The 288358-nt window shown below is 40.0% G+C and overlaps 13 protein-coding genes and 1 long non-coding RNA gene across 22 annotated transcripts in view; 6 read left to right on the forward strand and 8 right to left on the reverse strand.

Moving 5' to 3' along the window:
* Window positions 1-276: 276 nt before the first annotated feature.
* cstf2 (cleavage stimulation factor, 3' pre-RNA, subunit 2) lies at window positions 277-11942 on the forward strand. Of its 2 annotated transcripts, XM_088430875.1 has the most exons (14): window positions 277-381; window positions 548-626; window positions 1462-1631; window positions 1728-1864; window positions 2532-2651; window positions 2728-2856; window positions 3114-3219; window positions 4724-4783; window positions 9573-9672; window positions 9748-9944; window positions 10910-11034; window positions 11212-11304; window positions 11400-11551; window positions 11774-11942. In XM_088430875.1, exons 1-13 carry the CDS (start codon window positions 294-296, stop codon window positions 11520-11522), a joined length of 1527 nt encoding a protein of 508 aa, XP_088287001.1. In that variant the 5' UTR covers window positions 277-293; the 3' UTR covers window positions 11523-11551; window positions 11774-11942. The 2 variants fall into 2 exon arrangements, with proteins under 2 accessions (XP_088287001.1, XP_088287002.1); XM_088430876.1 differs by lacking the exon at window positions 4724-4783.
* nox1 (NADPH oxidase 1) lies at window positions 11936-20703 on the reverse strand. The gene is made up of 13 exons (XM_088430874.1): window positions 20559-20703; window positions 20396-20491; window positions 20200-20310; window positions 19189-19273; window positions 18475-18620; window positions 16955-17148; window positions 16759-16882; window positions 16173-16265; window positions 15852-16093; window positions 15091-15253; window positions 14331-14477; window positions 14112-14236; window positions 11936-14025 (listed from the first exon to the last, which is right to left on the reverse strand). The coding sequence occupies exons 1-13, from the start codon at window positions 20601-20603 to the stop codon at window positions 13899-13901; spliced, it is 1698 nt and encodes a 565-aa protein (XP_088287000.1). The 5' UTR covers window positions 20604-20703; the 3' UTR covers window positions 11936-13898.
* Window positions 20704-20898: 195 nt separating this feature from the next.
* Window positions 20899-33289, reverse strand: xkrx (XK related X-linked). Of its 3 annotated transcripts, none has more exons than XM_088430879.1 (4): window positions 32490-33289; window positions 24710-24969; window positions 23553-24075; window positions 20899-23450 (listed from the first exon to the last, which is right to left on the reverse strand). In XM_088430879.1, the coding sequence occupies exons 1-4, from the start codon at window positions 32816-32818 to the stop codon at window positions 23225-23227; spliced, it is 1338 nt and encodes a 445-aa protein (XP_088287005.1). In that variant the 5' UTR covers window positions 32819-33289; the 3' UTR covers window positions 20899-23224. The 3 variants fall into 3 exon arrangements, with proteins under 3 accessions (XP_088287005.1, XP_088287004.1, XP_088287006.1); XM_088430880.1 differs by having other exon boundaries at window positions 23217-23470; XM_088430878.1 differs by having other exon boundaries at window positions 20899-24075.
* A 5083-nt stretch (window positions 33290-38372) lies between these two features.
* On the forward strand, window positions 38373-44566 carry arl13a (ARF like GTPase 13A). Its single transcript, XM_088431601.1, has 10 exons — window positions 38373-38508; window positions 40089-40205; window positions 41055-41125; window positions 41756-42008; window positions 42467-42572; window positions 42667-42866; window positions 43123-43231; window positions 43313-43574; window positions 44154-44270; window positions 44348-44566. Exons 1-10 carry the CDS (start codon window positions 38489-38491, stop codon window positions 44401-44403), a joined length of 1311 nt encoding a protein of 436 aa, XP_088287727.1. The 5' UTR covers window positions 38373-38488; the 3' UTR covers window positions 44404-44566.
* Window positions 44567-45094: 528 nt separating this feature from the next.
* Window positions 45095-48499, forward strand: tmem35a (transmembrane protein 35A). The gene is made up of 2 exons (XM_088430578.1): window positions 45095-45352; window positions 46679-48499. Exons 1-2 carry the CDS (start codon window positions 45233-45235, stop codon window positions 47060-47062), a joined length of 504 nt encoding a protein of 167 aa, XP_088286704.1. The 5' UTR covers window positions 45095-45232; the 3' UTR covers window positions 47063-48499.
* Window positions 48500-49272: 773 nt separating this feature from the next.
* slc36a1 (solute carrier family 36 member 1) lies at window positions 49273-68247 on the forward strand. Of its 2 annotated transcripts, none has more exons than XM_088431974.1 (12): window positions 49273-49427; window positions 50754-50861; window positions 52314-52428; window positions 52508-52598; window positions 53423-53511; window positions 55011-55100; window positions 55246-55330; window positions 56018-56245; window positions 57167-57265; window positions 57352-57518; window positions 58257-58426; window positions 65906-68247. In XM_088431974.1, the coding sequence occupies exons 2-12, from the start codon at window positions 50828-50830 to the stop codon at window positions 66157-66159; spliced, it is 1422 nt and encodes a 473-aa protein (XP_088288100.1). In that variant the 5' UTR covers window positions 49273-49427; window positions 50754-50827; the 3' UTR covers window positions 66160-68247. The 2 variants fall into 2 exon arrangements, with proteins under 2 accessions (XP_088288100.1, XP_088288101.1); XM_088431975.1 differs by having other exon boundaries at window positions 52374-52428.
* A 3075-nt stretch (window positions 68248-71322) lies between these two features.
* mtnr1al (melatonin receptor type 1A like) lies at window positions 71323-80618 on the reverse strand. The gene is made up of 3 exons (XM_088431844.1): window positions 80119-80618; window positions 75001-75119; window positions 71323-74677 (listed from the first exon to the last, which is right to left on the reverse strand). Exons 1-3 carry the CDS (start codon window positions 80405-80407, stop codon window positions 74027-74029), a joined length of 1059 nt encoding a protein of 352 aa, XP_088287970.1. The 5' UTR covers window positions 80408-80618; the 3' UTR covers window positions 71323-74026.
* A 2738-nt stretch (window positions 80619-83356) lies between these two features.
* fat2 (FAT atypical cadherin 2) lies at window positions 83357-155628 on the reverse strand. The gene is made up of 28 exons (XM_088431812.1): window positions 155583-155628; window positions 142982-146238; window positions 139765-140076; window positions 131834-131892; window positions 131161-131472; window positions 130535-130742; window positions 127122-127261; window positions 125390-125452; window positions 124640-124852; window positions 123947-124157; window positions 118760-122821; window positions 116231-116430; window positions 115181-115334; window positions 114829-115062; window positions 114276-114653; window positions 108474-108685; window positions 106655-106795; window positions 106110-106253; window positions 103390-103587; window positions 100885-101485; window positions 100010-100210; window positions 98133-98287; window positions 91947-92355; window positions 90113-90266; window positions 87537-87636; window positions 87326-87471; window positions 86208-86461; window positions 83357-85074 (listed from the first exon to the last, which is right to left on the reverse strand). The coding sequence occupies exons 2-28, from the start codon at window positions 146226-146228 to the stop codon at window positions 84572-84574; spliced, it is 13011 nt and encodes a 4336-aa protein (XP_088287938.1). The 5' UTR covers window positions 146229-146238; window positions 155583-155628; the 3' UTR covers window positions 83357-84571.
* A 9546-nt stretch (window positions 155629-165174) lies between these two features.
* lman2 (lectin, mannose-binding 2) lies at window positions 165175-171521 on the reverse strand. The gene is made up of 9 exons (XM_088431858.1): window positions 171296-171521; window positions 170347-170465; window positions 169407-169524; window positions 168759-168841; window positions 168006-168167; window positions 167814-167928; window positions 167321-167440; window positions 166839-167015; window positions 165175-166745 (listed from the first exon to the last, which is right to left on the reverse strand). The coding sequence occupies exons 1-8, from the start codon at window positions 171429-171431 to the stop codon at window positions 166855-166857; spliced, it is 1014 nt and encodes a 337-aa protein (XP_088287984.1). The 5' UTR covers window positions 171432-171521; the 3' UTR covers window positions 165175-166745; window positions 166839-166854.
* Window positions 171522-189644: 18123 nt separating this feature from the next.
* htr4 (5-hydroxytryptamine receptor 4) lies at window positions 189645-240068 on the forward strand. Of its 3 annotated transcripts, XM_088431919.1 has the most exons (8): window positions 189645-189822; window positions 211897-211975; window positions 221223-221336; window positions 223558-223758; window positions 226390-226543; window positions 227834-228402; window positions 231823-231929; window positions 236594-240068. In XM_088431919.1, exons 2-7 carry the CDS (start codon window positions 211920-211922, stop codon window positions 231881-231883), a joined length of 1155 nt encoding a protein of 384 aa, XP_088288045.1. In that variant the 5' UTR covers window positions 189645-189822; window positions 211897-211919; the 3' UTR covers window positions 231884-231929; window positions 236594-240068. The 3 variants fall into 3 exon arrangements, with proteins under 3 accessions (XP_088288045.1, XP_088288046.1, XP_088288047.1); XM_088431920.1 differs by lacking the exons at window positions 231823-231929; window positions 236594-240068 and having other exon boundaries at window positions 227834-228406; XM_088431921.1 differs by lacking the exons at window positions 189645-189822; window positions 231823-231929 and having other exon boundaries at window positions 211902-211975.
* On the reverse strand, window positions 224362-228916 carry LOC148413642 (uncharacterized). 3 transcript variants are annotated; one of them, XR_015867665.1, is made up of 4 exons: window positions 228666-228916; window positions 227789-227884; window positions 225378-225642; window positions 224362-224546 (listed from the first exon to the last, which is right to left on the reverse strand). It is a non-coding gene; the product is annotated as an uncharacterized LOC148413642 (long non-coding RNA). The 3 variants fall into 3 exon arrangements; XR_015867667.1 differs by lacking the exon at window positions 224362-224546 and having other exon boundaries at window positions 225431-225642; window positions 227963-228916; XR_015867666.1 differs by lacking the exons at window positions 224362-224546; window positions 225378-225642 and adding an exon at window positions 227172-227633 and having other exon boundaries at window positions 228666-228908.
* A 4480-nt stretch (window positions 240069-244548) lies between the features above and the next one.
* On the reverse strand, window positions 244549-249803 carry slc26a2 (solute carrier family 26 member 2). The gene is made up of 4 exons (XM_088431214.1): window positions 249688-249803; window positions 247422-248326; window positions 245663-246111; window positions 244549-245589 (listed from the first exon to the last, which is right to left on the reverse strand). Exons 2-4 carry the CDS (start codon window positions 248316-248318, stop codon window positions 244812-244814), a joined length of 2124 nt encoding a protein of 707 aa, XP_088287340.1. The 5' UTR covers window positions 248319-248326; window positions 249688-249803; the 3' UTR covers window positions 244549-244811.
* An 812-nt stretch (window positions 249804-250615) lies between these two features.
* On the forward strand, window positions 250616-263382 carry pde6a (phosphodiesterase 6A, cGMP-specific, rod, alpha). The gene is made up of 24 exons (XM_088431212.1): window positions 250616-250710; window positions 250947-251277; window positions 251589-251730; window positions 253535-253690; window positions 254931-255020; window positions 255583-255723; window positions 255805-255879; window positions 255957-256021; window positions 256104-256170; window positions 257042-257089; window positions 258265-258414; window positions 259012-259155; window positions 259615-259680; window positions 259829-259975; window positions 260733-260840; window positions 260981-261090; window positions 261270-261357; window positions 261470-261570; window positions 261635-261742; window positions 261817-261880; window positions 262583-262657; window positions 262762-262845; window positions 262921-263089; window positions 263165-263382. Exons 2-24 carry the CDS (start codon window positions 250949-250951, stop codon window positions 263200-263202), a joined length of 2565 nt encoding a protein of 854 aa, XP_088287338.1. The 5' UTR covers window positions 250616-250710; window positions 250947-250948; the 3' UTR covers window positions 263203-263382.
* Window positions 263383-265663: 2281 nt separating this feature from the next.
* The window catches only part of ppargc1b (peroxisome proliferator-activated receptor gamma, coactivator 1 beta), a 58328-nt gene continuing 35633 nt past the window's right edge, over window positions 265664-288358 (reverse strand). Inside the window, exons 2-12 of the mRNA XM_088431576.1 lie at window positions 282129-282314; window positions 281056-281256; window positions 277441-277554; window positions 274946-275912; window positions 274588-274636; window positions 273333-273391; window positions 272648-273224; window positions 271633-271690; window positions 271341-271459; window positions 270580-270707; window positions 265664-270251 (exon numbers count right to left, since the gene is read on the reverse strand). Coding sequence (XP_088287702.1) covers window positions 270157-270251; window positions 270580-270707; window positions 271341-271459; window positions 271633-271690; window positions 272648-273224; window positions 273333-273391; window positions 274588-274636; window positions 274946-275912; window positions 277441-277554; window positions 281056-281256; window positions 282129-282314 — 2553 coding nt within the window. The 3' untranslated portion in view covers window positions 265664-270156. The remainder of the gene's footprint in view (window positions 270252-270579; window positions 270708-271340; window positions 271460-271632; window positions 271691-272647; window positions 273225-273332; window positions 273392-274587; window positions 274637-274945; window positions 275913-277440; window positions 277555-281055; window positions 281257-282128; window positions 282315-288358) is intronic.

The following is a 288358-nucleotide window of genomic DNA, read 5'->3' on the forward strand; positions in this document are numbered from 1 at the left end:
TAAATCGGGTTATTTGTCTTATCAGTGTCAAACCACAGGGGTCTTTGGATTTATAGAATAATTTATTTGCATGGTTATATTTTTCGCATTGGCTTAGGGTCAGCGTTAGTCTTTCAAGAATGAGCTTGAAAGGGGTTAGGGTTAAAATAAATAAATAAATAAATAAATAAATAAATAAATAAATAAATAAAAGAATTGGGTCACTTATCTCCGAACTTCCGACAGACCGCAAACCGGATATTGTCCCATTCTATTTCCGGGTGTCGCATTCGTTTCTGTCCCCCATTTCCAAAATGGCGAACATTGCCACTGCTACCGCGGCCGCTGCTGCGGCGGCTAATAGAGACCCTGCTGTTGATCGATCTTTACGCTCGGTTTTTGGTAAGTTCTTTTTTTTTTCTCCTTATGGTTGTGGACTTTTAAAGTTGTGCTATACATATTATGTTTGTTATGGTTTATCTTCGCTGTGTAGCTAACACAGGCAAGTAAGCTTTTGCTATCTCTTATTCAGTCCCAGAATATAACTACATTTATGTATACCTTTTAGTTGGCAATATTCCTTATGAAGCATCCGAAGAACAGTTAAAAGACATCTTCTCTGAAGTTGGCCTTGTTGTGAGCTTCAGGTGAGTAACGCTCATTCATTCGCCTATTGGCCATTTAATCTTTTTTTCAATGTAAGTGAGCAATTGCTAAAAGCACAATTTTATTTAAAGGAGAGTTTGCGCATTTTTTCAGTTAAAAATGGCTCCCAATCATCCAAACAGAACCAAAAATATAATTTCATTCATTTTAGTTCTCACACAGCCATCCCAATCTACTGTATGTGTTTTCGAGTTACTGGTTGTTGCTTTGTTGTTGTGAGCCAAGGTTTGAGCTAACACCGAATTTCGATAAACTATTAAGATTACATGGAGCCACTAAGGCAATATATTGCCCTTGCATGTTGGCAAGACATGCCTCAGTCACCAATGCACATACAATCAATGCACATACAGTCATTAGGTGAACAGAATTAAGTTGATCTTCTTACATAATCAGACACTAATACTATAATAAACCGCCCACCTGACTCCAGCTATTGTTGATTCCTTCAAGACAACAATAGCAACACATTTTGAACAACAATATTACAGTGTAAGCATGTGACAATATCATGTTCTGATGGTCTGACATCCTTGAGTAAAAATTTCACTGTATCACAGAATTGAAATTACACTTTTGCAAAATATAATTGGGAACATCTGCCCTAAAAAACATGCCCAGCTAGCAGCATAGTATGAAGTCTGAAGGTATGTTGTTCATGTGCAAAAATGGTGGAGGACCATGAAAGAAAGGCATGTTCAAGTTGACAGTCAGATGATTAAGGATTATGCAAAAACTCATTGCTAAAGGATCTGTGGCTAATATATTTGATATAGACCTGTTCATGCTGATTTTTAGGATTGTTCTTGCTTTCAGATTAGTATATGACAGGGAGACTGGAAAACCAAAGGGTTATGGCTTCTGTGAGTATCAAGACCAGGAGACTGCACTCAGTGCCATGCGCAACCTCAACGGCAGAGAATTCAATGGTCGTGCCTTACGTGTTGACAATGCAGCCAGTGAAAAAAACAAGGAAGAACTGAAAAGTAAGAGTTTTAAAATTACCGTTTCACATGTTAGGTGGTATGTCTCTGTGCTGTGTGATGACATGAAGATAACTGTGTCAACATGTATGTGAACAGGTTTGGGAACAGGAGCACCCATCATTGAGTCTCCATTTGGGGACAGCGTGACTCCAGACGAGGCTCCTGAGTCCATCAGCCGGGCTGTGGCCAGTCTCCCACCCGAACAGATGTTTGAACTCATGAAGCAAATGAAGGTTGGCTTCTTCTGATCTATTACACATTTTTTTGCATTATAACTGCTCAATGGAGGAAAAAATTACATTTCAATTCAATCTGCACTGCCACGTGTGACCAAAAAATGAAATGTTTACATCCACAAAGTTTACAAAAATGAGCACTATTCAACATGAATATGGTTGATGACCTCCATAACGGAATGTATGAAAACATCTCAAAGACACATACCTGAAATTGAAAGCAAAATCAGCCAATTAAACATGAAGCAGTCGTTTTGAGTAAATTCCAGGGTTTGTACTTTGGCAAAATCCTACCATGGAATTTTCCCATTGACGTTTGTTCGCACCATCTAGTGATCAAAACAAAATGTTTTACTTGCAGTCAAAAAAAAAAAAATATCTCAGCCTCATAAATCAGTTCTTCCTTAAGTTACCACACTAATAGCATCGTGTTCACTTAACCAGGCACACATTTCTCACGGTGTTTGCAAATTTATTGGTTATTTAATGATCATAAATTCATTATGCAATAGATTTGATGACATTTCTGGTTGGTGATGAGTTGTGAGATACAGTATGTAAAATAATATACTTGAGCTCAATTAATATTGGGAAGCGCCGCTCTATACCACGCAGTGTATATGGACTTTTAACTGTTGCAAAAATGTGTTTCCACCCTGCGTAGCTATGTGTCCAAAACAGTCCCCAGGAGGCGAGGAATATGCTGCTGCAGAACCCGCAGCTGGCCTATGCTTTACTGCAGGCCCAGGTGGTCATGCGCATTGTGGATCCTGAAATTGCCCTAGTGAGTGACCAACCCTCCGCACATCTTTCAAAACTACTCTTCTGTGTGGTTATTAATGAATGGGCCACTTTAACAGAAAATGCTTCACCGCCAAAACACAAGTCAGCCGCTCATCACAAGTGGACAAGGGGGCGGCGCCCCGGCAGGCAATCCACCAACTGCCCTGCCAAACATGGCAGCCCCACAGCAGCAGCAGCAGCCCGTGGTAGGTCGAACTGCTAACGTTAATGTCTGTACGCTATTCTATTAAAATCAGTCTGATGTTTACAGTTATTCTTGAATATGTTCAATGGTTACTACAGACCCAAATGAATGCCCTTTTTTATTCATTAATACTCACAATCCTTTTTTTTTTTTTTTTACCAATACCTACATGCTCAGGACCATATTGTCGAATGACTGGACTGTAATCCTTTCTACATTATTACACCGGTACGCTCTAATTTTCTGTTATGTGATCAGACTGGGATGCACGTCAACGGAGCGCCTCCGATGATGCAGCCTGCAAGTATGGTTGTCGTGCCTGGACCCGGACCAGTGCCGGCCCCGGGAGCTGGCGTGCCTCCAGGTAATGATTTAAGGAATCATGTATTGTTTCCCACTTACTGGATGTGCTTGTCTTGTTCCCTTAAGTTAGGCCACTTGCTTTCTAGCTGTTGTTTATTTCAATGTCATATCGTCTTAGTTGACTTAGAACTTCAAATTCATATAGCGAAGCTCCATATAACAGACTCTTCAAATCTCCCCAGAGTGTCTGCTCGCCAGGAGTTGCTTATGGTATTTAGGTCACCGTAGTGTTTTTCACACAAAGTGTTTGTACCGGCGAACCTCCACAAGCAATAATTTGTCCGACACATTTTCTGCATGGTAAAGAAATTCTGGAAGGTACGCGTTGCAGAAAATCTGGCCAACACACGGAGGGGCGTGGTTGCCAAAATGACGTCATTTGACGTGTGGAGCTGCGCGGATCTCATATAAACCAAGCCTTGCTGCTACCCTTCTTGCAGCTGCTGCAGGATTTGCTCGCTTGCTGTTTTTTAGGATTTGATTGCTTGCTGTTTCTGAAGTTTAATGAAGTCTTAACCTTACGTTTGCCCCCTGGTGGTAGGATGACAAACTGCTTGATTTGACATGTCTAGATTGCTGGCTTTGTAAATGTTTATATCGCCGAGAATCATCCTAAATAATCGTGGCAGCCAATATCGTGATCGTGGTTAAAATTAATTGTGCAGCCCTACATGCGACATAAAAAAGGGACCTTAACCCCAAATACATATTTATACTTTTTTTTTTTTTTTTTTTAATTAAGAGTCCAGGCATTTATTCTTAGGTCCATCCACTATCGTCACTGCTTGTCTTCACAAGGGTCACAAGACGTACTGGAGCCTGTCCTAGCAGTCTTCAGACATTGCACATGGGGTACTCATTTATACTACTCATGTTTGATGTTATGATAAAAGAGGGTCTGAGAATGGGTGGTATTTAAATGCACTGACTAGAATAATAAGGCAAATTTGTCTGTGCATTCAAGCCATGCTGTTATGCCCGCGTGCTCAACAAAAACAGCATCCCAACCTCCCGATGTTTTGGGTGTTCTCCTCACCAGCCTTTCTCTTCACAGCAGGTTTTGAATAAGACATGACTGGGGCTAGGCTATCGAATATTTGTTCTTTGCACTTGATGTCATTTTTAGAAATATGCTTGTCAGAGAGCTGTCAGGACCCTGAGCTGTAAGTGTTTAAAATGCCCAGGGTAATGACACAGCAAATACAACGCGGGAAGCACCACTTAAACCCATTAAGATATAGGGAGCCACAAAATATCTTGCAGACCGTAGCTTATTCATGCATCTTTGCATACGGCATTCTGCATTCACATCCCTAGGGGGCGCCACAGCCATTAATACTAACGGCACCACTGTTGGTGTCACAAAACAACAATATCCCCAGTCACCTGTGGAATTCATACCATCAGTCATACACGCTTTCCCAATGCTTTTGAAGTGCCGCTTTGCTCTCTTGAGTCTTGTCTCCTCTTTTTTTTTTTTTTTTCCACCTTTAATGCTGGCTCAGGAACCCTCCAGCTTTCCCCCACAGGATCCTCTACACAAGCTGCTATCGAGCGGCCCCAAGGTATCATCCCCCACTCCCTCAGTCAGTACTAGAGCTGGGCAATAAATCCAATTAATTCAATTAAGTCCTCATTTAAAAAATCGTTGAAATTGAGGTTTTGCATAAGTGGATGAATGACATGTTACAAGACTTATTTGCGGTAATTACTAATGTCCTAATTGTGTTACTTCATGAAAGTATGCACACGTACAGTATGAATAGCTATTTATTTATTTTTTGCATATGATAAATCTTTGTTGAAATGTATTTTAAATCAGTATACATTATCGTTGCCTATATTTTTGACAGGATTACTTAATTTATTAAACCTTAAATAAATAACTGGTTGTTTGCTTTATTCCTTTGAATTAAATCATAATTGTCCTGAATGATTTGAAGAAAATCACATTTTTATTTTTTGGCCATATCGCCCAGCCCTAGTCAGTCGCAGTCAGGTTTGGAGTGGAGAATGCTCGGCAGTTCAAACTCTTTTGTTGTGCGAGGTTGCATGTCCGCAAACATTAGCTAAAGCAGATTCGAGCAAACTTTTATGCTCAAGGACTGCATTTTGCAATTGTAAAATGGACAGAAAGGCCATGCTGCTCATCGATGATTAATTCACAGAAGTGTTGTGTATGTTGTATCTAAGCACCTCGCGGGTGCTTTACATTAGACTGTAATGTTGTGAGTCATAGCAATCTCTTTGTCAAACTAAACTCGTGAATAACCCGTGTTTTTTCAAATCTGAAACAAACAAGATGGATGATGTTTCTTTTTACTTTTAGTGACTCTAATGCACAGTGGGATTGAAAAAGTAGCAGGAGCTGTAACACAGATTTGAGTTGGGGCAAGGGACTTGGCGCGATGATGGCATTTGTCTCATCGCCAGTGCATAAACTCAAATGAACAAACCACAGAGCTGGAGAGAGATCAAGAGCGGCACAGTGAGGTTGTCTTTTCTCTACAATCCCCACCTCTGTCCACTTATGTCCCTCTCATGAATCACATGAATTTTGGTGTAAAGTTACAAATTACACACATACAAGGAAACTTGAATAGGATTAAATAAGATTTCATATTTTGCTTACACAGTCTCTGGACTTATATCATTAGAAGAAAGAAGCGTAAACCCAAAGCTCTGTTTCCTTTTAACTTATTACATTAGCAGAGTTGGGCAACTTACAGTATTTTTCTGGTACATCATTCGTCACAGCCCGTCCCCCTTTCAGTCATCGTCGGTTCATCGTTTTTTTTTGAGCCAGAAAAAAATTATATTCAATATATATTCATATATATATTTAAAAAATATGAATTTGCATTTCCTGTCCCATAGCAAGATGTAAATTAGGTGCAGGAGGCCATTGTTGCTTGAAAGAGTGACCATCTGCATTGCTAGATGTCCACCGTGAAACTCACAACGCCCACACTCGGCCATCATTAATCCCAGAATGCCCTGGTATTTTATCAACAATACATGTCTTTATGTAAAACATTTTTAAAAAGCAAAATAACACAAAAAATCTGTTAACACTGAATTCTAAACATTACTTTTAACTTTTGGTCTGGGAGATAGTGTATAGAATGAGTTTTTCTTTTTTAAACCCAGAAGTTAAAAAGGGTATAACTCCAAATAAGTCTTTGGTAAAATCGGCCCAGCATGATCAGTGATGAATTGACACAATACTGGTAAATCCCTCAATTTAGTATGGTTCTCCACCACTTGGTAGTGCTGATAACTGACCATTATTGGATTGACATTAGACTGAATGCAGTCGCACTATAAAAACGCAACAATATAGCCTGCAATCAAACATATCAGTTGAAATAAAATTAAGTGGCAAAAGGGGGCAGTGACGAGTCTGACGGACATCTGACGTCATGACAGTCCTGACGGACTACAACATCAGATGAAAATTGCACTTTGGACATTTTTAATTAGCCGTTTATTTTGGACATTTTGTCATTGGCCCATTGGCAAAAAGGGCGTCCGTCGGTGACAAACTGACGGGACAGTCCGTCAGTGCTAACGAAGGTCCCACCTCTGTACATTAGTCGTAAAGTTTGGAATCGACCATTGTTTGACAGGACTGTTTGTTTGGCCTTCACACAGACTTTAGTCCACTGTCAAGCAGCTCTAGAATTACGTTTTGATTCATAGCAAACAAAGAATGGATATCCCCAAAGCCCCCTGCCTCCTCCAAAAATCCAAATTGGACCAACAATACCCACTTCCTGCATATTTATGAATTGCATCAATATGGCAACTCTATTTTACATTGAGAAATGAACATAATTTCCATATCTACACACTTGTCAAAGTATTCTTTTCTTCTTTTGCTGGATTAGTTTAATCCAGGTGTGCGTTTTGAATGTAGTGGGCAGGATTGCGTGAGGGGTTATAAGGGCTGCAAATGTACCCTTGACACATGTAACAAACAGGTGAGCTTTTTTTTTTTTTTTTTGTTAAAAGCTCTTTCAAAGAGTGACAACACGAGTGCCTCTTCTTGACAGCCTGCTGCTGTTTGTAGCATTCATGTCAGTAAAGGTATAATTAATCTTAAAACGCAACCGAGCACTGACACACCCGTAGCTTCACATTTGCATGCATTCTTCTGCCAGCTATGCTCCCTCACCCATTAATGAAGTTGTTGTCTTAGCATTAAGTGTTTCAACCATAATTGATCTATTTATTCATTTGTGTGTGTTGTGTTGTAACATTAGGCTTCTTGCTGTGCTTCTTTTTTTTTGCCCTCGATTGTTCCTGTTCTCTCTTTAGTTTGATTCCTAGGGTGAATGATGCCTGTTTAATGTATTAGTTGTGAAATGTACTGCCCTGGCCAAAAAAAAAATCCCCACTCTTTGTTTTTGTTACGCCCTATTTCACTTTATGAAACCCAAAGATGGCAAATGGCCACAAACGTCTCTATGTGTCAAAATCTACCTCATGAATGAATGCTTGTACTGTTCTCCCGCAATAGGGAAACCTATTGCTGGTAAATTATTCTTCTGGACGGGATTTCATGGGGGTTTCCCACATAACGCTGTGTATGTTTAAACTAGACTTGACCAACTGAGACATGCCCTTATCACACTTCCGCCACACCTTATATCATCTGTGGAATGATCAGACCCAAGTGACCTGTTTCTAGTGTCCCAGATTCTGATCTTGATGAATACTTTTCCCGCTCAATTAGTCATTGTGGATTTTTTAAATCTCTTTAGCCCTAAACTTTTTTCCCCCCAACACATACAGTAGCAAAGTGCTTTTGTGTTTAATGAGGCTTTTCACTCTCAACTTATGCTGCAGCACTGAGTGCTACCGATACCCCTCCTCCTAACCCTGCCCATTCGCACATTGCATTTCAACTGTTCTTAAAGGGTCAGCCTCAGTCTGTGTTATCGCTCTGTTCAATCGGCCCATCCGCTCCCCCACATGTAAATCTGTGTACAGCTCAAGTGCCAGAGAGCATAAGCGCACAGCCTTAGTCATGTAAAGTTCTTGGCAAAACACCCTTATATTGTGTCAGATGTAGAAGAGCAGTGGTTTAGTTCGAAACGAAAGTGCCTTCATTTGAACAAGCTTGTGTATTAGGGCTGTGCATTGTGAATTGCTTCAGACTCCAAGTTAGGACTGAGAGTATTAGGGTTGCAGCGCATCATTTGCTGGGGGGGGGGCAAAATACCAAAGGTGCGAAAAGTGAAGCTCCAAGTAGCAACAAACACTAACAACAATTATATTTGTGAATTCTTAATTAAGCAGCAAAATATAGTAATCCCTCATTTTTCACAGTTAATCAAACCCCAGATTTTTTTAAACGTGAAAAGTATTTATCCTTTCAGTATAAAGTTAGTGTTTCTTTGTGAAATTTACATGACCAAACGCAGAAAACAGGTCTGTTCTGATTGGTGGTTACCTAATCCAGGGGCAACTCTTAAGTCATTTTCAGTTCACATGAAGTGGCACAATAGCTGCCCCCAAGATGGATAAGAACAGGGCAATTTCGCCGTCTAATTCATATTCCGCAAATGCAATATAACGTGTACAATGTTATGTAATATCTCTAACTAACTAATATTTTAAATATTCAACAATTCCACTAGGAAATGAGCATTCAACTTGCATGGCTCAGCTGGTTCATATAATGTATTTGTTGTTGAACAGCAGAACCACACCCCCAGTTGCTCTTTTTTCTCGTCTAGAGTTAAACAGGTGAGGCAAGGCGATTTGGACAAAATATTTGTGGCTTGGAAGATTATACCTCGAGTCAAACTTTTCAAGTGTCACCGTGGTTGAAAATGTTCAGCGCGATTGGCTTCGTGATTGCCCAAGAGTTCTTCTGTCTCTAGTCGAATAAAAAAATGACCAGTTGAAAGTCTGGAAAGTGTATTTCCACATACATTGGTCTTTGGAGGGGCGAGTTACTAGATTTTAGAATGTTTTTTTTATTTTTATTTTTATTTTTTTTCAGATATGAGCTAGTATTTGACTAAACAAATTGGTGGTGATAGTGAACTTAAGTTCTCTCAATTCACAGTGAGCAACTTTGACAAATATTATACCAATCACCAGTTATTGCATATTGAGAAGCAACTGATTTTTGAAAATACAAAATATAACAATACTTACAGTCATATGTTGTTTATCATGTATGACAAGTGAATTAGTATTACAGCATCTTTTTATGGTACATCAATACTGAGCAATCCACAAATTCATTTCACGGGGCGGTGGCTTGTTTTGGCCCACCAGTGCTTAGTATTATGTCGTCATGTCTTTTATGAATGTTTTCATGGTTTTGTTCTCCCTCAGGAGGAGGCGGCATCCCCCCCAGAGGGCTGCTTGGCGACGGGCCCAACGATCCCCGAGGGGGCAGCCTGCTGACGGTCACGGGAGAAACCATTGACCCCAAGTGAGTGCACGGACGTGTTAACTTTGCAGCGCGCCGAGAGACGCCACTGAAAACTTCACGAAGCTCTCCGTTTAGTCGAGGGTACATAGGTGCACCTCCGCCTCACGCCCCGCCAGTACACATGGGCCCGATGGTCGGTGGGCCGCTGCCGGATATGCGAGGACCCCCGATGGAAATGAGAGGGCCGCCGATGGGAGAACCGCGAAACATGATGGGTGACCCCAGGGGGCCTCCTATGATGGAGCAGCGGGGACCCCCGATAGATACCAGAGGTAAGCCAAATGGTTTGGGTTGCACTGGAGTCCAGAAAGTATTTGCGTTTTCCCCACATGTTACGTCCTCACTGGAAAAAAAAAAGGATATTGACTCAAATATTTCCAGCCGACATACTTAAAAAAAAATTGGAAAATAAGTGCATCAGCACTTCCAAGTATGGGCATGCTGGCCACTGTCATCTTTTCAGTTTGCCACACCATCCAAGCTGTGTAAAAGGGCAGTCTATTGTTACAAAAGCATGCCAGTAACTAGGGCTGAATGATTAATTGCATTTGCAATCACAATAAGATAACACCTGATTTGACGTCCTAACCGCAAACGCTGCAGTTTAAATTGTCAATGAGATGTTTACGGAGGAGAGGAAGGAGGGCTCGCAGCAGGCAGCAACGTCATGTCATTTTTGGTGAGATGAAATGCAGCTGCCGCTTGTAACGCATGCTCTACTGCTTTCTTGATATCGAAAAATGTTACGTGACATCATATAAGCAATTATAAGCTTACTTACCCTACACCAGGTGTAACTAAGTCCGGTCCTCGAGAGGCTCTATCCTGCCCGTTAGCTTTCAATAACGCACACAATCCAAATTATCAGCTCATCAAGTTTTGCAAGATGTCTGATAACCATCCTGACGATTTGAATCAGTTGCACTGGGGGAGTGTTGCATCGAAAACAGACTGCTCGGTTGCTCCCGAGAGCTGCGCTGGGTTTCAGACCCCTGCCCCACACTCGGCGCGTTTTGTTATATTGGCTATATTCATTGTTTTGATATATCGATCTAGATAAGTCCAGAGTTCAAGAAGTGCAGTGCAGTTGTTTACATATATCAATGATAAAATGTTTCATGCAACTTGAAGATGTTGAAATGGTAAAGCAACAGTTATTCAGTTTAGTTTGACGGTTTATTGGTTCACACAATATCAGCGAGTCATGTGTGTATGGGATTTCCGCGTCTTTTCACAGGCCGCGATCCCAGAGCAATGGACGCTCGCGGCCCCGTGGCTGGCCAGAGGGTTCCCATGGCGGGAGGAATGCAGGGCCCCATCCCGCACAACATGGGCCCCAACGCACCTCTTGCTGCTCGGCCGGTAAGTGTTTTTTTCCTTGGGTTATTTTCTGTGTGTTTAGTGTGCCCAATGCAATAAAAAATGCTTCATAAAACTAAATCTTCGAGTACCAAACCGCTTTTGGTGCACATTGTTAAAATGTCGATTGTTAGATTTCTGGTCAACACTGCAAATGGCGACCGTATTTTCCCTCGACAGGGTCCCCCTATTTCCGGAGTTCCTCCTTCAGGAGGAGGGGGCGGCGGCTTCAGCCCGGGTCAGAACCAAGTATCCACACAAGACCAGGAGAAGGTGGGTAGCACTTAGGGATTGTCTACATTCTTTTGTGAATTCTGACAGCAGGAATGGCCACATGGTTTTGATCTCCTTTGTATCTTTATTTGCAGGCTGCCCTGATCATGCAAGTTCTCCAGCTGACTCCGGATCAGATCGCCATGCTGCCGCCCGAGCAGCGCCAGAGCATCCTCATCCTCAAAGAGCAGATTCAAAAAACCACGGGCGCACCTTGATCGGCAACCGGGCAACATAAAGGGGGCAGGTAGGTGCTTAGTTGGCCCAGCAATCGCAGACATAACGTGGATTAAAGTGACAGAAATGTATTTTTGAGATGATGATTATAGCCTCCAGCTAATAAAAAAATAATTCACCATTTTGAGAAACGTGAATGTTAAAAGTGTTACTATCATTTATGTAATACAAATTAGATAAGAATTGGCCCTCTGAATGGTATTTTGCTGTCATTGTTTTTTTTGTCTTTTAGGATTTGCGAGGTCACCTCAGCCTAAAGTTGCGTCATCATTAATTTAGAAGGTTGTAATTTTTTTTTTCATTTTTTGTTTTTTATATGGAGTCCCAACAGATGTGTGAACCCAAATCATCCTTTGTTTTCCCCCCATGTTTGTCAATAAAACAAAACTGATAATACATGAGTACTTATTCTTTATTTAACTAAAGCATATAGACAATGATAGAAATATATCAACACTTGACTTCTTCATTTAAAAGGAGTATAAACATAACTGCCATTGGCTCCTACATCTTTTTCTCGGAACACTTCTTTCGTTTCTTAACACTTAAGAGCAAAATAACAGGACAGTATAAAGATAGTGTGATAACGCGTGAAAACAAATCAGCGCTGTTGTTAAGCGGAAAACTACAGGTGAAATCATCAATTCACAATTCATTACAAATCAGTGCTCTTCATATATACAGAAAGTGCCAAAGTTTACATGTAGACACGGTGTGAACATGTCAAAATGCTAAAGAAGGAAAATTGGTGAAAAGGTTACTTCTTTGGAGCAAAACACAATACAAAATTTAAACGTAAATGTCCTCCAACGATACAGCTCACATTGCAAAAAGAATGATAATGCTCAGGGCTCAAACTAAAATTTTTTTTTTTTTTTTTTTTACACTTAAGTATGGTGAAAGTACAAAATTAAATAGGGTGTGTGCATTACATTTTAATATTGCAACTTTTTTCCATATCCTGCAGAATTTTCTTGACATTTTTTCATGTTATTGTGACGAATTATAACTGCTTTTCTGATTCGTTAAAATTGACATTTTTAAATTGCGCAACTATTCTTTTGTTTATTGCCCCTAATATTTTACTTTTTTAAACTGTCATTCCAACTTTTATTCTCGCAATGTTTTATACTTTAATTGTAGACATTTCTTTATTGTAATACTGGGGATATACTTTTTAAAATAACCAGGTTTTAAATATCTTGACCAGTTCTTTTAAGTCATAATAGTGTAACATTATTGCATCTTTAAAAGTGACTTATAGTTATATATACACACACACACACACACACACTCATGCAAAGTGGACCCCAGGTTAATGACATCCCTGCCTTACAACTCTAACCCTTTTTAACCTTATGATGTGGACCGCGACATTTCTTTGCGCTTTTTTCTGCCTCATGACACGACAAAAAAAAAAGTCTCTTCTCAAACATGGCGGTCAGTGTGCTCACTCATACTGACAATCACCCGCATTACAGTTTAGAGCACTGCAATGCCGGTCTGCTATTGGTCAGCGTCACAACTCCCTAAGATACTGGTCTACTATTGGTCCGAGTCATAGGTCAGTAAGATGCTGGTCTGCTATTGGTTGGCACACAGGGTTACAGATGGCTGCCTAAAGACTTTATCTTGCTTTCAATATTGTATTTATTGTGTATTTTAGTCCTTAATTCAACCTTGAATTGGTTAAATATGGTTCCCAAGATTTCTAGTGATGTTAAAGAGAGAAGTAAGAAGATGATTGGTGTGGAAACGAAACTGGAGATAATCAAGAAATACGAAGAAGGATAAGCTAGCCGAGGCTAGGCTCTCGTCACAAGGAAATATGGGCATAACAAGCTCGCCACGTCAAAGGTAAACAAATCCTTTATATATTATTTATGATGTTATTTAATTGTATGCATGTATATTATATATAAGTAGCACTTATACTATTTTGAAACGAATTTTTAATTTGTACAGTATATACAATTTTGATGTTTTTACCTGGGGTTTTACACGCATTTGCTAATTAACATAAATTTGGATTGCCTGCCGCACAGCGAATTACAGATCCTAACCGTGGAATAAACCGGGGGCCCACTGTACAGGTGTATAAAAAAAATATATATATATATCTATATATTGCATTGTTTACCAAATCGTCAAGACCAGTGGTAGAGAGAGTAGGGAGACTTCAGGCCAGTGGAGCAACAGCGTTGTCGTGAAAAGTTGTGTGTGTGTTTGCGCTATGAACACACACAAGCCTGTGTGCTTTCAACACACTCAAGCATGTGTGCCCTAATTAACAATGAGCAACATTCCCCAACAGGTCTTGCTGACAGGGAAACCGCTTCTGTTCTCTTTCCCCCAGCTCAAAAGTTCTCCTTGTTGAAGTAGAACTTTGTCTTGCGTGGGTCCACGTCCGAGTATTTTGCACATTTTTTTTCCAAGACCTTGGCCAAAGCCACCGGGCCACACAAGAACGTTCCCACCACGGCCCTGAAGATGAAATTCAAAAGACAACGGAGAATTTTAGGGAATGCGCCATTTTGTTTGCTAATTCAGAGCGACAATGATTTTCTTACGAAGGGTTCTCCTTGCGGACTTGTTCAAACTCCTTATCCCAGTTGGGTCTTCCATAGTGCGTTTTTTGTTTGAGTCCGGTGACCACGTCGGTCTCCTCGTCAAAGTGCACCATGGCGTGATTGGCCTTAAGGAAACAGGGAGAACTTAACATGAGCACACCAAGCGAAGTGATGCAATGTTGCAGACAGAAAAATTCATTTTATTGTTGCCAAACTTACATGACTCTGATCCCAGCCTGTCAGGAAGAGCTTGTAGGTGAGGAAGCCCCCAATGCCCCGTTCCTCCATCTCCCTCTCCTGGACCTGCAGGAGGTCGGCGAACCACTCGAAGGCATTTGTCTCTCGACACAGCCAGTAGAAGTAGATCTGGAACCAGGAAGTCGGGCAGAAAAACAACAACAATGATGACCTTGCTCAAAAGGCTTCAAGAGGATTAGGGTGTGTTCACATGTGCAGGTTACATCATTCACACATCGGGCAAACGAGAACGATACAAACGAACTGACCCAAGAACAAAAGCGACCGTGACGCAACGAGAGGATTTCACACATGGCTTAAGTGTGACGTATGCTCATCTAGACGTGTTTTCAAACAATGGCTAGGAACCAATTCCGAATACTGTCTTTGCAGTGTTGCCTTCAGGATCCTAAATCATCCATTCCCCATTGATATGAATGGAAATGCCGTTAATCAGTTCCATCAGTTAATCAGCCCCCCCCCAGATATTATATTGTCATTCAAGTGTTGCTGCACCATTTGTGTTCAATCTTTTGAGCTTAAGTGCCCTGCCCTAAAAGATTGCCTGCAAAATTCAAATGCCACTTAAAGCAGTTCTCACATCATCCCGAAGTAAACCAGTTCTACATAACCCCAGGCGTGCAGATGAAGGGCGTCATTCGCCAGTGTGCATTTAGTCAGTGACAACAAAAGCAAAAAAAAAAAAAAAAAAGCGCAACGTTGTTGTGAGGTTGCGCGTTACCTTTCGCGTGCGCAGTGATGGGTTGGAGTCCTTGAATTTGTACCAGATGGACTTGAGGATTGAGGCGAAGGGCGTCACGCCGATACCCGCCCCCACCAGCATGGCCACCTCATAGTCGAACACGTCCTCGCTGGCCGTACCAAAGGGCCCGTCCACTCCCATTCTGATGCCAGCCAAAAAAAAAAGTGTCAACGTTAAGCAATTGAGTCGATTGCAAAAATGCAAACAGTATACTAATTTGTCGGTTAGCTTATTTTTTGAATACTTGTCTCAGTATTCACGCACTGAAGATTTTACACACAATACTTGAATACTAAATTCTTTTTTCGCATTTGCACAATCATTTTGATTCGCATTCGTATGAAGGCTTGTCACTCAGCATTCACTCGGTATTTGACATTCCGTGGAAATGTTTGTGCACCAGCAAGTGTTTTGACACACATTCATAGCATTAAAACTGTATATTTTGGAAAGAATAACATTGAGGGCTTGAACATGAATATGATAGATGCAATCCTGTGTTTAAAGCAGCGGAAAATATTTAGTGACTCTGCATTTGTAAAATATTTTGATCCACAGTACAATTAGTCTGAATGTTGAGCTCTCAGCATTCACACAAACATTTTTTACTTACATTTTGAACAACTAACTCTAAAACAATTATGGTTGCTTCAATGGTGGATTAAATGCTCCTTAATTGAGTTCCCCACGTTTGTATCTCAGAGTTTACATACTGGCAAAACATTTGAGGAAAAACTGACTTAGGCCCTTGCGCGCCCTCAGGCAGCTGCTGCATGATGCTGATGAGTTTTTCGGTCCAGTCTCCGGCCGAGCGGATGTGCACGCTGAAGAAGTCCTCCTCGGGGGCCGAGGTCATGGTGAACGGGTGCCACTCCAGCTGAGAGATGGCCGGGCAGTTGAGAAACACGTACTGGCCAACCTCCATTTTGAAGCCGTTCTTGACCAGCTGTAACTCCAGCACTTTGGATGGATGCATCACGATCTAAGAAGAAAAGGTTTACACTTTTTCAAAAATCAAAAACGCGAGCGCAAACGACGTCACCGGGAACTTCGAGTGTTACCTTTCGGTATCGGACCGTCTGCAAGTATCGGACTAAACGTAGCAGCCGCTCACACAGGTACAGAATCATCGGAGCGATCACCCACATCCAAGTCTGGGAGGGGGGGGGGGGGGGGTAGAAGAGACCTTTGTTAGCATCTTAAATACTGAGACCAGTTGAGAAGGTAAACATTTATTAAGGCGCATATTATCCATTGGAAAAATCTCATGGTACACCAGTTCAAAAAGTACAAAAATCTTCCAAAATGTGTAACCCCAGACAAATGGATGTCAAGCATTTTAGCTCAGGAGCCACCCGGAGGAAAATCGATTCTAAGGTGGACCAGATTGCCATAATCATGGAATATAAACTTAAAAACAACTACCGTCCGAACTAATGAGAAGTAAATAAATAAAGAACATTTAAAAGAAAATAAGACAGTTTGTTTATACTACGATCCTATTCTTTTTTTTATGCCTCACAAAATCAACTTGCCGGCTGGACTAAAACTCCTGGCGGAGTTTTGATAGCCCTGTTTTAAAGTGTCCTAAAATTTGTCAGCCCTAATATTTATAAAAAGCGCGCACACGCCCACAAAGACACCAACCTGCGGAAAGCCCCCGGCAAACTGCGGGAGAGGGCACTCGGGAATTCGCCCCCATTCATTGATGCGGTCCTTGCAGATGGTGAAGTTGTGCTTGGAAAGGTTGCTCTGGCTCCTCACGATGCGTCTGAAGGTTGTTTGCGAACGTTGAAGAAGACAGCGAGGCAGGGAAGGGACGGCACGGCGGGCGTTGGCTTACCCGGCGCCGTGAATGACCAGGCCGGCGAAGAAGATGATGAAGAGGTGGTGCGTGTACCAGAAGACCTCAAAGTAGCTACGGCGGATGACCTCCATGGAAGACGTGATGATGAGGATGAGGGCCAGCGTGATGATGACACCCGTGATGCCGGCGATGGTGGTGAACACCAAGTAAGTGGGAATCTGCTGCGGATCCTGACACGCAAACAAAACTTCTTGTCACGTGATCATTTCATTAAGGATGCTCGACATGAGCCGACAGCACAAATCTGCCTTTGCAAACATAATGCTCGCTGTTCATTGTCACTGATCAAAATCATCTCGCGGACTAGATTAAACACATTTGTGGGCCAGAATTGGCCTGCGGGCCCTATATTACAAACATTTAACTTGAATAAATGCTGTAAAAAAGTATTAAACATTTGTTAAGATTTTTTTTATATCGCTTTAAAAATATACACTTTTTACCTATACAATTTTTATAGATAACTTATAGATAACTAAGTTGTCAAGTGAATTCTAAATTCTGCCAGCAATGGAAAATAAGCACTCAGCCAGTATTAGTATAACATTTGGTTGTTCACTGACCACTTATAAATGAGTAAGAAATTATCCCTAAAGTCATTGTCGTATTTTGTTCAAATAGTAACACATTCATGTCATTTTCTTGATTAAAGAAATAGCCAGAAGATTCTCAACATTGTTGGGCTTCTGGACCACTTGATGGCCCCATAGTGCAAATGAAGCACTGTAGGAATCATTTTTAGTAGTTATTATACATTTGCCATGATAGTACATATTTGCAGCATAAGAGAGTGTTTTCAGCTTGGATGCAGCTACAAGAGGACAACTTGGCGGCGGAGTGCGAACAGCTGATAAGGAGACCTCAACGGCAGAGCCCCTGGGAGATGACGTCAAGACCTCTGGGCTCACACGCACTACCAGAGAATGTGAAGATGGATAAGCAATTCTTGCGAATAGTACCATATAAACAAGTATGCTGTGTGCCAACTTTACATGTAATCAGATGCCTCTGTATCATATAAAATGGGGAGTGTTAGAAGTATCGTTGGAGAACGAATGTGCCGTGACCAAATAAAGGCTACACTCCTTCTCTCTCTCGAGAAAAATATTAATTGAGTGCCTTTTCTCTCTTTATTGCCTAATTATTATAAATGTCTATTTGGTGAACCTGACAAGCACCTTGAAGCTTCTTGAAAACGTGTGCAAACCAGATGGCTGCAAAACTTCAATGTTTAAAGAAGCCACATTTGGCTTCGCCTCCCAATTGCAGTGTTGTTAGTTCAATCCCTGACCTCGGCAACCATGCCGAATGGTTGAGCAAGACACTCATTTCCTCCCGGTGGACATGGCGGCGCCCGTGGCGTGCTTCAGTTCCACAAGAGTGCCCATTAGTTCATGTAGCTATTGTATATGAGGTGCCCTAAACCAAACAGCCAAAATGTAATCTATTCATTATTCTAAAAGAAAGGTTAAAAGGCAAAGAGGAAGGCGACTCACTAGGCTGGTAATGCGAATGGGGTTGAGGTAGGTGGTATTTCTCGTATCCGCCAGGTCGGACAGCGCCGTGCTGAGTTCGTCGTAAACGCCTTGTCTGCTGTTGTTGTACCACTCCACATTCAGGAGATGGGCGATGACGTGAACGGCTGTCGGGACACAACGTAGAAGGTCAAATATGACAGCTTTAGGTTGGGATGCCAAGCATCCATCCATCTCCATCTATCTATCTATCTATCACGTTTTTTTGTTTTTTTTTGTACAAGTATCGCGGCCTATGGGATATACAGTCCCAGTGGTATTTCTTGGTGGAAATGGAAATGAGAATCTTTGAACTAATTTTCCATGTATCCTAGACATATAAAGAAGTAATATGTGCCATATATTTTTTTAAAAATGATAAATCCTCATTTATCACCCATTTGCTTACTGATCATTGTCTGATTGCACTGTTGTATCATCAGAATGAATCATTTTCAAAAAGATAGCAAATCTGCTGCTCTCGTTTGCGTTTTTTTTTAAGCTCTCACTCCGACGTCAGGATCCTTCACGGGTGCACTTACCCAATTTTGCTCAACAAATGACACACCTTGTCACAGTGAGGTATTCATTACACAAACACACACATTTACAAGCACTGTTTCCCATCAGCATTTCCCATAACCCTAATCTGTTATCAGTACATCTTGTTTTATTTTTCCTGTCTGACAATCTCACCTGTCATCAGGGCTATCGTGTAAGCCACCAACTTGTGGAAGTCGATATTTTTATCAAGCTGCTTCCTCAAACTACGACTGCAACACTGAATGAGGAAAAAAAAAAATACTAGATTTAAAATCAAGAATGTACAACGGCCACGTCATCATACAACTTGACTCACGTAATTCGATGTCGCAGAGAGAAATGCCAAACAATCGGACATGGCTGAGACAGTTTTTTTTTTAACTCAACTTTAAAAACTACCCATATTTCTTTTTTTCCATAACAAATAACAATACATTTGATTTGTTTTCTAAGTATCTTTAATGTAGCCTAAAACACACAGTTTTTTTTTAGTAAACAGTTCCTTTGTCACATATTTGATTAACTTGTATATTGTATATTGTAAAATGTCCCCCTAAAACTACACTGAAAAATAAGAATAATATACTAAAGTTGTGGGCCCACTACATACTAGATGATCCATTATTTTGTAACGCTAAAGTTGAAACCCCACCCAGCTAATGTAATAAATTCCGAACATTTACATGACTGGGGAACCTGTTTCTTCTAATTGGTTATACAGTTACATTTTCTAAGAGGGTTGTAACTAAATCCAGAAAAAGAAAAAAAAACATTTAACACATTTACAGTGGTGCCTTGAGATAAATGACTCAACTCATGAGATTTCAGAGATACGAGCCATGGATTGGGGGGGCAGCTTTTACTTCTGCTGTGTGAAGTGTAATTGCACACCCCTGCCACTAGGTGGTGCAGTGTTGCTCTCATTGGCAAAGTCTGTTCCATTAATGAGATTTAGAAAAAAATCAGGATGTTTTGCTTCAGGTTAAAGATGTAATTTTTTTTCAGTTCCAGGCTAAAATGTAACCCGCACACTGTAAAAAGTAGTGACCATTTGTTGAAAGTTAATGCAATTTTTACAGATAACCATCTTATTTGTTGTCAGCGTGTCAATTGGGGTGCATGAAATGTTGGGATGGTATGTATTTACATATTTGCACATCTTACCACGAGGGAGCCGCGTATGAGCGACAACAGGTTGCGACACACGGGGAGGAGGATCAGCAGGCAGTTGAAGTTGAGCACGGCGGCTGGGGCCCTAGCCCATGCCAGAGCAGACTGGGGTAATCAAAAGCAAAATCATGAGTCTCCCTGCCACTTGAATGGGGTGGGGGGGTGGGGGGGGGGGTTCCGAAGGACTCACCCCTAAGAGATGCCGCGTGTAAAAGAACTGATCCCCCAAGTCGTAGAAGAGATAAAACCAGACAAATAGGAAGATGTTGATGCCCATCCACACCACCTGTAAACATAAAACTGGTCAAAGATGCTCATTGGTGCATTTGCAGTGCAAATGTGAAAGAGCTCACCAGTGTGACACAGGTAACGCCATTGTTAATAATCCAGTTGGCCATGATGAACACCTGCACTGGGATCACATCAGGTGCGGCACCGCTGCACTTTTAAACGCTGCGGGCTCCTCCCTCAAACGTCACACAAGGAAGTGACGCCCACTCACACACACGCGGAAATGACAGGGTGGAATTTATCGAAGCGGCCGAATAGGTGCAGTATTCCTTTCAGGAGCTGAAAGACTGCATTCCGATCAGCCAGGAAGTCAACCGGCAGAGTAATGAGGAAGTGTGAGAACATTTGATGGATGGAAGAATAAAAATAGCTGTCGAAACGTCACAGACAGGATTTTAGACATTGGTTTTTAAATATAAGCAGTTTATTTTACTAAAGTTTCAAGTCATCAATAAAGTAGTCAAGGCACTGGACGAAAAAAAAACAAAACAAAGAAAAATGTGAACATTTATCAGTAGAATGGTGAGAAATCAAAATAGCTCATTCAGTGGCCAAAAATTGAATGTAAAGTTTCTTCTCCATTGTGACAAGTGGACATCTAATTACAAAACTATTATATTTCCTTTATTATTTTTAATTCTAATCTTTTCAACTTAATTGACATTCAGCCAAAACTATTCACAAAATGTTAATGATGTCTGGGGTTACATTTTACTATGGACTTTTTTTGCACAACTTTACACAAAAGAATTTCAAAAAAAAAATGGCAACAATGAAATTCACTTTAATGTTAGGCCTTTCTGTGGTTCATCCATATTTTGTAACCCACTGAGGGCACTTAAGACAATCGTTTGAGAACATGTGCTTGAACCCTTTGTTTACCATCAATTGTTGCCACAATATCCAAGTGTACAAATAGATTTTAACCCGAAAGCCGAGTACCCTAAACATTTTGCAACGTCGTGCATTTTTTCCAAAATTTCTGTGTTAATTCATCATGTTGAAGTCCAACTCAACCCCGTTTGTTTCCCACAGATCTCCTTGCTGTTTTGACATTTGCCCAAACCATAAACCAGTTCTAGCAAGGTGAGGCTTCCTTCGCAGCCGGTCCAAGCAGTTCTCCTTTAATTCCTCGGAGTTCCAATTCTGATTGAGTAGACACAAAGGTGTGCAAAGCCATCCATTCTCAAGGTAGTCTCTATCATTCTTAAGGGGGTGCAAAATCCACATCGGGGGGAAAAGGCAAGCAAAATAGTTCTCTGTCAAACACCACTGTGTTTTTTGTGTAGGTACACCTGCGCAATCGTAATGCGCCGAAAAATTTCCAAAGACAAAAATGCTCAGATTTAAAGGGACATTATTGAGGTTGAAGTGGCATGCACTCACTGACACGCAACCGCTTCGAGTATTTTGGTGGCACGAAGAGAGTCGAAATCTTCGAATTGGGAGGAGCATTGAAATGCACCCTAACTAAATTTAGGTAAAAGGCAGACTTGAAGTCGGAATAATTGCCAGTCAGTCGCATCACACATGGAGACAATCACTCACACCTTCACAGAGAAGGAAGTGAACTCATGCTGCTACCGCTTGAACTACACCATTTTATAATTTATTATTATTGCCTTTTAATGCATTCAATAAATTCAAATAAAAGACTGATTTTTACCCGAATCTACTGCAATATTTTTCTACATTCATATTGTTTCTGCAGCATGCAAATTTATTGAGATTTATTTGAAGCGCTTATCCAGTATGGCATTAATATTAGTCCATTAAAACCAACGCATCTGAATTGCGCCTACAACACAAAATTTTAGGACAAAAGATGAGTTTAAGTGCAGTCATGAATCCATTAAAATCCATACAGATGTAGCTTTGATTTGACTTCATGAATGAACGAAACAGCAGTCAGTAGGTGATATCATTTTGGGTCACGATATTAGAAACAGCTCTCAGTATGCTGCAACCACAATAATCGCACAACTGTTACATGATTAGCACTAACGACTGAGCATTTTTCTCTGTTCTTATGATTCAGTGATTCCCAACATTAATGCGTTGTCAGAAATGATCCAATTTCACTTGATTGGTCTAAAAATTGTGAGTCATTTATCACAAATGATATAGTGTATCATATGCCACAAAAATCGAATACTCTTCTGCTAGATGGTCAACGCTCTAGTGAAGCTGTGTATCCACCGGTTGACATTCACACAAGAGAACAATATCTTGGTGTTGAACTGAACAGGACCAGATTTCAAACTGGCTAAATCAACTCAGATGAGATCATAATTTCAACAGAGTAATTCGCATCGATGGCCCAGTACGATCATCCGCCTGTCCTTTACTACTCCCGAGTCGCCGAGTCGGGCAGAAGCACAACGGTCTTTCAAATGATACAAAGTGTGACTGTTTAATTCTAACAAATTATGCCTTTACTGTATGTGTTTCCCTTTTAAGCAATATAATAATAATAATAATAATAATAATAATAATAATAATAATAGTTCTACTCATTAAAAGCAGAATCCGAAACTTAAGATTTGCTCAGTGAATTGTTTCAACCGGATCTATACGTCACTGCCATAGACAGAAGAGCAAAGATCTTAATTGCGGCGAATAATTTATTCTCGGAGCAATTGGATCATTTCTTGCGGCGCCGTTGTAATGGATCACAGATTGGAAATCACTGCCACTAGATGGCGCAGGTGTTCCTACTACTGGGATCTCAGGCATATTCCGTGATGTCGTCCAGGATGGCCGTCTCCTGTTGATCCGCGTCGCTGTTGAAGTTCCGCGGGTCCAGCGGCTCCTGGGGCTCATCGGGCATCAACACCATTGTGGCGGCGGTGGAGTAGGACGGGGCCATCTTCCTCACTCGCCCCTCCTCCTCAAGCCTTCCTCGGCAGCAGCAGACGCAACGGAGGCAGTCGTGGACGTTGTGCCGAAAGAGGCTACGGCACGGGTGAAAGAACTGATAGAAGAGCAGCATGAAGAGCACGGCCAGGCTGTAGCAGATCAGCAGCTGGACGGCGAGCAGCGGCGCGCACACGTACTCGTAGAAGTCCGACTTGAAAAAGTACCATAGCGTGATGAGGAGCAAGTTCTCGACAAAGCGGGCGCTATAGTACATGGCCAGCCGGTCCCAGCGCTGTTTGCGGTCGATGAGCTCGGCGTGGCTTAGGTCCAGCTGCACGGCCGACCAACAGAAGACGTTGATGCACGCGTAGAGCAGCGTGAACAAGCACAGTACCACCACCGTGCCTAGCTTGGAGAAGTTCTTCTCCACGTCCTTGGCCAGTGAGCCCTTCTTGGCCCAGAACTCGCCCCAGGGCAGGAAGAAGAAGAAGATCAGGTTGGCCAGGCCCACGAGGATCACCCAGTGGGTGAGGGCCGTGCTCATGAGGACCAGGGCGGTGATGCGCGTGGTGATCTCCAGGCCTCGCCACAGGATCATGCAGAGGTAGGCCGACGGGCGGAAGCGCACCTTGTAGTCGTCGTAGCGGATTTGGATGGCTAGGACGCTGCACACCAGGGCCCCGTATATGATGGAGATCTTGGTGATGATCATCAGAGTCACTGGAAAAAAAAAAAAAAAAAAACATGGTCAGTGGAAAGGAAATGTAATATGACGAGATCATTGTTGTTTTTTTTTTTATTTTTTTGTTGATCTCTGTAATACAGTGATTGTTAACCAGTGTGCTGAGGGAGCATCAGGTGTAATTCGGGAGATTATCCAATGTAAATTTTGACAAAACTAAAGTCACATATTTTTGGAAAAACTCTGTTGTTCCTGTATCTATGCCAACCACAAATTGTAACAGGCAAAACAATTGAATGCTCTTCCACGAAATGACAAGATGTTGCATGATCAACATGTATATCCGCTTTTTGTGAATCGTTTTACTAAGTGGTGTGGCTCGGAGATTTTTTCCGATGACAAACATGTATGTTGGCCCGATAAGGATTGAGAAACGCTTGTGGTGTAATATGCATTTTGAAGTAGGATTTTTGCAAGGTTCCTGCCCTACAGCGCCATCTGGTGAGTCATTGCCATCTCCACTCTGCATGCAAGCGGCAAATTGCATCAAAAATAATGGTAAGTACTTGAACAAAACTATTTCCAACGTCAGTGCATTTGAGGTCTATCCTGATTTTTTATCTAAAAGCCCAGCATTACAAACTTGCTTGTACACGAGTGGTGTCGTCTTACATCTGATGGGCAGGATGTACTTCTCCTGGATTGTGGCATATAGCTGGAGCGTGAGCTGCGGTGTGGAGCCCAGAAAGGCCTGGATGACAGTGGTGCGCTTGAAGGCGTTCCTGTGCGTGGCCAGGATGCGCTCCGAGCGACTGACTTCGCACTCTGTGCGCGTGCCCTCGCCCCTCTTCAAGTAAATCTTCCTGGTGATGGTCACGTAAGGCTCTTCCTTCCTGCCGGCTTGGAAGTACACCATCAGGGCATCAAAACACCTGCAAGACAAACAAGGGTAAGTATGGAGCACTTCTTTACAACAGCGAACAGTGTAGCGTTGCATTCCTTTTTAAAAGTTATGAGCAGCGTTTGAAAAGTTTTAAGCATCGTGTTTAGTAAGCAGGGATGCATATCCCAGATAAAAGAATTATTTTACGCTGGGATAATTGCACTTCAGCGCCTTTAGAGCAAGTGTTTAGCCCTTGATGGGCACTACATGTAAAAAAATGAAATAATAATAAAAAGTTCAAAAAATCGTTGATACCGTTTAGTGTTTCTGGTGCTTAACCGTTTTAATAGATCCCTCGAATGAAAACCATGGGAACTTTAATGATTTTGAAGTAATATGATTAAGTATATTTATTGTTAGCAAATCTATGTTTTTTTTTTTTTTATTACAATGAAAATATTTGCTAGAGCTTTCACAGATTAATACGAAACTTGCCCCGTTAAGTCCAACTAACAATACAAATGAAATGGCTAATTTGACTTTGCTTAAAGCAGTGTGGATTCATGTGGGTTTTTCTGTTTTATCAAGTGTCAGTGACGAAGAAAAACCTTAAAAGGCTGCATGTATCAACTCTTCAATAAAATACACCAACAGAATACATATGAATAACTTCAATTTGTTATTATCGAAGTTAACATTGTCTTTGATTGTGAAACAATTCGTCACTTTTACCTCTGACTGGCACAAAAAATACATGATTTTTTTTTATAACCCCTTATCGATTCATTAAACCATAAATTGTTCTTTAACCCATATAAAACGTAAGGTTGATAAACCTGTGCATGCTATTTAGAGGTAATCATTCCACCACAGGGTGAACTATTTGCTATTCGCAGTATTGGTTCTTCTAATGTCTTTCATATGAAAGAAAAAAAATTACATATTGCATCATTACTATACTTTTTTTTTTTAATCAAATACGAATTATGGCTAAGGGATCCTAAAATTGTTTACCCATGATAAATAAAGATGGGTAACTGCCGGGTGAATTTCTGAATGTTGATCAAACAGAAATAGACTCCTGAGGCTCCACCAGAGGGCAGCCTGAGGAAAGAAAACACTTTGCCAAGGGCTGGAAAAAAGGCTGAACAGAAACTGTAGTGTAAAAGGGTGTGGTCCTGTGAACGTTTTCAAGGTGAATGCGCTCTGTGTTAAGTTGCAGGACAAACAGCAGCCTGTTCATATGCTGTGAGGCAAGTTTTCAGCCTCAGAGAGGCTTCTGGGTATTCATAAAAACGCCAACAAGCACACAGCTCTAAAGAGAAAATTCTCAGCGCATCACGTCTTCTCACATCACTGTGCTGGAATGTTTTGCAACATTGCTGACCGACCGCTCATTTTGTGCCGTAAACGTGACACATTGGTCCTTGACCCAAATTTTGTCAGCTGGCAGTAAGCAAACGCTTATCACCACTCTCCCCTCACAGGGCGTTTGTGTGCTCTGGCCAAGAGTGCACTCAGGCTCTTGGGAGCCAGCTGGGCAATATTGATAAATAAATTAGACAAGGAAATCAATATATCGACTTCCTTTTACGAATGCGTCTGCTGGGGTTCATGAAAGAACACAAAGCAATGAGCAACATTGTGGCGCCATTCTCAGGAAATTCTTTCGACAGCTCTTCAGTGTTATCATCCTGTTTGAGACTACCCGCGATCAAGCCGGCAGGCCATCAGCAAGACCACATTTACATTTAGGGAGTAACCACGAGACGTTGCGCGTGCTGGGACAGGCTGAATGTGACAAAGTAATTATGTTGTTTCACTAGATGAGTATGCACTTGAGGAAACAAGTTGAGGCAAGAAAGGTGACTTTACTCACTGAGATAAACATTCATAGTAGGTCCATCATACAGTTCTATGATTACACTGCTGGTCACCATGCAGACAGTGCAGGGTATGCTGTTACCAAGGGTCACTGAACTCAAGAAGGCAAAACGTGAAGCTGGCCCTGGAATTCACACTTATCTGCTGACAAATAGTGCCATATGTTGCCTTGAAGTGACAAATTAGACAGTCCATGATATGCTGCTTCCTGCTTTGTTTTGCTGAACTCAGGAAGAAGGACAAAGAAGATATCAGTCCCAAGTGAAAACTGGTGTCACACGCCTACAAATAGTGCATATTATTCCAGAATTCAGGAATAAGGAAGAAGACAGTTGAACAGAAATAAGCACGCAATTGCAGAAAAACGGGAGCAAAATATTGGTTTTAAGTGACCATACAGGAAGATCATGATGTGTTGCTTAATGCTATCATCACTGAATTCAGGAAGAAGGAAAAAAATGTTGCCTGCATTATGTAACCCAGCAGAAAGTGCGTGATGTGCTGCTTTGTTATGCTTTGCCAAACTGAATGAATACTTTTTTTTTTTTTTTTTTTTTGGTGGCAGAATGTTCCAAAAAATGAGATATCAGGCAAAAGTAATACCCATTCTGAGAACGAAGAGTTTAATAAAGCTGCTGGGATGGCATATGCACGGCTGGCAAAAAATGTTGAATTTCAAAATTGGTCGACAAAAAATATCAGATTCAAATCTGTTAGCACAACAAACATTTCTTGCAGAGATATGTGGCGCATGTGTGAGCTAAATGTTAGTTAATGTTTGATGACTTTAAAAAGTAATCGCTAGCATGCTAATGTTAATCACAACTGCCAACCAGTTTGCAAATTTTAGCTGGTGTCTAAAAAAATCATAGGCAAAGATAGAAAAAAGCAACTACTGTATGTTCACTCCAACTCACGTTCAATCTTTGTAGATTATCAGAAAAAACGGGGGGAGGGAGATATTCAATGGAATAATCCATAGGATAAGTGATTTGAAAAATATTCAATAGTGACAGCCCTAGCTGGCGGTATATATGTTGAACAGAGAGCAAAGATAGGGCAGTACTGCTATGCTGGAGTCCACTGAAACTGAAAATGAACTGAAAATGTGCTTCATCAACTGAACTCAAGAAGTGGAAAAAAAAAAAAAGCATCCTCAATTTCTTTTAATTTTTAGCTTATTTGTTTTCATTTTTAGCTTGCATTTGGAGTTTCATTTGCAATTTCTCATGTGCGTGTTGAGCTGAAAACTGTTGAGTATGTTTTACTGCGTGGCTATGAGCTCAGCTATTAAATCATCCCTGAATGTAGCACAGGAAGCCAACAGGCAGCAAAGCCATTGTGTTTACATCGGCCTGAGATAAAGCAGAGGAGGCGGAAAGCCTGACCAATGCTACTGGGCTTCGGTGTGCTCTCGCCTTTGTTTCATCAACATTCCGCTCACTGTGATATTCAAAAGTGGTCACATGCACGGTGTCCATTCAAGTCATTGACAAGAGGAAAGCACTCCTCGGTGGGAGCAGTGCAAAAGATAACAGCTGCTTCTGGTTTTCTGTCCTGCAACTGAAGTCTGCGGACGTTCCGAAAACTTGTTTTTTTTGTGTTTGCTTAAAGCATTGACAAAACCCCCCCAACCTTTTCTGTTTCTGTTATGCTTGGTTTTAAAGTACTCGAAAACGGATTACCACCTTTTACTCAAATTCCCAAAGGATTGCAATATTTGACAGTTACGTAAACCCGTGGGAAGTTACAAGCGCAACCTTCAGATTCCAAAACTCCCTGAAACGAGTCGCTAGTCAATCAATCACAGGTCACAAACAGACGAACCACAGACTGTAGTGCGCCATTCCCGCTTTCATCTGACATCAAGCTTAATAAAAGGAATGACATAGCTTCTCATTCAAAAAGTGTTTACTCAGAGAGGGAGGTAACGTCATTTCCCGACTTTTGAAATGTGAAGGGAGAAACGTCTAGCATATCAAATTGTTGCAGCACTGAGATCTTCCCATCAGATTATCTGCACAAACGGGGAGCATAATAACAACGCTGCCATGCACTTTAGTGAAAAGAACACAACCACTTCCTAATATGTAAACGCGGCGATTGGGGAATCAAAACTCACAATGTCGAGTTTCAAACTAAGGGGCGTGTGAATTTCAGATTGCCGCAGTCTCGCCCTTGTCCCTCGCCTGTCAAACAGGTTAGCTTTCTTTCTATAACTGTTGATTACCTCCAGAATAAAAGCATGCAGGGCTATTTCTAGACACTTTTCCGATCACTCCTTTTAAATTTAAGATCATCAGCTGCATCCAGGGGACACTTCCGAGGGGGTCGGCCAAGATCAAGCCGCAATAAAAATGATGAACGCTTTGCTTGCAGGGCATTAAAAGCTGCTTCTGGGGGAGAGGATTTGAACAAACAAACAAACAGAAAGAAAAAAAATCAATAGAATGCACAACCCACTGGTGGGCTGTGAGTTCAGTTGGGATTTACTACTTAATTCACTTTTTATTCATATCACTATCGCATCAGAACAACACAAACCATCACTAAATATTTATTGATATGTTTAGTTGTAGTTTACTTCCTTTCATGTTGTAAAAAAAGCAACTTTTAGCGCACTAATTAGAAGGCAGTTTTATGTACGTACATGACAATGCACAATTTGATGGTGACAGCCTCACGATTCCCGTTTCAACTGATCACTTTTGAACAAACGAGGCTGACTCAAATGCGTGTTGTCTCAGACCAAAATTTATGGGGAGAGAGTTGTCGAAATCCCAAATTAGACGTCAAAATTGAATTTAATTAAAATTAATATAAAAATATTGGTCATTCATGATTAAGTGGAAATGTGTTATTTGGTCTTGTGTGTTTACAATAAATATTTGGATTCAGCTTGTCAATTTAAACATCCGCAGCAGTGAATGAGTTAGTATGCAATTGGTTAAGTTATCTTAATACTTGTATCAGATGTCAAAATATTACATGAGACATTTTGCACGTTATGACAGGGAAGTGTTTGATTCAATATCACTTATTTGTAAATGTTCACTTGGTTGTTGAGCAACCAGTATCACGCAACAGATTGTGTTCAACTTCAATGGTTCCAAGATATCGTGTGGGAGGACGTTTTATTCACTGTGTGGCCTTCTGCTATTTCCATCTGGATTGTGAGTCTACGCACAATGGGGGGAAATGCAAGGGTGCAAACATATACTCTACTTACATTATAATAATATTATTTTGGTAAACGCGGACTTTTTGAGAAAAGTCTCATTCTGGAGTCATAATTAGATTGTGCGGCTGTAAAGATTTAAAGAACCTGCAATGTGAATTCAGAGATCTTTAAATATAGTAATGTCAAATTTAGAAGACCTATTTTCACGGTACGGGGAATTTAAGAGAATTCGTGTTCTGCCAAATACAGCTCAACCCCTGCAAATGGTTTGACAGCTATTAAACTATTTACGTATATGCACACTAAAAATGATTATTCGTGTTTTGTCTCTTCACATCTTGACTACTGTAAATTTCTTTTCATCTCCCTCAAGAAAACTTCATTAGTGTCTAATTAGGTGAGAATACAACCGCTAGGCTTTTGTCTCGATCTCACTAGGTTGAGCCACATCACTGGCATTCTGTCATCCGTGCACTGAGAGTCTCTTTATTTTTGGATTCAAAACAAACGTGAGCATTTACAAAGCCCTCAAAGACCATCTCAGGGGCGGCAATTTTGCCACCGGTAATCTGTACTTTCTACTCAACGTGTTTGTTGTCAAATTGCTTCTTTACTTATTTCAACCTCTGCAAATGATGACTCCTTGCACAAAAGATCTAAATCGAAGTAAAGTCAACCGTGATAGGGATCTTGATTGATCTATTGACTGAGATCTTGCCAACAGGAAAAAAAACAGGGACAGCGCAAGATGAACCATGGAGCATTGATGACAATGACGCAGCAAATTCAGAGTGAGGTATTTCTCATTCGTGGTTTCACTCAAGATAATTTTTAATGTCGTCTAGATCAAAAAATGATTCGTTGCAAATACGTGCTAGCCTAAAACCCATCTGGCTTCCAAAAAAATTCCATCTAATCTGAGAAAACTAGCAAGTATGGTGTATTTTTTTTTCACTTATTCGTAGCCAACTTGATTTTTTTTTTTTAAATAACGCAGTTGCACAAACTGAGAGTTTATCTCAGTTATTTCACTTATTTTTACTTCCGCTCTTTTAAATGTTTTATCTTTTTTCAATTGACTTGTAGAGGTTATCAGTTACTTAAACAATTAAAGATTTCTGTATTTTGCTCCAACTCTTTTTTTTTAATACCTCCTATCTATCAAGTACTGTGTTGTGAACTTAAATCAAAAGTGATGCTTTAAGATACAAGTTTAATTCGCTCCACGACCAAGTTCAAAATTGAAAACAATCTTATTTCTCGGTTGTCAAATCTTTCAGGATTTGAATGAATGGAAATATTATTAATCCAACCTCGCCTGCAGAAAACAACTTTTTATTTATTATGCTTTAAAAAAGAAAAGTCAAAATATTAATATTGCACTACATAAACAATATACAGAACTGTGATAATAATTGTACATGTATTCTTAAGAAATAAGCAATTTTTCTTGTATTTTTAATGCTCCTTCTGTTCTGCAAGCTCTGACCACCCGACAGAGTACAGGCCAAAAGTATGGACACACCCTTTCATGCAAAGCGTTTTATTTTCATGATTACAGTATTTACATTGTACTGTGGATGTCCAATGAAGACACCAATGCTGTAAATGAACACGTGGAGTTATGTACCTAACGAAATAAGGTAAAATAATTAAAAAACATGTTTTATATTCTTCGTAATAGCCACAATTTGCCCTGTTTACTACTTTGTACACTCCATGAGGTTCGAGGGGTACTCACCTAAAATGGTTTTCCCTACACCAGTGCGCTTTATCATGGTTAATTAATCGCCATTTTTGTCTAAGAGGTTGCGACCATCAGTTATGCTGTGCAGAGGTCAGGTTAATATATAGCCAACAGCCCTAATTGGATAATCTATTAAAATTCATATTAAGGCAAGAACCGATCAGCTAGACAAACAAATGCCCTACAATAAGCCAAGAAATTAAATCAAAATGTATGATCAAACCTTTGGCCTGCACTGTTTGAAGTATAATAACTGTTAAATTAACTTCACCAAAACCTTGTTTACTTGTGGTGTATGTGACAGATGACATGTGGTCAAATGTGAATTGGGTTTTATGTAAGTCTCTGAAAATGATTGTTCAACGAATGATACCAGAGGTTAAAAAATGATGCTCAACAAATTAATGTACAGCTCACATGTTTTTGAATGCATTTTGGTGTAGGGTTAGTGTGTTTTGTCATCAGTTTACCTATCCTATTAGGGTGATTGAAAAGAAGACTGTCAGGTTAAACTGTGGCCTTTGTTTTAATATGACAGGAGGTTTGATTGTTATTTTCTTGAGCAAGTTTTTTGTTTGTTTTTTGGTGGGGGGTGGACTTTGGTGAAGGAAGTTATAACTGAAGTGCCGTTAATTTTCGGGCAACAGACCTCCGATTACAGTTTGTGTAAACTTACAAAAAAGACGGAGCTATGACTTTATCATACTAAGCTTTTTTTTTTTTTTTTTTACTTTTTTTAGGGGGCGTCAGAAAGTACCTGATGATGGGCCCCAGGAGCAGCAGGTGCAGCAGGAGGACCAGCGGCCGGTCTCGGCCCACGTCCCTATGGATGAAGATGAGGGTCATCTGGATGAGCACGGCCGGCAAGAGCATAAAAGTGATGGTGAAGCCCAGCCAGTGTTCGTCGTCGTCGCGGTGGTAGCTGCCGCACAGCACGGCGGCGTTGAGCAGCTCCGCGCAATACAGCACGGTGGCGAGCACCACGCCCAGCGGAGGGCGCAATCGACTCGGATTCACCACCACCAAAACCTCGCTGTCCGACGCCGGGGTTTCCTCGTAAGAAATTTCCCTCTCGTGCTCCTCCATGGCGACAACAAAAATCCAACTTCCCCCCCTCTTCACGATTTAACCACCTAGGGAATAGGCGTATTTCAATGAAAGAATCTTAGCGTTTAATAGTTTAACGCTAAATTCGTCTCCATCTCGCCAATCTGTCCCCATTGTTCTTTCCTGCGTTCAAAATAGTAATAACGTCAGGTTTTGAGAAAATGTAAACCGGATTAAAGTCCTTTTTGAAGCCCGATTTGCAGTTGTTGGTTGATTGGTCCCCCAACCGGAGTCGGTGCCGCTCGCTCCGTCCGTCGGCGTGGAAGTTCCGCCTCGATGGTCAAGTCGTCAGATTAACCATCGCTAGCGCCTCCAAATGTCTTTTTTTTCCTGCTTCGTCCAACATTTGAGCGTCATGACAGTGACTTCGTGGCGGCGGCGGTTGTGGTCGCATATATTTTCAGCTGTTTCATTGCATGCACCCTCCGTGCTGGTTCAGTATAAAAAGAAGCTTGCAAGCTGGCGCACAAAACAGATGTCACACCGGATGTGGAATGCACTGCCTCTTAAAATAAGAGTAAATAGCCAAGGGTGATTATTCGGTTTACGCCCTTTCAAGATAAATTGACATTTTAGTTCTTTACAGTGTTACTGTATTAGTTACGTTCCTTTTTTTATTGATGGAACCCTGTGAACCCCTGGGGGTACTTGAAGGAACTTCAGGTGGGGATTTTAAATAAAACAAACAAACATGCATAAGTCCTTTAAAAATAATTATTGAATTAATTCATTGTTTCCGGAAAATATAAGTTCATAAAACAAAGTTTATGTTCAGTTGGTTATTCATCTTCATTAATGTAAAATCTCAGATTCTCCCCCATATTAGAATGGTTGGACCCAACTTGTTATTTGCCACCTCTCGTTACCTGTCGAGTTAATGATTCAATTTTGTTAATATATCTCTTCTATAAGCCCAAAAGACAAAACTTTAAGTTAATTATTTTTTTGTGGACGAATATGTATTTATAACTATTACTTTTTGAGAACAGTTCTAATGCTTTATACTGATGTTTTTCTGTGGAAAATATGTATTAATATTTAAGTTGTTTATTTTTGATAACATATTTCTTCTGTGATCCAAAAGAGGACACTTTAGGTTGATTATTTTATATGGACCGATTCAAATGAAGTTTAAAAGGGTCTAAAGTTGAATAAACCAGACACTGATGGCATGTTTAAAACGACACTGTTTAAGATTTTGACTGTTTTTCATTAAACATGAATACATTAAATGATTATAAATTTCAAAAACTTGCAAATAAATGTGTTCTTAACAACTAACAGTATGTTTTAAATATAATCGTAGGTCTAGTAATCATTGAATTATATTACATGGGGGTGGCACTCCTCCGGAGGTCACCATGTCCGTTAAAGCTACGGACAGCAGGAGGAGGAGTGTTTTACTACTGCATTTACCATAAAGCTCCCACAGGTGCATGCAAAAATGTACGCATACTCCCCAAAATGACTTTAGTGTAAAATGACATATTGTGCGGTGAGAATTGTGGATGAATGTTTCCAACATACATTTCAGGGTTTTTTTTTTCTTCTTCACATCAGATTACTGATAAATAGTCAATATTTATACCAACCAACAATGTGTCATTTGACACTTGCTTTTTACATGTTTTTGGATCCAGGCTATAGCTGGAAAAGGTAAATACTGCTCAGTAGTTACATGAGGGTCGAATTACAAAGCCCTTGAGGCACATTCCTGTAGAGCAGCCCTTCCCAAGTCAGTAATTTTTATGAGAAAAAAATTACAAACAAAAAAAAATCTAAATATGCTTATTCACAAAAACGAAACGTTATAGTTGCTTCTTTATTACAGAATAGAGGGGTATATCAGCTAACAAAGCTCCCAAAATAAAAGTTAAAGAGGTTTATATTCCTTGTAACTTTACAAACATAATGATCAGATTGCGATATTCCTCACTTTACCTATTGTAGTTGATGTACTGGTCATAAATGGTGCCATTCCAGCGAGGAATCAAATTTGTAATGTAGAAAACCTGTTGGATGGAAATAAACCCGCATTCCTTTCACTGTTTATGGATAGATACAATATGATGATTTATTTAAGTCAGAGAAGAAATAGCAGCTGGATTTTGTCAGTTCCATGCAGAAGGTTCTTTGAATAGTTGTTTTCACAATGTTTTCATTTCAGTATTTGACTGATTAATGTCTCCATGAAACGTATTTATTTTTTCAGCACGTGCGGAAACCTCTTTCCAATAGCACATGGTTACATGATAATGTCATCTCTCTTCGATGATTCCACTGCATCCACCCTAAAAATGGTTGACTGTTTTGCAGTATATCATGTCCTTGTCTAAAAGCACAGCGAGGAACAAACTAGCAGCGGGATACATTTAGCACTAAGAGTTCAGTTGCTTTGCACTTCCATTTTTAGAGTTCACCCACTGGTTGTCCCACGACTTGTTGCGCTGGGAACTTGTACAGTAGAGAGAGAAACAACAACAAAGGGTGACTCACTCTGGAACTCATTGGCTTTTTAAACAGACGTGTCCTCATTTGTCACGTTGCTCACTCAGGTCACAGTGGCTCTCTGGAACACATGTTAAAAATGAGGTTAAGCGAAGCATTCTGTCATGGTGGTTTAACGGAAAGCAAATGAGCTACCTGTTCCTGGGAGGGTTATGTTGAAGCCAAATGGACATAGTCAAACACTGTATGTACAGTAAAGATCATTTCAAGCAGCAACCTGCCTCAAAAGCTTGCAGGTTGCATCAAATATTGCTGTGCTGCCTCCTAAAAAATCCCATAGGATGGTAAGGTGAACAAGTGGTTAGCAAGTCTGCCTCACAGTTCAGAGGTCGCGGGTTTGATTCCAGCTCCAGCTTTCTTATGTAGAGTTTGCATGTTCTCCCCGTGCCCACATGGGAGCTCAGTGAGCATTAGTGGCTAAGAAAGTGGCTGACGTGAATGAGAACTTTTTGTAATTTTAACTAATCCTAAAGAATTTCTCAACAGAGTCTAACCCTTCAAATTTTAAAATGTTCATCTCCTCATTTTCCATGATTCCCAAATCAATGCAGACAACCATTTCCCATTTTAAATTTCTACAAGGTCATGTGACATTTGCAAGCTTTGTGCAGAAGTGGCTGCTTTAGTCTGCCACGTAGTTGTGACATGGAAAAGTCCTGTCATGACCCAGTGGGATATATTCCAAAGACCGGAAGCTTCTAGCGCGTATGTTTCTTTCGACTCAAACATTTAGATAGTTGTAGAGATGCTGGAGGGAGTAGCATCTATTTTTCCAGATTGTCACAGAGTTATCGACAGTTGACTCGGGTTGCGTTTAGAGCTGTGTGTGTGAGTTTTTAATTCAAATTTTGCCAGATTATTAACAACACTTCTTTTGTGTAACGTCAAATACATTATCATAGGCTGTACAGTTAAGAAAAGCGTTTATAATGGCAACATGTTCTTCCATATGACTAACATATTATTCAATTTTCCAGTTTTCTCGAGAGGGAAGAAAATGAGCTCAGAGCTCACCCCGAACATGCTATCTGCTTCCTGTCTGATTTAATCTCAGTGAATGAGTTGTGTCTGGTCCTAAGGATGAGGAGGAAGAAGTGGACAGCACAAATGAAGGCTTATCATTACTAATGCATGTGTTGCTGTGGGTCACTGACTCCAGAATGCAGATGTGCTGTGCTTCTGCGGGGCCTTGGGAAAAGCGGAAGATGGAAATCTCATTACAGAGCAGCAGAGTTGGGGCTTGCATGGCGCAACAGAATCAGGAGGTGAGCACAGAGTGCAAAATCAACTGCCATGGGTCTTTGAGGCATGTTTGTTATGTGGAGCAAATGGGGGTGTGGCAGCTATGCTTGACCTCAGCTGTTCTTTGCTCTGCTTGTGTGTGTGTTGAATGTAGTGGAGCAGAGCAGGGTGGTACCATTAGTGTAATGACTTAATGATATTTACAAACAAACCCTATTTACAGATGCTCAGTATTCATGTACTTTATAATCACATTATAGCTACTCAATTAGCATACATTACCATACAACAACATGCAGCATTATAACCGTATTCATAGTTTTTAGATTAGATGTATACATTTTTCTTGCACCTGAATGATAATCTTCATATTTCTATCTATCTATCTATCTATCTATCTATCTATCTATCTATCTATCTATCTATCTATCTATCTATCTATCTATCTATCTATCTATCTATCTATCTATCTATCTATCTATCTATCTATCTATCTATCTATCTATCTATCTATCTATCTATCTATCTATTTTTACATTGTATACTTTTCTATCTATCTATTTATACACTGTATACTTTGGGAGGTTTGGTGTGGATGTTGTGGTATGAAATTGGTTTTAAGTATACCGTATCTTCCAGTAAATTTCAGTGCACAATCTGTAATTGTGGAAGAAAGATGGTGGAAAACAGATCATCTCTCTTTGGTTTAGCTCGCAGTATGAAAAAATGGTCTATGATTGACGCCATCTAGTGACAGTTTTCTTTATCCTGTAGGCTTACAGTGAAGCGTTCTGTTCACAATGTTATGTAACTGGTTGATCCTCTCTTTGAGATGAGTAATGCTGCTGGTGGTAATGTGTTAAATGAGATAAGATGATTCTTCAGTTCTCATCAAACCATGACGTAAAGGAATAAGATATAACTGCCTTTGCAATATCTTGTCAGCAAGGAGTGGAGATATTGATAAACATCCTTATAAATCTGAATAGATTACATAAACTGAACAAAAGATATTATTAATCTATGTATTCACTTGAGGTTTCAGTTATTGAATGGCCATAAATTCCTAGCACTGATTTGTGCAGCATGGTTCATTTTAAATGCTTCTCAGTGCTCATATTATTATTATAAATTACACTGGCATGTTTTTTTTTTTAAACCTTTTTAAACCTGTTCACACTGTATACCAAATAACTAAGCTTTGGCTGTTATTTTTTTTTTCATTTCTAAATAGGAAATTATCTAAGTATTCTAAGTAAAAAAGAAACCATCAATTACCACTGTCTGTTTTATATCTTTCTAGAAAGTTTTAAAGTATCAATATCTACTAGAAAATAAGCAATTAATTAGCCAGCAACCATATTGAGGATAAATGATTGCAGAAAATGGATGGCTGTATAGATATTTCTCAATTTTTATGTTTTCAATTTTTGCTGGTGCCTGTTCCAGCTGTCTTCTTGCAGTAGTCAGGGTACACCCTGACTTGGTTGCCAGCCAATTGCAGGGCACACATACAGCACATTACCAACCATTCATTCTCAAAGACACATATACGCCTAACTTGGGAGGTCCAATTTACTGTATACCTATCAGTGCCAATTTCAGACATCGCACTTCACACCATGAGTCCTATTTAGCCCACTGTGGACTAACTAAACTAACCTATTGGAGATCCCAACTAAGTTACTTTTGGTCCTGTTACAGAAGGAGCCACCATCTCATCCAATAGGCTGAGCAAATGACTAAGGTGATTGGCTGCAAGACCAAAACACAGGTTGCACCTCCCACATGGGGTGAGCAGAGGCTTAGCGTGAGCCTGATTAAATGCTAAAGCAAGTAGGTGCAAAATTATTTCTAACCTTTTAAAATGTTAGTGTATAGGTGCACGCAAACAATTACATGGATATAGACCTATTTCTGTGAGTATTATTCTAACCTTTTTTGTTTTAATATCTGCGTATGACAATCAACAACTGGTGTTAGATTGGAAACCACTATTGTGTGTTTATTTATCAATAACAGCACACGCTGTAATGTTATCACGTATTGCAATACATGTGCTTTGCCTAGTTTAATACTTAGTATGGTTTCAGAAAGATAATATTAGTTTTCCGCATACAGTAGGACCACTTGAAACTTTAGTGGGCTAACTCCATTTCTGGTGTTTTTAATTGTACAGAAAAGTAAACATATCTTTTATCAAACCATGATAAATTTTATGGATGTTTGGACTTAAACCACTATTCCATGAAACATTTTGTAGCAGCCATTGGGGAAATGCGTAGACCAGAATCACCAGTGCATAGAGACTACAGAAATAAAAGTCTACAAAAATAAAGGCAATATTCTGAAAAGACCTGAATTTAGATTTTAAAACTACCTTGTAATTGATTCATTGTATTATGTAAATATAGCTAATATTAAGTGTGACAGGAGTATCAAAATGTAGCTAAATACATTGTTATGAAGTAAAAATTAGACCACGACCTGATGTAAATATTACAACTAGAAATGAACAAAAATATACATTAGCAAAATTATCACTCTTGCTGGCTCTACATTTGCGATTATTTCTATTTCTGTGTCACCGAAGCCATTCGTATTTACTTATATGCATGATAACCAATGTGGGTCAACTTGTTAACAACACAGGAAAAGCAGGCCATTTGAACGGGCTTTAGCAGATTATACAAAGACAGAACAGATGCGCTGGAAAGAGAGACCTGCCAGTTTGTGAGTGTGTGTGTTTGGTTGTCGTCTTCATCGTCTGCTGACCTCAGACACCTGCTGTGTAGTACACACTCCGGGACCACATGGCCCTAAAATAGAGCGGTGCCTCATGCCTGTGCAGCAGGAAGTTGTTGTAGGTTCACTGTGGCAGAGGGCAAATTCAACAATCATTTTTTGTTGATTATTCCAAAAGGAAAAAAAAACAAACTCTTTTTTGGTTTCAACATGAAAAATGTCAACATGCAAACATGCTCGAGAGAGATGATACCAAAACTCAGTAAGACAAAAAAAAAAGTTTTATTTAATGCTTCATCTTCTTTATTATCCTCTGAACAAACTTAATCTTGTCAAGGATGTTCTAAATATAAATCTTTCAAGTTCATATTTTGCAGTGAAGATCTGATCCAAAAAAAGTATAAAGCCACTAAGGGTATCCAAATATATTGCTCACAATAAATCTGAGATTTTAGGTTTTATTTATGCATTTCTTTTACGGGTATTTGCCCATCTTTCATCATGTATATCCTGTTTTGGCATTTAAAAATGACATTTACAAGGGCAATATTTATCAAGGGTTTTGCACCTGAACAAACATTAGTTTTAATATTTTCTTGAGCTGTAATTGCTTCATGCATGCTTCCATCGTGCTGTTCAAATGATCACTAAGAGCATTTCATTAGTTCCATATATTTATTATTTACTACTTGTACTAGTACTTCTAGTTGTAGTAGTAGCAATAACTACCGTATATGTTCCATTGTGTTGCTAGGTATCGCTTGCAGAAAAAATGGTGGCCACTGTGCACACCTTGCTCACCTCAAGAAAACATGTTCAACCTGATGAGCAACTGCTGTACCTGGTTTTCCAAAATCCAGGAGCCAATCAGGTGATTTTGATTTTCAAGCATATCTACTGTATGCTATAAAAATTTGTTCTTTTGATTGACGCTACTTGCTGTTGATGTCAAATGCATCATTTTGACCAGTGGTTCGTTTCCAGTAGTCCTTTGAATTTTAAGCGAGTCTAAGTTGCAGTGCTGCAATATGTTAAGTAACAGACAGATCGTGGTGTAACAACCCATGTACAAAGACAATATGAAAGTACTTAGTTGTATATATTTTTAATCTCATGAGAAGAACTACTAGTGCATACTAATGAGCTGAGAGGAGCTTATATCACAACCAGATGGCCAAGACAGATACGCCAGAGAGTCTGCACAAAGGCTATTCAATTGATGCAGTGTGACAAAAAACATTTTAATTTTTCATTTATTTGATTTATGTAATTCTGACATGTTTTTGTGAAGTAGAGTGAAGAATATAAGTTAATTTCCCATTAATTATCAAAAGATTACATATATATATACTGTATATATGTATATATATATATATATATATATATATATATATATATATATATATATATATATATATATATATATATATATATATATATATATACATATATATATATATATATATATATATATATATATATATATATATATATATATATATATATATATATATATATATATATATATATATATATATATATATATATATATATATATATATATATATAAAGAAAATATTTTGAGATTCAAGTGTTTTGAATTATCATATTTTGGTCCTATTGTGCAGTTTAATAAATCATTCCATAGACTGAGTGCCACCTTTACTTTTCTAAATCATTTGATTTCAACGCTAGACACAGTATTTTCTTTCTTTCATAGGCGAGTGACTATTCTCGTGGTGGGTCTTGACAAAGCAGGAAAGACATCCTCCATCCGAGGCATGTCAAGAGGTAACCAGTAATGACTTTGTAAATTGTTGCTACTAAGTAAATATTGTTAATTGTGTGTGCCCAATCCCATTTAACAGAAGTTAGAAGGGTGTGCACACTTGTGCAACCGCAGCTTTTTATTAAACTCCTTTTTATGCATGTATTTATTTATTTATTTATTTATTTATTTATTAAAATATACTTATTTCACGGATTTGAACAGGGATGTGTGGACGTTTTACATTACAACTACTGGACCTTTTTGTCCCTTTCTTTCTTTCTCATTGCTTTCTTTCTTGCTCCCACAGCTGGAATTCTAACCCAGAATTTAGAACTCTGTGGCAAACATTCCAAACACTTGCTCATTATACTGTTACTGTTTTCTGTTTTCCATCATTGATTAGTTTCCAATGACCTTTGTGTAATGTTTGCATTCTTTCTGAGCCTGTTATCCTTTTCCATTCTTCCTGTTATCTTTTCTTGCTTCCTTTTTCGTTATATTTCGAGAATCAACCCTTTATTTAATCTGGAAACCACATTTTTCAGTGTAATGTAGAAATGCACTTTTGTTTCCGCTTTTTTTTATTTGCAGTAACATTTTCCCATTTTTGGAATGCTGAACTCACGTGTGGCTCTTCTGTGTACCTCCAGTTCCCCATCTCGTAGAAGGAGGCCCCACCCAAGGCTGCGTGAGGACTGAACTGAGGGTGGAGAATTACCTCGTCACCCTGCTGGATGTTGGGGGTTCGGGAGAGTCCCAGGCAGCTTGGAGGGAGTATTACGGGGAGGCACACGGCGTTATCTTTGTGGTGGACTCCAGCGACCGACAGAGGATCAAGGAGGTCAAGGAGGTCTTGAATGACCTGCTCAAGCAGCCCAGAGTGGCAGGAAAACCCATCCTGGTGTAAGTATAACCCTTTAGCGTTTATTAAAGAGTACAGCTTTGTAAATACTTCCCTCTAGAGGCATACTCTTTCACCTGCAAGCGTATTCTCCGTGAGGAACTCATTTTGTCAGTTTTTGAATACTTAAGCGCAGGATGAAATTGCAAAGTTTATAGTACAAAATGTGTGTGAGTGGTGTGCACCTCAGAAGAGGGTAAGTAAGAACAAGCCCAATTGTCCAATATACCCCAATTTTTGTCTTTATTGGAACTCATTCTTTCTGTGGCCATCTTTAGCGCTTCACACTCATTGACATTTATGGAAAATTTGCAGTTTTTAATCAGCTTTAACATGCGTATTTTTGCAATATTTGTTGGTGTAAAAAGTTCACATACTAAAATGAATATTTTTCTTGTGACTTATAGCCAAGTGAATGTACACTGAGGCTTAATGCGTGCATCTGTGTTTATTTATATAGCTTGGCAAACAAACAAGATAAAATGAACGCCTTGCTGGGAAGTGAGCTGATTGAGATGCTGTCCTTGGAGAAGCTCGTCAACCAGAGCCGCTCCGTGTGCCATATAGTAAGTCTCACTGTAACTTGAGCCGTGGAATACTTCACACAATTTCTAAAATCAAACTAACACTATATAAACTACGATCCCATCTTCTCACAAGGAGCCTTGTTCAGCCTTAATGGACATCCGGCGCTGGTCGGAGAGAAAGTCATTACGGGGTCTTCGCTGGCTGCTGCGAGCTGTCTGTCTGGATTACCCGAGGCTGTGCACCCGTGTGGCCCAGGACAGCAAGAGGCCTCTAGAACCCAGAGAGAGGAACAACAAAACAGAGAAGACAAGAAGAAGATACAGGAGTCAACGGTAAGTCTGAAGTGTATCACCACTTGTACTTCTGCTCCTACGTGAACCATTGGCAGAAATTGCTGTATGGAGCTACCAGTCTCTGAGGCTGTTCATTCAGTTGTTTGATTTTGTCACGTCAGCACACAGACGTAACAGTGAACTGTGTGAACCATACAAATATACTGAAAGTCAAAATTTGCATATTACTGTGAATGCGACTAACAATGTATATATGAATAACTATTATATTGTCCATCCTCAAACGTAATTCCAGAATGAGAAGCAGCAAATCAGACCTCCACCAAATTCACAGGCTAAAGGACAAGGAGAAACTGACCACTGAGGAAGGAAAGTTACAGCCCATTCAGAACATAATGCAGAAGGTGAATAGTATTTGGATCATATTAACCTCAATATTAACCAATCATACATGAATAATGAACAAGATGAAATGTGATTGGCAGGAGAACACGCTGAAAAAGAAGCTGAAGAAATCAATAAGGAGGAAGAAAAGGATGAGCAAAGCCAACAAAGACGAAGAAGCATTACATAAGCAGGAGGAAGAAGAAGCCAGTAAGGAAGAGAATGAGAACACTGGACATCGAACGAAAACCAGCAGTGTGCTCATCACCCCTGGTAAAGGAAGACATAAACAGAAAGGCAAAGTGAAAGAAGAGATCCTCGATGCGCCTGAATCACTACATGACGATAAAAAGCCCCTCAGAGGTAATGGCAGGTTAACATCTTTTAATCAACATAAAAGATAATTAAATTTGAAGATTACATTTTTAAGATGTGCATATTTTTGTGGACCAATGCAAATGAAGTTTGAAATGTTCTAAAATTTAATAAATCAGGCACTGATGGCATGTTTTAAGTCTTTTCTTTTAACCCCAAAATGCTTTGAACTGGTTAAGGGGTACTTGGCTGAAAACATATTTCACAGGGGTACATCACTGTAAAAAGTTGAGAACCACTGCGTTAGAGATGTATCATTTATTTTCCACACTTATCTCTTCCACGCCACTGTGCCTTTTCTAATCAACGGGGATTTAACGCCACCATGTGGCATTTAAGAACATTACATGAAATGCCCACAATGAAAAAGTGAGCGCAGTAAATAAATGAGGATAGGTTAATCCACAGATAAAAAAAAAAAGTTAAAACAAAATCAATCAATAAATAAACGATTTTCAGAATGGGAATTTGGTGAGTTTGGTCTCTGGTTTTTGTCTAGTGTGTGGGTGTCTGCAATGAAAGCTTTGCTGAGAGACGACTCTACAATGTAATTATTTGTCTGTACAGCCAAAAGGGAAAAGAAGAAAAAGAAGAAGGGTGTGAAAGTTAAAAGGAGGAATAAAATCAACACTGAAGGAACGTGTGGAGATTCCTCGCAACCTGTCGACTTCGCTGCCACATTTGGTGAGACTTAACCAATCCCACACTTGACTCAGACTAAACATGTTGGGTTTCGTAATTAACATCTTGTCTCCTCTTAGATCTTTACCGAAAAGCCATACTGGCTCTTAAGGAGCGTCAAGCTCAGGGACAGTGAGAAAAAAGACGTGCTTTTGTGATGTTCCTTCAGCCCTCCAATCATCATGGACAGATGCTCAATTGACTGTTTCCCACCACGTCTCTAAGTCTTTCGAATGGGACATCCCAACAAGTAGTAGGAGTGCACTGTTTAATTAAAAAATAAATCCAAATTGTACTTATGCTTGAACAAATGTGTATTTTTTTAATGTTCAATTTTCTAATAAAAGATAAAACACTTCCCCATCGGCATCAAAGTGAACATATTACAATGTATCAACTAATTTATTAACACATTATTATGTATGTATGTATGTATGTATTGCTATTAAGAGATGGATGGATGGATGGATGGATGGATGGATGGATGGATGGATGGATGGATGGATGGATGGATGGATGGATTCGTATAGGTAATCATACAGGTCCCCAAAGCCACATTGTCCCAACATACGAAATCTCAAGCCTACGAACGACTCGTGAGCGAGACGACGACGTCATCAAGCAGCACAAGGCATGCTCGGCAAACATTACTTGCTGATTTTTCACTTGAAAATCACGGCCTAAATGTGTTTTTTCACGCAGATACCGTAATTATGACATCTTTACAATTACGCCTTTAGTATTATGAGGGTTTTTAACCGCAACGCCGCAGCAAAACTGGTTTCCGGGAATGACCGTAAATGGACTACTGTCCCTTTAAGAGGCTGCTCACGCTCCCGCGGAAGATGAGCAGGTTGTCGGTGCGTGATCATTATTTGGCAAGGCACCCAGTCAGCAGCATTCGGTCCACGCTCCACTGATTCCTTTTTAACGCAAACCCCAACAGGACTTCCAGGCGTGCAAAAATGCCCTCACCGAGGACCATAACCATCGTGGCGCTCTCCTTCGCCCTCGGCTTGTTCTTCGTTTTTATGGGGACCATTAAGCTGACGCCGAGGCTCAGTAAAGACGCGTACAACGAGATGGTGAGGGACTAAGCCGGGGGAGGCCATTGTTCTGTGGATGCTGACCTAAATATTAAACTAACCGCAAAATAAATGCTTAACGTTCTTTTAAACGCCACTGTTACCTCTTTGTAGCCTCTAAATGGAACCCGCTTTCTTTAACATCTTCGCCGTAATAAGGTCCTGAATTGCTACTACCAAATAGCACACAAAGTAGGCCGTAGCCTCGCAGATTTTAACCAATTGAAATTGAGCAATTAGCCGCAGCATATTATATTCTTAATAATTCCACCGCTGGGTTGGCGTTGACACGGTCCAACTGTCCAACTTTGTGCAGGTTTTGTGTTTAGCTGTCTGTGAAAAAATGGCTGCAGAATATCAACAATTTAAACAAAATGCAATTATTTGACCTCAAAATTAACACTGATCCGTTGCCATGAAACCCGTTATGTTGTCCCAACTCACAAGTTATATGACTGACAACAGAGGTGTCATTCTCATTTTGGCTCTGGGGCCACATGGAGGAAAATATATCCTCAAGCTTGCAGTACATGCTATATATCTTAAAAACAATTAGTCTTAATTATATGTCGATTTTTGCTCTGCACACTGGCCTGGTCCCAATGTAAGATTATCATGAGAAAGGAAGAAATTAAATGATTATAAATTTCAAAAACTTGCAAATGATATGTTTTTAACGACCAATAGTAATGTTTTAAATTCGGGGCCTAGTTATCATTAAATTATATTTCATGGTGGGCACTTCTCTGGAGGGTGCCTTGTACGGACAATGGTAAATGCAACACCGTCTGCTGTCCGTAATGAAAAATAGTCAAGTCTCACACAGTGTATCTAAGTTGCATAAAATGAATGAACATTTTCTATGATCTTTTTTCATATGTTCAAAAAATATCCATTTTGTATATATCACATAATGGATAAACAATTAAAAAGACAAGTATCCATAGGAAAATTTCCCAATCAAAATGTATGGTTATATGTCTGCTTTGCATTGTGTGCAGTGAACTCCAGAGACTTGAACGAATAAAACGAACGATTTTACCTGCCCCGATCGTGATGAAGCTAGATGCTAATGCTAACGTGAATGTTCCATTTTCAGTCACTGAAGCGATCAGCAAAGTTTTTAGCACAAGCATGGCAACTGGTCACTTTGGCTTTTACGTCCCAGTGCTGATATACGCATCTTTGACTTTAAACTTAAGAAATTTTGTGTATTGTAACGTTCGCTGTAGAAAAAGTGAAGAACGGGAATCAATGCAAATTAAGTGGAAGTATCGCTATATTTGTGTATAACAATTTATATTTGTCCTATGTGGTTTCCTGTAGAAACGGGCATACAAGAGCTACGCCAAGGCTTTGCCAGGCTTAAAAAAGATCGGCGTTTCCTCCGTGCTGCTCCGGAAGATCATCGGCTCCCTGGAGGTAGCCTGCGGTGTGGTCCTGACCCTGGTGCCGGGCCGGCCTAAGGACGTCGCCAACTTCATTCTGCTGTTGGTCATGCTGGCCGTGCTGTTCTTCCATCAGCTCGTCGGGGATCCCCTCAAGCGCTACGCCCATGCCCTAGTCTTCGGCATCCTGCTCACCTGCCGGCTCCTCATTGCCCGGCAAAGCGATGAGCGACTGGAGAGGGAAGAGAGCAGGGAGGATCTGCAACCTCAACATCAGCAGCACATCAACGACCAAGAAAAGAACAAGGTCAAGCAGTCTTAAAATTTTTTTTTTTTTGCACCCCGTCCCCCGCCGCAGCTATTGCGACGGGTGTCATTTATACTTTTAATGCACATACATGGAACTGGTGGTTACTCATCTTCTCGACATGACTGTGGACAACCATCCCTTTGGACATGAGCTAATTTCATTGTCTTCTTCCAGGTTCAAAATTAACATGCAGTCTAGTGTTTGCCTGCTACATTTTGGATTTATTTATTGAGATCCAGTTTTTAGCCGATTTTACTGTAAACAGTGGTACCTTGACTAAAGAGCACCCCGACTTTCAAGTTTTTTTTCAGTTATTAGCCATCACATGGTTGATTTCTTGCATTAGATGCACTGCTATCTGAGTAAAAAGACAAACAAATTTACTGGACGTTCTCAATGGAGCTTTCACCACATATTTGACCATTTTAAAGCATTATGATGGATCTTCAGAGGTATTTGAAGTGCTTATATTATGATTTTTTTTAAACATTCCAGATACATGGGGGGCACTTGTCACATTGCTAATAAAATTACAAAATATGCAGTGGACAATGCTGACTCACAGCATGGCTTGAATCAAACATCTTGGCTATTTTACATGCCACTTTCCATTTATTCTATGAACTGTGTCATTTTTTTTTCTTACAACTTTGACAAAGACAAGCTAAGTAGGACCCTCTTCTAAGTCTAAAGTTCAAAAACCTACTAGTTTGTACTTTTAAACATATAATACCGAAATAAACATAGACAGCCATGATGAGATACGTACTGTAATGCTCTTGGCATGTGGGCAAGGCGAGCCACAGTTGCTGCTGTAATTTCATCAGTACTATAGAGAAGGACAGAACGACAAAACACAAATGTAAACATGAGAACACTCACAAGGAGTGACCCCAACTGTGATTGCAAGCATAAAAATGTCATAACAATGTTTTATCCACAATATAGCTGGACAACAATTTGTTAACCTCAATGTAGCTTGTTAATACTTATTTACTTACAAATGTGCTTTTTCAATGTGAAATCTGCACCTCTTTTTTTCAACTAAGAGCTATGATTCTGTTGTATGAATGGCAGCAGTGGTTGGAAATCACTGAATGAGTGCATGTTTTCTTTCAGTGGACATTTCAGGTCATGAAAGGATTTTCCTAAATAAACATCAAATCATCACATATCCAAGCAGTATTCAAGGAATATCTTTAAAATTAAACATACACCTCAGTCTTATAATTCATTCCCTTTTCATATTTACAGAAATGTGCATGCTCCCAAGTATAAATGTCACAGGATATCCTGTTTCTCCTGTTATAACATTATTTTTTATTTATAGTCTGTTACAAATGGAATTGTGTGCATTGTATGTTGTTTGTTCTTTGTAAGACGAGTATTGCATTGGGATTTTTTTTTAATGTATCTAAAATATTCAAATAAAGACCCTGATGGAATATATTTTGTTTTCTTCATTTTCTCTCTGTTTTAATGCCTGTTGTTTACTATCCTTGCTGAAAGGTGAAAAACAATACAGTTCATTGGAATAGATTCATGACGGAGCTTTGCTCCCTTCTGCAGTCTGGTCGTTGCAAAGGCAACTGGTATTGCGCATGATAAAAACTGGGTACAGACTTTTTTAATAAATACGTGATTGTACGTGATATGTATTTGAAACTTCCAATGGCCCCTAAAATTAATGAAACACACTTTAACATTATGAATGATACCTTCTCAAGAATTACTACATTTACATTTTAATATTGAAGACACTATGTGGTCGTTCTGGAAAAAAAGATCATTGAAACCACGTCTTATATGTTCTTTTCATGTCCAAGAATACAACTATTTTAGAATGACATTTCTCGTTTCATTTCTCCCATGTTTAAATCGCTTCCAGACCCTTAATTACATAATATTTTGTGTCATGCTTCAAAACGAAAATGGAAATTGCCATGAATATCATATGAATTGGAAACATTTTTAACCACAATATATTGTTTGTTGGTTGTTTATTTGTTTAGCTGAAATTGTACATATTATTTAACATGAAGATCCATGTATACTGTCATTTCAGCAGATATGGTTTATTGTAATACGAACTGTTGCAATTTTCTAGACTATAGTATTGTTTTGTTACTATGTCAAATAAAGTTGATTTAAAAAAAAAACATACGCATACATTGACAGTTACTTCCGGGTTCGTGTCACGTGACCCGGGCTGGCTTCTGGCCGACTTTTTCCTCAGTGGCATCCGATTGAGGACGCACTCACTCGCTGGGATTTGTCACCACCCACAGCGAAAACATGAGCACAAAACCTCTTCGGAAACGTTAGCGAGCACCCCAGAAGCACCGGGGCAACAGAGACAACGACTTCTTATAAGGAGGTAAAACAAAAACAAACAAACAAAAAAACATTTGTGTGGTGCTGCATGTTGACGGTCAGGCTAACGTCAGTTAGCCATGTTGATTTAGTTTTTTTTGTTTGCGCTTTTCTGTCGGAGATCATGGTCGTTACAGGTTTAGATTGGTGCGGTTATATTTTCTTTTACAGCTAACCCATCGTTACTATCTATTTTTAGATCACCCGCCTCCTGTTATTTTGTGTTATACGCAGCTAATGGTAGCCGTTTCACGGTTGCAGTGTACTGTACCATCGAATCTATGTAGCTACTTGGGGGGGCAAAGCGTTCTAATTGGAGGTCGCTGGACTACAGTATTCCTGGAACGGTCTCATCACAAAGATAACATTCGATGGCTCGTCAACGGTTAAAGACTGACTGTCTGTTTTCTGATTGGGATTAAATTAGGGATGAGCAATTCGTCGAATTGAAATCGACATAGTTGTGTAGTAAAGTACGAATTTCGAATCGCTTTTTGAAATAGAGAAAGGCCGTTGTTTGTGTTTCTCTGTATTTCTTAAATGTAATATTTATCGAAGGATGAAATCACAGTAGGATTAGTCTTTTTTAAGTGTTTAACCCCACTTTAATTGACGGGATAATCTCGGTTCTGTTAACATGCCAGTGCTGTATTTTCGAGTAGGGCTGGGCTGGTTTAAAAAAAAACTTAAACAGCGTTGGAGTGAAAGATGACAATTTGTTTGTCAAGAGTAAATGACTCCCGGCTGCAAATATATTGGTTTTGGTACATTAGATTTAGAACTGCAGTCAGGAATGAAAATGTTTACCCGTAAGAAAAAAAAAAAAGTTAAAATTATTGTTAAAAATCTTCATTAAGTTGTGCCTTGATTTACACGTTCACTTGCGCGATTTGGGGGTTGGCTGCAGTATTACCACTTATACAGAATATTGGTATTGAGTGCATCCTTATTTGTATTGCTTGCTCTCACAAAAAAATGCGAAAAATCAGAAAACCCAAACCTGTCAGAAGCCATTTTCATACTTTCATGTCCATCCGTCCATTTTATGTAGCCCTTGTTTTCATTAAAGTTGGAGGTAACTGGAGCCTCTCCCTGTGCCCCCCAGGACTGGTTTGCCTGTCAAATGCAGTTCTTTACATTTTTTTTTGTTTTGTTTTACATTTTCATTGACTGTGAAGAAGGTTCGTTTGAAGTTTCCACTGTTCAGCCCCAAGCCAAGTTATTAGGCGTGATTGTGTGTTTAGTCCTTGTTCAATGCAAAGGTGGTCTATAAGAGCTAGTTGAGGGATTGTTTGTTGACGTTAAAACACATTTATCTTCATCCTTGCAGTCAGGCGACATCTATGCTGCACTTGCTGACGTACAATTTTTAGCACCCAAGAAGTCGGGAAACGCATTGCCGACATGATGTCCTCCAGTGATGACGTTCGAGGCGAAGGTACGATAACTAATTTTGAGTGTCATTTATGTTTATAAAAATGATTAAAAAAACATATGAATGATGAAATTGGGTTTAATGTTTACAAACACAAAGCAGTGTTTATTAAAGTAAATGAAAACAAAGGGAAAACTTTTTAAAAGTCTAAAAATAATGTGTTACAACTCAAAAATGTCTTTGATGGTTCAAAGTTGTCGATAAAATGATGATGTGTTTGGCAGAAAATGATGATGAGATCTGACTGATTATATATGGTAACTGTAAGCATGCTAGGGTCACCTGCGTGAGTAAATAGACGTGTCTGTTTGCATGCCGGGTGTCGTTACGATGGATTTACTCCAACTTCAATATTGATAACAAATGACTTTAGCCTGTTGGCATTAGATGCTCGGGCTTGTGTCTTTTTTTTTTCTTCTTCCTAAATGACTTGACACTAGTGTGAAAGCTGCCTCCATATGTAATGTGGACCAGGGCCATGGACACGTTGGACTCATTATGTAATCTTTATAGATAGACACTCTAGGTTTGACATTTTTAGATAACGCGCTTATGGCAATGGATGACAATGTACCGTGTGTAGGTTTTGATTCGTGAACGTTCATTTACGGAACTGAGATAATTTGTGGGTCACTGAAGGCCTGACACAGCGTTGTTAAAACGAGGAAGTTTGGTCCTTAGTGAACATGCATCATGACAAAACCATGGTGGAGTGCTAAATTTCACACTTCTGACCTTGTGTGACATATCTTTAAGTGCTGGCTTTAGTTTTAGGCTCAGATGACATGACCACAACCACGAGTTATTTTGTTCTGTCTTCTATGAAAACACAAAAAAAAAGGTTATATTTTTAAAACGATGCCCATGTGCTTGCATGTGAGTAAGCGGCTCTATGGCTATGCTGTGGATTTTGACAAGTTGTACACAACATTGCATTGAACCTTACTGATTCTGGAGAGGGTGGACTTTATTATATTAATATCAGGTAAAAATACCGATTAAATGCTTCGTCACAATATTCCTTCCACCAATATAATTCGGGGGTTCTCTGAATTGAGGAGACCTCTGAATTCATCATTCATCATCTGGCCACTGGAGGGCGCAAAATCTACACAGGCAGGCACACTAAGAAAAATATGAAATTGTTGAAAAATCCTGTTTATTTAAATTTCTAGGCAAGAAGTGTTACCTAAATTTTCATGTATTCTTTCATTGTTCTTACTGAACCGTCACGCTAACCGTCTGCTAACAATCTCCAGTATGTGCGAACAGAAATAAGATTTACAAAAACACAGATTTACAAAAACACAGTCACTGACGTTATCTTAGCGATTTGGCCATGCCTTCATATGCATTCAGTCATGCTGTTTTTTCAGTTCATGCTGTTTGTATACAATAGATAGTAGAGTGAAGGCAGAATCTGCTGCTGAAGTGTGTCTTCTCACCCTTCTGCAGGGTCTCTGTTCTCTGATCAAAACCCATCCGAACTGGATGCTCTGTGTCCTTCCCCTCCAGGACCCTCACGATCGCAGCGTCACTATGAGAGGATCGGCACGCAGACCGGAACCTCGTACGTAGCCAAGTAGAATTGTGCTAAAAGTCTCACTTTGTAACACAGGACTGACTTACTTTCTTATCCCCTGGTGTAGCTTCTGTCAGACTCTTATCCACCTACTGAAGGGCAACATTGGCACCGGGCTGCTGGGTTTGCCTTTGGCTGTCAAGAATGCAGGCCTGGCGGTAAGTCCCATTTGTGTTCCTTCTTCCTTAGTACTACAAATTAGCAGCGAATATGTACTAATTAAAACAAGTACTCGCGCCATGTAAAGTTGTCCACATTTGTGGGTGTGGTGGTCACAATGTTGAGCCCTGAAAGCCATGCCCAAAAACACACAGGGCATCTACCATTCTGATTGGAGGTTTGCCATTTTAGGTTTTCAAACCTATTTTGATTAGACACACACTGGTTTGTAATTTGGTAAACATGCAAAACCCCATAAAGTTCTCGGAAAGCCATTATGTAAAAGACATTTATAAACATAGGAACGTTGGATTTCTTCATACTGTGGATTTGCATATTCATGGTTTTGTTTTTCATTTTTTTTCTTCAATAAATATTTTTAAATATTTTAAAATATGACTTTTTGGGGGGGTTCCCACATTTCACCTTGTTTTTCATGAAAATGTATACTGAGGTTTATTTATATACAGGGTCTATCCTGTGAATAACAGGGGTCCACTTAGCATTGAGTTGTGTCACACCTCGCAAATCTTGCATACTGCTGTCAGCTGTCTGTCGAGCTACGTCTATAACAGAACATTTATTATGTTTATGTTACATTACATTATAATTCAAAGAACAGGTACAGAGTACAGGGCCTCTCTCTCTCTCTCTCTCTCTCTCTCTCTCTCTCTCTCTGAGAGAGAGAGAGAGAAACTTTAGCTGATGGGCAAAGAGAAGTCTTGGTGTAAACATTTATATTTGTTATTATAATTTTGACTTTGCAGGTATGAAAATGTCATTTTAAATGTCTCTGGTCGTGCGCGTGTGTTCATGTGTCTAGCTAGGTCCGATCAGCTTGCTGTGCATGGGCCTCATCGCAGTGCACTGTATGAGGGTGCTGGTCGACTGTTCCCACCACCTCAGTGCAAAGTGAGCTCTGCTCTTACCTTATTTTCTACAGTATGTGTCATGCATGACATGCTCGTTTGTTGGTGTTTGAACAACACTTGTTAACTTGAACGTTATTTGTTTTTGCTACAGGGCAAATCTATGTTCCATTTTGAATGTGATATTTGTCCTTAGTTCAACAGTGTTGAACGATTACGTCTTTAATACTGTTGATCCTGCTGGTGCTTGTTTCCATTTTAAACACCACACCAAACTGTGCGTTTGTTTACAAAGCAGCTTCTGACTACAGTTCACTGACTTCTTGATGCAGTATTGCGATTGAATCTTGGAACCAGGGATCCCTGTGTAAGACTGCTTTGATTGAGGAAAAAAAAAAAGCCAACAACCCAACCTGGTGCTTGTTTCCATTTTAAATACCACACTAAACTGTGCGTTTGTTTACAAAGCAACTTCTCACTACAGTTCACTGACTTACTGATGCAGTATTGCAGTTGAATCTTGGGACCAGGGATGCCAGAGAGTAAGATGGCTATGATTGAGGAAAAAAAAGCCAACAACCCAACAAAGGGAAGGGCTGACAAATAGGCTTTTCATTTTCTTTGAAAGAACTACTTCATCATCCACCCACGCACGCACACTTCATCCGGATCTGGGTCACGGTGGCACAAGAGAAGCCCAGATTTCCCTGTCCCCAGCCACTTCATCCAGCTTCTCTGGGAGGATCCTCAGATGCTCCCAGGCCAGCTGAGAGACACAGTCTTTCCAGCGTGCCCTGGGGCGTCCCCGTTGCCTCCTCCTTCTGGTGGGATTTGCCTAACCAGATGCCAAAGCCGTCTCAACCTGAAGGACCAGCAGCTCGACACTGAGCCTATGCCGAATAACAAGCTTCTCACATTCGGAATAATTTTATATATAAAATATATATATATCCAGTAAAAATACATTTCAAATTAAATTGACTTTTATGATAGATAGTTTATTTATTTTAGTTTATTATAGTTATGATAACGTCAAGTTATATTAGGCCAGCAGAGAAGGCCTTGCTGGCCCTGACGGTCCACCTTTGTATTTTGGCCATAATCGTGCAGCCCTAGTACAGAGTTTGTATACTTGAACTCCTCCACTTGGGGCAGGACCTCATCCTCAACCCGGAGAGGGCACTCCACCCTTTTCCAACTGAGGACCAAAGTCTCAGATGCGGAGGTGCCGATCTTCATCTCAGCCACTTCACATTCGGCTGCGAATCACTCCAGTGAGAGTTGGAGGTCACTGCCTGAAAAAGCCAACAGCACCACGTTCACCCTTCTCGACAATGGAGGCAAAAATCCTGGTCCCCTCGGACTTAATGTCCCCCGCCTCCCCTGGGACGTGCGAGAAATTCTAACAAGAGTTTCAGGAGAACTCCTTCATGTGCAGTTAAAAACAATCTATTGTTTCATACCAGTTGTTGTTTCACCCTAACAAAAAATGTTGTGCTGTTCAGCTTGCATAATTGTAAAAAGAAGGTTTTGCCATTTCAGGATGAACAGGCAGTCTTTGACGTATGGTGAGGCGGTCCAGTACGGCATGGAGAATGTGTCCTGGCTCAGGAGACACTCTCATTGGGGAAAGTAGGTTCACTATCTTTATATGTCCTGCAGCATCCATATAATTACATGGCTGTTTTATTGTAGCCAATTCTACAAGTGTTTTTTTTGTTTTGTTTTTTAATTAAAAGCATGCTGTGATTTGTGTGCCCCCTCTCCTTTTACGTAGACGGACAGTCAACTTGTTTCTTATCATCACCCAGCTTGGCTTCTGCTGCGTTTACTTTGTCTTTTTAAGCGACAATATCAAGCAGGTAACGCACACACACAAACACAGGGTTTCCATTACATTCATCGGCTTTTGACACCCCTCTCAGTCACACACAAATAAACCGCAACAGTACAAGGATTTATACAGAAGAGGTGGTCCTGTAAGGCCGCTAGATGGCAGCACCTGTTAATCATCATCCTGGTTTAGCTATAACCAGCAACTTAACAATGTGCTCTGTAACCAAAATGTTAAATAAGTTTAGACTTTCAAGTTAGGCTAAGTGGAGTTTTTATGTCTTTAGGCATTTCATTTTCTCAAGTAAACAATTTAAATTTGAATTGAGCCAGGTTAGGAGTTTCAAATAGGGATGCACTGATACATATTGCACCGAGAAAAGACTAGAGGTGAGCACGAGTGATTTTTATCAGCCTCCCACTCCACCCACTCAGAATTTAAAGAAAGTAACCTATTCATGGCTAATTATGCCCATAACTCAGGGGGAACACTCTAACAGAGCAGGTCTTACGTTGTAAACAATGGTCAGCTAGCCTCCACAATGTCACATATACAGTACCAATGATGATGACAATACACACTCCCTATTTGGTTATTATTTTGCTGTTTTAAAGTTGGGTATATCATCTTGATGGAAGACATACATGCAGCTGTTACTTAATTTACTTACTGTTACTTAAAACAGTTGTATTGCTTTTTATTCCCTTGCTGGCAGGTGGTGGAAGCAGCTAATGCCACCACTTTCAACTGCCAGATTGACAGCGGCAACCAGACACAGGTGCTGGTGCCGAGCTTTGACTCACGCCTCTATATGCTCTGCTTCCTGCCCGCCTTCATCCTGCTGGTCTTTACGCCCAACCTTAAGTACCTGGCGCCTCTCTCGCTCATTGCCAACCTGGTCATGGCTGCCAGCTTGGTTCTCATCTACTTCTACTCTATCACGGTAATCACTCTGTGTGTGTGTGTGTATTAGGTCTGCACCATTATGTCCAAAATAATCAGGAATATTATGGTCAATATTGCAATCATGATCATTAATCACGATTATTCATCATGTTTGGTCAAACATGTCTATTTATTGCACTTTATAAACAGGCAGTACATAAACAAGGCAAGGCAATATATATATATGTATCTATGCTTCCTATGTGTTCCTGCGGCACGTGTAACCAGGCTATAAATTTCCTCAATGCCTGTGAGATATGCCGGGCATTTGCATAAAAAGCTATTTGTCCACTTTTGACACTTTAACACTTGAATTGGTTGGGCACAGGCGGTGCATCACAAGTAGTTTGATTGCACATTTAAATGGCTAAGAATTTTTTTTCTTTTCTATCAGATGACGTTCTGTCCAAAAAGAAATTTTGATTGAATAAATTGGTTTAATTTTCTGGCTTTACATTTCATTTATTCCCTTTGAAAAATAAGCTCTCTTATCATTAGACTGTTTGTGTTACGCCTGGTACACACAAAAGGATTTTTGGAATCTTAAAATATTTTTGATCATTGGCAGACTCCGCAAACGAAGATAACAAAAAATTCAAGCATCTCGTATTGGGTGTGAGATGCTAAGATAATTTTATCACAGCTCCTCACACACATAAATCTGATTCCACCAGAAAAAAAACTCCACAGTTTTTGACACCTCACATATTATTAGTATGAGACAGTCTTATAAAGCATCAGATTATAAATGTGTGATGTCTTTGGTCGGAAGGTGCAAAATGTGTGTATACACTAAACAAGCTAAACATCTGAGGTGTACCATATAGTGCATAGAATAGAACATAATGACTTAGTTTCCCCATGAGGTTGTCCCATTTGTATTCAAATAATACCCCCATGTTCCTTTCCCCCATCACAGCATATCAAATACCCCATCAACCTTCCAGTCGTGGGACGAGCCAAAGACTACCCTCTCTTTTTTGGGACGGCCATTTTTGCTTTTGAAGGGATTGGAGTGGTACGTGTAAGAACAACAAAAATACATATCCAGACACAGAAACATGTTGTTCACACAGCAAATTCTTTGACACACTTTGTCTATAGGTCCTCCCTTTGGAGAACAAGATGCACCGGCCACAGAGTTTCCCCGTGGTCCTCTACCTGGGAATGGGCATCGTCACCTTCCTCTACATCAGCCTAGGCACCATCGGCTATATGTGCTTTGGCGCCGACATTGGGGGCAGCATCACCCTAAACTTGCCCAACTGCTGGTAAGGTGACATCATAAGTGTCGACATTTAGTTCCAGTGTTGTTTACTTGTTCCCAAAAGAAGAGTTGGTGCTTTTTTTGAAAGGTCTGTTAACTTTTGTATGAAGAGCTTAACACACACTATTGGCAAAAAAGTCAAGGCTGTTTGCCTTCCCGGAGAAACTTCAGGATGAAACTAAAAATGCATGATAAACCTGCACAAGTCCAACTGTTAAATATTTCAGTCCTTTTTTCCCCTCAATGTTCTCTAATAAGAGCAAAGACATAATTTCCATCGGCTCTTGATTTAAAGGTCAGTTGTACAAAAGAAATCTGCATACATCACCAACTGAGACAGTTTCCAAAAAAAACCAGCATGTTCTGCCATGTACGACCAGCACTGAAAATCATCCTGCCTTAAAGTGAATGATTTTGGAAATAAATGATAGCTCACACACTTGTTTCCTCTGGTGTAGAACTGCAGACTTGAAAAAGTAGCTCTAACTTCCCTTACCTCATTCGTACCACTACACCAACTACTCATGGTAATAATAATGATTGTGTTAATCAAATCGTTGTTGGGGGTGCATACATGATTAGGCAAAATTGAATATTGAGCTCTATTTCAAGACCTTTCCTTTTCTTCCTTCTGTGAAGGAAGGAAAAAAAAACAACAAAGAAAAAATAAGGTCACTGATACTTTTTTGAACGGTACAACACTTTTGCTAACATTCTTTCTTCTCCATCATCTTCATCCAAGGACCTATCAGGCTGTTAAGCTGCTCTACTGCTTTGGAATCTTCATCACATTTGCCCTCCAGTTCTATGTACCTGCTGAGATCCTTATCCCGTCTGCTGTTGCCCGCGTGTCAGAGCGTTGGGAGATAGCTGTTGACCTTCTGCTCCGCACCATCCTTGTCATCTTTACATGTAAGTACTTATTTATTTATGTCACTGGTAGTTAACATTCACAAAAGAGGCTGCTAAAAAATGTATTACAAGTCATTGAGATAATTTTCATTTTGATTGTCATCATCATTTTTTATTTCTCTTTAAGCTATCAATTAAGTTATATAACAAGTAATGCCTGCTTCATGCTTGAGAATTAGTATTGACACTCCCTTGTACAGTATAGGACGAAAAATGTACTGCTCAGCCAAAAATGGTCAACTTTGTAAATTGCTACTCACCGGTAGTAATAGCGTGGACTGCTTCCGTACAAATCACACCTTGATTTCCAAGCAGCAACAATCGCTTGTTTATAAATAACCCTGCATAGTCCTCTTGTTTCGATTGATTGATGATTATGTCAGACACTAAGTGGTTGTGCCAGTAAACACCCATCTTACAAATCCCTCAGATGTGTTGATTCGGGAAAAGGGTACAAGAGCACAACTTCCATATAATCAAACAACAATTAAGATGTTTTTGCTAGCAGATCAATTTTGAATCACTGAATTGTACAACTGCATTCCGGCAAATTGTGTTTACCCACACTCAATGCAGCCATGATACAACCATTGTGTTGGTGCTCTTTAAAAAGGTGTCTATTTTTTTACGCATGTGCTAATTTGTGTGACTGATGTGATCTCAAGGATCATACTCCCTTCAATGACTCAATGAATGAAATCATAATTACAGCTACGAGTGGTGAAATGGGAAATTGCACCCAAATGCCAATAGACAAAACCCAAGTGTTCGGAGAAGGTTTAGTTCATTACCTGTTCTCACTTCTAATAAAAGGACACGGATAGGTTTTGGTCAAGCTTTAAGCTCTATCAAAGCAAAGGAAAGACTCAAATAGTTTGCAATTTGCTACATAAAGGCAGGCTAAATGGTGATTTAATTGGCCTAAAAATACAACGACAAACAAAGCAATTTCACACCGCGTGCTCTGGCTCCAATAATCTTTGTTTATTGTTGATACTGTTCCTGATGAAGTAGTAATTGAGCTTGTTGCAGACACATTGAAATCAATGAGCACTGACTCAGTAATCAGGTGAGTGGAAAATTTACCGTTTCTCACATTTAGCTGCTCATTGTTGAGTGTTTTTTTTTGGGAGGGGCATAACTTCCATCCCCCAGTTCAGTAGCAAACACAAAACGTGTAGCTGTAAGCGGCGATAAAGGGCCATTTGGAGGTTATAAACACGTTAGATATCGAAACACTTTGAGAGGAAAATATTTCAGATATGGCTTTTTTTTTTTTGTTAATGTTGATGAATTGGGAAAAAAAAAAAGAGTGAGAGATGTATGTAATAGAGACATTTTCACCCACAACAAAAGGACCGGTGCTTGAGCATCACTTAGTCTATTTGTAAGAGTGTCTATAGTTGCATACAGGAATAAATAAAAAATCTTTGGTGTTTGCCACAGGAGCCAGTAGGTGGCGTAATGACTAATTAATTGTAGATGCCTTCAGGCCTGGGCTCTCATAAAACATGTGACATTTCAAAACAATGTGTACATCTGCAGACAAGTTTTAACTGCTTTTGTTATCATGGCGAAACATCAGTTTGCCATGCTACCATGGGAACAGCATTTGAGTAAATAAAAAGCTTTTGACAACAAGGCTAACTGGCTCCAAGAGACTTTTTGTGCAGGTCTTGGACACTTGCCTTTACTCAATGGGTTTTGGGGGTTCATATGCTTGGAAAAAAAAAAAAGAGTTGTGCGACTAGGCATGTTAAGGCTCACGAAAAAGTCATTAATGATTTTATTAAAAGTAATAAACACAAGCCCAAGAGGTTCTTTGCACTTTGTGGTTTTGGCCTGGAACAATAAGATTTATTGTGTTCATAAGATGAGCATGCATGTTTTTATGTTGCTAATTTTTAGAAGGCCTTTCCAATAATGGTCTGTATGTCTTGGCCTGTTCAAGTATTAAAGCATACATTTCCTCTGCCGGCATTTTATAGTGACACACAAATTATCACTCCCATTGGAGACAATTACCACCAGGACTTGATTTAAAGGTTACTACTGGTAGTGCAAAAAAAAAAAAAAAACATCTGCATGCATATTCAGACGGGACATTCAGGCGTTGTCTACACATGGGTTCTTACAAACAGGCAGTCAATGTCTCCATTTTGCCCTATTTGCTATATGTGACAAGGCTTTTTTTTTTTTTTTTATCCAAACCTAATTGTTCAAAACCTCTGGTCAAAGTGGAGATTTACCCATGCCTCCGGTTTCGTGGTTGCGTGTAACCAGCTTAAACAGAGATTTGCGTCATCACACTACTTTTTTTCGCGCCAAAGACGCAGATACTGGTGACGTCAGACGTGGAAGTTTTTTTTTTTAACTGGACAGAATTTGGCGACATTACTGCTGCCTAGCGACTTGGCATGCTCGTAAGGTAAATGAAACCGCACTGTGCTGGATTTGGAAAGACCCGGTATCTTTAATTTAACAAATGACAGCGAGGGGGAGACTATGCAAATTTAAACAAGATGATTACATGTACACTTCATTTTAAACAATACGTAATATACTGCCTTTCAGGGGGCCAAATTGCAGAAGGGAAATTAAAATGATGCTGTAAACGAAAAAAGAGAGACTAGCTTCTGGTATTTATGTGCTCACCAACAACAGACACCTGTGTATATGACCCTACAACATTACAATGTTTAGTTGGTGTATTTGTTTGTTTGTTTTGCTTGATGTGTCATACATGCATTGCGTTGCTTGGCAACCTACTGAAAGTGTCATTTTGCACCGTTCCCTAATAAGTGTTTAATTATGAGTGCAGTATTTTGAATAAATTGCTATTATTGGATTTGTTAAAAGGCGAATGGAAAAACACCCACACCGCCAAAGTAGTCTGTCGATGAACCGCACGTCACTGGCGGAGATCAGTTACTCCCGGATCTTCTAACCAAGTTCTTTTCCGTGTAGACTGCGGACTAGAAATATTTGAATATGACATTTCAAGAGTGTGGAATAGAAATTTTTATCTCCCATTTTACATCGGAATCCTGTGGAAGTAAGTTACTTTCTTGGCAAGGAACTTTCACCCATGACAAACAATGCAAGCTCCATGTAGTAGTTTTATCTTTGCCTTTCATAAATCTCAGCATGCACGCCTCATGTCTTCCTATTCTCATGAGATTTGTTTGTTTACTGAAGCGGCTTGAACTGGCTGTCAGGGCTGCGTACCATTCTCGTAAAGAAGATTGTTTACGTTTTCACTTTACAGTTGACAGAGAATTTACTTCGGACTTCCTGGGAATAATCAAACTGGTCCCAAACAAACAGTGCAAACCATAGCTGATGGAGTTCTGAAACTTTTCGAGGACGCAGGCGGGCTGTGTGCACACACAGACGGTGCGCTGCTAGTGTGAGAACGACACTGAGAAGTACTTTGAAGAAGACTTTGTGTAATGAAAGAAAGGGCGCGTACAAATACTATGTCCTGGTCACAATTCATGTACGTCCTCTGGCCTATCAAAATGGTACTACTTAAACCAAAGTTGTCCTTTTGAATGCAGTTACTGAGACAAAGTAGGTGTGTTTGTTAACCCAAGATTTGTTGGAATGCTTGATTTGCTTCAATTATAATCAGTCTTGTGTGCTCAATTTGCATTTCTGTCTCTCTTGAGCCGTTTTTTATTTGAGTCAACCTTTTAATTATTTTAAAGGGAGGATTTCATTCAGAGCACCTAATGACACTGCAAACGTGTTTGCGTACTGGATGCGTAGGTCACCTTCTCCTCAGAAACAGCCATTATAGAAACCATTTCAAACGGGTCATAGGCAAGCCCGCGACTCAGCTAAGGATCTCAGCAAAATCCCCGTGCCCCTGTGCTTGCCTCGGGACTATCTTTCATGAAGTCATTATTGAATCCTATCGTGACTCACACGAACAGCGTTACGCACATGCATGTTTATAAGCCAATAAAAGGGAATAAATGCATACATGCACCACTTCATGTCTGCAGGTCATTCCGCAGGCAGCACATGATTTAATTAGCACTGTCGTGAGTTGAATGCGGAATTCAGAAGACAGGCTCCGGGTCTGGGTGAAGGCGGCCGGGGAATGAGAGGAGGATGTGTCAAGATACTTTTGCACAAGAGTATACCATGAGACTGATGTGGGGAATCATTTTCTTTACGCAGGCATAAGAAATGCCCCCAAGGACCTCACTCTTTGAGGTGATCAGGTAGAGCTTCCTGGTTCCTGGCCAATCTCCAGGGAGATGGCTTCGGTTGTTTTCTGTTGTAAAACAGGTGTAATACTTGTGCTGTTCTCATCTAGGATCACATGGACACCATGAATACAAAATCAGTATTCGGTTATTTTGTGCTTTGAGTCAGTTTTTACTTTTTAAATCTGAAGTTATCAGGATTTAAATTAGTCGACGGTATTTTCCCATTATCGTCTAGTCGCTTTAATTTATTTTAAAAAATGTTTTACTCATCATTTGGTCATTCCAGCCGCAACGTGCATTTACTTACATCGGTCTGGGTGTGTCTTTCGGTTTCGTTGGTATTTCTTCTCCAGAAAAAGACTCGTGTGCACTGTTGAGCCATTGATGGAAAACAGAAAGGACGGGAGAATGTTTTGCAAGCTTCCAGTGCAAAGGTGACATGCCACGGGGGATCCATGTGCCATCGCACGATGTGGCTGTCACGTTCCTAGCCTTTCGCTATTGAGACATTTGTTCACCTTTACTAGTTTGCTTTTTTATTTCCATTTTTGCGTCTGATATTATTGAGCTGGTAAAGATAAAAATATGCATGAAGATTTTTCCATTTTGGCGTGTTTGGTTTTCCACCACGAAGGGAGATAGTGATGATGACTTTTAGGGCTGTTCGACAAATGAATTTTGAGCTGTGTCAAAAAAATAAAGCATTGAAACGTCAAATCATTTTAGTTTTGCAAAATTAGTTTCGGCATTTGCGTCTTAGTTTCATTGGCTTCCCACCTCCTTTCCCCTCATAACTGTAACAGTTGTATGTTATTTGATATATGAGGAAGAAATGCATCCAAAAGTATTGTAATTTCACCATGATCTCTACACTATGTAATCAATAAAGTTTTTACATTTTAAAAGAAGTCAAAATGTTCTAAAATGTCCGCATTTATGGGAATTCTGCTTTGAAAACGGCTGGCAGTGAATGATTGATATTGGAGGAAAAGTCCTTGATGTGGTTTGTTTGATTATTAGTTTTATTCATTTTTTGTATGTCCTCATAAGAGATGTGCACTTTAAAAAGTGATGAGGCATAATTGTTTTGAAAATTATTTTGCTAACCGGTCATTTTTAGTAAATCTCATTTTCAGAGCCGCTGTGCTAGATTGAAGGTCAGCTTTCTTCAAAAGGTTTTGGTCAGCTGTAGTTTTCTTATTTTCCCGCGAATCTTGATATTGCTTTCCTTTCACATGTAATTTTTTTTTTCGAGGCTGACCTCAATTATTTTAAAATCACTGTTTCGGGACATATTTGTATGGATTTATTCATTAGATGCAGACTAAACAAGCAGCAAAACATCTTTATTTTCACACTTTTGCAGTCCTACAATTTGTGGCAATCATGGTGAACAAGTATGCTGTTTACATGGCAAGGTAAATAATCCTCTGCAACCTCAACCTGCTTTTTCCCCCCTTACACATAGTATGTTCACCGCTCATTACGCCATAAAAACAAAGGCCAAAAAAAAAAATCTGGCAGTGGTATCTGACAAGCTCTGTCATTTACAATCTGAAATAAGAGCTGCATTATATATTATTCTGTATTATTCATCCCATACACTGACCTTTTCATGACTCAATTTGGCTTTTATTATTCACATATAAAGTCATAGAATAAAATATTAGACCACATTTGTTTCTTTTAAATCTTTTTTGTTTTAGAGGTCCTTAAGTGTTTTGGGTTGGACGAGACAAGCCCAATGAGACGAGATCGAGTCCACGTGTAAGATACAAGACAAGATTTTTGCTCAATTTCTAAATTAAAAACACATAAATTTTCCAGCTTTCAAAATGTTTTCTTTGTACTGTGCAAACTGCAACAAAATTAACTATCTAACTTGTAAATGGGGTTACAGTAGAGGTTTGTTCACAAATATAAATCATTAACTTAATTATTAATATTTCTGCAGAAAAAAAACAAATCAAAGTGTCAGACATGTTCTCCAAAAGAAATAATTATAAATAAATATTTGTCCACAGAAAAATATTCAACTTAAAGTGTCCTCTTTTGGGATCATAGTAGAGTTTACAAAACTACATTAACTTGGCAGGTAACGAGCGGTGGCACGTGTCAAGCCATTCCAGTATGGGAAAGAATCTAGGTTTTTAAAATAATGAAATTGAATAACCTACTCAACATAAATTTTGAATTAATTTTGAAACATTGAATTAATTCAACAATTATTTTCAAGGATTTTAGCATGTTGCCGGTGTGAGTGGTAAGGTTTTTGCTTTGTGGACCTGAATTTCTCACCTCAAATAAGCTTTAGCCAGCTACCACAAGCACAAATGACCTGAAAGATGGCTCCTGCAGATGAGATGAAATGACTTTCCATAACGTCATCCATTCATTAGTGTTGCATCATTATCCATTAATATTAATTGGCATCCTTTCCTGAGATGCCAGCAGGATGGGATTAAATCATTGATTTTTCTTCTTTTGTTTTTGTACCTTGAAAGTCGTTTGCATGGACAAATTGTGCCATTGTTGCCTCTGGGGCAACGTCGACCGAGCATTTTAGCCACACGCGTACGCTTCAGCGCTTTGACTTGAAAGCGAGGCTTCATCTCCTAAGGTCGGCCCATACTCCAATTCCCCAGGCCCCTCCTCTCCCGTCTGGATTGATGGGCAGAAAAGTCTTAACTGTTTTTTGAAGTGCGTCCTTCCACAGACGAGTAACGTCTTTGCCTCCTCTCACATGAAAGTCGACCTTGGCTTTGGCCCTTGGGTTAATTTGGCACCGGGCGACCATTGATTGCGTTCAAAAATGTTTTTGTCAGACACCGGTAATGGCCACGCGCATGTGTGTGTGTGCATCTGGCGCCTGTATTGTAAAGGGCAAATGACTTTTTCCCTTCACACCTTTGTTGTCAAATCCAACTGCTTCTCAAAATTACAAAGTTGCTCTTCAGAAGAAGTCATTGCTGACCAAAACTGCTCAGAAAAAAAAAAAAAAATACCTTGAGTAGTCTGTTGATCGGACAAGACAAGACAAGAAAACACCACCAGTCAAATGAGCTTTTTCTTTATTTAAATTCAGCTCGCCTTGCTCGATATATACCTTCCACCAAACGCTGGCCCGAGGGGACCACATTGAAGACTTTCGGCAAATATACACATACACTTTCTGGGCAAGTTGCGAGTGTGAGGGAAGAACCTGGGTTTTCACTCACTCAAAATGTGACCTTCTTTCCTGCGTTTGTGTTGTCGCCAGGCACCCTCGCCATTTTGATCCCTGAGCTGGACCTCGTCATCTCGCTGGTGGGCTCGGTCAGCAGCAGCTTCCTGGCGCTCATTTTCCCACCCCTCCTGCAGGTGCTCACCTTCCGTGGCGAGGGTCTGTCGCCGACGTCGCTCGCGAAGAACCTGGCCATCAGCTTTGTGGGCCTGGTGGGATTCGTAGCGGGCACGTACGTGGCCATCGAGCAGATCATTGCACGCAACTCGCTCAAACGTGAGCTTCAGTAGCCGAGGTGCGGACTTTTAATTGAGGGGGAGGCGTTTTTATTGGTCGTTACCATGCAGTGTGTGTGTTCGCCATGTTGTACGCTACTCAAGTCCATCGGGTGGGTACGTGCTCGCTACTTTTTACATTTTGAGTTTGTTGACGTTTTGTCAAACTACCTCAAGTTTTATTTTGGAACATGCTGACATGCTTGTGAGAACCCTTTTATCTTTAGTTACAGTTTTTACTGGAACCCGATCAACAAATTCAAGTTGCACTTTAATTTAAAAAATGTTGTATGCCTTATGCATTAAAACAGCTTAGAAAAAGTGGGCTTATTTTAACGTTGAAAAGGTGGGTTGTGCTATGAATTTAATTAACGGACACGGTTTAAACCAGTGGCCATTTCACGGTTTACCAAAGATAGTCCCCCCCCCTTCCCTAATTGTAAATAGATGAAGCGAGCAACATGAGGAATTTCATTTGAGAACTGCACTTGGGAAAGGGAAAACATTTGCGACTTCCAGATGTTGAAAATTCTAAATTAATGTTGATCTCACTGCCTTGACCAAATTGAACTTGTTCACCGTTTCACGCTTTTAATCCCACTTTGTTAGCTTCCCCACCCCTAAATTCACTGTTGAGTTGAAGAAGTTGAGTTGAAAGATTAAATTTAGATTAAGGAGTAGGTGTTAAATGCAGAGGTTAGCATTTAGATTATGAGCCTTTTTGGCCTTGGTTAGGGTTAAGATTTGGTGTTAGGGTTACGAGTAATGTTAAAGATTTCATGTTTTGGTTTAGGATTCAGAATTTTCTTATGGGGTTTAAAGTTGAAATTGGTTTCAAAGGTTTTAGGATGAGGGTGTTAGGGATAGGTTTTAGGGTTAGGTTTTAATATTAGGTAAGGATTTGAGTTAGGAATAGCGGACCACTGGGGATTACTGGACTAAAACCTAAATTAACGCCCAGTAACTCTGCATTGACCAAATTCGACTAGCTTTTTTCATCCTCAGTTTTCTGGTTTTGATTGTTAAATGTTGTATTTTTATCTTTTAACTTAAATTTTGTTGTTTTTTTTTTTTTAATTCAAGCAGCACATCTTTTTGATGGTTTGTGGAAAGTGTAATTAATCACAAAGGATTGTCATTTACGATTCATCGTGTATGTAATACATATACAGTACTAGTCAGAACCACTTGTTGCCATGAGATTTATATATACAAAAAAAAAAAAAAGAATTTACCACATGCTGGATTATGTCAATGTATTTTAGGCTTGGTACATACATTATGATTTTTACAAAAAGAAGATAAAATGCCAGGCATTTAACAGCCTTGGTTGTATTGTGTGCGATGTGCTCTGACAAATATCAACGCACAACACCACTCAATACAATTTTATTGAGTGAATTTTAATCTGGAATCGAGTCCTCTTGGTGGGAGCTCTCACAAAACAAAGACAGTTTTGGCTATGTGCCCAAGTTTGCCCAGTTTTTCTGAAGAGCAACAAAGGAAGCAGTGTAAATTTGTGACGCTGCCAAGAAAACACATGGTTTGGAAAATATTTAATTTGTACAAAACATATTTATGGAACATATTTAGTCCTATTTACCGCCGCTTCCTTTTTGTCTATCAGGGTGTCGCTCAAATTGATTACAGTCCATCCATGTCACAATTCACTGTCAATTGATTGTGAAGATTGAAAACATTTCACATTTAAGGTTGTCACCCCGGCCCTTCTCGACCCCTGTCATCGGGGGAAATCCACTCTCAAAACATTTCCATCCAAAAGACAATTTTCTAGAAGAATCTTAGATGATACAAAATTGTTGGCTGTTTGAAGTCCTTGATTGGAAAAGGGCAAAATCAGGACAAAAAGGAGCTCGCTTTTCTTCATGTGTGTACCAGGCCTGAGCTGCACTGTGACACAGGGACTTTGAAACATTTCATTAATTCACATTGTGACCATAATTCAATAAAAGTGTCATGAATCTGTGTTTGTTGTTGAACTGCATATTGTAGTCGTTTATTTTGTCAGACAAATGCAGTGATGGTGGATTTTCATTTCTACTCCTACTTCCCTGCCAACAATAAAAAGGAGAGTGAAGACAACGCAGCCTTTTACATTTGTAAGAATGTGTTGAAGCAAACAAACGGTTCTGAATGTGAATCGGCCCCAAATGAAAAGGAAATTCCCAGCTGTCAATGCGTTCATTCCATCACTTGTGATGTCAACGATTCTCACGATTTTAGCCCGGTAATGCCTTTTCACCAAACCAGGCTTATATCGCGGAGGTTAGTTTTGAGCTATTGACGAAAATAGCAATTTTTGACAGATTCCCATTTTGAGAAACCTGCTGAAACAAGGTCAAGGTTTTTTCTGAAAATTTCAGCTTTCTTGCTGCCGTAACTTGGTTAACTTTGGAGCCACCTCCATGTGTTGTATAACATTTTTAAAGGAATTTGTCATAGAATATCTCAATTTCCTTTGCCTGTCGTGTTGTAAGCGATGATTGTATCAGAAAACAAAAGATGCCAAATGATGAAAAGTATCAGGTCACACTGGATGTTGTTATCCAAATGCGGGATGCTGATTCGCCCTGTGAAAGATGCACGGATGAAATATTATCTCGCCTCGTTTGGTTCTGTGTGAAAAGGACAGATGTTTAAATGTCAGATCTTCTCTTGTTTGATGTAAAGTGTACAGCGTGACAGTGGTTCACGTGCAATTAGCTTCGAATGCTGATTGTGTGTTGGACATCAAAGAAAGGATGTACGCTGAATATAAAGCAGCAGCGACATTGACGGCACATTATAGCTGCACGTGTAGCCGTATCGTATACACGGACACATACACACAATGCGTTATTATTAACTGTATGGAACACATAAAAGTAAAGCATGTTCACCTACCAAAGTTGTAAAAGCCACATCTGCTGGAGTGGGCAAATTGACTGGTCACATGAGAGGTTGTTAATGGTGTACTAAAATTCTAAAACGTGACGATCAACTTGGAGTCTCAAAGGTGGCTCGACTCCAAAATCGAATCCATCGGCAATGGTAAATGGCCAATTGGCCAGTGGCGTTTTGCTGGTAGGCATGACAGAAGCATAAATTTACAATTTTGCTGTGTATTAAACGAGCGATTGCACAAGATTTTAGGTCGGTATTTCGTTGATGGTGGTGTGCAATTATACAGTGACTAGCAGTGTCAGATTAAGAGATTAAGTGCATTTTTTTTAAATCACAATAATCACTATCTTTATGCTGATTAGATCCGTTTTACTGCATTGGGCTTCTTGTGCTCGAGATGGAAAACAAAGGTCAATCACTCCCTTGGCCCCTGATTGGTTGTCGTTTTGTCTGTCTTAACCTGTTTTGGTTTGAAGACATGGCGTGTGAAACTATTGAAGCGCAGTTCAGTTGGAAAGTGAGATTCTATTATTTTGTTGCCATTTTAGAAAGATTTAAATTAACTTGTCAGTATGTAAAAGGCCAAAGATATCCATCTCCCAATAAAATATGATTTGATATCTATCTCTATTTGATATCTATCTCGACATATGTCAAAGTTGACACAATTCAGTTTGATTTGATGCACTTGCTTTGAAATAAAATATGATTTTCATATCGTTTCTAATGATTTTTTTATTTTTACTGATAACTTGAGCATTGTCATTAAGGATTAAATGTCTCGCACATTTCTTTGATTCATTTGCATCTCTTTTATGGATTACCTTCCTACCGCTATCACAAATGTCATTTTTCATTTTTGGAAGTCTAATATAGAGCAGCAACCAATAAAGACAGAATTGCAGAAGCCTACATTACGTGTGACACTTACAACACCACACAATCTTTAGCAGATTCCCTCTTTTTCTTAGCTATTCTGACTGTTTAGCTCCTATTTAGTACATTTTTTACATCATCCACATGGACCTCTCGCAAAAGACATTCATCTTGATGGTATAGTTTGATAAAACAACAAATGTGATCGCTATATATATTTTTTAATAAAAATAAAATCAATTTTTGACTCATAAAATCACATCATTTATCACAAATGACGCACTGTATACGTTTTGTGGCTGTTGTCATGGTAAGGTCAGGTTGTGGAAGGTGCGGATCCAAATGCTGGGTGTCGGGGCGTTCAAAAATACTGTGATTAATATGGGGAGGGTGAAAATCGAGGACAAAACCTGCATGCAAAGTAACAAAACATAAATGAACTAACTATAAAAACACTTGAATAACGGGATCAGGGAAACAGGGATTGGCTGGACTAGAAACAATTGGAGCAGGGAGCTGATTGGCTTACAGCAGGGAACAGCTTGATGAGAACAGGTGGACACAAACTAATAAGACAGATAAAAGGACTGAGCAGTTTAGACAGTTGAGAGTGATTTCAAGGGGACGGTAAATTTACAAGCTGTACGCTTAACGACTCCAAGGTATAGTATATATATATATTTTTTATGATCTCGGGTACATCACATGTAGTAACTGAAAATATGTGAGGCAGAATAGGCTTGTCACAGTGAACTCTTTATTAGCTCAACTCCATTAGTGTCCTTCTAGCAATGTGACAAAAACATTCCGCCGGAACATTCTCCATGGTGATGTGCATAAAGGTCATGTGACGCTCGCCACATTCAGCGGGCCTGCACCACCGACAGCAATTATTCACATTTCCCGTCTTTTGAGGCTTTTTGACAACACGGCTGTCACGAGGTCATTTGAAGGCGACAAGAAGACAACACAAAATGGCTTACGACTCATTTAACATGATTGATGAAGTGTTTTGTCTTGTGAGTCCTAAGTGCATGTATTGCGTTGTGTGAATGTCTTATGTCAGTTAGTAGGTGCTGTGTATTGTGTGCTGCTAGGACTGCAGAAACAAAGTGTAAGAAATTAGCCAGTTAGCATTAGCTAGCTAGAAAGTGCAAAAGTAAAGCAGGACCAAAATAAGGTGAGGTATTGCATGAAAGTATCATTCATACATACGTATATATATATATATATATATATATATATATATATATATATATATATATATATATATATACATACGTATATATATATATATATATATATATATATATATATATATATATATATATATATATATATATATATATATATATATATATATATATATATATATATATATATATATATTGTGCGTGTTTGGCATGAAAACAAAAAAAAAAAAACATTTTGGCATGTCAACATAAGCTATGGATCAGAGGTTCAACAAAAATGTCTCAGCATGTCCACGAAATTAACAAAACTTGCCGAAAAAACATTTCACAATATGAACTTGTTATATAAAAGATATTAAAAAAAAATCATGTTTGAGCATTTCATGACAAAATTGACAAAAAAAATTTATAAATCAAAATACTATACGTGAATGGAACATCGTAAGACACATTTTCCCATGTACACAAAATGTTTTAGTCAACAAAATTGTCAAGGCATGTCAAGAAAGCATGGCTAAGACATGTTTCAGCATATCAACCAAAAAAAGATTAAAAATGTTGTGTTGTGTTTAAAAAGAAAACACTTCAGAATGCAAAAATAAATCAATCATATAAAATTTGTCAGCAAAAACAGCAAAGAAAATGTTTCAGCATGTCAAAAAAAAACCATGTCAACATTATTCTGAACATTTTTCACAGTGTGTATGGTAGAGGGAGCATCACAAACTAGTAGCATTTCAAAAATATTCATTTTAAATTTCCCACCTGCCATCTTATTTACAAACTTTTTGGCTGTTTTTTTTAAATTTATTTATAATATCCCATATCAATATTTTGGACAAAGTTGAGGCTTGTGTTTACCTGAAAGCATTTGTGGTTAAAATCATGTAAACACACAGACACTTGTTTCCATGGTGATTGCTCACAAACATAGTCCATGTTTACAAACATTCTATGCAATTTATTTTTCCTTTTTTTTCCAATGCGGAACAAATAGCCAAGCCACAAAGGTCTTGGACTTTTCGAAAGTACGACCTCAAACCTCCTTTTGGCCCAGGAACCAATTTTTTTGCAAATAGTTCCACCGAAAGTTTCGGGAATTGCTTCTTGCTACTTGTAGTTCTTTCCATCTTCAATCTCCAATCGGACACTGCCACAAATATTGATTTGAGTCTTTCCAGAAAGTACCAGCCTAAAAGGGTTTTCTTTGGCCCCCAGTAAACGTCCCCAGAATCTCATTGGGTTCCAGAAAATGTCCCGAGTTCCATGTGGTGGCAATGCTCTTTGAACGGAGCTCATCCTGATAGTTTTCAGTTTTTTAAAATACACAATTGCACATTTTTACGCACACAACAATAGAAGCAGAGGATAAAAGAGCCGCCTCCACATTTTATCCGACACAGTGATGTGGTCACCATGTTTAAATGTAAATACGTGTACAGAATGTGTGAGTGTGGGATGAGTCACAGTTATGGCTGGCCTCTTGTTATTTCACTGACAAAATGACAGTCGGAAGTAGTTAACGCTTCGGAAAGAGGTGGGGGAGGAGAAGGTGGTGCAACCTAATGATCAAAGGCAAACCAAGCAATTGAGAACATGGTTTCGAAATGTTGTTTTTAAAACCTCAAGAAAAAAAACAACAACTTGAAAGCCCTTGAAGAAAATGACTGGTTCAAATCCCTTGGTAGAAGAGAAAATTTGGATTTTTTTTTTGGGGGGGGGGGGCTTTTACTACAAATGTATCCAATAAATATTTATTTCTCGGCTGCATCCCAACACTTTTACCTTTGCAGTGTTTTGTAGTGCATCGGAAGTGAGATGGCTGGGGGAATAGTGCAAAATGTTTCGCTTACTGTCGAAGAAAGTTGGCCGACTAACATGTTAAGCTAGTTTGTTTTTGTGTTAAAATGAATAATAATGTGATTCAACATCCAATTCTTTTGTCCGTTATGTGTCTGTTGCCATGCTGCATTCAGGAACCTCGGGGAAATCTGAAAAATTCCGCTTTAACAATCAAAACCCTTAAAAAATGTTTACCTATACAAGCATGATAGTTCATGAAATGTGTAATTCTAGCTGGATGTTACCTAAAGGCAGCCTTTGATAAAACAAACTGACAAACAAATTTCTAAATGTGGATGTCTAAATATTTTGTTAAACGGGTACAGGCCAATTGGAGGGGATCACTTGGTGCAAACATTATAGTGAAGCGAGAAAAGGTCAGGGTCACGGGGAGCCACCAAGAAGCGATGTCAGACAGTGAGGTGGTGTCGGTTCATTTTTCACGCAATTTTCTCTGAAGGTCACTGTTTTGAAGAGTGAAATTCAGAATAAAGCTCAATATCACACTGTGAAAGTATGTTTTGCGTTTGTTTTGGTTTTGTGGGTTCCTGGAACTATGGACTAAAAAAAATGTGTTTTAAAAAAAAGGGGGATTTTTTAGCACATTGTTTTTCTACGTACAATCAACAACAACAAAAAAAGCACAAAAAATGGCAAATTTAGCTAAGCGATCCCATTCTCTTGGCCAGTATCCATGTCGATTTCTGGTATAGTTCAATTTGTTAAGTTCTGTTTCCGCTTCGTTCTTTAATGTAGCATCAGATAGCAGGAGACTCAGTAGCATTGTGAAACAAAGCCCATTTTTTTTTTCTCCTCGCGCCGGACGGCTTTCGAAATAAACCTCCATGCTGATGTTCTGGTCTTTAAAAGCACCACCAATGCAGCATGTCCCTGCCATTTGTAAACATTTTGATCTATCTGGCAGGAAGGATCAACCAGACACAACTGGATGGTATTTACACTGCAATAGTAAAAGCGATTCCATTTTTCTCTGGCACAACTTCCGCCTGTGACGTTTTACCGGACTGTACTTCGTTCGGCCTGCCAAACAGCGCCCCCTACTGCCCTCAACAGTGGAACTTGAAGATGACCAGCACGATGCGTTTGTACTCCTTCCTGAAGTTGTGGTTGAGCGCGCCGTAGACGACGGCGTTGAGGCAACTGTTGAAGTAGGCCATGAAGTAGCTGGCGGTGAAGAGCCACTCGGGGATGGCGAGGCCCAGCCGGGGGTCCAGCGCCACCGCCAGGCCGATGAGGTTGAGCGGCGCCCAGCACACGGCGAAAAGCACGAAGACCACGAACATGGTGAGGAAGTTGCGCAGGTCGTGCGGTTTAAGCTTGGGCCGCGAGTCGGGTTTGACGCGGCGCCTCACGCGAATGACCAGCATCCAGATGCGCAGGTAGCAGTAGCTGACGATGGCGATGGGCAGCACGAAGTGGACCACCACCACGGCGATGGTGTACGCCGAGCTCACCGACTGGGCGAAGGTGCAAGAGTAGACGCGCGGGTCGTACTGCAGCGACTCCACGAACCAGTTGGGCACGATGGCCAGCACGGTCAGCGCCCACACCAGCGCCACGTAGCACACGGTGTTGGCGCCGGAGAAGAGGCGGTCGTATCGCAGGCTGTGGCAGATGTAGCAGTAGCGGTTGATGGCGATGCCCGTGATGTTGAAGATGGAGCCGATCACGCTCAGGCCCATTAGGAAGCCGCTCACCTGCCGGGGATGGGATTAGCCTTTCAAACTGGAGTTCTTCAAGTTAGGACTTTAAAAACAATGATTGAATTAATTCATTGTTTCAGGGAAACATAAGTTCATAAAACAAACTTTATGTTCAGTGGATTATTCAATTTCATTATTTTAAAAATCTAGATCCCCCCCATACTGGAATGGTTCGACCCAACTTGTCATGTGCGATCTCTCGTTACCTGTCAAGTTAATGGTTTATTTTTGTGAGCACATCTCCACTCCTTATCCCAAAAGAGGACTATTTGACAGTCATTTAGAATTTTAAAGAATGACTTTTTCCCGCCTCTAACCTGGCAGTGCAGGTATCCCGCGATCCAGCCATCGTGGAAGATGGCCGTCAGTACCAGTGGGTACGGGTACACGGCCACCAGAAGGTCAGCTAGTGCCAGGCTCACCACAAATGCGTTTCCTGAAAGGAAAATGGGGCTCATGTTAGTCAGGCTTTCAAAGGTGTCAGGAAATTCAGTCGGAGTTGAAGTCACAGTTTCAGGTTCGTGCTTCGCCGTCGAATGAGGATCAGAAAACTTTCCAAAAGGGATTTCAAGCTAGAGTTGAGCTTTCAGCAAAACGATTAGGGTTTTAAATTAGGGATTTAAACCATGGTCCATTTCCAAATGATAGTTTCATAAAGTTTCAAGCCAGGGTAAAGGATTCAAAAGAGAATTGTTTTTTCCGATAAAGGTTTAAAGCCAGTGTTATATTTTCTAATTAGTTTTTTTTTTATGTTTGCAAATTAGGGATTTAAATTAGGGCTGGGAGGATTAGTTTGTGTTCATATTATAATATTTATAATATTCTTGCAAAGTTTGAACCTCAGACTTACTTTGTCCTTTTTACTGTGCAATTTTTGGGACTCCAAACATTTCTGTTGGGACGCATAGTTTTTCAGAAGACTCAATAGTTTGCAGAAGTAAAATGAGCATTGTTTTAAAGACACTATTACATGTTTAATGTACAGATAACATGAAGCACTTTTAAACTAAATGGTAGTTAGTGTCAAACGCCAGCACAACAATGCTAAACGCATTTGATAACCGCGTAGGTAACTTCTATTGCGTCTAATAATTCATATGTGTACAAGAGAATGGTTAATCAAATAATTATATGAGGGGTGGCTTCAATTAAACTTTGAATCCGTTTTCAGGATTTCAAACAGATTTGGGCTTGAAATGTGATTGAAATCTCGTATTTATAAGGCGGAAATTAGAGATGCGTACTTGCTAAAGTGATAAATCTGCAGCGCGGTTATCGGAAATTAGGCGGAAAAAATGTGACGCGTTAGGTGCCGGCGTATTTGTTTTCATCAGGCCTAAGCAACGTAGCGGTACGGCGCTCAATCATGTGGCGGGCGGAAGGGAAAAAACCAGACCATGACTGTGTCGAGAGTGCGCACGGAGGGGCCGTGACGACGTTTATAAACGAAGCGACACGCGACAACGCGCTTTGCCATCCATCAATACATGCAGCGTTGGTTAAGGGTTGGAAATGAATGTGTGAAGTCCCGGTTATGATTTAGAGTGGTGGTTCTTAACCTTGGAGGTAGTGAACCTCAAATGTATCGCGTGTGCTTTCATCTAACCCTTTTTTAGTGAAAAATAAAATGGGATTTTTTTTTTTCCTTTGGGTTAAATTTTCAAATTACTGTCAAATTTCTAGTCCAGCGCAAATTTCTTGGTAAGATGTTCCATAGATGCGTCATAGTTTGTGATGCAACATTCGAATTTTGCACATAAACACATTGAAGAGTAATACCGCCATCCTTTTCATCCACTTTTATTCTTGAGCAACTATCTTGATAACATACTCTAAAATAAGATTGACGCCATCGAGTCATGATTATGTATGCAATTGAACATTACGCTGAATTTTATTGTTTATTTTGTTTATTGAGAGCTCCGCAATTGGTCATTTGTTACTAAGTGAAATGTCTTACTTTCTTTTTTGTATTCGTAATATCTCTTTAATCAAGCAACAACGTAAATCATTCAAATTCTGGTTATTTTTCAACTCTACTTTTATAACACTTATAACAGCTGGAATTGAACTCGAGACTCTAAATTGTGAGACTAAGGACAAAACAATAAAAGATTCATAAATACAAATAATACAAAGTGAAAATAAGAAATAAAAAAAATACAATAGAAAGTTGCCGAATCTTATCTTGTCAAAATCCAAAGAATAGAAATGTCATTAGGCCGATTTTAGAGTTGGACTGGGCAGGAGGTCATTCCGAAGAGACAAAAAAGACTCTCGTCTGAGGCTCCGCCTACTCCTCGGGACCTCTAGTAGCATCTGGTCCGCAGACCTCTGCTCTCAAAAAGCGAGATTTGGATTCAAATTGATGCTTTAATGAAGCGATACGGTTGGAAATTTAGCTTTCAAACAAGGGTTAGGGTTTCGAATCAAAAGATCGTAAGCCTTAACGTTTTAAAACGAGATTTGACATTAGTGCATAAAATTTCAAATGCAGATCAAAGATCGGTTTTAAAAAACGGTTTTGAAATCAAAATCTTTCAAGACAGGGTTCTGATTTGAAATGAAGGTTTCAAAACCGGATTAGGGTTTCAAATTAGGGTTTCAAATTAGGGTTCAAAGACAACATTAGGGCTTCTCACAAGGGTTTGTCTTTGACAATTGGGATTATGAAAGCAGGGTTAGGGCACCCGCATGGTGAAATGGCTTTATTTAACAGTCAACTCTCGCTCAATCTCTCCCTCCCCGATCCACATCGTAATCTCCCGCTGGAAGGAGCAGATGTTTTCCCGGAACGTTCCTGACCGCTAGCCGACGTTGCCGTGCTCTGCACACCAATCCGTCGCTCCCCCTCCCGCTCGGCCGGTGCGCCAACCCTCGTTTCTCTTTCCACTTTCACGGGGTCAAAACGGCGAGAATGCCGGCCCGGCAGCTGGGACGAAACGCTCGCATGTGAACAATGGCGGCTCATTTGCATACAATAGCCCCGCAGGAGATCTGACGGACGATTCCGGGAGGCGGGATACAGAATAATGGAGACGGAGGAGAATAGTCAGGATGGAAAATTGGAAAAAGTAGAAAGCTGCCAAGGGTGACAAGAGGAGCGCGGAGGAAGGGCTGATGAATCATGGGAAGAGGACGGGAAAAAAATTGGAATGTCGGGAGATAAATTGAGATGAAAGTGGAGAAGACGGGAGAAAAGGTATTTGGCAGTGAGTGGGTTGGTGGGAAGGTCGGTAAATCAATTTCAATGACAAAATTCCGTCTAAAAGTGAAAAAAAAAAGACATTTTAGTCAAAAGACTGACACTTTAGTAGGCAGAAATAAGGAGGTAGTTGGAAATGCAGCTGGGTCCTATCAACGATCAAAAGAAGCTGTCTTGCATCGCTCTTTGAAACCTAAACTTTCCGCCTCACAATCAATCACTAAACTGAGACTCAAGCAGCGCTTGGTATTCCCAAACGGTTCTTGAACGTCTTTTCATTTGTGTCCAAGACGGGCGACGGTGGGTGTATGTTTGGTAGATGGATTCATTTTTGCTGGCGTGTCTGTGGTCTTTCAATGATTAAATGTCAGCCCCCCAAAACGGGTTTGGATGAAACTAATTTCGGACTCAATACAGTTTTGACTTGGAAAGGGCGGAGAATTGCATGAGTTGTGCAAGGAATCAGAAGCGCCACACAAATGCAGGCACTTCCTATGGAGTGGCATGTTTTTTCCAAGTACCCGCTTGGCACAGCAGTCATCTGTTATCTGCAAGTCGAGCTCTGTTTTATGCGCTTCGACCTTCTGAATAGACAAGTCACTTTCAGCTTCTGCCACGTCAACGACTGCATGTGCACCTCTTTTGCACCGATTTTAAAAGTACTGAGGGGTGCTGCTGTAGCCCCGCCATGCGCACAGTGAGACTATGCTGTGTGCCAGACCTTATCCGGGCATGAAATATGAATCATGTTGCTCACGGGACGCACGTGTCAATCAATCGATGCTTCATTCATTTTTGCTCAGTAATATCTCATTCATCTAGTTTGGTGTCGCTGGGAAGCTGGAGCTTAATGAGCGCTATCATACCATCTTCATATATCATACAAAGACTCATATGATGTCTAACGCTCATCGCTGTCAATCACGAGACGGACATCCATCCACCCACTCATCTATCATTTTAGCTGCTTGTCCATCCAGATGAAAGCGAAACTCATACGTCAAAGGAAAGCAACGTACTTGAATTACACCTGCACAAGCCCAGATTCCAACCCAGAACGTTTTTTTATGTGTACTATTTGAATTGAAATTGAAATCCAAAATTTGCTTCGATTTTGTTAAAGTATGATAGCTAACTATGGGATTCTTTGTTCCATTTTTTCCCGCTTTCCAGTTCAGAAATTGTATTTATATTTTTTGACTTGTACCAATGAGATGAGATACTTATATGTCATCATTGTGGTGTGGTTCAAATTTCGAATTTGCACATCAAAAACGGCAAAAAGAAAGCACAACAAATGTCGAGTTGGCACAAATCAGTTCAAAGTGACTGAAAGGGCGGAGAAAGAAGTCAAAAATATTTTTTTCAAAAGTACTTTCTTAATGGGCTACTTCAAAATAAGATTAGGAAAATGTCCTTAAATAAAATGAAAACAAACATCATCGTATAAACAGTTGATAAAAATACGAGTTGTAAAAACAAAAAAAGGTCAATAAAAAGTACCACTGAATTAGTATAAGTAAAAAAAGTAGTGCAAGTAGTAAGAAATACTTGAATGTTAGAAATAGTAAGGGATCAAAGTTATCAAAATTGGTATAAGTAATAAAAAGAAAAATGATTGGAATAATTAAATAAAATATTTGAAAAAAAAACATTAATCAAAGTATTAATGAAGTACAATATTGTAAACATTATACAATATTATAAAAATGAAAAATAAAGAAAAACCACTGGTATGCTAAATGAAATATTAGAAAAATACCAAGACTTGTCCAAATAATATATAAACGTAAAAAAAAAAAAAAAAGAATAATTAATCATGGAAAAAAAATTATAGCAAAATACACCCAAAAAAGAATATTTGTAAAAATAAACAGTAAATAAAAATACATTTAAATAATAATAAAACTAGCATGGTAAATATACGGGAAATTGAACGAATACAAGAACTATTGAATAAAAACTTTACTAGCTCATTTAGTAAAAGAAACACTAGTAAAAGTGGTTTTAAAAAACAACAAAAAAGCGCAACAATTGTATTATAACCATATTAAATTACACAAACTAATGTAAAAAAATGTACAAACAGTAAAAAAAATCGTATAAAATAAAACAACAGCTGCAAAATCAAACAATGTTTAAGGTGTGATAAAAAAATGAAGCTGTAGGCGTGCAAAGGATAAAAGTCACTTTGTCTCCTCAAAAGCCAAGCGTAATCTTAAAAGTGTACCAGTTTTCCTGAGTTTCCTGTTCCTGAAGACGGAGAGGATGACGAGCAGGTTACCGATGATGTCCACCACGATGGTGGTGATGAGCACGACGGCCAGGACGGTCACGGCCCAGGGGAAAGCGTGCTGATTCTGTGGGGCCCCTGCCGGCGTGGAATTGCGTGGCCCCGGCGTGGCCCCCAGAGCGTCCGGGGGCCACGCCGGGGCTTGCTGCTGCTGGGCGGCCATCAGCTGCGGGAGGTGCCGCTGGTCCACCAGTCTCGCCGCCGGGTCTCGCTGCGGGCGCAACATCTCGGAGGAAAAGCTTTTTTTTGTTGTTTTTTTTTCACTCGGCGTCACGGGTCATGACAGTGAAGGAGGAGGAGGAGGAGGAGGAAGTGGTTCGCGCTGGGCGAGTCACACGTTCGAGTCCCGGCGTGCGCGGCGCCGGCACACGTGCGTTGAGCTCTCGCTTAAGTCTCCTTGTGCCATGCTGCCGCGCCGCTTCACTTTTCCCCGCGCAGGTATTTCCCGCCAAGTGCTTCCCGCCGGTGCGTGCGCGCGGAACATGAGCATGTGAGTGAGTCGGGCGCGCGCTTTTTTAGCGCCCCCCCCCTTCCTCTCTCTCTCTCTCTCTCTCTCTCTCTCTCTCTCTCTCTCTCTCTCTCTCTCTCTCTCTCTCTCTCTCGAACAACTTCGTGGTAAAAATGAATACAAGACTTAAAATAGATGATTTCCCTGGTTTGAAATGCTAGACTTGAAACCAAGTAGAAATTATGAGCCTTTGAAAGCAAAGTGAGACTTTCAAATGATCCAATTTTCACATTTTTTATTGATATTATTTTTGGCTGTGTTTTGCAGCTTAATCAAGTAATAACTAGTACTTTGCACTGTACTTTGAGACAAGAGCTTAAGTAGAGTTTATTTGATTCTTATTGCTAGACTTTGATTAGAATTGCTATGTTGTAAATATAGGCTACACAGTTTCAAATTTTAGAATTTTTCCTAAAAGAAAGAGGTTGAAAAAGACCGAGTACAGTACCAGTTAAGTTTGAAAATATATTTAAATTCAATGTTTTTCATCAATTAATACTTGAACATTGACTATTTCTTGTTTTTTGAAAATTTTCATCAAGTTTTTGAATCCGATTCTTCAAAGTGAGCCCCTTTTGAACAGAAATGAACAGTATGATGTGGCTAATGCTTTATGACCTGGAATGACTCTCAGTTCACAGCTTTGCCTTTTCATCAGCTCTGATTTCTTGATCTCTGAATGGGTTTGAGACCAAGTCAATAGGAAGGTGTTTCAGAGCTTTTGGTTTGTACTCTACATGTCTGCTTTGTCACAGGTGCGTACAGTACAGTACATGGCACCTGAAGAACCTGCGACTTTAAAAAATAAAACACACCTGCTTTTTGAAAAATCAAAGCGGTGGCGGATAAACAAACATGGAGAGGGATGGGTCCTTGTAAGAGAGCAGGAAAGGCTTCGATGCATGCGGATTATTTCACACTGGGGGATTTTTTCGCGCATGCAGGTTTTGTTGTCAAGGGGTTTTCTGTAGCAGTATTTTTTAGCATAGCATGTAAGCCGATGAGGCACGCAGGGTTCACCGGGCCCGAGTTGACAGGCCGGATTCCATTGGAAGAGCACAAATGTGGCATGCGGCGTTTTGTGGCCCCGTTTCCGAGAAATAAAATGCGTGCGGGCTGCAGGAAAATGGCTTTTTCCTGACCTTTGACACCCACCTCTGTCCTCTCTTGGCTCATTACGATCCACAGGCGGCAACCTGTCGTGTGTGTGAATATTACACATGCAATACAAACATATATTACCAACGCACACGTAAAAATAGGCAAGAACGCAAACAGAAACGGAATTGGAATGTCGCAGCGGATCCGGCTTGCTTTACTTGAATCAGTGCGTGTGTATTTTGCGCGCGCACTCATGCTGATACAGTAAAATAGATACCACGTCCAAATTTGCATATTCATGAGGTATCATTAAGGCAGAGCACGCTGACGAGGCGTTCAAGTGAGCGCGCTCGCACACACCTGGTACAAGCAAAGCCAGCATGAATGCAATCAATTCATTAGAAGATGAATAAAATGAATCATAATTTTAATGAGGGTCAAGTGTGAGATTTTGGTTTTGAAGCACTTTCCCAGAACTGCAGAAATGAAGTTTTCCTTCCTAATTAATTTAACTATTGAATCTGTTATCTAAGCAATTACAAGTGGACATTGGTTTTTACTAATTAGTGTATTTGTCCCGTGCTTTGTCTCATTACTCAAAGTACTTGCATTTTCTTTTCTTTTCCTATTGAAATGATTTGAAATGCTAATCATTTGTTCTATGCCTTCCTCCTCCCTCCAAAAATTTTCAATTATTTACTAAATCAACGCTCATGCAATTTTGTATTTCATAAGAATGTGGTTGGGGAGGGGTCCGATAATATATATATATATATATATATATATATATATATAGCAGTATACACAGCCACTTGTCTTTTCTTGAAAATATGCTTTTTCTACTCTTAAACACCCTTTCCCCCACATGTGTTACGCATTTCCGTTTTTTTTTTTAAGTGAACGCAAAAGCCAAAATACATCAATTCAAAACATTGCAAGAGTTTCCATTAAATATGGATTGTACTAAGGAACGCCTGCAGCGTCTACATCGTTATCTCAACATACACGCAAGCACTGGCCTCTAAATGGATAATGATGACGACACCTGAGGTGCTGAAATAATGGACGCTGTTTGATGTCTCATCAAATGTTACTCACACAAACGTGCACACCTTCCTTTGACGCACGCACACACATGCACACGCACGCCCGCACACACCTCTTCAATGTGAAAAAGCAACGCAGTGTGCCAACACACTAATTGCGATTGCTATTGACAGGTACTCCATTAGCCTGTGTGTGAATGAAAAAAAAAAAACTTTTTTTTTCCCAGAGAAAATTCATGGTTTTATTTAAAGAAAACAAAACCAAAACCAAAACATGTCTATGTATACGTACTAGGGCCAGGAAATAAATTGCATTAATTGTTAAAAAAAAATCAAGTCAGTTATTGCTATACCTGTAATTAAAAAAAAAAAAAGTAGGTATTTAAAAGATACATACTCAGATGAGAATCATAGCCAGAAAATTGTCCTTTTTTTTTTTTTGAACAAATAGAAGTGCTTTCAAAAACCGTTACAAAAGATTTCCTCAATTTTTTTTCTTGAAAAGATGGCTGAGAAAATGTCAACTACGTAATATTGTCTTTATTTCAATATTCGGACGTGTCGTATACTTCAGACGGCATCGTAATAACATCACACAGTGAAGAAACATTAAAAAAATAAAGTATCTGACATTACATTTGAACACGAATGAAGATTCAAAACAACTATACACAAACACAGCAACAATGCACAATTATACATAAACACTTTCACATTGATGCAAAACACACATTTCCATCCCCCCAAAAGTGCTAAAACAATGGTGATACCAGGGTCAAACTATGTCGAAATCCATATTACATCTTTGTAATTCACATGTGAAAGAACACCCAATATTTGCGGTGAAATGACAACAATAAAAGTCAGAAAATCGTCACTGTTTGTTTTGTTGTGAAAAGTCCGCTAATGGGACAAAGGAAGTGCCTCTTAGATTTCAAATTAAAGAATGAGAATGAGTCACTCAACGTGAGTTACATTTCAATATTAACATGACTAGGGAGTTCATTTGGGAGTTCAATATAAAATACTGAGTACACGTACACGTTGAATGAATGCACACTCTTATTTTGAAATTATGACTGTGTCGTTTCACATTGGCTATCAATATTAAAAGATACCAAGAGAAAACGGAGTCTCGTGATGAAAATGGGATTACAGAGTGCATTAGGGATTTTCAAAATAAAATCTGAGATAATGTTCTACGGTATTGGTGAGAGCGTCAGATGCAACACTTCATTTGATATATTTTTTTTGTTGCGTTCGTTTTGTTCTTTGTTCAGAGAATCCAGCCTCTTACTTTGAAATGATAACCACATTATGGACGGAACATTTAGTAACAGCAAAGACAGCGTTGCAAAGGACAAAACGCCGTTGTCATCACTTCTTTCAGTGGACACTTTGTAAATTCCTACAGCGTTCAGCTTTGTCTCAATGTCCACTTTTTGTCAAAGTTCTTTCCTTGTCAATTCACACTTTCCTTTCTGTTAGTTTTCCTTTATTGTCATTTTCTATTTCCTGTCAGTTTCCGCTGCCTTCGTGCCCATTTCCTGTTCAACCTTCCGCCAACTCCAGTGTTTCTACTTCCTGTCAGTTTTTTGTTTGTGTCTACCTCCTCTCGGCTTTGACAAAGCTTTGAATGATGAGCTTGGGTTGTTTCAAAATAAAACATCAGCGTTCTCCCTTCAAGCTGCCGTTTCCTGCCGGGGAACGCTGAACATCGTCCGGTATGTCCATCCTAAAACATGACTTCCTCACAGCTTCCGAAGTCGCTCTCCAGCATGCTGGCGCTGTCGTAGCTTTGCGGGGCGTTCCCGCTGGGGCGCGTCTGCGGTTGGGCGACGTTGGGCGTTACCCCCGTCTGTTCTGAGTGGGATGAGCCGGCAACGCTGAGCCGCACACTGAGCCGCTTATAGCCCGCTGCCGCGTTGCCGTCTTGGCTAGCGCCGTGTTTCGCCGGGTAGTAGTTGGCGGCGGTGTATGCATTGGGACATTGCGAACGTGGAAGCGGGATCCCATCCGGGTCCAGAAAGTGGTCTAAGTTCTGAGTGCTGTAGCACGGCGGCAGCGGGGCGCGGCGATCCGAGCGCTCCAGCGGAAAGGGGAAGCCGCCGAAGCGAGAGTTTCTTCGCGAGTCCGACACGGTGGATGACGAGTAGACATCTTCCACGATGTCGAACTGGGGGAACTCCTGGGCGGCGGCCACGGGACGGCCGAAGTAGTCGGGATCGGCGGGATAAACTGAAGACAGACCACGCACAGACATCAAACAAGTGGAACCTCTGTTACTGCCACCAGAGCCTGCATATTAATTTGATGGCTTTAATTCTTATTGTTCCGCTACTATTCACAAAGTATATCTCTTCTGGCAAGAGATATACAGTGCTCCACAGTCGGATTTTACGTGCAACTGGACGGCGTCGAAAAAGGGCTTTGATGATACTTATGAGAACTAAATAGATTGCTTTAGTTGCTTGAATTGTTACTCTCATTATTCTAATAATGTAAAAGAGAATGGTTGGTATCATTTAATATCCTGGCAATGGAGTCCCCATTTGGATAGGGGCTTTATTATTATTCCTTGTGGAAAATTCACTTGAAATTAGTGTTCTGGCATGTTGGCAACTAAATTGCCTTTTTGAATGCTTTATTTGATGTTCTTAGCATAAGTACGCCAGAAAAATGTTCGAGGGCTTTATTTGTTACTACTCTGGCAACTGACCACTCATTCAAGGCTTTAATTGTTATTCTCCCAATTTTCACAGCGACAGTTTCTCATAAAATCAATACGATAGCTACTATAAAAAATAAGACTCAAGAAGATATGCCTGAAAACCGAAAGCAAGTGGAACATTCTGGTTCAGGTATTCGAGCCATCGATGGGTCTCTTCAGGGAAGTGCTTGTTTGTGTGTTTGTGTTGTTGCCCAAAGCGTCCAGGGTAAACTGTGTTTTCAAAAGTGTCTGAAAGGCTCATAAAAAGTGCATCAAGTGATGCGTTATGCTAATAAAGCGTGGGAATTTGCATTTCTTGTGGTAAAAAGAATACAGGGTGGCAGCTGCTGACCTTGCCTACGATTCAGCTTTCATATTGTGTGTAGTATAAGCAGAATATAATTCCTAATTAGTGTCCAAATGCTCTGCAGTTACTTTGTGTTTGATGAAGGGTGACAACATAACGCTTAGAAGTCAGTGCGTTCAAGGCTTCTAGACTCAAACTTCCCGTTTGCAACCCCCCGGCCCCTGTCTTTCATGAGTTCAATTTTCGATCTTGCTCCTTAAAAAGGCAGCCAGACCTTTTCCCTTTTTGTAGCCGAAATGCATCCCGGTGTTTAGTCATCATATCATATATACGCGCACGCATACGCACACACACCTTCATAGTCGAGGTCCCAGTGGGTCTTCTTGACCGAGTCATTGTCAGAGCTGGACGGGGGTCTGACGGGTAGGTTGGGGGCCACGCTGCAGACCACCGGTCCGTGCGACTTGTCGGTCGACGCTTGACTGTGGGGGCGCAGCGAGCGGAAGGGCGAGTGGTCAAGGTCGTTGGCGGGTGACATCATGCTGCTGAGCTCCATGTGACCGTCCTGATCGCAAGCTTTCGGGATCTTGGTGACAGGTGGTGTGTAACTGAAAAACATGTTTGCATGTCAGTCGTATGTGGATCAGGATGCATTTCAACGTGAGAGGATCTCTATATTTTTCACGATCAGTAACAGCGCAAAATATCTTTGGAAGCAACATGAAGAAAAGATTTCACATAGGATTAAACAGAAAAGAATATTTCTTCTGCAACAAAACACATGACTTATTAGCGTTTGATCTGACCAAATAAGTAACTGAGTGACGAACAACCAAGAATCCAGCTTCTGTAACTGATTTACTATTAAACTATTAACTATAGCTGACGAACTAATTAAACATCTAGCTAACCAATAGCCTGATTAGTAACTAAACAAGCAAGCAACCATGCAACTGGTAACTGGCTAATGAACTGATAAATCACTAACCAAACAGCCAAGTCGATTTTCAGATTCACCTGCACACAATCACACAAGTAATTAACTAATTAACAACAACAACAAAAAATGACCAACCCCCTCATTTATTACAAACAAAACGACTGATTGACCAATAGCATGCTAACCAACCAACCAACCAACTAAATTCAAGTACCACATTTTCCATCAAGCAACTAATCATCTAACTAACCAATTGGCTAATTGACCTCCTAAACAATTTTTCGTATTAAACAACAAACCACCTTACTGAAAAACTGTCTCACTAACTAACTAACTAACTAACTAACTAACTAACGAACTAACTAACTAACTAACTAACTATTCCCAAATGTAATAATGGAATAGCGTGCCAACACGTTTTATCTCTCATAAAATAATGAATAAAATAAAAGAAGACCAAATCAGATATCGACTGTAATCAAGAGTAACAATTGCAAAGTGGGAAATTATGTAAAGAATAGAGTTGGGTTACCCGTCGGGGTCATTCTTCGTTTTCTTGTTCTTCTTCTGTTGGATGTAGCGCTTGCGTCCGCAAACAAAGATGGCCACCAGCAGCAGGAGGCCCAACACGCTGGCGCCGATCTCCATCATTTCCATGTAGCCCACCACAGGCGACACCTGGATCGGACCCCCCATCGCGGTCAAACTCGCTCATCTACAAGAGGACCTAACTGAGGACTGACCTGTGGCAAAGGGTCACAGTGGAAGGATCCCGAGGAAACTTGGCAGAGATAACCACTGGGACACGGATTGGGAGAGCACACGTCCATGCTGTTGTGACACCTGCTCCATCAGGAAGAACAGCAAAAAACAAACAAACAAAAAAATTAGAGTTCCAAATGAAAGCTCAGTCCAAAAATGGTACGCTGGCACATTTTGTAGACGTGTAAAATATAGAATTGAAAAATGTGTTTATTGAAATCAAAATTCAAAAAGTACATTTAAGAAAGTGAGCTATGGCTCATTATTGTGCCAACATACTTGTACACCAACAACAGAGCAGAGAAAAGAGCACGAGCCTTCATAAGTCCTTGTTGCAATTGCTCTAATAGTCAGCGTGTTATTCACTTGACGTCAATGAAATCAAAGATGAACGCGTTGCCCTCGGTGAGAAACAACCGTTCCTTCGGTAAAATGACTTTGTGTGATGTGCACTATTAAATCTTGATTGGTGACAATCTTCTTTGCTATCCAATGCTGCGGCAAACTCGAGAATCTGCTGAGTTTTAAAATACACGGCAAACATTGACAAATAACAAAACTTATAATAATAAGCCCCAGGTGTGTGTTTCCTCCATTTACACTTCACTCCCTGCTGCAGCTTCCCTGCCGCTATCGTGGTATTACACTGAATAAAAGACGCAATATGCAAATAAGCCTCCCCCTCGCTACATGTGTGCGCATTGCTTCAACAACCAATCGGGCGTGTGCCAATCCGCGGCATGTGCTCCGGCATGCGGGCGCGTGACGGCGCATCGTAATGAGGCTTTGACCCTTTGAGCCATTGCGGGATTCCACCGTAATGCAGCTTTGCATGTGGACAAAATCAAAAGCTTCAAATGCAGTTATTCACCGATCGCGTAGTACAACATGTTTGGTGAAGCACCATGGGGTTTTATAGCAGAGGCTATGCGTTCGCGCTTTGTAAACGTTTTGCACATAACCAGTCTAACCAACAAACAACCGCATAACGATTACTGTAATTCCTCGAGAATAACAGTTTTTTTAGGGTCACGTAAATTTAGCCATCCATTTTCTGGAGCCGCTTATCCTCACAAGGGTCGCAGGCTTGCTGGTGCCTATCTCAGCGGGTTTTGGGCAGTAAGCGGGGGACACCCTGAACTCCTTGTCAGCCAATTGCAGGGCACACAGAGACGAACAACCATTCACACACCTAATCACGCCTCTGGACAATTTAGTATGTTCAGTACAACTAAATGGTTTTGGAGTGTGGGAGAAAGTCAGAGTACCTGGAGAGAACCCACACCAAAGGAAAGGGAAGATGATGGAAAGTTAAATTACTCAACAAAGGCATGGAAGACTTAATCCTAAAGGAGTATTGGTATATTGTGACGTGCCTGACCAACATTCAGAATGCTCTGCCACTGGGAAAAAAATGTGGCCCAATGTGAAGTTGGGCAGAAATACGCAGGCTTCACGCCCGACGGTGTCCACCGCTCTGCAGTTAAAAATGCTGTGAGTCTAGCGCGGCTGCCAGCAGCCCCTGAAGGCTTCTCCGACATGACATTGGACAACGCTGACGGGCACAATGGGGTTAACCTGGGCTCAAGAGCGTGACGATAACATGGTCGGAGCCATCGAGTTCAGCAACCGTGTCGAAGGAGTGGCATTATTTAGGGGCATTTTGGCCGAAAAGGAGAACAACAAGTAGCCATCACGATGTTCCTTGTCTGTCGGAAACCCCTGGCAGAAACCTAGTTACGAGAAGGTATCAGTGGAGCTTTCGTATATGTGCACGTATCATTTGAGAGTGAGCGTGTGCGAGTTAGAGAATGTAAAATTCAAATGTTTTATTGAACACATTTCATATGCTTTAGATCCAGTCCCCATTGACCACGACAAATAAGGGATTACTGTAATTGACATATCTGACAGACAGCAGTTATGTCCTCAATGTCCTCCTTTTCGCTGTCACTTAAAATACCGGAGCTGGTTGAGCAGCGAGGTCAGCTCGCCCCGCAATTGGACACCTGGAGACCTTTCAACCTCTCCTTCCGCTATAGCGGGACAAGTGAGCGGGCCGTGGAAAAGTCATTATGAGGCAAGAGAAGAACATTAGCGTTCAGAGAGGTTACCGAGGGGAAAAGTCGATGGCTTCCATTCGGATCACGTCGCAAGAGAGCAGTCGCCTGGTTCATTTTACGCACACGTACTCACGCACATTAATGAATTTCTGCGCACTGACAATCGTGATGCCTTGTTGTGGGCATTGATGGATGAAAATTAACTGTACATGTCTGAGATTCACATAGACACAGGCTTGCTGGTGCCTATCCCACCTGACTTTGGGCATTAGATTCAAGAATTTTATTGTCATATGCAAACCAAGACCACACAATGAAATCCTTATTTTGTTCACTCCCCCGAGCAGACCACCTTCCACAATCGAGCAAATAATAAAGTAGGCAATAAAACAAAACAAAACAAAACAAAAGAACAGTAATAGAGCAATAGTGGATACAACACCGTCCGGAATTAAAGATGGTTTTTGGATTAGGAAAAAAAAAAAGAAGCTTACCGTGCGTCAACATCTTCCATTGAGCAGTTACAAATGTAACCTTGCTCCTTGGGCACGCACACGCGACCATGTGTGCACGGCTGAGAGGCACACGGGTTGTCTACCCGCTCGCAGCGAGCGCCGTGGAACCAGCCTGTGCACCTGCAGCGCAACTCTGTATGATAGAAAAAGATATTCACACAAACAAAAAATGAGTAGATGATCACAATCTGACAAGTTTCACCAGCATGAATGTCAATAAGGAGAACTGGAGTAGAAAAAAAAATATCTTGATATTTTGCCATGGTACAAGAACCATATGAGGCTTGAACATTACTAACTAGTAAAGTAACACTTAACTAATACAACTAGTACAGTAACACTAGTAAATGGATGCTGTTTTTATTAGTAGTGCATGTAGCTTGTAGCACAAAGCATTAATCGTTTTGTTGTCTTCTCAAACTTATGAATTCATCCATACTTTGCCTAACCGCGAGTAGGAACGCTCAGTAAAGCTTGGTGACCTTGAGGTGCATATTTTGAGCACGATTTCAATACAAATACAGAAATAATAATAATAATAATAAATAATAATAAATAATAATAACAATAATAAGTACTTACTCATTATAAAAAAAGCCATAATAGACCGGGAAAAAAAAAGCTACAGCTGCAGACCCTGGAGCTCAAGCAGCACAAAGCGATTAATGGATTGTTTGTTGCGGTACTATTATGTTCGTTTTCAATCCGAGTGGTTGCACACTAGCGTGCACGTACACGCACGCGCAAAGGCACGTACAACCTCTCAGTGTCAAAGTGAAGCATTTCAGGTGTGATCTTTATCGGCTCTGCTCTGAATTGCAAAATGAGCTAAGCGTCTATCTTTGCTAAGAAGAAGCCTCACACTCGCCAATTAGTGATAAGCCAAAATGCTAATGAAGGTCAGCAAGAGACTCCAGCCTGGAGTCTATTACTTGTGCACCGTCCTCTTTTTCTTTTTGTGTGCCCGACAGCATATTTTACTGCGCTGCAGTAATGAGACAGGCACAATGCTGAATGACCGACAGTTGCTTAGCATGAGAAAAAAAAAATAAAAATAAAATGGAATGGAAGAAAATGGGTTATATATCATTCTTATTCTCTCACAAGTGACTTCTCACTGCAGGTTTACACCACAAATGTCAAAATTACACAAAAAGTCGTTTCCTATAGATTTCTTTTACTATGGGAAATTTATATTGTAAATTTTGTCTACTGTCTGACAAACTTGATTTTTTTTCTTTGCTTTGTATTTGCGAATGACAAAGGTAGCTTATTAAAAAAAAACACCCTGCAATTTAGTGTTTTATAACAAGGTAATAAATTCATATTTAACAAAACTGTGTCGCATTTCCGCATTTGAAAAATTAACTCCCCGTCTCTAACTTGCAGTATGGGATCAGCAAGCTTACTTAGCAGAGTTCTCTAAGGCAGTGTCCAATCTTTTTTCACACCTAAGACAGCTTTCCTATAACCATGCGTGTTACGACACCCTGATTTTTATTAAATGCTCATAATTTATAAATGACATACTTTTTTCTGGCTCTGTCTCTTTCCAAGTACTTTCCTCATTGAACCAGTTAACCCTATATAGCTTTTTGTATTGCAGTGTGCAAACTCCCCACATGACCAACCATGTTTGAACACCCGAGTGAGCAACCAGGGTAAAGGGCACGTCCCAAGGGCCCATCAATCGGCCACACAACTTATCTGAGTTCCAGAAAGAGTGAGATTTGACACCAGTCATACGAGGACGCCGTGTTGAGGCATAACCGAGCCAGATCAGGAGCCTCTCTGCGTGAAAGTGCACTCTCACCTCCATTGGCCACCTTGTGGCAGACTCCTCCATTCTGGCATGGGTTGTGGTCACAGTTTGCAGTGCAGCACTCGTAGATTCCAAACACCCGTCTCTTGCCAGGGCCTCTCCACTCCGATGCATCATCCGCTCTGATTGGCTCCCCTTGGAGCTCCAGGTGCGCCAGGCAACCGCGAAATCGGCGCCCGGCAAAGAGTACTTCCCCGCCGGAGCGCATCAGGTGGCAAGGTGACGGCAGGCTGGCTGAGGCAGACGCCTGGTGGTCCAAGGTAAGCCTCAAGGACGCCGCGCTCACCTCCAGCAGGACGCGGTGCCAGCGGCCGTCGGACACCGGGGGGGATGCCGCATCCAAGCGGGAGGGAGGCAGGATGCCACAGCTGAAGGAGAAGTGAAGACGGCCGCCGCTCAGCTGAGGACGGAAGGCCAAGGTCAGTCAGCGTGTTGGAGTCTTTGATATTACAAAAATACCTAAGCTTTGTAGGAACTCCAGTCGCATGAAATGGATTGAGTCAGATTTAAGAGTAGAGTAGATCATGTCTTTATTATTAATCCTTTAATGGACACTGTAACCATTTGGCACACTAATTTCAGAATGTTTTAAACGATTAGAAGTCAACTTCAACAACTTAAACGTTCTGGTATATTTGGTGTAACATGCTTAATAAAAAACAAACAAAAAAACACAAAGTAAGTCTATTACTATTTCTGGTTAGTCTTTCAATGTTTAGAATGTTTTTATCATATTGTGGGTTATTAAGTCCGCCTGTCCATCCATCCATCCTAACAATATAGCTTTTGTTTTACACAGAAATACAGTTGCTATACACAGTTAGAATTTAAGAAATAAAAACTCTTGAGTATGTCAACAAAAAAAAGCAATTGTTGATGTCATATTTTTATTGTTTGATAAAAACCCCTCTCCTTGAAATAATTCATTTATAATCATTGATTCTAGATATATAAATACTTTGAGCCTGGTAAAGCATTGCTGAGGTTGCTATGACGACATGGGTTAGAGCTTGATGCAGATAATTGGAGCAGATGACAAAATCCCATTCGACATGTTTGTGTTGGTTTTATGCTGCTGACATTATTGTGCATCCATTGACAGGCTCCACATGTTTGCGCAAGTATTCTGTTGATTTTATTGCTCAATTACAGCAATTCACCTGTCACTATTACAGTTGCCTGCGCTGTATTGATTGGCTAACTAATGCTTTGCCAGCCATTCAAAATCCACAAAGTAACAGTTCAAGCATTACAGCAAGTGTTACAGTAAAGAAAAAACATCTTTTCATCTTTAGAACGTTTTGGTTTACTCTCATGACTTCTGTTAACTGTTCGGTTCGTAAGACAAAGGGGCTTCTCGGAGGATGTGATTGACAACACATCGCTGGCCTCGGGCCAACCCTTTGTACTTCCCAAATAGTTACTTTTCTGGAGACCCCAAAGACAGCATGTTTGTTCAACCGTGAACATTCAATTGTCAAGGCGAGGAAGCCATTTTTAACACTTTAAATTGCTCAGTCATTTGTAAAAAAACACCCACGTGAGCATAGACCAATAGTATAAAATCGTAGTAGATTTTTGGGGTAGGATTTTTTTTTTTGCCAGATTTTGGCCTGATTTTATCGAAATACTTTTTTTATAATCTATTTTATATATGAGCTATTTCTTGTCCAAATCTATATTTACACTGTCTTGATTACTAGTTTAATTAAAAAAAAATATACGTTTGTGGATAGATAAGTACACCACATTCCAAACTACAGGTGGGTCAATCACGGCACGAAACTTTGACACTTAAAGACTTTCCATTAAAAAAAAAAAAAAAAAAAAAAAACTATGTGTATTTATTTTATTTCTTTTTTTAAATAAAAGTAAAAGCATAACAAAATGGATGGATAAACATTTGGTAGGATAACAATGTTCTATATTTCTGTATGTTTTGTACATTTGAACTCTACTTTAGAAAGTAACATTAGTTTTATTTCCCAAAGCTTCCTCATTTGTCAACCCACTTTTATGATTGACTGAACTTCATCATGTCACAGTTAGCAGACTCTCCCATGCACATGGAGATTTTTTTCGCTCCTGAATATAGAATGAGTTCATTATTAAACGATTGTCCGGCTCGTCTTTTTTTGGATCTAATCATCAGGACAAATCCATTCTTAACACGCCTCACACATGAGGATAATCTTTTCAAACAATCTTATGAGAGATAAGATTGTTGGGCGTGTGTCATCCTTTGCTGGCAAGGGGCAAAATCAGGACACAAACACAATGATTTTGTCCTTATGTGTTTACCTGGCCAGCAGCATCTCTTCTGTTTAGAAAGCTCAGTGTGTTGATAAATAATTGGCTTATCGTGACTAATTCACCACCTTCCTCCCACTATGAACTCAAATGACGCCAACGCACATCATCAACACCACCATCATTATCTGGAGCATCAAGTAGTCCGAGCGGAATCACGTCAACCTCTGGACGTTCGAGTTGCCGTGGGTGGGACAAACATTGACAAGATCAGAATTTGCATTGCCCGAAAGCGCACGGGGAGCTTTTTGCTCGGCATCAGAGCCTCTTAGCATTCACGCTCACTCAGCGATTTTTATTGCGGAAGTTGCGAGAGAAAGAGAGAGAATAAAGAAGACAAGCAGAGCCTGTGATGTTTTATTGATGCTTGTTTGCTCTTGTAATTCCCACGGACAAATCTTCGCCCGACTTATGTTCACAGGGACGAACTGGGCCCCGAATTCAGCCAGGGGAATTTAAGATGGCGAGGCCCCTGGTGTGCCTTCCAGATGGTTAAAATTCTTTGTTCCTTCAGCCGCTTGGTCAGGTCCCAAATAATAACCAATGACAACTGACTTATAGTATGTAGTTTAAAGAGAGACACTCAACCAATCATTTAAAGGGCCCAATCATGAAAATTCAAGCTTTTGGAGCTTTTATACATGTTTCAATGTTCATTTTTTACCCTAAACATTTGTTTTCCTTCATTGGCGCATTTCTAAGAATTATTTGCTTATCCCGAAATCTCAGCATCGGCCTTGGCCGAGTGGATAAGGAACTTCCATTCTTGAGTCTCTCTGTAATGTCACAGTTAGGAGGAAGGCCCTCGGACCACCTGTGCAAGAGTAAATAAAGGCCCACCTAATCTGAGATGTTCAGTTTTTTTTTTCTTTTTTTTAATTTTTTGTTGCATTCCGGGGTTGGGAAGGAGAGTATTTGCTCTGAGTGGGTTTGTTGCACTCCACATCGTTGATCTTTACAAAACGTTCCATAATAGACAAAACCACTCCGAGTGGCGCCTTGAATTTTGGAACCAAAGAAAAAAGTGACTAAACTAGATGAATAGAAACCCCCATAAAACAGATAACTCCCCCAAATCTGAATGAACGTTCAATATCAATTCTGCATGAAAAGCTGGCCCATAAGTGAAAAAAAAAAAAAACTCCAAAATGAAGATGATTTCAGCTATGCCGTGGATCTGACCCACATTCGTTTCATGGGTAGGTGAAAGGACATTGGCAGGCGGGCGCGGCGGGTCTTTATGTTGCGGGTGCGGCAATCGTGGCAAAGATGCTGAACAAGTGCCGGCGGACGAACAAGAGGCAGCATTTCCTTGTAATCTATTTTACATCACTGGGTGTCATCTCCGCTGCTAGATATTTCAAGACGGCCTGCTCGGAGGATTTACAACATCAGCACCAGTTGACGCGCAGCGCGGCATCAAGCCCACCCGAGTTCCGGAGGGACCAGAAAAGCTCCACGGCTAAGCAACTTCATAAATCAACAACCCCAAGCACCACTGCGCCGTGGGAGCTTCTTGCGGGGGGAATGATGTGCTACACTTGTGTGTTTTCTTTACACACACATGCACACGCACACACACACACACACACACACAGCTCTGCGGTGATAAAGAAAATGCATGTAAAAAATAAATAAAGACCTAGAGCTTGCTCAGTACTGCACGGTAACAAAGAAAAAAGACGAAGAGGGGAGGAACTCATTGACATGCAGTCATCTTAACAGCGAGTGCCCACATTAACTGGCACAGCTAGGTTCCCAAACACATCACTGGAAACTTTTACGCTTGCTAACCAGAGTCCCCATGTGGCTCGGAAAATGTCAAAAAGGACAACAGCTCGCTGCTGAATGAAATGGATTTGCTTATCTGTATTTGTTTAATCACTGTTTAATCTATGCATTGCCCTGTCTGTTTTTGTTTGTTTTGTGGGCTTCATCGTTGGTTGGCAGACCAGCTTTATGGTCCACAGAGAGTTCTTAAACTGTCGTAACTGTGTCTTTACCTTAGGGATCCGTATAATAATTTGCAAAAGTAACGTAACTTTAAAAAGTGCATCCTCACATATCGGGGTCTGCGCACAAGAGTAAAATGAACAATAAAACAAGCAAACCGATCACTCCTTCAGACTGGCTCAGAAGTACGCGAAGGACCCAAACGTAGCTTTGAGCAGTCAGAAGCCCCAATATAACAGTGAAATGTCACGTACAATAAATCTCATACCCCTGCACGCAAGCCTCCCACCTTCTGTATTCCTATCATAATGCAAAAGAGGAATAAAAATGTGTGGTGTGAAAATTCACACCCTTTTGCTGGCTTTCTGTTGTTCCCTTTAACACAAAGCCCAGGATTTCTGTTTCCTGTGAAACCTATCATTAGATATTCACAAGATGTGCAAAAGCACTGACTAGTTTTTATGGAAAACCTTAACTGCATGCACATGCACACTTCAGTTATATTTTTCAAAATATTTGACGATAATGTGAAATGTCAAATAATGTATTACTCAGCTCTGGCTGGTGGTTTAAGGTATATCTTTATATATTTTAGTTCAAACAACAAATGAAATCAAGGGGCATGGCATTCAGTGGTAGCGTAGTCGTCTTTCAGCTAGTAAGCTAAGGGTTTGATTCCCCCAACCACTGTGACCATGTCGAAGTGTCCTTGAGCAAGACTCTGAATCATCACTTGTTCCTGATGCTGAAGTTATCCTATAAGTGAAAGTCCATTTAGGTAATGTTTTTTTTTTTTCTCACTACCTGTGACTGACCCTAAATAGTGATTCATAAAAAATGACTGTACTCCCTGATTCCACGTTGTTACTTTTCACACAAGACCCTTTCAACTCTATTTATCAGTCATCTTTTGTCGTAGTTCTGTGCAGAAGAAATTTAATATCCATCAATGTAATATTGGAAGCAGGGATGTTATACTGTATTTTCCTTCCCTTTTGTAGTACACTATTCACAAATTCATCTATTTGTGTTATTTTTCATCAAGCTTCCATTCTTGCATCTATTTTCTTTCACCGAAAAACATACCTACAGGCAGGATTGCTGGTCTTTCTGAAATGCCATAAGATGCCAGCATTGACAGACATAGGAAAAGAGAATACAGAGCATATTTTTAAGAAGCACAGAACAACTGGTGTGGAAGTTATTGGCACGTTCTGTTTTTTTTCCTTTCCTTTTGGTCTGTGGTTTTGGTCCTCACCTTTCCGAATACCTCCTCCCCCAAAACAGAGGCGGGAGTCCACAGATGACCATCTTTCTAAATTCTCTCTGAAGTCCATCCCGCTCCCCATGAAACCTTCTTAACGTCTTTCCAACACCAAGAAGTGCGGCGCTGCGGGCCTGGGATGAGGTGTCCTTTTGAAAGTGTTTTTTTTTTTTTTCCAGAATCAAGGTGATTGAAAATTCTGCCAGCGTGCGACGAGGCCCTGCGAGGGGCGGCATCACACGGCACTTCATCTGCTCTGAGAATTATTCATGGCCGTTGCATACAATACAAACCGTTCCGTGCGCACGTATTGTTGTGCTGAGCTCGTGAGTGTTTTGTATTGAGGGCATTTTTTTTTTTCTTTTTTGGGGACTTTTCCCCATTAGTTCACCTTCAAAAGTGTCAACATACTCTTTATAAGCAGCACCGTCACGTAGCAGGCAAGTGAGGGTCATTCAGGCTGACTGACAAAAAGTACTCTCTTCTTCTGTAAAACTAAATACCAAGGAAAAAAATGACCATAAAATGGCTGATTCCAACTGAATTTGTATAATTTCACTGTCTATTTTTTTTCTATTCTTCAGACATTTTTCTTGTGGGTCTACTCATAATAGATATAACCTTGGTAGAGGCCTAAAGCCTTGAATTACCTGCAAGCTTCCCCAGTCGCTACCATTGGCCAGCATGAGTAGACCATCTTGCTGGAAGGTCTTAAAGCTCAGGGACATGGTGAAGTCCTGCTGGTCCTCATCCATACCATGGATGTACTTGAGATAGCCTTCATCTCTGAACCTCAGCGCCGTTTCTGAGACACAAACACATGAAGACGGACTGTGACCAAGGCCAGAGAAAGTGTCTGATATCAAAAAGGGTAAAGTAGGGTTTCAAATTATTGCTCAAAGAGGGAGTGAAATTAGGGACTCAAACTCAAAAGTGTTAGGCTTTTAAATTAGGGTTATGACAGTAGGCTAATTGTCCACAGTGTTGCTTACTTTTCTTTGTTATTTTCAATTGCATAAATGAGCATTAGACCCATAGTGGAAATGAATACAGCCAACTTGATTCATGACTTGGGTGCGAGGTACATTTCCAAGGCACTGCAAGGTCTCCACGTGTGGATGATGTTAAGTTGTGCATGAACCCATGATCAGCATCAGCTTTTCGTGCTAAAGTTCGTGTTAAAGTTTCAAGCATTTGTTGAATGGTTGATTTGAAGCCGTTCCAAAGTGTCCACCATTAACAGATGCTATCATCTTTCTGTGTGTGAATCCTTCAGATGGAAGAATACGTGCCCCGTGGATCCTGAAGGCATTCAAGATGGTGATGGCATGCGCACATTGATGAAAAGGCTCATGAAGCAAGTGTCAATTCTGATCTGGCATCTACCAGGCATCACAGCAGGAAAGAGCTCAAAAACATTCAGAGAGCACCTTTAATCTGTTTTTGAACGCTCCAAAAGCTAAAAGACAAAATCCCCGCTGGCTCTAGTCAAGAACGTCAACATCACTAACGAGAAAAGATCGAACCGATGAGTCACTCTGACGCACATATCAATGGACGGTCTGAAAATGTAAATTACAAGAAGGGGAAACCGTTTGCGTTCGTCGCGGTTCATATTGCTCATTTGTTTGTTTTTTGCAATCAACTGATGAGCTTGAATAGCAGCATCAAAACTTCCTTTGTACGAGTGGCCGGTCATACTCAGGTATGCCGTCACTGAGTAAACTCCAAATGGTTAAATCAGCAATATACTTAAGCAGCGTGTGAGGCTCTACAACAAAATTTGATGAAAGACCCACTCTCACTGGTTTTGTGGTGATTCAAAATTTCATCTACATCTACAAAAGAAATATTCATGGCCACCACATACAATATAAACTGTTCAGCACTCACACACATCAGCGCTCCTGAGACTGATAGCACATCATGCGCCTCAAATTTTTTATTGAAAGGCAACGTGTAATCCAGCTAAATAACTTGGTCAAATAATAATATTTGGACACAAATATCTCCATCACAATATGAGTGTATTGGCCTTTGGTTTACGTTGATCGATGGAATCGCTGAGGAAAATCACAAACAACAACAAATGTTGTCAGGTGAGAGTAGGGCATAATTTATAACATAGGCTGTGACTGTCAAATTAAATATTAAAGCAACTTGAAACAATTTTACTCAAGTGGGTAAAATAAAAGAAGGTAATAACTTCTCCTGACTGTGGAATAAAATACAGGGTGTGACCTGACGCCTTCCTGATTGTCTTATCAGCTCTGCTCACTTTCTTTAGTCAAAATAACACAAGGTTCCAAAACAAGCGGATAATGACGTTCTATCTGGAGGAGCCTCCGGCTGACGTTTATTCTGTTCGCACCACCGCTAATCCTAGCGGGAATGCCCACACAAATCAACACCCCCATGCTTGTTGGATTTGGATTTGATGGATCCAGCAGGCGGAAGAAGCTTCTTTGGTCAGACAAACAAACAAAAGCTGCTTTATATATATATATATATATATTACGAAACATACCGTTACAGGGGCAGACGCTCTCCCAGCGGTGTCGTGGCGTGATGTAAGCCAGTCTAGCGGTACTGAAGTGGTTCACGGTGTCTCCTGACAAGTGGATAGCGTTTCTGCAGCCCCGTGGTGGACATCCGGTACCCGGACAGCCATTGTAACTCAAATGGACAACCTCCAGGCCCAGAGAATCTTCAATGTCCGATATGATGCCTAAATGCGACCACATGATTGTATTAGAGTACAGTTGTCCACAGTGAGTCGGTCGCTATCTTTACCAAAAATTTAAAACCATTCAAGAGAAGTGAAAAAAATAAATTGTAAATAAATAAAATAAAAAAGTATATATATATATATATATATATATATATATATATATATATATATATATATATATATATATATATATGTGCACAGATTTCGGTATTAATTTCAAGACTTCTTGGTAATAATTCCAAAAATTGTTAGGTTTAAATCTAAACCTAACAACTCTCAGTGATGTGAATGTATTTACCTGATCAGCCCCGGGGTTAAAACCCGAGTAGGTGCACAATTATCAGGGATTAATAAATGACGTGGAGGTGTTCAATCCTTAATCCCTGATAATGGTACAGCTCAAAGGGCATTACTGGGCACAGCGGTCGCTTTTGGACGATAGTCTAAACAGGCAAATTGGCCAAAAGTGTTTGTAACAGTCATTGCTAAAATTCTAATGTACCGCTAAATTTCTCTAAAATCCTGATGATCCTTGCCTGTTTAGGACTTAAAATTAGAAAAAAGTGTGCCTAATAAAGGTCGTTTTTGACTGTTTAGACAATCGGCCTAAACCAACCCCTGTGCCCAGTAAAGGGTTAACCAACATATACCACAGTGGTGGTGAGGATCACCTGCTAGTCTGTTGGTCGGTAGCGACTGGAACAATCCACTCTGAGGCCTCCAGACCAACAGAGCCTCCACAGTTGGGGTGTCAGGTAGCATCTGCAGGCTGGCCATGTGCAGCTCTTGCCGAGGAAATGTCAGAGCTTGCGCCAGGCTGCGCTGGAGGCCTCGCCAATGATCGGCCAGAAACTCTTCCGAGGAAATTCCACGTAATCTCAGGGTCATTCCGGAGTCCAGCACTCCCTGCGTGGCTGCCCACACGTGGACCTTCACCACTGTCCAGACGCTGAACCTGCCATCCGTCACGCTGACGTTGAGGATGTAGGAGCCCTCCTCTAGGTTTTTGTCCACCCAGATTTTACCATTGGCCCGGTCCATGAAGAAGTGGTGCCCGGCGGGGTCCTCGGAGAGCAGCGTGTAGGCCAGTATGTCTTGTGGGTCCTGGTCGGAGGCATGGAGCCTGCCGATTAGACGATTTGGAAAAAGCCCATCGGCTGTGGTGATGAAGACCTCCAAGGGGACCACGGAGGGGGGGTATTTGCTCTGCTCAGTGACGTTGATGGTGACCACGCAAATGGAAGAGAGTGGAGGGTGGCCACTGTCCGTCACCTGTGAAAAAGAAAATAAAGCATACACAACTTATACTCTCGTCAAATCAGTAACTTAGTTGTCATACAGTTTTTACATCTTCTCTAAACAGCCCTGTTCAGATCAAACGTTTTTTGGGGGGGGTTGTAATGTGTCACGCAAATGTGCCCCTGCTCACTCCAACCTACTGCAGGGCGAGCTAACTCGACGTGGCTACGGCAAGCACCAAGTGCGACTATTTAGAGAAACATTGCACTGCATCTGTCTTGTACGAGTCATTCTGACTTAACTTATCAAAGAGTACACGAAAAGCGTTATGTGTTCACCATGTGAACGACAAAATCTAACCGATGCACTGATGGCTGTCAGCCAGCCGTGTTTGCTTGAAATGGAGTGTGCTGTAGGATTTTGGTGATTTTTTTCCTGTCAGTTCTATTTCATTCTTAATTCATATAAATTCAATAAATCATTCGTAATCAATTTAGACTGTTTAAAGACACAAGCACCAAACGCACAAACCAACCGGCCAACAAACTGTTCAAAAGACAGACTAACACATCAACTATGTAATCAGTCAGCTGATCCAACAAGCAAATATATATAAAAAAAAAAAACCTGCAGCTTTGTTTGAGCAAAAACATTCTAGTTTCCCAGTAAATTGGCACATCAGTGGCAAAATTGGAAGAGCCCGGATGGACATTTTGGACAGAACATACATAAATGGGACAACAAGCGTTCATACAGGCAGAACTTGTGAGTTTTTGTGTGCCCTTGCTAATGGTTCCTGATCAATGATTCTTTTCTGTAACATGCAACAAGACCACTAACCTCTCAGACATTTCATGCTTGACAATGCATCGCACAGTGACACAGTGTTCATGACGATTCATATAATTTGTCTTATCGAGCGGCAGTTTGTTTCTGGTTGAAAGCACTCTTTTTTTCTCAACTAAAACGGAAAGTAAATACAGCAAATGTCAATCAAACATTGGTAAAAATTTGTTTAAAAGTTGTAAGGGTTCAAATTTGAGCCCAATTTCAAGCTTCACGGCAAATTGCTGTGAATACTTTAGAAAAGGTGTATGGAAATAATTTCTATTTTTTTTCATCAAGTTGCAACATAAAATGTGGAAAAAGAAAACACTGAATATCAGTATGTAGTGTATCTAAAAATAAAGGCAATGTCAGAGCATTCATTTGATACTTATGGGATCATTGAATATGTACACTGAAATGTGAAATTAATAAAACCAAGATTTACGTTCTGAAACGATGCTTTCGTTTCGGTTTGAAGACTTTTGGGACAGAATTTTGCTAGTGACAGTTGAGTCCATCCTTTGGAAAATTAAAGATCTTCTTTTCTGATCTACTCCCATGATGAAGTCAATAAATCAATACTTTGCCAGCAGGGTGACACATTGAGGTTCCACTCGCCTGATTGCCGATTCTGAAGATTTTATTCCGACCCGTGACCTCACTTGCATACATCTCACATATCTTAAATATGCCTAGGTTGTTGCGGTGAATGTTAATGTTGCTTTAAGTGCTGCAAAAGTAGCCCGAATCAACCTTTTGTCACCTTTCCGCGGCCTCCCTTGCCCCTGGGTAAAGTTAAATGAATGCCGTAACTGGCCGGGTCAACTGTGTTTTGGCAGCAGGATGGCGGCCCAACAATGACAATCAGCTCATTAGTAGTGCGGCGACAGCCACCTGCATGGTCCTTCATCATCTTCACCAATGTGCTTTTAATCCCAATTGAGTGGGATTACTGCGTGCTGACATGTCATTATAGCGGATGTAATATTTGAAAGATCTTAGTAAATGCTGAAGCGGGTTAAAATGTGACAAAGATGACATTTATTTTGCCCGTGAATATATGGCATCGATGTCAAATGTTGAGGGCAAATGTTTTTTTCGGGTCTTGCCTGAATCTTGAGGTGGTGCTGCGCTCGGTTTATCCTCCTGAGCGGAGCCGCTAGTGACAACAGACCGCCCTGATCAACATGGAAGCGCCGGTCCTCATTGCCGCTGACTATGTGGAAGGAGAACGGTGGTCCATTGCGAGGTGTGTCCTTGTCGGTCACCACAAGCTGTAGGACCCCGCTGCCCACGGCCTCACCCTCCTGTGTTCAAAACATACAAACACACAAAAAATTACGGCAGGTCAAACAACATATTTGTCGAGATTTTAAAAAATGCTTTAAAAAGCAATAACTAATTGAAAAGGCTAACCTTCAAAAATTGCCCGCCTATCTATTAATATCCAGGAGGGACACGGCCTGCTTAGTTTTGAGTGGAATATTTGTCAATTCAACTCATGCCATAAATACTTAGGCAGGTTGACCAAAAAAGGATGGGAAGCAAGATCCTAGGTTTTTTTAAGACCTTAGAGTTGTGATGCACATAACTGTACAAAAAGTAGTGGCTTAGAGTTAGTGTGTTTGGAAATGTACTTTGATGCCCCCGAACTCCTCTGAGAGAGTGAGTGTTTGGCGAGGCAGCGCACACCTTCCTCTTGTTAATTTTTGAATGTAACCTGTGTTTTAAATCAATCAGTAGTTTGTGCTTGAACCGTTCCATCTGAACTGCCTGCCGCAGTAGCGTGCCATGTCCCCAGTCGGAGTAGGTGGAGCACGCACTCGCCCTCTGTTTTCGGTGAATTGTGAATAACAGAACGGCATATTTTAACAATGCTCTGAGTTTCAGAACAGTTGGTGTGAACCAGTGCGTGCTCAAAGTAATCTTAATGTACTTTCAACTTTGTGGACTGTCATAAAGTTGCTCCTTTTTTTCTTTTATATTATTGTTCAAATAATATGTTTAAATTTTTACAACACAATGCCTATTATGATGATATTCCTTTAAATTAAAATCTTGCACACAGAAAATACATATAAAAAAACTCAATCTAAAACAATTTTAACCAAACTAAAACCAATAATAATGAAAAAACCCGCTCTGAAATCTAATTAAAACTAACAAAATTAAAATAAAATTCAAAACAAAATAAAAACCAGGTAGGTTTTGGTTAAGCTCTATGGGAAATTGACATTATCACATTTTTAATGGTTGCTTACATGCACATGTAACTGACCAATATGTGGACTGAATTAAAAAAAGGTTTGCAGTTTTACTTAGTTACATTCATTTTGTATGTGTTCCTATCATAAATAGACAAGCAATAACGTTTCAAGATGCAACAATCCCGAAAAGACACAGGAAATCAGGATTTTTGCTTATAAAAGGCCATTTTAAAGCCAATTTTCACATGCCCAAGTTTCACGCTGCCACAATGTGCAGTCAATATGGTTTGACGCAAAAAAAAGCATTTTTTCTGGAGAATTCAGTTTTAAAAAAATAAAGGGAGTCCAGAGAGACTGATAGCATACCAATGCAAATCTTTCTGTTTTTGTTTGGGTTTTATCTGAAGACTGTCCAGCAGATGGATGGGGACGTTGAGTGATGGGCAGAAAACAATTTTAAGGAAGGTGTCAGTCTGACGAGACAGCTTGCATGTCTTAAAGTGGCAGATGAACGGGTAATTCTGTGTCTTTAGTGACATTGAGGCCCCTGTAAAATCTTTGCATCATTTTTTGAAGAAACTACTTGAATTTGAAAACCATTTCACTAAACAGCAACTTTCACACAGAGATCCTGCAAACTTTCTACATCTGAGTCTGTACCCAGCAAATGTATCCGGCAAAGGTAAGATATTTTCTTTGCTGTTAACACAGCACCACTGCATCCACATTACAGCCTTTGGTATGAAATATAGAAATTGCTTTTAATGCGCCGGCGTGAGCAGCGCCTGATGTTGAACTTCACACTTCTCTCTTATTGGATGACATTTCCTTATACCTATCAGCCAGCCTTCCTCAAATAGCGTCAATTTCAGCCCCACTCTGTAGTTGTGGCTTTCACACAGAACCCAGTGAAGGCAAAATATAATTGGAGAGTTGGTTGTTAAATGTCATAACCGAATCAGTGTGAAATGGGCTTTTTGTTTGCAACAGCTTCACTATTCGATACAGTTACGATACAAAGTTGTCACATTACAGCTGATTAAGTATAGTGGTACCTTAAAATATGTGTGACCGATTTACGGGTTTTTAGAGCCACGAGCCATCATTTGGATAATTTGATGCTTTGACTTACAAACACAAATTTGAGATACAAATGCTCAATGGGGGTTATGGAACTCAAAAACTCAAAATCAACAACATGTGAACAGAAAATACAATCAAACACTGTTTAACACCACTTCTATTTGAAGTTTATGGTCAAACAAACAAAAAAAAAGAAATCACACATTATATAGAAAACAACCACATTCAGTAAAGCACACTTTGCCAAATGCAAGCAAAAAAGTGTCACAGTCCAGATGAGGACAATTAGTGGGGTGTAAAATCTGCACCCGCATTCAACTTTCCTATATTCCCTTTCACATTATCAAAAGTCCTGCCAAATACTGTACATCTACCAAAGACAACATTGGCAAGGCAAATTTGTATTGTTCCTTCTCAGGCAGAAAAATCACGGTTTGTACGAACAGTGTGAAATGGACTATCATCAAGGTTCTTCATGTTGTATTTTTCTGAAATGACTTGAAGAAATAAGCTTTAAGAAAGATCGATGGTGGTCTAACCTGTAACAACAGACTGTGCTGGACCTGGGAAAAAAGCGGCGGGTTGTCATTGACATCGGCAACGGTGATTGTGATGAGGACGGCGGAGGAAAGCGGTGGATCGCCTTCGTCGGATGCCTGCACTGTCAAGGAGTAATGAGGATGCTGGGCAGACATAAGATACACAAGAGTATCCTTTATTTAAAAAAGATTTTATCCCATCTAACATATTCAAACTGATCACATGAGAAACTTGGATGTACGTGCGTGAGTTAGCTGTAAAACGACACAAAGTTCATCTTAAAATACGAGCTTATAATTCATCACATTTTTGTCCTATGTCGAGAAGGGGCGAACTCAAGACAAAACCAGCTCAACTGCAATTGCTGCGTGAACCCGGCCGTAAATGATGGGTTTTATTTTTAGCCTCATGATACAATTCAAAAAAAGCAGCGAGAATGTGTTTTTTCGACCTAGCATCGCGATGAGAAAAGATCAAATAAAAGGGCACATGCTTTCACGGCGTCTGGTGATGGTGATGTATGACATCACACCGCCTGACTGACCTCCTCTCGGTCCAAGCCGGCGCAAACGCTGATCTCGCCGCTTCGAGGGTCGATAGCGAATTGGCGCAGAGGGTCGCCGCTCACGACGGAGTAACGCAGCAGGCTGTTTTTGGACGGCCCGTCACGATCGCTGGCCGTCACCTTTGGGGGACAGGGAGCAAAATGGAGGACATTAGAGTCCAGCAGCGGACCTCAAGCTTTCAAGGAATCCCTTTGTCTTCCTATGAAATGCGTCTTTGACAACTGCATACATGAATACAACATTGTACAATACATACGACATCACATATAAACACTGCATAGCCTACATATGACCTTAAAAGCTCTGTTGAGTGAGTTTAGAGACTTGTTTTCAAATACTGTACATCATAAATATTTTATAACTGCTGACAATGTACAAAAAATAGCAAGTACAGTTACTTTGTTAATTACATTAATTAAACTATACATGCATTTATAATCACTGTCATGAATGATGACACCCTCGTTCCACCTCTGAGCACAAACGGCATCAATGAAAAAAAAACTATTAAAAAAATACAGTCAGTTCATGGAGTGAAGTGAGGCGCCTGCTAGCCAGTGGGAGTGACAGCTGTGCTAATGCCGGTTAATTCAAAGAGAGAAGATTCAAAAAAAGTAAAAGAACATGGATAAAATACTAATGCTGTTAAAGGTGTTAAAATGGATCTACATTTAGCATGAAACAAATGACATTCTTAATGTTTTATGCGCACAGAACAACATTGGCCAAATTTCAACACACAAATCTCTGAAGGTGTGCAACGATGGGTCGTCAGCAGAGAAATGTCAAACAGGACAGCGTGTATGATTACGCTGCCATCAGCGAGCCACTGAGCTGTGTTATTGCCGCCTTATCTCCTGTGCAATACCGACGTGAACCTCACAGGATAAGTGTGCACCTTGCACATCATGACTTTCTATTAAAAAAAAAAATCATTGGATATTGCAGTTAAATCTGTCTGATGTTGGTGTGCCTGTTGTTTGGAGCATCTTATATTACAGACTTTTTGGTTTTATAAAAAAATGCTGAGTGGACCCTGCTAGTCAGGGATGACAGGAACTCAACAATTATTAATGCATTGAAAAAGAACAAACAAAGCTGTAGAGAAAAGGGGGTAAACCTTCAAGAACTATTTTCTGCCCTAAAAATGCAGGTTGGCCCCTCACAACTACAATAAAACAAACATGGAAACTTCCTTTGGATGGTCAGCTAGTGTGGCCATCTTGAAGTGGCTTGTTGGTGACCACGAGTGTCACAAGGCAAGGCTGATAATCAAGAGCAGTTATTGATTATTAGCCTAGCTATCAGCCTTTCTAGCATGAGGTCTAGTTACCATATTTTCCGCACTATAAGGCGCACCAGATTATAAGGCGCACCCTCAATTAATGACATATATTAAAACGTTTTTAATCACAATATAGTAACACTCAAAGTAATAATAATAACTCAAATAATAAGTATAAACTCTCAATAGCATAATAACTCAATGTCAATATGAGCAACCTTGTTCAACTGTAAACACACAAAAGAAACAGGTAAAGCTTACTTTTTTAGTTCATTCCCCATCTACGAATCTCAATCTCAATATTGATCCATATATAAGGCGCATCTGATTATATGGTGCAAAATAGCTTTAAAAAAAATTAAGGCTTTTAGGTGCGCCTTATAGTGCGGAAAATACGGTACTTACTAACAATTATCAAGCTAAGCTAACAAATATCGCACAAATAAGCACATTACGTTGAATGTGAATATTTCATCGTACGTGCCCATGAGTTGATGTTTTTTCAAGTGTACCTTGACCACAAGGCTTCCCGGGGCCCGGTCTTCGGCTATCTCAGCGCTGTAGTCGCCACGGCTGAAGACGGGAGCGTTGTCGTTGACATCGCTCACGTTGACCACCACGATGGTGACGTCGGACAATGACGACCTGCCTCGGCTGCCTTCCACTGACAGGTAGAACTCCCGAGACATCTCAAAGTCCAGTGGCGCAGCTAGGGTCAACTCGCCTTTGGAAATAAAGCATAATTCAAACAGTAATATTTCATTTACTTTATTCTAACTTGATTTTAAAGTACAGTTGGTAACATCTCTTTATAATAAAGAATAATACTTTCAATGACTTCAAATACCGATTTGATTTCTGAGCATCAACCAGTGTTGATCTCATCTCTGTGTTTAAGCGGCCTAACAGAGTTTAAAGTCGTTCATGGCAGAGTTAATAATGTAAACCTTTTTGGGAAGACTTTTAGGGATTGGGCAGTTTCCATTCGTTTACCGATATAAAACAGCAAGTCTCTGGTCACCCACCAGAACCCTACTGCTTTTGTCAGAGCAAGTGGGAAGGGTTAACATCAGCCGAACGCTACAGGAGAGCTTTCAACCACTTCACTCTCTCTGCTCAGACATGCCCTTATAGTCAGCCAACCAATCAGGTGGTTCTGATGAGTGGCCTAATGTGGCTATGGATCCATGAGTGGAATTTGTGGAGCAACAAACCAGTTTGATACAAGTGAGTCGGCCGAGTGTCGGATGATTAAAGACCTGAAAGAACCTATGACCCGGGGTTCATCACACAATATCACTATCTAGTGTATAATAATAATAATGTGTTTGCATTGCGAGTGCCCGTGGGGCCGCTGTAGTTTCATGGAATGAGATTGAATGCGGTTGGTCAATTCTGAACCTTTAAGAGGCTGTGCACACTTGCGAACCACATGATTTCAGTTGTTTATTTTTAGTTCCTTTTTTTTTTCAATTGAGTCGCACAAGCTATGGAGTACTTCTACAGAAGCAGCATCAACGTTCACGTGTTCTTTCAAACATGCATCGAAATGTTTCCCCATAAGTTATTCCATGCATTTTCACGGCCTCCCGTGGCACATGTGCGTGAAGCTATGGAAGCAGAAACACGCTTGGGCGCCTGTGGTATTTGCATACCGAGCGTTTTTCATATGGCATGACAGACGCAATCACCGCTTGAGAATGGATGAAGGCCCAAGCCGCACGCCGCGCTAATTTATCCCTCCCATCCCCATAAGTCGAGCCATGTGCCAATGCGCCGGATGAACCATTACGGGACGATCAATCGATGGTGTTCTCTATTTTGTATAATTATTATTGCTGCCATGAAGTTTATGTTTATCTCAGCTGACATTAAAAACAAAATACTTCATGTCCTGTCAATGACTTACTCATCTGTACTACATGGACTAGTCAAACAAACACTGTGCATTTTTGGGCCAGTGTTACAACCGGGTTAAGGATTTGTGTTAGGAATAGAAAACATGAGCTAACGTGTTGGGAGTGCGGTTAGCTTTGGTCGCGAGGTGAAAATGAAGCATTCGTTTTCAAACTGAGTAGCTCAAGCATGATGAATCTAGTACGGGTTATAAAATAATCAATGCAGTGATCTAATTGGTATCCACTCTCATAACGCAAAATACGCATGTTTTCCCAGCAGAAAAAAAAGTCAACTAAACAATGTTAAAGAACCTAATGTGTAATTGACGAGAAAAAATAACACTTTGTATTGATGTACTTTCTTAAACTTTACAGGCTTGAAATTAAAGTTTCACATCACTGTTTGGAACATAAATTTTGGACTTTGCACCGCATGTGATTATGGCTAACGTGAAAATCAAGCTTTCGCTGATGGCCCTTTAGGGAGCAGCTGCCTACGGGGTTAGTACAAGGATATTTGCAAATGACTAAAAAGAGGAAGATGAAAAATCTAGGCTCTATTTAATTTGTTTTGTTTGTTCGGTTTTGTTGTTGAAGGGTAGATATGGAGACGGATCGGTCAGCGCTATTTTATCATTTCTCATAGCTGAAGTAGATTAACATTCGATCTTTTTTTTTAATTGTTTTGCTTGTTTCTTCTGTTTCACTATGGATTTGTACTACGATGCTATCTATTTTGATTGTTTCCAAATGAATCGCAAGTAAGGTGAATATTTTGCATTACAATAGAAGTATCAGTTAATGTTTTCAATTAGAAGCGACGGATAGCTGTAGGACATGATAAGCTACACTGTTTGTTTTTATTTTTATTTTATCGTCACGTTCGAAATAAAGATTAATTAATTGATTCATTCATGCATTTACGAGGTACTTACGGGCCTGCAGGCTACTCATGTGATCCTTGGGGGCTACCTTGTGCCTGCGGGCACCATGTTGATGATCCCTGCATTAAACAGTTTGAAGCCTTTCATGTTTAGACGGTTGTTTAATGATTGATAGTGATGCAATTGTGAAGTGAAGAGAGTGACTTTACTGCCAACATTGAAAATTTTGTTTCTATAGCAAATTGGCGGAACGACCGCTCATATCTTAAAATGATATCTCATGGCGGCAGTGTAGTGTTGTTGCTCACATCATGAATTCTGTAGAGCCTAACCACAAAGCTCTTAAAGTGTGGAAAAGGGATCCTGTTGTCAAGATACATTACAAGAAATAAATAGTTCACATTTGGCCCTTCAGGTATTCATAAAATATTCACGTTGTTTGTGTTTGTTTTATAGTTTTTTTTTTTTTTTTTCTCTGCTCATTTCTTTGCCTTTGTCTATTCCTCCAGTATCCATTTTGTGTCTCCAGACATGCTCTTTTTCTCTCAGTTCCTTTCGAAAACGTTCCTTGCTCTTATTACGACCCATCCGTTTTCCCTTTGGTAAAATACGTGTAACTGCACACATTTGTGATATTGTTGCACAGAAGCACTGTTAGCACATGTCGTTGTACTAAAACACATATGCATATATACAAAGACATCACTATTAGCATGTCTCTGAATAGCAACATTGAGTTTAAATTCAAAACTTTTTTTTTTTAATGTTGCCTTTTTATGATTAGCACAGCCTTTATCACACATTCTAAAAACATGTTAGGATCAGTGAAAACACAAAATTGCTCATAGGTGTTAATGTATGGGTAGAGTGTAGTTGACTGGCAAGCCTTAAGGTGCTAAGCGGTAAAGAAAATGAATAGCGTCCTCTTGAAATACAAGCACAGGCAAAGTTTTCTATGTTGGTCCATGAGTTCTGTTGCACAGTGGGAGAATGAGAGAATGTTTGAGCTTTAATGAGGACATGGTACAATTTCAAGTACTGAAATGAAAGATGTGTGAAAAGTGCTTGCTAGTTAAAGAAGTAAATCATATTACACTGTTCACTTTTTGTTCCTTGAGGGCATAAGGCAATTATTTTATGTGTGCGTGGATGCAAAGTGTTGTAGCTTGTTAGGGTTTGCGTACCAGTCTCTGCGGGATGCGCAGAGGTTTGTTTTCGTTTTGCGGTGTGAAATTGTTAAATTTGTGCAGGAAGCGTCACATGCTTTTTCCATTTGCATTTTGTCGATAAGGGAAAAGCGAAGTGAAGCCACATGCCAACGGTCAGTTCATTAGACACAGCTTGCACTGTCGTGGACCTTTTCTTACCGGCTTTGTGGGCCATATCTCATCATCATGTTTATTTCTCTTACTGATTTCTCTTACTGATTTGAATAATGGACATGTGTTTGAATGATCATCGGACTTTTTGGACTGTATGGATTGTTTCTTTTCTAAATTGTTGGATTAGAAGCTTACTGTGCAAACATCGTGGCTTGAATGGCATGAATTAATCACATTTTTTTTTAAACTAAAATGATCAGATTTTTTAGTTTTTACTGCATTTAGAGGTACCCAAGCAAGTGTGCTGCATTAAAGTAAGAATTATAAAGGGGTTTGTGGAGTGAAAATTCTCTCAAGTAAGGTGTCCCTAGATGGAAGCCCAGTTTGACAAGTATATGATATAACCGCTGTTGTTACAAGGACATCAAACTTGGCCTCTGGATCAACACACGTCTTCACTTTGGCATCGAGAGAGTTGACAACAATCAAGAAGCTCCCTCCTCCCGAGGTTGAACTGTACTGGATTCAGTAAGATGAACAGGCCCTTCTTCTTGTACATGGTCTCATAAATAAATATCTGACCGTTTTCTCATGAAAAACCAATCGAGATTCCAGGCAACCTTTGCGTATTTCCACTAAGGCTTAGCTTTACTCCTGGTGTTCAAACTTCTTATCAGCGCATCTACTCTGTCCAAACTTGACGCCTGGCCTCAGATAATGAGAGCGGGAGCGCAGAGCGGCGATCGATGAGGCTGCCTTTTTTCGAGAACCAAAGTTAGAAAGAGTCTGAAGGGCGGCAGGTCCAAACACCAACCTGAGAGTTGGACTCCAAAGTCCACAAGAGTTGAAACTCAAAACAATAAAACATTTAATGTTAGGACTGGAGAATGAGTAATGATCATCTGGCAGGATATAGAAACACAAGAACAACAACAAAAACAACAAAAATATTTGAGCAACGAATGTCTAACAATCACCAAAGCCTTGTAGGATTCTGGAAAAAAAAAAAAAAAAAAAAAAAAAAAAACATAACGTATACTGTACTGTACTGTGTTAAATATCAGTTCCAGTCAAACGTTTTGAAATATGCAATCGAATGCAAACGTTTCCATTTATTTTTTCTCCAGAGTCCTCCAGACGAGACAGAAACTGTCTAAGACTTCAGATTCTTTAAAGTAGGCAACTTTTTGAAAGGATGGGAGCTTTACACGTTTTGGTTTCATTAATAGTAAGTGATTAATAGTAATTAATTGAATTGGATTGACTGCACGATCCGCATGCGTTAGAATGATGACAACAAAGGCATTTGTAGTTTGCATGTTTGGATAGCTACAGGTGCATAATCTAGGTTGAGATTTAATTTAACAAATTTAAGGACTACTTAGACATTTTATTATTTCATATGCAGAGTTATTCTCACATTATGTGTTTTTTTTTTGACAGACTGGGTGTTCATAGCAAAACATAAGACTACACATGTGCTTTTCTTTTTCTTTGACTTCCTTTGGCCCATCTCAAAAGTGTGGCGATGTATTGTGTCATTGTGCAATCTTTAATAAAAGTTAAGCTAGACAGTGAGAGAAAGAGGTTTAAAATTTGTCTTTACACTTGTGCGGTAGACTCAAATGTAAAAAAATGTTGTTAAAGAAACCTGATAATAAACAGCGGTGCATGTTGCACATTAGCACACACAGTATATCAATGAATATTACACATTAATGTATTAGCATAAATCAATGGGTCTAAATATGAGAAGCAGACACATTGCCTGCAGCTGCCTTGGGGGGACAAATATGGATTCTTGCGTGAATTAATTCCTGCTTGTTTTTCTGCTGTGAGGCAGCTCGGCTCGGCTGTGAAGATAAGCAACCTTACTCCTTGCTTGGTTAGATCCTTCGCATCGAAGAACACATGTCAGCGAGTTTTTTTTTCAAGCTTTTTTTCCCCCCGCTTCTCTGTCTAAAATCAAATCACAACAGACGGTGCTATATCCCTCCTAAGGTCATTTCAGAGTTTTGTGCTTAATGGTGAGCCAAACTTTGGCCTACCAAACAATTTCGCAAAGCGTTGCCTCACAACCAATTCATCCAATCACAGGGAAAATGTCACGTTCAAAGAGGCCTTCTAGCTGGCCTTACTGTCGCCAGCTCGCGATTTGATTGACATCACATCAGCCCAAAAATATCTTTAGAAGGCAAAATTGATAGTACCTGTTTTGGGGTCCAACAAGAAGTGTCCGTCCTCATTTCCGGACGCTATGCGGTACACCACTGAGGTGTCCCCGTTAAGCGCCGACACGCTTGTCACCCGGGAGCCAATAGGAAGTGACTCGGGGACCTGGGCGGTGTATTCGGCGCTAGGGAAGATGGGCCTGTAGTCATTCAGAGACACTACATCCACCGTGAGCGAAGCGACCGAGTGGAGTGGGCGGGGCAGTCCGCTGTCTGACGCCTTCACCTTGAGGTGAAAGCGCGCTGGCGTGTCAGGGCCGAGCACTCGCTCCAGACGCAGCACGCCCGAAAACTCGTCAAGAGAGAAGTAACCCTCGTCATCTGCCATCAGGGAATACCGGATCTCCGAATTCAGGCCTGCGGGACAAAGATGTACGCCATATTTATGTTTACAATAACATTCGAGAATTTCGGTTCAAAGGATCTTTTTGAGAAACAGTTTGAGCCAATCACTAGGGTGCATCAAATGTAAACCTTTTGGTCGTGTGATTTTGGAATATATTGTATGTTCACATCCCTGTGGTGGTGCTACCTGTGTCCATGTCTTGGGCGTAAACGGCTGCAACGGGTGTGCTCTTTGTTGTGTTGTCATACACACTGACGCGATAATAGTTGGATGAGAAGAGTGGAGCATTGTCATTCATGTCCAGGATCCTTAGGAAAATGTCCACTTGGCAGGACCGCCCGCCGGCGTCAGTCGCACGCGCCACCATCTTGTACTCAGATGCTAACTCACGGTCCAGTGCGGTTAAAGTGAACAGTTCGCCTGGAGAGAGGAAGATTTTCCTTGTTATGTTTGTAACGACCAGGCTAACTAACATGTTTAACGTTAGCTTCACCAAATAAGCATCTTAATTTTGTTTGGTCTGTGTAGACGTACATACCAGTAAGTTTATCCAAATGAAACTGGGCTGCGTTGGGACCATGCAGGGTATAGGAGATAAGAGCATTTGGACCATCATCAGCATCCAATGCTGACACCTTCAACACGTATGTGTTGGATGGAGAATTCTCCATCAGAGCCTCTGAATACACCAGCTAAAAACATACAACATGCTTACTGTTAGCACATGAAATATAGTACCCTGAACTATAACGATACAAGTACAAGATGTTCTACTGTGATGCATTGTGAAGAATTGTCATGCAAAACTCTAAAGCTAAACTCTGGCTAAAGGACATGTTCTTGGACATGTTCCTATAGGGTCAGACATCAAGCTATTCGTTTCTTTTAATGAAAACAATAAGAAAAATCCCAGCACATTAGTGTGTACTTCCATCCTTGTTTCATTGCACATGTAATATTTGAATGGAATGAGTTGATTGATTAAATTGATTGGGTGATAGCATTGAAGTCAGCACAATAACGTCCTTCACTGAAAACACAATGAAGCCCAAGGGGTTACTTGCATTTTGGCCCTCAATACAAAGCAAGACGTAAAACAAAGCCATAAAAAAGCAACATTATGTTATCACTGAATTTAAAGGGGGGCGGATCAGTGTTTCAGTGAATAGCACATCTGCCTCACAGTTAATGGCATCCACCTCGCTCCAGGCTTTCTGTGTGGAGTTTGCGTGTGCTCCCCAAGCCCGTGTGTGTTGTTAAATATTGATGATTAATGCATTAGTACAGATATAAGCAAAATCACCCACAAAGTTTTAGATATGTACAGATTCATTTACATTCATTATTTTAACCTAATTTGAGCCTTTGATCCTGACGCATCAAAGACAAAGCTTTAAGAAAAACACTAAGAGGCTGAAAATTGTTTTGAAACAGGGAGAGGATAGAAATGACACCATGTTCATTTATAAATGCTTGCAAAAGGGAGATAGAGTTTTATTCTAGGGACCAGTAAAACCATCAACACACTTTTTTATTTTTATTTTTTAATAACTCTAAGATCTTTGAGAAATATGTTTGGAAAAATGACCTGTTGGCATTGCGGTGTGTTGTCATTATCATCCAGTACATCCACGTGCACGTTGACGGGCGTCTGGAACTTTCCGTCCGTGGCCGTTATGGTGAGCACATAGGCGGCGTTGGCCTCACGGTCTAGCGGCTCTTTGGTGATCAAACCCCACTCACCCTCATCACGATGTATCACAGCGAACTGCCCCAGTGGGTCCCCATCTGTGGGCCAATAGCAGAAAAATCCGTTCGATCATGAATAATGCAACAGCACGCGAGACTTTGTGGAATTAATGGTAATGGTTTTGTTTATTTCAACTGTACAACTGTACATTATTTATAATTGGCAAGCAAAGTCATCACATTTATTTTATTACAGTTATGGTTACATAGAAAAATATTACATTATTGCTTCGACTAGGTTTTTCTATTTGTATTAAATAACATGCAAACCAATAAACAATATTAACAATGCACAATAAATAAAGCTATTTTAATTTCATTACACCTGAGGGGTATTCCACCTCACACATTCCACTCTCCTTAAGGAAGCTTAGTGCATTAATGTATGAAATAAATACAGTCATGTATTTTACATTCATATTTTGCAAACTAGTTTTTGCTCTGCAGGCTTGATTAGGTTGTACTGACATGTATTATTCATGCAAATTTGTTCCCAATTACCATTCATTTAAAAACAATTGGCCATAACAGAGCTGAATGGTTGCATTCTTGCTTTTCTGCTTCATTGCAACAAGAATTTATTTGATTTCATTGACTAATTAAAAGCATGTGTTGAATATCAAAGCCGGGCTATTTTCCAGTTACATATACAATATTGGACTCTTTTTTTGTCTTTTACGTTTTCTCAGGCATTTGGTGCATTGGGATTGCAATTTGTGCAAGTTTATTTGCTGCCGATTGCTGAGTTTGTTACCATGTTTTTGCGGGTAAAAGCGGCTTCCTGGGAGGTTAAATGTGCCCAAATAGCGCCGATTGCCTCATCAGCATGCAATGCATCATCGCTGAGCTGAATTTATTTTTTCTAAATGGTCATAATAAACCGTTTTAAAATGTAACACTATGCGCGTCATCGCTGCTACATTTGTTAACTTTCGTTGCTTACAAACCATTCCATTTGTATACTGTGTGCAGAGAAGATGTTTTTGTTAATATTGCGTCAACAGTTAAGATTGTCTAAAAAAAAAAATGACAGGGAAGTCTTTCACCACAGGCTTTAAGTAGACATACAACTCCATGTAATTTGCCGAAATTCACTTTTTCACCCTGTTACTGATAAACTCAGGCAATTTTAATAAAATCAAAGACAACACACGGTCAAATAATGTTCAGTTGTATTGCTGGCTACTAGCAATGTGTCTCCAAGTTAAAAGATTATCAAATTAAAATGGTATCTAGCTGTAAGCTTAATGTTCGAACTCTAAAAAACTCTGACCTCAAAGCACATGTACGGTGAAAATGAAATGCTTGGCTGATAATTTCTATGTTTCGTACTGGTAATAGCCTGACGAATGAGTTACATGATGACCAAACACTCCCAACACTCAACTCGTGTTTGAACACCTTCACGTTCATGAATAATTTCAGCGCAGATGTTATGCAGGTTACATGTTTTCAAAAACTCAGTTTTGACAGCGATCTCCTTTCTGTGCATGCTAGACCATCCGGGGGCAGGCGGCGGGGGGAAGTACAAAGGATTTGCATTAATGTGAGGCTTTGTTGTTGTTGTTGGCTGCGGGGGACGCGGTTGGTATTCACGTCAGCGCTCGTCTTTTGTGATTCATCGAGGCCCAATAAAAATCACATCGACGCTTAGTGAGTAGGCGATTAACGAGGAGTTTCAACTAGTCTCATCAGTGGTACTGGAAGCCAGTAAATTGTCAGCGGGATGATCGAATGACGCATGGAAAAAGCACTTGATAGATGCTGCCTTAGGTACTCCTGCACAATGGAATGCTAACAGGAGGTAACATTGTACACTTTAGTGGGAGGCTGTCAGAAACATATTAAATGAACCAAGTTTTTAAGCATCATGCACCCACAATAAAATGCCTCAAGATGCTCTGCCTGAAAACACACCGAGTAAATGACATTTTGGATTGAAAGTGCCATTTTAGGGTAGTAAATATGCCTCCAGGGCCAGTTTGATTTAGCAACGTAAAATGTAGTAAGTTATTACAAGTGGGCCTACTAAGAAAATGTCTTTGAAGACAATGACTGATAATGCACAAGAAATCCCAGATTTTTGCGAGAAGACGACTTTGGTTGAATTTTGCCATCTTATCAGAGGTCCTTCTAGGATTATACTACAAAGAAAAGATACCTGATTGCTGCTAAATTTTGAACTGGTCTTTTGGGAAGAGGTAAATGCCAATACCTTTTTTCAATTCTCACAGGTTGTGTTTGGAGCATGGTGACATCTCCATAAAGCGCTTGAACAGTCCTTAATCCCTGCTACAGTATATTTATTAAATAAATTAAAAAGGAATATAAATAAATGAACTGAGGAAAAAAAAAAAAGAACAAGCACCTGTGATGTAACACGTCACCAGACGGTTCTCCAGCGACACATCTGCATCGGTGGTCGCCATGGAGACAATGACTTCGCCTGGGCGGCTGTTCTCTGCCACAGAGCCACGGTAGACATTCTCGGAGAATGCTGGAGGGCTATCATTTTCATCCATCACAGTCACCTCCACCAGGACACTGGATGATAGCTTGGCATCGCCACCGTGGTCGGTGGCCAACACGTGGAAGCGGTGAAGCCTGGACACCTCGCAGTCAGCCTCGCGCACCGTCACAATCCAGCCGTTATCACCATCGATGGAGAACAATTCCGTGATGTTGACGTCATCATCGGGTAGTGACTCTAGGCTGTAGGTGACCAGACCATTGGTGTCTGTGTCGGGGTCATTGGCAGTAACCTGAATGACAGTGGTTCCCGCAGGCATGTTCTCTGCTAGGTAGGCCCTGTACGGGTTAGCGTCAAACACCGGTTGGTTGTCATTGACATCGCGCACATGGATACTAACTGACACCATCGAGGTCACGTCGGTGCCGTTATGGTTGCCCTGAGCCAGCACGTCAATGTGGTACCACTTAGTCCTCTCATGGTCCATGGTCTTCTCCAATATCAACGTCCCGCTTTCCTGGTCCAAGCTGAACACCTTGTCCCTGTTGCTCTCCACTGTGTTGCCATCGACCAGGCTGTAAATTAGGGGCATGTTTGAGTCAGCTTTCACAGAGCCAATCTCTGTGCCCACGGGTGTGTCCTCGGCACTTGAGAAGGTGTATAGAGGTTCGACAAATTTTGGCAGAGGAATTTCAGGGGAGAGCACTTTGACCTCTACAGGGACTGTGGAGTTGTAAAACGGGAAGCTGCCGTCACGGGCCTTCACCTTGAAGTTGAATATCCTATCCTCCATGCCAAGCAGGCTCTCCTTGACGCTCACTACACCGGTAAATGGGTTGATCTCGATAATGTCCTCCGTTGCCCCCTTTGCTTCATCTACGGTGTAGGTGATGTCTGCGTTTTTGCCGTCATCTGCGTCGTACGCCATAATTTGAATGACAGGGGAGCCTTTGTTCACTGTTGACTGAATGGCAACGTGGTATTCGGATGCTTTGAACTGTGGAATGTTGTCGTTGTCATCTGCCAGGATGATTTTCACGGTGCAAAAGGCCACTTTACCACCGCCGTCTTTTGCCATTACTTTGATGGCGATTACCCTCTGGTCCGGATTTTCTCTATCTAGCGCTTGCGTGGTAACGATCTGCCCATTAGCGTCGATCGCGAACTTCTCGTCTGCGAGCTTATTTATAATGGTGTAGTCCACGCTGCCATACGGCCCATCATCAGGGTCAATGGCAGCCAGCCGAATCACGCGGGTGCCTGCCTCTGCATTTTCAGTAAGCTCCGCTTCATAGGTGCTCTGTCGGAAGTACGGGCTGTGTCTATTGCTGCTGATCATGTCAATGTTGACTGGCGCACTTTTCTGAAACACGCCATCTGATACCGCCACTGTCAGGTTGTAGTACGGATCCAGATTTCTTTTGCAGATGTTGGAAAAAGAAATAATCCCAGAGGTCTCATTGATGTTGAAGTAGCGGCCTTCGTTCCCTGAGAGGATTTTGTACTTGAGGTGGTTGGCGTCTGCGACGTCTGGATCAGATGCTTGAATTTTGATGACAATGTGGCCACACTTTGCCGACTCGTCCAGCGAGGCTTGGTAATGAGAGTTGTCGAAGTCCGGGGGATTGTCATTGACGTCAGTGACATTTACTAAGACAATGGCCTCACCGCTGAGGGCGATGCTGCCATTGTCAACAACTTGAATTTTCAACTGGAAGCGATCGATGCTTTCATAGTCCAGCACCTGCTTTGAGAAAATCAATCCACTCTGACGGTCTACGTCAAAAAAATCCGTTTCATTGCCCTCCGTCCTCACCATGTAAAATGTCAGGTCTTTATTCCTGCCAGAGTCCAAGTCCATGGCAGACAGCTGCAGAACTGAGGAGCCAATGAGAAGCCCCTCCGCAATGCTGGCGGTGTATTTTTGCTGGGAGAAAAAAGGGGCGTTATCATTCACGTCCTCAACCTCCACTTCAATGGATGCCTCTGAAAAGGTGCCGCTCACAGAATCTGTGGCTCGCACGGTCAGCACATGCAGGGTCTGGCTTTCATAGTCGAGTGGGTTAGTCACTGTCAACGCACCTGTCTTGAAATCAATATGAAAGTGCTTAGAGGCATTTTCCTCCACTAGGTTGTAAATCAGGCGATAGCCCTCTGGATTCCTGGCCTGCACATGCAGTATAGTAGTGAAGGAGGGTACAGTTTCTGGAACTTTCAAAGGGTATAAAAGTGTTTGGAAAACTGGGTTAGTCTGATTCCTGACTTGAATACTGAGTTGCGCGTCAATCATATAACTGGGATCTCCCTCATCCATTGCCAGGATCGTCAAGACATATTTGCTCATAGTGTCAAAATCAAGAGGCCTCTGGAGGGAAACATCACCATTGTTTGGATCGATCCTGAAGAGGTCATAATCCTCCTCCAGGGAGTACACAATTGAGCCATTTTCACCTAGATCGCTGTCTCTGGCGATGGCCTGGTAGAGAACGTCTCCGGGTTCTGCATCTTCAGATATCGTCATTGAAAAAGGCAAGTTGAGGAACTGAGGTGGGTTGTCGTTGATGTCATCTATGAAGACTTTAACCAGAGTGGTTGCTGTCCTTGGTGGGGTTCTCGTGTCTTGTAGCATCACGATTACATCGTAGGCGTCTATGTGCTCACGGTCAAATGGCACACCTGTGGTTTCCATAACACCAGAAGTCTTGGAGATTGCAAACCTCCCCATGGGGTTCAACACGGTATATGACAGGGGCTCGTTTAGGTAGCACCCTCTTGGTTTGAGTGCTGCTAACGTTTCTACTGTCTTAAGATTCTCAGAAACACTCACCAAATATGTTTTATGCTCGAAACTTAGACCGCTCTCTGTTAGATTGGTCACATTCACTCTTAGAAGTGCAGAGTCTTCGTGAAGGCCATCAGAGGCGCTGATGACCAGCTGGTAAAATGGCTTGAAATTCATTACGTTGCTGACAGTGATGACTCCAGTGGCCTGAGCAATGGAAAAGGCACTGTCGAGGTTTCCGTCAGTTATGCTGTATGAGACGGCTGAGTCTGCATCATGAGCCACCACCTTTGTCACCTCTACTCCTGGAACCAGCGGGAAGATGATGGAGGACTCATAGGCAGTGGCGGAGAACTGCGGAGGGTAATCATTCACATCTAGAATGTGCACAGTGACTTTGACAGGCTGGGCTGCGTACAGAGACGGTTTTCCTGAATCTCTCGTCTGCACGCTGAAGTGATACTCAGGCATACTTTCAAAGTCTAACGGCGCGGCTAGGGAGATTGCACCTGTACTAGTGTCGATCCTGAACACTTTTCGAGCATCCTCCTCCAAGATCTCAAAGATGAGCAGCGCATTCGCATCTTGGTCCTCGTCTGAAGCCTGGACAACCAAAGGCATGTTTTCTTCTGACATCACCAGGCTATTTACATGCGCCGCCTCACTTATTCGCCCAATGTACTCCCCCTGTACGAAAGTAGGAACGTTATCGTTCTCATCCATCACGTAGATGTGAACTGCTGTCCTGGACACTGCACCAGAACTTGTGGATGCCGACACATTAAGCGTGTAGGAGGTGCATGTTTCAAAATCCAGGTGCTTTCGGATTGTGATCATGCCTGTGTATCTGTCAATATGAAATGTGCCATTTGGGTTGCCGCTTTCGATACCGTAATGTATCGCGGCTGGGCTAGAGGCTGAGATGGTGACCACCTGTGTCCCCAAGCCACTCTGCTCACTGATTTCCGCAAGATATTCATCATCATGGAAGGTGGGCGGGGTGTGGTCAGAGATGCGGACATGAACATGGACGGAGCAGATGTCGCTGCGTTGAGGGAAGCCCTGATCGGTGGCCTTCACCGTGAGGTGGAAAGGTTCCTGGTGCTGAAGGTTCAAAGGTTTGGACACGGTGATGGAGCCCAGGACTTGATCGATGGAGAAGATGTTGTTGATGTTTCCTGTCAGGAGAAAGGAAAGACCATGATTGATTTTTTCTGACAATGTTGATGAATGGTTGTCATACAAATTTACATGTTGGTTCTCTACTTTAGTTGTCAATTGTGACATTTTTGTCACTGGGGGATTTAGCATTGGAAATGCACATTCCATTTTTCCCCCCAAGATGTGACCATCTTTCAAAATATTTGATTTCTATAAAATGCACCAAAATTGTGCATATACTTTGTAACTAAAATTAGCCTCTTCCCTGATTAGAGGATATGTGGTAATGCAAAAATCACCGATGAGTTCATTTGTGAAGTCCTCACTGCATTTCTGGCAGTCTTAGTTTCACATTCAAAAACGTTGCATGCTGACTCTCCATTGTTGGCTTGTTGAGGTAAATTTGGAAGATTGTTGGTAAGAAAAGGAGAGTAATGGTGCATTTTTATTGTACAATCGAACTGCTTTACCAACCGTATTCATGCTCCATCATCAATCACTTGATCGTAAAGCGGCTCTTTCTTTATGCCTCTTGCTTCCAGGGAATCTTTTCTCCATTTTTTATACAGCAAAAAACGCTCTGAACAACAACCTCGGTAGGTTGACAAAGTCTTTGTCTGAGAAGTAACACATAAATCACACCCAGGTAAGTCTTCCATTGTGCTATGGGATCAGAGACAAATCCCTGGCCAAAGCTGGGAGGTATTTGCTCCGTGACATTCTGCGCAAAGCGCAAATGAAACAATAAAACAGCTACGGGGAGCTGGCCCGAGCCCAGGAAATCCCAAACATAAAATGATCGCCGGGGGAGGAAATTGAGAATCACTCTGGCAACTCTCTCCAGGGCGTCATCATAGCGTCCTTGAGGACTCTGCTTCAGTGGAGCTCTTAACTGGCTGATGTTCGATGGAAGGGGGAAGAAAAGGCGAGAAAATGTTGGCAACTCTCAGATGTGGTACAGCGGGACTTTGACAGATGACTTTTATTCCTGACCAATCTCGTGCCTTACTTTATTCATATGAATTTTATAAATATATATGACATATATGATATATGATATTATATATACATTATATATGATATGATATATGATATTCATTGAAATGCCATTAAATCTGTAAACATAGCCTTTTACCACTCACCAGAATGTAGGGAGTAGGCAATGTCGGCATTGCTGCCTGCATCACCATCCACAGCCTTGACGTGCACAACCTCGGAGCCAGCAGCCAACACATTGGACACAGTCGCCTCGTAGCGCGTGCTGAGGAAGGCAGGTGCGTGGTCATTGCAGTCTTCCACGTGCACCATCACCTTGGCAAAATTCCTTTTGACTGGGATCTCCTGGTCGCGCACCTATAAGGGTAGATCACAGGGGTCGGTCGTCCTAAAACTAATTTCTGAACTCAGCGAGCTATAATGACAAATACATATTAGGGAAAGCTCTCTGTCAATAAAATACATGCGGTTACTTGAGTAGCTGTTAAAATGCTGTTTTGGGTAAGCATAGCAGGGAGTGAGATGGTAGGCCCTGAACAGTCACCGAGAATAACATTTTATCTCCTGACCTCAACTCTATTGGGAGCCTGAGGAGGATCTGTAAAAGGAAAATTCTTGATGGTAGTAGATCTCCAAACAAGAACTCTTATATTACAACTTGTGGACTACTTTGTGATTAAGGGCTATGTACTGCAAACGAATATGACCTGACATCATCTTCCCCAGACCTCAACCCTACTGAAAATTCCTGACACATTATTGAGTTGAAGATATAAGGAGGTGGACCGGGACTACACCTCCAAAAAGCAACTTGCTTACAGCATACTGTACAGCATTACCATGACAACAAGTGTGTGCAGCGGGTTGGCTTCATAGTCCAGTTTGTCAGTGGTAGCGAGTACGCCGCTCTTGGGGTCCAGGTGGAAGAGTTTGTGGCTATTTGGGTGCAGGCTGCTGTGGATGGAGAAGACCAGCTTGCTGTTGGCGTCTGCATCACGTGCTGCAACGTGCAAGATGTCCTTCCACGTTGGTGTGTCTTCTGGGACCCTCACCTGACAGGAACATTGTGCATGAGAAAAACGACACAATAGAACCGCAAACCTCAAACTGTTTTTGACTGCATTCATCACAACATATACTATTAATTACAGAGATGTTTTAAAGTTTGTTTTTTTAACATTTTCTGATATTCTAACCGTAAAAGTAAATCCCTATCATCTTAAAAACAAACAAATATGAATACAATTTGATTGAATTAATGCTAACCCATTAATCTTAACCCTTATGTCATTATTTCACCAAAGAAAATGGAACCCTAATCCTCACCCAAAACCTCTTACCCCCCAAAAATCGACTATATTCTTTTGATCCTAAACCTAATATTTCTGCCTAATTCTAATCCGATGCAAAGTCGTAACTCCCTCACTTTATTGAAACCCATAAACCTCAACACTAAATTCCAAAGCCAAAACTTCAATCTACATCTTCCTCAACCAGGCTGCTATTTTGCAACAAAAATTGTGTCATACTCACTTTTAATCTTCAGTTACATGAAGTATTCACACACATGCAGGCGCACACGCACATACCTCATAGAGTGTCTTGAGGAAGACGGGCCGGTGTTCATTCATGTCCAGAACACGGATGTAGGCCTGTGGTTTGCAACAAAAAAAACAAAGAAAGAAAGAAAGAAACAATGAGTAGCAAGGTTAAGGGAATGTCATCCAATTTTGAGGAGATGAAACCAAATAACCCAGACAAGGCTGTTTGTTATCACACTGACTCAGCAGTGGTGCAAATCAAACAAACACATTCCGCTGCATCAGTCATTTTTTTTCTCCTGTTCTCTTTATATGAGAGCACTCGGGCATAAAAGTGTAAAAGAAATAAACAGACAAAAAAAAAACCTATCTAAACTTATTTAAGTTTTTCTTCATATTTATTGTTTTCTATCTTTGACATACAATGAATTGGATACAACTGGGAAACGACAATGTTCTCACTTTAACGTGTATTTCAAACTTTAATAGTTGCAGTATTTGTTGTGATATTTAACTGTGGCTTTGGTCACAGCTGGGCGCTTTGCATTTAAGTGGTAAGTCTAACGGCACCGCTGATTTCTTCACAGAGGACTACTTTTTACTTTTGAGTGATACACTATTGTTGTACTGTAACATTCATCTTACTTGAGTAGAATTTTAGGTAATTTCTACCCCCTCCTTAATTTATAAATCTTAAGGGGCCACATTTTTTCCCAATAAGTCAAAAAAATCCATTTAGTGAGGTGGGCCAGGCCACCTGTGACAAAACTGTCTCATTCTAAGCACAAACAACAGCCAAAATAAAAATTATCTTCATTTTGGCATGACCAGCAAAGTCACTTTGGATTCATCATCCATTTTCAGGTGAGCATAATCAGTGGTGTCAGTGGACTCCACAGCTCTGGAAAAAACTGTACGAACTTTTGCAGTCATAACTTTGCTTTTTTGTATTCCATCACACAGCTGCTTAAATAGATCCACTGCCAGTATGTCAGTATGTCTGTTTGCTGAGGAATCTGGGAAGGGGATTTGCTTAATATGAAGTGTCATTTCCCCTTTTTGTTTGCCTTCAAACATAGTGTCCATCACTTGTCACGTAGTCTTTTAAGATTCCTGCATAGGAAAAATGGCTTCTGGTGCTTACCCCAAATCAAAGGCACTCTAAATGGACCTTTTTTTTTAAATTGTTTTATTTCTTTCATGGATGTGACAAAAATCCTGCTAGCAGCTTGATATGACAATTTCAATTTCTATGGCAAATGTTCTTCTTCTTATATGGAAATGTCTTTTCAAGTTCCAATGCTCCGTCTCAAAATGTCGCTTCAAACTGGAAATCTTTATCATAGCTTGAGGCTCTTGGCATATTAAGTACATGGGGCTTGTGCTGGTTTGAGGAAGGATGAATGCACAGTTTCAAAGTCCCTTCTTCTTTGAATTACTGATTTTCACCGTCCACTTTTCTCTCGCAGCGAACATGCTTTGGTATAATATAGGCTTTCACAGCTGGCAAAGTGTATGTGAAAGTTGAAAATTTTGCAGCAGTGAACTCAGTGACCCACAATCAGGCTGTCTATGCACGTGCTGACCCAACCAAAACACAAGTGTGTCAACCAACTGCAGCTTGCAGAACTGGTGTGTCGTCCACCTTGCATACATAATGAATGAGAGGTTAGCAAAAGTCTACTATGACGCACATCTGACTGGAACACTTTCTGACCAAATTGGTATATTTCACAAACAGTATAGATAGAACACACAAGGTGTTTGTACAATTTCAGACCTGCACGGTGGAACTGTTGTGTCCGTCAGTGACCTGCACCGTCAGATTGTAGTTGGAGCGGCGGGAGGCGTCCAGTTGGTGAGCGATTGAGATGGTCCCTGAGTTCCTCTGGATATCAAAATCCTTTTCTTCATCTCCACCTGATAGGAAGACAAGGAACACCAGCTGCTTTTACTGATCTACTACACTGCAGTGTGACGTTTTTCTTCAGTCAGTGGATTCATTTTATTCATCCCGATTGTTTTTTAATTGTGGAAGCTGGGGGTTAGCACAAGAAACCCGTGAAATAAAACCGGTGAGAAACCATCCCATGTACACTGCATATACACATGTAACTATGAGTGAACAATCGCGCCACGGTCTTTTGTTGGGCTTTGTGGCTTATTACTTGCTGTTCTGTCAATTTTTCATGAAAAGTGTTGAACTTAAGGTTCTTATAAGTTTATAACAGTATACAAACCATAAGACACATGTAAGCGTTGTTTTTAAATATTATTATACATTATTGTTGGTTTAATGAATGACTAGTGGACACATTAATTTTTCCAAAAAGAAAAGTGGTCATGTTAATCATATGACTCACATGTGGCGTGCACAATGGCGGTTTAGAGTACAGTATTTGAAAACTGACATGGGCAGTCAACATGTTAACAGGTGTACCCTTGTGTGACTGAGATTTACCTGAACTTTTTGTTTTGTTTTTCGATTTGAATAGGCTTGTTTTGAGTAAATACTTGTTCCTTCATTTATATTGGGCACACTCAGAGTGTTATTCATGAATAATGTTTTTATTCTGTTACATACATACGCAAACAAACACACACACACACACACACACAGGGTTCCAGGTGTTAAAGTCAGCTTAAAGGAAAATCGGTCTCATTAATTGTTTTAGATTCATTGGTGGCATCGACTTCCTGTTGGTGGTGCATCAGGAAGCCCTCCAGAAGCCACCTTATGGTAAACGCTAATGCTTGAGTGTTTTATGTGCTGGCGTCAAGGTAGAACATGCCGCTTTGTGTAGCCCAGATTAAGAAAGAAGAAAAAAAAAAAACAGACCAATGTCATGTTGTGCCACAACAAAAGGAGCCTTTGTGCTGGAATTCCATTTATCACCCCCATTTCCTTCCAGCATTCTTCTTCATATTTATGTGGGTCAGGGTCACAAAGGAAGAAATGAGCTGCACAGCACCCAAAGAAGACAATCCTCAGCCTACCATTTATCAAACGCTTTTACAATTCTTTAATCATTCATATTGACACAAAGCTGCATGAATCTGCCAACTGTGGCGATATTATGGTGTAATTAGGAGGTATACAATCTATACAATGTACAAGTTTTTGTAAAGGAAAGTGCAATTTTTTAAAATAAAAAGCCATAGAAAAGCGCTTGCCCAAAGTAAACTAAAAAAAACACCCCGCATATGAACAAGTCTGAGATGTTCAGGATGGACTATGTTTTGTTTTAAAGTTCTTTGGTGTTTGACAATAGAAAACAATGGCATTCCTCCTGATGCTTGAATCTAAAGGTGGTAGCCAGTACTTGGTACTAGTCATTAATAAAGCAGAAGGACATAGGTTTTAGTAGTGTATCCTAAAGGAAATACAATAAACGGCTAAATACACCTGTTTTTTTTTTGTCTATACATTTTCAGATCATTCACAATGATACAATGCATCTGGTTTTAAAAATAAACCTCTGGTTGTGTTTTTTTTTTTTTTTTTCAGAAAATTTGAGATGAAATTCAAGAGATTTATTAGCTCAATTAATTACAAAACCTAATTGATAATTGATCATTATTATGCATGTGTTTGCATACGTTTTTGCTTAACAATGTTTTGCCTCAGTAAATCCCCCCGAACACCCTGACTTGTTCAGGTGATGACCCCCATTCCGCGTTTCTGCTCGTTCCCACTTTGCACTTTCACCCATCTTTCACTTCCACATCCTACTCAAGCTCCTCCAATTTTCATGCCGCAATTTTTAAGCGAGCATGTTATTGTTCTTTTTCTTTTTTCACAGACAGAACAAGTGGAGCCATCTCAGGAAGTCTCCATTTGTCCCTGTGAGTTATCGTGTGGGACCAAAAGAGCGATAAGAGATGAGAAAGCGGGAGATAGACAAAGAGAGCGAGAGAGGAATACTTCATGATATCAGAGTGAGTGCGAGAGAGAAAGTATTCCGCTGACACAACAACATAAAGATGAGCTCTATGGATAAGATACCATACAACTAAATAGAGAACCCAGTATCAGCGGAAATTGCATGTGAATCGATCTCTTTGCTGATCTGAAATACTATAAAATGAATACATTGCCAAAATGTAGAATGTGAGACTTCAAGATGAAATAGTGTGAATCAGTGCATAGATGTGAAGGAAGGTAAACAACTCAATTTGGGAACTGCACCATGGAATGTGGAAATGTGGAAATGATGAAATGTTCCTTTATGTGCCTTTAATTAAATGCACTTTTTGAAAATGACTTGAATAGTAGAAGGAATGTAGAAACCGGTGAAACATGAAATATCTTTTGAGAATTGTTCAAAAAATTCAATTTTACGAATTACATACATGGCCAGTAAAAAGGTAAAAAAAACAACAACTTAAAATTCAACAACTGAATCACTCTATAGTTGTCTAGAACAAAGTTATGGGGAAAATGTAGTGGCTACTTCTGCTTTTCACAGCAATAATGCCCCCCCCCAAAAAAAATCTGAAATGACAAAGTGGAGGAAAGGCCAGTCATCTCTGCCAGCGGCGACTTGCAAGATGATGATGGACAGAATGCTTCTGATTTATTCTCACTGAGAGAAAAAACATATTGCCCACAGCAAGACCTCTTTCCCATCCATCACACTGACACACTTAGCGTTTACTAAATCACGATGTAGCATAACACTCATTTATCACTTCGAGGCTTATCTATTATGAGTATACCCCACAAAAATGTCTCAAGAAGCTAGATCTGATAAGATATTGGAATTCGGCCGTTTTGATTGGAAGGAGCCATTTCAGGCTCATTTTGTGCATTTTGCAGGGGGCCTTTCAAAGACAGACTTTTCCCAGTCAGTTTCCCTTGACAACATTCTATGAACTTTACTAAAGGAAAGTTAAGCCAACAACTTGGTAGGCATGGCTAATCCACAAAAAAAGAAACAGGAAGTTGGTCATTTTAGGTTAATTACTTCAAAAAGGAACTTGTTCCAGAGATTGTGTCCAAATGTTATGGCAACAAATTTGGATGACCTGTCAATAAATGTACAATTCCAGTGTGGGACAACAGACAGCATATGAATATTGCTGGATAAGCATAAAAAGCATGCCTGAAAAGAAACTCTTCGTCAAGCATGGCAACAAAATGGCAGCAAAGGTTTGATGTTTCACCATAAAAGAGGAACCAAATCAGCTTACCTACGATGTGAAACCAGCGCAGTCGATACGTGTCGGTCATGATGATGCCCACCATGTGAGTGACGGGTTCCGTTTCCATGACGGCGAAAGTGAAGTGAGGCTCGTCGAAGGCGATGGGCTCGGCGGAAGGGGGATCGGGCGAAGTCCACTCGATGTCCAGCCTCGCCGTGGACGACAGCGATGGGCTGCCTGCATCTGTCGCTTTAATCTAGGAAATGTAGCGCCAAAACCGATAACATTAGACATGGAATCACATCAGAGGCCTTAGTAACCTGTTACAAACTAGTTTGTAATTTCACACGTTGCATCAGTGTCCTCACACTTCTCCGCTTTGGGTAGATGTAAATAGTACACACCCTTCACTTAAATAGGCTTTTCCACCTTTAAGGCCCTCAAAGGGCTTGACAATGATCTACTGTTTTTTGGATGACAGTATTATGAGGTTCAGTTCAAAAATATTTGACATGATCACAGTGGCTATGGATCGGACTGGCAATCGTTAGGTTACGAGGCGACCAAGAGAACACGAAGCCATGATCAAATTACGATTCGTGACTGGGCTTGGAACCCGAGCAATATTGGCCATTGATTATATTAGCTGACAGACAATTTCCAGAACAAACTACCGTGAGAATGGTATAATTCCCAGGCCAGAAGTCTCCAAGCGACGTCAGCACACCGGTCAACGGATCGATTTGGAAACTGCCCTCGTGGTCATCTTGCAGCTTGTACGTCACGTCGGCATTAGCGCCGTCATCGTCGTCGTGGGCGATCATTCGGCAGACTTCCAGACGGCCGTCCTGGAAATTCTGGGCGGGCAACTTGATGTGGAAAAGTTTGTCTGTGAACTTGGGCCAGTTGTCGTTGACGTCCAGCACGCGGATAACCACGGTTGCGGTGGAGTGCAGAGACGGAGAGCCGTTGTCGGAGACTATGACCTGCCCATACAATATTTGGAGTAAGTCATACTGGCTAATAACGTTGAATGGCATCATTTTTGGATTAAAGCATATTGCATTGTAATGGGAGTGACTCGTATTGCATCATATTTGGAATACATTACGTTGTATCATAGTGGGCCTGTGGTATAGCTAATTTTATTTTTGCAATTGAAGTGAATAGTCTGCAAAGCATCACAACTGGAATGAACGTTATCGCATCAGAAGTATTCACGTGGAATTGTTCAATATCATACATGAATTGAATATATAGCATTGTAATGAGGTTAATCGTATCATACTCAAAAACAGAAGGAATAAACAAATATCATCTTCCATGTGACGTAAAATAGATTTTCACCTCAATACTGTGCTCTGCTTTATCCTCACGATCCAACGCCGCCACTGTGCTGATGACACCTGTTTGTGCGCACACACATATATACACAGAATTAGTAAAGTGTGTGCAGGTCCTGCGCCGATTACTCTTTAACAAAAGCACCACTATTGCACAATGGAGGGATTTTTGTGGGAGTAGCAAAATGAAATAAATGTCAAGGTAATTAAAATATCAATCCTAAGCAATAAAATGTTGGTGAATTAAAATGATTCAAAAGTCAATTCATTATTGAAACTGAGAAATATAATATCATTTATTTTTTGACTGATGTATGCATTCCATGACATTGTCTGACATTAAAATGTTTATTACGCATTTCATTCATCCTGATATTTTTTATAAATTAATGACATATTTATGGATCAGACTTTTTTCAGCGCTTTTTTTTTGTTTTTAAATAAACCTAATAGTCCATCCATGCATGCATTTTCTGTACCGCTTATCCTTGTGTCGCAAGTGTGTTGGAGACTATATATGAATAAATATGCATATATATGAAAATGATAACAAAAAAACCAACAAGAGCAAACCAGTGATACAAGTCAATAATAAACGGCTAGAGCAGGTGTTCTTGAACACTTTTACAAGGAGTTGAACAAGGGATGAATGAACTGAGTTTCAAGTTCAGCCACAGAAGACTGCAATTATCTGCAGTCAAACTGAGAAGAGGAGCCAAAGGAAGTTTGGGCTTTTTTTTTCAACACTGTGAGACTTTTGAGACTGGGGTGTCGAAAGCTAGTAGTATGATGGGCACATAACATTGACTTTGTCAATGAAAAGTAATATCAGTGAATTTGTCTTAAATGGGGGTGATAAATGGAATTCCAGCACAAAGGCTCCTTTTGTTGTGGCACAACATGACATGGTCTGTGATTTTTTTTTCTTCTGCAGAAAATATGCTAAAAATAACTACAACGTAAAAATAGTTGTGTGTTCACGCAAACGTTTGCACAACCAAAAGTTTATCACTTTTTTTATCGCAATAGAAATTTCCATGTTTCCCAATAGAAGCTCGTTTTTGTTGCTCTTTTGCAGGTGAAGATAATTTTGAAGGCCACCCACAGAAAGTTGAGTAGCAGTATAACATAAATGCTGACTTATAACAACTGGAACCGCATCATCCATTAAATGTATAACGACCCCCACCCCAGGAGAATTACAACCCACCCGTCCCTGCTGAAACGCTGCCACATTTTTTAATTAATGAACTCAAACAAAAGGTGCGTTGATATAGTGTCAAATTCTAATCATGCTTGCGGCGAGAAAAGACATATTATACCTCCAGATTTCCTTTATTTGACATCCCTTGTGATCTGCACCATTAAATTAAAAAAAAGACTGCTTCCAGCCTCAGGCTCCTTACAGTAAATCTTACCATTTTTTATGACTTGTAGGCCAGGTGATCATTTTACTTGTAAAATCTTCAGGCAGGTACATACACACACACACCCACACACACTATATATATATATATATATATATATATATATATATATATATATATACACACACACACACACACACACACACGCGCACACACACACGCACACACACACGCACACACACACACACACACACACACACTGGTAATTTCCTCATCTGAAAAAATAATTCATAGAAACAAAAGGTAACAATTGTCTGAATCTGAATATCTCGTCATGTGCCCTTGAGCATCAATTAGCTTGTCAACTATGTCTCATGCTGATCACAAGGCAACTTATTGTCTGCTGAGGCATAACATCCCACTCTTCTTGAAAGACAGCCCTCAGGTCATTGAGGTTCTGGGGTGTAGAGTTTCGAGCCTCTAAACGGCAACTCAGCAGATCCCACAGGTTTTCAACGGGATCCAGCTCTGGAGAAAGTACATTTGAGGTACATCAGTTTCCAACAGAACTTTGACCTCGATGAGCAGGAGCGTTGTTGTCCTTGAAGATGAAGTTAGGCCTGTGTTGTTTATGTAGGGTCACTCTGCCATTCACAAAGTACGGCAGTTCTGTACCAATTGGACACCCCTCTCCACACGCTAACACCGCCACCCCCAAAAGCTCGCCTGGTGACAACAGCGGCTGAGAGAACACGACTGAGGCCCACTGGTCCCTCGTTCGGCGTAAATAATGCCCCCTGGCCCCTGCAAGATGATGATGCCTGCGCCTGGTGGTGTGTTCAGGTACCCGTGCAGGTCGTGTAGCGCACAGGCCTCTGACGTGACACTCAAGTGCCTCTCACCTCACTTAAACATGACTGGAGTTGAGTGGCATTCATCATCCGGTTTCTCAGGGCAGTGTTTTCAATGTAGCGGTCATCAGCATGGGAAGTTCCTCAAGATCGCTGTTGCAACCCATCTTTATAGATCATTTAAATTGAGTTGGGTATGTCAAAATATTATATGCAGCGGTGTTTTGGTAATTTTCCAAGAAGGAGTTTGCTTTGGTATAAACTATGCAAATGGCCAAAAACAAATGCTTGCTCTGCATATTGCACACTCATCCAGTTCACATCTTGAGAGTCAATGTGGAATCTTAGACTTTGATGGTGTCGTAGGTTCACAGATGTCTCCTCAACTGCGAGGAGAGACCCTGCTGAGGCCTGCGGGGGATTGGTGGTGGGCACATTGACAAACATGCCCTGATGTTAACCCCGGGACGCCAAAATGAGAACAGGTGGCCACGTTGAGCAAAGAGTGTTTTAGTCATTAGGAGCTTTCACTGGACCACTGAACACTACGCAAAGAAAAACAAATCCAGTCTAGGAACGTGTCGCTCATCTGAGATGCTTTTGAAATCAACTCATCTTTACTAGTGACTTAGCGTCAGGAGTGAACAAGTCAACTCAACAGCAGCTGAGTGGAGCAAACCACTTGCATTATGAATTGCTTCATATTGTATATACTGTCAATGTGCCATATTGTTGGCAGCGTATCAATACATGCAACAATCATTGACAAATATTATCATTTCATATATATATATATATATATATTTATGACATATTCAAATTGTGTTTACTCAATTATACTGTGTGGTATTCAGAGTTAAATTATATCATATGATAACTAGAATGAAGTTTATAGCAATGAATTGTATATGAGTGATTGGATCAAAACGTAATAAGAGTCAATTATAATAAACTTGATTGAAGGATATAGTGGCGTAGGTATAAGTTTGTAAATCAGACTGAATCATAATTGGATTGATTCATCACTTTGTGACATAATTGGAATGAACGATAACATAATTGGAGTGAGACGTATTTGTATCAAATAGCTTATTGCATTGCAATTATGGAGTGAGTAATATAAGATTGCATTTACAATTAATCAAATCATACTTGAATAATCACATATCCCACTGAACAATGATTTGTTTGAATGTTTCTTGATAAGGTTGAATTGTATCATAAACGCACATGAACATATCGGAATTACAGCATGTTAATATAAATGAACTGTGTCATCTTATAATTTGAATAAATCACATCATATTCATAACATAATTTCAGTGAGCCATATATTATTAGAAGAGGATCATATCACATTCATATTTATTGATTATTGGTTGTCAAATGCTGGGACCTACTACGGTCCGAGTAATGTAAGTAGAACATGTATTGTCCAACAGCACTCTTTCAATTCATATTTTTAACCATAACTACTCACTCTTACAAGTTTAAAGATTGCAAAAAAATATAAAAAATAATTATTAAAAAATACATATCGGATTGTTCTACTGGTTTATTGTGTATGTGATTGTATGGTCCTTTGGCAACATTTGTATTAATTTTATCTTATCTACGCTGTTTTGCGAAAAAAGAAAAAGAAAAAAGAATCCAGCTTCGATAATTAGTTGAATCTCTTTTGATTAAAACTATTCACAGTCCCTGGGTTTGCTTTCAAAATGTGGAATATTTTTTGACAAAGTGAGCAGAGACTCCACAATCATAACAATATATGCAAATGGAGCATCTGGTGCAAACGGCCGCTCAAAGGGTTCAATTTCATTGCACTCATGCTAACTTCTTGACACGCTTTGAGCAACCACCGATTGTCCCATCTGCTACAGAAATGATAAGATGCAAAGCTCAATATCAGCCCATTGATCACAGTGTGCTGTTGTCACATATTTGGAGACTTCACACTGTGTGGCACACTATTTTGCAAATGAAAGATGCACATTTCCATAAGTATGAAAATAATGCATTGGAATAGGAGTTAGTCAATGCTGTTTGGTTGCAAAATCCACCTTAAAATGACCCCTATCTTTACCGTTACTTCTTTAATGCACCATTTAGATCTTCAGGTTTACCGTGATTGTTGTCATACACGTATTTACCCTCAGTTCACTGAGGCGGTGTTTTCAATTATTAGTTTGAAAAATCACACTCAATCACAAAATTTTCAACTAATCAGAATCTGCGGAAAAAGATCAAGTCAAGAAAATTGCATTTAATTTTCTTGAAATTTCTTTTTTTAAATGTACTACAAAACTACACATATTGCCAAAATAAGATTCTGCCAAAATGAGAAATAAACTAACAAAATGCAATAAAATGACACTTAACTCTAATTTTCATTATAAAAAAATAAAAAATCAGAATAAAGTGTAATCTACAAAAAAATGCCCGTGGTTAAGTCAATGCACAAATGTACCGCAACAAGACGTTTCCACTCTTTCAAAACCCGTTGAACTTTCACCCCGAAAAACCACAGCCACCCCCCAACCTCTTGTATGCAAAGCTGCTGTTTCGTGTCCCGGGGGTGTGGACAAACAGTCGAGCTATGTATGCGTCTTAGCCGCAGCTTGTAGCGGCTTGCAGCCAGCGTGGTGGCCTGGAACACATCAAAGTTCACATTCACCTTCACCTCGTGTATCCTCAAACGAGAACATGCAGCGACACGAGGGCGTGCACTTTGCTCCGTTTCATTCAAGGGTAACATTTGAAAAGAATGTAGTGAGTTTGATTGAGTGACACGCCCAGCCCGCTTCTCGCTTGGACTCTTCTGCTCAGACTTGTCGCGAGTCGACAAACGCAGTACAATACAATTAGTCACCACAAAAAGTCGCCAGTAGCCGAAGGTGCCAAAATGTTTTGTCAACTCAAAATATATGTAAAAATCATTCTTTTTTTTTTTTTGCTGGTGAATTAAGAGGGACTTTGTCTCCAGCCCAGTGCAAACGTGTGAAAACGAGTGGTATAGAGTTACACTGTTAGCTAGCGATGGGGTCGATAGCACTGCGGATGGGGAATGGTGAACTTCAATCTGCTCCAGGGGAAATCACTGTCTTCTCAGAATAATCCTTTTTGAAAAAAAAAAAAAAAAACTCTAATCTGCTCAGTCATTTTAGTTACAGGCCCATTTTTCAGCTGCAGTTGAGCTAGTTTAACAAATTGTACACAGCTAATTCACCTTTGTCTGATATGCCAGTATTTTCCTATCCATTTGCTCAATTAGAAAGCCATAACATCTCACTCAGGGGATTTCAAAGTAATAAGTGCATCCTGTATTTCTTTATTTTTTTCATTTTGATTTATATCTATTCCACTGTGTCTGAGACTAATGAGACTGCTCGAGACAATTGAGCACTTCTTGCTAGCGGCTAACTCATGCTAGACGCCACGCAAAAGGCTGGCTGCACAATCTCAGTGTAATTACCGTAAATTTTAGACTACAGGCCACACCAACAAAAATTTGATAGGAAATCTATTTTAGTCATGTATAGACCGCACCCTGTAGCTTTTCCACATTTTTTTTGTCATTTAATGTCTAGTATACGTTAATGGGAAAGGAGATTTGAACCAATCTTTCCGTATTTTCATTACTTGCCAAGAGACGAATTATTGGCTGCTAGAAAACTGCAGTTTGTTTACATTCAAACAAATCTTGTAGCAAATGTGAGTGACGTCATAGGTGCTGTGATCACAAGATTATAATTTCAGTATCCCGGCGCCCTCATACTGGTCATCGGAGACTTCAATCTTTCTCCTCTCTCATCTGCTAACAGCTTCACACAACATGAGGGAATAAAACTTGCGACAGCAAATGCAGATGTTATTCTTTCAATCCATACACAGCATTTTGTTACAACTGCAGTTGTTAAAGTGCTCTATCAATTAAATTGAATCGAGTTGAGAGAATCTGACTGACCTCACATCTACTGAACCTCAAGTGTCAAGACTGTGTTCATGGTTGTGGCCCCTGAGGCGCTACTGAGGAGGGTTGGAGACATCTCCATTAAACATCCTTTCTTCTCCTAAAGTCTGCAACCTGGGGATTATTCTGGGCTCCAAGCTATCATTTCAATCCCACATCCAATCCATCTTTCAATTCCGACTTCTCCGTGTTTAAAAAAAAACAACAAAAAATACATCTCTTGACATTTCGTGCCACTGAGAAACCGGTGTTTATACAACACAACTTCTACTGATCCAATAAGCGCACTGTATCATTTTTATCATCCTTTTGGTGGCTTGTAAGCCAAAACATTTGCGTGACATCCAGACAAAAACAATCATTTTTAAAGGTGCACATTCCTGCGCAAGTTTCTTTAAAGTGGCATCTAGTTTCTCTTTATGCTCTCTGCGTGCTGGCAAAATAAGTAAACACTGGCGTATCAACCCAATGCTGTTGTTTTGTCAAAACATATTTAATTTCTCCATCAATTTGTCAACAGGAAACCAGGAAATTACCTGCGGATCGTTTTTACTGATAAGTCATTAAAAAGGCGCAAAGTGCCTAAAGCAATTAAGTTCCTTGTTATTTTAAAGGGCACGACAAACATAATTCATATTTTAGCTAGTGAGAACAAGGATGGACCTCATTTTGGTATATTTTTTAAGTTAAATGCAGAACTGAATATAGAAAAACACTATTTTTAAATGAGTGCTGATTTATATCATGGTTTAATTTCACTTTTGACAATGTACTAGGCCCTAGTACATTGATTCATGAGTGCAACAAATAGGCTAACTCCATTGCTAAGATCACCGCACGGTATTTCTTTTCAGACAAATCATAAAGGTGTTCGTACCGGTGATCTTCTAAAAGCAATAGTTCTTCCGCAATATTGTCGTTTAGGAAAGAAATTCCAGAAGATACGCGTTGCTGAAAATCTGTTCCGCTTGGACTCCGCGCGGAGGGGAGTGGATGCCGAAATAACGTCATTTGACGCGCGGAATTCACGGAAGCGTCAAGCTTAAATCAAGCTTAACACTTGAAGACAGGATACAAGTAAAAAAGATTAAAAAAAGGATGAAGCAAAGTAAAGACATTATGCAAGAAATTGATGTAAGTATGAAAATGATTACTTTTTGTAGATTTGGCAATTTCATTCTTTCTTTTTTTTTAATGTTGGATAGGTTTTCTTTTTCACTTCAGTCAGATTGCAGAGTGCACAACACATTTTTTTATGTGTATGTCCAAGAAATAGATTTGCTATAGTGAAAAGTCCCCTGTTGTGAACAAATTCTGGCTGCAAACATGATTTTGTTGTTCTACTGTAAATCACCAACATAAAAATATTTGATAAAAATACAACATTTCAATGCAGCCCTCAACCACCCCTTGTGCAAAATAGAATAAAAGAAAATGTAGTTCTCAATAGCTCATTTATCTGCACTCTATGTAGCCTGTCCTTCAACCCTCTGTCATCAAAGGCAATTATTTCTCAGTCACACTCACCCACCCATCGCAGCTCAGCCCAACACAATACAGCACAGCGTGTCAGACGCGGAATTCAATAAAACATTTCATGACGTTTTAAAAAGCCCATTTCTTATTATTTCCAAAGAACAAAATTAGGTCAAATGCAGGCTATGGGTCATGCCGCAATATGTGCAAAGTCTCAAACTAACTCAGAGCTTTGCAAATGATTGAATAAGTTAGATTTGTTACTAACCTGTTTCTCGATCAACATCAAAGTACATCTGATGCGACTCCATCATGTGGAATGAAAGCCGCCCTTGCGAGGAGGCGTCGGCGTCCGAAGCTGCCACCAGGACGACGGACGTGACGGCGTCCACATTCTCTGGGACGGCCGCAAAGTAGATGGACTGGGAAAGTTCCGGGGGGTTGTCGTTGATGTCCAGCACGTCCACGTAGACGTGCGTCCATGCGGCCCGGGGCTCAGTGCCAAGGTCGGCGGCCACCACAGAAAGCCAGTAGTGGGGAACTTTTTCTCGGTCCAGCGGCCGAGTAGTTCGGATCACACCTGTGGACAGATTTTATGGTATGAATTCAAGATTTTCTGGCCAATATTTTTGGAGTTATGTCCGATTTCACCAAGAGATCTCAAGTGTTAACAGGGGGAAAATGTGAGGGGTAAGCATTGATTTTTTGGGTAAAGCACAAATTAATATTAGCCCCTAATACATTTAACAGTCATATATTGATGTGTATGAGATGGGTATGATGTGTCAATTATAGTAGCTGATCAACTTTTCATGTTTTCATGTCTGTGTATGTTCTGCTTGATCAAACTGAAACCATCGACACAGTCTCAACTCATTTGCGTTATCTTGAGCTGTTGGCAGTGATTTTCCACTTTCCAAACTAATATTTTCAGCAATACAAGAACTGAGTTATTATTATTATTATTATTATTATTATTATTATTATTATTATTATTATTATTATTATTTATCTCTCAGGTATTTTCACAAACCAGATGTTAATATACTTCTGAATGTTTTTAACCCGTTAAGTGCTAAAGTAGCAATATTGTACTGAGTAACTTTTAGAGTATTTTTTATCACTAACCATTTTCAAGCTACAACCTTTTGAAATAGAGATACAAAAATGTAATATTGTGTTGAAAAAAAAATGACACCTAAAGGGTTAAGTTGTTCCAAATACTGTACAATGTCTGCTTTAAAAGTTTGGACACACTTTCTTGTGCTATTAAATAATACATTTTTGGTTAAAGATTTTCTCGCTCATTAATTTTGTGTCCATCCCAGACAGCATGGGCACCTTCACATATATCATTCTAATAAGCAGTTTTCATTCCAAATGATGGACTCGCATCAGATTTCCTGTATATTTGTTTGGGCTTCTTGTAAACTTACATCCAAACTTAAATACAACTTCTGGAGTCTTAAAAATATGCAAAATCGATCAATTTTCTACACTGTTGAGCCATTATGATATCCAAAGCTGGGAAAAAACACCATCACACTATCTGGTGTTTTTTTCCCCGTTTGACAGAGAACTCAATCTGCCCTGATTTTATCTGAGCCGTAAGTGCAGCGGCAGGCTAATGGAATGCGCAGTGATTTGTTGCGAGGGTTGCAGGGGTTGCTCTGAGCAAAAAAAAGACACATTGATGGAAAAATAGACAAAGCACCTTGTCCGAGCTCCCGAGGCAATACCATGTTGTGTGTCATCCCGCCCTATCGGCAGCTGAAGCACGGTGTACCTTCGGGATTGAAATAGTAGCCTGCTATTTATCATACTGTAAGTGGGATACTCAAGTTGCACAAATGCCAAAAGTGCAATTCTACCACTGTTTTTCAGAATTACAACACAGCCAACATCCATTTTCAAATTTTCAGTCTTTTCGAGCATGTCATCCTGAACTTTATTTTAGTAGGCTTACACATGATGCACACTTAAGCCACTTTTCGTGTTGGCTGTGTGAAACTGGCTAGGAAGAGTTTGTTTTAACCCTTGTGGCACTATGTTGAAAATGATAGATGTCCTTCGATTTTTTTTATGATGTCATAAAAGAATCCATGGGGAAAAAAACAGAGCTGAAATTTCCAGCAGATGATCAAAACATTGACATTTTTCAAATGAAACGATTCTGACATTTTGATGTGATTGCAGCTGGACGTGCAAGATTTTGTGTACAAAAATGATCAGTGTCCAAATATTGGACCATATAAAACCATTATAATTACAATTTTTGAGATGCATTTTAATAGAATTTCCGTCATTGATTTCGTTGCAATCTTTGCAACATTCTGTTGAGCGGCGGTCAAACTATGTCAGCAAACTGAAAATTCTTTGTTGATTTGTGTTTCACCTCAAGACACTAGGTGGGGGTAGAGAGTGATCATCACCCCACAGACTAAAAATGTGAAAAAATAGCCTAAAATGGCTGCATCGAGGAAAAAGGACAAAATTCCTGTGTCTTTTCAGGCATGGCCTTTTGCTACTTTTTGGAGGGTCCACTCTTGAGCGACACCACAAAATTTCACGTTGCTTCGGAGGCTGAATTTGGAAATTATTCAAACCAATTTTGTGTGTTCAACCCTCTGTAAACATAAAATTATCATGAAAAAAAATCTTTTTGCCCAGTAACACTCCCAAGAATCAACACCATATGACAATTATTTCCAACGATATGTCATAGGTGTGTCACAAAGACCTTTGTGCTTATTGTTTGTTACTATTAAACCGGAAGCCATTTTCAATTATTATTTTATTTTTTTCCCAGGAGGGGAGAGGTTGGGGGCCTTGCAGTACTTTTCAATTTGAGCACTTTATTTTAGTTTCTCTCTCCTTCTCTCTTCCCTTGGTACAAAAAAAAGGTTTTATTTTCAGTGCCGTCAAGGCCAACAACAACAACAAAAAAAGTTCTTTTCTTGTTTTCATCATGTGGATGAGCAGTTCAGTTTAAGTCTCTGACAATATATTTCTTCCGTTTTGTTTTGCCTGTTGTGATGAGCATTGGACAGCACGTCTCATTTATATTGATTCTGTGCTCTGCATTCACTTTATTTGGTTAAATCTGGGTGTCTGCCCTCACTGGAACTGTGATTGTCAGTATCGAGGGAACAATTTCGACGGGTATGCATGCGCGTGACTTGATAAATCTTATTTCTTTTTGTAACGTGCTATTTTTAGCTTTAGAGTGCACAGACCCTTTAATAAGAAACCTATAGAGTACACACTTTCATAAGTAGCCCTCTAGAGTCTTTTCAGGCTGAATTTGCTCAAGAGGTGGACTAACGCACAAGCACACAGTATAGAAATTTACACTTGCATTCAGACCTACATACGATTTTGTGTTTTTGTTTTGCCTTGCATATTACTGTATTATACTGTACATCTTTTAAAATTGTTCAAAATGTACCATAAATTATTCTTATCCTACATCTGTCCCATCTCACCTGTTTCCTCATCAATGGCAAACATTCCAAGACCAGAGCCGTCATGGATGAGGTATCGGATAACACCATCTTCACCCACATCTTTGTCCGTGGCCGTCACAGTGAGCACCGCCGTTCCCGCCACTGCGTCCTCCATCACCACAGCCTCGTACACGAATTCAGAGAAAAGTGGCCGGTGGAGGTTCTCGTTGACATCTAAAACCTGGATCTCCACGATGCAGGATGATGAAAGGGATCGCGGAAAGCCATGGTCAACGGCACGAACAGAAAGGTTGTACGACGGCCGGCGTTCAAAGTCCAACTCCTTCTCCAGGGTCAGTGCACCAGTGGAGGCGTCTAGGCGAAAGATACCTCTCTCTGTGTTCTTAAGGTTGTAGGTGATGAGGCCACCACTGCCCAGATCTGAATCCACGCTCTCCACCCATACCAGTAAGGTTCCCACTGGCACATCTTCAGGAACTTTGACTTTGTAGATGTTTGTTACAAACATTGGTGGGTTGTCGTTGATGTCCTGAAGCACAACTATCAGGTGGAGTGTGGAAAACATGGGGGGGGTGAGTTTAGACTGATCCCTGGCTTCTATCCAGAGGTCGTGCCTGGGTGAGGTTTCTCTATCCAAAGGAGCCGTGACCACCACCTCGCCTGTCACTTCCTCGATCCGGAACATCTTGGTGGACGTCAGCATGCTGTACTTGACATTACCATTCGCATCTGCATCGGAATCTGTTGCATGTGCTGTGAAAACAACAGAGTCTATTTTGGTGTTTTCAGGGATGCGAATCACATGTCTGGGCTGATCGAAAAGAGGCGGGTTGTCATTGACGTCCATGACGTTCACAGCAAGAAATTTCCAAGTTGACCTCTGCGGGGATCCTAGGTCATAGGCGGTGACATTGAGAATGTAAAACTCTTTACTTTCTCGGTCGAGCGAACAAACAAGACGAAGGTTGCCGGATAAGGTGTCAATGACAAAGCAGCCATCTTCATTCCCCCCGGAGATGGCGTATGCAATCATGCCATTGAAGCCTGAGTCACGGTCAGACGCATGCAAACAGACCGCTGTTGAATTTAGTGGGTAGTCCTCGCGAAGATCCAGAGAGCTGGGAACGTCGGCGTCAAATATGGGTGAGTGTCTGTTTGTGATATGGATATCAGAAGAAGTATCTTCCACATCCTCAGTCCATATGGGTTTGATTGATTCTATCAGTTTCTCAGTGAGCTGTTTGAAAATGAATGTTTCCTGACAGCTAACTGTCGGCTCGTCACCTACGCTGGTGACCGTCACCCGAACGACTGATGTCTCTGAGTTGTGCTCCCCGTCAGAGGCCACAATTCCCAAATTGAATGAGTGTACACCCGCCGGGATTGCACGCTTCAGGGTAACCTCGCCTGACACAGAGTCAATGGCAAATATCTGGAGCTCGTTGCCCGACTCAATGACATAGCGCAGCTGCTGCAGCTCATCTATGTCAATAGCTGACAGCGCCACAATCGCATGGCCGACAGCGGTATCTGGGGGTACTGTGACATTGCAGCCCACTCTCTCAAAAAGAGGCACGTTGTCGTTAACATTGTTCAGGGTGATTGTCACAGCGCACTCGCTGACCCGACTGAATGGCTCGCCACTGTCTGAGGCCCAAACCCTCAGGTGGTACCATCGCTTCATAAGCTCAAAGTCCAAGTGCTCCGTAGTGAAGATAACACCCGTAAAGGGGTCTATTGTGAATGGCAGGTCTGCATTGGCAATGGCGTAAGTCACAAAGCTGTGTTTTCCATCATCTTTGTCTGTCGCGTTTATTTTCAACAGGCTACTGCCAATGGGGGTGTTTTCATCTACCGTGGCCCGATAGGCGGACAGTGTGAACTCTGGACTGTTGTCATTCTCATCTGCAATCTTGACCACAACATGAGCCTTGGCTTCACCTTCATTGGCCAGTATCTCAAACTCATACTGTTTCTGAACCTCATAGTCAAACGTCTCCCTGGTGATGATAATCCCGCTTTTGGGATTTATTTTGAATTTAGAGCTGTCTTGGTTGGTTTTGATACTATATATCACATTTGCGGAATCAACTGAAACCATTGCAACAAAGGTTTTTGGTGGAGACATCTCGCTGAGGACAACAATATAGACATCCTCCAAGAATGACATAGGTCGGTAATGAAATGCAGGGATGTGGATCTTAGCAATGGGAGACAGCAAACTGGGGGAACTGATGTCGTGAGCTTGCAAGGACAGATTGAGCCCAAAAGGACTTTGTGACCAGATGATCTTCTTGGTCGAGACTATTTGGAAGTCACTTCCTTGCGGTCCCTTGGGGATGACTTCAAAGTTTTTGTGTGGATCACCGTCAATGACTTGTAGAGATTTGACGGGCTTCAGGCCTGCCTCGACATACACGCTGATTGTTACTGTGCCGTCTGCGGACACTGCCGGTTCAGCTGGGGGTTTGATTATTGGAGAAGCCGTGGAAGCTTTTTGTACTTTCACGCTGACCTTGGCAACATTGCCAAATTTCTGAACACCAGAGATCTTTTTGGTTCTATCCTCAGCTAATACGGTGAGCTCGTATCGTTCACTGCGGGTGTGGTTGAGTTTCTTTAGCAAGCTGATAGTGCCGCTGAAAGGGTCCACCACAAACGGATGGGATTTGTCGGTGAAGGAATAATAGAACTCCGCATTGCTGCCCATGTCCGCATCCGCCGCACTAACCCTGATGAGACTGGACTGAAGTGGTGTGTCTTCCGGGATAGCCAGGGTATATGAGGATGGGTCGAAAAGAGGCTTGAGGTCGTTTGTGTCCAGGATCTGGACAAAGACTTTGGTCCTGGCTTGGAGTTCCTGAGTGCTCTCTGTGGCCTCCACGGTCAGTGTGTAGGCATCCCTCACTTCCCTGTTTAGGAGTGCCACATGTTGGGTTTTGATTCTAAGAAAGCAAAAATCTCCAACTTTGATACCCTCCGCTTGGAAATAGCCGGCGTCGTCCCCGGAGACAATCATATATTTAATTTGCCAGAAGGTGTCTGTCATCTCCAGTCCCATTTTCACCGGCGTCTCTACATATGACCCTACGCCCGAGTTCTCGTCGATGGTCGCGTTGTAGAGGTGGTGCGTGAATCTCAATGGGGATCCGGCTTTGAGTTCTGCCAATATTCCTTCACCTTGTACGGAATTTAGCAGCGCTGTGGCTAATATTAGCAAGAAAGTCAGTAGTGATGAAGCCATTTTTGGGAGTCGCATTTTCATCGTTTGTTGTCTGGAAAGGACACAAAAAAAACGCATGAATGATTTAGACCACATGGAAAGCATTTAACTCCATTCTCTAAAGTCTTAACACATAGAGTGAAGGTGAAAATCAAACTTTACGATGAAAATGTTTTTAATAAAATTAATGGTTGATTGCAGCATTTTGATTAATAATCAAATATTGGGTCTTGGTGGCAAATCTCATCTTGCCTGTTCAAGCAAAACTTATTTCAATTAAACTATATCACTATACAGGGGCAATAAATACACACACGCACACACACACTCACTTAAATCTCTCTTTCAGTGTCCTCCAGTCCACCAAAAGCAACAAAATCAAACACAATACTACAACTCTTGTTCCGACTTGCTTTGAGTAAGCGCAACGCAAAGTACCAGAAGACAAAAGTTGCCTTTGAGCATTTTAAGGCAGGTGGCAGCCCCTGCAAATCTCCCTGCAATTATTCTCTGACAGCCATGGGCACAGGCAACAAGTTGCAACTCAAATGGCTCTTGCTAAATCATCACAGAGTTTTCAGGGTGGTGGGATAAATTGATTTCAGTGGGAATGTAAGGCGCTGGTCCCACTGTATTTGATTCGGTCACATGCTACTTCTATTAACTCTCAAAGACACTGGCATTTGTTTGGCGAAATGGAATCAAAAGTCAAACAAATAGTGGAGGAATATATGCTGCAAGGAGATGGCTTTACATGATTTTGGCGTCATTGCGATGTAGATTTTCCATGCTCATAGCAGCAAATATGCATCAGCTGCCAACCTGAATGCACTGTTTTAATTTTATGTCAGAACTATGTTATGTCCAGGAGAATGGGTTTATCATTGTAAAAATTAGAGGTGGGCATTTTACATTTTTTGATGGCTCGTCCTTTACAGTCCCGTCGGTATGTGGGTTTTCTTGTGTTGTCATTGGTCAATCGTTTTTGGAATTCTTCCCATACTGTGATCCTCGGTCGTTGCGCCAATTGTTAACGCCACTTCAGTCATCACTTATGGCAGGGGTGTCAAGCACATTTTTATCGTGGGCCAAATTTTACTTCTAGTTTCTATCAGAGGGCCATTATGACTGTAACGTCAAATCGATTTTAAGTGTGATCGTCACACATTTACCTAGTTTTGAAATCAGTGAAAACTGTACAAAAGGATGATTGGTAAGCAAAAAAAGTGCTTGTTATTTCCTAAACAAAATGTTTTCAAGTTCAATACAATTTGCAAATATAGTAATTTAGTTAGAATCTTGAAGTTATAAATAGCATTTCTGGGGCCACATAAAATGATTTGGCCCCCGGGCCTTGAGTTTGACACCCACGATTTATGGCATTTCCATCATCATTTCCAGCACTTCTATCATCAGTTTCATCGGCAAATTCCCTAATATTCAAACCTCCAGTTATACAATGTGCAATCACGGCCACTTGAGAGCATGAATGTTTTTCACACAGTCTTCGGGCTCTGGAGTCATTGTTTCAAAAAGTATTTACAGAGGCGCTTACATGAAACAAAAGTCATGTTTGAGCACATATCATCTGTCACATACACAACAAGTAAAAAGCAAGGTTGTGCGGATATTACTAGATAATGCCATTTTGGGAAGGAATTTTTGGGGGACTGATAACAATGGATGAAAATCTATTGTTCCAGCAGGCTTAGTCCGTCGTTTTTTTCATTCGGTGTTCTGTCAGCAAAATGTCGGTTGGCCAGTGCTGACGGACTGTCTGTCAGTCTGATGCTGGTTGGCAACACATCCCCACGCGGATGGTTGTGCAGCATCATAGTAGATAAAAAAGAAAACAAAAAAAAGCACAACCGGAAAAAAGACAGAGACCATGGCTTTTTACGGGCTAGTCTGCTTTAAGCCGCTCGTTGGGCAGGAACAACGTAAAAGTGAAAGGAAAAAGTTCTGGGTTTGACAGTTTTGTGAAACCAGACCTGGAGGTTTTCTGACATCCCTCGTTAATGATTGATTTTAATCCTGCCGTCTGGATTGACGTAAATTGTGTTGCGCGACAAGCCTCACCGGCCGCCTCAATGACATGCCTGGCCACTAATCTGCACCGAAGCGTGCCAAGCACAGGGACGCCGTGATCTGCAATCAGTGTTGGTAAAAAAGTGATGTTTTTCCGCCTCTTCCTAAAGACAAATGCAGTGAGTCCTACAGCTGAGTTAGAAAGCAACGCCGCTATCGTGTCTTATCTGAACATCCTGACGGGATTGTGCAAAACGCTCGCCCGGATACGGCATAGGTAGGCTCCAGCGGAGGATGACGGCAATGGTGATGATGATGACGGCGATGATGACGGTGCAGGTGCTTTATCGGCAGCGCGGAGGCGACGCGGGATCAGATTAGTATGCTCTGGGTGACTGTTTGGGTTTCAGGAGCGTGTGATTTTAGGCATCATTGTCATCTCAACACAGCATCCCACTTAGTTTAGATAGCATGCAGGCACCAATCAGTTGATGAATGCATCATTTACCAGGGGTACCAAACTCATTTTCATTACAGGCACTTCATAATTGTCACTATGCTGGTTATCACAGGAAGGTAAAACTGACAGAGCCAAGATTACCTGTCGGGAGGAGGTTTCATTGGCCAAATAAAATGATCTCAGTCTTGCTTTTGTTTAAAGGGAGAAAGTTTCCTTCCATTCAAGACCGGATATTTTTAAGGCAGTCTAATAAATTCTGGACAGAGGCTGGGTCATTTATTTTTAACGGCAGATAGATCCGAACATCATTTGCAAAACAATAGAACGAGACATTGTGCATTCTAAAACGAGATCCCAAAAGTAACATTGTGTTGAAAAAAGGAGAGGGCCCAAAATGGAACCCTGAGGCACCCCAGCAGCAGTAGGCAGTTCACTGAGAGTACGTCATTAAAGGGGCACAGCAGCCACTCATACAATCATATACATACTTACAATTCGTTGTGAAAGTTTAACATACTATGATACAAGCTCTTTAAAAATACTTTTGTTGACAAAATGTTGTTCACTGGGTTGATTTCTGGAGTGTTCAAAGGGATTTTCCAATGCTGCTGTCATATTTATGAATTAAATGTCTACTCGGCCACTGCGCTCAGAATCTGTCTGCCTGTGCCTTGATAAAATCACATGAGACACTCACTATCAGCTACATATTGTGACTAAACCAGAGTTTTAGAGACTTAGAAGTTGTATATAGCCTACTGTATAACGTTCCCTGACTTGTAATTGAAATTCATGTGAACATGACAAGTCCTGACACAGGAGAAAAAGTTTCATTATCCAGAACCTGCTGGGCTGCATTCAGTTTCATTCGCGCTCTTCAGTGGAGAAGAAGCCGCAGCATTCATGTGACCTCAGCAACAGCAATTTAAAATAAAATGTGATCCATTTGGACGTTTTAAGGGGTGTGAGGGGGCCATGACAGAAGTGCTGCGGGTCCTCATGTGACGTTCCTGGGAAAAATGAGGGCTGCAGAGAAATGTGATCTAGCTCGACAAGTGGCTGCAGGTTGCACCGTGAGCGTGTATGTTTGTGGGTGTTTCTTCCCCTGCAGACTCTGAAAGCATAAATGCTCCCAATCAATCATCATTCCAGCTGGATTTATGTCACCAGAGAAACTGAAAAACTCCACACTTCCCCGCTACCGCGACCACAACACAAACAATGAATTGTTGGCGATCAAGTACAGAGATGGGATTGTTTCATTTCGTCGTCATGAATGTTCTTAGAGTAAATCATTCAGCATTTTGAGGAGTTCAAGACTAAACACACCAGTCCGACATCGGAAGTCACGAAGAGCCTGGACATCTATATACACTGTCTGATTGGCTGTTAGCTAGTGATTCAGAGCAAGAACAGGAAGTGACTAATTCAGATAAACAGTAGGCGAAGGAAAGGTTGGACAGTTTCGCTCAGATCGTCACCGCATTTTGCGATGTTTGTCTGGACGGAAGAGCGAGAACTTGACTCTGCCACCATAGTGCAAGAGAGACCAGAATTGTATAATATTACCTTAAGTTTATGTCAAAAAAAGTGAAGAAAACCACAACAATGGAAGGCCAGAGGGATCAGAATTGAACATACCAAGTAGGATTTAGATCAGCATTGCACGATACAGTGTCAGGACTGTGAGATTTAAACCAGGTCTCATGAAAGACTTGTACTGTGTGCAAAAAACAGAACACGGAAAGTTTGTTAGTTTGATTTGAAGGAGCCATTTTAGAGTCTTCTGGGGCTTTTTTGATGAGTTTTTAAAACCTGTCCAGTAATTTTATGTGGAGGAAGAATGAAATCCACTATCAAACTAGAACCACAAAAAGTCACAAGAACACATACTGCAAAAGGTGCTGGATGTCTACTTTTTACAGTAGACCGGCGATGTCAAACTCATTTTAGCTCAGGGGCCACATGGAGGAAAATCTCTTCTAAGGCAGGCCGGACAGGTAAAATCATACTATCTATCTTAAAAACTTTTAGTGTCAATTTTCCGTTGATTTTTGTGATGCGCATGGGTCTGGTTCCAATTCCTCTCAAATAGCAGCAGTCAACTGTAAATGTATTGTTGAAAATTAAATAAAAAAATAAAGATGAATAAAGTCAAATAACTTCCTATTTGCTCCTTATGCATCTCAAAATAGCATTTTCACTTAAATTGGATAAAAAGAATGGAAGTTTCCTACAATTTTTTTTCCATTTGTTCATAAAATAGTTTACACCCCTGATTTAGACCCTTTCTGAGGTTCCTACAAGACATCATGAGTGGACCTGTGAGAAAAAAAAAAGCGCTTATTCCTCCTAGAGATTTTATTTGATAGCTAACAACCTATAAACTGTGCCCTCGAAAAACACTGACGACAGTAAATTGGCTGAGGGTTAGAGTTTTGCTCACTGCAAGTGGGCGGAGCGAGGTTGAAGTTTGATGACTTGGCAGTAAACACATAACCTCGTTTAGGGTTTGATTTATACTTTTGTTAGCTTTTCTTCACTAAATGTGGAATAAATGGACAAACATTAGTAAATAAACGCTCTCCGTGATGAGTGTGCGTGTGTACAGGCAGAAACGAGGGTACTGCTGCTGATGTGTGGGATCCATTACGTGGCTGACAGCGTTCATTAGCCTCAAATGGAGTTCATGATTGTTTGTGTGTTTTCAATTTGTTGCCTAATCCATCCTCATGCCTATACCTTGAACCTCCATTACAGCATGGAAGGGTGGGGCGTGTCACAGCCCACGTGGATGTTTACAGTGTAGAAAACAGAACGATTCGCTTCAGTGCTTCTTGTATAAAGTTCACTGTAGAATTTGATTAATGTGTAGGAAAGGCATTAAAAACTCACTTGAACCATAAACAAAAAGCCACAACATTTCTGCAGTTTTCCAATCAAATAAGGATTGGCATTTTTTTTTTAGGGACTTTTATTCACTTGGTTATTTTTTTCAGCTTTAGTCTAACTTGTAACCTGTATAAACATTTTAAATAGTAAACCGTTTTGATCATTTATATTACATGATACAATTTTAGGTATACTTTTACAACTTTTATAGATGAGGATCTTATTTAGCGTTAGCGCTGTTTTTTGCAAAAAAAATAAATAAATAATTGAGAAGCACTGCTAAAACGCAATATGCTTCTTTCTGTGTCATGATTGCAAAAAAAAAAAAAAAAAGTTCAAGAAACCATTATGGAAATGTTTGTCCATTTGAAAATAAGATTTCCTAAAGAGGTGGCTCAAAAATTAGCACATAAGTAAAAGTCAACTGTCATCATCAGTTTTTGCTTCTTCCTTGTCATATCATTCAAAAACCCACACGAAAAATAAAAAATCCATGCTCAGATGTAACAAAAATAACTTAACATTTGTAAAGATTTGACGATGCAAACAATGGGACATTCATAAAAAAAATGTTCACTGCTAGTAGACAAATCCCAAATTGGTCCACCTGTTTTTATGCCCTCCACTGCCCTCTGACTTGTCCTCCATGGTGGAGGTAAAAAAATAAATAAATAAAAAAGAAATAGTGTGGCAGCTTTATGAGCTTCTCCTGAATCTCATCAGTGTGCTGATGCCTCTGACCTTTCAACTTGCCCCCAACAACTTCCCAGGAGAATCCATTACCGAAACATGTCACACATTCAGCCAGCACTCTCTGACATTTCTTACATTCCGCAGACAGTTTGTTAGCCTTTAGCTATGTTGTCAGTGCTTATAATCAGAATACAGATCTGAAATGTGTTTATGACTATGTTGTTACAAGGTACCAGAAGGGGACCTCTAGTGAGGGATTACTGAATGCATGCTTAATAACTATGTGGTAAATTATTGTTATGACCAAACAGTAGAACATTAGGCCACTCTGCGGTTTGTCTTCATAGCAAAATAGTTAAAAAAAAAAGTTTGTAAAGGGCTTATGCACGGTTCTTTATGGTGATTTAACACGTTGTAAGTCAAAAAGTCAGCAACTTCATATTTATATATTATCAAAAAATGTTATGAATACAACTACAAATGCCTGTGTCTCAAAAAACTTTTACGTGAGCTTGCTCTTGTGCATACTGATGCCAAGAAGATAGCCTTAAATTCTGGTTTGTCAATGCTTTCCAATTTTGTATTTTTTCAACTATGTGGGCAGACTCAATCTTGAGTTACCTTGTATATGTAGCGCACTATATAAATAAAGCCGCCTTGCCTTAAACTAGGTAATAAAACATTTATGAACCTTTCATAAGGTACCATTTACACATGCCAAAAGAATACGATGTAACAAGTCATTCCTCACTGTTTTAACATAATCAGTAACAAAATAAGTAATAACACGTAATTTATAAACACTAGATAAATGTAATATAAACACTACCCCCTATGCAGGGATTCTACATGGCTAATAACAATGACCTACTTTCTCACACTTATTTTAATATCTATTATGTCCATATGCATGCAAATCCCTCAAAGTGTAACACCTACTTTAAAGGTGAGTGGTTTTGGTAAGGGGCTTGTTTGGGTTTTAAAAAGCTAAAGTGGAACCTTGCGCACGCACACATGCACAGACACACACAAACATAACATCAGTCATTCAGAAGTCAGGGTAAGTGAGTGATTGACGGGATGAGTTTGTAAACAAGGAATGCCACTGAGGTATTTATGTGACTGCCCCCCAGCCTGAAATTTTGCAGTGTGCGTGCGTGTGGTTTATTGCCATTAGGCGCATCTATAACAAGTCGGACAGAAACAAGTTTATGTAAAAGCAAGAAGTAAATGGAAGCTATCAACTAACTCTCTTTATGTACTGTATAACAAAAATTAAAGGATTGAATTACAATATTTGAGATTTGTAAATCAATCCAACCGTTCATAAAATGTACATTTAAATTCTGAACTAAATTTCAAAGAAATCCAATTTCTTCTCCGTGCATTCAAACTATATGTAATTCATATTTCTTTCCAATTCTATCTAACACCATGTGTCACTTGAAAAGGCGGAATATTTTGAGCACATCCGCGTCCCCCTTTGCGGGCACTGTCACCTTTTTCCCCAGACAGCTTCGTCATTAGATGTTAACGTGGCCGTCTTCTCCCAAGAGTGGCCAATTAGGTAATTTGAACATTATGTCTGTCTGGGCGATGCGACATCCCCCTTTGGTTATATGAGCATTACCCATGACTTTTATAGAGCCTGTGCGAGCCTGACAACAAAAACTGTGATTATTTATTTTTTCTGTGAACTGTATTAAATCACGAAAAACAGACATTTTGTCCTCAGACAGGAAAGAAAATGTTACTTTTACAATGAATCTATTCACAGTTTTCTGTGCTAAGTAGGTATGGCACAGATCTTTCGTCACAAAGGAACAAGGCCTCTGAGTCTTTGTGTTAAAGCCGAGGACTCGATATTGAGCTGTGATCCACTTTTTGAGGAATTGCTTATAGTTACTCTACAATATGTTAGCAGGAACAAGACGATTAATGATTTCAGTGTTCATGCTATGAATGGGATGTGATGCACCCAAGAGAAAGCCAGTATAGCCCTGAAAACAAAAAAGATTTGGATTATGAGATGAAATGACTCATTCAAGAGGTTTTAACAGTCACATTAATCAGCGTTCCCCTCTTGAAGATCCTGCACTATGGCCTAAACAGCTATCAGGCCATGATGGCTGCTCAATAATGCAGAAAGGTCCTATTTGGGTCAAGGATAGAATATTTCCAAGGAATCAAGAGGGCTGCAGATTTAATTATAATTACAGCAATATGCATATGAGGAGAAAAAAAAAACGAGCACACCCTGGCTTGCGTATAGCGGAAATAAGGGCAGTGTTTTCTTACCCATTTGGAAACCCAGACAAGAGCACTCAGGGTTAAGAACAGAACAAGTGTTAACCTCAGATAACAAGAGATGTCTGCTGATCTGACTAACAAAGAACAAGAATATATTATAGTAACGTGAGATACAACAATATCTGTACTTTAGCCAATGCTTGTGATTGAGTTCATGCTGGCAGCTATGGTCACTATGGTCAGATTTGTGTCGGGCCCGCAAATAATAAAATATGTCCGTAAGTTGACCAAAACGGTAAAAAATTTCTGTTGTTTACCTGTAGCTCAAATTTGGAAATAAATTTTGATATGCCCCATTCACTTCTCTGCTACAGTGTGAGTGCCAAGTGCTTAAATAATATTCAACAATGTTTATTTACTCATTTTGATTGTTTATATTAAGTCATTTGATTTAAAAAGTGATCTGTCTATTCTCATATAATATCGAATGTTTTGCATGCGTCTGAAATTGCTGTCCACCTTCTCTCAATGTATTATCTTCCCCTTTAAAAAAAAAAAAAAGTGACATTATGACCTGCAATATTCCTATTCCAGTGGAGGGTGAAAAAGTGGCTGCTTGGAGAATAAATATTGACACCTACGTTTGATAATTGTCATCATATTATGTGTGTGGTTCAATGTTGTGAAGCCAAACTGTCCACTCTGTTATAGTGACATATCAATTGATCCGTAACTTTTCACAAAATCAGAATTCACTTTGTAAACACTGCACTTTCAGCACATTCCCGAAAGAAGGTCCACAATGTGCACATAAAAGCATGTATACATGTACAGGTATATTGTCAGCTTGCTTTTAGTTTATTAAAAATCTACTCAAAAGAGTGAATATGAGATATAGTGGTGGATCTCAACTCTTTGGGTAGTAGAAAGCCTTAAAGCAACTTCCACAACAGTAATGGGACAAGTACCAAAAGAGCAGCATTTATTTCACTCTAACCCAGCCCTCCGAAATGTGACGGATAGGAAAGGAACGTTTCCTAAAAGATTAAGTGCTCAAGTACACGAAATGCTACCTGATGTCAGTCGTTTTCCTTCCTCCTTCTTCTCACGCCTGAAGAACTTCCAAAATCCAACGCAAGTGGCGTAGTGCCATGTTTGGTGTGTTCATGTTGAAATCCATCGGATAAAACAAATATTACCTGAAAAAAAAACACAAATAATGAATAAATAAAGGATAAAAGATTCTTAAAGAATGAAGTGGAACTATTTGTCTCTGCTGGAGGCAACTTCTGAATTGCTTCAAATGCAATGGAAGACGACACTCCCTCAACTGCGCTCATCTCCACCCTTTTCTCACCCGGGTCCTCCTTTCCAACAAACACACACACATGCACAGACACGCACTCGTACACACATGCACGCACACACATTTTGTCCAGATTGTCAACTGTGCCTCCCCACATCGCGTCTGCAGGCCTCCAGGCCTGAGCCAGTACTCAACTGTTTCGATTGCTGTTAAGATGTTAAACTTACATCAGTACAACGAGCTCGCTCTCTTTTTAGCCCCCAACCAGATGGTGAAGATGTTTGTTGCCAAACAACATTTCCAATGTCTGAGAAAGAATCTGTCAGTGTATTATGATTGAATGACAATAATACTACCAATGGCAGTCTTCTTGTGGATTTTGTCTTCTTGATATTATTTATGTGGGGTCCACTCATGAATGTCCAAAATTTCATGTTGTCAAGTCCAACTGGATTTGCTGGTTGCATTTTCATATTGGCAATAGTGAAATTGCATTTTGGGCCGTGAATTTAGAAAAAAAAGAACAAAAGAGACTCAAATATGTTTTTGAGCTTACCTTGAATGATCTTAAGGTTTGAGAATAACTAATGTAAACATTTGGTAGGAGGATATGAGTGTGGGACCCGAAGAAAATCAAGATTAGCTATGGCTCATGTCTTGAAGTAGTTAAGTGCATGAATGCTGGCAGTAGAAAAAAAAATCTTGGCACATCATTCAGGGACCCCTATCAACATTTCCTGCAAGATCATAAATACAGAGGCCTTGTTTGACCTTTTTTTGAGTCATCTATTATTTTTTATGACGGCATATCATATCATATATATATATATATATATATATATATATATATATATATATATATATATATATATATATATATATATATATATATATATATATATATATATATATGTTTTTTTTAAACAAGATAGTATTTTCCCTTGAATTGCATTGAAAGAATGGAATTTTGTGCAGTTTTTTAATTTATTCATAAAATAAATATTTTGTATGCAACAAAAATGAATACAAATAACTAAATAAATGAAACAATGAAACGCAAATATTCAGAGGATGGAAAATGCCACAATCAAACGTTCATTATCCAGTTTTGAGTCTTTTTTTCTTAGTTGTTCTTGTCCCTTGTTTCAGCGTCTTGTTCGTTTAATTTTGTCCACCTGTCCTCGTCAACCAGTTCGCTTGTTTCAATTAAACTAAATTACACTAAAAAACTGTTACATATTTTACTATGCATTTATTACCTTGCTGGTACTGGTTTTTCGAGTCTCACTGTTTTTCTCTGTTGAATCGTTGTGAATTGATTTTTTTTCCCCTGTTTGCTGCCATTGTTTTTTTCTCAAGCTTATTTTACCATTATTCATCACTAGCTTTTATTATGTCTGGTATTATGATAACAACAACTCTTTTTTTGCCGTACTTATGACCCAAGATTGCTTTGTTTGTGGATTGTGCCTGCGGTTTATTTTGTCTGTTGTGTTTTATGCTTTAATGTTTGCAGTAGTCTTATGTTGGAATAACAGTTATGCAAGTACAGCAGTGATGTTGAATTCCAAGTCTTTCCAAGTCATCCTTGTTTTCTAAGAGTCTAACAAGTCAAAGAATACGTACCATCTGTAATGTGCCAAAGAGAGGGTGATTTGTCTTCAAAATCTCCTTGATTAGACACTTTTGTTGGTCTTTGGTTATCTGAAGAGAAATATAAAAAAAATAAATGAAGATAAACAATAAACTAAGTACGACTCTCACAAATGGTTATCTTCTTCTTCTACCCTTTTAATAGTTGCTTGGCCAAAGTAAACGACTTCACTGTTGCTTCCAGTTGATTTGGACGCAACCTCATCATAGTAGTGTAGTTGTGTAGCGTCTTGTAGTGTCTTGTGTCAGCCCTGCAAAACAAAATGCATGGCCTGGAGGCAGACTAATGAGGGTGGTGCTGGTATCTACTCCACCAACTGTATGTAAGTACGTACAGTATGCACGTGAATAAAGATGTGGGCTGTGCTCTGCCTTATCAACGTGGCACTCGGGTGCTGCGGCCCACATCAATCCAAACAGCCCGTGCTTGGTGTTCAACATCAGATAAGAGCAAGGCGAGAGCTTTAAAGAAGGGGAGTGGGGTGGGGGTGACAAATCATTGTGATAAATAGTGGAGATAATCAGGTCTGACCCTGGCATACTCACACAAGGCCTTTTGAATATTTCTGTAAAAGGAGCCACTTATCATGCAATGATGGCAAAGTGCATCATTTCATTATGCATATGATGTTATAGTATGTTGCACTGTTTGTTACTCGCGTCTGAATTATATTTAGTAATGCTGTTAAATGACACTGTCTGTACTTCAGAGTTTATTGGGATGAAAGTTATCCGAGCAGTGGTTGGCCGTGGGGGTCAGCAAGGCCTTCTCTGCTGCATAAACATACTCCGAATAATAAGGAGTAAGATGAATATTTTAAAATAAAATTATTACCTTTGGTCTGTACCCTGTTTGAAATCTACCTGAGCCTTTGTAACGATCACGATCATCTGGCCAGGGGGATACTGGTCTCTTGGTTTGGAGAAGACTACTCCATCATTGAATCGTGTTCACCCAGGTTTTTTATTATATGCCAGACAAACCCGTGATCATGATCAAAAATGTATTGTACAGCACCAAATACTTGAGAACCCAATCTTGAGTCCATCATGTTTGGAGAATGACCAGAGGTGCAACCATGGTTAAACGTAGCCTATCCTGTGTGTGCATCATTAATACATTAAAGATAACCTTTACAGAGTGTTTAACTTGCCCTTTAGAGCTGCGACAGAAGGTGAAGAAAAACTGCCTGAATCTGTCTCGTCCAACATTTGATTGCTGAAAGATGACACATGGACACATGGAGAAAGACTGCAGGAAAGGCAAGACACAGCATGGTCTTCCCTTGGCCTCGATATGCTATACTGTAACATTAGCAGTAACGATGATCACAAAACAAAAATCAACGCATGAATGTATGGATGAATAAACAGGAGACGTTCCGGTGCAAAACTGGAAAGAGAAGGGTGGAAGGGTCAGGAATGAATTTGTGATGGACCACATATGTCAAAGCTCCGAGGTGGACATCGGGAAAGGGGAGGAGGAGGTGGGAGTATGTGGTGGTGGGCCCCAGAAATAAATCCCGACAGAAGGTGGGCAGGTAGCCACAGCAGCAGGGGAACCTGAGCAGAAAAGCGCCTACAGGAAGTGAAAATCCTGATGGAGCCAAAGCCGTTGGTTCCACACTGTCACTGCTGCTTTTTCCTTTTCTGCGAAGCTCTGGGAAGTCTAACTCCAGTTTTTGAGGGCTACTAAACTACATGTTTAGATGTTTCCCAAATCCGACACTTTATACAAACGATCACTTCATCGGCAAGTTCTGCAAGAGCCCCATGACGATCCTGATCATTTGATTAAGAAATAGTGTTGCAAATGAAAGAACACATTTAACATGGAAACTACGGTACATATGTTAGTAAATTGCATTGTATATTTATTTTTTATTTTGGAACAGGTGCCTCTGCCCAATAAAGGCGGCCAAGCACTTCTCTGACTCGTGGCCAGATCATATTTTTTCAGGGAGAGCGTGCAGTGGAAGTGCTATGTTGATGCTAATTGTGAGACAATTGATTACATTCCACACGGGGGAGTAAAATTGCTTACATACCACCTGAGGGATCAGATCAATTCCATTCCACCTGAGAATGGAATTGATTACATTCCGCGTCGAGATGAAAAGAAAATTGAAGCAGGCGCCCGCAGAGAGGGAATGGCAAACGTCTCGTCACCCGATCCGGCGGTGTTACGGCCCGTCGACTGCCTGGAGATGGGCAGATAGCAGGAGGAAAAAAAAAAGGCAGGATTGGTCACAGACCATGAATGGTGTCGTACTGACCTCCAGGTTGTGTCAAACTTTCATTGACCCCTCCCTCCCAAAATAATAACCCAGTTATGATATGAAAAATATTTGCCACAGCATTCTGTTTCAACACATCATTGTTATTGTTAATGATTGAAATAATGTTAAGGATTGTGATATAATAGTGCCTTCAAAACAACGATCTACATAAAGTTTCGGACTAAGTGCATTGTAATAAACAGACTTGCCTTGGTTTATGTCCATAGAAAACAATTGTAAGTAGGTGTCTGTCAATCAATGCTAATTGTGTTTTTTCTGACTCAACTTTGAATTTATTTAGGTCAGCAACATGTTGCTTTGTGTCATGAATTTTGTGCAGTAATTAAATACCTTTTTTTTAAGTAAAACAAAACAACAACAAGATTACAATTCACAGGAGGAGATCTTTAAACAATTGTATTATGCAGATGGCGAACAAACGTGCTCAAGTGAGAGAGACTTTTAACAAGAAGAAATGAATTCAGCAAGATGGAGAGATTAGATTAGAGGAAAGGGAAAATTTGAGTAAACAAAGCAAACCAGAAGCTAAATGAACGGCGTCGGGGTCACGCAAAGCCGTGTTGACAAAATAATGAAAACAAACCGTGGGATAACAGGGAAGAAACGTTCTGTTAAAAGCTTTGTTGCTGAAATAACGCTCTGAAACTAGTTTAAAAATGTTTAAATGAGATATAATTAACTCAATTGATACGAACAAGAACAAAAAGTACATTACAATCATGTGTATAGTCATGTGCTGAGGAACAAAAAGGCAGATGGTACATGAAGCAGGAGGTAGGATATGCTGGTCCAATTCTTGTGTGTGTATGGGTGCAAGTGTGTACATGTGTGCGTGTGGTTGTGTGCGACTGTGTGTGTGTGTGTGTGTGTGTGGGGGGGGGGGGGGGGGGGGGGGGGTTAACAGCATGACACAGGAAACAAATGCATGAGGGACAGGATTGTACTTGGGGTTAGATCACCATTCTACAACAATGCTTCTCAAACTTCTTACAAGTATAATCATTATAATACAGTAACATACCAGAACCAGGTTTAAAAAAATGAAATCAATCATATGCTTTCAGTAATACGAAAGACATGTTAATCAAAAAGCAGGCAGAGGCTCTATTCCTATGAAGTTTATTTCATGTTATTCTAAGACACTGTAACACTATGCACATTTAGAGAATAAACACCACACTTAAATATTGAAAAATAACAAACTGAAAGGTAACTTTCATTTGAAGCCACTGCGACTCCCTGCACACTTTGTCACATATAACCACATATCTTTCACATACAGTATCACAAGAGGGAGCCTGAGTACCACACTTCAGACAATATTACAGAAAATATGAGGTCAGATTTGCTCCTAGATAGTACAAGTGATTTTATCATGAGTGTGAATTAGTGTTTACAGACTTATTTGTGTTCAAATATAATACATTGCAATGCATTGAGTCCAAGTTAAATAATCAAAGACACTGTTGACTTTTGTCTTAGATATAAAAGCCATCATTCTGCCGGGCCTTTACTTTGACTTGTGAGTGAAAATATAAGACATAAGAGCTGTGCGGTATACCGGTCACCCAGTTTGTCAGTTAATAATTCACCAAAAAAGGCTTCAAGAAAATTAGACCTTGCCTGTTAAAACATGCTACCTTGGAAAAATCTGTTTAATACAAATCCCATCGATATGCTAATGTCAGCATTGAAAGTTGCAGGTTTAAAACAGGGGATGTGAAAACAAATGATGGTGCAAAACACCTATACAGATATTAGAACAACCTTCAAAGGTATATTTTCCTTATCTTCTATGAAAAATTGCTTTCAGCAGCTGAGTCACTTACATTCATAAAAGAAGTAATACAATTCTTGTTCATTTGTATGCAACTGCATACAAACTGCATTATATTGCCTCACAAACACATCAGAAAGAGCAACACAATGAATTGGATTTGCCCAAGGAACTATGATTGACCAACTGTTTTATATTTGATGAATTTAATTGATTTTATAAAGTGTAGCAATATAGAGTGTTGCTACTCCTTATTTAACAAAAAAAAACGTTTTTCTTTGTTTCGTTGGGGAAAGTGGAACTGATTGACTGCATCGACTGCATGCGTCGAGTAAAGGATGTGGTCAAAAAAACAAAAAAAAAGGTTTTTCAAGACGTCCGTGTACAGAGTGAGTTGAAAGGAGGTCAGAAGAAATCGAGGTCACGCTTTTTACCAAAGGAAAGTAAAAAAAAAAAAAAAAAAAACAGAAAGTAGGACGATGCCGCAAGGTGACACAAAAGCACGAGGAATCAAAATTCAATGGTCTTCCTTGACACCCACCACCACCTCTTCCTTCTCCCGCCTCCTTTCCAAGTCAATGTTCCATACCGTGACCTTGACACCCTCGTCTATTGATTTTGTTTTCCCAGCATGCGCTCTGCTACGAAACAACGCCGAGTAAAAACACAAATACAAAACTGACCTGTGGGCATGGCACAATGTCAAGCGTTATGGACAGACCGACTTCGTCGGGTACAAGCGGTTACTTCCCCGTGCACAAGTAGGTTTTAGTAAAACACAAGTACACAAGTGCTGTAACGCGTGTGGCAGATAGTGTACCGAATGTTTACGGGCCATTAAATTAGGGCTGGAGTCCTTTGCAATATAGCCTAACCTCATGTAGATTCTAAACAGAATTCAAAGCAACGGATGGTAAAGTGTAAATGTTTCTTTATCAAAACGAAACAAACAGGGGAGCCATGTTCTTGTACTTACAGAACGTTCGATTTCCTTCTCCCTCTTCACATAAGACAATATGAACATGATCAACTTTTCAACAAGTTCTTTACAAAGCCAATTAAAAGTGAAAATGGCTGCTAATTAGTTTTGATTGGGGAAATAGATTGTTTATGGTGTCAGATCTCCCTGAGATGCTAAAGTGTCACTGTGATCTGTTTACTCACGCATTTTCACCATCAGTATTGTCATCAAGCGCCTTTGAAGGCGGTTAATCGAGGTGGCGGCGGTATTTTGGAGTGAACAAAGTACTCACCCCCCCACGGATGCAAGCTCCTCGCCATCCGTGCCGATGCTTATTCTGCAGCGTGCAAAAAGCTTTGGCCATTGTTGATGTCTGATTAGAACGTCTGATTTCAGGCTTTTGAGTGAAACTCTGCCTCAGCTGTCGAAAGGAGGCGATTCTTAGCCATTGTGAGTCTGGAAAAAATTCAAGCAGATAGTCATGTTTTTCCCCGTGCAACAAATGATAACAACTTTGGAGTAAACTGTAGTAATGTGCTTGTTGCTCTTTTATCTTCTGCTTTCTCTTGCATTTTAACAGTTTTTTTTTCTCCACAGATTTAACTGAGTTTATTATTCCTGTGTTGGCAAAGCCGCTTATTTCCCGCCATGTGCCACTGCTGTCAACAAAGTGAAATTTAAATGTTGCCAGCACACAAATGACAACACACACAACTTTGCTACTTTCACAAAGAGCAAAACGGAAAAGTTGGCTCCTTGCGATACTCTGCAGCAATGAAACATGATCCAGGCTTTAACCACTTCAATATATATTCAAAATAGAACTAATGCAAAAGGATTTCCATACTGCATGCAGAAATACACAAGGAATTGTTTACTAATTAAAACTGTTATTTACATCAAAATATCTTTTACATTAAACAAAAGACATCTTTATGATCCGGATGATGTTTTATGACCTGAACTGGCTTAGTTGACAGCTGTCCATTTTGAATAATGTTTTGACCACGTTTAATAGGAAAAGTTGGTGTTTTCAAAATTTATATGTGGTAAAAAAAAAATATATTCAAAACTTGATGGAAAGAAGAAATATGTCGGTGTGCCATGAACTGTCGGTAACGTAATAAACAGACAAGGGCGTTTCACACTTTCCAATTGACACAATAGTTCTCAGGACATGATGTCTGTTTATTTCTCCTGGTAAACCTTGATCATCATTTTCATCTTTCATCCTCTGCTTGTCCTATTCTCCTCCATGGTCCTCCAAGGACATCACATCAACATGGTAATGATAGGACAGCACCGAGCACAGCTGTGACTTTTCAATAGAAAATAACTCCACATTCTGATCATTTTTTAAAAATCTGTCTATTGCTTTAATATTAGCAACCTATACCATCTTGCCATTGTGAGTGCGGCAGCTTAAAAATGTTTTGCATTTTGCAATCTGCGAAACAGCATAACAGCATTGAGCACAAGAAATCATGTGCATGTTAAAAATAAAAAATCACCCAAAATCTAATATTAATAAAGTATTATACTTAGCCAGATTTTCATTCCAAAACTGCAAATTATCAGACCAACTCATGTTGTAGTAGAGAGCGGAAAACCCGCTGCAAGTCTAGATAAATTATGCCTGCCCTCTAACTGTGAATGTTGGTATTACAAATAGGGGTTGTCCCAATCGCTTCCGAATTTGCAGCGTGGAGCTCAGATACTGAGATAAATACTAATATAAAGTCAATACAATATGATCATGAATGATACACTCAGTTTTAGAAGAGAATATTCAGAAACAGTAGGCAAGAGAAAATATGACCCATTTATTCCAAACGTGTTAGATAAATTCTACCTCAAACATACTCATACTCTTTGAAGTGCAAAGTACAATTCAAATTCATCTATGCATTCAAACTGGAATGCAGTGTTTGTGTATGACCATTAATATCAGAGATTTGGGATGTTGATATGATCAGATGAAACGGTTGTTTTGCTTGTGTTTGTTTTTCTTTTTTTTTGGGGGGGGGGGGGGGGGGGGGGTCTTGAACAAGTATCCACACCTGAACAAAAGTATATAAACACTGACTGGCCGGAAATTTGAGTATAAACCAAAGAGAGTGGATTCTCGATAGGGATTGGACAAGTATTGAAGTAAAAGAAAAAAGTAGTCTTTAACTTGGACACATACAAATTAAGATTTTATGGAAGGGAAGCAGAAATAAAAGGAAGAAAATGGGTTCAAGAGCAGTAAGGAGGGATGCATGAATTAACCAGACGAGGAAGGTCAATAGTTAAAAGCTGTCAGGGAAAAAAAAAAAAAGTTCAGTAAAATGAACTGTGTAATGTGTACCTTACCTGTGGTCCAGCTTATATTTTTCATGTATCAGGTCATCGAATCTGACATGACAGGTGTAGTTTAAGCCTTTTGACTAATGAGTTTTACGATTTAACCACGTGTTCCCAATTCTGATTTCTGATACAACCACTGTGCCGTCTTGAATATAAGCTTTTCATACTTCATTTCTTCTTGGTTGCGCTAGCTCGTACTACAGGTGGTAGATACAAGAACTATATGCTATGGGCGGTGAAACTAAGAGACACCAACACAGTCGTGAATAAAAACAATAGTAACAGCTAAACGGATTTTAAGTATAAATATGTCACCAAGTTTATCATTGAGATGTTTATTCTAGTTGTCCATTCTTCGTGATAACCCACAGGGGGCGATGTTGCTTCAGAAGAGCATCCTAACAGCACTTAGACATTGCGCTCAGCGTCAAATACAGTACAGTACTTCCATCTAAAAGACAAGTTTCAGTAACTAAACATACTGTACAAAGCAACAATTCAATTCCAGAACTTTTTTTCACTTGACAAAACTCCTTAACGTGTGTTTGACACGTTTATACTGGTTTTACAGGCTAATACAAACGTCTGCGTTCATCTTAAATGGTCAAAATGGCCTCTAAATAAAAGTAGATTCGGATACAAAATTTGGGAGATCCTGACCCCATAGATTGTGAAAGTATACAAAGTGTTCATAGCTCATGAAACCCAAGCCTGAAAGTTAGTCATACAACAAAAATGACTTGTAACGATTTGCTTATTTAAAGGTCAATTCAGAACACTTTTTAGGTGGTGGTATGGAAAATGTCTCATTTTGAGGCATTTAGGCAAAAAAATATAAAATAAAATCTCATTCTTATGTCATGGCCAGGACACTTAAAAAAAAAAAAAAACAAAGAACAAAAAAAAAAAAACCCTTGCAAAACGTTGATGCCCCATGAAACAGTAAAAAAAAAACCTGTAGTCAACCAGTAAAACAAGAATTGTCATTTTGGATTAAAGTTTGAGATAAATTGCCCTTTTAGAGGGCATCAATGCTGTTTAGCTTCATCTAACAACGTTGACCGTGTTTAAATCTCACTTTGGAGCACAGGAAGAATTTTTTTTAAAATGTTCAAAAGTGGATTTTACTTCCCAGGAAACAATTACAGGCCCTGTTTAAATTCACCCAAACATTTCTGCAAGGCGAAGGACGAGATCATAGTTCAAATTTTGAGAATGTCAAAGTAATCTTTAATAACCTTGAGATGATCCAAATCTAATTCCAAATCACTACCAGCAGACTTTCAAACCTGCTTACGGCGGTTTTATATATAGTGAAAAATAGAGCCCCCTTTTCCACCGTTTGAACACTTGGAAAGATCGCCATTTTTGGTCAGATCTAAAGGCAATTTTCACATTTTGAGTGAGTCAGTTTACTTTCTACAAAATTGGGATTAAAATCTCATTTGAAGTCACCAACAGGACAGTTGAACATATTTCAAATGGTTTTATGCCCTGGTGAACAACGTTAACAATAGAGCCCTGCTGTCAACTTGACTACTTATGCACGGCCATTTGAGATCAAAGGTTGAAGGCAAACATAACTATGAATGATTCACATACATAAATGACATATTTAAGGGCTGGTATCATGTCCTGGTGAAATATTAAAAGCCATTTACTTCACTTGAACACTCAAGTGATTATTTTGGCTCAAAAGCAAATGGCTCAAGTTGGGATTGCACGTTGGATAAGTCAAATTAGCTTCAATACAAATAACAAAAATCGAAGTGACAGCGCTGATAGATGTGCTGTTGCCATGTTATCCAGGATGCTGTAGAAAGTGGCACTAATTACCCACCTTAAAAAAAAAAAAAAAAGCAGTGCTTCCATCCAGGATATTTGTACAATCTTTCAAAAAAAAGGAAAGAAAAAAAATCACATTATAATGTGCTTCAATTGTTCACCACCAGTTATCCCTCTACCCAGTGAGTGTCGGGCCACCGTGGGCCATTTTGTCTTAGTAGAACCTCTTGTTTCGCTCCTGTCGCTTCTGGAAGACCACAGCGCCCACAACGCCGCACACCACAATGCCCAGCAGTGCACAGAGCAGGAGCAGGAACACCTTCCAACCTGTGAGTGGCGTGCCACGGAAGTTGCCCGTCGGATCGTCGATGTTGTCTGTGGGGGAAAGCAAGTTGCGTGAAATGGGAAACATGAGAATGTTGACTTTAAGTGATTATAATGTTCCTTTCTGGATGGATGGATTTGTGCATTCAAAAGTTTAGAGAAGATCAAATTCAAATTTCAGAAAGGGGGCAAAATGCATATGTATTGGCAATAAGTTCATTGTCATTTGCTTTATATGTAAGCAATTGTCAAAACTAAAACTTAAAAGTGAAAAATGTGATTTTTTTTTTTAATCATTACTTTTTATGGCTATAACGCCCAGCACAACATCACACTGGCATCCCATCAAACCAGACCTTTGGGCGACTTGAGCAGGCTGACGCTTGGCTCGATCTTGGTCCAGTCCAGATTCTCCTCCTCGGGCGTGTGCTCCACCATCAGCTGGTACAGCTTCATTGAGATGATGTCATGGTTGTCTACCACAAGGAGCACAGAAGTTAGGTACACTGCCAAGATCGAAGGCTACTTTCACACTGCATGTCAAATTTGATATTTTTTGCCTCTACATGACATTCAAATCCAAAGGAAGAACGTTCCTTTAACAAAGTGTGCCAACACTATTGAACCAATATTGGAATATGTTCAAAATGTCTTTTTCTCATGTTGTTACTATAAACTATACACACTATAACAAGTTTGTTTCATTTTCCTTGTAATCTTATGTAATCTTGTCCAACTTTCTTCTGGAAACTTACTGCATGAAATCTTGTGAGTATGCACATTTTTTATGTTACTATTTTGCATTCTTACGACAAATTTTGGTTCAAGTCATTTGTAAACTTAACAAACCAGAAAGATCTCCCGTGGCTGCTGAGGCGCCAAAGAAATATCCCGTAGGAAGACGAACGCCTCCAATGTCGATGCATTCCTTCCACTCGTTTTTGTCGTCCACATCCATCATCACCTGCGGGGACGACAACACCGCGTCAAAACCCTAGATCGCAAAGTTCCACCCGCATACCGTTGTCATAGTATACATACGGTAAGTCTCCCCTTGGAGTAGCGGATGGCGAGGTAGGTGTCAAACTCTCTGTTGCGGATCTCTGCGGAGCAACCCCCCAGCTCCGACGAGCGTCCGTCTTTGCCATGGTCGTAACTCAGCGAGCCGTTGTTCACCATGGCCGAAATGTAGGGGAAAGAACGCTGAAGACACCAATGTTCACACATTCATTTTAAAACAGTCTTGTATGCAAATTTGAAATTCATGTAAAAGTTGAGAGCAAAATGCTGAGAGCTGATGCTTCTGCATGAAAAAAGCAATGGTTAAAGAAAAAGGGAAAATCCAAAGACCATGCAAAGGTGATTGGTGGATATGGCAGATCTGTCTAAAAACTAATGCAAGTAAATGGACTGAACCAAAAAAAGCCACTTATTATCTTAAGTTTACGCCTCCCATTCACTCACAACGTAACCTCCACTAACAGGTTTTTAAGAGAACCTTTGTAAACAACCTGTAAGTGTCCGCTTTAAATTATGAGCAATTGTCAGCAGGGCCATTGTCAATGGCTGACAGGAACATAAAATGAATGGAAAAGATGGGAGTGGCACTTTAACTTAAAAATGAAACTGGCGACAGCATGCTGACGAGAAGGTCAGCACTCACGTCGGCCGAGTCATCGTTTGAGTACGTATCAATAAAAACCGCCAAGCCGTGGAAGATGGCGTGGTCGGTGAACACTGGCCCTGAGGACAGAGGAGTCGGTCAATGGTGAAGCGTGGGTGGCATACACTTACGTCCATGCCCTGCTGGTCATTGCGGAAGGTGTCCAGAAAAATGGACAGGCCCAGAAACTGATCCTGATTCCCAAAGACCGAGCCTAAGATGGAGGCAAAGAGCATGTGATACAGCAGTATGCTTACGCGGCTACTTCGGGAACAATGGGAGGGAAAGATTTGAAGCATATTGTATATAGTAAGTGAGAAATACAAGGTAGTACAGGAAATAACCACAATGTACATGATGTCTATATTCCATATGATTTTGCCATAGATTTCTTTATTCAAGTTGCCATCTTGTCATATGTTACCCTACTCATTGTTGGCATCATTTCTCATTAGGCAAGGTTGGTGCAGCACAGGATGCAAACATTTGATCAATTTGCCCTTAGGTTTCAACACACCAGGCCAACAGTGGGCCAATGTTGCCAAAGTTTGGCTAAAGTACAGTACTTAGGCATATCTGGATAGGAAAAGTGGCAGTGGATGAACAGTAACAACTCCACACTGTGCCAACTACTCCAAACTTTCTGTGAATGCATGGATGTACCATGCATGTAACAACATTAAATGTAATGTAATGCAATTAAAAACAACGGCTTAATCTTACCTGAGATTTCTGTAATTAGTAGCTACAAAATATGCAAGACCAGTAGCCATGCTTACCTGAATGCAGTCTGTCTTTTGTGTACCAAAAAGCGATGCCATCGCCATGGAGATTCTTTTTTCCATGCCCATGGATTTTGAAGTGGATGTGCATCTCCCAGTCTTTCAGGTAACACGGCTAAATAAAACGACATCACAACAAGCTTTCAACGATCACTTTGTTATTTTGTTTTATTGCACAGCTACATAAAAAATGTTGTTAAAAGGCAGTGTAGAATATTGTCTGTACTGAAAATGCTTGGGCCCAACCAATTCCTTGGTTGTCAGATTTTAAGGCCAAGTGTATTTCTTTTCAAAACACTGTAGGCCAGAAAAATGTCAATTAAACCCAAATCTAGTCTTAATTTCAAATGAAACAATAAAGGCTGCTACGATTTTTGTAAAATGGTGAAGGCTGTTAAGATTATTGTAAAACAGTAAAATATTTTGCTTATAATTTTATAATTTCTAACTTTGTTGTTGTAAGTGTTAAGAGACAAAATATTATCACTGTTAATTTTAAAAATCATCATTCAATTAATTGCTTATTGTGAGGTTTTTTTTTTTTCCAGGCATTATGAAGAAAGAACATTATATGCATATATTCAGGCAATGATTGAAGAGATCAGCCAGGAAGCTAAAACTTGTACACAAATGGGTTTTTCAAATGGACAATGACCCTAAGCACACTGCCAAAATAGTTAAAAAAAATTGTTTGATAACAAAGTCATTGCTTTGGAGTGCCCATCACAAAGCCTTGATCTGAATCTCATTGAAAATGTGTGGTCAGATCTGAAAAGAGGAAGGTTACCCGAAATGTAAAATTTATGGCTTAAACTGTACCTACTATATATTACATACAGAGAATGTGGGATGTGGAGAAATTGTTGAAACTGAAATATTATCAGCCAATCATTAGTTTATATCTTGTACAATATATTTGGGGGGAAAATGTGCTCACAACAGTATTCCAGATGGATCCCTGCCTGCTTCTTTCATCCGGTGTGAGTCGTACGTATGAGCTGGTCACCAAGGTGCTCCCCGAGAAGTCCCATTGGCTAGATGGGCTGCTACCCACGCCTAATATAAAACATACAACTGGTGTGTGAGTACAACACAACATATTTCAACAATCCCCAACCAGCTGGAAATTCATAGAGATTCTGTGTGATGATTTAAAATTATTAGATCCTACTTGAAACCCTACATTGTTCACCTAACCCTGGCATTAACACAACCTTTTAAAACTCTGACCTTAACATTGTTTGAAACCCTGGACTGATCGAGAAATCCTAATTTAAAAAAGGTTGTTACGTGATCTGGATATTTGGAGCTACAGCCGCGTCAGAACGGTGTACTCCTTTTTATAAAATTAAAACCAAGAGCAAATCATTTTAGAGTATCTACCCTTTTGCAGTGAATCGGAGGCACTTTAAATTGTGTCATCGTATTATTCATTGTAATGGGATTTTTAAATTGTGTCATCGTATTGTATTGTAATGGGATTTTTTTTTATTGTTTAAAGCCACATTTCCTTTTATAATTGGGCGTGGACAATTGTCAGTTGTTTCGTCCTTAAAAGCGGTTGCTTTTTCATTTTTATTGAGTTGAATTTGTTAAAAGTCTTTATTAATGATGGGAAAAGTTAAGACATTTTTTACTCAGTTTGTCGAAATTATTATTTTCACAATATCATGACAACCTGGCAGTTCAACCGCGCCGTTGAATAATTGCAAGATGAATTTACAAAGTGATTGGAAACCAACCCCAGAACTACTGGTTGAACACACCGCAGTTTAAGTAAATACCGTGCGCCACCATATAAAATGTTTGGAAGAAAAAAAAACGTTTTACAACTATGTCTGGAGTAGTAAAATAAAGCGAGCGAGCTCAAGTTGACGTCTTCCTACCTTGGTAGGGTTTCATCAACGAGTGTTCTCGTTTAAGATGTTCTGCGTTTCCATCCGTAATGTCGCCGCATACTGGCTTCAGTACAGCCACATAAAAGAGAAAGACACATTCGGCAACCCTTCTAAAACTCGCCATGTTGAAACAAATTGTTTGTTGGCAAAAATAAAATGCAAATACTCTTCAAAATACACGACCCACAAACTCCATAAAGAAGCCGGTACGTCCCCCTGTTTTCTTCCGGAAAGAAATGACCAACCAGACAAAATGCCCCCCCCCCCCCCCCCCCCCCCCTCCCCGATCTCAAGGGGCAAGGTGGGTTCATTTTTAGTCAATAATCATTCGCGCCTAATACCCCTCTAAATTTTCACATTTCAATGTTCGCGACTGTGTATTTGTAATCTTAACAGTTAGTTTTCCGAGAAAAAATACGTCTAGTTCAGTTTGTTTCTGAACGGAACATATTTTTTAAGGACACAAGAGGCGAGCCAATCAAAGAAAAGCACATCGCAAAATAAGCCAATCAATTAGAACCTATCGTTCAACTTTACGCCACTAGATGGCAGTAAATAACAAAATGTAAAGGACCAGAATTCAAACGTCGCTCTCAAACCACACGACTCTAGACGAAAATGTTACAGTATTGTGAAATAAGTCGACAATAATATTAGGATGATCTTTGTGTGTTTTCATTGTATTATTTATATATTTTACCTGAAACAGACTTATGACCCTAATTTGAAACCCTTGATTCAAACCTTAAGATTTTGAGAGCTTGCATGTGGATTTGTCCTTGAGTTTAAAACAGTGCCCCTCTAACAAAACTGCTCCCCTAAGGAAAATTGGTCTCGAACCGCCACAGATTGAAACCCTATCCAACTCAAAACGCTAAAAATAACAATGAAAAGATGCGTAAAATTCCTTTAAGTCTGCTGAAGCCAAAAATCCACAAGGACCGGTCTCAGTCTTGTCCAGAGACACATGATAAAAGTCATTTTGACTCACCATGTGTCTTGCTCTTCTCTGCAAGCTACCACAACAATGAGGCAGTATAATTTTTATTGCCTTCCACTGGAAGATCTGCAGAGTTAACCCAGCATCTTAACCGTGCAAGGATTTCACTAATGTTAGCCACCAACATTCTGTCGTGCATCTCTCTTTATGTATGTATGTGTGTGTGTGCATCCAAAAGCTTCAACAACAAAAATCTTGTTGTCATTTAAGCATAAGAGCAAAAATGCCGCAAAAGGCTCACTTTATGTCAAGTAATGAGATTTCTTTAGTTTGAAATCCAAATTTAAAATGACAATATGTACTATTTAGACCATTGTTCAGTTTGAAAACACACTATTAATTTCAATAAGGTGTAAATAATGTGTTCTGTCCAACCGCCATATATTTTATATACTGTATATTTGTAGGTCTACAGTAGTAATCGCTATTTATATTACATGGTGCGCGCCACCCAGATGGGGGCAGTCATGTTTCTTTTAGCTACGGAAAGCGAAGGAGGAAAACTTTCGCCAACGTAAATCAAATCATGTTTTGGATGTCAGTTTGTATCTTGTGTGCAGCCAAGAGTTTCTTGTTTGTATGTCACTGGGAAAAAAGGAAATACATGGTTCATTAAATGCACAAGGATCAATGATCAGGTTTGGAGTTTGATCGACTAATATTCTATACATTTGAGTTAACCCACCAAACATAAAACAAAACTGCAGCAACGACGTCAGAGCAGAGTTACAAAGTATGGTCTCTCTGTGACACCGTAGTGTGCCTGCTGCATTCACTTAACACCAGTAAACGGCAACTTTAATTAATCCATATCTACTTTAACATCCAAATGCTGACTCGAGTCATGAGCTCAACACTTTATGGATACTGACCCTTGATTTCTGGAGCATGCAGGTATGTTGACGGGTTCAACACCAGCGCTCCGCAGCGTCGTCTGGCTTCATCCGATGTGCATCAGATGTGACCGGTCTGATGGCACATGACCAGATGAGCAAACCATAAAAGGTGCTGCGCTCGTTTGGATGTTAGTTGTCTCGGCTTGTGTCTGGGGAGCAGCAAGTTTAATCACACATGGGGCTGTGAGGGCAATGGAACACAGGGCAAGGAAATGGTGGATGAAATGTCCCTGATCGCTGGGGAAAGCTTTTAGGATGCAAAAGATAAGTGGTGTTCAGATGGGTTGGATTATTACTTTTGATTTGTGAAAAGCACTGTGAGTCAGCATTGCTGCCTCACAGAAATCCTTTTTTTTTGCTTTACATCAATGGCACTTCCAATTTAGTTTTAAAGGGGGAGTCAACTCATATTTTTTTGTTTACGATACGTTCTACCAAGCTCAGAGGTCTGTAAATTGTTATCTGATTAATATTGCATTTGTGAAATATGCAAAGTCCACACGCTTTTATCCATCTTGTTTGGCTGCTACTTGCTGTTGGCTGAAAATGACTTCACAGTTGCTTAGGGAACGATCAATCTCAGCTCAGCTTTTGAAAGTCATGTGACCAAACTTAGAAAACACGTGACTTCTTTATGAAGAGCAAGCGCTGAGGTTTAGCCGTGAAATAGGCCATAGATTGGTAGATTTGTGACACATTTCATTCTAATGGGAATGGCAGCATTTGTGGAAATGAAGTTGGTCTGGGAGGTATTTCTCAAGAGGACAATTTCAAGGTGTCCTTCAGGCTGAGCAGTTTGACAGCTTCAGTCCTATGCTTTATTACAAAAAGACGACAATAACTGTCTTGTTGACAATCTTAGATTCATCCATTTCTATCTATTTCTACAAAGCTGCTACATCAAAAGTAATGGAGATTTTATCATGACATCCGTCATGTGTCCTAAAACTTCAGACCCTGGGACTCAGCATTAATTAATTTTTTAATTAATTAGTTTTCACCCTAAAACTCTGAAAAAACGTTTGCTGTGGTCACTGAATTCAGCCACCAGCTCTTCTCTAAGATAAGCACAGATGTTGTCGTACGCTGCGCCCGATTTGAAGGACATAAACACCTTTCTCATAGGTGCACTTATTTAACCACTATATTAGATACTCTGCTGTGTCCTGTGTGATTCTCAAACACACACGTTTCTCCTCTGGGCATCATTCAGGGATTATCTTATCTAATTTTATTTCACTCCACACATCCACGCATCCATTCATGGTTTTAACTAATGGCAGAGACATGGAAAGTCTCCTGAGGCCTAATCAATGAGCTGGACTATCGATGGGGAGGATAGATCAGTGGATTAGACCAATGATGCATGTGCGGTGTGACAAGAAGGCTGAAACATTTTCCCGTAACGACGTTTTTATCTCACCTCTTAATGGCATGCAACCTCATTTTGTTTCTGCAGACGTCTCAGATCTTGCTGGGTAGCCGTGCATTGATAATTGCGGAGCTCGTTCAGCCTCCAAATTGTGTTACCAGTACACATGCGGCACCGTGGCGGATGTGACGGAGATACATTGTCAAATGGCACTGATGCTGATCATGATAACATCTTAATATCTTTGAGGCTCGTTGGTAAGTGTGGCAAAAAAAGTACAGCAGTACTTGTACGATTACAAGTTCTAGTAGGTTTGAACGTACCTGAAAATATCTTTTAACATATTTGCCAGTGGGGCTTGGTGGAGGAGTTGTAACGTAACACACAAGTTGTGCTTTTTGAGGACTATACATTGTCATGCTTACAAGAAAAGTGGTTAAGATTCTTATTTAACTGTCTTTGCTGTTTACAATACAGGAAACAGCAAAGGGCACTGGAATGTTTTAGAGATTTTCAACTGAAAGAAGTTAACGTGCATTTCCTTTAAAATCACAAATTTCCATTTGCAGTCAGTTGAAAATAACATTTACACATTTATTCGAGGCTCAGGTAGCAACAAATTGACGCTCATCTTTTTTCTAGGTTTGATCATAGGTTCACAAGTTGAGACATGAAGATTGTACATGAAAAATAGTTTTGAAATTTATTATTGACAAAGTATTCACTTTTTACAGCAGGAAGTGGCTTAATAAGTATTCCTTTAGATATGTGTGAGTATTAGTAGATTTTAAAAATATCCACTAAAATACACCTGCTCTATAAATAAATTATGTGCAGCATACATTATACACATAGGGTATATGTTTGTAATGTACTGTATACTGTAAGGAAGTATACTTGTTCCATGTTGTAATCGAGCCAGTCAGCAGCAAAGTCCCCCAGGGACCCCAAAATCTTTTTTTAATCTTCTTGTGCCGGCTGGCTTTATTTTTAATGAAAATGGGAGAAGCTGAATGAAGAGGGACAGAAGTGTGATAAGGCTGACATTAGGCCTTCAAGCTCTCATTTCATGCCTCCAGGGAGCGAGACCTTTACGCGCCATTTCATTAACACGCAAACGTCTCGTGGGCATACATCTACCGGCAAGACCGCTCACCTGGACGTGATTGGAAATCCATAGAGTTCTTGGGATAAAAGGGTGAGGCGTCAGAAGCTGTGAGGTTCAATTTGACTGCGGATTATTTTGAAGTGTTGTGTCTATTTCCACTGTGCAGTGTGGCATGTTATCATTACTACTTGGTGAGAGAAGCAATCGCAGTAACACATATGACACATACAATGTGACTTAAGCTCTTTCTGGATTATTTCTAGTCGTAGTATTTCTCTTGTGCATAATAGGTCCTCTCTACTAGGATTACTGATTTTGATATTTCTTTTGAGGCTGATTCTATGCCTCATTTGCATGGCTGCAAATTCAATGCTTCTTTAGGGATGTCCCCGCTTCCGTTTGCTCCACTGTGCACCTTGTTGCTAAGCTACTTTGCATTCAGGCTGCCCAGTGTGTAGCACAATGAGAATACAAACACTCACGTTTTTATTTTTTAATTCCCCCAAAAGCTGACCGTAACCACATTGTGGTTGGAGATTCGTGATGAAAACCGACTTTGCAGGTTGTGCTCAACTCTCTTTGAAAGTGTTATTTAAGAGAAGGAAAACAAAATCATAAAGGTTAAGATTTAGATTCAAACAGTTTTGTTGATATCAATGTGGGCATTTTGTTTGTAGGCGTTTGGAATGCAAAAGTAGGTTGTATGCAAAAAAATGTACAAAAAGAGCTTAAGAAAATCCAATTAATTACAAAGAGTGATACTTTAGCTAGAGGATTGATATATAAGATTGAGAATTCTGTATTGAGATCTTAATATTTTGGTATGGATCCACCTATCCGTGATGCTTATTCAAACATACAAAAACTCTGTCCTTGTTTGCGAGCAGCCTGGTTGTTGCCACTGTGAAATTGGCAAATACGTGTAAATCCTTTACCTGCTACACAAGCAGCTCAGCAGCTACAAGAATTTCACACACTGTCCATGCTTTTCTTTCCTTTGAAAATGTATTCGTTTGAAAACGAATTTCCAGTAATGTGGAGTCAAGTATAGCTATCGTCTCCCGCTGCTCACTCCCTGCTTGATGCTATAAATATTACTGGACTCGCTCTGAACCAATTAGAGGGCGCAAAAGTGCTGACGACCCCAAATGTCTTCAGGCGGACCCTAAATTGTAAACTGAAATCTGATTCACAAAAATTAAAAAGCTATCACGATCATTATTTAATTGCAGAATGAGGTTTGTTTTTATATATCTGATGTTTACTTAATTTTAGCATGTCCGCCTCGCATGCAAAGGTTGGGGCTTTGATTCCTGCTCTGTGGAGTTTGCATTTTTTCCCTGTGCCTGTGTGAGTTTTTTCCAGGTTCTTTGGTTCTCTCCCAAAAACATGCATGGTAAAAGACAGCTGGGATAAGTCCAGCATGCCTGTGACCCCTGTGAGAGCCTGGAAGGAAATGGCTATTAGTGGTCAGTAAACAGCAGTAATATGGGGCATAGCCAACACGATCCCTGTGAGCATTGTGACATTATTTGTCTTCAAATGTTTCATTATTTGTCTTCAAATGCCGACGCACCATTTATATTCAGGTATCAATTGCTTACAGAGGTATAACACTGACATTTATGTTATTGCTTTGCATGTCTTGCATTCTGCATTATGTGTTAGGCCACCTTCCTGGCTAAATATATCACATTCGTGACAATGCGGTATATAGATTTTTTAGCTCAAAGGACAAAATGTGTGTTGCAAAGTATCTAATTTACTGTGGAAGACAGACATTCAAGTACTACAAAAAAAATAAGGCAACATTAACCTGCTCACAAAGCTCTCTGATGGATGGTCTCACTACTACTGTTGAGCTGTCTTCCTTACTGATTGTGCATGCAGATATGACTGTTTTTTGTGTGAAATATATGACATTACCGCATTTTAGTAAAAACTAATGCAATACAGTAATTAAATCACTTTTGTAATGCATTACTCCCAACACTGAAGCTAACTATGATTATAAAATGTTCTTTAATTTTTTTTTTCTTAGCCCAGCAAGATATCTTTGATCAATTTACATTCTGAATGAATAGGTTTAGGCCCACAACAGTAGTGCCTGTCCTTGTTTTTCCTCTTATTATTGGGGCGCTTTGACAACGTATAAATAAATGTAATCAAAATACTGGATGCCATTTTTGCTGATGAACCATATGTTTTTCCTTCTGAGCTCTACAGATACACTTAACCTTTATCACACAATTTTAGAAAATATTGCCAGACTCCTTATGTTAAAAAAAAAACAAAAAAATAAGTCTAGTCAATGATATGACAAAAAGAATGCAACCATGATGGGAACTCTGGATAATTTCTTACTTGCTTTGTTTATTTTTCTTAAACACAGAAAAAATTATAATACTTGAGCCCGCTTCCCACATCTTCCTGTACTTATTTCTTCACTTCCAGCAGTCATTTATTGAGTTCATATAGACATCTCTGTCATTATCTCAGCGACTGGGAAAAAACAAAAACAAAAATAACATCCCACTTGATTGGCGCTAGAAGAAAATTTCTGCTCACAGTTGGGAGTTTATTTCTTGCAAATCAGATGGGAGATGGAGACTAATTAGCCCACCAGTGCTTCATTTAGCCAGAATCAAAACAATGGTAGTCTGAGTGGGGTGTTTTCAGATGCCCCTTATTTATTGTGTTTAGCGTGTAGTTATTATAGATGACGATTGTGTAGCCATGACAATGGTAATATTATGGGACTGTAGCACAATCGTTTTGAGTTGAAATGAACCTGGGTACATAGCTGTAATAAGTTGAGCGAACCTCGTGTTCGCTAAAAAATAGCCAGCACTTGCTAGCACTTGTGTCCCACGGCAAATGAACCATATAACAAGTGTACGTCTTTTGACATGCATCTACCTGACAATGTGGTGGCTGAATGTCAGTCCAAACTTAAACCACTTCTAATTTTTAGCGCAAGGTAGACTGCTCATGCAATGATGGTAAATTTGATAGCACCCCTGCTCTATAACATCCTAATGTTACTTAAAACACTCCATATAGTTCGGAATTTTTCACCTCTAAATATACTGTTATACATGTATTACCTGTGAGCTGAAAACACTGGTGAGTGCCCCAAATCACCTTGAAAAACTGCAAATAAGGAGTTAAGAACAAATGGAAAGTGTCAGGGAAGGTCGACTTGTGCTGATTCAGTGGCCAGAGTTGTGATGGGATTATAATGTGGTCGGTGTCCCTCGTAATAAAAAACACCAACTTGCCTTCAGCGCACATGTGGGCACACACACGTTCGGACACACACACAAATTTATTATAGAGATAGTGTGTATCATCCCATTAATTCTGCTGTGTTAAAAGTGAAGGGGCTCGCTTATCACCTGGAATAAAAAATAGAGTCAAACATTGAAACAGAGTCATGCGGCATGGACAAAATTTCAAATGGAACAAGATAAGACACATAAGAGTTTTAAAAGCAAGAGTTTAAGCCATGTTCAAGTTTCAAAGGGGTTTTTAAGTCTGAGTTAGAGTTTCAAAGTAAACTATCGTGTCGAGTTTTTAAATGAAGTTAGGATTTCAAAAAGGTTGCAAACAAGCGTTAGAGTTTTGTACATTTGGGTCACGAGGCCATGCAAGGTTATTTCAAGTTAGTCTCTTTTAGGGTTTCAAGACAGAGGTAGACTTTTAAAAAAGGGTTTCGAGCCAATGTTTGAGGGCAAGATTCGAGTTTTAAAACATGGTTAAGATTTAAAGCCTTTTAATCTTGCTCATTTGAAACTGAAATCATTGGAGGAAAAAAAAGTGAAAGTACTTTACTGTTAAAAGAGTTGTGTTTTTCCAGCGCTTGCAGGAGTTCACAAACTCACACGTGTTTACTGAACCGCAAACATTTGAAATGGTTTTGCCGGCTAATGAAGCATATCTCATATTCGTCTTCAATCTACAAGGCTCTGCTTGTAATGGCCCCCACATTTCGCACAAGGGTTATGTTTTTTTCATGCTCGGGAGTGCCACCCTTTATTGCCCATTGGAACTGCTTCAGCATTCACATGAAAGGAAGTTGTACACCAGGATGAAAGTTTGTTTGTTCATTCATTTGTTCCACTTTGCGGTCTGAAGCGTGAACAGTTGACCAGACATCACTGATGCTTTCTTCGCAGCTGAGGCTCTTCCTGTGTTTGTTTATACCTAATTTGTGTGTGTGTGTGTGTGTGTGTGTGTGTGTGTGTGTGTGTGTGTGTGTGTGTGTGTGTGCATGTTTATGTGTGTGTGTGTATGTTTTTGGGTGGGTGGGTGTAAGCGACCATGTCTGGGTCCACCACACAAAACGGCAAGAACACGATTGAGTTCAGCTAATATCCAGGTGGACTGTTGGCAGCGTAAACCTGAACATTTGTTTGAAACCCCGAGATAAAATTGAGACTTTATTTTTATATCCTTTCTTGAAATTTTACTGAGAAACCCTAACCCTGACTTGTAACAAAATTGAAAGCCTGTAATCACTGGTTTCAAACCTTGACCTGAAACTCTGATTTGAAACTTTAAACCAGGTTTTCAACACTAACCAGGAATCCAAATCCTTTTTTAAAACCTAAATTTGAACCAATATCTCTAGTTTGAAATCCCAACCAAAGCTTGAACTCCCAACGGAAATCCTTACTCATTATTTGAAACTCCAATGCCTAAACCTTTTTTGAAACCATAATTTGAAATTGAAACCCTGATTCAAAAAGTCAAAAGATGAAAAATTGCCCCAGCCCTACTGGAAACATTTAGCCTTGTTTAAAACTCTTAAACCATCTTACTTGGAAACCCTAATGCAGTTTTATATAACTGTCATTCAAACCCAGGCTTGCAACCCTACTTTAAATCTTGCTTCGAAACCCTAACGCAGGTTTCACACCCTACTTTGCCAACCTTACACTGTCTTGAAAACCGAGGTAAAGATTTTTTTTTTACATGAATTCCTTGTGGCCCTTACACTATCCCACTCTCAAAGCCAACTTCCCAAAACAAACATTACGATCTTATCTTCTTATGGTGGTCTTCCCCCAGGGCGGATGAAATTTAGAGCGGCGACCGATCCGCTCATGCATTCTGAGTTTATGAGCTGAGGAAGCGGGAGCCAGCCGACAACGCAGGAGAGTGCTTCTCCGTACGTTCGGGGAACTGGGGAAAACATCTCAAGCAATTACACTCCGTGGCCGGATGGAGACTTTTAATTGACTTCTATAACATTCATACGCCCGCACGCATGCACAGACGTATACACACACAAACACACACACACACACACACACACGTGGCATCACATGCTCATACACTTAATTTTAAGGTCGCTTTCAATATAAGGGTGAGTTCTCGAGGTTTGAATAGTCTAATAGATTTTTTTTTCTTTACTGAATATGAGTTTTTTTTGTAAAGCACTTTTCCCACTTGAATGGAACCTTAATATGAACTTTTAGTTTAGGCACCAGCGACCCTAATGAGGATGAGCAGCTACAGAAAATGGATGGGTGGATCATTTTGAAATGGAAAATTCATTCTGAGTCAAATCTTCCACCTGGAATTGAATCGTGAGACAGTCAGACGCCCGCCCCTATGTTCAACGTATTGTATACATCATTTAATGTATATACACCACCAATATTTACATCAGATTTGATGTATTTATATCTATGTACAGTATCTCTTCTGTGCTATTTGACAAGGTTTGCTGGTCTTGTCTTCTTGGCTTCTGGTTCTTTAAAGAGAAGAGAGAAAAACAAGCCTCATTCATCAAATAAATGGAAAATTTAGGTGCACACCACTATAAGTGTGCATGGTTGCGTGTAGTGTGTGTGAGTGTCTGTCTTCCGTGCAACTGCTCCCCTGTGCAAGCCTTTGAATCATTTTAACGACAGATCTATCTTTTCTTCACTTGTTATGCTGCATGCTGATGAAAATAAGTGTCTCTTACTGCCCACATTGCCGTCCATCCTTAGTCGCTCATTTTTGATTCCGACTCCCCCAAAAATGTTCTAACAGGCGCCTAACTGAAAATTGTTTGAGCATGAAGTGATGGACGACCTAAAACTATACTTATTATTTTTATTCTGAACCTAATTTCTGCTCCCTTTGTTCCAAAAAAATCAATTGAAATGAAATCAGCCATGCAATTCAAATTGTACATTTCCATTTGATTTGCACTAACTACCATGCGCAGACATGAGATGCAAGTGTTGCAAGGAAGCAGCTATCCATCCATTTTCTGTAGTCGCTTATTATCATCAGAGTCGCAGGCCTGCTGGTGCCTATCCCAGCTGTTGATCGACAGTAGACTCAACTAGCTTCTAAATAAGAAACATTTGAACAATTCGCATCAAGTCCTATCGGTACCACATTGTTTTTATTGAAACCAGTCATATCCAGTTTAAAAGTCGAGGCTATATTATGTATCCTCAACTTCACTTTGAGTGAGATGCCACAGCACACACCGTCACCACGATTGCCATAATTTGCCATCATTTTTAAATGTCACATGGCCTACAGGTGTGCAGTGATTGGTTACTACCTGATAGTTGTTACTAAAGCCTCAATCACAGATGTCATTTTCAGTCAAGAGCAAGTGGTAAAAATATGGTTTTAAAGGTATTAATTGCATTGGGAAATAATATTGTTATTAAACTAATTATAAACAAAATAATTAATTACTGCTGAAAAGTGGTGTTGGTTAAAAAAAACATCAAGGTCTGCATCATGTTCAAATCTCAAGGTTTTGCATTACACCATTAAAGTTGGCTGCAATTCAGGTTAAAAACTGGAAACGTATCAAATTGGGTTTGTGCAAGGTTTTCAAAATTTGATTTTGTTTGTCATTTTTATGGAAAAGCAGTCTCCTGTTCCAGTCAATAAAAGCTTCTATGATGATCACAGTACTTCCTTTTTTTCCCCACAGAGGTGAAATGTTTTTATGAATGGGAACAAATGTTAGGTGAAGCCATGCCAGGAAAGGCATTATCTTGGTAGCTATTTTATGACATGCTATATCATGTATGGGCTACGGGTCAGATTTTGTGCTGGCCTGCATCAATAACAATGCCCATGATGAACCTTGTAATGTGGATGGAGCGCTTTTATGTCTTGTGAAATGACATAAATAGCATCAATTGTGCATGGTTGTGTGAGTGACCTAGCCTTGTGTTGCTCTTTATGTTTGCCCTCAGGCTGCTTCCATTGTATTGTGCTGTGCTATACATTAAGCTATGCATTGTGTATGGATATTGTGCATGATGTGCTTTTGCTGGTTTCTGAACTGGTTTATTGACAAGGTCATCATGTTTTGTCGATGTTCGCTTGTGTAACTGCCCTTTAAGTTGGAACATCTCGATCCAACAACAATGGAAAAACAGAAATGAGTCTTTCTCAATTGAGATTAAATTTAGGTGGAAACTCTGTTTTTATTTGGATTGACACTTACACCCCCCAGACACGCACACATGCACACTTATACACACACACACGCACACACAAAGGTTAGACAGTGGACCCCCGGCATATAAAATTATTCCGTTCCAGACTTGGTATTGTAAAGCGAAACAGTCGTATGGCAGACAATAGAATGATCAATCACAGTTCAGCATCTTAATTGACAACTCGAACAGGCCAATTGCAATCAATGCCCTTAAAATGAAATCACCTGAATGATTGAAAATAGTCACAGTCACGACATGAACTGTATTTTTTAAATCATTTTTGAACGAAAAAAAAGTAATTATTCTTTGTAGGAAAAAGTAAATTTTTTTGACTTTCACAGCTAGCCTAGTTACAATATGTAGGTTTTGTCTTGGATAGCCATCAATTACAGTTAATTGGGTAAGTATTAAAAAATTCAGATGTTTTAGTACTAACATTTGATAAAAGTTGTATTTTATTGCAACAAAAAAATAGATTTTTTTACTTGGGGATATAGCTGGTACCTCAACTTACGAACATCTTATTATTTTTACGAGGGAAAGTTCAGGATATGAAAGGCGAAAAATGTTGTTGTATAATAATAAGATGTGACACCAGCCCTCATTCGAACAAGACAGTAATGTAATATGACATCACAACCAGAGATGTCTCCCCTCCGCTGCTGGAGCTGATCATTCTAGTGTGTATTTGTTACAGTTTTTGATGCATTTGTATAATTTATTAATATGATGGCTTGTCCACAATGAGAGACATAAGCTCTTTGCACTGAATTTTACTGTGCTTTATCCACACTTTCCACCAACAGTTTACACAGTAGAACTAAGAAACATAAAACTGACATTATAAAAAGCTACAGTTACATATTCACATTAATACATCATCATACTTTGGGCTGCGACATAACACAGGAAGTGCTTTGCATGACCTTAAACTAAACTTTCGAAGTGACATCCGGAACAAATTGGAAAAGACAGTTTGAACCTGTTACAAGTTATTTAGTGGTATTTTTTATGATATTCCTCTTAGAGAAAAAAAAACAACTTTGGTAATGAATTGTGTTAGGATACATTCAATACAGTTAGAATCTTTTGAGAGAAAACTTTGCTGGCAAAAAGACCTTCTGTGTGCGTCGTGAATGCAGTGCAATGAAGAGCACAGAGGAGGGGGAAGAGGAGGAGGAGAAGTGACAAACTGGAGTGAATGAAGCAGCGACCCCACGCTGCGTCTGTCAACGTGCAAATGTGAGTCATCAGGCGCCCCAATCAGCGCAACGCTCGCCACCTACCAGGCACAGATGGTGTTTGTGAAAGACGTGAAGACACCGAGCGAGGAGCTGCAGGAGTGCACCGCGAGCTCCTCATAACTTTTTCCTCCCTACTAGAAAAGCCGAGGTCGAGTGACGACACAAGTCGTCCCGCTCTTCAGAACGCAGCAAATTAAGCGAAAAATTGCCTCAAAGTGGCCTCTAATGGTGATAAACACAAAATGTACGAAAACAAATCTTTTATGGGATTTTCTAGAGCTACTTGAACCTAAACATTAAACAAGTGTCCACTAGGAAGTTATAGAAATAATATTGTGGTTATAAAGTATAATTCACAAGAGTAAGATCAAATTCATTTGAGATTAAAAAAGGCAAAAATCAGATTAAAGACATAGTTTTTCTAAAGGTAAATGTTTGAGAATGTTTGACAATTTGAAACTACTACTGTTGAATTCTTTCTGAGAAAAAAAACAATGAACTGGTTGCATTTCTTTGATTCGTTTTTTTTTTTTTTCAAGAAAAAAAATTCATTAGTTGCAAAGCCTCAGGCTCAGTTATATGGAGAGTATGTAACAGCCTAAAAATCTGCCTTTCACTTGATACCTTCACTTGACACTGTTTTGTATTTTCACGTCAGTAAAACACCTGTTTTTGGCTTCTTCAATTACTCTGCGACCCTCGTGAGGGTTCGCAGTAAAGATAATGGCTGGATGGATATTTCGTGGCCAGCGACATTGAAGGACATCATAAAGGGGGCGTGGCAGCCACACGGTGAGAAGCGCAGCCATTCAAAAAGACCTTTTACTTCCTGTTTAGAAATGTAAGTACCATAAAACCCATAATTGATAAGAAATTAAATGACCAATGTGCCAAGAGAAATTTACATGCATATATTTAACTGTGGAAAGTGTAAAAATATCATGATCTAGGCCCTTTTAAATTCATGTATATTTTAGGGTGGTTGTAAATGATAATAATTGCAAACCCGAGTTGCGTTGCTGTGTTCAATCAGTTCAAATACAGAGAAGAATGGAGAGGTGATTGACTCTAAGAGAATCATTTGACTTTCGATGAGTGCTCTTATGCAATGAAAAAGATGATGACGCGTGTATTTGTGCGGGGGCCCATAAAGTGTGTTGCTTAAGTTGGCCAAGACAGAGAGGTTGGCCAGTTGGCACGGAAATGCTGTTGGCTGGGCGCACTGCTGGCACGACCTGAAGGGCAAAATTGTACATTTTAAAGCATGATAGAAAAAAAAATGATAAAAGCGGATCAATTGCATGCAGGCACAGGGTGAACATGAAAACTTTTTACTTTTAATCTATATAATACAGCTTTGCTTCTATAAACAGACTTGTTTTTTTTCTGCTATACAGTGTATATTAAAGAAAGACAAAGCTTTGAAAACATGAATAAGAACACCATTTGCCAAGCATAATTGTATTGTTTGAAAAAAACACTTAAGATCCCTGGGATTAACCTGCAAAAAAGGTTTCACACATGAAAAGCTCAGAAAAAAATGGCATACTTGACAACTAGTGTATTTTGCGATTTATTTAACATTCAACAAAGTCAATACAGAAAACTAATGATTAATGATGTTATTTTGGCTGTATATAACATGTTATTGTAGATTATTTGTTTCCTAGACTTCCCCTTTATATCATTATTGATAGTTATTGTTAGAAATAATTTGCCCAGTGATAGCTTGCATATGGGCGCGTAAAAAAGCAAACGAGAGAGATGTTGTGTGTATGCCATGCAAGAAAGGCTCATTGACTGCAGGACACCGCATTAACCTTCTTTGTCCTGATTTGTGACAATTACACCAACAACAAACTTTAAGTGGAGCAGATGTGGATAAAAACAACATTAAAAAAAAGAAAGAAAGCATTATGGGAAAAAAAAGCAGCGACAGCATGACGCTATGAAAACAAGCTAAGGATGCAAGCAAACAGACGATTAAGCTCACTTGAAGGTGCAGATAATTTGGTTATGTATTCGATGCAAATTAAACTGTGGAGTGTGCATTCTTGGAAATAATAGCATTAACTTCAGTCAGCAGTCATCTATGACTACACCTCAAAACATTTTGGTGGCCCATGTTGAGTAATTATACCATTGAATTATGTAACATTTCTTTCATGATAAAATAATTTATTTTATGAATGACCATTGAAAAGTCAGTGTGTTTTAATACAGTTGTCTAAAAAGGCAGCTTGAAGCCCTGAGATGCTCGGAGGTGTTTTTTCCAGTGTGAAATTGACAGATGCTCTGTGTGCGTGTGTGCTTCTGAATTGTTGCACTGTGACATCCAGCGTGTGTCATAACCGTGATTCTGTTATTCCAACAGCGCACCAAGCCAGAAGCAGAAAGGATGAAAGACAAATGTGGCAATTACAAAGAAGAACCAGAGAGAATGAGCAAATAACAAGCAGGAAAAAGACAGAGAGGGCCACGAGGAAGGACCGTTTTGAAGCAGCCGATTTCTTGGTAGTTATTACCGTAAAAAAAAAAAAAAAAACAAGGACAACACTCACATTTATTTTGGGAGGAATGCACCCTTTCGTATTTTTAACAAAAGGAAGTAAAGATAGAATTTCATGGAGAAGCAGTGGTGGTTCTAGACAGTTTTACCTGGAATATCGAGGGCCTGGTGGAATATTCAATTTATTTGGAGGGTGGAGGTTATAATCCCCTGTCACATCCTATAAGAGCTTTCTCTTAGTGACAGAGTGATTTCAGACTGGAATGAGCAAAAGACTAACCAACGAGCAATTCAATCTACTATTGTTCCTGGTGTTGGTGCTGGCTATTTATTCTTTATTATCCATTTTCTGGTAGCTAAAGTTAGCATGATCATTTTGAGCGATAAAAGCTACTTACTAATTCACCAGGAAAAGAACCAGGGCAGCATTGTTCAGACATTTCTCCTCGCCGTTGAGCAAGTAGAAGCAAAGCCAATGATAATACTTGATTATCTTTTTATATGGGCAACCTCTCTTCTTTTTTTTCTCCTCCTCAGACACTTGTTATTGATTCACTGTTTGTGCCAAGACAGATGAAATTGCGCGTGTACGTTCAAGTTGACTGCCATCTTTGTAACAAATGGGAAAGCACAAAGTGATGTATGCTGTAAAGCAGTTAGTACATAGTTTTTGTGTGGCACCCTCCTCAAAGTTGCTTTGTGCCAGTAAAATACAATACAAATCCTTTCCATTGATTTTGTTAGTGGATTTTTCATCAGAAGTGTTATGGAAAAATTTACTAAGGTTGAAAAGTTCCTGAGTGTTGCTTTCCTTAAAGGGACAATGTCTAAGATTGAGACAGTTTTTCATTTAAAAGGAATACATTAAATGTTTATAAATTTAAAAAAACTTGCAAATAAATGTGTTCTTAATGACAAAAAAACTGATGTAAATGTAATCCTAGGTCTAGTTTTAATAAAATTATATTACATGGGGGGGGGCACTCCTCTGGAGGCTGCCATTTCTGTTATCACTACGAACAATGGTAAATGCAGCACCTTCTGCTGTCCCTAATTATGAAACGGTATAAATCTTACACATCGTCCCTTTGAGGGGTTTTTTTTGGACAAATGTTTTTTTTTTTCCAACATAACAATTTCAGTAAAGAAAATGACAGACTCTTACTTTCAAGACTCATTTTCATGAATCAAATTGTCTATTTTTAGACTGAAGACTAATCTCTCTTCTGTCATGTATTTTTCAAGAAAAAAATGCCTCATTTCGTTCGAGGTTAAAGTTGTAATTTTTCAGATAAAACCTTCTTCTAGGAATGAAAAAAATACTTGTATGACGCTACTGTCTGCTTTGCTGCCATAAAATCTGTAAAAGAGTAATGACCCCCGTAGCAGGATGAATAAGGATATCTTCTTTTCTATTCTGTGATATTCTGTACTAGTGATGTGTTGTGTGGGTGACACAAAAGAGAAAATATGTTGCGAAGAATGGCCAAAATGGCACAAATGGCCATCAGATGAAAGAAAGAAAGAAAGAAAGAAAGAAAGAAAGAAAGAAAGAAAGAAAGAAAGAAAGAAAGAAAGAAAGAAAGAAAGAAAGAAAGAAAGAAAGAAAGAAAGAAAGAAAGAAAGAAAGGAAGAAAGGATAGGAATGAAGGGAAGCTCACGGAGGCTACAGCCTGTCGTTTGATATCTCTGCAAAAAAAAAAAAAAACTCAGGGAAAGTACCGGTTGCAGTTCTCTTGGGGTCTCTGCAAAAAGCACTTAGTCACTAACAGAATTGTTTACATGTTTCCCTACTCAAAAACATTAGGAAGGGAATGCTTAGCCTCCAAAAAAGTGATATATTTTTGGAGTCCTGAATGTGAGCCTGACAAAATCGAACTGAAAGTATTTTGGCCATTTACTATAGACTAGGATGTAACAGTTTGCTTTTGGGAGACATTTCTATCAAAAGTAGACATGTAAGCTAAAAATCAGAAGATGTCTACCATATTTGTTTAAAACCACCGTTTCAGAGGCGTTTTGGCTTGTTATACGAAATAGAAACATGTAGCACCCAATGCTTATTTTATGAATGTTCATGAAATTTGGTAGGCATGTCTAACAACAGCAGATCCCGCAAAAGGTTTTGAATATCGATGCCTGGAAATACTGGACACAGAAGATCTGCCATTTTGCTTCGGAGCAGGAATTTTAGAAGCGTTTGATCTTTTTTTTATGGGTAAAATACAGGTTTACTTAGATATAGATCATCACATTCAAACCACACTTCACTAATTCACTATATAATGAGGGGATGAATTGAGGTGGTGACTGCTTTTCAAGAACAAACAGTGGTACAACGTTTTGTACACAAACATTGACTCAACGAAGATCGAGAAACCAATGAAGCGTCAAACAAAACTCACTTCCACCAGTTCCCACTAGAGGGCGACATGTATTTGAACACCTATGCTAAACTTTGATTTTATTTTAGGAACTTATTGTTAGCAGTGCTCTGGATTTTAGTTGTAAAAACATATTTGTTTTCACCACTATCTCAACATGAGTGCCTTCATTTCTTCTTCCTCGCGTGCACATTCACTCTGGATGAATGGGGAGTGGCGGCGTGAGCGCGCGTACGTCTGTGTGGAGGCATGTGTCACTCACACGGGGAGGAGGGACCAGAGCGCGCACTCACGCACGCACGCACTCACGCTTGCACAGCCAAGCCGCGTCCACACTTTCCCCAAATACCCAGGCGATCACGCAGCTGCCCGACTGGACTCGCCTTGTCCAAGTCACTCCGTTTTCCTTTTGTTCCGGTCGCGCGCGTGCCTCCGAGGTCTGTGTGCGGAGATTCAAGATGAGGACGATGTAATCTTTGGAGGCGGTTTGGATTTAGCGCCGTGACAAGCTGGAAGCGCGCGGAGACATGGTGAGTAGTCCGTCTCCTTTTTCCACCTTTGCGGCATTTTGACCTTCCTCAGTCTGCCGAGCCTCTGCACGGTGGAAGTGAACTTCATTAAAGGCTTGTCAGAAAGACTTGAATTACAATGTGAAACATGTCTCCTTGCAGTGAGGAAAGTACTTCCACTTTAAAAAGATTTTCACCATTTGTTATTCATTTGTTGATTTTGGATTTATTTGTTTCAATTCAGGCTCTGAAAGTGGGTTCACATACCTACATGAATTTTCAAATCAAATATGTCTATCTCGGATAGTAGACTCACAAAACATATTTTTTGTATGATATTTATGTATATATGTATGATATACATATTTTGTGTGAAGCAAACATTTTAGGAAGGTTTACACAATTACACACAATTACACAGTTTACACAATTATGACAAATATGAATATTTGGCCCTCTAAAGCAAGTACAGTGCAGCAATATATTTATTCATCATGTCTAGGAGTTGAACCGCACACACACACACACACACAAAGCCACGAGACAGGAAGAGTGGCATTTTTAATTATATTTTAGGGTCGTTTCACCCATCCAATGTAGGCACATTTGAAAATTGAGCTGCCAAAGCCAAAAAAAAAATCAAGAAACCGTGCTTAACAAGGCAGGTGCTGCGTTTGGCTTCACAGTGATGTTTTAGGGACACTGTGGCAATTTCCAAAAACTTGAAAATTCAACCTGCAAGCCGGTTTCACTGAGCTCTATAAAATTTGGTTGGTGCACATAAGGAGACCTGCAAAAAGTCTCAAAACCCCATGTCAGAAAATAACCAGAGACATTTGTGAGTACATTATAATGATTTACAGGGATCAATTGAAATTTGTGTTTGATCGATAGATGGATCTTGTAAAATGAAAAACATTTGGCTTTTTCTTATTGTCTTGGTGTGAGTAAATGTTTTAATATTTGCATATGGCATAAACTTGCCAATTGGGGGTTCATGCTCACAACCGCCACCAAATATTTTCGAACAATCTTGCATTACAGTTTACAATAATAAGCTTTCGTCTAAAGCAAAGTCTTCACAAAGACATTTTATTTGGCCTTTGAATATGAACAATAAAAAGCAATAAAACAACTTGAAGCATTAGACAATACATTCTAATCAGGAGTATTGTATGTGGGAGTGTTATGGCGTATATGTACTGTATGTGTATGACCCCTATGTGACTCAGAAGCTTTCTGCCATCTGCCAAGAGTCAAATGAGATGACATGCATGTGTTGGCCTACGTGACGAGGAGGATCGGTAATCCATGGATCTTCTCATTGATAGACACCCGTCAACACTCTGAAGAGTGATAACGCTAAGGGATTATGTGCTTTCATGTCACTTTGATTGTTGCACTCATTCTGCGCTGTGTGATGTCCTTGCTATTTTTGTCATGTAGTTTGTTTTACATCTACCGCAAGAAAGAACTCAGTCAAGCCCAAGGGATTTTTTCTTTTCACCACAAAATCCCCCCCGATTTCACTTGAAAACATGAAAGATGGAAGACATGTCTGTGATTAAAAAAAAAAAAGTTTCAAGAGTCCGAAAAACCCATGAAATCAATCATTCATGATTCTTTCCTACTGTAAATCTTTGAAAATTCTGCCCCTAAAGCCAGTTTCACTTAGAAACATAAACTGTGAAGTTTGGTGCATCATGAGCAAGCCATTAAACATGTTTCATGAAACAATGACAAGCCATTTTGGTTTGAAATGGCATTTTAGCTGTCATTTGTTGCTGAAGCCAGTTTCATTTTGCAATATAAAATTTGCTCGGCTCATCTAAGTCTTAAGAAACCATGCCTGAAATCTCACAGAAAAACGGCATTTTTGCTCAAAAGAATACATTTTATAGTCACTTTTTCCATTTTCTGGTGTCCTTCAAAGACAGACTCATACTTTAAATTTCGAGTGAGAATTTTTTAATCGCACAATTTAGTTTGATTCAGATTTTTGGGTCTACAATTTAATTCAGAAACAATGTAAAATAATCTGATTGTGTAATGATTTTGGCTTCAAACTGTAGCTGTGGAAAGAATTGTCATGATCTACTCCAGCCTGCTTTGCAAGACGTAATGACAAATCGAGACTTTCTAACATTTATTATGTTTTAAATGTGCTCCCCCCAAATAAATAAATGAACAATGGCATGGACCTCAACTGCTACTCTATTCCTTATTGATTCATTTACATAAAAAAAACACTAGAATGGTAGACAGAAGACCTGTTATTTGAGTTGTGATTGTACAACTTCATGATTCACGGTAATTAAGTAAAAATATTAGTCATTTCACTCCCATCATTCTTTTTGATAGTCAACTTTTATATATTGATAGCCCACATTGTTCAGATATTTGCCATTATTATCATTTAATACATACAAGGAATCTTTTTTTTCTGTCTGGATTGAAATGTCCGATTATATTTGAATGGACCATATAGTTAGCGGTTGGACACTTGTGCCATATTGTACAATGTAATGGACAGTGTAATCGACCAGCGGTTTCTTAGCATCCTTGTTGACGGAATATGATATTTTAATGGCAATGTGTTGACGTAGGTGGGGATGTGGCAGAAAGTAAAACAAAATCACAAAGTGGAGTAAAGTTAGCTGCTAGTAACCACCGCTGCAAAGGCCAAATTAAAAATGAAAGTGTACTATGGCCATTGCATTGCGTTGACATCCATGCATTTTTTTGGTGCGTTTAATTTGATGTTAACCTTTGCAGCACACCTGTGATGTGATGTTGTCTCTTCCTTGGCAGTGTGTTTCTGGCGTAGTTTCACAAAAATTGACTGAAGCAGACGTGTATTATATCCATTTTAAACAGAACTTTTTCTCTCAATTCCATTAAATACAATAATATTCATTTTTTTGTGATTTATTTTTCTATTATTTTTTTTTTTTTTTGGCACATCCCTCCGTTTATAGTGATCTCATTTGAAGCTGAGACATATGGTTATCAATCTTTCAGTGTTGCACTGTATGCACAGTGTAAAGTCTTCTGTACTGTATTTCATTTACAGTGTATATACTCAGGTTCAAGGACTTTACAATAGTACATGAAAATTTCTGCACCCTCCGTCCTGGTTTTTATGGTTATGCAACATTTTATGGAGCTTCTGGCGGGGTCAAAGGTGTTGATTACGCTACGAGGGAGCGCTGGCGGTTCACACCTTGGCCTGCCTGCACATAACTCGCTTGCACGCCATACTCGTTGCACGCACACAAGAGCGACAGGCGCAATTGATAGTGGCACCGAGTCCGGGTGACTTTGCAAAGATGTTGTAGATCAGCAGGCTGGAGCGTACGCCGGATGGGAATGATTGGACCTGATTGAGGGGTGTTCTTGAAGGTAAGTTAGACAAGGACATCACCTTTTTGTATTCTTTTTGTTGTGCTTTGTATTCAAAGTAAGTTACTCTGAAGAGGACACGCTCAGTATGCTGCTTGGGTTTGAGCGTCCCATAAGCCACGTGAAACTTCTACCAAAGTTAAGGTGGAGGAACTTATGGTACCATGTTAAAGATTAAAGATCGGGGTGAAGTTGCAAACTTGGATTAGGGTTTGAAGCCCGGTTTATGGGATCAAAATGGGAGTAGGGTTTCTAATAAGGGTTAGAACTTCAAATCAGTTCTTCAAACAAGGCTTAAGGTCACTTCCTGTTTATCATTTGATCAAAGTGGCCATCAACAAACTTCCAAAAGCACAATTATTATTCTATGAACAATCCACAGTCACTATAACTGTCCACGGATATAACATATTAAATAATAAATATTTCAGAAATGTGTGCCCTCGTTTAACAAAATTAGAGTAATTCATGTCTTATTGGTGTCAGTGCTTAGGAACATCATTAATTCAGTTTATTAGAAAACAAAGCCCAAAGCAATTTGAAAAGAAAAAAACAAACCCAAATGCAAATATGTGAATCCATGTGTGCCGCGAGTATGCTGTGGGCCACTGTGCTTAAAACCAAAATGGACGACTACTGTATTTCAGGCTTTGTGTGGTTTTTGCTTTTTTTTTTTTTTTTTTTAATTAAACTAGTGTCAGGAAGTAATTTTACTTTAAACAAAGTGGAAGACCATGTTCTTTTAAGACATAGGTTCTTGAAATTTCTTCATCCATCCATGCATCCAATTTCTACTGCTCACCCAGGCTTGGGTCACAGGGGCAGTAGCGTCTGCAGAAAAGCTCAGATTTCCCTCCCTCATTGTTTCAAGCTGCACCTAGAAATTCTGTTTCTAGAGGTAATGAACAAACCTTCACCTTCAAACCTTAATGACTGAAATCCTGTTGCATTTTTGGCATGGGTTCTTGAGACTGTTTTGTGCATCCACCAAATTCACCTAATTCTAACCCTAACCAATATCGCTCAGTCTAACTGGTTGTTGGAGGCAAATGTTAGCCATATAACTGTAAAAATTTTTAAACCGAAACGAATGACTTGTTGCTCTCGTCTTGACTTGTCCACCCAACCGTATTTCTTGGTGAAACTGGTGGTGTGGTTATAATATTACTAATTCAAATACCACTTTTTCCTCACCTGGCAACAGACACAAAAATGTTGAGCAGTTATGTTGAGGCCTCTAACGGTACGAGCAATGGGAAGAATAGCATTAAACAACAATTCCAAGTATCCCAATAGTTTTGTCCGCTTTTATGTATTATCAATGGCGCAATTGCTTTTTGTTCCACCAGCTCACGTGTTTTTATAACGTCTGCGTTCATAAAGGGTGCTATTGTGTGACAGCAGTCATTCAATCATATAAAGATAGCATAGGCGGCGAGGTCGCATAGCGGTGAGCAAAGGCGCTGCAGGAGCAGGAAGGGTTCAGCAGGAGGCTGAGACGAAGACGTCTGAAGGACGATAGAGTGCGGGAGTTATTTTGGGTTGTTGCACCTCGGGCAGCTCAGTCACAAAGCTTCTGTTTGATGACTTCACCCACTCACAGACCAACCTGAAACGCTTCGTGACAGCGTGTGAGGGCGCACTGGGGGCCCCTCCCTTGTCTGTGCCCCACTCGCTGCACTCTCGCTGATCCAAAATCAGTCTGTCTCTTATTTCTCTTTATTTCTATTGTGGTATCATGATAACTACATGGCAGTCGTGTTTATATCAGTGGCAATGATCAATTACATTATAGTCTTAGGGCTGAGGGGAAAAAAAAGTTAACCAAGTCAGGTAAGTAAACTTTAAAAATATTTCGAATAAGAAGGTCCCCCGGAACGACATTTTTGCCACTGTTTGCTACACAAACCTTTCTTGTAGACGCATTCCCCCCAAAAAAAGGGGCTATCGCAAGTATTATTAAAAAAAAAAAAGAGTGGGAAAAATGAAATATTCATCAATTTGTTGCAAATTAGAGCTGGGATACCTCAGCAATACTTCGACTGCTTCCACACTGAAACAGAAACCCATTTGCAAAGACCATCTTGACAAACACTTCTATTTTTGTCTTGGTTCACCGTATTTTTGTCTTGGTTCACCATCTAGTGGCCGAATGGCTGATCTTATTTGTTTACTTAAAAACACATACCTATTTTGTAGTACGTGGACGTTCATTAAAGACAATATTAGCATATGGCGCTTTTGAAAAGAAAGATAGTTGTGAAATTCTTCCCAAACATGATTTCTATTGCATTAAGGGGTTGATGATGCAATGCCTGTATCACCAATTTCCATGCAAAAAATAAAAAAAAAAAACACTTGAATAATTAATTCATTTTTTTAAATATAAATACTTTAGGGGATTGTAGTCCTCTTGCACTGGGACCAAGATCGCTTTGTTCAGCAATTCGTCAAGTCCAGTAGATGGAGCTTAACAAAGTTTTTACAGCTTTTTACAATAGACCACACTATTCTTCTTATTCCCATTAGGGACACTGTACTTGTCCCCAAATTACCTCATAGTAATAAAAGTGGATGGAGCTCAAAAAGCAAATACCATTACCCCTTCTGTTAGTGGGCCGGAAAAGAAAATTAAGGAATGGAAATGTATGCAAATGAAGCTGATTTATTTGAGCTTGATGATCGCTGAAGCACAGAAACCACTTCTGTGGTGGAATAATTATAGTTTAAAAAAAAAAAGTTAGAATGTGTCATGCAAAAAAAAAAAAGGTTGGCCAGTGATAAAGCACTGACACATATTTTATCTACCATTAATCTGCAAGAAGCTATTTTTCAAATACTATTCATCCCTAATCCAGGCTCAAAATGTCCTTTGAAACAATAGTGTTTCCATAAAGAACATTGGCCAAAACAACAGGTGGTGCTTGACAACAGTGCCTTGATTGGTCAGTTTAGCCAATCAGAATGCCAAAGAAAGACAAACAATGTGACCCCCCCACAAAACAGCTTTTTATTTTATTTTTTTACTTTAGGAGGTCTTCATTCATAATATGATGTCATGACTCAGTGTTTTGATGAATTCAGTTGTGCAAGAAGGTGATCTTGAACCACATATGATGTTTATGTACCCAATCCTGTCTGCTTTTATTTATCTCTTCATTATTTCATTATTTCATTATTTCATTTTGTTGAAGTCCATCACGCGAGATGGAACTACTTGTGGAAAAATTGGAGAAAGGAGGAAATGACATACAATAAATATTACTAAGAACATTTCTTTTTTGTTTTGCGTTGATCAAAGGTGATATTAATGACTGTATCTACAAGCTGTACCTTTAGGCCATATCAGACTCAGTTTTTTGTTTTTTTTTCAAAGCCTTGGTGGAGGTCTAGCTAGTCTCATGTTCTTGAGCTGCCGTAAGATGACGGTGTGGCATCTAAGAGCACTGAAGCATCTGTAAATGTGAAGTTATGGGAGCTGAAGTCTCTCTCTTGTTCCCACTCGCTCTGGACGAGAGCTGCTGCTAAAAACCTCCCAAAATGTGCTGGAGCTAACGTGTGTTCGCTCATCTTTTATGCATGTGGGGCAGGCTGCCCACCGCCCCCGCACCTGCTACTCAATGTTACTTTTATGGGTCATTTGCACTAAACTCATAGTTTTATAACTTTGTTCATGCATTGCTGCATGGATGAAGTCTCATTTTAAATGTAGTTAGAGGATTAAACTCCTATTTGTTTTAAAGAATACAAAGCTTTAATGAAGAAATACCTTCATTGTTTTACAGTATATTTGGACTTTGGCATGAGTAGTCAAAAAATGAACTATACATGTTTTGGCTTTAGATTGTTTTTAATTGGATGAACGTGGAGGAGACGAGTCATCTTATTGTGTTTCGGGAACATTGATTACACTTTTTTTTAAGTTTTTTTTTTTTTTTTTTAACAACCACCTTTTTGATTTAAGCAAAGTCCACGTATGCTTAATACCAACCAACAGTGAAAAACACCATAGATAGGCTAATGGATAGTATCTGTGTAGCGGTATCATAAGAGTTAAAGCAACGATATATCAACAAAAGTAGACAGACGATATATAACAATATTGACAAGCATACATTCTATGTCATCTGTGAAAAACGACTAATAAGACTATTTTAACGACATGGTCATGAAACTAATTAGCAAAAAACAGATCTCAAGACACCAGAGTGATGGTGTTTCATCCTCACTAAAAAAATCCACATTTATCGATTTACTTTTACTGACATTTTTATATAAACAACCTCTTGTCCTCTGCTTTTTTTTGTGAATGCTTTATACTACCGTCTTGGCTTACTGAGAGTTTTTGTTGGCATCTCCGGTGACCCGTGACTTCCCATGTGCCTGTCAAGCTCCCCTACGTGAGTCAATCATGTTAATGTGCCACAGTGAAAAAATAACAAAAAAAAACAACAAAAAACACCATTCGACACTTCGTTGTCTCAACTGAGCCGAGAAAAAAAAAAAAAAAAAAAACGTTTCCCTCTTTTGGCACTCATAAGGCAGGCTAATTTCTAGCCCAAAAAAACAACGAAGAAAGCATAAGTATTTGTCGTGTATTTCTATTCTTACATTTTTTATTTGACCTCATCTACGTAAATGACTTTGTTCATTGTTATAAAAAAAAAATCAAGACCTTTGAGGACACATCAGGCACCCCTCATTTAGAGGAAATACATCAAGGTGATATTGAACGTTGAAGCCCCTCGAAGCTACAGACCGCCTATGAGCGCCTTTTCCCCCCTCTTCTTACTCCACATGACCACCAGACTAATATGATAATAAGGTCCCTTTAAGACCCTCAAAGGGGTTGCCACGGCAACACACCTACACCTGTTGGAAGCCTTGACGTTAACCTGCCGAGCATAGGAATTCATTTTCATTTTTAATTAAATCAGGAAAAAAAATACTTTCCATGAGTACATGGGAATTGACTACCGATCAAACTGAATGCAGTAAATATTGTTCAAACCTAAAAAAATAAGAAATGTTACAATTGTTTTAACTGTCCTAAAAGTAAATTGATTTATAAAAAGAACAACAGAGCTCATTTTCATTTGCTGCTAAATTATCATTAATTTCCATTTGTCCAAATTAATGTAATTGGTCATTCAACCAATTGTTAATAAAATGCATTTTCAGGAAATTATTAAATTTATGCAGACACGCACAAACACACACATACACACATTTTATATTGTGTGTGTGTGTGTATATATATATATATATATATATATATATATATATATGTGAGGTAAGTTCTGAGGAAACCGGAAAATATGCAGGATTCCGGCCCTCAAGAACTGGGGTTCGACACCTATGATCTAACCGCTCAGATATCAGACTGCCTCATCAACCGACCACGCTGTTGGACACAAGTAAACAAGCTTCTCTGCAGCACAGGGGCACCATAAGGATGTGTCCTGAATCCTTTCTTGTTCTTACAGCGGACTTAAGCAACAGCACACTGACCAGTTGCCCGAACAAGGTCTCTGACCACACTGCCTTTGTCGGCCTCATTACCGATGAACACGTCTCACAAAATAAAGTACAAGTACTTATATGTACTAGTATCACTCATGTTGTACTTAGCAGGCAGACGCATATAATTCCCTATTATAATTACAATATCTTCTCGAATAAAGCAGCGGAATTGTTGTGTGTGTAAATGACAAAAGTTATGAAGCTGTCATGTTGGAGCATGGGCAGGGCCACTTGGCAGGAGCCAAACACGGAGGAGGTGTCGTCCTGAACGAAAGCATTACTGCCCTTGCAGAGTAAACACCACACAAGTGGAAGGAGAGGAGCGGGGGAGGAAGGTTTTGTGTGTGTTCAGTTCAATAAGAACAGCATATTTCCATGCTCCCAGGCAAGAAAGTAATACAGTTCTCCAAAAATGTCAGTTGGCTACACAGTGCATGCGATAATAGTCATATGCATGCGTGTTTGTAGCAGAGTACTGTATTAGTTTGTCGTGTGTATAATAGTAATAATCTGTTTTGTCTATACACTAAATACAATATTACTATATTTGAAATGTAATGCATTACACTACTATTGCATCACTTTTCTATTACTCATCAACATAACTGAAAATATGGATTTACCATTCTAAACCTAGCTCATTACGCTCATTACACATCCAGTGAAAGGTTGGCTTGAGCCTAAAAACACTACAAATCATTTGATCTGTATTGTTTTGTAAACTTTTATGGACATGACGAGATACAGAATCTGTTTTTGTATTTTAATACCTGTATTACCCTGCTTCACAGCATAGTGATGCATTGTTTATGCTTAGGCAAAAACTGTGAGTGATTTCCTCTAATTCAATGTTAATATTCAAATTCAAGTTCAGCCGGCTAGGTTAGGGACAGACGTTTCCAAAATAGATGGTTTCGGTGGGGCTAACATTAGCAGCTAGCTTACATTATTGTTATTGTGTTAAACGAACTGTTTAATATTAGTTTTTATATCCTTTATCTTGATAGACATTAACCAGAACATTTTTTTTCTTTTTTTTGGGGGGGGGGTGGGCGGTGGGGGGGTTCTGGCGTTTTCAACAACCCAAAAATGTCTTTTTGTGATGAAAAAACATGATAGGGAAAGTACAAATAGAACAGTAACACGTGATGTTAAAGCCTAAAAGAGTTGAAGTGATGAGTGTGATAAGTGTCGGCAAACAAAGATGTCTGACACCCAAGTAGGTCAAGAGTCTGCGAGTATGTAGAGCTGACACTGGTCTGTGATGGCCAAAACTGAGGCTGACCTTCCTCTGTGAAGACAAACACAGCAGCGACTTGATGGCCCTCCACGCTTGGAATGTTGTCATACGTCATTTATCCGCCAGCCAAGGAGGTCCGCCGACATCCTTGGTAGCATGAAAGCCTAGACTCAACCCAGTCAACTATTTTGAAGGAGTGAATTTTCACGTACTTTGCAAACTTGCTTATCTGCGAGTCTTTTTTTTTTTAACCTGTCTGTTATTAGTTCTCTGTTTTTATGTTTGATATGTCTACTTTTGCCATTACAACTTGCCGGTATTGTCTAACTTTATACTTATTCGGTTTGTGGAAAGTGCAAGCATTATTTTGAATAGTACTGCACTTGTGGAATATGAATTATTCAAATTTTGTCACTTGCCGACGACTGAAAATGACATCACGGATTCTCAGGGTTTAGCTAACAACCAGTGATGGCTCAGATTGTGAATGTCACACTAGCTCAGAAAACAGGTGAGACGGTCATTCTCTGGTTACTGAGCAACTGTTTTTCAGTTTAAAGCAAGCAGCAAAGTTGCCATTCATTTAGACAGATAAAATGAGTGGATTTATCGGTTTTAAATCGTATTCTACAAACACTATGATTCAGCGTGCTTATACTTGTAGGGCCACTTACAACAATTTTTTGACTTGGCGTCCCCTTTATATTTAAATCCTAAGTCCAAATAGAACATCAGCCTGTCTTCTTGAACAGAAATGTCTTCACTTCACTTCACTTCTTTATTTCTCAAACTAAAAAAAAAAAGAACTAGATTAATCTGTGTAGGATATATTTTCGGGATCATTTAGGAAATTTTTCTCATGGAAGTTTCTCAAACACAAGGCCTTGAATTCACCTAAAATGCCCAATCATTTTTTCTGTGGAACTGTCAATTGAGTTGATAATATCCGCGAAAATAAACATGTGATTTCTAAATGCATCTGCTCAAAGGCTACTTGGAGTCGTGGGATGTAGTTTTGCAAATGGAGTGCTCACGCCTTCACCTCCTCCCCTTCTTTCTCTTCCTCACTCTCCTTTTTAATAACCTTCTCCTTATTTATTGGCATCATCTCATTTCCTCATTTTGGACCATAACAACATCATAGTGTGTGTTTAAAGAGGAAATATGCGCTTTGGTTCGATGGGAACTTAAACTTAAACACAACATGTGCCCTTAAATGGAGTTGCCAAGGAAGTGGAACACCAAAGTAACCGTTGTTTCGTTTATTAATAGAAAAGGTTCATTAAGTTTGAGTAAACCTATGCAGCTTGTGACTGCACTTTTGGGTTACTGCTGAATTTATGTTGATGCTGAGCTAAGTTTAGTCTGAAGGTGAAGTCTGACAGCCATCTAATATTTTATTCTTTTATCATTTAATAATGTCCATGAGACAAAAAATCATCTTGAATGACCTCAGACAGAGGACATTTTTATATAGCTTGTAGTTGGTAGGGAAAAAATATTTATTTGCTGTATTTTGTTTTATATGAATAATACATGAGTTTATATTAATTCACAGGCAGGAGGTGCTGATCCAAATTAAAGCTGTTTGGCCCTGGCATAGGTACAAGACCAAGGATAACACCATAAAAAAAGTATGCATAATCAGATATTCTTTAATATTAATCTTGGATTAATGTTAAGGAGAGAGAAGACGTGTACATTTTGGTGTAAAACACTCAAAATCATAAAAAAAAAAATAATACAGCAATTCTAACCATCTGGTACATTCTATGGTCTATTTTGGAGGGAGGGGCAGTTCATCTTCGATAAACGCAGAGGGTTATACTTTCTTTGTATACCGCAGAAGCATCTCAAGTTTAGCCTACCACATAAATGCAAAGTAGTAAGCACCCAATTGTGACTGCAGCCACAGCAAACAATAGTAACACAGATGCTAATATAGCAAACTCAACTCAAGAACACCCCAGTTTTGAGCAAGTCTGCAACGAAGAAGATGGATGATGTTTATATATATATATATATATATATATATATATATATATATATATATATATATATATATATATATATATATATATTGTCGTTGACAAAAGAAAAAAGCCCCAATCTTTTTGATGGTCAAACCAAAGATTGCTGCCAGCACTTTGGGTTAGTCTCAAATGCAGCAGAAGGTAAATGGATTCAACTGCATCTGTTAGTGTGTTAAAGAAAATAATTGACTAAAGCCAATGTTATGGACTTACAATTTTATAGCGCTTTTCTACCTTGGGTACTCAAAACGCTTTACGCCAACTAGTCATTTACCGATTGTTGACACAGCATCAGGAGCTGATGTGACGCAATTCCGATTTTTTTTCCGCCCCTATCCGAACTTTATCTGATCTTTTGTTGACAATGTGAACGACACAGATCCGACTTCCAGTATTTCAAATGCGACCCGGGCCGCTTGAGTTTGCGGTACTAGATCCGCGACATATCCGATTTTTTGAAATGCGAATGCAGTCTGACCGGCCAGGTGTCATTCGTCCGACTCGCGCGTAACAAACAATCAACAAAGTCACAATTTTGTGTTCAAAAAGGCGGAAGCATCTTAAAAAAAACAAAACAACAACAACATCGGACCAGGCGTGGAAGTTTGAAAATATATTGAGTGAGGGAGAACAAAGTGTATTTTTTGTGTGTGTGTGTTGTCTTCTCGCTTGCTCCGTGTGAGCGAAGATGTTGTTGTCACAGAACAATATCTCAATATCTCTAAACAGTATCTCTTTCTGCAAGAGTATTTTGTTATTGTACCTGCATATTGCGCGTGAGGCAGGAGGCTTCATGATGCACAGAAGCACTGCAGTAGCCGCCCTCGATAATGTGAGTTAGCAAAAGGTCAATAGAGTGTGCACGTCAGGTTCACACTTGTGTTTGCCAAGTCAATGTGTTTTAGGTCCTTAAGTCAACCCACACCACATCCTCATACATCGCGTCCGTTTGTGGAGATTGCGAAACAAGTTTTATCAGCCCAGGGAAAACACATCGAAAATCTGTACCCAAGCCAGTCTAGTACTATCACAATCTTTGAAAATTGTGCAGTTAAAATGTTTTAAATCACGCTTTGGAACTGTTCCTGAGTTCAAGGAGTTGTTTTTTTGTTTGTTTGTTTTTCCCCAAAAAGTACAAAAAGCTGAACCAAATAATAATTGTCCTTTCAATTCAGGAGTAGAAATGAATGACCTATCTGAAGCTGTGGGATTTTGCTCAGAAATATCTTGACATTATCCTTTTTATTTGACCATTTATGACTCAAACATTTTCTAATAAGCAGTTACCTTAACTGTTCACAATGGGTACTCCAGCAACCCTTTATATGATAGACATGTTTTTCGGTACAGGCCAGTACAAATCAATTATATGATACAATAAAAGTACACAACTGATTTAATTTTCTCATGTTTTTGCTGTCATTGTTTTTCTTTCCTCATGAATAACTTACTAGATAAAAAAGAAAGAATAAACGAAGGTTAATGAGCAAATTTCAGTGGAGGGGAAACAACTAAATTGTTGGAAGTAATTTAATTTTTTAGTCAAGAAAAAAATTAAAAATCTGTTATTTCTTTGAAGCTCACTGAACTGAGCTCTCAATCCATTACCACCTTTGTATTGGATGTCCAGGTGTGCCTAATGTTGTGTCTCATCTATCCGCTGATAATAGAGTGGTCTAGAAGCTTTACAGCTGGGAAATCTGCTGGCGGATAAAGTACAGCACGTGCATGTGTGCGTGCGTGTGTTTGCGTGGGAGCGGCCATGTCTCCTGGGGGCAATAAATCACTAAGCACTTTCTCTGGTTTTTATGGACTTAAAAGCGTCTTGTGGATGCGGTTTGGACAAGTCTACCTTTTTTTGCGTTGGTAAAACTCAGCATCTGCTGATGCTTAAGCAGCACGCAACTTTGATAAATTGTGATTTCATTAAAACAACTGATGATAAAGATTTGAAGAGAAATGAGCCATTTTATCTCGCCATTGAGTCTCATTTCCATTGGATGTTTTCGAATGCATCTTTTTTTTTAATTGTTTGTGCAAGCCATTCCTAGCTTTTTACAGAGAATCCCATCTACTTGTTTGGTGCTCTTTTTTAATAGGGCTGTGCCAATCGATCCAGGTATTGATAGAATCGCTACTTAAGTTGATGCCAATATCATATTGATACCAAAAAGCTAGAATCGATCCTTTACATTTGTTTATTTATTTTGGTTGTCCGTCACGCAGTCCCTTTTTAGTTCATGCACATGGAACACACATTGGTTGCCATCTCCGTGTCTGCCTCCCCGTTTTCCTTTCTTTGTTTTGATTTGTCTATTTTTTAATTTATTCTCATTGTTGAATAATAATATAGCTAGGTAAAGAACTCATCAAGAAAGTTTAAGTTGAAAAAAAAAATCCATGTTATTGACACTATAGTGACACAAGAATTTACTTGGTGTTAATCGAGACCAAAGTCCCGTAGTATCGCGCAGTATGGCACTTTATTCGTTGCCATAGAAATTGTTGGCTGTTTTGCAGAGGATGCAAACCAATGGGGCACAGGAAGTTGCATATGTTATTACATTGTTCACATTAAATCAATTATATGGTGCAATAAAAGTACACAAGTGATTTATTATCTCATATTTGGTTTTCTATTGTCATGAATAACTAAAAAATAGTTATTCAGTTAAACATGGGGAGACGGAAGAATACCCTATCAAATATTTATTTTGAGATTGAACTGCTATTTTATTATATTTGTCGTTATATTGAAAATATTGCTCCATTCATTCATTTTTTTATAGATATGTTGGTGACAAATATGCAGGCCTTTTCAGTTTGTTGAAGATAGGATGTTGGTTTAAATAAATTAAAAATCCCCAAAATATGGTGCAACTATTTTTTTTGTTATAAAGTACAATTGCGCAAGTTTCAGGTTTTACGAGTAAGAATCACAAGCACATTTGTGTGTGTGTGCGTGTGTGCGTATTAACGGCATTGCGATTAATTTGAGCTGCAGAAGATTACTTGAGATAAGAGTTACAAGCGTAGTCGTAGACCCAATTAAATTTGTTTATCCAGGCCTCTAAGTAAAACAACTTGACTCAAAGAGAAGGTTTGCATGTTGGAAAGTCCGCAAGTGTAGCCTGGGTTTGTTAATGGAACTCTCCTTTTACACGGTCACGCAACCCAAGACCACAGGATGCATCTTGGCGCTCATAATAACATTGAAAATTCAATAGGATGATCTTCGACTGGCTCTCTTAATTGAGGAAGGAGTCGAGGAGGAACATTTTTATGTGTTTATGGTTCCAGGTTGCCAGTTCTAAGCGCAATTCAAAGATACGTAGGTATGTTGATGTAACAAGCCATGTTTTACAAATGACTTGCGGATAACATTTTGCGTTATCTTAATATGAAGGAAGTGGACTTTGGGGCCAAGTGTGCTTTGATTTCTTTATGACTTTTGAGCTGCAGACACGTGCGGATACAGGCAGTTCACACACAATCGGAAACACAAACCTGGCGAGTCATCGACATGAACTGATCAAAGACATGTTCAAGACATGACTACACATAATCAAAAACTTAATTAAAGACATTTTAATAGACTTGCCAGTGGTCATGATCAGAAAATTGATGAAAGACATTGTCATAGGCTTGCTAGTGGTCGTGATTGTAGAATGATCAAAGATGTGCCTATCTTGGATCATACAAAGGTAGTTTCCGGTACGTGTGATATGTCAGTCCACACGATAAAAACTTTGGAGTACATCGTTGGGTCATAATTTAAACAAAATGTTTCATTTAGCAACATGAGCTTGAATGAGAATGAGGTGTCACTTGGAAAGGCCTCAGGAATTTAGTTTTAAGGAGACCATTTTAGTGTCCTTTTCTCTATTTCTACAGGTAATTTTAAAAATGTACTTAACTTCGCAAGATCCTCACTGACTGCTACCATATTTGAATCGTTTATACTAGACAGAAAGACGATGTAAAATTTAGAGCCAGTTGCGTATTTATCATGGAATGGAACTGTCATATTGTAAACTGTAAATCTGGAAACTTTAACAAGCTTTGGTCCACCTCTAGGTGGTTGTAAAGCGCTATATAAATAAAGAACATTGACTTTATCTAAACTGATGGTCTTGTGGGATTATTCCATCCTATGTCTTATTCATTAAGTTTTGCAGCTTCTACCCACCTGACATGAACACATTTGGCCAATTTGCCTCCAGGCTCATTGGGGGTCATCTCAGATTCCAACTTAGTGATTGGAACCCTTTCCAGCTGATGCTCTTGGTGCTTCTTTTCTCCTTGCGGGAGATTCACACTCCATCCTTGACGTTCGCATTTTTAACTCCCCCTAATTACCTGCTGCTCCTGTGTTTGCCAAGGGCCAGCAGCTCCCACCAAAGTCTTCCATTATTCCTGCCCTTACCTTTTTTTGTTGAAGGGCCCTTGATTTGACACACTCCAGGGATAACTGTAGTCAATTGTTTAGACAAATTAAAATACAACAAAACCCAAGTACGTGCATAAAATTGGGCTTTCAGTTCATGAAAGCGCAATCCCATCTGGTCTCAGATGATGTGGGCGTGTCAGTTGAAAGTGCTCAAACAGTGTACTGCTCAACTGTCAATCAAATACCATTTCTGCAGCTACAACTAGCATTTTTTTTTAATCAGTTCATTTTTAGTGTAAACAACATCACTTGAAGTGTTGCTGTATAATTATAGTCCACATTTTAGTTAACAGGTTTCTGCTTGGAGTTAGGGCTGCACGGTTATGGCCCAAATCATGATCACCATTATTTTGGTCAATATTGAAGTAATGATAATTAATCCCAATAATTTGTCATGTTTTTGTCAAACATGTCTATTTGTTGCCCTTTAAACAAGCAGTATTTAAACAAGGCTTCAAGCCTTGATACTTCTAAATAACAACAATAAATTAAAATAAATAAATAAGTAAATAATAATTCAAACAAATGGCACACAGGGCAACATAGCTAACAATCTTGCTGAGTGCAAACCAATGTAAAAACTGAAGCCTACATACAACCAAGCACATTATGTACTTTTAAGGAAATTTTAATCAATTAGCAGTCTGTCATTTTCGGTCATTTCAAACCAAATTTCTTCCAATTTTTCGCCCATCGGATTTTTCAAAATGGGTCTCAATTGACAGCTAGCACTGGCTATATTAGGAATCGGGTGAGAAACTCAATGTCATTTGACACTGATAAATAATATGTTAGGGTGAGAGAAGCTTTTGTCATGCAAAGGTAGGAAACATTGCCCTCTGGTGGTAGGCTGACAAAGTGCTTGATTTGACATACAGTGTCGGCTTTTCAAATGTTATTATCGCTGAGGATCAGCTTAATTAATCATGGCAGCCAATAACGTGATCGCGATTAAAATTCAATTAATTGTGGAGCCCTACTAGGAGTGTACTAAAAAGACATCCTGGCGACCTTTGGGCAAACGTTTGCAACCTTGAACAAACCCTGAAGAGATTATAACTACCTTTGCCAACGTCCGGCCTTCAGATTTTTCTCTGTTTTACAGAACCAATGGGTTCACTTTTAGCTTTCAGCTTTCCTTAGTTTTAAGGTATTTAATCTTAGATCTTTAATCCAAGACATTCCAGTCCCTATTGGCTCTTTGCAATTCACTTCACGTACATGCAATTATTTGTACAGCACTGGCCCTTAAACTCCTTGAGTGGAAGGACACGGTAAGTGTTTGCTTTGTTTGACAGCGGTAATCAAAAGTGCCTGCCAGGTGGCTGTTTGGCTATGGGGCCAGTGGACGAAGGCTTCCTTTTGTTCGTATTTGTTCGTCCTGTCCACAGAGGACACTTTCACAGCACCGACATGAGAGCGCGAATGCTCCTTGATGAAGTTTCCACTTTAATTTACATGCTAATTGCTCGTTGATGGCCTCCCCGGGATTCTGCTAGCAAGATAGATGACACCTTCGTTTCCTCTCGCACACGACTGGAAGGGACTGATTTGGACGAAATCCCTCGTGGACCGCCTCCGAACTTGCTTAGTCTTCCCAAAGTGCGAGGCTATCGGATATCAAGTGTGGGGTTGTAATTAGGCCTTGAGTTGATCGTGTGGCTCATTACAGTCAATGATGAAAGAATCCAAGCCAGCTGGAGAAATGAAGTGCCTGCAATGTCAGATGGTGAGAGAGGCTTACAGGTGGGCGTGTGATTAACCTTTCATAGCCGTATTTGCTACCTGAGGTACCGACTGTATGAGAGCAACTCCAAGTTCTCAAAATTGTGTGCCGTCACTTGGTCGAATATTTTTGGCTGTTGTTCCTCAACAGTTGTATGATTAAGGGGAGTTTAGTGGTTAAATCTAATTTGAATCCTTTGTGTTGCAAAAACAGTTTTGTTGTTCAGCTTTTATCGATTATTAGAAAGCCCACGTTCTTCAGATATTTTATAAACGATTAATGCATAGATGGACAGTTTTTCTGTCCGGGTTGGAAACGTTTAACTGCATTTGAATACAACACCCACTTAGCAGCTAATGCCAACGCTGGAAACCGTATTGTATGACGACAGAGTACATCGTTTGAACTACCTTAATCCGAACGCCAACTTCAAAATAAAAGCGTGCTATCGATATTGCATTGACATCTGTGTATCATTTGGTGTGTTTATTTTAAAGTTGGCCTTGACAGCATGCATTTTTTTTCACCTTTCCTAACAGAACCAAAAAAATCAAAATTTAGAAAACAAAACTCTGCCTGACACTTATTACAATAATTTGAAACAAACAAAACTCCACTCTCCATTAGATCTAATGATTATTAGATCTAAAGATTATTTGCATCTGTAGAATCCATTTGATTTCTTCTCAGTGTGCTTTTCCCACCATTAGGGGTTGTGAAGGACAATGACACATGCAGTGTTTTACGTTTGTCCAGTCTTCTTTGCAATGTTATTTTGATCGATATTACAGAAAAATCCCACTTCACGAAGATAGCATGTTGAAAATGGATGGATGGATTTCTTTGGAAAATCACTAGATAGTCAGCCTCAATTATACTCCTGACAAGAACTCCATGGGCCAAAGCGGTTTTGAAGACTTCATTGCCTCACTTGCCAGCCTGTCGCCACTGATTACGTTCAGTGTGCTAAGTTAGCAAACATCACCTGGAGTGATGAACCCATATTTTCTAGAGGACTACAGCTTATTGTGTCTTCAGTGTATCTTTCTTATTCTTGGGTTCATGCTGTTCTTCCTTTTGTCTCTTATTTGACCTTTCCATATGCCATTCTGGTTTAATGCTGTTTTTCGGCCCTCCTCAAAATTGCTCGTCAGTATTCTTGGAACTCCAGTTTCATTCAACATAGCATCTGGTAGCCATGTCTGTCATGAAAAGTTGAAGAAAAAAAGTCTCGAAAAGCCTTGCATCAAATGATACAGGAAGTCATTTTGGTTGAAAGCAATCATTTCAGGTCGTTCTTGACATTTTTTAGATACCTCAAAAATTGTTTTCCTCTGTGAATGTTGCCAATATCTACAAAATTTGAGCCTTGTATAATACACAGATTGGTGACACTAACTTGCAAAGAATTAGTTTCCATGGTGGCATGTAGGTGGAACATGGCAGTCACGTTTGATGACTCTTCTCCTGGAGTATTTTCAAAAATTTGCCTCAGAAGCACTTAGAAACATTAAATTTGGTTAAGCACTTTAATCACAAATAAATCCCTGAAGCAAGTTTGATTTAGCAACACATTTCTAAGGAATGTCTATCAAGAACAAAAACAGTCTGAAGAAGCTGTGCCAAAAAAAAATTAAGACGTTTGCTATTTCAGTTTGAAGCGGGCAGTTTACAGTCATTTTGGCTATTACAAGTGTTCTGTCAGACACATTTGAGATTTTGTCCAACTATAACCTAATTCAACTTTGTGCCTCAAACAAATGGAAGACACAAATTTGTTGATTTTTTTATTATTAAATTTAACCAAGCCAGTGATCACTTTGCTGGGACAATAAATTGTATTCCAAGTCAGACCTGCAATTATCTATAAACAAGGCTTGTATTTGCACTAAAGCAGCTGCATATTATTAGTACGGGCAGCAGCAAGACCCCGAACAAATAAAGTGACGCCGCATACTCAAAGGAGACTGAGGTCTGCCGAATTATTGACCGCGTACATCATGTGCTCTCTCAGGGGACTTTGATTCAATCATCATCATCTTCTTACAGCCCACTCAATTGTCTGCTTCCTGAAAAAACAAAAAAGCTTGACATTTGGACATAAAGTGTGGTCATGTCTAAGGTCATATCAATAACAATTTATCTTCTAATGTCTATCATTTAGGAATGAGTTTTTGAATTTGTTTTATACTGTATGTATAGCCCCATATCTCCACACAGTAAGCTACGAAAATAATACATCATCAAACCCAAATGATAGACTTTTTATGTAAGTCTACTAATGATAACAGGCCTACTAAGTAAATAATATGTGAACTCGTGTCATGTTTTATCACACAATCAAGTGTTGTAGTTATACTGTACTCCTGCCATGCGTAATGACAAAAATGTTTCACACTTTAGTGTCCTCTCTCTTTTGAATATTCAAAAAAATGCCCTCAACTGGGCAGAATCATGAAGACATCAACTTCTGCGAAGCTCGTAACTGCAGGATAAAGATGACATGTGACGTGAAGAGGCAGTGGGTCCTAACAGAGCTGAAATCTGTTTATTCTCCCTGTCATTAAAATGTCTCTAAAGTAAAATGTCTGCCAATGAGCAGAGAGAGTCTCATAAAATAATCATTTCAAAAAATGCTTGGCTGCCAGCTGGCCTCCGCTTTTAAAGTGAACTCCCGCGTTTGTGTTGCATTCTGGGAACACATTAAGAGCTAATTGGTTGGCAATGTATGAAGTGAATCCCTGAACCGATGACCCAAACACAATGGCCTTCCTGTGTGGGGTTTGTATGTTCTACCTGGGTTCTCCAGCTTCCTCCCACACCAAAAACATGCATGGCAGGTGTACTCGACGCACTAAATTGTCCTTAGGAATGATTGGTTGCGTGAATGTTTTTTTGTCTCCGTGTGCCCTGAAATTGACTGGCAACCAGTTCTGGGTGTCCCCTGCCTACTGCCTAAAATCAGCTGGGAAATATATAAATTCAACACATTTGTGGTGGCAGAATCTTTGACAAATTTGGCTCCCGTAGCCACTTTCCCTTTGCAACACAGAATTTGATTGCTGCGTCTTCCATGAGTAGACACACAAGAAAATCTCATTTTGGTTTCAAATGGCCATTTTACCTTTCTTGCCAGGGATTCCAGGGGGTCTTTCCTGAATAAGTATCGGGGGTCATACATACTTAAAAAGGACAACTCATTACTTTTTTGTGAAGTGTGGACATTAAAACTAGAATTCTCTTGACTCGGTTTGATATGTCTTGTTATAGTCGACTTCTCAAATGGGAGTCCACTAAATCCAAATCTGCCCCTGTTCCTGCTTGACCCGAAAATGGCACGAATGAAGGTCTGTCTGTGTGCATCTGCGTGCCCGTCTGGGTGTTTAAACATTGCATTATACGGAATTAAATAGCAAGCCATATTTGAGAAGACAAAATACTCAGCGTTTGCCTAACCGCGAGCGACACTTCATTAACCGTGCAAGATTCGGTTAACAGAACCAACAGTTAATTCATGGTGACTAAATCATCCGTTTAATACACTGGCATCAGCTGTACGCTGCTTCAATGTTAAATGTCATATTTGCTTTTGTTATTTCTGGCCTTAAAAAAATCTAATGAGGTGTAATTGAGCAGATGATGATGAGGGAGGAGGAGGGAGGATTATGATAATGATGTTGATGATGATGAAGTTGTTAATAGGGTGTTGTCATGTCTGCAGGGCTTCTCTGTATTTATGGTCACATGAGCATCAGCCCTTCAGGCCGCATGCTGGTGATGGAGGAGCCATTCACTGACAGGTGAGTACATGAGATGCATGTGTGTGCACATATATATATATATATATATATATATATATATATATATATATATATATATATATATATATATATATATAAACTTAAAAGGGAGAAAAAACTTAAGTCACCTAAAATAGTACAAGCACAATACATACGTAAACAGAAATGACTCCTTAATAAGCGGTAAAAATCTTTCTTAAATAGACAAACCAAAAAAAATCACAACAGCAGAGATGCACTCCTTAAGGTAATCCTAAATTTGTCTCACTTTTGCAGCATTTTTTTTCGTATACATTGCAACCAGATTTCAAACTGTACACGCTCAGAGAAATTTCCATTATTCTCCCAAAATATTTTTATTTGCTTATGAAACATTTTTGTCTTACTTAACATTTCAACAACATCTATTACAAAAGTGACCGTAAAAACAAAAAACAATTTCTAAGGCTGTAAAAATGTTACTCTATGATTTTTCAATCATTTTTCATTAAAATACTGAATGTGCAAAATACTACAATGTGTAGATGAAATGTGTGCAGGGTCACATGTTTAGAGAATATTGTCACGTGACCAGAGCTGTTTACTTCGTGGTTGCACTTCGACGACTAGGAAAAATTTGGGCTTGAATAGGCTAATGTTATGTGCCTAGCCACAAGTGAATGCATGAACAACGTAGGTTTCTATCTGATTTGTTTTTTTGTATTGGACCCCTATTTTCTGTCGGTGTGGTCTAGTGTGCTGTTTTTGTTTGAAGGGAGTTTAGTCAACCTGAGTTGACATAAAAAGAAAGAATATCTATTAGAACTTTTTTTTCGTTACAAAAAGAACCGCAATGGGTAAAATAGTGTGTGATTAAACGTTTGTTGTAATGGTTTCATGTTCACGCTGCTATCGCGTTGACCTCAGGCTGTGTGTTCTAATAGCGAAAGAGCACGTATTATTTCCTTTCTTTTTTTCTTTTTGTACACTTTTCAAAACATCCGTCAGCCTGCAGCCTGTTTTATTTAAAAGACGGCTGCAATCATGGCATAGTTATTTATTTATTTATTCGCGGACCACTCTGGCTCGCATTCAATTCAGCATGATGATGAAAGGTAGGGAGAAATATGCAATGAAGACATGCTGTCAGTCTTCAAAGAAAACAGTGCGCTGATCCATGTTTAATTTGGGTCAATGTTTTATCTTCTTACTTTTCGTTTTTGGAGGAAAATAATTCCTCTTGACATGAGAACAACATGAGACAGCAGAAGAGAAACGCAAGAATAAAACTTGAAACTAACCATGAATAAATCCCAAACTTTGAAATGATACGCTGCATCTCTATTTTAAATATTGGAGAAACCAATATTTAATTAGAGGAAGTGAAGTGCTTGTTTTTTGTTTTTAATTTCTGCCAACATAGTTCAGCTTCCCTAGAGGAAGTCGAATTTAGAAGGTTTGGAAATCACAATAAGACCCACAAAAGAGTTTCAATAAGCGTAACTGTCAACTGCACAAGATAAAAGTCAAGTCAATTTGAATCACGACAGTCGCAAAGGGCTTCACTGGTGAAGAGAATGACAGACATTTTGATTTGAAGCACCCATTTCAGAGTCCATTTGATTGTTTCTCAAAGTAAAAATTCAACAAATGGGATTTAACCTAATCGCAGTCCAATTTGAGCCATTTATAATAGACAGGTAGATGTCAGGGTTATGACACTAAATTGACAAGAATTTACATCTTAACATTGCGTGATGGCATACCTTGGTTGAAAGTTGTCATAATTCATCAAAATACAGCCATGTAACTCAGCTTGGTCTAACTTCGGTATTATTTGTGCTGGTTGTATCCTTAATTGTTTAGTTTTGCTTTTTTCACACTTGTCGTCCTGCTTATTCGCAGAGTGTTTCGGACAAAGAGTGTTCAGTAGGCCTGTGGGGCAATGATGAGTGCCATTATCTGGAGACAAACTCAATTTACTTCTTCTGTGGCTTGTAAATCAATCACATAAAAAGTCGTCCTCAAGCGGCTCCATTTTAACCTAAAAGGAGAAAATCGACCGGATTAAATGTGTGCATTCGAATAAGAGCAACAATATATTGACAGATGAATTCTGGGAAATAGTGATTTTCTGTCATCAGGTTTTGCGGTCCTGGATGAAATGCAGTGTGTGATAAATCAACAGAATCTCTACAATAGAGCTGATCAATGCATCAATCATATGGACCGCTCCATCTTTAAGTTAGTAACCCTTCCACAAAACATTAACACTGGACTTGAAACAGTATTTTCGAACCCTAAATTCTGCTGCTATGACTCAAAAGTGTAATTTTCCTAAACAGAAAAAAGTGACTTCTCCTTTAAATATAAAAATAACAGGTTATCATTGGTTGTCAGAGGCATGACATTAGCTGTCAAGGCTGTTAGTTTTTCTGCAGCTTTCCACGAGAAAGTGCAGGAAAAATGTTCCATTATTTTGTTTTGTCATGCCCAATGCGTTGGTGACAGTAGTAAACGGCGGCCACAGACATGATTGATTTGCTTGATTGTGGATGATTGCACCATGGAATGACATGAAGCGCGACATTTGTTTCCATTTCATGATGTGTTTTGGGTTTTGCTGTGGCAACAGAGGTGCAGCTTTGTAGCAACGTATTGGGTTGGGTAAAAAAAATAATGAAAATAAAAATCCTGTTTTGGAGAGGGTAGAGTCACAAATGATGGTGCCCAGAGAATTATGCAGAGCAAAAAAAAAAAAAAAAAATGATCACACAAAAGTGACGCTGTATATTTTAAAATACGCACTTGCTACAAATGCATATAACATAAAACAAAATTTTGCTTCCGTACATCTTTGATTGAAAAAGGTTTCACGTGCTCTTTTGCAAATACTTCACGTCATCCCTGTGAGGAAAAAAAAAAAAAAATCATTACCCTAACGCAAGCTGACAAGCTGCTCGGAGCCAAACACCGCCTGGAGTTTTTCTCTCTCCGTGGAATTCCCATGCAGCGCGAGTGTGTTTATCATCTCATTGACACGGCCGCACACACACTTGTTATGTAGCGCTCTGGCGAAGCCGTTTGGTGTTGTGTTTTAATGAATCGGAAGGCGAAGGAAGATGCGCGGCGGTGTGGAAAGCAACGAGAAGCAAACATGACCACTTCCTGAAAGCTCAACGCTCACTTGTCACATGCCAGAGTAATCATAGACTCTTGTTGACCCGGAACAATGTTTTATTAAAATCATGCATGAAAGACATTACATTTGGGCATCTGGGGCAAATAGAGAGTCCCAAAACGGTCAATTGTTGGGCCGGAGTAACGATTTTGTTAGCATACAATAAGTAAACATGCTAATTATTTATTAAATGCAAGTAGTCAATATTCAGATGAGAAAGTGTATTCTGAATAAGTAAACTGTGATTTAAGGACAAATGGATTTGATGGCTCTTTTTTTGAGTCTGGGAGTGGGAAATGTGAGTATCCGTTTGCAGCTGAGTGGTTAGACACATGATACAGAAGTCTGCTGTCATCAAATAGACAGTGTGGTTTAAAATAAATTATGCTTTTATGGCGTCAAGAGACACTATCATAATGCATACAAAGAACTGAATCAATGTCATTTGTCATTTTTCTTTCTTGAATAGAAAAATGCACTGTAAAGTTCCATCTTTGGTGTTTTACAACAAATGGTTTTGTGGGTTCCGAAATATTAGGACAGTATAGCTGTAGCTTTGTTTTTGTTTTTGTTCCATATCATTCATTTACTATACATTCTTAATATGAAAAAGAAACACTTTATTATTCTGCCAATTTGATTCACTCAAATTAATCCAAATCTAGACTTGAAGCCCCAAAATCAAAGTTTAAAATTTGGCTGGACCCATCACCCTGGTTTGCACTCTGATTTAAAATGATGTACCACACTTTAAGAACCTAACCCTGAAGCCTTCTTTGACATTTGAATCGTGATTTATAACCTTTGTTTAAAAGCAGAGTGAACCTATTTGAAACATTTATTTTTGTTTTTCAAATTCAAACAGTGAGTCCAACCCTTCATGTGCTGTCCTAACCTTTGTTTAGAACCCGGATCCTGAATTGAAAGCCTCATGTTTAACCCCAACCTTTGTTTGAAGCTCTCAGGTTAGGCTTTAACCTAGATTGAGTATGCAATTCTGATCCTATTTGGAAACCCTTGATTCTACGTGTATATTTGATATCTGACATGAAACGCTAATGCTTGTTTAAAACCCTATGACACTTCAATTGTGATGCAATGCAGTTCAGTTTTTCCATTTTTTTTACTCTCCCTGTGACTGAGTTTCATTGTAATCAAAGTAATCTCATTCAGTCAGCCATATTGAATTGATGGAGCCTCTTTTACTAAACATAAATATGAAAGTCAAATTTCTGCCAGGCGGCGGGCTCTCTTCCCAAAAATCCCGTCTGTTTCCTGAATGGGTTTAATCATGTGTTTAATTTATTCTCTAGTGCACTGTGTCTATCTGTCCTTTCACACTGTGTTGATGTCTTCCCATGAGCCTTTCCATTCCTTCCAAAACACTAACATTTGTTTCAATCACTAACCTTGCCTCAAAACCATAATTTGAGGCAAGAACATTTGTTTCAAAATCTGTCTTGCTTGATTTTTTTTTTTTTTTAAACAAAGCTGAAAACAAGGAGTCAGTGGGTCCCCGGTTTACGAGATAAATCCTTTCCCCGGTTGGGATCGTAACGCGAATTCGCCGTATGGCGGGCAATCCAAACCTATTTTAATTAGCCAATGTGTATAAAACCCCAGGTAAAAACATCAAAATTGTATATTCATATTAAAAATTGGTAACAAAATTGTATAGTAAGTACTACTTATTCATAATATACATGTATACAATTAAAAGTTATAAATTTAAAAAAAAATTTAGAAAGGATTTATTTACCTTTGGGTGACGTGAGGAGCTTGTTATGGTCATATTCCCAATCTAACCTATTCAAGTTTGAGTTTAGCACTAGAATGCACAATAAATATTGTACTGTATTGTATATTGTAAGCACTCGCATGAGAACAAAGTGTTGACACGCCGCCCTTTTGAAACCGACCAATAGCAGATCAGCAGCTTAGTGACTCCGTGACAATAAATAAGAATTTCATTGTGTGGTATAATAATACAATACATATGACAATAAAACTCTTGAATCTTAAATTAAGATCTCCAAATGTTGAGCTAAAACTGTACTAGATGTACAAACCTAACCCTTGTTTTAAATACTAATTTAAAACCCTATTCTTTGTTAAAAACCCTATTCTTGGCTTTAAAATCCCATTTGAGACCAGAAATGGATTTGCAACTCTAATTAAAGTCTAAAACCTTTTTGCAAACCTGGTTTTTAACCCTACTTTATCTGTAATCCTGATATCAAACTCTCATGAGGAAACCCACCACAGCCCTGCTTACCATTCGGATATAACATAGATCGTTTTACACAGTGTTGTAATTCTCATTCAGGAGATTTTGCTCATGGCTTTAGGGGGAAATAATTACAATGATATTAATAACTTGTTCTTATCACGGCTTGAAAATGTTTTGATGTTAATCTCACACAAAGCACAGTGTGTTCGCACAGATGTCAATCACCATTTTACTCTTTCCACTGAGCTTCATTACAGATCCACATGGAGGGCTTCCAGATTAGATTCAAATTTTTTTTAATAGTATTCACTGACCTGCGGCGGCGATGAGCTGTGCAATTATGACAAAGATGATGATAATGGTGATATTCATGTTGTTATATACACCAGAGATGGGATGACGTGTACTCCAAGGTTCGTGTTATTCAAAGGAATCTCAATATTTCCAATCTGACTTTAGTTTAGACAAAGTGATTTTTTCATAGCAGACCAAGTCTTAAAGAGTCATGTTTTTTTTTTGGTTTATTCATGAAGATGGACAATGTTTCAATCCCCAAAGGCCTTTTCCCACCACTCAACAGCACCGAACTGCAGAAACAAAAAAGCCTAATTGTACTTTGGAAAATTAGGATTCATGTCATGTCAACCCCCAAATTTTGGGGACATTATTACATACTACGCACATCAAATAGCCTCAACCCAGCGTTCTTTTTAATATATGTAATATTTTAATATCCAGGTGTGTTTTGGAGAGAAAACCGGAAAACATGCAGGACACCAGGCCTCGAGGACTGAAGTTTGACACCTATGCCTTAATGTGAAACCTTAATCTTTCTTTAAAACAAACAAAAAAAAACCTTTTTTGCATTCCTACATTTAAACTTTGTTGAAATCCCAATTCAAATCCTAACTCCCAATTAAAAACCTTTATGCCATACTGTAAATGTATGTTGAAACCCTAATTTCAAACACTAGTCCATGTTAGTCCTATATTGAAACCCTACTTTGAAACCCTAAACCGAAGCTTGAAACCCTGACTTCTTCTCTTTGAGCACAAGTCCATTCCAATTGTCTCTCTCAATATCCTTTTTTCTGCAGTGTTAACAGCGGAGCTCTCTCTCCAGCATTAACTTGGAAAAAACTCGTTGTCCATTCACAGTTTGGTTACTGGACCTCAGGAAAACCCGCTTAATACAAAGTGACACAGCATGACCATCTTTCATGCTAACTAGCCTAGTTCAGTAGTTGTTGTCTATGCGTTTTTCATCTCCACTGTAAGTACCATTGAGCGCATCATTCGCATTCTTCGGGATTAGCTTGCCAAGGCGGGCATCATGACCCGGTCGTGCACTCCGACACGTTTTATCTGGGATTGTGTCTGATACCCGCACGGATGGTGCCAAGCATCACAAAGGCCGCTGTGTGTTTGCCCGTTGGGATAGAACACGGACATTCCACACGGCCTTTGTTCACAATTTGGGATTCCCTGTGTAGCACTTAAAAGGGTCGCCAAAAGTGGGTTTATTAGCGCCGCAGCAGAATACTTCTTTAATATCATAACCTTGTCTTAAAGCCTTAATGTAAAACCTTGACATGGCTTGAAGCCCTAACTGGAAAAAGTAACCTAAAAGGAAGATGCTTCTTTGACACCCAAATAGTTCAAATGACAATTTCAGGATGTCATTTTGCACAAAGAACGTTCATATTGGGCAAGTTACAAATCACAGATCTGCGAAGGCTATTTTAAAACTCCAATTTAAAGCCCCAAAATCTAGTTTGATACCCTACTTTAAAATCCTAACTTATAAACTTGAAACCCAACTTTGAAACCCAACCCCAATCTTGGAACTCTTATTTAAAACTTCTGGTTCGAAGCCTTAAGCCTGTCTTGAAACAGAAACAAGGCTTCTAACACTAACTTGAAACCCAGACTTTACACATGACTTTGACTCCCTAACCACAGTATGAAATCTTAATCCTATTTAAAAATCATTCATTCGTTCTGAATCCCTTACACTGGATTGAAACTAACCCTGGCATGAAACCCAAAACCTAATTTGAGACACTACTTTGAACCCCTAACGATTATTTCAAACCCTAACCCAAACTTTAAAAAAAAGACTTTTAAAGCAAAACCCTAATTTGAAACTTCATGTATGGTCCTAAACACTTCTTTAAAACCCTTACCGTGATTTACTTTGAAGCCTTACGACCTTCATTCGAATCTCGAACCCCTGTTCAAAATCCTGATCGAGTACAGTCTACGAACTTGCCATTTCATCCTTGTATAATTCATTCATAATTCCTCCTTCAAGGGACATAAAAGAACTGTTTAAAAAAAAAAAGTTGACCTTTAATGACAAGCTATTCTGCTGATTCAGCACCAACAAAAATGGCCCTGACGCAGGGCATTTCCAAGCATCAGAGATTTCGCAGCGTTACAGAAATAAATCAAGCGACTCATTCTCGAGCGTTTCGCCAAAAAGCCGGCGGCAGAAGGAAGAAATAAAATCTCTCTTTTGGCTTTTGACACGGCTCGTGTTTGACATGACTAATGCGCCGCAGGTCGGAGGCCCCCACTCACGCTCTCCGATGAGGCCGACGCTTGACTTTGCCATGCGAGCGAGTCTCAGCGAATGCCACGTGGCGTCTTCTCTAACAAGGTGCGCGCTTTGATCTGTGCCATCAAACGCCTAAAAGCACAGCCAACATGACAACTTTGATCTTCAATTTGTTGCTTAATGAGGCTTTGACTAGTTTGCGATTGCCGCCTGCAAGGTGTCTTAAGTAGCTTTTGAAATCATATTTCAAACTTGTTTCATACTGGTTTCACTTGGGGATCGAGCACCTTCAAATGGATCAGAATCATACAATTTTGTGCCTCGCACATTGTTGACCCATCTTTCAAGCCCTACACCTAGTTTAAAACCCCTATTAGATATTTTAAACCTCACTGCGTTTTTACAGCTCTTACTCCATCTTGAAACCTATTTTTCTATTCTAATTCTGCTTCGAAACTCTAATTTTACTATCTAATTGAGGCTTCAACCTAACTAAAAGTGTACTATCCAATTTATAACTTCTTCTTCTTCTTCTTCTTCTTCTTCTTATTATTATTATTATTATTATTATTATTATTATTATTATAAGCTTCAAACCCTCAATTGATACCTTAACAGACGCGTGAAACCCTACTATCCAATTACAACTCCGGCTTCAAACCCTCAAACGAAACCCTAACCAATGGGTAAAATCCTAATTTGACTAATTTGAGACACTTGCCTTTTTTAATTAATTTCTAACTCAATCTTGAAACCTCAAATTGCATTTCTAATCTCATTCTTGAAACATGTATAATACAGGCTTCAAACTTCAATTACACACGCTAACTCAGGCTTGAAATCTTTAATTGAAATCATCTTTTTTTAAAGTCGTAAATCTAATTTGAAAGCCATATTGAATATCTAACATTGGCTTGAAACCCTAATTTGAAGCCTAAACCCTTATTTGAAACAATACCTTGCAAAATTTATTCAAAGCCTTCTCTTTCTTGAAACCTTACAATTTGAAACCCTAACACTTAGTTGTTTTTTTTTTTCTTTTTTTGCATTCGCTCTGATTTGAATCTGCACATTGCAATTCTAACTCTGGTTCAAACCTAAATTGCAATCCTAAACATGGCTTGAAATCCTACTTTGAAACCATAACACCGGTGTTGTCTGTTGACTTGAATTTACACATGAAACCAATTTCTAACCCGTTTTGTCAGTTATTTCTGTGACGGATAGGAAATGTGTACCAAAAAAAAAAATAGTTGTTGCTGACCTGTGTGTGTGGGTGTGTGTGTTGTCTCCATAGCAACAGCATGCCAAAGCGGTTGGCCCTCATCTGCTTCCTATCTCTGGTCATGACGATGAGCATCCTGGGAAACCTCCTGGTCATGGTGGCCGTCTGCAAGGACAGGCAACTCAGGTACAGCATTGTTTGGTTTAACAATGTCGACAAACATGTCGTTGTTAGCTTCATGTTTGGGATTTTTTTTTTCCCCAGATGGTAGAGGGAATTATGAACGGGTCAAATTGCAGGCAATGTTAGAACAAGCCCTTCAGGCTTCTGCTAGAAAGCAAAAAAAAATAAAATGTATTTACATTGAACCCCCATAATTCACATTGGATAAGGGGACATACACAAGCCTCCCAAACCAAAAATATATGTAAAAAAAAATATTGAAGAAAAAAATGCAGAGGGGAGGATTGTATCATGTTTTTAAATGTGTTTTTAAACTAGAAATTATTTTATGACTTTTATAAATATGAACATACATATAAAAATTAATTACATATAAAAAAAAGTTGAACGGGAAAAATCTGTCACTTGTCCCCTTTTTCTCCTAACTTCCACTTCGTCTTTCACTTCCTGTTAAGATGGTGGTCACTTCATGTCCTTGTGTGTGAATACTTGGTTTGGGGTCAAAGCCATGGTCCAGAAAAAAGTGGTGCAGTAGGGTGCACATGCATGCTGGCAGGTGTCACGTGAGGATGAATGTAGGGTGTGTGTATGCGCATGTGTGTGTTATGATCAGGGAAAGTGTGCGTCGGCGTCTGGCCTCCCCAAGGGGGGAACAATGACACACCATCTTTCTGTCTTCTTCTTGCCTCATTGCCTCTTGGTCCACCGGGAACACGCATACACATGCACGCACACACACAAACACACATGCATGTACACACACATACACACACATACACACAGTGTAGCTGAAGATAATGTCGCAAAGCGTCAGAAAGTAAATGAGACACTTACGTACTTTCAAGGTCTCCTGAGCAACCGCTCATAACAAAAACACCAATATCATTATTAAATGATAATTCCATCAAAACAAAAATGGTGGCGCACACACATATAGACAGACAGCATGTATAATCTGGTGTATAATCCTCATCCTCTGCAGAAAATGACTACCATTAATAGGGATTAGACGAGCTCCATATGAGAAGATCTAGCGAGACTGGAGCGCCACAAAAGTTCTCATTCCTGCATAACATGAGATCCAGTTGATTTTGACTATTTTTTGGGGTAGCGTTTGGCTTGTTGAGTGGAGGACCATTCGCTTAATGGATAAACACGAGTGCTGCTCGATGGCTTGTTGTGGTGCCCAGAAGTAACATCACTATTGTAGTGATTATTTGCATGAATGCTTACTTTATTTGCTTAATGTTCTGGCACTTTAAACAGAAATTATTTTTATTTTAGCCATGTTCAACAATTCAGTAAGAGGAAAGATCTCAGATCCCATTTGTTATTGCAGCAGCAGAAAATTAGCCTGTAACAAAAGTGTGTTTATTTATATTTGCACTTCAAAGATAAATCATTTATATGCAATCTGCTCAATAAAAAAAATTGCTTTTAATTTAAAAATCTGATCTCTTCACAGCTCATTCTCATCCCTAAATTGTAATTATGTACTAATGAGCTGAGGCGTTCATTTTATGAATGAAGTGTGCCAAAACCTATTTAATTCTTATTTATAATCTTGTTCAATTACATTTCATTACTGTCAGTTTTTATAAGGTTGTCATTTTTTTTCTCTCTAAAGTCTCTTTATATTAAATGTGTTTCATAGATATGCTAAGAGCGTTCACAGATTGATGCCATTATAAAAAAGAATGGGAAGTGAGGATCAGGTGAAAATTATTCTTTATGTTAATTAACTACTGTCCGAAGCCAGCTGGGATAGGCACTAGCAAGCCATTTCATTTTTTTAAATGTAATAAAGTATGGTTTTGATTACACTGATAGATGCATTAAGAAGAAAATGGGGGAAAATTCAATTGTTTCTGTCTTTTTCAAATAATTTCTCAATGTTTTTTGTTCAAATATTTTTTTTTAACAAGACATTCTTTTGAATTTTTAATGACTTTATTTTATGTATTTTTTAATAATTTACCGTTGATTTGCTGCCTTCATCGAAAGCGTGAGTATGAGTAACAAACCAAAAGCTCCACGTGGGCGTGCATTATGTTAATAGCAGCCTCGTATTGTACATGACTCAATATGTCAGCCTACATGAGTCAGGGTTGCATCATCGGAGGGCTCATTTGTTCAAAGTCCCATCCGACCCGCTCTGTATTGTAAACACTGACCCAAGAGTGGTTGCTACTTAGATGGCATAATTTGCTTGTGTCTGTCGCAGGAAAATCAAGACCAACTACTTCATCGTGTCACTGGCCTTCGCTGACCTGCTGGTGTCGCTACTGGTGATGCCGTTCGGCGCCATCGACCTCGTGCATGAGCAATGGATCTATGGTGAAACCTTCTGCCTGGTGCGCACCTCGCTGGATGTTCTGCTCACCACCGCCTCCATTATGCACCTGTGCTGCATCGCTCTGGACAGGTCAGAACCAAGCTCAAGGCTCCACCAAAAAGCAGATCGATGTCCGAAGAAGCAACAAATGGAATCGTGCTTAGAGAAAACAAAAGCTTTCAAGAGTTTCAAGAATGTCGTTTAGGGAGATTGAGAAAAGTATTTTTATTCTTAACCGTTTGGCTTTTTTGACCCGAGATACCTGAGAATGGTTTTCGTTGGTGTAAAAATGGCTTTGTGCATGAAATCTCCTTTGGTGGAAAATGCTAGTGATGATTTGAGGTCCAGATGGGTCAGCACGCAATCTGGCAAGCGGCGGTCCGCCGGCCTTTCTTGTGACACGTGTCAGATACGACGTCTGTCAGAGTCTGGCGGAGTCTTAACTGGGATGAAATTTTCTCTCTGTGTGAAATGATGGAATTCGGACGGAGCGAAAACTCCTTTGATCTTCATCCGTGTCAGATTTGACCAAATTAACAAGAAACATGATGAAACATTCTTCATCTGCATTACTTCACTTTCGCTGTATTTTTATTAATCATTGGCTGACAAAAAAAAGCAAAACAAGTGAAACTGTTAATTAAGTTTGTGTGATTGAGGTGGGGTTGGGGGGGGGGGGGGGGGGTGACTACGAGGGCTTAACGCTGACCTAAACCGCGCAGCTGACTTTGCATCCTCGGGACCTTCTGTTTCCAATTCATTGTGAGCTAATCGATCTTCATTAGCCCACACAGTATCGTCGCCATCACATCATTTCAGCTACCCTCTCACCCCAATTTTCTTCATTGTATTTTATGTGTCTTCGTAAGAGCCATCTCCTGCAAAAGACATGAACAGAATGATTAGAAATAATCCACAGTAAAATGACTATATATTTGAGAACCGCCTACTGTAAGTTCGACGAGAAGGGGGACTGAAATAAAGATGTAGGCTAGCTACTTTGGCTCACTTGTTCCAATTTTACCTCGTTTGAGAGCTGCGCCTGCTTAGCACTGACAAACGTTTGCACTCTGCTGCAGTCAGTTTTATTTAGGTGACCTTGTGTGTTGATGCTCTGGTGCTAAAACCATAATGAAGAGTTGAAGCTGTGACAGACTGCCCCCCTCAGGTCAAACTGTATAGGACCGTAATTAGTGTTGCACAGTGATCCAGTCATTGGCCTGCGGTTGTTTTGGGGCACCTTGGCAAGATTAGCAAAAGTTGTGTGTGTCTCAGTGAACATCCATGTTGTGGTGTCACCTTGCAAACCGTCACTGAATGCTGCATGTGTCTTTCTGGATCAGTAATCTGGGACATATTGTTGTACACATGGTTTACTTGCGAACTACATGAGATCCAGACCAGAAGTCTGTAGAGTCTAGATCGGGTCCGGATGGAATCCACATAAAGACTTGGTTCACAAATGATCTGTATCTGTGCTACGTGTGGTCTACATGTGATTCCGCAGACTTCCACATAGGCCAAGGGGATCCAAGATCAGTGAAGTGGGCACCTGGAGATTGAATTCCACCCCAGTCGTATATGTCCACATTGGAGGAAAGTTGCTGAAGTCTGACTTGTGTCTCGTATATGATTTTGCGCTCCCCTGAGTTATGACAATCTATGGCAGCAAAAGTCGGTAGTCTTGGTCTCTCCTGGTGCTTATATACCTGCTGTTTGTGAGTCGGTTTCACGGCATGATTTCAGAGTATTTTCAAGTGGCTTAGAATCTCCAAAACCAGCAGCATTTATTTTTTCCCGTCACAAGGGACGTCAAACTTTGGTGAATGAAGACATTAAAAGAGAGAAGACACATTATGTCAGCTTGTGCACGGCAGCGTTCACAATATTAGACAAAAAAAAAATGGAGCATTTTGCTTGCAGTGGGCTTATCTTCTTTTGTTCAATGGAGGCGTCAGGAAGGCGAGAAGACAACTGGAGGGGAAACGGAGAAGAAAGAAGTGAACTGAACAGCTGCGCTACAAAACCTTCCTTCCAAAAAAAGAGCAACGGAGGAGGAAATGAATAAAGACGAATAATGAGACACAAGAGAGCAGGATGAAGACATGCCTCATGCTCAGATATCACAAATAATAATAATAATAATAATAATAATAATAATAATAATAATAATTTTATATATATATATATATATATATATATATATATATATATATATATATATATATATATATATATATATATATATATATATACAGTACACACACATACTTTTTTTTTTTTTTTTAATTCCAGTCCAGATTTTATCTTCATCTAGTCTAGACATCAACCAGAAGTGATTCACTTCTAGCAGGTCTTTCAAACTTGCTTTCTGAGGGACATTTGCTGCTGCGGGATGATATTTTGTGGCCCCTGACACTCACGGGTGTGAGCAGACACGGTGCTGCTGTTGCGTTTCCAATCAATACCAATCAATAGTCACACATAAACAGGAAGTGGTGTCAGTGCAAATATGGACGTGAAAATCATTAAGTGGGCTTGATGGTGCGTCAGACACGATCCTTAATGGAAATAAATGTCCAGTGGTGAGTCCGCATTAAGGACCATTAGGGGAGTGAGCCACACATTCAGCGTTGTTCATCAAAGATCTTAAGGTCAAACATTTTTTAGGATGATAATCATTTATGAAAATAATTGACTATCTGAAGTGTTTGTGTGTAGGTATTACGCCATCTGCTGCCAGCCTCTAGTGTACAGCACCAAAATGACGCCCACGCGGGTGGCCCTGATGATTGGCGGCTGCTGGGTGATCCCAACCTTCATCTCCTTCCTACCTATCATGCAAGGATGGAACACCATCGGCATCGACGACGTGGTGAGTGTTAATGTCAAAAAAATTGACTGCAGCTTTTGGTGTGCAAAGATATTTCCGTATTTGAGGCAAATTGTGGTCCCACCAGATTGTGCTTATTTTTGTTAGCAGCCTAAGGACTATCTCGGCAAATAAAAAGTGCTCACGAATGCAAATTTAGACAGATCTGTTCACTATATTTTATCCTAGTAATTCCACCCATTAAAAAATGACAATATACAAATTGTTTTACTTAAAAAAAATTCTTAAATGTATTAGTTTTTATTTGAAAAAATATATTTAAAAAAATTATGACGTCTTCCCCATGGGTTTGTATATTAAAGCATTAATTAATGGATCAGTCAGTCCTTTACCCAAAAAAAAAAAAAAAAAACTCTAAAAAGACTTTTGTAGAAGATGTTTGGAATTTAGTGGCACGCGTTGATTTAATGGCATGCAAGGCAGGCATCATTTTGTCAGGTCAGAGAGCGAGTTTCTCCCCAGCCTCTGTTAACCTTGCTCGCCCTCACTTGCCCTAGCTCGGTGACCCGGTTCGTGGTCCAATTTGGCACCGTGTGCACACACGTACGCACATGCACACAAACACAAAGAGAAGTTTCGTGTGGTTTGTAACTTTATTTCTCTCTGAGGGTCCAATTAAAAGTGCCGAGTTCTGACAGCGACTCGGATGCATTTCATCGCCAGGCGGTCTTGTGTTGTTGACCACGATTTTGGGGGGGAAACAATTTCTGGTAGCTCGTACATGCATCAACAAGAATAAATTTGCTAGCAAACTCAACAAGAATAAAATTGCTAGCAGACTCACTGAGCTAACTCCATTTTTATCTTATTTAATATTCATATCAAGATGAGTACTTCTTCTGGGTACTTGTTGTTATAGTATTATTGTTGTTCCTCATATTTTAGTATTTTGCCAAATATCATAATTCACCAAATTGTGCCAGAAAAGTTTGAAATGTTATAAGACAGAAGCGCAACACATGTAGACAAACGACAAATGTATTTTTTTCTCCTCTACAAATAATGATCAACAATACTGCACTGAGAAACAGTGATCGTCTTCACGGGTTGCATCACAGGAGCGGCACAATGTCTATCGAATTGAAACAAAAAAACGGGGGCGAGAAATGTTAACTCTTTACATTCTGTTTAATTATCTAGTTATTTAAAAAAAACCACTTTGTTTTCGTTAGTGTTTTTGTTGTGTAAACACAAATTTTTGTTAGCGTAAATTGGACAGTAAGTTACCTGCTGCTTCACCCAGTTTCATTTTGGTGTCCTGCATGCACACAGATCGCCGAGCGTCGCCACCCGGAGGGCAGCAACTCCACGTCGTGCGTGTTCCTAGTAAACAAGCCGTATGCTGTGACGTGCTCGGTGGTGGCCTTCTACATCCCGCTGGCGCTGATGGTGCTGGCCTACCAGCGGATCTACGTGACGGCGCGGGCGCACGCCGTCCAGATCGGCTTGCTGCAGCGGGCGGGCGGCGCCTCGTCGTCGTCGGACTCGGCCGACCAACAGCGCAACCACCGCATGCGCGTGGAGACCAAGGCGGCCAAGACGCTGTGCGTCATCATGGGCTGCTTCTGCCTATGCTGGGCGCCCTTCTTTGTCACCAACGTGGTGGACCCTTTCATCGGCTACACGGTGCCCGACCAGCTGTGGGCGGCGTGCCTGTGGCTGGGCTACATCAACTCCATGCTCAACCCCATCCTCTACGCCTTCCTCAACAAGTCCTTCCGCCGTGCCTTCCTCAGCATCCTGTGCTGCGGGCGCAAGCGCTACCGCAGGCCCTCCGTGCTGGTGGGCCCGCGTGCGCCCTGCGCCGCCACGCGCATCAACGGCTCCACGCATGTGCTCAAGTAAGTACCACGCTGCATGCCGCTCATATACATAGGCCGAACGCCGCCGCATGCGCCGCCTTGTAATTCGTCAGAGGAAAACTCGACAAAACCTTTTCATGCTGAAAAATTACTGCGCATCCAGAAAGTATTCACGGCCCTTCACTTTTTCAACATTTTGTCATGCCGGAGCCTCATTCCAAACTGCATTAAATCGGCTGCTATCTGAGGCAGCGCTAGATCGTTCCCAATAATCGGGCGAGTTCGGATCAGGTCTGTCTCACCTTTATCATCTTTTCCGTCTTTCTCTTGCGAGGGATGATGTGACATCCGCGGAATTCTGAGCGATCCGTGCAACGCACAGCTAACCGGGCTGATGCTGTTGTTGCCCGGGCGGATATTGCTTTATGATTTTTTTTCACCTCTTGTCTCATCATCCGAGACGCTTTTGATTCCTTCTTGGATCTTTGCTTTATGAAACGTTCCTTTAGTGTTATTTGCCGGTTTTCCTCAATTTTCTCTTTTTCATCATCATTCTTCAAAGCTTGGTAGCCACTCCCTCTTTCGGTTAATTCTCTTATGAGCTCTGCTGAATCAAATGCACTTCTGCCACCCAGTTGCTGTTTTTATTACTTTAAAAGGCTTTTTAGCCTTGCGTTTTGGAGGGGAGATGCATCAGAACTCAGACTTAACTCGTGCAGAAAACATAGATCCCGTGTTGATATGGAATTGGAAGTTTTCAAACCACAATTTGATACGGGGTTTGGATTGAAAGAGTTACAAATCCCATCACTTAAACACTTAAAGTACGATCACAATACCAATGGAGTTGGGACATTGTGTAAAATGATAACAGAAAAAAACATTTGCAATAACTCTTCAATCTATATTCAATTGGCCACAATAAAAAGACAATATATTTAAGGTTTAAACTACTAATATTGTTTTTTTTTTTTTTTTTTAAATATTCATTTGTTATGAATACGATTCCTGCAACTTGTCCCAATTGAAGCTTAGTAGTGGGAAATGTTTCCCAATTTCAGTTGTTCGACAGTCGGAGATTTCATTTTTTTTTTTTTTTTTCATAATTTGCCCAGCATTCTCAATGGGAGACAAGTAAACATTGATGTTTTGAAATAAACTAAAAAACATAAAAAGAGCCCATCCTGTGAATGGCTGTTTTTGCTGAATGCTTCAACCAAAAGTCCCATCACCAGTAAATTGTCATTTATATCTCTGTGGTAATATTTTGTCTACATTACCATTGAACTCAAGAGCAATAATTATTACAATCTATTTCTATGATTTATTAATGGTGAATCATGGATACAAGAATATGTTAAACACAACAGAAAAAAACTGAATTCATGTACACAAGCGTTATATAAGCCAGAGCCACACTGAAGGCAGAATGATTTTTAGAGTAAATTGCATGTTCCAGCGTGATAAGAACAGGCCATACCTTACATTCATAGTCCCGTGATGGAAAGATGCTATTTGGTACGAGGCACTGTGGTTTATTGACACGGAAAATGCTGAAATGGACACAGTGTGCACACATGCAGCCTCTCTAAACCATTTAACACACACCAGATGTAATCTGGAGAAAAGTCATGTTTTTTTGGTGAAACAGCATTTATGCGGCCTTGCTGGCTAGTTCCATGAGTCAAAGATAAGATGGACACATTATTGATCGTCACAAGCGCATCATTACGACGGTCTTACGAAAAGGCTCCCCGTTACTTCCTGTTTGGCTGCTCAGTCATCGTTTCCAAATATGGGCAAGCTTGCTTATGCCCTTGTGTTCAAGACCTTGCACGCTTGCACTGCAGCAAACATCTAGAAAACAAAATGCAGTGTGAAAAGGCCCTTACAGTTGTCATAGTAGAATTTTCTTTGTTCTTCTGTATTTATGTGTGCATGACTGCCTCCCTGTGGTCAGGGCGCGCACACCAGGAGGTAAAATGGATGAATGAATGAATGTTGGGGTAGGCTCTAGCGACCTGCAACCTTCAAGGGGATAAGCAGTCAAGATGATGAGTGGATGGAAGTTTCACGGCCCGTGGGCATTGAACAACATCATCAGGGTCTTGGAAACATGGTCTGAATTAGATGTGAATTTAACGTTTGATTTAGCAGTATTTTAAGAGCTCTCATTTGAGGACTTGGGTTTAATATCCTAGTTTTAAAAAATTTGATTAAAGTCTTGGATTAAAGGTTTTAGTTTAAAGAACGTAGATTTGAGTTAACTTACTAGGATTTAAGGTCTTGGTTTGAAGGACCTGGAGTTAAGATTTTTTTTTATTTTATTGGGAAGGGGGGGGTGTTTGGATAAATGTTCTTGGTACTTAATAATTTTTGGGCCATATGTTCATTGCTGACCAATCAGAGACCACACAAGTTGTTTCCTTTTTTTTATTGTGAAAACCCACACAGGAAATCAGTGGTGGTCTTAATTTAAAACATTTGACATTTTCAGAATATTTGTGAATGTTTATCTGCAAAATTGCTTGTTCGGCCTTTTTGTCTCCGGCAGTGTTTAGAGCATTTGTGCGTGTGTGTGTGTGTATAACAATTTCTTGGAGACATAAACAATAGCGACGAGAGAAAAATATTAACAGGAAGTGCTGCTCTTGGCTGCAAATCGCAACAAGCCACAAACACACGCACATACTTACACACATTCGCACATTTGGTATCCGCAAACACTAACAAGCGTCACTTCTACACACACAATAGTTGCTTCTCTCAAGTATTTTGGTGCAGATTTCAACACACTAAAATGCTGAGAAGGAACAAATTTTTGATCTTAATTTGAAAATGTTTTTTTTTTTAATTTGAAAATGTGTTATCTTCTGAAATCTCCCTCTGGCCGTCTAAATTTGAGCTCAAGTATTGATTGATATCTACATTTACATGCATGAGATTTGTTTTCAAAGCGTGTGTTTGCATTTTTTTCTAAATTTGCTCATACAAACTTTGGAAGATGAATTTTGATAAAAAGCACAAATTAATTTGAATAAACTATACTTTGTGACTGGTCGACTGCACGTTTGAACTTTAACCTTGTTTTTCACCCTCTGTTCCCGTCCACCTTCCTGATTTTATCCTCCTTCCTTTCTTACCTCTTCTTATCACTCATCACCAACTAATTCTTCACCTCTTTTTCTCATCCTTCTCTTTCCTCTTGATTTTTTTGGACACCTCCTTTTTCACCACTTTATTCCCTCCCTTCTCGCATCATTTTTTTTCATCTCCAAACTTTGTTTCGCTCTTTTTGTACATTCTTCTCTGCCTGTCATGCGTTGTTTTGCACGTCAACTTCCGTTTTATTTTTTTTCGGCACCTCATTTTAACCCTCACTCAACTTTGCCCGTCCGTCTATCCCATCCCCTTGTTTCCTCTCCCTCCTTGTCCTCCCTGCTCGTGTGTCTCCAGCAGCTGCTCCTCTGCCTCCAAACTGCTGCTCTGGTTGTGCAACACCAGGCCAGTGCCCGTCTAGCCACTCTAAGCCTCACCGGCAGGCTCGCTCTCGCTCTCTCGCTCAAGTGAGTCTGGTGCACACACACGGTCGCACACGCGCACAAACCTCTTTCCCGTAATAAAATTAATGACAGATGAAATCAAATCTGAGGGGCAATCACCTTCACCCTGCATGTGCTACTTCACAGAAATCAAATCAATGACCTTTGTCAACAATATTTGGTCATCAAAATAAATTAAAAAATGATAAAAGAAAATTCCCATCTACAAGCAAAATGAGGCTAATTTGGTCTTTTGTCGTTCTAAATCTAATGCCTCAGGGTTTTAACTCAGTTTTGATTTGATTTAATCTTTTGTTTTACATTTCTCGCAATGATGTGAGTTACCTCACCGAATATTTTTGTATTATTAAAAAAATGGATTCATTTCATTTTTTTTCTGACAAGGATACTTACATTTTGTTTGTTTACAGTCTTAATACTAAATTTTTGTACTGAACACGGGGGATTCTTGCTGAAGCTGACCAAACTGGAGCCAGTAGCAGAAAACAAAACGTCAGGGAGGCAGAGTTCACAATGCAGCAGTCGTTTTACTTTAATGCATATAATTTTATTTTACACGCCACTTCAAAACACGCACACCACTACTCTTCGTACTCTGTACTGCACGCATGCCACCCCCTCCCACCTCTCTCCCATGCACGTCCACACACAGTTAACAATTGTGAAGGGTATTGAGACTGTAAGACTCCAAGCTAAACTGAGCATGGACGTGTTACAAGGAGAGTACTATATTTTCTTTAATATTGGTATGAAATATTCATGGTGAATACTTAAACAAAGGATTGTTTTTTTGTTTTTTTTAGGGTTTTTTAAGTTAATTGAGAATATTTAAATCCTTTGAGTGCAAATCAACGTGTGCTGTTTGAATTGTTTATTGAATGCAAAAATACAGTGTAAAGTCTATCCATTAATCACATGAGACAAATAATTCAATGAATTACTGAGCAGGCGAGCAGTGTGTTTATTCTCTTTTTTTTATGACTGTTGATTCTAATCAAAGACAATCTAAATGTGATTAATATGTGTTATGATTGCTTTTTGCTGACCCCGTAGGGGTCCTAAATCTTCCATCAAAATGAACCAACAGTCATACAATTATGTCTTTTAATCCCCCTTGCCTGGGGAAATGTATCCCATTGCGTTTGAGATGTGTGTCATGATAACAAACTTCACGTTTTCTAAAAGGATGAATGAATCAAATGAAGTCATTTGCTGTGTTTTGCTGGCTGGCCGGGTGGTGTAAGAATGAGATAAACACAATAGTGTGTGCGTATTAAAAATAGCAAAATTCTCTAAAAGGGCTGGCAGTGAATGAGTTGAATAGAAATTTGATTAAAATGTGTTGCATATCAATTCAATAAAGAAAAATACTATATGAATGGTTAAAAACAAACTGTTCTGAAAGAATTCACTTCAAAGTTAAATGCAACTGAACTCTATGTAGAAAATGTATTCCACACAAAGTAAAAAAAAAGTATCTGTAGTTCCGATATTTTCACTTTGTTTATTTTTATTAAATCTTAAACCAATAAAGGAATGTGATGCGTTTTAAAAAAAAAACACGTTATTTTGCAGACATTAGTTTTTGAGTTATTGTTGACCTCTATGCACAAAGACAGTTTCTGTGTTTTTGTTGTTTGCTTTTGTTTGCCAGTAAGAAGCATAATTGTGAGCGTATGTAGGTGTGAGCATGCATGTGGGAATCAAACCACCAAATGCCACACGAGCTTCTGTTGCAGATTGCAGCGCCATTTTCAGAGCTATAAGTGAGTACCCATGATCATAGCTCTTTGAATGGTACTGCAGTAGGCACACAGCTGAGCGGCCATGTTTCCAAAGCCCGCCCCCCCACACCTATACCGTGGGATGACCAGGTGACTCCACAAGACGGATTTCATTTGACACTCCGGGTGTGTGCGCATGTGTATGGCTGTCATAGAAGATCTTTTGCAGATTTGTCATCTCAACTGCGTCAAACTAGTTTGTGGAAAATTTGAGTAGGTTCAGCACCCGAAGTTTGTATATAGTAGGAGTTACAGTATGCCCCTTTGACCTTTTCTCTGCAATCAGTATGCTATTTTGCCACTAGTGAGTTTGTACCCTGGGTACGTCACAAACAGAACTATTTTAATCGAATACGGTATCGGTTGCTCAGTGTGTGTGCATGGGCATGTGTGCTTCCCGCTGGCTGGTTTAGAAAGGGTAAAAGGCACCAAGCGTCACATTTAATGACACAAATGGTTCTTTTTTTGAAGAGCGCTTGTTGCTGGGGGCAACGCTGAAGCTTAGCTGCAGTGTGATGGGAAGTAAAGCAGTTCAGTTCAGCTCCTGGAGCTTTCTGCTCTGTTTGCTTCGTCTGAGGGGCTGAAGATGAAGGTCTATGTTCATTATCACATCCTGTTTAGTTGGCCAATGTCAAAATATGAACATTCCTTCTCATCTAGCAGCCCAGCCTGTTGATCTGCATGACAGTTTTTGAAAATTCTGCCCCCGAAATCAGCTTGACTTAGCAACATGAATTTCGGTAGGCTTGTCGTTCATATGTAGAAACACAAAAAAGGTCTCAAGAAGCCATGCCAGGAATGACAAAAGGAATTTGCAGATTCTATTCAAAACCACAGTTTTAGGCTCAATTTTCACTCTTCCACGCTAAGTGATTTCCAAAAAGAAATAAATTCCCAAGTAAAAGCCTCTGCCAGTTAGGGATAAACACTGGCGTGTGTCTGTGAAGATGGTGGCTTTTTTGCGCTCCTCATTATTCATCAAAGATCACCAGGGGTCGCCAAAATGTCACAGGAGGTCATCAGACATTGCAATGGTTGCAGGAAAATATAGAAACCAGATCCTAACACATTTACCAATCATAATAAATAAACAAATACATGCCTTTTTAACTTGGCAACATAAAATTTGTTCCATGTGTGTGTCATAAGACTAACGAAAAGTTTCAAAAAGACATGTCTAAAAAGACAGGAAGTCTGCCAATTGGTTTTATAGATACCAGTTTGTCCATTTCCGAGGAGAACCTACAAAGACTGACTCCTACAGATTTAGATTTTTAGGTAGTAATCCCACAATACAAAAATTCTGACTATGGTAATATATTCCTGCACAAATTATATTGGTAGCGGTACTAATAAGTGTAGTGGCTAATACAAACAAAAGCACATGCCATGTATGATGTTGTTTGCGCATAATAGTTGTTTATTCTTGCGGTCGAACAAGCTAAAGAACTGTTCCAGTAAATTCAAACTGAATCGTTGCCGGGACGACATATCATACGATCAAAGAAATGCCCACTTTACCTTTGTTTACTTAAACTTCAAACTAACAAGGTAGGGTGTTGACCTGAATGACGCCTCATTACAGAGTACACAAACAGACACGCACACAAACGCTGCTAAAAGCGATTAGTTGTGTAATGGTGCGCCGCGGCTGTCACTCATCCAGAAGTAATGAACCTCTAATCTACCGGGAGATGCTCAATGCACACACACACACACACACACACACACACACGCACGCCCACACACATATTAGAAAGTAAAAGTTTTTGTCATTTCCCACTAAGTCCAGCCTGTGATGCATTCATGGTGTTCCAAGGGTGTAGGAATAATGAGGCCTTACCACGGTCATCATCCTTTCTCTGTTGCTTTTCTGCTCGACTGCACACAGATTGGTGGCTTTTTGGCCTTTTGCTGTTGCTAATAAGATTAGGACTCTCCATAACTATTTGTGACATTTCCCGGTGCCAGCGTGAAGGCAAAATGCTTAATCCTGCCATCCTGCCCACGCACCAGTGGAATTACAAGTGTGCTAGTGAAAACAGGTTTTTGATGGAGGCTGTAGTTACCTAGTTATATGAGAGAGCGAGAGAGAGAGAGAGAGAGAGAGAGAGAGTGCTGAAAGACAATGAGTTGGCATGGTGGCAGACTGGTTAGCATGTCCGCCTCACATGCGATGTTTGTGGGTCCACTTCCAGTTCCAGCCTTCCTGTATTGAATTTGCATATTGTCCCCATGCCCACATGGGTTTTCTACAGGTACTCTAGTTTCTTCCCACAGTCCATCCCAAAAAACCTGCAGTGTTTTAGTGTCCCAATACCTATATTGGATGCTAATTGATGAAAGATATGTGAATGGTTGCTCGTTTCTGTGTGCCCTACGATAAGATGGCAACCAGTTCAGGTTGTACCCTTTCCTGCCAAAGAAGGCTAAGGTAGGCACCAGCAAGCCTGCAACCCTTGTAAATGAATGAAAAACAGTGATTGATATGCCTTCTCGTGGACATGATTGCTTATTGTAGTTTAGTGCCAGGGGCACACAAACTAACATCGTACAACAAGACATGTTGCATGCACGCTAGCCATTGTGGTGTGGATTTAGTGTTTTTTTGTTATAAGCTTTGTCTCTGGACTGTAAATGACAGACCAGCAAAAATATTACAATGTGCACCTCTGTGAATCCTGAGAGACTGATGTGGTGTATTCACATCCATCTGTTAGTGATAATGGACAAGAATGGACGCTGAGAAGAGCTTTACTGTAGATGACTTACTCACAGCCACATGCTGGCCACCATATGCTTTAGACTTGCGATGAAGACACTGTATGTCCTATTTCATGTTCCTCTTGACATCTTTGCCTTCCTCCATGTGGTGCGTGTCAGGTATTCAGTGCTTCACAATGGGAACCACGTGGCGCAGGAGAAGAACACGCTGCACAGCCACGCAGAGTCCAGCTTGTGACGCAGAGTCCAGCTTGTGACACGCCGTCACACATCTCCACCAAATCCATGCGCGGTAACGGTGCGTGACGCCGACCCGGTCCAAGTCCGCGGCGACCAAGAGAGTCTGGTGAACTGAGGCCAAACCAGTTCTGCTTCTGGTTCCCGCCCTGACTGAGTTGCACCACCTGTGGGACTTTGAGGGTGTGATGTTTCCAAAGCTCTTTTAATTTTAAAGTAGTATTTAATTGTCCAACATTTTCATCACTTCTTGAGTGTGTGCGTGAATGGTTGCGCGTATGCGCGTCAGTGAGTGGGTGTTTCCATGGTGATGCAACTTTTAAATCTGAATTTAATTTTGTTGTTTTGCTCCCTGTCTCTTACAAGGGTGTGTGTAGATGTGTGCGTATTTCTGCCTGTGTGCAAATCTGTGCGCGTGGGGGTGCACGCAAACAAACAAGATGTGCTTTAACTGCAGATTTTCAGCTGTAATTTTAAACAAGATAAAAAGTGAAGGGATTGCAACTGCTTTAGAGACCTGGGACAAATTAACAATCATAATTCATACTTTAACATTTACTTTTTAATAGTGGGGGTCAAATTCTTTGCAGTCAATTACTGCTTGAAGTCTGAAGTGAGTAGATATTCCCATGCGTTGGATTTCATCTCGGTTGATGCGCTGCCAGGCCTTGAATGCAACGTCTTCAGTTACTGCTTGTTCTTTGGACAAATTCCCTTCAGTTTTATCTTCAGCAAAAGAAATGAATGTTTAATTGACTGACTTTACTCATTCCACTTGCAGTATGCTTTTGATCATTGTCCCTCTGCTCTGTGATGCACCAGCCACTAAGTTCTGATGCATTTGGCTGAATACGAACAGAAACAGTATTATTGCCCCAAACACTACAGATTTCATCCTCAGTAAATCAGTAAATAATAATTGAATCAGGTCCATTGGCAACCATACATAACCTCCTGCCCAGTGTTGGGAGTAATGCATTCAAAAAGTAATGTAATTACTGTAACGCATTACTTTTTGCTGTAACGCGGTAGTATAATATATTACACACACAAAATAGTAATATTATACTCGTTACAAATGAGGGTAATGTCATGCGTTACAATGCATTTTTAGCCTGAAGGTGATGTTTTATTTTTTTCCATCCCCAAATTCTCCAAATACACTGCTTTTTTTTTTCATTCATTCCTTGTCGCGACTCTGTCCTTGCAACACATTGCAAGTTGCTTTGTTTGTTGCTTTCTCATTTTCCACATTAAAACTCTTGAATACACTTAAAAACAGTTTAGTTCCACGACAAAACCTTCACATTTTATAGCTCAGACTACGATAAAATAATAGGTGAAAAGATTAGAAATTCGGAGGTTCCACATTTTACCGCTCTTGAAGAAACAATTCATTACATTACATTACAATGCCTTTAAGAAAATAATTTGTGCCATTTCCTGCCATACAAAACATTATCCATTCCATAGACAGGTATACCCGTAGATATTAGATGATGCTAGTTTCCTGTTCATTTTCCTGCAACAGCAACCTAAAACTTACCCTACTGTATGTTTATTGCAATAGTTGTTTTATATTATAAAATATGTTAGGGTTTTTTTATGGGGAGGGGCTGTTATTTTATGAAACAACAACTTAAAAAACACCATTCACCATGTTTGGATGTAAATACACTTAAATATAAGACGAAAGTCTGCAGTTTAAGCACATACTTACTCTCATCTCCACTGTGTTGGTATTTAGAGACAAAAATATGTGTTTCGTGTCAAAGTTCCAATAGGAATGGACCTGACTTTACTTTTCAAAGAGGAAAATTCTAGTTTGATTTTAAAATCTACCTTTTGTGACGCCAGTCCTGGGACTTTTCTGACACACTCCTTCACATGTGTATGCAAACCCATATGTATGTATTTCCTACTGCAGTGTGTGTGTGTGTTTTTCCCCATCTCTTACAACTGTGTGTGGGTGTGTGTGCGTGCACGGTGCTCTCCCATCATTCCATGCTGCTCCCACGACTTGTTCATACATCACATGATCCATCAATCTCAGGACTGGGAATGTACAAGAACATACACAAACATGTTTACATAATGCAACTTTAGTAACCTGTGATTCATTTTTTTTTTTTGTTTTTTTTGTTTTTTTTGTGTTTGTGTGTGTTTTCAACTCAAGCCCCTGAAGCCATTTCACTTGGTTCGTGAAATGTGGTAGACATGTCTATCAGATCAGACCCATGAAAAAAAAAATCTAAAGATACCTTGGCCAAAAAGTCACAGGAAGTCTGCCATTTTGCTTCGAAGCTCAGAGACTCAGACAAATTTGTGCTCCAGATTTTGTTCGATTGCTACCAAATTGTAATGTACAATACAGATGAATGGTACAAAATTAAGAAACATCTTCCTTTTTGTCATTAAGCGTAGATGGCTGGCAGCAAACTGTCAACTCAACGAAATTGACTGAGAATTCCAACTTTGAATACAGCAAAATTAAATTTGACAGACATGCCTATCATGAGACTACAAACCAAAACTGGAAACAAAAGACAAATTTGACATTTTGCTTTGAATTATACAGTTTTAAAAGATGTTTTGTAATTTACGCATGAATAAAATAATTTATTTTAAAAAGTCCATTCCACTTAGCAACATCAAATTTGGTCAGTATGTCTATCATGAGCAGGGTCACCAAAATAGTCTCAAGAAGCCATGCCTGAAAAGACATGAGGTCTGTTATTTTGATTCAAGAAGGACATTTTAGTCATTTTTTTTCATTTAAAAAAATCAAAACAACTTTCACTGAGGTACAAGAAATTTGCTAGGCCTATCTGTCATGAATGAGACAAGCAAACTAGTTTCACAAAGCCATGCCAGAAATGACGAAGCCTGCCAATTTGGTTTGAAGCTGGACTCAAACGGCATCCTTTAATCAGTTCCTGTCATCCAAAAACATCTAAGATAACTAAGCTAATCATTAAGAGGCGAGAGCTCTTAACTCTCCCTCAGCGGAGAACAATTTGGATGAGTCACTTCTCATGCAGGGTCATAAAAGGACATGCAATGTTTGGAAATGTCCCAATACTTTTGTACTATTGATGTAGTTTCTTTTTCTGAAGGATTATTGCATTACTTTTATAGTTCATGTTTATTTTGTCCTGTTTCTTTTTCTTTCAAGCTGTGATCTCATCCATGTGTGAAGCACAAGCACTTTGACATACACAAACACAATATGAAAAACATAATGCGAAAGAAAGATCACTTCAATCAATCTCCATTGATTTCTTTGTTTTTTTGCTGGTGAAACCAGAGCGAGTGAGTGAGTGCGCGAGTGAGTGAGTGAGCCAGTGAGTGACAGCAGTCTGTAAATTAATGTAAATAAAAAGAGATTTTATTGACACCCACGCTGCATTCTATGTGCACTTGCATGAAATAAGTCAACCCAGCAGTATTTTGTCCAGTCCTTGATCTTTACATCAAAGCCATTTCACATCAAAGGGAAAATATTGAAAGAAGACACAAGGGAGCTGAAATTTTACCCAGATGTTGACAACATGTCAAATTTCAACATGGCCACTTAGTAATCACACTACCTGGACTGCCTCCATTGGCTAAAATACTGTGAGTATGATGTGGAAGTAAATGACCCCAAATTTTTCCAAAAAGGGCACAAGTGTTAAACACCACTTAAAAATAATCTCTAAGTTTTGCTTTATATACGATTTTGGAATCCTATCCCAGAAACTGTTGAAACTTTAAGCCTGAATTCCTCCTTTGAATCCCCTTTTTTTAATCCTTATTTTTAAATGGTGAATCTCAATTTAAATCACAATTCATACCCTAATTTGAAACTTTAACTATTGCCCAAAGTTACCCTAAACGTAACCGTGGCTTGCAATATCTCGGTAGCTTGAAACCAACCAGACAAAAGCCTTAATCCATATTTTGCCGTGTGTAAATGTCTTTGTGTCGATTGACAGCCACCAAGAACCGAGTGTCCTCGTCCCCACATACGCACGCGCACACATGTGCCACTCGGGTATAAGTGTCTCACTATTCATCGTCGCAAGTGCCCAATCCGCCGAAGAGAAGGCTCTCGTGGCAGCTAAAATTAGAATCTGTCTTCATCTTTCACACGCCAATCGATGGGAAGGCGACGAACGCCAGCCATTATTCCTTCATCTGCCCCAAAGCTTTTCATGTTAAACGCAATCATAGTGAAGCAGAAGAAGCGGGCATAAATACGGCTTTGTCCCCTTCGCTCGTCTGCTCTGACATTTAAGATGTGCTTAGCCATGGACAAAAGGTGGCCGTGTTGACTAACAGTGAATGAAATGCACCGCGTGACACTGACATTTACACTGAAAAGTGCAGCTGGAATCCAAACACAAGATTTCTCCACTTTTCTGCCTTTGGAAGAGAATACAAAAGAAAAAAATATTGATTGGCGAGAGCGCTTAAGGTTCGTGGCTGCTCAAGCTGACAGCAGGTCAGAATAGAAAACATATTTAATGTTCAAAAATGTATCAGAAGACGTAAAAATACTTCAAGTAAACTCCGGCATCTCTATTCTGACTTTTTCATTTTGGCTGCCCATTTTCTTAATCATTGTCATTGTTTTAAATAAAATTATAATTATTTCTCTAGGTCCAAGTAAATGAATTTTAAGTAGTTCTACTCGTTTTCTAAAAAGTACTACATGAACAACTGTCTTAAAATCCCTCTTTGCAGGAAGGAAATGATGACATAAAATTGGAGGAAATTGGAGATAGGCAATGAAGAGTTGTTCTTGCAAATGTGTCATGTTCTCATCATCGCTTTGTGCTGGAACGCCGGCAACTTTTAAAAAGTTAATGAACTTTTATGCAGCGATAAATCATCGGACAAATTTGGGAACTCAGCAACAGATTTATGACACTGCAGACAACAACAACATGATAATGATTATGATATTCAATTTATATTCAGATTCAGAGTGTAAAGTTTGAATGTGCCGAGAGAGACAATAAAAGACGTCATTTTTATGATGCTGCCATGATGATGTTGCTGCAAATCATTGTATATGAGTAGTCGTTTGTTTGCCAAGGCAAAACATCATATTTCAGTGACCTTTTTCAAGCAAATGCAGCCTTGTAAGGCTAAAATATTGCTCTGTAATGGAAAACAAGTCAAATATTGCTAAATTAATCAAAATACATCTTATACTGTAAAATTTCCAACTGAAAAATAGTGTTTCTGATTAAAAATCCAACATTTTATGCCTGTGTGGACTATTTGGCAGGAAATATACATTAATGTTTTCTTGCTGAAATGTTGCATATTGTAACGAGGGATTAGAATTTTAAATCACAATCATATTTTTAGTGGTAATATAATGCATTTAAATGCAATATAGAGGCAAAAAAAGCGAGTAATGAAGCCTTTTGTGAGCAAAGAGGTTAAAATTGCATTTTTTATATATATACATGTATATATATATATATATATATATATATATATATATATATATATATATATATATATATATATATATATATATATATATATATATATATATATATATATATATAATTTCGCTACATCCTCCAGAGAAATATAGAGAACAAACTGAATTGCAACTTGCCGCCTTTAAGACATTAAGAGTGACTCAACGTTTCCTTTAGTCAAGGCTGCCCTCTGGTGTGCAAATAAACAGTGACACAGTCCGTGGTGCTTCTACATATAAAAAAAAATGTTGAATATTAAAAACCGCTTTTTAAATGTCTGTTATCTCGCTGTTTAAACCAGGCATAACCTATAATATTGAAAAATACCAACCAGATTTTAAAAGTTCCATTGCTTCCGAAGAAAAGGGGCAGAAATGATAAAATGGGCATTTATTGAGAGAAAAGACAAAACAAGCAGGTGGACTGCTTTAATGGCGGTATTTTAGGGTTAAAATCAATAGTGGCAGACTGGTTGCCACGTCCACCTCATAATTCAGAGCCCCAACTTCAATTACCTCTCGCTCTGGGGCCTTCTTGTGCGGAGTTTGCATGTTCTCCCCGTGCGGATCGAGAGAGAGAAAGTAAAGTCAGTGAGAGAGAGAAAGAAAAGGGTAGCGCAGCAGGAGTGGTTAGCACGCCAGGTTCACTGTCCTAAGTTCACTAATGGCTCTGGTCTTCCTGTGCAGAGTATGCATATTCTTTTCATGCCTGTGTGGGTTTTCTCCGGGTACTTTGATTTCCTCCCACCTTCTCATAAACCTGCATTGTAGATATATAGGATACTCCACTTTGCCCATAGGTGTGTTTGTAGGTGTAAATGGTCATTCATCTGTGTGCCCTGCGATTGGCTGGCAATAATGAGGCGGTGCCACAAAGTGGTCTAATACAATAAATAAATGTTTGGTCTTAAATTTGGCCTCCTTAAACCTATGTAAGATATAACCTACCAATTGCTTCAACCAAAAATATTTGAAACTTTAATAATGAACATATTTGTTAGATTAATACCTTGATTGTGCATTTCCTATATTTACGACATTCTGTAGGTCCCGAGATGCGTGAGTTCCATTTAAGTTGTAAGTATTGTGGAGATACTTGTAAAAGCATGTATGTTAGATCTTCAAAGGTGATTATAGTGATTCAATAAGTAGAAATTTGACATTTACTTCCAACACAGGTCGTGACTTGGAAGATAAACACCATTCATTGATTCATGGAGCAGGGTGGAGCAAGCTTTAGAAATCAAAAAACAAACAAAATCAATAGAAGCAACATGTCCACACAAAGGTGCGAATGACGCAGTGGAAAAATTCCAGTGAGGCATTTGTGCATTAGGAACAACTCGACATGTTAAGTCACACGCAATAATACAACATATGCATTTTATTAAAGCAGTAAGAAAATAGGATACAGTTTTATAATCACATCAAAGGCACTTTTGGCTTATAAAATTACATTTACTCCCTTTTGTTTTTTTGGACAGATTTCTTAGTTTAAAAAAAAAACGTCACTGACTGCAATCACCTGAGTGACCATGTGCTCATTTTTTTTTTTTAAATGTGCAAAGAACATGTTCTCAAAGCAGTGAAAATGAGTTTAAAGAGTGCTGAAAAAAATAATATTAATTTATGGCCTTCAGCAACGGGGCTCCAGCATAATTATAAACCAGTTTTCACACCAGCTGATTCAAGCATACAGTAGATAGCTCAAAACCAATGAGAACTTGCTCCAACATAAAATAATAATCTCAAAAGTTGGAAATGGACGATATGTACAGTTTATGGTACTGCTACCTCCTACCAACTTCGCACACTTACTGTGACAAAGAAATAATCCCTGGGATTGTTGTCAAACTGCAAATGGACTCAATTGACCTTAATACAAACTGGATTTTAATTTTTCCCAACTATGGCCGGTCAAGAATGGGACGTACCGTTTGGGTGAGGTACGGTAAAAATACAAACATCGCCACATACTAAAGGACTGTGAGGAAAATTCCAGCAACTATTCCTGAGAATGATTTTTAAAGCTTTCTGCTATAAATGTTGGACTTTACTTTTTAAATAAACATATACAAAACAAAAACTCTATATGTGACTTTTTTTTCTTTTTTTTTGCTGTGAACTTTGCTCTGAACCGAATGTTTGGCAAGTGCATCGCCCTGGACAAACACTGACGCAGGAATCGAATTTAGTGTGCTTAGTGGATGAGGAAACCATCATATATGGCTTAGTAAACACATTATGATACAGTAAATTATATCATGGCGTTTTTGTATTTTGACATCAGTAACATGTCTGTTGTGCTGTTAGCTTATATTTATATATATATATATATATATATATATATATATATATATATATATATATATATATATATATATATATATATATATATATATATATATATATATATTCACATACATATATAATATGTACTGTGTATATGGTCTTAAATTTGGCCTCCCGACACCTGTGTAACGATCATTTTACATGTGTAAGGCCTGGTAATTCAGATTAAAAAAACACGAGAAAAACAAAATAAATTGAATGAGATATCTGACAACACAAATGATGGATTGAGATGCCCCAAAAGGCACATTCAGTAACCAAGATCAACATCGGCAAAATGAGTTTTTGTAAACATGTCAGTAAATCTCAACACGCACCGTTACACTCGCCATTTGGCGTCACTATGCGCTGCATGTGATGCACGGCGTCAGCGATGGTAAAAAATGTCAAGCCATCATTCCCTTCATGTTTTTCTGGTAGGTAACCCCCTCTTTGAAGGGAATCCAGGACAGTCGTGTTGCACTGAGCCAGAACCACCTCCACTCCCAGCTCGCCGTAGTCTTTGCGCACTTCCTTCAGAGCGTTGACACCAGCGCTGTCCAGGAACAAGACGGCGCTGCAATCCAGGACTAACCTGCGGAGCGCTTTCTGTTCCAGCATCACTGTGACGCTCTCGGCGTCCTCTTTGCACGCCGATTCCTGCTTGGCCTTCTGTCGTTTGAGCTTCTTCTCCAACTTGATGCGCCGCGCCTTCTCCTTTACCGGGTCGAGCCTCGCGTGCCGGTATAAAGACTTCTTAAACAAACTCTGGTTTGCATAGTAAATAGGTGCCGGGTATCTGAAGATGGCCACGTCTGGTTGAGTGAGGAGGCCGCGGTAGTCGGAAAGCACCTCGTAGTGGTCCCTGTCAGAGGTCCGACCCAGCTCCAGCGCCTGAGCCCGTTGCGTTCTGCCCAAGACGCAGAAGGCGGATACCAGGATGCCCAATAGGAGGCCCAGTTCCGTGTTGATGAGCGCCGAGGTGGCCATGGTGATCAGCCAGATGGCGGCGTCCACACGGTTAGCGCGCCACATGCTGGGGACCTCCGCAAATTTGCGGAGTGCGCCCCGGAGGTTGACAACGATGATGACAGCCAGCACGCACCTAAGATGGGAAGCCAGAGTTGCCTAAACGTGTTGCTCGAACTTGACAAAAATTTGAAGTGACCGATGCTCACTTTTGAAGGGAATAGAAGAGCGGCGCAATGACCAGCAGCACCAGCAGGAGCACCACGGCGCTGACCAGGCCCGACACCTGTGTCTGGCATCCGGTCGATTCCTTAACCAGGGTCTTGGTGAGGGCAGCGCTGGTGGTAAAGCAGCGGAAGAAGGACGGCAGGATATTGCAGAAGCCAATGGCGTACATCTCCTGGTTGGCGTCCACCTGGTAGTCGTGCTTCTTGGCGAACATTTCCGACAGCGACACAGTTATGGCGAAGCCCACCAGCGCGATGGAGAAGGCGTCAACCGCCACGCTAGGGATGAGCGACCACGCCGGCAGCTGCGGCGGCATGAAGCCCGTCGGTATTTCACCCGCCACGTCTGAGCCATAAACTTCCTTGAAGCGGCCGAAGTGAGATGCCAGCGTTGCGATGATGACCGCAAACAGCTCAAAGGGTATTGGAGCCTGGGTAACAAAGAGGGAGGCGTTCAATTACAAATGATCTGCTTCAATAAATACTGCTCTGTTTTATTTAGCAATAGCGGTTAATAACTTAATAACAATACATTTGAAATTGAACAAAATGTCTTGATATGTCCCAAATGTTAAAAAGAGGCATATACAGGAAGTCCTTGAGTTACAGCGTACTCGCCCTACGACATTTTGACGCCAATGTAGCGGGCCTTTTTTTTGTCCCTGTTGTTTCTGCTTAGCTAGTGCATAGTACTTGCCTTCTGCTTCCGTTATGGTCACAAAAAAGAAAATTGAGTCATACAGCGACACTGCTCTTGCAATTACCATGGAATCAAAGCGCAACACCAAAAAAAAGTCAGAGAAAGGAGACACATACGAACACAAAACTCACAGCATGTTGTCCTATGATAGCCTCCACTTGTGCTTCTCCATCCACCTCTCAGCTATAATGTAAGTACAGCATCTTATTTGTTCATATTAATGTATTTTTTTATATTAAGTTTTTTTTTTTTTACATAAATTTGGACTTGATGGTGGAAGTACTCCATCTTGAGTGGAAAGTCGGATTATGTCCCCAGCATAGGAAACAGACCTTGTTTGTATCATTTCCTGTATTTAAGAGTGAGGCATGTATTTGCCAGTATAAAGGTCATGTAAAGGCCAGCAACTGTTTGGGGGATGGCATCTCACCATTGGAACAAATACCATTCAGTTTCTTGACCTGCAACAAAACATGGAGGCATTTATTTAATTTGTGTGTGTTATTTTATCCAATCCTTCAAAGGCATTTCACAAGGGAATGCGGTGAAAGAAGACACTATAGAGCTGATGGTAACAACCTGTCATAGTTCAATATGGCATGATCACTTCTCACACTACCAGGAGATTTCCATCCCTTGGGTACAATACTGTGAGATATAAAATGATCCAAAAAAGGGTCAATACACCTCACAAGGGTTAAGGAAGGTGTATGTTTGAGGTAGGCCCTTGGTTCTCTTCGGTGATTGACGACCTTGCAAATTAATAATTATGGCATAGCATCCCACTATTTGAAAAAACATGACACATTAGCTGACCTGGGCAATAATTATAAAGGCAGGTTTCTATTTGAGGGAGGTGTGGTTTTTGTTTTTTGTTTTGGGTGACGTATCGTGTCAATAGTTGTGCATGTGTCGCTTGACGTTTATTTTGAGGAGGTGTTTATTACTGAAGTGAATGACTAACTGTAGATAATTGTGTCTTGACTTCAGGAAAAGCGCCTATTTGAAGGAGGCGCTTGTTTTCCTGAATGAATGACTGACCTTCAGCTTGGCTTTGAAGCGGTAGTTGAGCTCCTTGGTGGGCACGAGCAGCAGCAGGCATACCACACTGGTGATCAGGTCGCATAGGTTGGTGCGTCCCAGGTTGGCCAGAACGCTGAACCAAGTCTTGAAGAGCGTGAACCAGCCCTGTGGCCGAGGGATCTTCAGACCCAGCATGTACTTGACTTGAGAGGTGAGGATGGTGAGCGAGGCGCCCGTGGCGAAGCCGCTGAGCAGCGAGTCTGAAAGGTAGACCGACACAAAGCCCACCTGGAAGATACCCATCAGCACCTGGTAGACCCCGGCGGTGAAAGTGACCGTCACTCCCACGGTTATTGCGTAGCAGCTTCTATCGCACGCGTCCACTAAACTATTGTTGTTGCCTCCTAAAGCCATGCTGCCATTGCTGCCAACGCCATCCTCTATAAGGTACCCTGCCAGTGCCAACTCCCGGTCCACTACCTGCCCAACTAACAGGCAAAGCACCCCGAAAATGCCCACCGAGATGTGTCTGGATGTGCCCAGCAGCGTGTAGATGATGCAAGAGAAGAAGGAGGTGTAGAGCCCGTAGATGGGATCCTGGCTTGCCAGCAGGGAGTAAGCAATAGATTGGGGAACCAATAGTATTCCAACAATGAGTCCTGACATGATATCCCCAAGGAGCCAGTCCCTCAGCTGGTAGCGCGGCAGCCATTTGAGGATGGGGATGAAGCCCAGGACCTTCGTCTTGATCTTCTGCGGCGAACATGAGCTGTGTTTCCTAAAATGGCGAGAAATCGCCATGTGACAGCTTTGTCCAGGCTCTTCCGGCACTCGTTCCAGGGTGAGCAGCTCATGATGCTCGTTCTTTGTCTCGTCCCTAGATGTCGTGGAACTGGCATCTTCGTGAGTCATCATCGAGCACTCTATGGTCAACATGAAGCAGGATAGGATTAGAAGATTATTTTAGTGGGAAAAAAAATCCATTGGGTCAAACACAAATCAGCAAAATCACAAACATAAAAACCTCAAAAACTCTGGAATAACTACAGAATTTGGTGAGGGTATTTTTTTTTTAAATGGTGTAGGAAACGGGTAGGAATTGTGTAAGATACTAGCTGCCTCGGCTCAACACCATGTGACCAGTCCAAAATTATTGCACAATCGGAGCTAAATGAGTTACAGGGAAAAAAATCAAATCAATATAGGGCAAGTTTTCACTCTTGACTAACTCAAGTCTTCACTTCTTCACTAAAATTGTAGATAATGAGTTTCAATTACCGCTGCTACGTTTTTGCACAAATAAACTCTTTGATAGTCATCAGGTTTTTTACCACATAGACCAATATAGAGACAGCTCTTTTCAAAATACTAAACACTGCAGACTTGAATATTGATGCAGTAAAGGTGTCATTTCCAGTCTTTAATACCATTACTTGCTTAATCAGTTGAGGGGGTCACCAGTTGAACACTTGATCCTAGAAATATTTGATAGCTGCAACCCTAACTGGATCATTTGTTTTTCTCTTTATGTTTATTGTGCAAAGTGCTGATCATGGTAGTAAAAAGTTCATTTGATAACATATTTAAGCACTTTTCAGCATTGTGTGTGGATACTGCCATACTGAGAGAGGTTCAAGCTTAGAAGCACAAGTACTTGTTTAAGCTGTGCCAACTGCCAAGTCTGAACGAAAGAAAGCAAGCTTTCACAGGGTTTGGATCCCTCTGAAAAGTCATCATATTAAATGTCATGACAGCGGGGTGTGGGTGTGTGGAGAGGGGGGTGCAACCCCTTCCAATGGAACTAATTTACAGTGTACAACAGGTCAGAAAATTATGATTATGATACTACTTTTGAGCAAAGGTTTGAGCGGCATAGTTTAATTCACTTAAATATTTGCCGTGTATGTGAAAACATTTTGCAGATGTTTTTTTTTTTTTTAAACTACACACAATTATAATACTGGAGACGCTATTAATGTCGTTTTCTAGTCATGCCATGAATCACAACTAGAGAGAACAGTTCTGCAACAATGAAGATGATTGTTCCGCGTTGATGATGATGATTGGTTCAAGCTATTATTAACAGCAAATGCAAGAAGCAGCGACTAAAACTAGAACTGTAAAGATATTTTCGTTAGAAGTTGGTTGTGTTTACTCAAAGAGATGAATGAACGCCTTTGTCAAGTCGGCAACGTGTCAAACTCTTGAAGAAGCGAGTTCATTTGGTCCAAGAGACGAGGAACAAAATGATCGCTTTTAAAATGTTGTCGTTGAAGTTACTAACCTGATTCGTGCTAGAAAGTTTCTCAGACGGCGTGAGAGGGAGATCCACGCTTTCTTATTCCATTCCGTTGCAGCACCGAGTTGTCAAATTCACGTCAGGCAGAAGTACAGTTCGGCATCTGCGTCACCGAGCAATGTGAGAAAAGTCACGTGATGTGCACGGACAACAGAGATTGGTCGAACACAGAGCAAACTTTCACTCTGACTAACTACAGTTGCACGAACAAGTTACTCCGGTACAAGTTTTTGAATAAATAAATAAATCTATTTAAGGAACTTGTTGATTTGCTTTACAGTCAACCTATTTGTAGATGGTTAAAACCTGCCTGGCTCTCAAAAATCCCAAACGCGTGTATAACTACTTGATGCCTATTGAAACATAGTTACAGTTGAAGCCTAAAAATTCCCCCAAAACCACCGATAAAACATTCAACACATGGGAAATGGGGTGGAGCAAAAATTGTAACAAAGATTAACAAAAAATATTGTAATAATTCAAAAATATTGGAAAATAGCGTATGTTGTATACGTTGTGAAACCTCACATAATAACCAATGGCAGAATGCTACATTCACTAACATAATAATCGCTATTGTGTTAGTGTAATGTTAGAGTTGGTGGATTTGATTATATACGCCATTGAATTATTGCTTTACAGCCTATCACTCTTTTGCATGAAAGCAAAATGTATGCTAATGCATTCCAGCCCATCAGATATGTGTAAATTGTATATTTATGTGTCTATAATAACATAAACATGCATGTGGATTTTCATGTCAATATTCCAACAGAAGAATGAGCGAACAGAGTCCATGTTGCAATAAAAGAGGGAGGATTCGCATTTGGTGGCCCTCAACACTGGAAGGTATCATAATCTCAGGATTGCATTTGTGTGCAAGTTTACCTGCACATGTGATCATTTGAAAGCCCCCCTGCAATAATCCCTGATACTCTCTCATCCACTTGCAGACAGTGTGAGTGATTATACACGGTGCTGCTGGAGAGAATACGTACACTTCATCAGGTACCACTTGCCTTTTTTAAAAATCTATTTATTGACCTGCTGTGATGTCACAAGGGTTGTTGTGGTTGAGGAATTTGGATTTGCAATAGTTTGACAGTTCATTTAAAACTGAGTGTCTTGAAGCCTCTTTTTGAAGAAAACCTTATAAATCTAGCTGACATTCAGCCAGCCATTAGTTGGGCCACTCGTATTTCACCGCATCAATATATAATGTTGATGTCCACTTTGCTCCATAGTCATGGTCGACGCAGCCATAGCCGAGCAGTTCCTTGACGCCAACCCGCAGTTTGCCAAGCAGTATTACGACGTCAACTTTCGGCCCAAGGTGGTCTCGGACCTCCTGGACAACGATCGCGCCACGGCAGTGGATGTAAGCCGCTACCACCCACTCACGGCCGTAGAAGAGAGCGAGATCCTCTTTGACCTGGTGCGAGACATCCAGGACAACCTTCAGATGGAAAAATCCCTCTTCAACCTGATGAGGCACCTCAGCTTCATGATGAGGGCCGACCGCATGAGTCTTTTCATGTACAGACAGAGGAACGGCATTGCTGAGCTCGCTACCAGGTGGATCCTCCCACAGCTAACCCTAAATTCAATTGCTGTGCGGCTGAAGACACTGAAAACCTCTGACAAGGCCACTAAAGTTCCATTGGCTGCATTTGACCTTGTGACCCCAATGCAAACAGAGTATAACTGACAAAAGTGAAAACAAAATTCCCCAAAAAACTTTTAGTCAGACCTAAGAGTGATAGTTGTTGTAGTTGTTGTGTAATAATGCTAAGTAACAAAGAGTCGATCTGGTGGACAACATGCGATGGGTGGGGGTGGGAGACTTGGCCTTCGGTTATTTATATCACATCACTTGTGCCTTTCAGGTTGTTTAATGTGCACAAAGATTCCGTGTTTGACGACTGCCTGGTTCAGCCTGATAGTGAAATTGTGTACCCGCTGGATTTGGGCATTGTGGGACATGTGGCCTCCACCAAGAAGATGGTCAACGTGCCTGATGTGTCCCAGGTAGTAAATTATTGCAATGCCATCTACACACTTGAACATACCATAACAATACTAAAAAGCAGCAAACACGGACATTATCATCTGTGCATAAGCAGAATGTTTGTCTTGGATTATTCTCACAATTATTATAATGCAGCCCCTTTACATTTACTGTATATTTTAATGTTTGAGAACATTCAAACTGAATTCACAAATAGTATACATTTTTTACAGTTATTAAACGTTTTCATCTCACATCTATTGGATTATCTATTATTATTATAATTATTATCATTACTGACATGAATTGAGCAGTTTATGTGTTTTATCCGTTTTGATAAGCAATAAAAATTAAACACAGCAGTGCTACCAGAGGTTTTAATCCACGGCCTTATAATAACCCTCTTAGCCCATATCATTGAAAGAATGTAACTGATCCATTGTGGGTGGAATGAATGCCTCCTTTTCAATCCCCTCTTGGTAATAAAGTGCATTTTTTTCCCCTGGTGCTCTTCACCAAAAAGCCACCAGAGAGCGATGTGACACCAAAATTTCCTCCCAAACCAGGCCACTAAAGCGGCTCAATGGTATTATCGCTTAATTCCTTTGGCATTTGGAAGTGTTTGGTCAATTTTATTCCCACGTGAAGCATTAACACACTGTTGTCCTGGGTTTGACTCACGGGTGTAAAGTAGGGCAATTCCAAGACTTCTGGTGACAGCTCGTGTTTCCTTATAATTGGCTTGTTTTGTGATGCTAATGCAGGAGCGCAGAAGCCTTTCAAACTGGATGCTGAGAATTTCTATTTCCATTGAGGATGGAGATTATGTTGAACTGGGATTATGGTTTTCCACTCCCGTTAATGCCCTCTTCTAATAACGACACCTAATTTAAACTTTGTCATTCACATGACTGTCACACCTCATGATGATGGACGGTCTTTGTGATATTCAGGTGTGTGTGTTGTGTGTGGTGGTGGCAGCCAGTTTCGCAGATGAAACTGGTTAATCTGTCCAGAATTAGAGCGATCCCAGATTACAGTCGGAGCTCACACAGGCCTGCAGTGGAGCTCTGTCCACTGACTCAGCAACTGGACTAGAAACACCTTGGAGTTGTTTTCAAACCACCACTTTGTTCCCGATGCCAAAAAACAAAAACAAAAACAAAGATATTCAGTCATCATAGCAGTCCTCTACATTATTATTATTATTATGATTATTATTTTCAATTAAAAAATGTCATGGTGCTGATTGCAGTTAAAGTCCATTTATCATTATTTAGAAAAAGGGTGTCCAAACTTGATCTTTGGGGGCTTTTATCTTGCATGTTGGCCAGGTTTCTTTCGCTGACACACCTGAATCAAATGATCAACTTATCTTCAAGATCAGCAGAAACCTGGTAACAATTCTGATATTTGAATCAGGTCTTTCAGCAAAAGAAACCTGGAAAACATGCAAGATACTAGTCCTGGAGGATGGAATTTAGACACACCTGATTTGGATAGAAAACAGCATTGTTTTGTATTATTGCAATTTTTTAAACCATCCATCTTCTGCTTGATTGACACATTTTATTTATAAAAATAGTGCGTATTTTGCTTTTGTCTGGCAGTGTTAAAAACAGCACATAAGAATCTGACACCTGAGGTGGTCAGACAAAAGACTGCCACTGATTCTTTCCCCAGAGAATCCATCCATCTGCAGGTTTTAAGTCTCTCTCATTTAATGTGGCGCAGTCCTCGCCTGAGGACCACGCTGATGACCTGGTCCATTGAGTTTGGTTTGGAATGTTAAATCTTCCTCCTCCTCCTCTTGTGGCATTTTAGAATCCTCACTTCAGCAACTTTGTGGACGAGCTGACCGAGTACACCACCAGGAATGTGCTGGCCGTGCCCATCATGAACGGCAAGGACATGGTAGCCGTCATGATGGCCATCAACAAGATGGATGGCGCTACGCACTTCACCACTGCGGACGAGGAGGTAAATGTGTAGATACTAGAGCGTGTTCCTCAAATAATATATAGTGGTTCCTTGAGATGCAAGTGAGCCGACTTTCAGTTTTTATGACCCACGAGTCGCCATATAAAAGTCTTCCGAGATTGCCGTTTTAACCCTTCTGCCGCATTTTGTCCAATTCTTTGCTTTAAATTAAAGACATTTCCCTTGGCTAAAATATTGTGAGACTGATGTGGCAGAAATTGACCCCAAAATGCTCAAAACACTGCGCAAGTGGTGAACAGAGGTCACAATATTGCACTGGTCTTCCTTCCTCCCTTCTTGGATTATTGCTGCATAATGGAGGAAGAATCCCATTGCCGTTGAAGATTCTGCCTAGAATCTACTAAATGAATAGATTTTAAAGATCATTCAAGGTGGATGGGGAGTCCCCATCCCTTCACTACCAGTCTCCTGGGATAGTTTTTGTATATCTGTCTGACATCAAAGAAACATATTGATTTTAAAGCCTTACCCAAGATGAACACAAACTGGTGTGTCTAATGGGCCTTTGGAAATGGATATCTAAGCAAGAATCCTATTGATTTTGAAAAACACCTGCCCAAGGATAGGGACAAATAAAGCTTAAAATAAGTAGAACCTCTATTGCTCTAAACTACAATTACTTCAAGTCCTACCTCATAGACATTATGTTCTTTGCTGCGAATAGCAACTGCGTTTTCAATGAAATGACTATGATCGGTGGGGTTCCCCAGGGGCCAATTCTGCTACCCCTAATGTTCAATCTCTACATTCTTCTAGAAGGCCATTTAATATACAGCTATGACATGTCCTACCACAATTATGTGGCTAACACCCAAATACGTTCAAATGTCAATGACAGAAGGTGAACATGGACTTGTATATTGACTTTGTTGTTGAACGCAACAAACCATGCAAACAAATTATTATCTGTTGCCCCCCGGAATAAAGCGAAAGTGTCATCAGTCACCTTGAGACTCTTAAACTGTTATTGTTGTCTTTTGACTATCATGGTTTTGCAGATGACACACACTACATAGGGCAATGTCCTCATGTGTAATAATACTGGTCATTTTAGTCAACTACTTTATACATGTATTTTTTTTTAGAGGTGTTTTAGTTCTTTTGTTTATGAATGCTTTCAAATGTTGTACTTTTGTGAATCCCCTTGAGCATGACATGCACTATACAAATAAAATTGTATTTTTCTCCTGCAGTAAATGAACATCTATTTTCCCCACAGACCCTGAACAAGTACCTAAACTTTGCCAACCTGGTGCTGAGGGTTTTCCACCTTAGCTACCTTCACAACTGTGAGACCAGAAGAGGGCAGGTGAGGTTTTTTTTTTTTTCTCCCTTTGTTTGACTGATGGCTTGTGGACTGTTGCCGCTGAGGGAGAAACTTCATGACTTGGAGCGGTCGCTGCGATAAAAGAAAAAACAATAACATGAAGTTGCAGCAGTGATTGATGGAACTCAAGAGTTCTAGCAAAGTTGGAGAGGGGGAAAAACGTGATTATTTTTCCCGCTTTGGGGAATTTTCTTTTTTTCTCTCACAACAACAGTATAGATTTTTGTTTTGTCTGATACAAAGAGATAGGAGGAAGTTGTCAAAATTTAGGATGTGCAGGGGGCGTGTCCTTTTTGGATACTTGGTAGCACCACCTTATTACACAATTGTTTTACCTATTGTACACTTTTTAGGTTATTATAAATGATTACATTCATTACCTTTTTAATCATTTTAATTTTGTTCCAATTTCTACCAACACTCTTTTATATATTTTTGAAGTTATAACTTACTAACGTATAACTGAAATATTGCACAGACTTACTACACATTTACAATGCCATATTTAAACAAGAATACTAGTTTTGTATGTGTGTGCGTGTAGGTGCTCCTGTGGTCGGCCAGCAAAGTGTTTGAAGAGCTGACAGACATCGAGAGGCAGTTTCACAAGGCCTTGTACACAGTGCGAGCTTTCCTCAACTGCGACCGCTACTCTGTGGGCCTGCTGGACATGACCAAAACCAAAGTGACTAACATCCATCCCGCCAAAGCTGAGATCAAAGGCAACTGCCAACGTTTGTCTTTCATTTTGTTTTTTGATTTGTAGGAGTTCTTCGACCTGTGGCCCATCCTGATGGGAGAAGTTCCTCCGTACGATGGACCCAAAACACCTGATGGCCGCGTAAGTGAAAATGATTATCGGTTCTTCGGAGGAAACGGAAGCGGTCTCAACTGCCATGTTTGCGTTGCCTCGTCCAGGAAATTGTCTTCTACAAAATTATCGACTACATCCTGCACGGCAAAGAAGACATCAAAGTCATCCCGTCAGTCAGGACTACAATTGCCGTCTTATTGCTGACTCGGGAATTATTATACGAATGAAATGCTGTTGTTATTGATCTGCAGGAATCCTCCAGCAGACCACTGGGCTCTGGTCAGCGGTTTGCCGACGTATGTTGCAGAAAATGGACTGGTCAGAATTCATTGAGCTTTTTTAATATTTGATGTCTCCTTATTGTATTCACTTTGAAAGATGATGAATGACTGTTTCATCTTTTATATACATGTACAGCATTATTTGCACACGATACATTTATTCCCACTACAGTTTTACTCCACACACATTATTTTTTAAATTATGCACATTTCATCCCTTTTTGACACAGCTAGAGATTAGTGACACATATTTGGCGTCTTTAACCCACCCCTTTACATATTTAATGCCAAATTATGACATTTTTTACAACACACGCTTCTTTTAAAAGCAACTCTCACTCTTGTACCAGCATCGCTTATCGCACATTTATTCGAATTTTTATTTCTTCATCACTTATGACTGATGGTCTACTTTTACACATGTATTAAACATCCAATACCTATTTAGTATTTAGTACAAGCGAATTATGCTTCTTTCACACACTAATCAGATATGTGTCATGACTCTTCTAGACTTTTTAAACATGATTTTCACAACTATCATACATATCATACCCTTATTTACACACCATATAATTTCACAATGCACCAGTCTCACACTTTATACATTTATTACAAACTCAACAATTTAAACGATTATAAAGTTATCATATGTTAAATACTGCATAACAGGTACTACAAATCGGCAACACAATATTTGAACATTTGCTTAAAACTGATTACACCTTGTTTACACGATTAATGTAAATTATTTTATGAAAGTGAAAATTGACATTGAAATGAAAGTTGACATCATATTCAGTGTTTATGGTTCGCTTATTCCTTCTCCATGTGTCTCCTGCATTGTCTTAGTTCTCATTTCCAAGCACGTATACAAAAAATAACATTTTGTTGCATGTTTCACACAGATTTGCAACATAATGAATGCGGCAGAAGATGAATTCTTTAATTTCCAAGTAAGTCATGTTGAAATGAGCTCTAATATGTGTGATTTAATGGTGCCGTTTTCCATCAGCGCTCCTTGAGAACTGGAAGTCAATAGATAGTGCAGGTGTACCTAATGTTGTGGCACTAACGTGATGTCACGTGTGTGCGCGTGGGACGCAGCCACAGTCATAAAGGGTATAAATGATCTCCTTATTTTTCCTCACTGACTTTCCAGCAGGATGCACAGCTCCTCTCATCTTTCCTCCCATTAGAATCAATTTGCCACGGGGAGATGCGCCAACTTTAATGACCGAATTTATCATTTTTACTCCTTCTTTTGGGATCCCATCATGGGGTTGAGAGGACGCACTTGTTCTCTGCCAAGTTGGACGATATAGTGGACTTTCTTCGGCTAGTTTCTTTCATTGCAGTTAACTTGGATTAATATCAGAAAATAGAATCGGCACGCTAAGAAAATGAACAACACATGTAATCCACAAATTAATACACAAAATACATATTACCCAGTTAATTTGAGACTTGTCTCTGGTCCGTTGTGCGACTGAAATGCTGATGGTGCCATCAAGCAGGACCATCATTTTGAATGAACTCACAACCATCTCAGAATTGGTAGTTCACTTGAGAATGAGAACAAAAATAGAGATTTACAGTATCAGTGGCTAGCAAATGCAGCCAAAAGTCCATGATGCAGATACACCATAACATTATAGTTGCATGACATAAAAAAGGTAACCGATTGTGTCACATTTCATGTGCACGTGTTAACTCTTTCAATGCCAAGTGTTATGTGAAAAGGCAACCCCTAAAGTGCCAGCGGATTTCCGATTTTTGGCACAGATTTCAAGGTCTACACAATATTGTAACGTGTGACTATGTAGACATTGGTGGTACAGTGGTGGATCACATGATAAAGTTAGCTCTCTTTGTTGCCTCCAAGAGGAAAAACATCTACTGGTTGTTTATCTATTAGGTTGCCCACCTTAGACAAATGCAGTGGAGCAGAATCAGATACTCTGCCATCCATCCTCGTTGGAACAAAAAAATATATATATATTACTGAACACAATGGCAGTGAATGAGTAAAGGTTAAATAGAGACAATCTATATTGAATACTATTAATTGAAATCAAATCAGTGTTTATCTGCGTTTAGTTCATGAGTTCATGTCCCTTTCTTTGCACAGAAAGAACCACTGGACAACTCGGGCTGGACAATTCGCAACGTTTTGTCGATGCCCATCGTCAACAAGAAAGAGGAGATTGTGGGCGTCGCAACTTTCTATAACAGGAAGGACGGGAAACCCTTTGACGAGATGGATGAAACTCTGATGGAGGTGGAGTATCTAGATTGTGTGTGACTCACAAGTTTCTAAATAGAGGGATGTGTGTGTACATTATTTATCAGCCCACAGGCTTTTCTGCATCCACTTTGTTCACAAGCTCGAATGCTCGCAGTTGAACAGCAATCCATGTGTCACTTTTCCGACGTGAACACACTCACCGAAGTGGCATTTTCATCGTGTGCTGTACACATTATTTGAACGGGTCCTCACAGAAATGGACTTTGAAGTCTTGACATATTTTCAGTAAGGTGTCATAAAGGGAGAGTGGAAATAAAAAACAACATGAACCCAAAATGATTTTTTTTCTCACCCCGGGAACATTGTCATTTATTTGTTTGTTTTTATTATATATACATACATACATACATATATATATATATATATATATATATATATATATATATATATATATATATATATATATATATATATATATATATATATATATATATATATATATATATATATATATATATATATATTTTTTTTTTTTTTATTTATTATACAAAGTAATGATTGATGCGCTACCAGTTTTTGTCAGTTCCACATGCCTCCACTAGTTGGTGACAGTGTACCTCCCCCTTGCAGTCGCTGACTCAGTTCTTGGGTTGGTCGGTCCTCAACCCGGACACGTATGACAAGATGAACAAGCTAGAGAACCGCAAGGACATCTACCAGGACATGGTGCTCTACCACGTCAAGTGTCGCAAGGATGAGATACAGAATGTCCTGGTCAGTGAATACCTCCATCGCTGGGTGGAGATAAGTCCTAGTTTTGGGTGAACATTAAGTTCTTGGTAGCTATTCACTGATCTAGTCTAGTCTAGTCTCGTCAAGACTAGTTTACAAGGTTTGTCTCTTTGTTTTACTTTGTACCTCTATTGAGTGTTGCTCTTCGCCTAGAAAATGGACACTAACTGTCACACAATTATTTTTTTTTAACCTGTTTCCTTACACCTGCTCATTTAAGGGTTGTTTTGATCGTGTCCATCAAGTACAAACTCTTCCTCGTGACTCACCAACATGAAATTTTGGAGGAAGCTCTATCATGGACAGTAACACAAAGAAAGTTGCAAAAAGCTAGCATGAAAAGAATCACACAGTCTTCCAGCCTATAGACTATTGTCCGTGTTTTCGTCACTGAGATGGAGCAGAGCATGGCAATTACAATGTGTATTTCCTTTTTGTCAGAACACCCGTGAGCGTTGGGGGAAAGAACCGGATGAGTGTGAGGAGGAGGAGCTGGAGGAAATCCTGGTGATCAACATGAACAACATATCCCCAAAAACTAGAGCATGGATTCACAGCAAAAATCTAACCGAATCCCCATTCGAATGCAAAAACGCAAAACACGATTGACCTTTTTCCGACATGATTGGGTAATAATGTGTTTTTCCATTCACAGTCAGAAGTCCTCCCAAACGCCAAGAAAGCAGAAATCCTAGAGTTTCACTTCTGCGATTTTGAGCACAGTGAGTTAGACCTGGTCAAGTGTGGCATCAGGATGTACTACGAGCTCAAAGTGGTGGACAAGTTTCACATTCCCAGAGAGGTGATGTTCTCCTTTGTTGCCTCATTAAAGGAATAAAAAACTTATTTTACCGTTTGATCACTAAGTTAGTTTTCATCTACAATTAATAACGTTATAAACGCATTTTGCCACCTATTGCCGACTTTAAATGTGCTCAAGGCTCGGGTAACAACCAATCACTGTCAGTTACAAATGTCACATGTCTAAACCCATAAAAAGGTGTAATTTTACAAAATGACAAAATATGTTTTAAAGGTATTTAGTTGTACTGAAAAAAATAATTTATAAAAATAATCATAGACATATTAACATTTTACTACTTAAAGTGGCTTGAGCTTGAAAACAGCTAAGTTTAATATCCCTTTAAGATGAACGAGTACCCACGAAATCTTCCTAATAATTATCTGTAATATTAGAATTCGCCTGTTTTTTAGGCACTGTGGCCTAATCTCATTCCTAAATGTGCACAAAGAAAAGAAGTGTTTTTTGCTCATAAATGTCAACAAACTCTATTGCGAAAACATTTCAGAGAGGAAATCTGACTCCAAATTTCTCCCTGCGAAAGCCATAAAAGTGCATGCATCCTCAGAGCTTTATTTAGAATGACCTAGCAAGCCCTCATCGACTCCGATGCAGGTAGTCAATTAATGATGAGGCATTCGTCAGTCGCCTGCTGCGTGTCCTTCTGGAAATAAATTCACTGAAAAGCTATTTTTAACACGTTTGAACAAACGGAGGACTCATGGTTGAGTGTGTGTGTGTGTGTGTGTGTTTTAAGGTGCTAGTGAGGTTCATGTACTCACTCAGCAAAGGCTACAGGAAGATCACCTATCACAACTGGCGACACGGATTCAACGTTGGGCAGACCATGTTCACTCTTCTCATGGTCTCTCTCACACACCGCCATAAACATGCACATTTATTAGGAGTAGTCTCAGGTAGCAACAATGCGTGAAAGATGCACAGGAATTCTGAATTTTGGTCAGGCTCATTTGGATCAATTCAAAGATTCAAATGTGTGTTCAGACGGGCGACCTGAAGCGTTACTACACTGACCTGGAGTGCATGGCAATGGTGACCGCCGGCTTCTGTCACGACATTGACCACAGAGGCACCAACAACCTCTACCAAATGAAGTGAGCTCATACGATGTTTTTGGAGCAATGATTTTTTTACTCTGACAATGGCACTTTATCACCTGCAGTAAAATGAGTCAATATATACATCAGATTCAGCCAGTCCCAAAACGATCATTCATAACATAATTTAGCAACATGTAAGTTCCTAGCCTTGATGTATGGGTGTGTTTTTCCAGGTCTGGAAATCCTCTAGCGAAGCTTCACGGGTCGTCCATTTTGGAGAGACACCATCTTGAGTTTAGCAAGACTCTGCTGAGAGATGAGGTGAGTTGTGGTTCACACACAAAAGTAATTTTGACACCAAACATAAGTGTCCGCCATAGTTGCCAGCTTTGCATTTTTTTCGCCGTGTTGACATCTTGGTGAATTCTTTCAGTCATTGAACATCTACCAGAACCTGAACCGCCGCCAGCACGACATTGTCATCCACCTCATGGACATCGCCATCATTGCCACTGACCTGGCGCTCTATTTCAAGTCAGTACCAGCCGGCCGGCTTTCGGTCAATCCCATGATGCAAAGCGGCTGCCCTCCTACACAGGAAGAGGACCATGTTCCAGAAGATTGTGGACCAGTCCAAGACCTACGAGAACTGGAACGACTGGACCAAGTACATGATGCTGGAGACCACGCGCAAGGAGATTGTCATGTAAGTGCCTGCATACAAACACACACACACGCATACACACAAATACTCGACCAAGTTGTGTATCGACCTCGTAGGGCCATGATGATGACGGCTTGCGACCTGTCGGCCATCGCCAAGCCCTGGGAGATTCAGAGCAAGGTCAGTGTGATGTCACTTTTATGTATGTATGCGTGTGTGTGTGTGTGTGTGTGTGTCTGCACGCGCATGAGTCTATGTGTCACAGTTTTACAAGATGTATTTGCTGGAATGAGGTCAAGCTGAAAAAAAAAATCAAATAAAACACTACCGTGAAAAAAGGCCTTATTTTGAACAAAAAAAGTTGTGTTTTGAATGAAAATATTTTTTTTCAAACCACCAGAAATTCTTCAAAAAATGCTGATTCACTACATCATACTATTTCCAGAGAAAATGGCGAAAATGGGAAGGAAAAATGAAAAAAACAATTTTTTCCATTCATCCATTATGCGAGCCCATTTGTGTGCAGGACACACAAAGAAAACAACCGTTTGTACTCAAAAACACACCTAAGGACAATTTATCTACTCTTTTTGATTTAGGAATGTGGGAGGTAACCGGAGTACCCAGAGAAACGCCAGGCAGGCATGGGGAGAATATGCAAACTCAAGCTACACAAGGAGGCCAAAGCAAACTCTTCCCCTCCATACATGCTAACTAGCCTACCTGCTCCAAAAGTCGTACTGTTACAAAATTAAAGTTGTTTTTTGTTTTTGTTATATTTTGAGGACAAAATGCAAAACATTTACTGAATAGCACCCAAGAACAAAAGTTGTAGGCTCAAGAGATTTGATTTTTAAAAAAAAAATCTCTCCACACCTTTAGGTGGCGCTGTCTGTAGCTGCTGAGTTCTGGGAGCAAGGAGACCTGGAGAGAACCGTCCTGGAGCAGCAACCCATTGTAAGCATACACAGCAAATCTTTTATTGACTCTCAATTATGTTTGTAAAAATTTCCAGTGGGTTAATTGTGGATGTCAACTCTTTGCTTGCATTTTTTTTTTAGCCCATGATGGACAGAAACAAAGCAGAAGAGCTTCCAAAGCTTCAGTGCGGTTTCATCGACTTTGTCTGCTCGTTCGTTTACAAGGTCATATCTCACCATTTAACAGAATACATTTGATTCGTTGAGATAATGACGTGTTGTGTTGTGTTTTGGTGTCAGGAGTTTAGCCGCTTCCACGTGGAGATCACACCCATGCTGGATCGTCTACTCAACAATCGTAAGGAGTGGAATGCCCTCAAGGAGGAGCATGAATCCAAGATGGCCGCCATCGAGGCTGCCAAGAAGGCGAAAGAGGAGGCGGCTGCAAATGCGGCGGCGGCCAGACAAGGTCCAGATCCCCGCCAATGCTAAATATCGAATATCCATTTTTTTAATGCCTAATTTGGTGTTTTTCTTCCTGCAGCGAGTGCGGCCCAGTCCAAGACTTGTACGCTCAGCTAGAAGGGTGTGTCTTCGAACCTTTCACACCCTATTACCAAAATGACCGTCATTATATTTCTTCATTCCTTTAAATTATTTTCAAACCATATATTACTATAAGCGGCCATAAAATGTGGCAGAGTTTGAACATGCACTTACTGTTGGAAAATAAAGACTGCAAGAAATGATTCAAATGTTAAATATTTAATTGTGATTTAATTGTGAGTGATTCTTTCACATACCACTAGAGGGAGCAACATTTACCATTAGTGGTGCACTCTGCTAGAAGATACGCTTGTTAATATTGTGCCGATAGCTGCAGCTAAAAAAATTATACTCCTATGGTACAATACAAAATAGAAGATGTCATTGTGGACTTTTGAAACCTTTATGTGATTATATACACAAATTTGAGTTGACAAATTAGGCTCAGTTAGAATCTATGTACTAATACTGTACACTTAAAACTCGATGCTTCATGTGCTTGCATATTGAAATGCGTGTGTGATTGCTTCAAAGAATAGTAAATGATGCTATTTTCATAAACAAGTTTGCCTGCCTTTTAATGAAGTTTGTTGTGTTGCTGATGGTTGTTATGATTTAATTTGCAGGTTTACATAATATTTCAAGATTAAAAATGTAATTTGGGGCGAAAGTTTATTTATTTATTCATATAAGTCAGAATGCTACAGAGTGTTAATATTTTTCAGAGGACACCCAAACTGCAAAAAATAATCACAGTCCATGAAAGTAAAGTTGGATATCTTTCACCTGCAAAACTAATTTTTTGTAGGTTAATAATTTTATGTAAAGTATGTGCATTTTTCCGGGAAAAAGGTGTTTTCCTGAAAATAATTTACAAAGTAAAAAAGCTGAAATCTGTATAAATATAATAATAATGATATTAATAATCATAATCAGAAAATTGCTTTGGTTTTTCAACCTGTTACACACACGATTTTGAAAAACACTTTCAGCACTATGTATTTTGCATACATTTGAAAGGTCAAGCTAAAAGTATGAAACCAATGAGTATTTTTACTGCCATCTACTGTAATTGAACCTCAAACGTACGTATGCAGGATGCTACATCTGCATCATCTCATATGTAGGTCACGGCAGCGTTTCACAACAGCACACATGACAACCTGCCGTTAATAAACCGGATAGAGCTTGCAAAAAGGGTCAAACGCGCTCTAAATCCATCCTTCCTCCCCCTCGCGCGCTTTGTAGTAGCGCATACGTAAGCGAGGCCCTGTCGTCACCACCTCGTGATGTAAGCGCTGCTGACATAAGACGGCGGCTCAAAGGATTGCCGTATACGGCCATGATGCTGGCCGGGCCGAGCCGTGACGCAGGGACAACCCGTGACTGCTGCAGAGAGAGGGAGGGGGTGTGAATGGGACTTCGGCTGGGGGGGGCCGCTGGAGCCGTGACGACTATTTTTAGGCGCTCGCCGTTCTTTCCAAAAAGGACCAAATGGATCGTCTGGCTGTGGTGTGAGGCACTTCTGAGGGTACACTAAATTGTCACAGTATGTTAGCATCACATGCTAATGATTTTGACTGGATGATTGGATGGTAATTCGGTGTTGGAATCCAATCTCGAATCATCGCTGATGTCATTTGGAGAATGTTTGTCTGCCAATAAAGTGAATAAAAGATTTTTTTAGACTAATGTTTGTTTTGTGTTTCATTAAAAATCACACTGGCATTCCGGTTAACGCTTCCGCCTCATGAGTCCATTTACGGCGTCGGCCTTCCTGCGTGGAGTTTGCATGTTCTCCCTCTGCCTGCGTGCAGTTTTTCCAGGTTCCTCTCATTCTAGAAGAATGCACAGTAGGTATATCTAAATTGCCCTCAGGTGAGTTTGTGAGTGTAAATGGTCGTCTTAATGTGCTCTACAAATAGTCGTCACGGCTCTAGCAACCCCCCCAGCCAAAGTTCCATTCACACCCCCTCCCTCTCTCTGCACCCGAATATACATTTCTTTCATTGGTTGTATGAAGGCCATCTTAAAATGGCTTGAGAAAATAATTTGCTGAGACAACATGACAGCCTTCTTTCCTCCCATTCATCTCCCATTCAGTGCCTGTCATTTTCTTGGTCACATTGTAGTAATTCAGTCTTTCAATTTCCCAATGTCAATAATAACGAAAGAGTACTGACTCTGAAAAAATAACCCTAACCCTAACCCTGACAGAGATTCACCAAAACCTGACCAAGAAATGTATGCGCATTTAACAGCGGACAATAGAAGCGGGTTTCCCCTTCATCCCCCCCAACAAGTAAGATCTGTGCGCATGCTGTCTCGACAAATTATTTTCTCGAGCTGTTTAAGTTCGTTTTAGCACAACCAGTAAAGCTTTTTTTTTTTTTTTTCAAATCAATAATAGTACCATTATCGATTTCAGTCACTACCGAGGACAAATGTGACAACATAGCTCACTGCAGTGACCGAGAAACTTGAAATGAGGACAAGATTTATTGCTGTTCATTAGGGTTTTATTTCTGGAGGCAAATCAATGTATATATGTCCTTTATACAGTATATGAGGAGCACGTCTCTACAGTTTCATAATGTAAACAATCTCTGAAGAGAAAAATGTATTCAGTTTAAAAGGAAGCCAGCGTCTCCTGTTTGAAACTATGTACATCAATTAAAATATAATTTATAACAAGAACATCTATGAAACTAGATTTGAACAATTCAAAAATACTGAATGCCTTTTTTTCCACTGCTCCTCTCCTCTCCACATTCTTCACCCAATGTGAAAACAGACACAAAGAAAAAAAAAAGAAAACAAAAACACCTCAAAAAACATCCAAGCTAAGTGGAGCATAAATTAAAAAACAAAAATGTAAAAATATAAAATCTCACTAGAAGTATTTAGCATATTTTATGTTTTAAAAAATGAGAGAATCAGGTGAGTGTGATAGTCTTTAGAAGTCAAAACATATATGCCCTTTATCTTACATTGCTCCACACGCTTTCATCATCTTTACTATATATTATCTATTATTTATTCATATTTATTGTTTCACATCAAATCATTTGCCTACGAAGTGCTCCTTTGACATCCTTAAAGGTATATTTTGTGTGATAAAATGATTTAGTAGAAAAAAAAATCAAAACTTTAAGTGTGGGAACAGAAAGCAAAGAAGCCACCGACTTTTTTTTTGTTTTTTTTTTTGGTCAAGTCTTACAGTTTTTCTTGCCTATTTTGACCCCACTTTTCCCAAACGAAGAGCGGGAAGTATTGCATTGTGGCGAGAATCTTTTCCCTTTGGAAGGTTTGATTATTATCTTTATTATTAATCTTATTTGGATTGATTGAAAGTAGCCCGAGTGGACAGTGCTTATTAATACACTTGAAAATGTGTCTTTTTAAAACACTTGAGGGAAAAAAAAGGTTAACATCAAAGTTTTCTATAAGAAAGTATATTTGTCATCTAGATATATCTACACAAACACACAAATATATATTGAGATATATTCATATATATGTATATACCTTTTTTTTTATAATATGGCTATTGAAAAAGTTCTTTCGAATAAAACATCCTCAGTGGTGGTTGGGATTGGATGGGAGGAGTGCGCCGTGAAAGGGGAGGAACCTACTGCTGATTTTAAGGCTTTGCCGCGATCACGCGATGATGTGATGAAATGATGAGGAGATGCCACGGGGCAAAATTTGTAAAACGTAAAAAAAATCAAAATTGTCGTTGCAAATGTAATTATATGTAGAATGTATTTGTTATTGTTATGCAAACGTTTTGTAACTGCCAAAGAAATTGCAAGTGCAAGGTGAAGTGAGGTGTACAGTACATACAATTTGATTGAGGTTATTTGTTTGTTTTTTTTTTTACAATGGTTGTAAATGTAAATTTGTGTGTTTGTTGCATTTGCATGCACGTTTATATATGTGTGTGTTCATGTGTCTAAGTTGGCGTGTGTATGTAAGTTCATGTAATATAAGTTAGCGAGTTGGTTTATGTCAATTGCAAATGCATATATTCATTATTATGTTCGTAAATGTTAGAGGATGTCTACAGTTTGGCAGTATGTAAATTGGTACATTTGTGTGCACTAACTGTAAGTTTTCATGCAAATTTTTATATCCAACGTATTTGGGTTGGTGTAAGTTTGTGTTTTTTTGTTGTTGTTTGCATATGTAAGAATTAGGGACAGGATGAAACACCCATCCACCCATAATTCCTTCAATAAATTCAAATATAAATGAATGTGCAGGTTTATTTAAGTTGGCATATGTATGATGACATACATGTAAGTTAATCTAACTTGTATGTAGGGTGACATGTAAATAAGGTTATCAGTAAAATTTCAAGTAGTTGGCGTTTTTGTGTATGTAAGTTCATGTACATTATACACAAATCTAGGTGTGTAGTAGTTGGTGTTTTTGTGTATGTAAGTTTTATGGACACATTTGTATTTGTAAATGTGAGTAATTTGGGGTTTATGATGCACATGTCTATGAAAATTTAGATTAGTCATGTGTGTTAAGGTTTGTGGATGCAAGTTTGTGTGCATTTGCAAGCTCATGTGTGTTTATGGATGAACTGTACGTTTCAAAATGAAAATACTTTTGGTACACGTGGGGTTTAAAGGTAAATTTGTGCCACCAAAAATTTCCCAACTGCCAACTGGTATTTCTCAATCATCATCATCATCATCATCATCGTCATTATCATCATCACCATCATCACCATCACCATCATCACCCCCCTCACTTTCCCCTTTGTTTCCTCAACCCCACAGTCCCAGTCAGGATGTAAAGTGTGCAAGATTACTATTGATTTTTGTACATGTGTTGATCACATTCCTCCCGGTGACCATTCTTACATATTGCATCCAACAACACGAGAAAAAAACAAAACAAAACACCAAAACTGAACAAATGTGATCATCTAAAGGGATTTTTCTTTTTTTTTTTCTAAACAGTGTTGGACTGTGTGTCAAGTTACATCAACGTTCCCTCCAATTCCTGCCGCCGCCACCGCCGAAACAAAACACATTGTGACGAGTGCTATGTACATGTTATACGTATATAAGACCATTCTGTATGTATGTATGTATGTGTATACAGTATGTATATGTAGGTGTGCATATATACATATACATATACATATATATATATATATATATATATATATATATATATATATATATATGTGTGTGTGTGTGTGTGTGTGTGTGTGCGCATGTCATATATGTCATTTTATATTAGAGGTTCTCTTTATGTAAACCATGATGTAAACATTCAACCTTCTTGTGTGTTTGTGTGTGTGGTGTGTGTTGATAAGCTGTGAAAGGACCGAGAAAATCAAGGCCTTGAATCCGGATGGAGCTGCGTCGTATTTTGGCGAGGAGAACAAGTGCCCTGGGCTGAAGCTTTCCACACGCCGCCATTTTTGCAGCATTGGCGTCAACCACCAGGAGACATTGTTAGCTTAAGCTAGGTATGCTGTGGTCAGACTAGATGGCTATAGCCACTCGAATGCTAGATTTGATCATTCCAGGACTACAAACATGGTGGCATGTGGAAGAGGCTTTAGATGGATGAACCCCGAAGGGCAGTAGGATGGCGGTGGCGAGAGCATCGGCGTATGGACGTGAGGTAGAGATGCTCGGCTGACACCACCCGCATCATTTTCTTGCTAAATTCCAACGCTCCCTTCCCTTTTTTTCCCGGTGCCTCCTACTGGCCTCGTTGGGTGCAACCAACTGCCGCTATAGGGGATGTTTACATTCAGAATGACAAATACATTCCATCAGATCAAACCAAGCCGAGTCAGTCGGGACATTACTTACAAGTACTGCATCCTCGCTCTAATTAAAAGATGCAGGCTGCAGTTCAAATGTAAACAAGACATGTTACAACGGCAGAGTGGACCAGTTCGTAGCCTTTCATGTGGGAATGCTCGTGGCTAAAGCTAATGATAACGTTTCAAGAGCTATATGTAAAACCTAACCCTAGGAAACATGTGTACTGTGGTCATGCTAGATGGCTAAAGCTAACAACGATGGAGTACGCACAATATAGGTTTGCTGTGGGCTAATAGGCTAAAGCTATAGCCAATGGCCTTTATCCACTAGAAAGCAGAGGTGTGGTGTGTGATAGTGTTAGCTGGGTAAAGCTAATGCCAGAGGCCTTTTAAGGACCTGTTTAATGAAAAAACGAACGACACTATGTCCAGGCTCACATTTGCCTCTGACTCTTCAGACGAAACATTTCCACAAAGCATTCGGGGCACCTCCATGTTGCTAACCAAACACAGGCCAGTAGGGGGCGCCTCAGTAAAAACCTGGGTCTGGGGATTTAGCGTTGATGCAGACAGCGGGTAAAGCAGAAAAAACCTCCCAACGGTGCATAGATCAAATCAAGGAAGCACTACAATTACAAAACAAGAAATAACATCTTCATTTTTGTAAACTTTAGCCAACCTTTTTTACATTGAACATTATACTCTTTGCACACAAACGACAGTTTTTTCCCCATGTATAGTAGAACATCCAACAAAGCGGCTATCTTTTTTTTTTTTTTTTTTTTTTTTTTTTTACCACACACAAAGTTCGGTATTTTTTTTTTTTTTTTTATAGCGGTAGGACTCCGCCAGCCAAACAGATTTTTTTTTTAACACGGAGACACGCAAACAAACACGCACACGCACAACAGGGATTTGCTACGGAGGCCTCTCGCAGGACGTAGTGCCGCGGCTGGTTTCATAGCTAATACAAAGTAGCCGCCTTTGCCTCCCCAACCCAAAAAAACAGAAAAACAAAAACAAACGAAAAAAAACTTAAGTTCTTGCCGTCGCTTAGCTCCCAACAGTTTTTAAAAATGTAAACATTTTGTGTGGAGAGGTGTGTACCACTTCTTTCTGGTGCTGCGGTGCGCGGCGTTTAATAAGGCGGGACAGTCGCGGCGCGGCGCGGGGCCGACGCGGCAGAACAGTCAGCGATGGTGCAGCGACTTCTGGGCTTCTTTCAACAGAGTGTCAAAGTCCAGCGCGTCGTACTTGCTCTTGATTGGGCCTGGACCTGCCTCATCTGGAATGAGAGGGAGGGGATTTATGCTAACATTAGCCCAGCGCAGTGAATCCCAAACATCGGCCAGTGAGAAATGATCACTTGTGCTACTGGAAATGATTCAGTGCCACGTAATTTATGATATTTTTTTATTTTTTTTTACTTCAAATAATGTATCTTCGGTCATCTGCTGTATCTACGCCAGCAACATAGTTAATAAATGCTCTTCCACGAGATGGAGGCCTCTCATGGAACAGAACATTCGCGTTGTGTGAATTTATAGGTCCATATTTTACATTACCATCAGCTTAAGACTTGTACAGGAAGTTACACTTATTGTAGTATTCACCAAGGTCGATGTAACGCTTCCTCGTCAGTCTTCTTCCACTCACAGGTACGCCCTGAAAAACATTCTCTCGCTCCCGCCAGTGCCGCTGGAAGCCGGACTGCCGGATCTTAATTACGCCGCAGCGCTCCCTGCAAACATGAGCATATAGAGGCGGCTAAGCATACATTGGAAGTGAAACAAATCAGAAAAACTTGGACCTTGTGTAAAAACGAAAATAATATAATGAAAATGACACCTTATAGATTTTTTTTTACACATTTCTAAATGAAATAAAAGAAAATAATAATAATAAAATGAAAATGAATATGATTTACTATTTTGCAATATTGGAGTGATGAGCAACATTTTTTTTCTGAGTCATTAAGATGGTTCCTCTACTTGGTTCCTTATTAATTGAAACAGCCCTGGATATGGTGAAATTAAGCCTAAAACTGCCACTTAAAACCCCAAAAGCATCTTTCCATCCGTGGGTTTTGGGACCTTTATTGTAGGTCTACGGATGACATTGCTATTAAACTTCATGCTGCTAAGTGAAACTGGTTAGGGAATTTCGTTCTTGAGGAAACCCTGAAAATGGTCAAAATGAGTCTAAAATTACAGTTTTGATCCAAATTGCACATGTCCTGTGCATTTTTGGACACAAATTCTTGAGACTTTTCTGTTTCTCTCCCAAAAGTGAAGACCTCCTAAGTGCTTTTCGTTTTCTGAGACTTTTTGTCAGTTGCCCAAGTGTAACGGTGACTTAAAAACTGGTTACGTACTCATTACAGATGATGACTTTGCAGTCCTCGGCTGTGCCAAAGACCTGGAAGCGTTTCCTCAACATGTTCTGGGTCATGCTGCTGGGCAGGTTGTGGATGTAGAACACCTGACAGTTCTCCTGGCAACAGGGAAACCATGGCAACAGTTAGCAACGGGCGGTAAAAACCACAGATGGACGTGGGAGGTTTTTAGCATTGCAGATGTTGTCTCGACATGCGCACATGCACGCATGCACGCACGCGCGCATCAGTGTAGTGATTCACAATGCATTGGAGCGGGAACACGGTGTACCTCGTCGGATTTGGCTTTGTTCCTTTGCTCGTCGTCTGGACACATCTCAGAGTGTTCACTGGGGATGGAAGAAAAGACGGGAGCGAGGAGAAGGATGAGGAAAATGAGAAAAAACGTGAAACGGGACGGAATTGAGAACAGGTACAATACTTTGCTCTCTATCATGAAACGACAAACGAGACACCACCACAAAGTTCAACGCAGAATATGAAGAAAGGCAGAATCCAAAGAAAGACAATCAATAAGAATACTGAATGAGTCCCCATACGTGATCAAGATAAAAGGCAATAATTGTTTAATAGGTCAAAAACCTATCTAGCGATGGGTACCGAACTCGAATACTATCAAACAGCAATTGAGGTGAAATTAAACTGTACCATTTTTCGGTATACATCCCATCGTTGTAACGGTGACTGTGGCGAGTTGAGTGGAGTACTTGCCCATTTCCTTTCTGTTGCGAACTTGAATGCAGCGGTGCATGTGTAACAGTGTAATGATGTCACCCACTTAATGCAGGCTATCAAACATGCTAAATACATTTACGAGCTTGTAAACGATCAAATGTGCAGCTGCCATCCGACAAGCCAAATAATAACAGCATAATGTAACTACAAAGTCGCATACTTCCCAAGATGCTAGCATGCTGTGACTGAGTGCGGGAGATTAACTTCTTGGTTTGCTATATTTTTACTACATTCTCATTCGTTTTAAGTTCATAATGTGGTTTTTTTTCATTTATACAGTATATGATGTTCTTCATTTTTCGTGGCAAATGGGAATCGCAAAACCCCCACGAAAGAGATTCCGCATAGCAGGAGTGCCTCAGTCTCAGTTTAGTCTCGCTTTCATTTGCGAATGAACAAGACCGAGTATTAACAGGCTATTAGACTGCTTCAGACTCCAGGTTGGGACTGAGCGCGGGAGTGTTACTAATTTGTGGGCGCTGCTGTAAAGTCTTAAAACCGACTAAATGCAAAGCAAATGTATAAAAGTTGAAACTTTTTTACATGTTTACCTGGAGTCTGCCTTGCTAGCCGGGGAGTCAGGACACTCGTGTAGGGTTGGCGAGGGCGAGCGGGATACCGAAGAGCACTCTGCCTCTTCCTCTGAGGCGGGCGGTGTGGCGGCTGCTGATTGGCAGTCGGATGGGGATTGTGAGGGCGTCACCCTCTCGTCACCGTTTGATTGAACGCCTTTTTCTGGCACGGCGTCGCCAAGTTGGGGTTCCCCGGCCGCTTGCAACATGGCGTCAAGCATGGCGACGCTGCGCTTGCGGGATTCTCCGAGGCTCAGCACGCAGTAGTCGTGGTCGCCAAAGCCGCGGCAGGCGTCGCTTTCTCCGGCCTGACCCATGCGTCGCAGCTGGGCGTACAGCTCCGTCTGCTCCGGAAGCTTCCGCTGCTGCGCGCGGCTCAGCCAGGAGCCTCGGAGGCCGCCGACACTGCCGGGAGACGAATGCAGGGACGAGTGGACAGACGTGTGAACGGAGTCCTCGCCGGCGCCGTTTGTTCCGCCATCTTTTCTGGCCTCGGTCGGCTTGAAGACGTCATCCTCCACCGACTTGTGAGGTGGTGTGGTGGGCGGCGTCAGACCTGCGGAGGACATGATTTACATGGGTGCAATGAAGGACTCACACAGGGTCTTACTTCAAGGATTTACTAGGAGACTCCTTTAAGGACTCAGACAGACGCGATGTTTACCTGCAGTTCCGCACAGATCTACACCAAGTGTCTGCTCAAAGGTCTTGTTGCTGAACTCTCTTTAGTCAAGGAAAACACAAAAGACAATCATGTAAGATTTCAATATGACGCTTCTTGTCTCATCACGCCCACCACATGCAGGCTTTGTCCTCGATGCAATTTTTATTTTTTTTGGCGCCGCAAGCACCCCGGCCACGGGAATAAAATAAAGTGCCAATGCTTGAAAAAGGCAAATTAATGTGAAGGATGGAACCATGCCAGGGAAAGCGCTCAGCGTGGCGGCCGGAGTGGGCTGGAGACACTCCAGGGACGCCGGCGGGAGGTTAATGTGGAAAAGCGAGGGCAAAGAGGACGCGCCTGTCTGGGCTCAGATTACAGTCGGAATCATTAAGCATCTTGGAATACAATCTGTTTTGGATAAGAATGCATCAATATTAGGCTGCTGGGACGAGAAATGACAACCTGGCAAAGTCATGTGTACTAAATCAGATTGAGAATTATTATTTGTTGCATGCCTCCTACAGGGCCTCACGCAGACACCTACCTCAAGGACCCACACGCTAGAGAGACCTTATACAAGGACTCAGGCATCAGTCAAGGACTCCTAAGAGACCTCCTTTGAAGACCCTTTGCAGGGTTTTTCTTCAAGGACCAGTACCTCCCAGATACCTCCTTCCTGACTCCTACAAGACCTCCTTCAGGGACTCCCAACAAGAACCTCCTTCAAGGAACCCGTTAGCTTAATCAAAAGCTAGTACAGAAACCGTGAGACGCATTGCCATCCGCCCCGCCTCCGCCTTTTCAACAGCCACTCCTCAGCAAATGATCATTTTCATGCTCTTTTATAGAGTTGAGAGTCGATGAAACAAAATAGAATCTACCAAGGAAACTGCTATGCAGATCCAGATGCTGCTGGAAAGAAGAGCAGAAGCGGAATCTAGAAAGGACTGATTTTATGAGTGCTAATATTGGAACTTTTGGATCTAGACTGATATCCGATACCGTTTTTGGTGTCTGATACAGGAGCGATATCCGAAATCAAATTTGGAAGGGGACACACCAACTGGGCACACCCGTTTCGAAGAAAACGTGGTTTCTATATTCTACAAGGTCAGCTGCACACGGATCTGCCCTCATTTCTTATGACAGGCTGCCTGCAGGTGGCTTCAGACAAAGATTCCTAAACACAAGGTCTTCTCCCATGACATGAACAATGTTGCGGAAAGACTGTGACAAAGCAAAGAGTAATTCTCACCCTGCAGACTTGCTGGCGTCAAGAGGCAAACACAGGCATGCTCGCTTCTCTGTCCAAACACACACACAAAAAAAGACTCATATCACAATGTCACCAGATTTGTCAGTCAAGTCCTATTTAGTAAACAAGTAAACACACCATGTTAACTTTGCATAAAAGTCCACTATGATGTTATTATACTTTTTATCCTATTGCTGTTGTGCCCTATCACCAAAATGAGCATCTTTAGGATTATGACTGGCTAATTTGGTGTGGGAATGCCAAACTGCATTGCACCCTGCATGTGAATGTCCCCCTATCTTAATCACAAGCTCATTCTACCAACCCCCAAAAATCCAGACAAAAGCTACGGTCTCACCGTTGTGGCAGCAGCTTTTGGTCACCTCTGTCGTGTCACCTAGTGTTCCTGACTCTGTCGTGGTCCCCCCTCCCACTTGGGCTGGCGAGAGCTTGCCCCCCGCCTGCGGGTCACCCCATTCCTCCTTCTTGTCACCCTCCCTCGCCTGGCCGGGCCGCAGCCTCTTAGCAAAGCGGCTGGGGAAGGAAGCCAGACGCCTGGAGCGGCGAACAGAGAAAGAGCCACTGTCCTCCGTGGCGCTTTGCGGAGTCTCGCAGGAGGAGATTCTCCTCGTGGGCGAGGAAGGGCCCTTACAAAGATCTGGTTTAGGGGTACCAGTGCTGGGTTGGCGGTCTGGAGGCGAACTCGATTCTGCTTGGGTATACGGTGGACTGTGCAGTCCGTAAGGCTTGCTCACATCAAACGAGCTACTCTGCTGAAGGAGCTCACGGAGAAGCGAGTCGGTCTTCATCTCCCTCCGCCTTGCAAAGGGAAGCCGCCGGGGGGCAGCCCCCGACCCACCGCTTGCCGGGGAAGCCACCAGGACCACCCGGCTGTGAGAGTTTGTTACAGACGGGCGGGCGGCGTCGGGTCGAGCACGTGGCCTAGAAGGGTCTTTGCGGTCCAGACCCTGCTGCTTGCGTACAGGCATGCAGTATGTGTGCATGTAGGTGATAAGCTCCACCACCGAGCGGAGCTCCTTCTCCGAGGTGAACTGAGGCTTGGCAGGCTCCGCGAGAACCTGGCCTTGCCTAGCCTCCACCTCACTACTGGAAGAGTCTTCTTCCTCTTCCTCATCATCATCATCCTCTTCTGATTCGCTGTCCTCGTCGTCTTCTTCCTCTTCCTCCTCGTCTTCTTCTTCCAGATCAGCAGCTGGAGGCTCCTTGGCATCCCGCCGGGATGTGGTGAGATGGCGGTGGAGTTCGGTGCACAGGCGGCCTGCCGGACGCACGACGCGCGGCTTCCGCACCTGAGAAGGATCCATCTGAGAGGGGAAGATTAAAGGCACAAATATTAAGCAACTGTTTATCCACTTGTCACGCCGCATGAACCTTTCACACAGAAATCGGTAAAATGATACGAGTGGCAACCATCCCCACCGCCATCAGTCTTAACTAGTTTAGTCAAGTGAAGTCCTTGTGTGTTTCATAGCTGGTGCTGGTTATTTTCTTGATATGTATAAGTGTGATTGTGTCCTGGTTGTGGTTTTGTATTTTTGTAAATCCAGTTTCAGTCTGGTATTATTCTGCTGGAATTTCAAGTTTTAACCTTCTAATTTTGTAAGTCTGCTACTAGCCTGTTTCTAGTCATATAATAGTCTGTTAACTGTTAATAGCCTTCTTTTCGTAAGCATGTGTCTGGTTCTATGATAGTATTGGCCATGCTCGAACAAAGTTCACTCATTGACTGCCACTGACGGTTTTAAACGTCAAAGACAAACTTTAACTGGGCTGGCAGCGAACGTGTTATTCAGAGTTCCCTGCTTTGTGCCTCCATCTCGTTTCACAGAGCCACCCTTTTAGAGGCTTTGCTGTTCCAAGTCGGGCGAGCCAATCACCACAATCACCAAGTCGAGAGCAGTCATATGTTCCCCCACGCCACATTTGTTGATGAGCAACGGCCTCTCTCTGAGCTCAACACTCACGTCTAAAATGAAATGTCAGTGCTGCCGTTTGTTGTTCCTGACGAGTGAAGAGCGGAATTGAAAAGTGAATAAAGACATCAGTCACATGTTCAGCTAGGCTGCGTTTGGAATTTAAAGAGACTCTTTCAGTGCATACACCATCGTTTCATGTCGTTATGCATGAGGAAAAGAAATTGAATTGCAATGCAATGAAGCTAAAAGTCTCCCAGACACACTAATTCAATAGAATTGCCAGTCTGATACACAGCAACAAAAACAACAGAGCGCTAGCGCCACTTCAAAAGCAGACATCAGTAATTGTCGGACATAGCAGGTACAATTCATAAAGGTCAGGTGACAACAACAAAACCATTTGGTATATTCAGGTATTACTGACTAAAGCTTTTTGTGTTATCATCTGTTGTCTGCCTAATATTGCCTTGCAGGGCTTGTAATATGCTTTTGTCTTTTCCTTGTCGGGCTGCAGTCAGCTTTTCAGATACTACTCAGATACTACTAATGCCAGAAGTCAGCTGGGATAGACACCAGCAAGCCTGTGACCATTGTGAGGATAAGCAGCTATAGAAAATGGATGGAAGGATAGAACTGGAGTACGACTACAGTACTAGTCTTATTCGAGTTTGATTTTTGGCTAGTATTGATCTGGTTCTAATCTGGTTTTATGTTAATCTGGTCCTACGTTGGTACTAGTTTCATACCAACTTTGTCCTTGGCTGGCACTTGCCTGTTTCTAATCTAGGACTACTTTGGCAATGGTATTGTTTCATGTCCTATTTAATTTTATTGTGCTCCCTATCTTGTTACCGGTCTATTTATACCAGGGGTTTATACCTGATTTATATTGTGATCCAGGCCTTTTTGTCCTCACCTTAACCGGAGGTCGGATCGTTCGTGGGTGCAATCCTCTGTTGCTATAGCGATGCCCATGGACGCCATCTTTGCCCGCAGGCACATTGGGCGGAGTCAGCAGCAGGATTTTTAGCTGGTAACAAAAAAAGAAAAGACGCTATCAGGTTACTATTACTATTGTGCAAGAAACATTGAACACATCATTGTTGTCATCACTACTAGGATTTTTGATACCAGTTTTTGCAGCTAATCTGGTACTAGTTTGGATACGGTCTGGTAGCAGGTAATATGGTTTGGTCTGATAATAACAATAATAATAATCTTGCTCTTTTCTGGTGTTAGTCTGGTAAGAGAGTGGTGTAAGTCTGGCTAAAGCCTGGTTTTGATCTGGTATTGGTCTTAGTCTGGTTCTCATTTGGTTAAAATCTGGTTTTACCTCTGGTTGCAGTCGGGTTCTGCTGTGGTCTTGCACTATGAATATCACACAAGTATATGATAGTTCACATAGGTTTAATTCGGTTCTAATCCATTGCTGGTCTGATGCGCACCTGATAGAGTTTGGCTAAACCACAAAAGAAAAGAATTGTGAGCCTGAAGGTCAGAGTATGTGGGCCATATGCAGGACCTCACAGAAGCATATGGAAGCATTAGTAAGTCTCTCCAGCCTCTCAAACACAGCCTGCTCCACTTTGGATGACTTCCTGCATCAATGAAGGCCTTGTTCCCAAACCTCACATTCAAGCATATGTGAAAACACACATCCAGTCCCAGGCTTAGGAACGTTCCCACTCTCCTTTCTACCTACCTTCATTTACTCGGTACCTAGGTAGACCTGCCTACATTTGAAAAGTAGTAAACATGTGCTGGCCTGAGAAAGGCGTTAATCCAATAAATCAAATCCACCACTTAAACAGGCAATAAAAATCAATTGTGCTCCACTGATTAAACACTTAGTTTATTGGCACAATTCATTATAACAATTTGTCCTGTTAATTATGCCAGCGAATTCTAATTTCTTTCAAACGCTTTCAGATCAGACTTACTGGCACGTGAGAGGCAACTGTAGTACACATTCACACCAACAGGGGGGACTACTGTAGCTCCCTCGAGGCTGAGAGACTATTGGTAAGAGAAGTGAAATTTCCATATAAAACTATAGACGTAGATTTTATTTTTCAAGTGAGAAAAAAACCCAGAAATATCGAACATTTTCTTTAAAATTCCTCAACATGTTTGTGTCCTTGTCAATTATTGAATTTGGCTTATTGATTTTAAAACATTCCAAAATTGCATGATTTCAGGAACCAATGACATTGACCTGTAATCATTTTCTTTTTCTCTTCCTATTTCTCTTGTATGCAAATGATTAACCTGCTTGCCTCATTTGTCATTTGGATTGGTGACTTCTCAATGTCGCCCAAGGGCAGGCCAGTGGTGCACCTGTTATTTTGTGTCAAAACACAAAAATGACATTGTCATGAGACTCGTTGTTTTGGGGCTAAACAATTCCATCGTGGCATTTAACGCCCTGCTTACACATTCGGTGTGTGTATAATTGCGCGTGTGTTTGCGCATGTGTGCATGTGCGCGTTTCCACGTGTGTGTGTGTTTGTGTGTATCTACGTAAGCTTAATGCTGCATTATTTTCATAAGACTTGACTAGGAAAAAATCATCAACATTAACACCATCTTAAATAAACCTCTGTTGATCATTTCCCTCCATGGAGCCCTTAACATACCCTTTAATAATTTTTTATCTCATAAACCCTCTCTCAACACCAAAACAGAATTGACACATATCCACCCTCACACAACGTCCTAACCCACGTGTGACCCCCCACAAATCAAAACAAAACTTGATAAGCATAGATCTACTGTATTTTGATTTTACGTTGTATAACAGCCTTTTCAAAATTTTTGACCATTGTAACGCTTCATTAGAGTTTGTGCATCTCCTACCGCCTATTGATCAATCCTAAAATCTTTCAAAATTAGCACCTCTAAATTAAAATTCCGAAGATTGATAGAACACCTCACAAACGGGTCATGCAAACGGTGAAGCTGAGTGAATATTTACGCTTCAGCCACTTCAAACAAAGCATCTTTGTAGTCCAGCTCCAGCGCACACACACACACACGCACAGACACACACAGTCACACAAAAAGGGTTCTTTAAGCTTTAGTGAATGATGAGTTGTCCTACTTCAGGGATACTTTAGTATTGAAGCTGGAGTCTATCAGAGTTCGGGATGTTCCGTGTATGCAGGGCTGCTCAGGTGCAAGACAAGTCAAACAAAGTTAGATTCCTGGAAATCTTCGGACTTCGGGGAATAACAAGGGGGTGCAACCCAGAGAAGCAGGGGTGGCCCACTAAGGCATCCCACAATGATGTGTGAAGAGTGAAAGAGGAGGCGCACGCCGGTGGAAAACAAACTAGCAGTGACTGCTTGGACACCACACAAACTCTTGTGGATTCTTGCAGACAAAAAGCTACCCACATTTAAATAAGCGATTGGTCAAATTTGGGTTCACATAGCTAAATTAAGATTTGTAAAGAATGTAGGGATGTGATTTCTTTTCATTGATGACAAGTAAAACAGGAAACAGAACTGGTAGCAGGGGTAGTTAAGGGAGTAGTACAATAAAGTAAAGTAGGGCTGCACAATTATGGCCAAAATAATAATAACAATTATTTTGGTCGATATTGAGCACATGATTATTCATCATGCTTGGCCAAACATGTCTATTTATTGCCCTTTTTTAACAAGCAGAATATAAACAAGACCAGCCTTCTCGTTGCTGGTAGAGGAGTTGCTCGCTTACTATTTCTTACAAGCTTCATAAAGTCATGCATTTGCCCCCTGGTGGTTGGATGACAAAGTGCTTGATTTGACATGTCTAGGTAGCCAGCTTTTTAAGTGTTAATATTGCCGAGGATCATCTTAATTAATCATGGCAGCCACTATCATGATTGCAATTAAAATTTGATTAATGGAAAAGTAGTGAAAATAGCACCTTATGTTATTATGGGAAGATCCAAAAGTACATACATGAAGTAATACAGGACGAAGGGAACATAGTACAGTGAGTAAAACAGGAAATAGCAAAAGTAGTTTAAAAAGTAGTATAAAAAGTAAAGCATGTATAAAAAGTATAACAATAAGTAAAGCACGTTTATAGAATAGTTCTGGAAACACAGAGTGTAGTCAGGCAGGAAGTGGGAGGGAAAGTTATAAAGGCAGTACAGAAGGTAAAGTCGTACAGAATTTGCGAAATTGGAATGGAAAGTTGGGAACATAACAAGGAAGGAGCTCATGTGATACATAAAACAAAAACAAAAAGTAAGAGTACAAAGTAGTACAGGAGGTTGAAAAAGTGATGCCGGAAGTTCAAGGCTGAGAGAAATTAAAGTTGGAAGTAAGGAACGGAACAGGAATTACAAAAACTAGCAAAGAAAGTTGGGCAAGTTGGGCTAAAGTGGAGAAAGGTACACAGGGAGTAGAAAAAGTCATCCAGGAAGTACACTAACAAGTGGAGGAAGCAGTACATGAAAATGTCCGTATACCAAAAACTACAGGAAGTTGAGAAAAAGATGATTTGAATTCAAGAGAGCAAAACAGGAAGTAACTTTTACCAGAGATGGATCCTCTGTGTCTTGTGAGCGTTTGCTGTGGTTTGCGCTGACAGAAAGATGATGAAGATGGTCCTGATCATCCTCATCCTGTTCGTCCTCTTCCAAGGAGGGGAAGACGGAGAGGCCGCCCACCTCTGCGTCCACCATACCGTCAAGGCTGTCCGTCAGAGCGGCCAGCAGCGCCGCGTTCTCCTCTTCGATCTGGAATGCACCAGAAAACAGTTTGCAACTTCCTGTTAACCTTGTTACGCGAGCACATAAACTGTCATTGATCCCTGTTGGATGAAAATCCGGTAAGCGCGTTGTCATGATGCCTGGGTGTACAACAATCGATGAGGGCCGAATGATTTAAAGTGTATTTATTTCAGCCTCCACCCCGAAAAGTAGCACTCAGAATATACAATAGTACTTCGTAACAACATAGGAATAACGTAATAGAATGTAAAACATTAAACAGTTTCTGCATCTTGGTTTAATGCTGGAATGCAATGCTCGTCATTGCGTTGCTCCATCTGCTCTGCCTGGCTTGACCACCAGGAGGCAGTACTACCAACTTGCAATATTAAAACAAAAGAATACAAATCTTTGTAAACTTCCGGAAACAAACCAAGCTTCGTTTGCGGAAGGTTTGTTGTGTGGATAACACTTTTCCTGTGGAGTATTGACTTAATATTAGATTAGCACTAGTCAAGGGTGTCAGCTACCCTCTATTAAAAAAAAAAAAAAAGAATTTTATTATTTATCATTTGTATTACTTTTTTAAAAGATGAGAATTCTAGTCTATAGCACTGAAGGAGTTAAACAACTGGAAGCCTTTTTTTTTTTTTTTTGGAAAAACTGTTCCCTACAAAATGGTTCCTATAACAAACTGTGTTAAAATGAGTTTTCCGTCACCATACAGCTTTCATCGCAAGTTAAAATAAAGGAAGCAAATTTTGCTGATTCACGATGAAACCCAAGACAACTTCTAGGATGTAAAAAAAATATTAGCACCTGGCACAGGTGCGTCAATGAGAATGAAGAACTGATGATGTGAAACACTGGTTTGTAAATGACGACAAGATGAATCTCACCTCAAAAAGTTCATCGGGTGTGCTGTATCGGATGGAGGCCGGCGACGCGTCCGCTGCCTGGTCACTGCACCACTGCAGCTCGCTGAGGCAGTTGACGCTGTCAAAGTCGCTGGTGTCCAGCTGCGAGAGGTCAATGTCGGCAAAGTCGGTGTCCAGGCGGTCTGAGCACACCTCCTCCTCCCCATACTGAAGACACACAAAAAAAAATAACAGGAAAAAAAACTGGTGAAAAACTGTATGACTAGTACCAGCATCGTGAGTAATGGATATAATAGTTCATAGTTAGGAAATTCACAAATTGACTTTAATCCCTGATTCACACAGAATAGAAACTTATAGAATAGAAAAAAGCTTCACTACTGTATCTAGCAAGAGGTCTCAATAAGCATAAAATTTTGTACCTTTAATTTCAGTGTGACTCATCGGATGTGATCAATTCGAACTGTAAACACTAACAGTAAGTTCTTTTTGCCTTTGGACCACATGGAAATCTCTCAAAAAAAGACACTTAATTTATCCATTTATCCGCTTGCCTTTCACACAGCCGTGACAAGATAAAGACAGAGTAGTGGTGTCGTGATTAATCAGCCACTGATTGTGATCTTTCCGTGAAAGAGAGCATGTGCCAATCAATGCCTCTCATTGGTGATTACCTGCAGCTCCTACATTGCAGCCTGCAGCCAAATAGAGATCAGCCGGTGGAGTGTGTGTTGTGTGCCCTCCCCCTTTCTTTTAGGAAGCATTTTAAAGACCAAAACAGTGACAGAATCATTGTATAAAAAATTGATAGACAAATAAAGTAAGTGTAAACAAACAAAAAACAGAAAAATTAGTAGCTGATCCAGTTGATAGCAATCAGTATAGGCCGATCTCACTTATGAATGATCATATCAAAATTGGTAGCATAAAACTCTGGTGGGAAAACCCCTATAGCGAAGTGACAAGGATCAATGTTATCTACTGTTGTAGCAGGAGCGATTTTCAAGACAGGAAGTTAACAGCCTCGTGGTGTGCAATCAGAGACAAAACACACACACACCACACACACACACACACACATTGAGCCGCGTCATTGTGAAGTTGTGAAAAAAGGAAGCAAAGTGTGTGACACATAGGGAGGAAGTGAGCATGCTCACTGGAGGCATTGAATAACACTTATGAAAATGGAAGTACTGTAGTTAAGTAACAACAGTTGAATCATAACACATAGACTATAGTTTACACGTGGAACACCCTACATTGTAGATTGTTTTGATAGACAAAAAAAAGATGAATGTGCTATTGTATTTTGAATGCCTGCGAATATCAAAGCAGCGGGCACTCATTAGCACAAGAAAGAATAGAGATTTACTTTTTTAATAAACAATTCATTCATGACCGTGATGGGAAAATTATGAAATAGCGGTGAGAAATATTAACATCGGATCCGTTATCTACTTCCAATCACGTACCGTGAGTCATTTAGGATTTCATATTTCATAAAACGGCTTTATCAATTCAAAATCCATCAAAGCTGATCTTTTTCTTCCTTAACGCGACTTTGGAAAAGATCAACGGCTCTCGTTCATCGTATCCATTCATCACTGTCGCTTATTATTGTGTTATTTGCCTCTCAAATGGCAATTATGGATTAGTATATGCTAATTATGATGGCCATGTCTTTGAGATTTTGCTTGATGATTACTGGTACACATATGCTTTATGTATGTGTTAGTTTGGGTCAACATAGGATATCATCATACTGTATTTTGACATATTTATTATGATTATTATTGTTATGATGGTTATTATGATTACATTTGGGTTGCTAGAGGCATTTTTTTTTTTTGTCCCGGTTACCTGCTTACCCAGTTGACTCAGCTGTTTAAGCACATGGGGAAAACTTGTCTGGAGAGGTAAGTCTACATGTAAGTGAAATGTATACTTGTTTTTCACCACTCAAAAAAAATATTAAAAAAATAAATATCTGAGTACTCAATATTTGATCCAGATTTTCTGCGGGATAGCCAACTACTAAAAATACTAGGAAGGTGCAGACCTAAATGACCAAATAATGAGAACATGGTCAGCCATTTTGTTTTGAAGTAGCCATTTTAGGAGCTTCACTTGCCATACAACACGAAACTCCACCAGGAAAAGCAAAGCCAGCTAGCAAACACAAAATTTGGGATGCATGACTATCATGAGTAGACCCACAAGAAGTCTCAAGGGGCCATGCCCCAAAAAACAATCGGAAGAGGGCCAGTTTGATTTAAAGGGATCATTTTATGGTTTCAATTTGCATCAGTCTTTAAAGGACATACCTTGAGTAAAAAAAAAACCCTTTTAAACATGTTTTAGCGCTTTCAACGGCCTTATCATAGGAAAAGAATGAACATGGCGCTCGTGACATGCCAGAAAAGAAGAAAAGATGGTGAACAGAAGACGCCCTCCGTTGGACCCTCCCTCTGCTTCATCTCCCTCCAGCTGCTCATGCAGGTGTGTGCATGTGTGTGTGTTTGACACTCTCTTAGCATGCTGATCACATCCCCTCTCACTCACGTGTGCCCTCGGTTTGCTAGGTAGGCGCATCCTTCTTCTCTTTCATCTCACGAAGCACACATTCTAGCACTAAAGCGGAGCACAGACCTCCGCCAAGGCCACACAATCTCATTAGGATTGGAAGCAAAATGTAATTGGTCCATCCTCCTCTACACACACAAATTGTTATAGGAATCATGAAGCAGTTGTTTTTGTCATTCGCTGTACAGTTAAACACAAACAAACTCGCTGTCATTTGATCCTTGATGACACCTATCACTTTCTACAGTGAGAAGGAATTCAAAAGCTGTTTAATTCTGCATGCGTTATTTTTTATTTGCATATCAGTCACGGCAGTGGACATCTTTTCAAAACCTGTTTTGCCTCAATACGCATGAGTTGATGCCAAAGTTGTGCATCAGTCAGCACAGGAACACGCAACTATCCAAAAGCAGCCATGATTGGAGTGGAGCGCCTTACCCGGGGAGAGCGCTCTCTCACGCAGCCAAAAGGGGGTCAGTCAGAGTTCATGACTGTGATTATTCTGACGGTGGGGAGCACCCTGAGGTGTCCGTGGCGAGCGTTTGCATGCAGCAGAAGCACAAGTACAAAATTAGCCTTATTTTTTTTTCTTCCACAAAGACAATAGCAGGCATTAAATGATTCCGTCAGTGTGTCTGGCTCCTGATATGAGAGTTTAACTGGGCCATTAAGAGTGAAAAAAAAGGCAGATTAAGCAAACAGGCATGAAATTATATGGAAGACTACTGATAACTTTGATGTTATTGAAAGAGAGCACTTCCAGGGATAATTTTGAGTTCAAAAGTAGTTCAGCGGTTTTATAAATGTACCAATATGACTATTACATGCAAGGCTACATTAAGCAATCTGTGCCCACTTCCATCTAGTAAAGTTCAGTGTATTTTTCTGACTCCCAATAGCAATAAGCATGACGAAAAAAAGACCAGGTTTTATGCATGCTCACAATGTACGAGTGATCATTTTTGTTGTCACTATTTATGCAGGCCGCCAACTTGCGTGGAAAAAAAAGAATAAGTACAAATGATCCCGTCAAAAAAATAGTCCACCGTCTGTTAATGATTTAGATACAGTGGCACCTAGAGATGCGAGTGTAATTTCTTCCGTGATCATGCACAAACAGTAACAGCGTAACACTCGAATTTAAAATCGGTTTTCCACATTGAAATGATTGGAAATGTGCGTTTGTTATTTATACCTTGCTCTTAGTTTTACCTTACTTTTTTTACGACATTCGTGAGACGGCAAAGTAAGAATTTAATTGTATGGAGAAACTTGTTTTCTACACTGTGAACATGACAATTTGACTATTAACTGTTGACTACATGGCTCCAATCCCTCTTTTTTTGCCTCTGTCCTTTAATTTAAAAAAAAAAAAAAAACATTCTTTGACATTGAAACGTCATAAAGACATGCTGTAAGGATGTCGAAATAAAACGGAAATATGCTGCATTTGAGGAAAGTGGGATTTATCCCAGTCAGAAGTTTCGGCCTCAAAGCGTTGGAGGCACATCTAAACAACAAAGATATCTAATTGATGTTTTGCTGTTGTCACAACAAAAGCAAACCTTGTTCTCTGTTGCCTCTCTGGCTACCTTGGTTGATAATGTACTTCAAACACAAGGCAATAAACAATCTTGACTACTTTTTGCCAAACGACTATTGTGAAAATGAGTTGAGGTTAATTCCCTGCCACAAAAGTCGGGTCACGCATATCTCAAGGCTACACTGTCTAGGTCATACAATCAACACCATTGTTTCTTGTCTGTCAATCAGAGCTACTACCATGCATATTAGGAATAAATATATGACAGAGAATCATCCATCCAGCCCTCATTTTCTAAGCCAGTAATTCTTACTAAAGTCTTAGGTGAACTGAAGGCTGCGACGGTTGACTTTTGACATGATGCGGCGGTGTACAGGCACATCTCAGACTAGGCGCCAGTCAACACATATAGACTAAGCATTCATAATCACTATCACACCTTCGGAAAATTTAGATCCGCCATGCTGCAGTTCAAAGTGCCGATGACATTCATAGCTGCTGAATGACCAAAATGGTCCTGACTTCCATGTGTGGTCAAGCTCTACTCTTAGGAACAGTGTGGGAAAAAAAATCAAGAGAGAGAACGATAGAGAGGCTGCCGGGTTGACGGTGTATGAAAGCCGAGCTATTTATAGCGCTCTTGCCTGCACGCGGGAGCGCTAACGGTGCTAAAAGAAGTGCGTCGGCATCGAAAAGCCGAATGCAGCATCCCACACCGCTGAATTTAAACATCTTCTTTTCCTGTGGGTGCTTGCCTTTGACGAAGACAAGATGACGCCGACTGTTCACGAAGGTCCAACTCAGAAGCTAACGCGCTAGAAAAACAAATGGCACTGTCCATTTAAGATAAATATGGCCTCAGTTGGTGTTTTTAGGTTGCTCTTATTGTTAAAATTACATATCAGGCACAGTGAACAGCTATTCAAAAATGGAAGAATCTCAATTTGACATTAAGATTGAGCATCAATCACTACAGAGAACCTACAGTAAAAAACCAAACCGATCCACTGTAAAATTCAAAGACTTTTTCGCTTAAAACGTGGAATGTAACGGGCACATGTTATGTGACCTTTAGAACGCTACCCATTAATAAGAGTCTGTATTGATCCACGCATGGAGGAAATTCAATACATGCGGTGGCGCAGTGTTACGTGAGGTCACACATCACAAACGCACACGCAAAAACAATCACGCACACTTGAAAGGCAGAAAAATGCCGAACAAGGCCATCCAAGTTAAGGAGAAGGCCACATGTGCATTACGCCACGCTTTCTCATACACGTTTGCCTTGTGGATGAAGCGAGGTGACGTCTGCAAATTATTTTGCAGCTCAGGTCAAATTTACAATATGCTGCTTATACAGTGTATGAAGGTGAAAGTCAGTCTGTGACTGTCTTTAACGCGCTCTTTGTCAATTTGAAAAAAAAAAAATTGATGATGAATCGATCACTTCACTTTTTTTTAACCTCGATTATTGAATAAAGGGCTGCTAAACTTGCACCCTAAGAGTTGTCCATCCCTGATTTTGGGTAAGAATGGACAACCTAAATGCTGGGAGGAGGCAACGATTTTTCATCAGCATCACTGGGGGCCCACAAAGGATAATGTATTTTCTAACCACATGTGTAACAAAAACCACATTTTTAAAATGGGTAAAATATGTGAGTGCCTGTGTCAAAAATTAGGCTTTTTTTTTTAAACATTTTTTTTGCAACACCTTTAGAAAAATTCTTTCCTCTAATTCTGTGGGCAGATGTGGTTGAAGCATTATCGCAATTGCTTTATGGACTATGAAAGGCCAAATTCATAGTTCTTTACATATTCAATGCACATCTTTTGTTTTGACAAAGGGCTCATTATTCCAAAAGGAAAACCTTGTATTCACATCATCTGTAAATATTAATGTTTCTTTTCTCTTTATTTTTGTATCAAGAGAAAGAAAAACCCATAAGAGAGGGAAAATAATTAAAAATACAGTATACTACAGAATATTAACCTGTTTACTACATTTCCCGTTCTGATGCTTAGTTAAATAAAATTGGCAAATAGGAGTCCTTCCATTCCAGCAGGAATAAAAGTAAGTGCACAGTAAAATACATTCTCCACACATACTCACATCCAGACT

Source organism: Hippichthys cyanospilos, chromosome 13, assembly GCF_059441005.1.
Source record: "Hippichthys cyanospilos isolate Australia breed blue-spotted pipefish chromosome 13, RoL_Hcya_1.0, whole genome shotgun sequence".
NCBI lineage: Eukaryota > Metazoa > Chordata > Actinopteri > Syngnathiformes > Syngnathidae > Hippichthys > Hippichthys cyanospilos.

Bases quoted from the DNA above. Each gene is read 5' to 3' on its own strand.
- mtnr1al (XM_088431844.1), bottom strand. From the start codon at position 80,407: ATGTTGCGCCCGCAGCGAGACCCGGCGGCGAGACTGGTGGACCAGCGG. The intron at 75,120-80,118 runs GTACACTTTTAA...TTTTCCTTTCAG, and splicing joins CAGGAAACTCAGGAAAACTG to GAAACGCATTTGTGGTGAGC. The intron at 74,678-75,000 runs GTTAGAGGCGGG...CATCCCCGGCAG, and splicing joins CGGGATACCTGCACTGCCAG to GTGAGCGGCTTCCTAATGGG.
- cstf2 (XM_088430875.1), top strand. From the start codon at position 294: ATGGCGAACATTGCCACTGCTACCGCGGCCGCTGCTGCGGCGGCTAAT. The intron at 1,865-2,531 runs GTTGGCTTCTTC...CACCCTGCGTAG, and splicing joins AACTCATGAAGCAAATGAAG to CTATGTGTCCAAAACAGTCC. The intron at 3,220-4,723 runs GTAATGATTTAA...ATGCTGGCTCAG, and splicing joins GGGAGCTGGCGTGCCTCCAG to GAACCCTCCAGCTTTCCCCC.
- xkrx (XM_088430878.1), bottom strand. From the start codon at position 32,818: ATGGAGGAGCACGAGAGGGAAATTTCTTACGAGGAAACCCCGGCGTCG. The intron at 24,970-32,489 runs GTACTTTCTGAC...TTTGTCTTGCAG, and splicing joins CTCCTGGGGCCCATCATCAG to GTGTTTTGATGCCCTGATGG. The intron at 24,076-24,709 runs GTAAGACGACAC...TTTTTTTTCCAG, and splicing joins GTACATCCTGCCCATCAGAT to TGACTCTGATGATCATCACC.
- arl13a (XM_088431601.1), top strand. From the start codon at position 38,489: ATGGATATAGACCTATTTCT. The intron at 38,509-40,088 runs GTGAGTATTATT...TTGTGTTGCTAG, and splicing joins ATGGATATAGACCTATTTCT to GTATCGCTTGCAGAAAAAAT. The intron at 42,867-43,122 runs GTAAGTCTGAAG...ACGTAATTCCAG, and splicing joins AGAAGATACAGGAGTCAACG to AATGAGAAGCAGCAAATCAG.
- lman2 (XM_088431858.1), bottom strand. From the start codon at position 171,431: ATGGCGAGTTTTAGAAGGGTTGCCGAATGTGTCTTTCTCTTTTATGTG. The intron at 168,842-169,406 runs GTAAGCATGGCT...CCTCCATCTTAG, and splicing joins AAAAGACAGACTGCATTCAG to GCTCGGTCTTTGGGAATCAG. The intron at 168,168-168,758 runs GTAAGTGTATGC...TGGTGTCTTCAG, and splicing joins ATGACCAGCAGGGCATGGAC to CGTTCTTTCCCCTACATTTC.
- htr4 (XM_088431921.1), top strand. From the start codon at position 211,920: ATGAGCATCAGCCCTTCAGGCCGCATGCTGGTGATGGAGGAGCCATTC. The intron at 223,759-226,389 runs GTCAGAACCAAG...GTTTGTGTGTAG, and splicing joins TGCTGCATCGCTCTGGACAG to GTATTACGCCATCTGCTGCC. The intron at 228,403-236,593 runs GTAAGTACCACG...GGTGCGTGTCAG, and splicing joins GGCTCCACGCATGTGCTCAA to GTATTCAGTGCTTCACAATG.
- nox1 (XM_088430874.1), bottom strand. From the start codon at position 20,603: ATGGCCAACTGGATTATTAACAATGGCGTTACCTGTGTCACACTG. The intron at 16,094-16,172 runs GTAACACTCGAA...TTTTCTTCTTAG, and splicing joins AGACGGTCCGATACCGAAAG to ATCGTGATGCATCCATCCAA. The intron at 14,237-14,330 runs GTAAGTTTGGCA...TGTTTCCTTAAG, and splicing joins CAGGCTGGGATCAGAGTCAT to GCCAATCACGCCATGGTGCA.
- slc36a1 (XM_088431974.1), top strand. From the start codon at position 50,828: ATGATGTCCTCCAGTGATGACGTTCGAGGCGAAG. The intron at 50,862-52,313 runs GTACGATAACTA...ACCCTTCTGCAG, and splicing joins TGATGACGTTCGAGGCGAAG to GGTCTCTGTTCTCTGATCAA. The intron at 57,519-58,256 runs GTAAGGTGACAT...TCTTCATCCAAG, and splicing joins CTAAACTTGCCCAACTGCTG to GACCTATCAGGCTGTTAAGC.
- pde6a (XM_088431212.1), top strand. From the start codon at position 250,949: ATGGTCGACGCAGCCATAGCCGAGCAGTTCCTTGACGCCAACCCGCAG. The intron at 258,415-259,011 runs GTGGAGTATCTA...TCCCCCTTGCAG, and splicing joins TGGATGAAACTCTGATGGAG to TCGCTGACTCAGTTCTTGGG. The intron at 262,658-262,761 runs GTAAGCATACAC...TTTTTTTTTTAG, and splicing joins TCCTGGAGCAGCAACCCATT to CCCATGATGGACAGAAACAA.
- slc26a2 (XM_088431214.1), bottom strand. From the start codon at position 248,318: ATGATGACTCACGAAGATGCCAGTTCCACGACATCTAGGGACGAGACA. The intron at 246,112-247,421 runs GTCAGTCATTCA...TTTGTTACCCAG, and splicing joins GCTTCAAAGCCAAGCTGAAG to GCTCCAATACCCTTTGAGCT. The intron at 245,590-245,662 runs GTGAGCATCGGT...TTCCCATCTTAG, and splicing joins CTCTTCTATTCCCTTCAAAA to GTGCGTGCTGGCTGTCATCA.
- fat2 (XM_088431812.1), bottom strand. From the start codon at position 146,228: ATGAAAATGCGACTCCCAAAAATGGCTTCATCACTACTGACTTTCTTG. The intron at 140,077-142,981 runs GTGAGATGGGAC...ATCTGTCCACAG, and splicing joins TGCCATTGATGAGGAAACAG to GTGTGATCCGAACTACTCGG. The intron at 106,796-108,473 runs GTACACTTGAAA...TGTCCCCCAAAG, and splicing joins CGGGAAGCCTTGTGGTCAAG to GTGACGGCCAGCGATCGTGA.
- tmem35a (XM_088430578.1), top strand. From the start codon at position 45,233: ATGCCCTCACCGAGGACCATAACCATCGTGGCGCTCTCCTTCGCCCTC. The intron at 45,353-46,678 runs GTGAGGGACTAA...GGTTTCCTGTAG, and splicing joins AAGACGCGTACAACGAGATG to AAACGGGCATACAAGAGCTA.